This window comes from Meriones unguiculatus, chromosome 1 (assembly GCF_030254825.1).
Source record: "Meriones unguiculatus strain TT.TT164.6M chromosome 1, Bangor_MerUng_6.1, whole genome shotgun sequence".
In the NCBI taxonomy this organism is placed as follows: domain Eukaryota; kingdom Metazoa; phylum Chordata; class Mammalia; order Rodentia; family Muridae; genus Meriones; species Meriones unguiculatus.
Window position 1 is genome coordinate 69,966,559 of NC_083349.1, and position 286,944 is coordinate 70,253,502.

General features: G+C 46.9%; 1 protein-coding gene across 50 annotated transcripts; it reads left to right on the top strand.

The window, feature by feature from the left end:
* The first annotated feature begins 17,390 nt into the window (after positions 1-17,390).
* Positions 17,391-204,327, top strand: Tcf7l2 (transcription factor 7 like 2). 50 transcript variants are annotated; one of them, XR_009594248.1, is made up of 18 exons: positions 17,391-18,100; positions 18,261-18,327; positions 18,554-18,678; positions 30,494-30,562; positions 90,539-90,640; positions 135,801-135,944; positions 180,394-180,526; positions 182,495-182,597; positions 184,412-184,498; positions 189,338-189,478; positions 190,041-190,200; positions 190,578-190,685; positions 194,854-194,902; positions 195,482-195,532; positions 196,793-196,865; positions 197,543-197,615; positions 198,508-198,532; positions 202,186-202,324. XR_009594248.1 is itself a non-coding variant. In XM_060391406.1 (17 exons), the coding sequence occupies exons 1-16, from the start codon at positions 17,912-17,914 to the stop codon at positions 198,512-198,514; spliced, it is 1,611 nt and encodes a 536-aa protein (XP_060247389.1). In that variant the 5' UTR covers positions 17,391-17,911; the 3' UTR covers positions 198,515-198,532; positions 202,186-202,324. The 50 variants fall into 50 exon arrangements, 49 of the variants coding, with proteins under 49 accessions (XP_060247389.1, XP_060247396.1, XP_060247369.1 ...); XM_060391406.1 differs by lacking the exon at positions 197,543-197,615 and having other exon boundaries at positions 198,505-198,532; XM_060391413.1 differs by lacking the exon at positions 197,543-197,615.
* The last annotated feature ends 82,617 nt before the right edge of the window (positions 204,328-286,944 follow it).

The following is a 286,944-nucleotide window of genomic DNA, read 5'->3' on the forward strand; positions in this document are numbered from 1 at the left end:
CTCCCACCGTGCTCAGCTCAGTGTCCTACTCGAGCGTCTGCGTTCTTGCCAGTGGCCCCTCTCACGTCCCCATGCGCAGTTCTCTACAGCCACAGAACAAATCGTGCCAACACTTAATGGCTTAATATGGTGGTAGCATTATTTTGTTTGCAGATCTGCAACTTGGACCTGGCTTGTTCCCCTTGGCACCTGCTGCAGCGGCTCAAAGGCTAGGGCTGGAGTCGCCGGAAGCAGCTCTCTTTGTCAGATCTGTCATGAGCTGGAGACTCTCCAAGTGGCAGTGAGGCTGCCTCCCAGCATGGAGACTTGGCTGCAAGCAAATGAGAGAGACAGAACGTGTACTTAGCATGATGTCGCTATGGTCACAGGCTTGAAAGGAAGAAAGCATGGCTCTGCATCTTCATGCAGATGAGTATAACATTATTTCTGTAAGAAAAGCCATGACGTGGATCACAGTGAGGCAGCCATCTTTGGAAAATGCAATCTGCCACACACAGCTGCTCTCGCTGGACACAGGTCCTTTGCACATTCAGTTTCTGCTACCTGGAAAGGTCCCTCTTCTTCTAACTGAAACTCCCCCAGTTCCACACTGCACAGCTGGGTTATCTGTGAAGGTTTCCCTTCAGTCCGTGTTCAGCTCAGCTTCCCTCAGCCAAGGTTTTCTGAGGCTTCTTGGAAGCACAAAGACATGCTTCATGTGTGTACATATGTATATACTGTCTGCAGCTGGCTTTCACTATCTTATTAAAGATTTTTAAATTATGTGGATATGTGTGCCTATGTTTGAGAAGAACAGAGTATGTCAGGTCCCCAGAGATGGAATTGCTGCTGTTGTAGCTGCCTGATGCAAGTGCTCAGGACCGAACCCAGGTCCTCTGCAAGAGCAGTGAGTGCTGTGCACTGCTGAGCCATCCCTCCAGCCCCAGTTCTGTGCTCTTTTCTCCATATATACACATACATCAAACCCAGTCCTTTGGACTGAGCCATCTCTCTAGTTCCTACCCATGTCCTTTTTTCCACACAAAAATATATGAGACCTACTGTGCATCATTCCCTAAGAAGGCACTGTGAATAGTGCTAGGCCCACTGCACTTAGGAGGCTTACTACTACAGAGAGAACTCCTGATGCAGAGAACAGAATGAGAGAGAGGAGTTGAGAGTGGGCAGGGACATCACTCGTGTGTGTGTGTGTGTGTGTGTGTGTGGTGGATGTGAATGTGTTTTTGTTTTGGTTCCAGGTGTGGGATGTGGGGCTGATTGAGATGGTTCACAACAGCAAACTATTTGCCTCGTGAGGGCTCTGAGAGGAGCTCTTTGCCAGCTGCAGATAGTTTAAATCTGAGGACTCTGGAGAGGGAGTAAATGCCAGAGCCCAGAGAGTGGAGATTGGAGAAAGAACAAGGCTGCTGCTGTTTCCCCCTGCTGCTCCTGTTGCTGTTGTGAGACAAGAAGTTGCATTTCTCCTGAAAACAGGATTGGACTGGTTCCAAGGAACCCAACGACCCTGACCAGCAGGAAGCAGCTAAGAGAACTGCACCCCTCTCCCACTAACCTTTTCTCCTACTTGGTGTTGGGTGTTGGAAGGGGTTGGGGTGGGGTAGGGAGAAAGATATAATAAACATAAGTAAAAGAATTTTTTAAAAAGTGTGCCAGCTAAATTGGGTCTAGAAAGAGAGCTCAGCAGTTAAGAGCGCTTACACTCTTGTAGAAGACATAGGTTCCATTCCCAGCACCCAGTCAGGTGGCTTATACAGCCACCTGTAACTCCAGCTTCAGGAGTATCTCTTCTGACCTCCTCCGGTACTTACTCATGTGCATACACCCACCTGCACACACAGACAGACACACAAGTAAAAATAAAATAAAAAATTAGGGTGATAGAGACACAACATGAAACTCTGGCCTTCATGTGCATACACTTAGATGCATATGTGTGCATACATGTACACACACATATATGTGTACCTATCTCCCACACATTTTCACTCGCCTTCACACAAATGCACACATGCACCACACTAAAATGCATGGGTGGCCATGTCTGCTTGTAGGACTGCCATGCCAGACCCAGCAGACTTAGAGAAAGTGATTTGGAGCCTTAGACCAGAGTAGGCATGGTTGTGACTGTGGGCCAATGCCCTGCCTCAGACCACTGACTTGCTTACAAATGCTGATGGCTTCCATTTGTTTGTCCTGGCCCAGCAGCCCTGGCAGTTCCAGTTGCCCAAAGGGAGCCGGGGCAGACTAGGAAAGCTGAGGAACACGCTGGGCCAACACAGAGCTTTCAGGTGGAGTCAGAGGCAGTGAGCTGCTGTGACTTCACACCAGTATTAGCCCACGGGCTCTGATGGGCCCTGGATCTCTGCACAGGCAGACATTCCACTTCAGGAAGTGAAAGCTTTAGTTAGGAGAGGGGGAAAAGGTGGAGCCTGCAGTGGGGATGGGACGTGTTTCCAGGAAGGGCCTGGAGAAAGAAACACAGAGGTTAACAGGCAGGTCAACCACGTGATTAAAACCCCAGGCTGTCTGGGCAGAGCCAGCAGAGGGTCTGCAGCCCTTCCCAGCAGAAGCAGCAGAAGGCAACCCGGAAGGGAGAGAAGGCTAGAGACTGCCTACCAACCCCAGGGCAACCTGGGCCTTCTGAGGACCCTGCCTCAGCTCCTCGTGCATGCGCAGACTCCATCTCCAAGGAAGGGAGGCCCAGGCCTGCCCCAGCTGCCCCTGAGAATGTTGGTTCATTCCAGAAGAGTGAGGTGCTGAGCAAGACTTCCTGACCTTTGTGAGTGTGTGTCACGGTCTGCTTCGGCAGCCTACTTCCGGGAACGAACTCCCATGACCCTTACCATGCTTCAAGAGCATTAAATAAAACATATGGACTCTCACCTCCAACACACAAGGGTGGCAGGTATCAGCCTTACTGCCTGCCCGAACAACTGCCAAGCCAAGGGCTACGGAACATTGTCCACCTTCCACCCCCCCACCCCACAGAGAAGAAGAATAAACTCAGGCTGTAGCGTGACACCTGATGCTAGTGCCCAGAGGATAGAAGGAAGGAGGAGCCACCCAGGTGGCTGGAATTTGAAAAGCAGAATAACAAAGAGGAAAGGCTGTCCTGAGAGGGGGTCCCAGGGCCACAGGATTGCCTTTAGCTGAGACCTGACAACTGTGTGTGTGTGTGTGTGTGTGTGTGTGTGAGAGAGAGAGAGAGAGAGAGAGAGAGAGAGAGAGAGAGAGTATTGATGTGCGTGTGTGTCTCCGTGTGTGAAGTTTGAAAAGCCAGGGAAATCTACACCTTAAAGGAATAGGAAACAGATTCCTGGAGCTCACAGATTCCTGGAGCCCAGGGCATGGTCCTGGTTCTAGCATGGAGCGCTCCACTGCTAGAATCTGAGGGTGCTCTGCACCAAGCCCTTCCCAACTCCCGGGAGACCAAAATTAGTAAAAGAAATATATTAATTTAACAATGGCCCTAAGGAGAACAGAGGAGACTTCCTTTTCAAATCTCCACCATTGGGGAGGGGTTTAGAAGTGTAAATGGCTTTAGTGGAACACAAGAATTCTGGTGCTGGGAGGGCTCTTTCTATCTAGAGCAGGTGTCTCTGTTTCTTATCTAGACCATTCTAGAGCCAGGTGTGGAAGCACATGACTAACCCCAGCACTCAAGAGACCCAAAAAGTAGGATCCCGAATTCTAAGGCCAGCCTGGGCTACATACCCAAGCTAAAAACAAACAAGCAAACAACAAAAATACTCATACCCAATGCTTGTAGCAGCTTCAATCATAGTATCAAAAACTGAAAAGCAATCAGACTGCCCGTTAGAGGGTAAAGAGATAAATGGGCCTCAAGATGATAAAGTAGAAGTCAGGATTAAAAAGAAGAGAACAGGACGTAAGAGGTGGCTCAGAAGCTAAGAGCGCTCACTGGCTGCTCTTCCAGAGAATTTCGGTTTGATTCCCAGTACCCACACGGTGGCTCACAACCAGCTGTGACTCTAGTGCCAAGGAATCTGACGCCCTCTTCTGGCTTCTGCAGCCATGACACATGCAGTGCACACACACACACACACGCACAATCAAAATACCCAAACACATAAATAAAAATAAACAAAATCTCGAAAAGAACAGAGCTATGAAGCCATGAAAAGGGATGAAAGAAACTTAAGTGCATATTCTTAAGTGGAAGAAGCCAATGGGGGAAGAATATGCATGATATGATTCCAGCTGTTTGATGTCCAGGAAAAGATAAAATGAGGGAGACAGTAAAAGAACCAGCAGCTGCTAGGGGTGGGGACAGAAGGAAGGAGAAGCCGGCAGAGCCCAGATGTTCAGAGCAGTGCAGTTATTGTTTATAAAATTACAATGTTGGAGACACATCATCACATATTTGTCCACAGCCGTAGAATGAGTCCCACCACTCTGGGAACTGAGGCAGGAGGAACATGAAGGAGACCTTGGGCAAGAGCAGACATTACCCTCTGTACGTTATAGATAGTAAGTGTGGGTGGCCACGGGGCGCCTGTGAAGATTTCCCTGTTGTACTGTACGCTAATGCGGGAGAGTGTGTGCATGAAGTGAGCGAGTGCAGGGAAATGCTTATACCTTCAGCTTGATTTTGCTATTAACTGTTATTGCTTTGAAAAATAAAGTGTATGGGGCTGGAAGGATGCTCTTCTAAAGGACCCAGGTTCAATTCCCAGCACCCACATGGTAGCTCACAACTGTCTGTAACTCCAATTCTAAGAGATCTGACACTTTCACACTAATGCACATAAAATAAAATAAATTATAAAAATTAAAAATTAAAAAAAGAAAAATAAAGTGCCTCGTGTATTTACATATTAGTGTCTGTGTGTGCAGGCGTGTGTGTGTGTGTGTGTGTGTGTGTGTGTGTGTGTGTATAGGGCAGATGTCAATGTCAGGATCCTATACTGAAAGCTGGAGTTCATCAGTTTCTCTAGACTGGCTGTCCTGCATGCCCCCAGCATCCTGCATTTCTTTCAACACTGGGGTAACAGGTGCATGGGCCAGACCTTGCTTTTATATAGGTGCTGGTGCTAAGGATGAAACTCGGGCCCTCATGCGTGAAAGGCAACTATTTTACCAGCAGAGCCACCTGCCCAGCCCCAAGGACTGTTTGTGAGCTGTTGTGTGTGCTGGAGGACAACCGGGAATGCCATTCCTCAGGCACCATCCACCTTGATTTTTGAGACAGGGTCTCTGCATGCCAGGGAGTTCAGCAATTAGGAGAGGCTAGCTGGCCAGTGAGACACAGGGACATATGCCTCTGATTCATTTGTCATGGGATTACAAGAATGAACTTGAGTTTTGTTTCACCTGGGTCCTGGGGATCCAACTCAGGGCCTCAAGCTTACAAATGAAGCAGGGACTTTAAAATCCAATATTGAGAGAAATGTGACAGGGAGCCTGTCAAGCAGAAGTAAACGTATATGAGTTGTAAATTCACATCTGCCCAAAGAAATATAGAACCAAATTTTCCTTGTGTAAATATATTTCAGAGATACCTGATTATTTTAAGTAAAACTACAAACAGTGAATTGGGTTCATAAAATTGGTAGTACATCAGATTTACAATTTATCCATAATAGTAACAAAAGGCTGGGTGAGAAGAGGTAAAAATATGTTATTGTAAGGTTCTTATGTTGTATGTATAGAAGAATACAATTGTTTTATTTGATAATGATAGCGTAAACCCCAAAGTAATGATTACCAAAAGAATTTTTAGATAGCAAACCAACAAAGGTGACAAATAAAAACATTAAAATATTCAAATAATTGAAAGGAAAAATAAAATAAAGGAAAAAAGAACAAAGAGAAAATATGGCAAAAAACCCCCAAACCAACCAACCAACCAAACAAAAAAAACAGTGGCACCCTGCAGGAGAAAAGCTGGGGTCACCCAGCTTAGACACTGGAAGGCACCTCAGTCCCAGAGGCCATTCTGCAGCAGAAGGTGCTCTCAAGATCAGTGGGTGCTGCGGCTGTTCTTGTGGGGACGTGGGCAGATCTGGGGGCTAGGAGAGGCTGCAGGCTCTGAGGGATAGGCCCAGCCCAAGTGAGCAAACACACTTTGGAATTCCTTCTTGAGCTGAGTGGGTGGTGCTCTGTCCCTACAATGCTAGGGTCATAGACGTAAGTTCCACAGAACTGTGCCTGGGAAAGGGACTTTAGGATGGACAGGAAGGTGAGAGCAGAGGCTGACTTTAGCTGTGGTATTGGGATGTTCCTTCCACGCTGTGCCTTCTCTGCCCTGTAGTGTTCTCTGGCTACACCTCCCCATACCCCCTCGCCCCCGGAAAAGCTTCTAACTCTATCCCACTCTGGTTTGAACAAGGTAGCCTTAACAACAGACCTGGCATCTCACTGGGTCTGTTTTTAAAAGCTAATAAAAAGAACAAAATTAGTCCATTTAATCTGCATGTGAGAGAGAAAATGCCAACTTTTTAGACAATCACGTTGAACACCGTCTTTACAATAAAGACAGATTTCTTCACGCACAAGAATAACAGCCACAAAGGAAGCCAAGATTTGTCTTCTGTCTTCAAAATGCCTGTGCCTTTATGGGAGTAAAGAAGCAAGCTGCACAAACATACAGGCCCTCATGTGCAGACCAGGAAAAGAAGTCTTACCTGCCGTGATGGTGCCTACCCTTAACTCCAGCACTCAGGAGATAAGAGACAGAGGCAGGTGGATCTCTGTGAGTTCAAGACCAGCTTGGTCTGCATAGCAAGTTCTGGGCCAGCCAGAGCTACATAGAGAGACCCTGTCTCAAAATACACACACATACACATACACACACACACACATACACACACACACACACATACACACACACACAAAAAAAAAAAACAACAAAGGGCTGGAGGGACGGCTCAGAGTTAAGAGCACTTGACATTCTTGCAGATGAACTGGGTTTGGTTCCCAGTGCCATGCCAGGGGGTTCCCAGTGCCATGCCAGGGGTTCCCAATGCGTGCAACTCCAGCTCCAGATTTGCAACCCTCTCCTGGCCTCCTTGGAGGCCTGCATGTGGTATACAGGCACATGCAGCCCTGCACACGCAAAATAATCTTTTTAACAAGAAAGGATTTTTTTTTTTTTACAGGGTTACAGAACAGCCTTGGCTGTCCCTGAGTTTGTAGACCAGGCTGGCCTTGAACTCACAGGTATGCCCCTGCCTCCCAGAGTGCTGGGATCACAGGCTTGTGCCACCACACCTGGCTAAGAAAGAATTCATAGAAGTTAATAGGAAAAACAAAGACAACTCATTCTCATTACATTTTATTTGTTTGCTTATGTGTGTGTGCATCAGGCTCAAGTGTGAAGTCAGAGGATCACGTTCACGGCAGAGTCTCTCCTTCCACCACGTGGATCCCAGGGATGAAACTCAAGTAGTCGAATTTGGGTGCAAGTAACTTTACTTGCTAAGCCTTATCGTCACTGTAGCAGAACAACTCATTTTTAAAACTGAGCAGAAGATTTGAGTGAACGCCTGACCAAGGGGCTCTGGGGGCAGCAGAGGCCTGACCGAGGGGCTCTGGGGCAGCAGAGGGTGTTGAGCTTCGGGAAGGGCACGCTGGGACTGCATGTGATCATGCTCCACGAAAGGAGCTGGCTCAGAAAGAAAAATAACCCTTTCTCTCTCTGCAGGATCTAGACTGTTAAAATGCAGAATATAAACTTTTTGTTTTCTTTTTCTAGACAGGGTTTCTTTGGGTAGCCCTGGCTGTGCTGAAGTTCACTCTAAACCCAGCCAAGTGCTAGGATTAAAGGTACACACCACCACCACCTGGCCTGGCGCACACACACGTGGGGATATAAAATTTAAATATAAGTGCAATCAGAACCCCTACACACACACACACACACACACACACACACACACACACACACACGACATTAAATCAGCAGGAGATTATTTAGGGCCAGGGGAAAAGGAACGTTGAAAACATGAAGGGTTGACATTATTGAAAATGTTGACATTATTCAATCCCTGGAACCCATGTGGAGGAAGGGGAGAACTGACTCTGGCAGACCCTGTCTGATCTCCATATGTGTCCCATGGTATTCATGCCTAAACACACACCCATACACACTGAAAATAACAACAACAATAAGTGCAAGAAAACATTAACAAAGGCTGTAATTTAGAGACAGAGCAGGCTGGAGGAGAACAGTTGGTAGAATGTTTACATAAAAGCCTGGGCTCATCCGTCAGAGCCCCATAAACCTAGGTGTGGTGGGGTACTATCACCAGGAAAGCGGAGGCAGGGGAATTAGAAGATTAGTGCTATCCTAGTCTATATAGTGAGTTTGAAGTCAGCCCAGTCTACGCTAGACCCTGTCTCAAAAAACAAAAAACAAAACGAAGCCCCAACTTGACTTAAGGAACCATAAGTCTTATGCATGCTGAGTTTGCTTTTTGTTCCTCTTTTATTGATACAGTGTTTTGCTAGGTAGTCCATGGCTTTGAACATGCCATTTTCTTGTCTCAGCTTTCCCAGTGCAGGTATGTACCACACCCAATCTGAAACAGGAGATTTAATAAAAATCCAGGGACTTGATACAATGTAAGCCTTGCTTCAGTTTTTTTCAAAGGGGTCCTTCTCTCTCCCTAAAAGTAGCAATGTCAGAAGAGCCAAGGTCTGAGAAAGTCTTTGGGACCAGAGAAGCCAGGAGCAATCTCAAACACCGGGCTCTGGCCCTTCGGACTCCTCCCTTCCCATGTGACTGGAGGTAAAGGAGGCTGGAGAGAGCCAGTGTTCCTTGGTGGCCCTCCCTGTGAAAGCTGGGCCTGGGTGGAGCAGGCCTTCCTAACGGGAACTTTTAGTGCTTGCTGAAGGCCCGAGAGTTATTCAATGATTACACAATCGAGAGGGAGCCTTGGGGACTCTGGAAAGATGCACTCTGCTCTAACTGGGTGGGAGGGACTTACTGAGAGAGACAGAGGAGGTTCTTCTGGAGACACCTTCTTAGGGGCTGCTCCTCTCCTGAAGTTCTGTCATTCATAGGGATCCTATCAGGTCTCTGCAGCAAAGGGCCTGCTTATCTCTGGAGGACCATAGCCGGGTTCAGGGCAAGCTAGATTTTACTTGTTATGAAGCTCCAGCATTTGAACTAAGTAATCAGGAAGAAGAGGAGCAGGGTGAGTACCCAGGCCTCCCAGGGGCCAGGACTTGGGTAGTCCTGGCATTCCACATCCTTTGGAGAGGCGAGGAAGGAAAAGGGAGACCGCCCTAGGAAATGCCACAGCCAGTAATCAAGGCTATTAATTTTACATGCTTCTTCCCTGAGTCATAGGAAGGCTTAGACGTAGATACCGCACCTTCACTTTATAGACAAGGAGGGAGTCCGATGATTTATGGATGGGTCCAAGGTCACAAGGGAAAGCCAAGATTTCAGCCCTGGTGAGGCCCCTGCTGCACAGTGTGGGTTCTCAGCAGGAGTGGAGGGGTTGTGTTTGAAAAGCATCTCCAGGCCATCCTGCTATCCCCCTCAACCCCAATCTGTGAGCAGCTACTAGCTAGAGGGAGGGGGATCAGGAGTTCAGGGCCAGCCTTGGTTACATAGTAAGGTTGAGGCAGCCTGGGCTACACCAGACCCTCACCTGGAATTACTTAGACCAAAAGAGCACCTCAAAGGTATGTCACAATCTCCGACCAGGCCTCTAGCCTAGAAGAACACTGGTAGAAGGAAAAGGAGGGAGACGGGCCGGGGAGGTGAACTAAACGGAAGCTAAAGAGATGGCGTTTCTCCCAGAAGCTTCCCACACACTGCAGTGGTTCTTCGAAGAGGGGAACGCCACCTCCAACCTCTACGGAGTTTTGTTTGTTTATTTGCTGAGACAGGGTCTCATGTAGCCTAGGTTGGCCCCAACTTACCTGGTAGCTGAGGTTGTCCTCGAACTACTGATCCTCCTAATTGTGCTTCCCTGAGCATAGGCACGCGCCACCATGACCAGCTTATGTGGGGCTGGGAATTTCACCCAGGGACCCATGCCTGCTGTGCAAGCATTCCACGCCCTGGTCAGCAGGTCAGCTCTGTACACTTCATGACCACCAAAGGAAGGGAGTTGCCACTGGCAACCGTGGTAGAGATGTCAGATTCTGTTCCGAGTCAGCTGATGCCCACTCCTCCACGGACTCCTGTCCCCAAGGATGACAGTGCAGAGAAACTTCAGTGTCAGTACACAGTAATATTTTGGGGTGAAGCAGGAATATGTTGGAGCGAGAACTCTGGGCATGGCAAAAGAGGGGTCAGTAGGGGTGTAGGGAAGAGCGAGCGCCTTTGAAGACATTACTAATTGCTTCAAAATGCAACTCAGGTTGGGTTACTTTAAAAGAATTAATTTCTCCTTTTTATTGTAATCCTATTATTTATTTATTTATTTATAAATGTATTCTGCGTGTGTGTTTTGAATGCATATGTTTGTGTACCACGTGTGTGCCTGGTGCGTGCCGAGGCCAGAAGAGGGCATTGGATCCCAGAAAGCTGGAGAATTGAGAGCCATCAGGTGGAAGCCAGACACTAACCGAGGCAAGGGCAGCCTGTGCTCTTAATCACGGAGCCACGTGTCCGATAGGAGAAAACCCGTGAGGATGCTTCTGCTGCTGACCAGGCTTCAGCCACAAAGCAGAGCTAGGTTAGGGGTGAGGAAGCCTGAATTCCAATCAAGACACCTGAATATCTTGGAACCTCAATTTCCTTCCGTGTAAAATTGGTTAAGTGTATCTGCTCTCTGCCTCTGTTGGCTTTGTGAGAGGACAAGCCCCTTGTGGGACACCCATTCTTGCCTTTGGGAAGCCTGGGCTCGGGTCTCCAGGAACAGGTCCTGGTGGAATTCGTCACTTGTTTATTACTGTGTTTCTTTTGTTGCATCTTGTGAGGCTGTGGATAGAACCCATGCCTCCTTGGCAGGTGCTACTCTATGTCTGACCCTATCATTTATCATCTATCACTTATTTTTAAATTAAACGAGTGGACCAAATCTTCTGTCATGTATGTGTCTCATGGGTGTGTGCAAGTGTCTCTGAGTGTGTCTTGTGTGTGTCTGTGTGTGTGATTAGAAACCATCCGGGAACCTTTAAGGAACAAGGATTAATGCTTTCTTGCCTGCTCTAGGTATTTACAGTGTGCCCTCAGGCTATGAAAAGCCGTGGTTGCTCACGGTGGCAGTCAACTGCAAGCTCTGTCATCTCAGAACCCTGTGCTGCAGGCTGTTGGCTCTACTGAGAGCCTAAGTCACTCTGCAGCCCGGCACCCACTTCACTTTCCTCTTCTCTCCCAGCCAGAAGAATGTTTCTTTAGAAAACATGATCCACAAACATCCTGAATGAACAGAAATAATTGGGATTTTACAATAGGGAAGGTTGTTGGTTTTGATCCACACTCCAGTGATTGAATCAACAGGGGTTCCTCCTTCCTCTGAACACACAGGGGTTCAATGGTGCATGAATTCCTAGCGGTCTGAAGCAGGGGATCTTCACAGTCTGCGTGAGCCTGGGAGTGTCTTTGGATCCAGCACCTCTTCTATCCCATGATGCTCTTGGCCACAGGCAGGTGTGTCAGCCCATACCTAGATAAATTACAAGGGAACAATGGCATTGTCTCCTGAAATTTCACCTGCTTTGTCCCTTGAACACATGTAAATCACCTTATGAGATTGCTCAATCCTGGCTGAGGGTGTCCCGGCCTCAATTTAAAGTGCCCACATTTTTGAGGAAGTTGCTTTGGTTTGCAAGACACTTTTAAACATGGCGCGGTGTCTGTGTAGGCAAAGATACTCCGTGTAGGGCAATGGAAGGTTGTTTTGTCTTGTTTTAATAGAGGACAGGAAAACAAGCCCCTGGGGCATGGGGAGAGACGTCATCTGTAAATTATTGGCCATGCAAACTTGACGAGGTGAGTTTGGATCCTCAGTGCCCACATAGAGATCGGCCTACGGTGATGCATGCTTCTTATCCCAGTGCAGGGGAAGCAGAGAAGGTTCAGAGACCCCTAGAGCTTGCTTGAAAGCCCCCAACCCAATTGGCAAGCAATAGAACAATGAGAGACCCTGTCTCAAAAATCAAGGTGGGTGGTGCCTGAGGAGCCATGCTCCAGGCTGACCTTTGACTTCCCTGCATATACTCCTGCGCCCACACGAACACGCACCCAACTCACACAAAGAAAATGAAAACAAAACCTTGGCATTTCCATATGTTAAACACACAAGCAATTGTTCATTCTAAAGACTTCTGCAGATCAGCTTACATGAAACTTTTTTTCACCTTTTCTCTGCCTTTTTTCTCCCTGCTCAGAAACATTTAGACCTACCCCATGGCTATGGCTGCAAGGGAGGCTCTGCCCTGTATGTCAGGGAAGCACAAATAATTCGGTACAAAAGCAGCCTGGCTCCTGCAGCCTGGCATTAGGGTAAGTGTATCTTAAAGTTCTTATGCAGACTTGGCTTCAGGCGATAAAACGTCACGGCTGTGTAACTATAGCAAGAGAGATTTCTAGGGAGCAAATTAGTGCACAAACGTCTTCTAGCGATGGCAAGAAAGGAGCCATGCACCCCTCCAAAATAAGGCAAGTTGTGCAGTAAATGTTTCATTTATTGGCCTTCCTCTATTACTGTTACGGTTAAAAGACATGTTGTCGGTAAAATGAGTCTCTTTAGAGAGCACCGATGTCTTTTGGAAGCTGCTCTCCTCATAGATGCCTATAGCAGTCATGATCAGCTTAAGGGTGTGGGTGACATAGCCCCTAACCAGTGCTGACACGTCCCACTAGCCCCTGGGTCATGGGCACCATTGTCCCTCTTTTACCTGGATGGGCTGTGAGCTGAAGCTAGGTGATCAAGTCAGCTTTGGAGAGTGGTGGGGCCCAAGCCCATTCCCAGGTTTCAAGGGGGAGGGCTCACCTGCCTGCTGTGTCCTGCCTGCCCTTCCTCCTGCCAGAGCTCAAAATCCTTGGGTGGCTTTAAAGTTTCTTTAAACATTTAAAAACATTTGTTTGTATGTGTGTTGACACTCTTGTGCCATGATGCATGTATAGAAGTCAGAAGGGTTGGTTCCATCCAACATGTAAGTTCTGGAGTTTTAACTGAGATTGTCAGGCTTGGTTAATCCATTCTATCAGCCATGCAACTGTCTGTCTGTCTATCTATCCATCCATCATCTATCTGTCTGTCTGTCTGTCTACCTGTCATCTATCTGCCTATTATCTATCTATCTATCTATCTATCTATCTATCTATCTATCTATCTCTTATAGGTTAGGTCTCATGTATCTCAGGCCGATCTCAAACTCACTATTTAGCACAAGATGACCTTGGGCTTTTGACCGTCCACACTCCACATGCTGAATGCTGGGATGGCAGGCACCTGCCACCACAAGAGTCAGTGCAGTGATGAGGGTTGAACCCAGGTCTCCCTGTGTGCTAGGCAAGCACTCTACCAACTGAGGTACATCCCAGTGCAGGTGTCTGTCCAGTGTTGGCTAAGGGAGGTGCTTTCTTTTCCTGAACATTGAAATGAATGCTCATCGCCCACACAGGACAAAAAGCAAACAGAAAAGAATCTCTCAGTGGAATCCGGACTTTGGCTTCTAAACATTCCCTCATTTTATAGCTTCCTTGTGTTTTCAGATGCTTTTTTTTCTTTTTCCATCGGTCAGCACACTCCCTGCCAAGGTAAGTCCAATCCAGTGGGTGACAAGTCACCATCGTGGAGGCTGGATCTGTAAGGAGAAATCACATGAGAACAGAAACACACACAAACACATGCACACACACCACACATACATACACAGTGCACATGCCCCCATGCATAGCCTGGTGTCTCTTGGATGGACTCTTGCCCAGTGACAGGAGGAGCTGAGTGTTGCCACCATCATGGAGTTCCTATGTTCAGAAGGTGTAAGCCAACCACCCTTGCATTCCCACTATCACAAAGCCAGCCTCTGAGCATGCTTTGTCATCTTTGCTGAGTGCTCTGAAACTTTTTGTAGTGACTGGAGTGTGGAAGAAAACTGTCGACTCATGGGCCCCCGAAAATATCCACACCTCACCTCCTAGCTTATGCAGGACAAAGAGGGCACAGGCAACATGGCTTATGGTCAACCTGTTATTGCAGTTCCTGTATTTCAATGACCACACCACTCACCCCTTCCTAGTTCCTAGAGGGTGACTGACATAGGCAGCAGCCATCTTTTCACACTCACAGTCAGAAGCTCTCTGACTGTGTTACCCCACTCTCCCAGGTAACCTATTTACTTAAGATGCATTTATTTATGCAGACATACTTCATATGTAAGGCTGTCTATATGCAAACCTGGCTATTCTGCTGTTTACTCCATAGATCAGGCTTCTGCTCCCTAGGGGCAAGATCACAGACTTGAGTCATGTCTGGCTAGCTTAGTCACCTAAGTTTTAAGGCAATATATAGATTTCCAACATTAACACAACCCTATTAGGAGAGACTTAATGGAAGGAAGGTCATGGCAAAAACCAAGAGGCCAAGAGCAAGGGTAAGGAGGAGAAAGGGAGGCTGCAGGACAGCCTGGCACGTGGGGATTGAAATGGCCCAGGAGGGGGTTCCAAAAGATGAAAGAACAGCTTCTCCATGGATTCTGCCCATTTCCACATGCGAAGACCTGGATGTCCAAATGCCCACATTAGAACCAGTTTAGTATTTTTGCCATTTGGTCAGAACTCAGCCATTTAGATTAGGAGTCATCAGGGCATAAAGAGAAGATACCTCAGTATTCAGACTCGAGCCGACTGGTGTTTAAAGAGTTCTTGCCAAACCTATAACCTGCAGACCCACAGGATGGCCAGTCTGACGTTCTCTTTATAAATGTCAACTTTTCTCCTGTTCCTGCCAGTGGCATTCCTTGTCCTGCCATCTCCCCCTGCCCCTCGGTACCACCATATGCAATAACAGACAGAAGAGGCCAATGGAGACCTTGCTGCTTTCTTCCCCAAGCCTTTTTATAGCACCAAACAATGAAATTATGTGTGGTACATGGGCTGTCATGAATAACTTTGAATTGCTTAATTAAGTTGGAGATTTAAGGGAAGATTCAAAGGTTTCTCTTGAATGAGAAAAGTAAGGCTATGACAATCTATATGATGGTATTGGTCACTGAAGAAAGCCCTTAGTATTTTGTTTACACACGATAAAAATGCAGTATGTTAAAAGCAATGACACTTTAACAATTTTAATTCAGTTTATCCATAAGCTTTTATTATACAATCAGTCCCATAAGGAACACAGAAGACCCCATTATTCAACTTGATTAAGATCAGAGTTAGATTAAAATACAAACAGAACCCAAACCCATCTTACAGGACAAAGAATTAGTCACAAAATAGACTTACTATAAAAGTGTTCCCACATGTCCACAAGCCCCCGAACAGGCCTTGACACGGTCTACACTGCACAGAGACCAACTTGTGTACAAGTTGTATACAGGCAGCAATTAGCAAGTGTGTAAAGCTGTGGCTGTTTGGCTAGACGTGTAATCTAAAGGCACGGAGTGGAAAGACCCAGGAAAGTTACGGCTCTGTCCTCTGTACATAGATTCAAGACTGGGTTGCGTTTGTGCTTGTGTTTTTACTTGGTGTCTTGAAATCTTCCCCCTTCTGTCTCCGCTCTCCCTCTCAGACTGCGCCATCTTACTTATTTATGAAGTCTGAAGGTTAGTCCTACCTGCTGAGACTCATTAGCCCTCTGCTTTGTGTCCCACGCAATCCATCCGATGAAATGTACACATTTGTTTTGCCTTTTTTTTTTCTTTTCCAGGGCTCTTTTTCCCTTCACTTCTGGTTTTCTGATGAATATGAAAGTTGGGAGGTGGGATGCGCCTCTTGCTGCCTCCCTCACCCCATCGTATTTTGCCTGTGCCTTCTGCTTTAGTGTGTAAATGTGCTTGAGATTTTTTTTCTTCCTTCCAGTGTAGGGGAATTCGTTGGCCTTGCCAATCTCAGAAGTTATTTTCAGTTGTCTTCTTTCCGAGGCCTTAGCTTGTACAACAGTTTTGTTGAAACCCCAAACTCTCTAAATATTACATGGTAAACTGGTTTCTTTTGGAAATCTACAACAGATGAGCTTTTGAAATGAAGAGGGGGCTAATTTAATACCTATGGACCCCAGAACATCACACCTATGGTAAGTTGCCAGTTCCTATTGAGTCAGGATTTCTTTTCTGATTTTTTTTTTTTTTTGGCTGCCTCTTTCACGTTAGACTTCCCAGTCCACTTCTCATTGGATACTTGCAAAGAAAAGGCCTTTCTGACTCTACCATCCATCAGTCAAAGAGCTAGTCTTTCTCCCTTAACATAATTTTCTTTCCCATTTCATAGCAAATCAGTTTGTCCTGGCTGAAGTTTAATAACCAACAAATACCTTTCTCAAATTCTAGGCTGCCCACCTCCTCCCCAAGGGCTTCCAGGCTAGTCAGGGCCATCAACACCTGGAGCCTCCGGGCATTTCATCTTAGAGCCCCTTGGAGGAAAACTAGCCCCACTCATCCCCAGGGCTTGGTGAACTTTCACTTTTATTTTCCCTGGAGCTGTTAACGCCCAAACTTTTCACCTCCAAAGTCAGTAAGGCTTGGATCCCACATCACTTCCTACTTCCAACGTCAGTTAAAAACAAAACAAACAAAACAAAACAAAAAAAACCCAACAACTTTACATTTCCCTTAAGAGTATTTTTAGCACCCCAGACAAACTTACAGTGTTTGTCTTTTGGACATAACGCCTTCTTGGCATATTTAAGTGAGTGGGATTTTACATTTAATGACATGATTCACCGTCCTTAAACAAAAAAGGGAGGGGAGCCTCTGTGGGTTAGCTTCCCTGCCTGCGCACGGCCCAGCCCCTCCGCTTGCCCAGGTTCTCCCAGAGCAGGGGAGTGCGCCTTCCTTTGGACCGGTTCTGTCTTATCCCGCCCCAGGGAGGCCGACCACTGAGGGATTAACCACTGAACACCCCGTCCTCACGTCCCACAGCCCTCCCCTCCCCGTCCTCATTTTCAAGACTTCTGGCTAACACTTTTTCTGGGCCTCTCCCCATCCCCGCCCCCCAAGTGGGCTTTCCTTCCGCCTTCCCCGGCTCAGATTCCGGACTCGGTGGCCACCCCTTTCCCCTCCTCTCCCGGTCCGCATTGTCTTTCGGAACCCGCCCCCTCCAGGAGCGAGGCCCGCACCGTCCGGGCGCCCGGCTCGCGCACTGCGCACAGGCCGCACCCCGCGCGCCTCCCGCGGGTCCGGCCCGCCCCGCTCCCTCTCCCGGCGCCCAAAGGATCATTGTTGGCCGCCCCCGCCCCGCCCACCCCGGCTGTTTATTTATGCACACGTCACCGGCAGGCCCCGCCCCCTGGCATCTCATTAAGGCGAGTGTGTTCCTCTCGCCCTGTCAATAATCTCCGCTCCCAGACTACTCCGTTCCTCCGGATTTCGATCCCCCTTTTTCTATCTGTCAATCAGCGCCGCCTTTGAACTGAAAAGCTCAGTCTAACTTCAACTCACTCAAATCCGCGCGGCACGAGCTCCTTCGGTGTCTTCGGCTTCCCCCCCCCTTTGCTCTTATATCTGACTTGTTGTTGTTGTTTTTTTTCTTACCCCCCTTTTTTATTTATTATTTTTTTGCACATTGATCGGATCCTCGGGAACGAGAGAAAAAAAGAAACCCAAACTCACGCGTGCAGAAGATCCCCCCCTTCCCCTCCCCTCCTCCCTCTTTCCCCTCCCCAGGAGAGAAAGACCCCAAAGCAGGAAAAAAGTTAACCTTGGACTCGTCTTTCTCTTGCAATATTTTTGGGGGGGGCTCGCGAAACTTTTTTTTTTTTTTTTTGCTTTTCTTCCTCCTTCATTTTTCTTCCAAAATTGCTGCTGGTGGGTGAAAAAAATGCCGCAGCTGAACGGCGGTGGAGGAGATGACCTGGGCGCTAACGACGAGCTGATCTCCTTCAAAGACGAGGGCGAGCAGGAGGAGAAGAACTCGGAAAACTCCTCGGCGGAGCGGGACCTCGCCGATGTCAAGTCGTCGCTGGTCAATGAATCAGAGACGAATCAGAACAGCTCGTCGGACTCCGAGGTAGGACAGCCCCGGGGCGGCGGGCGGCTGCGGGCGGCGGGCGGGCGGCGGGGCCCGGGCGGCCGCCGCGGAAACTTGTAACCGTGTCTCTCCGCACTCTCTCCCTCCCCGCACCGCGGCGCGGCGGCCGCCCTCGTGCTCCCACCTCGCCTCCGGGAAGGCGGAACGGCGGCCTCCGCCTCGCTCCGAAAGTTTCCGCGACAAATCCCGGGAAAGTTTGGAAGAAGGTGAGTGCGCCCCGCGCGCCCCGTGCGCCCCGGCCGCGGCGCCCCTCCCGGGTCGGCCCGGCGGGCGCCCCGGCCCCGCTCCCGTCCCCCCCCCCCCGACCCCCCGCGCCCGCCGGGCCCCGGGGACGCGCGCGGGCCCTCGGGCGACACTCGCTAAAAAGTTTCTCCCGCTCTCTCCCCGCGCCGCGCGGCCGCCGCCGTCCCCTCCGCCGCCCCGCCATGTTAGCGGCCAAGAGGCAAGATGGAGGGCTCTTTAAGGGGCCACCGTATCCCGGCTACCCCTTCATCATGATCCCCGACCTGACGAGCCCCTACCTCCCCAACGGATCGCTCTCGCCCACCGCCCGAACCGTAAGTGCCACCGCGCTGCCCGCCCTGCCCGCCCGCCGGCCCCGCATGCCCTGCCCCTCCCCCGCCCCGCCCCTCCCCCCCGCCCCTCCCCCCTCGCCGCCCGAACTCTCCAAACTTTTTCTCTGCCTTTTGTGGACTGGGTTTGTTTGCGCTTCGCCATGTTCTGGCTTTCCTTGTGCTTGCCTCGCGGTCCGGGAGCCTCTCTTCCCCAGGCAGGGCTCAGCTGGGGTGGTGGGTGCCAGGCTGGACTTTTGATTTTTCTCCTTGCTTCTTTTTCTTTCTTTCTTCCTTCCTTCCTTCCTTTCCTTTCCTTTCCTATTTTTTTTTTTTTGAGCTCTGATTTCCCCCTCCCCCTCTTGTTGGTGGTGTTTGTTTCTTGTCCCTGGGAAGAGGGCTGTGCTGCTCTTTCTTCTCCTTCTCTTCCTTCCCTCTTCTGTGCGTCTTGAGCTTTCCCCAGGTTAACCCCTTGGCTGCCGGCTGGGAGGCCTGGCGGGGCCGCGCGGGTTTCCCGGTGCCTTGGGCTCCAGGCTTGCGGTGCTGAACGCGCAGCCTCGGCCCCGCGGCAGCGTCCGGCTCTGGCCCCAGCCAGTCGTTTCTGTAGCTTCCTAGTGGCGCTCGCAGGCTTGCGGGCCTCCTGGCCCCTTCTTCCACGGGAAAGTCACACTTGCAGGCTCGGCTCCCTCGCAGGCCCGGGACCCTGGGCGCGCTTTTTCTCTGCAGACAGACCCGGCAGGGCTTGGGTGCCCCACGCTGCTGGCTGCGAGCTGCGCGTGGCGGGGAGGCCCGTGTGACCCGGCTCTCGAGTTTGTGTGTAGTCAGGGTGGCCTGTTTTGAGTGGACTTTTCTGTTACGGGAAACTCGGTGCCTTCGGATGGGGTGTGAAGGCCTTCCTTTCCCTGACCAGCTCACTGTGGGCCCCTGGGGCGGGGACAGAGGCCAGGGTGAGCTCTTTCAAGGAAGTGTAGGAGGCTTGGGGATGCCTCCCTGTCTGGGGAGAGGGCGCCCAACTTTGAGGGCCCAGGGCAGCGCGTGGTGCCAGGCTTCGGACCCGGCGCTCCCTGAGGCGCACCTCCCGCACTCATCGCGACATTTGTTCCTGCTCATCCCCTCCCCTGGGGCCTCTGCCCCCTGCCCTCGCACTGTCCCCTGCCGCCTCCGCCTCCCCCTTCAAAAGCCTGGATTTCGAATCTTTAGACACACAAGGCGCGTTTGTGCCAGGCTTCCCGGGGTTGTCACTGCACCTCTGGCCGCAGTCCCCACCTCGTGTTTACACACACTAGTTTTGCTTCTTCTTTTTCGCGTATTCAAGGCAGCGATCTAAAAAATGTGCCCACTATTGAGCATTGCTGGGAAGGATCAGTCAGATCTACAAGTGTTTTTAAGCATTAAAATATTAACTATCAGGTTTGACTTGTTTTTTTTTTTTTTTTTTTACCCCCGCTCTGGCAGAATGGCAAGAGCACGCTAGACCGGTAATTTTTTTTTTTTTTAAATGCCTAGGAAAGAAACAATCACACCCCCTCCCCTGCCCCCGTGCCTTCCGTGGAAGCCCGGACAGAGGTGCAGCCGGCCTCGGCCAGCAGGGCCCGCGCTTTCCGGAGGCTGCGGGGCCGCCTCCGAAGCCGTGCCTGCTGTTTTTCTTGGTAGCTGGTGGGATCTTAAAGAATCGGTGTGTTAGCAAACTGGACCTAGCAACATTCCAAAGTAATCCTGGGAGTTTCCTCCTCCCCTTTTCGTTAGAACGCAGACCTCCTTCGCGTTACTTTAAAATCCACTTAGCCACCCGAAAGGCCATCTGAATACTGAGCTTTGATGGCAGGCTTGTTGGCTTTCTTGACCCTTTTCAAATTGCACGTCCGTGACCGCTGGCGATCTTGCCATACCACCGCTTCAAACCCACACAGTTGTGTTGTGCTGTAATTAGGAAACAGGGAAATTGTTAAAAGCAAATAAATGATTTCCCGGTGAGACAAGGAAGGTTCCCAACCTAAGGCCCCTTTGTGGGCTTTGTAGGAATAGACAGCGTCTAGTTATTTTAATTGTGGCCATAGCGGGTGGCCTTGCGCTGTGACAGCAGATGGACCGTGAGAAGGCATTTCTGAACCCAGTAGGCTGTTAGTATTTGCGTGTCGAACATCAGCAGACATTGCTGTGCACACTGCCTCTTTTCACTCTTTCCTTTCGCTTACCTGGCTAAGCTCGTGCTCCGAAATTGAGGTTATTTATTTAGGCTGCTGAACGGAGCCTTGGCAAGGAGCTGAGAGGCGGGCGCGTGTCCCTTTAGATGCCTTTGGAAGCTAGGGCCAGCTTGCAATTCCAGATTCGATAGCCTTCCCGGGGTGGGACCCACAGGCAAACCAGCGTCCTAGGGCTGAAATTCTCAGGGCTGCAGAGGGTCTGGTTTTGAATGTTGAGCTGTAAAGACAAATTAGGGGTAAACTCATTCATTCTTTTCTGTCCCTCCTGGCTCGGTGCTTTTTGCTGTATTTTCTGTTAGTTGTGAACAGTACCGGCCAAAGGGCCGAATCCTTTGAAAAATAGACTTTCTGGAACCCTGGTTTCTGCTTTTCTGCCTAAGAATGTAAAGAATTAAGGAGTATCATTAACTCGGCTTTTGATGAATAATACATCATCTCTAGAACAATCTTTTAATTGCCAAAGCCGTAAAGCATGATAGTAATGATTTTACTTTAAACCGACAAAGATTTCCTCAGAACATTAATTTAATCTTTGATACATTAATAGAAATGGCTTATGAAGAGGATACATGCAGATAGAAAGATACATTAAGGAGAAGTCTAGTCAAGTAGCTGAGAAGGGCTGGAAGTAGCAATATCAAGATTCTGGTAACATTTGTGTTCTAGAGAATACTGTAACAATATTAAAGTTGATAGGAAGGCTTAGTTTTACTTTTTCTTTTTCCTCAGAAAGTGCAGGAAATAGGTCTGCAGCGTAGGTCCTGGGCTAGGTGTGAGACGTCATTTTGAGGGTATTCTCACACAGCTCATCTAGGCAAAGTTACTTGCTCTTCAGTGGAGCTGGTTGCTCCTAAGTTGAGCAGATAAGTAAGCGGCATCTTGAGTTCATTTTTGAACGTGGAATGGAACATTTAAAGGAAACCAAGAGGGAGCCTATTCATTGAGGAGGTTTTATTTAGCCGGGCAACTTCTTTTTTCTGGCGTGCCGAAAAAATGGATGTTTTTGCCTTACTCAAACAACATAATCCTTCCTGACACAAAAGACTTGAAACCCTGGAGTGTGAAGGGTTAATGTTGGACCTTCCCTGTTGTCTTTCCACCCCCACCTTCACCCCTGATTGTTTTGACAACACTTTTCAAAGTGTGACATTCCAAGCCCCTCCATAACAATGTAATATTACTGTAATTACACAGGTCATTACATTTTAAATAGAGAACAATAAAATGCTTATCGCCTTGAAAAAGAACAGGTGCTCTCAGCCTTTTTTAGTATTTATGCTAATTGTTTTCATCTCCTCCAGAAATATTTATGGCGGACATGTTTAGATTTTAATCTCAATGCAGCAAATCTTCTGTGCTAATCTTCAGAAGTTAGGGTTTAATGTCTGGGTTCAGCATTTACCCAGTAAGTCATATTTTAATGATTATAAATTTAATATGCTAGTGCTTTGCAGTTTGTGAATATTATGGCTTCCTGAAGCCCCAGGAATAAATGTAGCGTTTGGGCTCATCTAGGAGAAGTGGTTTGGGGAACTTTGCTCCTGTTTTGGGGAAGCCAGCTTTGGCTGTTGTCCTTGCTGGTTCTTGCTTGGAATTTTCTGCCCCAATTTTCTTCTTCCTGGTAGGGATTGCTTTGGGAGTTACTGCTGGTAGCAAGCTGTGAAAAAGTTACAGGAAGGTTTCCGGAGTGACACCAAGAATGCTATGCTCTCTGTTAGTGGCCCAGGATGGCTGCAATTCTGCATGCCATTTTTTTTTTTTAATGTTGCTTTAGAGAAAATGCTAGAGAACTGAAATTTAATGGTTATACCAGAAGCTGCATTTTTCAGGATTAGGGTAGAAGTCTTTTCAGGATCTGAGTACCTTCTCTCATCCCACAAGGTGCCCAGGTGCATACAGAAAGAAGGTGTGTGCCACTCTGGGTGAAGCGGTCCGGCCTCCCTCGCATTTGCACAGTGGGCAGAGGAGAAGGCATTTGAGAGGATTTTGCGTTTTGTCAGATGTTAGACACAGGGCCTCCCGAATCACATTAAAATGCGCTGTAGAGAAAGGACAGCTGCAAATTTTTGTGTGGACCCGTGTTTAGGACCGTGACTAAAAACTCCCGAGGACCTTTCCCCCAGCTGTCTGGAAGTTATGTGGAAGTTGGTTTATTGGCGGTTAAGTATGGGACAACCTGAATTTAGCAGATGCTTTCTCCTGCACAGGAAGTAGATGACATTGTATTGGGGAGGGGGAGGAGACTAGACAGGGAATGATTTATTCTCTTAAAAAAATATTTTTGGAGTTGCCAAATAAGCTTCCAAAGAAGTAGGTGTTGTTAGCTTCTTAGTCTTGGTGGAGGTAGAATCTGATGATATCTTTAACCACATTTATAACTCTGCTGACACATTTCAACATTTTGAAAAGGAAGACTGACCAAGATTCTCCAGGGTTTTATTTTGAAGGTGTGTGTATGTGTGTGTTTCTTTATGGAGTAGATATTGGCAACCATGCAAGTAAATCTTCAACTCAGATTTATAATTGAGCACATTTGTGAAGGAAATGGTTAATTTTACAACCAAAGGCAAACTTGCACCTCAACAGGCCTGCTGAAAGAAATGTGCCCCAGTCCTTTGCTGGCAAGCTCCCCAAGTCATAAATCCACAGGCTTTATTTGCAGCCCATAACACTTATGAATGTTAAGATATTTGACGCCACGTTGCCCTTATGATATTTAAGTTCCGCAGACATTGGCAGTGGCTCAGATTTCTCTCACTAATTATAAGCAATGAGGTGGGGGTGTGTGTATCTCAAAAGCTGTCCCCCTCACGCCTCCACCCCACACCGCTGCGGTCCCAGTTGACTGAGACAGGCATCCCCTTCTTTTGGCAGCGGACCTGTTCTTCCCTCTAGGCTATTGTTACACGCATTTATAAAGAGCACTTTGAGGGATGGGAACTGAGGGGTATCCACTCCAATGCCCTTTTCAAAAGCAAAGTTGCTTGGGGTGTTTGCATCTTTCTCCTTTTCTTCTGTTTTTTCCCCTCTTTCCTTCCTTAATCCCCCCTCTCTTATCCTTGAGACCACTTTGCCTATATCGTGCGTATTTCCCACAATACTTAAAGAAACCTGATATGGGAGACTGTACTTTAATTTAAGAGACGTTTCACTGAGCTAGAAGGGGAAATACGGACAGTGCGTGGTGCTGTGGTTAATATGAAGGCTTAAAACAATGTGAGGTACAGTGAAGATAGCCGAGGAAAAGGATTTAATGGACAAGCAACAGAACAAAAAACAGGTTTATGTTGGGTCGGCAGGGTGGGGGGTGCATACTGATCAATGGGAACTGTATTCAGCCAGAGGTACAGAATAAATGTTTGACTGAGAAGTATTACAGGGGAGGTGGGGGACTGGACAAGATGGGCCTCCACCAGAAATGACTTCTTGTTGTGAGGGACAGGAGGATGATAAGAGGGACCCTTAAAAACTATGTGGCTTTGCTCTGGAGCCAGAGCCTGGCTGCAATCCTCTTTACCCATGGTGTTCTATCTGGCAACCAATATGTTTCCTATCAGTTTCCCCCTAAGCATCTGGACGTGGGGAGTCTGGCTGGAGCATTATCTGAGGTCCAGACCAGCTGCGAGAGAGGTTTTAACTTAGTTTTAAAGAGTGGATTGTTTTGGTGAACATTTGGCAAAGCAGGCCACATAGTTCTGCTGCTGCTGCACTCTCTGTCTCTCTTTCTCTCTCTCTCTCTTTTTCTCTCCTCTCTCTCTCTCTCTGTGTGTGTGTGTGTGTGTGTGTGTGGTGGGGTGAAAAGCAAGTGTGAGGACTGTTGAATGATACAACAAGGCAGGCAGATGGCTCTGCCATTTCTAGGCAAATTCTTTCCCTCCAGTCCAACCCAAACTTAAAGACCCTGGCTGAAAGGTTTTATTTTCTAATCAATGGAATGCAGAAACTTACTAGCCCTTAGGGATATATGAATCCCTTAACAGCTCATTACAAAGACTGGGCTGTGGGGTCTTTGAAGGGGTTATCAGTTGCGGTTCTCCACGTTTCCCAGGATAGGCTTTTCTTCCTTAGGCATATCTGATTTTGTGTGGATGATTCAGCCTGTTATATTCCTTTCCTTTCCTTCTTTCTTTCCTTCTTCTTTTTTTTTTTTTTTTCATGAAGTGGTCCCAGACAATTAAGGCTGCAGTGGGGGAAGACATGTCTATTAGTGATATCAGCTCTGAAGGAGTTAACAGTGGCCTGCCAAAGTTTGGCATCATGAAAATAAATGTGAGGCCTGGTAGGCATTAGCAGGGCCCAGCACATTTACAGAGCTTAATTAGTACGAACTGTAATTGTTCATGGTCTGCCAGAAGAAGTAATACTCAGGAAAGCAGAGTCCCTCTCTTGCAGTCTCCAGTTTAAAACCGATAAATCACTTGCATATTTGTGTAGTGATTCAAATGGAGCTAAGACCTCTCCCATCCCAACATGTGGTAAATTGTAAAGTCAATGAATTGCAGATGTAGGCTACAGTGAGATCCTCTAAGAAAACGCACAATGAATGGGAAAGAGTGATGCTATAAATATTTACTGAGAAGATAACTAGGTTCCCCCGTGCTGGGTCAATTATGATGTACTAAATATATTAGTAAAAATGCCTAAAAAAAAATTGAGAAGCTCCATGTGGATCTTTGGGTGGGTTTGTTTGTTTTAGAAAGTGAAATAAGCGGCGCCGTGTTGTTGTCATGTCAGTTTTATTGAGCTGGAGGAATCGCGATGGCATAAGGAGGGAAGGACACGCGGAGTCCACATTAATGCAAATTAATTCGTGATGAGCCGGAACTCCGGGACTGCTAAGTGGAGGAAGGCGCGCATCGTTCCGAGGGTGTTCTGGAGCCAGTGTTAACGAAAACTGCTGTGTTGGGAACATGCCTCAGCACTTCGGCCCACGTGCCCCGTGTGCCAGGAACGCGCTTCAGCTTCACTCCCAGATGAAGAACTTTAATCATGTTTTGATGTCCAAAGAACACCAACTAGTCTGTCCTCAAAAGCCAACCCAGAAAAGCCTACAGCCATCGGCAGCAGCAAGCTCAGCCCCAGCCTCTCTTTGCCAGAGATTGTAGCTCAAGCAGGAAAACAATGAAGGGAGCATCCCCAGTAGAGACTCAGAGAAAACTTTCTTGAAGCGATTCCCCCCCTCTTCCCCCCTTGCTTTCTCCCTCCCCTCCCCCTTCCTTCTTTTTAGAGGATTTTGGTCTCAGGCAATGTTGCAAGTCAATACTTCTTTCCCCAAATGTGAGTAGGTGGATGTGTGGAAGCTGTAAAAGTTAATGATCCAGCTCTGACTCATAGCTAATGGTTTCAGGTTGAGGAAAAGGAGAGAGAGAGAGAGAGAGAGAGAGAGAGAGAGAGAGAGAGAGAGAAAGAGAGAAAGAGAGAAATTAATGAGGGTAAATGGACATTTGATGGAATGGTGAGACAGTAGGAGAGGGGGTTTCTTGCGTCCGAGGGCATGCGCTCTGCAGCCTATGTTTTTCTGGTAGAATACCAGGAAGTGAAGAGGCAATGCCTTTGTTAGACACTGGTTTTAGGATGAGGCGAAGATTCTCCGTCTGGATCTTTGAAGGAACTGCAAACCCAAGAATCTATGAGGCATCCCAGTGTCGATGCCCCCTGAAGTGGGAGGCTTACCTGGCATTTTTTAAGTGGGCAGTAGCAGGATGGGTAGACGTAAGCGCCAAGTCTATTTCCCACTGAATGGAAAAGGCTGCCCACATGGGACTAGGGCTGGCGGGGCGGGCTGTGTTTTGTGGCACATAAATGATGTGGTTTTGCTGCCTTAGTCCCCCCAAAGCAGTGAGGGCCTAAGATGTGGTCTCAGATATTGTGCTGGAAAAACATGTTGCCTTTAGTGCTGCTGATGTGGAAATGAGACTTCAAGTAAGGGCAGAAGGCAATCAGACCAGGACCCAAAGAAACCCGAGCCACTTAGAAAGTGGATCTGATAGAGAGAGAGAGAGAGAGAGAGAGAGCCTGTACATGTGTCCAATCAAATAGATATGAGAAAGACAGGTGATTCATAACTGAAAAACAAGCGCAGGCCCTACCTCATCCCGTCAGTGAAGTGTACTGCATGGTCTCTTCTTCCCACTGGAAGCCCGTTGTTTTGATTGTGGCTTGGAGCCTGCGATTCCTGTGGCTGACAAAGGCCGTTTCCTCTTCCATCCCTGGGTATCTCTGATCTTCAGTATCTGCAGCATCAACTTCAGAGTCAGTGGCAATGATTAGAAATGAAGCCAAAGGAAGTGAGATAGGGTAATAAGGGAAGCAGTTAGTCAGAGTGTTGCAAACATATGCTTAAAACTGCCGGCTCTCCCTGACTCTTCAGGACAGGTGGGGCCTGGCTGCTTGGGTGCTCACATCAAGAGGGTGCTTGCCTGCTATGACTAGCGAGGGCAAATGTCCTTTTGAGGGGCTTCCTAGGGGGAAGAAGAATGGAGGGACCCTGGGGCCTGCTTTAAGGGAGAGACCCCAGTCCTAGGCGTAAGGTGCACCCAGATAGAGAAGGCACAGTGATGGATGAGGAAATGACCTCGAGCCTTCTAGGTGACCTGTGCAGGGCAGCTTAAACATGTAGACCCTACTTTTTTGTTTGTTTGTTTGTTTGTTTGTTTGTTTTCGAGACAGGGTTTCTCTGTGTAGCCCTGGCTGTCCTGGACTGGCTTTGTAGACCAAGCTGGCCTCAAACTCACAGAGATCTGCCTGCCTCTGCCTTCCCGAGTGCTGGGATGACAGATGTGTGCCACTGTGCCTGGTTTAGCGCCAACTTTTTAATCTCAGATAAGACATAAGCCATCTTATCCTGGATTCTGTCTCCACATACCCTTTCACCACACAGGCTTAAGCATGTTTTGTTTTCTCCCTTAGTGCGGGTGGGAGGCAGAGACAGGCTAACAAGAGACCAGTTCAGTTTATAGTGCCAAGTTCCTATGGAACATGTGCATTTCATCTTTAAGAAGCTGGACTGTAAACAAACACGGCATCTTCATGTTGTATAGGAAAGGCACAAAAAGCTGATAAAATTGTGTGTTTCAGAAAACCTTTTTTTGGGGGAAGAGGTGGTAGAAACCCCAAGGAGAAACAAGAACATTAGCTGTTTGAGGTTGCTGGAGGTAGTGTAGGCTCCGAAGTCTCTGTGACACGGTGGTTGGTTGCTGGGAGAGATCTTATTTAGATTCTGAGGGAGTCTTTTGCCCAGGCTGGAATTGTGAGTGGGTAAGAGCATTTCTGTATTGCTGATACCCTAAGGAAGTTACATTGTTTGGAGGTATGAAAATGGTGTGAGGGTGTAGTTTGTATGCGTACATGGCATCTCTGTGTAGGCATGTGTAACTGGAGGTTCTTGATGCAGGATTCTCCTATCATCGTTAGAAACCTCTGTGTACATGTATGTGTGTGTGTATTTACTATTTTAATTGCAGCATTCACTTCAGGCTCATTTGGTGCTATATGGGAAGGTGATGAATGCAAGGATTAAGAATGGAACTGGACAAGTGAAAATTACATTTGGCATAGCCACAGTTTCATTAATTTATTCATAAGACGATGACTAAAATGAAATTATTTTCCACAGCATATCCGCAGTTATCAGGTGCCCACTCAATTTTAATTGACAATATAAGATTCCTGTGGTTACCCTGAGTACAGATTGCCTGGGGCTCCGTAGGGTTTGTGGGAAGAGAAGCTTGGACAAGTTTCCATTAAGCTCTGAATTGGGCAATTGGAAAAGAGGAGAATAAAACCCTTGAAAGGGAGGACCAAGTTGTTACTGTTGCCTGCTCTGCTGAGGAGAGAGAGAACTGCCTCTCAGGCAGGAGTTGTTCTTTGGCCAGGAATTCCAAACTCGCAGAGCGACCTGTCCCCAACACAAAAGTTGTTTTAACGTGATGGAAAATTGTCACAGTAATGAGCGAAATCCCAGCTTCCTTGACTGGGGTGACTGGCTGGGGACAGAGGGCAGAGAAGCATCTTTCTTTTCAGCCAGTCACTTTGGACGGGCTGCTTGTGACTGTGTGGGGCCTGTGTGGAGACAGTATTAGTTTACACTGCCGTACTAACTTGTATGAGGGAGTGCGCTTTATTGCTTTGCTTTGGCATGTACAGAGAGTATTATTATTATTTTTTTCCACCTTTATTTTGTCTGATTTTGATCACCATGCTTTGTTACAGAAAACATATACCATTTTTAGCTTCTTTGGGACTGTTAGAATCCTCTTCAAGTCCATTGTAGCCTAAAAACGGGTACTTATTAATCTTCTGTTTTGGGCAATGTGGGGTTAGAGTGTTACATTTTAGTTCAGAATGTATGGCAATCTTTTTCCTTTTTAAAAGAGCAAACGGACCCTATTGAATGGCTTTCTTTCCAGGGAACAAGATTATAAATTAACTGAGTTTAAAACTCTCCTGCAGTGGTACTTGAAACACAGAAGGGTTCTGGTAACTTAATTCTGAAGCTGTGGTCCTTTTAGTTTGTAGTGATGCAGTACAGACGATAAGGATGATGTCTGTCCAAGTGTTTGGAGGAGGTACTCCTGATTTATCTGCTGAAGGAGGGGCATAGGCAGGGATTTCTCTTCATCATCTGATGCTTCCTCATCTGCTTGAGTATGGTAATGCATTTCAGATAACTGCAGAGACATACCCTCAACCCTCAGCCCCCTTCCCCATCATTATTGTGTCATTTATAAAATGTCTCAGCCCATGGTGCTTGTTTTCCCAGTGGGTAGCATGCTAAGGTTAACTGTACCATTTGGGGGAAGAAAGATTTGGGGAGGAGTCTTGGTGCTTTTGGGTGTTCACTTCTACAGTGGAGGTGGAGTGTGGCTGAAGAGGGAAAGACTGGATGGAAAGTGCTTTTTCCAGATGTGAGCACAGACTTACTGAGAGCTGGCCCCTCACCTACCTGGGGCTCTTTACATTCTTGGCTTACTTTGGGGGGACGCGTTAGGGTACTAGAGTGTGGGTTGTGGAGAGGTCTTAGGATCTGATGGCTTAGTCATGGTGAAAGAATGTATAAGGTACTGAGTGGCCCCTGAATTCCGTGGAGACATTTGTTTTTCCCAGAAATAGATTTGTGTCTGGGAGCCAGGGCTCAGTTGTTAGAGATGGAGGGGTGGGGCTTGTCCTTATGCAGGCTCCTGGCTTCTCACAGCCTCACTGTCTGTACTCTTGGCTACGTGTCGCAGACTGTTGACTTGCAGCACCCTGTTCCATTTTCTTCAGCCTTCTGCTCTGCACCCACTGCTCAGCACCCACTGGCCTCCTCTGTGTCTTCATGGGCTTCATTCTTTGCTTTCCATGTCACTGATTCTCACTCCTGCCCCTCCTCCTCCCCTTTTTGCTTATTGAATTGGTGCTTTAAAAAACAAAACAAAAAACCCCAAAACAAAACCAAAGCAACAATTCATATTTGTGTGATTATCTTATCCGTAATAATGAAAGTCCACAGGTCTTGATTGAATGCCAAGGTGGCAGTTCAGTCTAGGGAGGTTTGTCTGCTATTCATGAACTGCTTAGGATGTTTTCTTGTAGTTTGTGACATGAGCAGAACGCTTTGATTTGGTTTCTTCCTACAGCTCCATTTTCAATCCGGCAGCACTCATTACTCTGCGTACAAAACGATTGAACACCAGATTGCAATTCAGGTAGGAGGCCAAGAGATTCTGAAGCTCGAATTACCAATGTGTAGGTCTCTTGTGTCTTTTTATTCTCTGCCTCCCTCACCCAGATGATGTTGATGATGGTGATGGTGATGAGGATGGTGATGATGGTGATGATGATGGGGATGGTGATGGTGATGCTGATGGTGATGAGGATGGTGATGATGATGGTGCTGTCATTATGAAGGTGTGATGGTGGTGGTGATTTGAAGCATTGAGGGAGGTGGGAAGTGAACAGAAGATGTGTTCCTGAAATGATTTAAAGATACGAAAAGAAAGATAAATCTGTTAAGACTGTCTTGATCTGGCATCATGGGTGCTCAGACTCCAGATTGGTTGTGGTTACTGCCTTTTGCTGAGGGAAGGGCTTTGAGTTGGGAGGAAAACAGTTGACAAAATGTGAACAGGAAGAACGAGAAAGAGGGCTGGGTGGGAGGCCGTGTGACAGCAGGGAGAGCTGCTTCCTGTGGATGGAAGTCGTGGTAAGTAATGCTAGGAAGACCACTTTCGCCCTGATCGCCCCGAAAAGTTGGTTTCTCGTGGGCCCCTCATAGGTGACCCTGGAAGTGTTGGAAGGGAAAGGCGGAGCGCCCGGCTGCTGGTGAGCACCCCGTTTCCTGCTCTTGTAGTGCTTCCATTCCTTCGAATCCAGAGGCAAACAAATCAGACTAATCCAGATGTGGGGCTGAAGGGCAGCGGCAGCGGCAGCGGCAGCCAGGCGCACTGCACTAACGCACTCTTGTCTGCGGGCCTGGCCTTGTGATGAGGGAGGCCTCTGTGGTGGCCCTCAGTGTACCCCTCACTGTACCCCCACCTCTTGATTGCTCCATGTTAACCCTTCCTTGGCAAGGAGGCTCTTGAGAGTGTTGGCTGTGGAAGTCTGCCTTAGGCCCCCTATGTTGCTGTTGGCTTAGTCTGTGGTAGGAGGCCTTTGCAGGTTACTTGTGTACTGAGTGCGTTTGTGCATGTGGACATGCATGCCTATATACAGGTGAGTGTAGACATGTGTCCAAATATACATGTGTGCAACTATACATGACCGAGTGCACCATGTACGTGCATAGTGTGTGCACACATAAATACCTGTATGCAGATGGGTGTGTGTGCACGTGTGTGGTCTAATGGGACTCTCGTTTTCCACACACCATGTTTCCTCTTCTGAGCTTTGCCATTTCAAATCCACTTCAGCCTCCATGTCACTTAGAAATAGCCATTCGCAGATGGAACTATCCTCCCAGTGAGAGGCAGGAGTCAGCAGGGCTTTCAAAAATGTGCTTGGTTCCTAGTCTTCTTGTATTTGTTTCCAGGTTGTAGCGGCTGGGCTTAAAAAAATTTATGTTACCTCTGTGCTTGGGTGAGGGCACTGACTTTCTGTGTGTACTTCAGGGACAAAGCACGTGTCTTGACTTTTACTCCTCCATGCCCAGATATTTTCAAAACTGGTGTGTGTGGTGAGCGTGATGCTCCATTTCTTTCTGGCACACTTCCTGTTGGAAGCCGCTTCCTTTTAAGGCCCAGTAAGTCTTGCTTTTAGAAAACAGTTTAGACTTAGGGCTTGGTTAGAAAGCAAGTCCAAACCCCAGCTCTGGATGAATGGGTGGATAAACACAGTGTCCCCAGGCCCAGGGAGGCCATTCTAGCACAGGAGGGCTGGAAAGTCTTGTTGCCTGGGGTGTGGGAATTGTCGAGGCTGAATAGGACAGTGATCCTTATCTTGGTGTGGAAAGGCTGGCTGGGGCCATGTCACTGGGAGACCAGCCCGGGACCAGCCCAGCTGTTGAATCTTTACACCCCGTGCTGAAGTGTCCCTTGTTTGGAGGTGCAGTTCGTCTTTCTCCAAACCACCTGGCACGACGCGGGCCATGTGAAGCCCTTTCTCAGGAGGAAGATGGAGTAAATTACAGAGCTTATTGTTTGAAGGACTGAAACCATCCCTGTTCCTCCATGAACAGGTAGTATTGTTCTCCTCTGCTTCTATTTGCTAAGGCCTGATGCCCATGTGGGCAAACAGAGGGACGTTTTATTGGAACTCCAGCAGTATGCTTTCAGAAGTGTCCATTCTCCCTCAGTGTCTGCTGGACCAGCCCAAGGCCAAGCCAAATGGCAGCTAGCTGTAGTTTTAGCGTGATCATCAAAGGATAAATGGCCAAAAACAAAACAAAAGAAGCAGAGGGAAGAAAAGGCAGAGCTCAGACAGAATAAGATTGTTCTCAAAATTCTCTGGACATTTCAGCCTGGCTGGGGTGAGAGGAGAGGCAGGGCGGCCCCTCCCAGCACAGAAAACAGACCTGGCCTTCTCTGCCTTCTCTCATGCAAAGCTGAAATCCTGCGTGAAGTTGGGGCAGCAGTTTCTTCCTGGAAACTTAAAACTGTATGAACCTTAATAAATACTGTATTTCAGCAGGAGCTGAGCTTGCTGCTCTCCTAAGCTCCGTCCTAAAATAACTTGGTAGTATGACACCGGGCATCACATGAGATTCATTCCTCTTGCCCTCCCTACCCCTCTGTCACCTCAGCACTCAGCCAACTTCACCGTGGGTGTGAATGGCCTGTGAGCGACACTATAGACACATCTCTTCTCCCCTAGGATCAGGGGCCGTGCTGGGACCTTCCCCCCTTTTGATCCAGTCTCCTAGCCGTTCTCGGGTCTGAAAAGACAAGGACAGTGAGCATGGCTGAGAACACAGTATAAGGCGCATAAAACACATGATGTACAGTTGTTATTAATAATGATAATAAATTGTTATTTAATTCTGTTGCTGTGTGTCTGTGTTGGTGATGGAACACAGGGCCACCTGTATGCTAAATGTGAGCCTGATCCCTGAGTGGAGCTCTAGACCAATGGCTTTTCAGACTTGTCCCTGAGGCACAGCACAGTCCACAGGGGTGAGGAGGAGGATGGACTTAGTGATGTGTGAGCATTCAAGAGGCCTCACCCACATCAGTGTGCAGGTGGGCTTGTGCACATTTTAAGCTCTGGTTAACTTAAAGTTCCTTTGGTTCAAAGGCATCTTGAGATGAACATGAAGGAAAAAGTGTGGGTGTGTTTCAATAATACTTTATTTATAAATACAAATACTAGCTGGATTGTGGCCCCTGGGCTTAAGTTTACCAAGTTGATGAAATACTCTTAAGTCTTCCTTGTTCCTCCCTTTTCCGAGCATTGTGGCTTCTTCTTCTCTCCCCATTAGAAACTGAAATTCCAGCAGTAGATTCCCTTAGCTGCTTTGTTTCGTTTTTTGTTTTTGGCTTTATATAAGTGGAATCATACCATACTGTTCTGTGATGTTGGATACTTTGTTGCTTTCAGCTTCATCCTATCACAAACGCAGGACTAGTAGGTTTTGTACATCTTTTGAAGGAACGTGTGCCTGTGCCTATTGTTCTGCACTAGCACCTACCATGGGCCTAGGGGAGGTTGAGGGGTGTAATTGCAGCTTTGCATCAGTCATCTGTTTTAGACAGAGGCCTGCTCACAGAATGCCAGAATGTCATCTTTGAAATGTATGGCAATTGCTTGTTGTGTGGAGAGTGAGTGGCATATTTGCAGGGGTAGTGGCAAAATGATCTACGTACCATCTGAGGCTACTGGTAGCTGCTCTTCTGGGTCACCCCATCCGGGAGGGGGTTTGGCTTCTGGTCCTCCATCTTTGGAAGTCCTCCACCATCTCTGTTAACGGGGCGATGAAGATCCATGCTGACTAGGAGGATGAAACCCTAATTGCAGACATGCAAAGGCAGAGCTGCCTCCTAGAGATGGCCTGCAGAGGTGGTGCACACAGTTAGGCATTGCTGTAGCCTCCCTGGAGGGCCCACCTCCAGCATTCCTACTCGGGGTCATTATCGTAGCCTCTAAGAGCAGTTCTGCAATCAAGGCCGAGACCTACAGAAGATGTTTCCCTAGGTTCTTTGAAGAGCTACTTGAAAACCAATTAAGCTTTGTTTTAAGAGTATTTTGGCCAAAGGTTGCTGTTTTAACACAGTCAGATGTGATTTAGGGGAAAAAGCACTACACGCAACAAAAACAAACTGTGTAGACCTTCCGTGGTTGTTTTTCTTTGGAGATGTGAAGTGGTTTTTGTATGTGTTTTCGTGTGCATATGCACACTTGTGTGTGCGGTCACAGACAAGTAGGAGAGGATCCAGGAGAAATGGACCTTTTTATTTGTTTGCACAGCTGAGCAGTAGAGACTTTGCAGTGAGCTTTGCTCTTTCCCTCTTGTTAAGCTTGCAAGATCTTGTGTGAGCTTTCCGAAGTGCTTGGTCCTACTCTTCTGCAGGAGTTCACTGGGACTCCCAGGACCTCCTTCCAGAGCTTGGCTGCTTTTTGGAGTCAAAGCAAGAAGGATGGAAAGCTTGTGCACTCTAACTCCTAATCCTGACTGAGAACGGGTTGTCTTGTCTCACAGATATGTGAGGTCCATGGCTGGAGCTTATTCTGTGCTCACGATGAAGACAGCTAGACTGAGAGATTTGTTCAGAATTTAAGAGTGAGGTGGAATGTGTGTGAGGGTTCCTGGTGTCCCTGTGGGGCTCTAATTTGATCTGTATTGTGTTCTTTTATTGGGTGTGGGGGTTGTATGTAGTCCTGTGTAGTCCTGGCTGGCCAGGACTTCCTTTGAGGTCAAGCTTGCCTCAGACTCACAGAGATCTCCTGCCTCAGGCTCCCGAGAGGCCACAGGTGTGTGCCACCATGCCCAGCTTCTCTACTGTATTCTTAATTTGTCCTGGTACACATTCTTTTTCCTAGACTTTCATTTCATCTGAATGTGCAGAGTTGGCCTAAGTGGGACATTTCTCAGAAATCAGTCAGTTTGAACCACAAAACTTTATAGTAATTATTATCTTAAAATTTAAAACAGTGTCTCATGTAGCTCAGGCTGACCTAGAACTCACTACTAATCAAAGCTGTTGTTGAGCTTCTGACCCTGCTTGAACTTTCGGGGGTGTCCACACCTTGCCTGGCCTCCGAGCTCAGTGTCTGGTGTATGCACTTGCTTGGATGTGAGAACGTACATCCACTTTCCACTGAGGAATGAAAGGAGCCAGTTCTCGCTGGGGAGGTGTTCTCACTGGAGAGATGCTTGAATTGGGGGCACTAGCTCATTCATATAGCAGCTTCATTCACTCAAAGAAATGGATTTGTGAGTAAAACAGACAAATCCCTTGCTCTTGGACACCTTCTCTTGGCTTCAGATACTGATAAAAATTTCTGTTTTTACACTGTTTCAGTGTGTGTTTTGGTGTGCATGCGTGGGTGTGGCTCTGGGGATGGAATTTGGTTTGTCACGATGGTGACAAATGCCTCTACTTGTTGAGCCATTTGCTAGACCCAGATACTGGTTTCTAAGCACCGTTTCTTGTTCTACCTGCATGGTTCTCTCCTGGCCCCGCGACCCTTTAATACAGCTCCTCATGCTGTGGTGAGCCCAACCGTACAGTTATTCTTGTTGCTACTTCACAAGTGTAATTTTGCTACTGTTACAAATCGTAATGTAAATATCTGTGTTGTGGGATGGTCTTGGGGGTCGCAACCCCAAGGTTGAAAACGATGCTCTAAAGGCTAGACTTCCCACTTAGTCCGAAAGTCGTTGTCATCTTCATGATCATTGCTACCTGTGGTTCAGTGGGTGGAACCCAGGCCTTGGTCCATGCTAGGAGTTCCCTCTCTGATTAGATTTTTTGGCTACTAAAGGCTGAGAAGGGCAGCCGTAGATTCTTCTGAAATCAATCCATTGATTATTTATTGGAAGCTCTGTTGGCTGTTTGTACGGGATAGTATTTTCCCCTGTGAGAGCAGACTGCCCGTCTGTTTCAGTGAGCTTCTGCCCAGGCTTTTGCCTCCTAGGTTTCTGTGAAGAGGGCATTTGATTCTGAAAGCTTAGCTGGGACAATGAGGTGCTTGGTGTTGGGGTCAGAGGCAGCAAGAAGCACAACAGTTAATAATAATAGCTTATGTTTATTGAGTTCTCCTGCCACAATGGCTTAAGTGTTAAGTGATTTTTTATTGATTTCTCATCAGTGCGTGGAGCATCGAGCAGCAGAGTTTCTCTTATTATCACCATACCCCATTTTGCAAATGAGGAAGTAGACACCTGACATGTTATTTTTCCCAAGGTCTGTTAGGATTCAAACCCAGGCCAGTGAGATTGGAGTAAGGCTGCTGGCATAGCTTCATGCTAAGCTGTCTGCTTAAAGCCGTGTTCAAGGCTAAGGATGTGGCTGAGAGGCGGGTGCACACCTGAGCCCTTGACTTCGATTCCCAGTACTGAAAAAACTACAAAGAGGGCCTACCTGTTTTCACAGGCTGTGGCTACCACCCAGCTTCCTAGACTTTACAGAGAGCCCACGGGACCTCTGCTGGGAGCATGGCCTGGGTGCTCTTTGCTGGAGATCCCTGTCCTTAGTGTGTCCTGAATTTGAGCCACTATCTCCTGGGAACATCTCAGAGCTTAAGAACTGGGCTCCTGTCCCAGGCTCATGTGCTGTAGGTCTGTTCTGGGCGCCTGTGTTTGCAGTTCTACCATGTTACTGAGTAAATCTGGGGCCCTTCTCTGGGTCAGTGGAGAATCACGGGTCCAAGTTGGTTCCCGACTCTGGCTTCACACCACAGACACTGGGCAGTGCTGAGATTAGCATCCTTTGAACGTTCGGACCAGCATCTGTTTGCTAATAGCTTCCTAGGTGACTTCAGTGAAACACAGTTGAGGCACTCTGATCTTGACATCCTGGAGTCTAAGCAGACCCCACTCAGGGCAAAGCTGTGCACAGATAGTCTTTGTGTGGAGGACAGTTGTACCAAGGCGCCCTCTCCCATTTTTGTGGGAGGGAAAGCTGATTTGTTTCTTTAAACTTGACTCATCCTGCATGGAGAAAAAAGGCTGTCTGCATTCAGAATTCAGCAGATGGCTGGGGTCTGTGGAATGGTAGGAGCCTGTTTTTTTTGTTGTTGTTGTTTTGTTTTTTGTTTTGTTTTGTTTTGTTTTGTTTTTTGACTGTCCTAGACCTACTTTGTAGACCAGGCTAACCTCAAACTCACAAAGATGTGCCTGCCTGCCTCTGCCCAAGTCCTGGGATTACAGGCGTGGGCCACCGCACCCGGCTAGGAGTCCGTGTTAAGAGCAGTGTGTGAACAGGGAGCCTGTGATAAGCACTGTCTCCTAGATTAGGACCCGTGAAAAGAGAGGTGTGCGGTGGCGTCAGGGGCAGGGAAGTGCAGAGGGCTGCAGAGGCACTAGGCAGCCTCCTGCTTTTCACACTGTCAGGTCATGCTGAAGCACAGGTTTGGGTTCTGACGGTCTGGGGCTGGGCTTGGGCACCGGTATTTCAGACTATGCTGGACCACTCTGGAACAGAGCAAAGGAAGAGCCTGTTTTGATAGGGCAGGGAGGTGAGTGATGCAGAGAAGCAGCCGGGCTTCACTTTTTCCAGGGTCTTACATGGTGGTGGAAAGGAGCAAGATATGTGCCAGTGTGTGCCTGGTTTCCATGGATCAGAAGAGGGCATTGGAGCCCCCTGAAACTGGTGAATGGATGGTTGGGAGCCACAGTGTCGGTGCTGGGAACCGAGCACCGGTCCTTTCCAAGAGCTACAAGTGCTCTTAACTGTTGGTGCACCTGTCTTTTTAAGTCCAGGTCAACAGCAGCCTTCCTGCCCTGGCGGGAGAAACAGCCCGGCCTCACTACACTTTGCTTGCCCACCGCTTTCCACTTCTGCTGCTCTGTTTGAGACACAGTGTTTGCCCCTGTTGATTGTTTGCTTGGACCGCACCATTGGGAGGCACTGAGAGAGCAGCTTGTCTGGATGGGTTGGGATGCAGGACCAGTTCTAGTCCTGGATCAGAAAGTAAAAAGAGCTTCCCTGTGGGCTGTCTGCGCACTCCTGGTGGGCCACAGTGAGTGCATTCGGAGGCCTGGTCTGTGGCAAGCAGCTGGTTCCACTTTCTCAGCATAAGAGAGAAAGTTTATAAGTTTCGCTCTATGATATTTACGTTTTTTATAAAGTCCTTGGCAATCACAGGAGCTGTTTAGCTGAGCACCAGCCTTTCTAAATGGGTTAGAGCTGGTATTTGCAGCCTTATCGGGCCTGGAACTTCATTTGTTTCTGGAGTTCTGTTGGGACAGCTGGTATCAAGTTCTAATCAGGCAGATAAATAGCTGCTGTTTCTCACCCCCCACCCCCCCTCCCCGCTGGCTTAGCATGCTGGCAGCAGACTTATCCTGGAGGGTCCCACCCAAACCACGGCTTGGCAGTGAGTTGAGGGCTTAATCAGATTGCAAAAAAAGTTTCAAAGTAGCTGCATGTAAGGTGTATCTTATTAAGGAAAGAAACACTAGAATCAGAGGTGTGTGGGCTCTGTGAAGCATCCTCACAAAACCTTGGTTTTGAGGCATGCATTTAGAAAAGTACCTGCTACACCATTTTTTGTGCAGGCAGAGGGGTGGGATGCAGACATTCCTGCCTTTTCATTGGCTGTTTGCTGTGGGAGGTTGGGGGTGGGGTGAGTGACAGACAGGTTGGGTGGGGCTGCTTAGTGCAGGATCTCTCAGCCTCAGGACAATGATATTTTGAGCCAGGCGGTTTCTTTGGTGCAGGGAACTGTCTGTATCGCCTTCTCTGGCCTCAACAACTCAATAGAAGATGGCAACTAAAAGTTCTCCCGGAAATGACCTGGTTTTCCCTGGGGGTCAAAGTCACCTCTGGCTGGGAATCACTGGCCTAGTTTAAAGTGAGTGTCCTCCCCGAGAGGCTATGGTAGCCACGACCCCATTGCCTTTGCATTTTAAGGGAACAGGTGGGGAAGGTCAGGGTTGGGTGTCATAGGTCGCCTGGGTTTGAGTCTCAGGCATGCTAAACTCCCACTCATGATCTGAGCAATGGGACAATGGTGGCACCTGAGATGTTTCGCTGAGGTTGAGAGGCTGAATGAGACAGGGTTTGGCATGGGCTGGATGAGGCAGTGGTGCACAGGAGGGCACTTGCATACATGCCTCTGGCTTCGCCATTGATGCCTGTGAGGCCCTAGGCTGCTGGTCTGGAGAACGGCTTATCCTGACATGCAGATTTTTTTTTCCAGTCAGGAACCTCACACATGATAAATTTGATAGCCTTGGCTATCTTCAGTGGGTAACATAGATTTATGACTCCTGTTAGTTGCTGTTTGCATCTGTCTTGTGTCACTAAAAGATTCTGCCTCAATTTTGTGACGCGCAGGCTCTTCCTGAGGGCCGGGATTGTATTGTACTATTCAGATCCCAGTGGCTGAAGCTGTAGTAGGTGGATGAGAGGTCTGAATGTGAAATACCTCGCCGAGTGCTTGGGAGCTAGCCGGAGTGCTTGCTCAGCACACATGAGCGCTGGGTTCAATCCCAGCACTGTATAAACCACCTCTGTAAACCGCCTGCAATTCCAGCACCCAGTGGAGGTCATCCTTGGCTACCAAGTGAATTCAAGGTCATCCTGGGCTACGTTAGATGCTGCCACAGACAGACAAGCAAGCCAATTAATCAACCAATGAACCAAACCACATCTAGCTGAGCAGAAGGAAATAACATATGAGTGAGATATATGGGTAACATATATAACATATGGGGTAGGCCCGGGTGTACTGCACGTGGCAATGGAGTGCTTTTCCAGATTTTTAAATAATAGCCCCTTTATAACATGGAAAGCCAATGGTAATTTGTTTCTTGTCTTCTGCTGAATAATTTGAGTGGGAATTCAACTCCTCCATCAACTTGATGTTCTTTCCTGGGTTTTTCAGTTTGATTTCAGCTGTCCCTGGTGTTAATGTGTGCCGTCTTAATGGCCGTGGTGCCATGGCTTTAGTGAGTAGCCGTGGCTGGGCTGGTTTGTGTTTGCTTTCTGGTTTTTGGAATGTGGGACTTAGCTGGCTTTTAAAAACTCTCTAGGCCTTTTCCCTTTTGCTTGTTTCTTTTTAAGTGATAAGCAGTGATGTCCACGGCATCATACTGTTTTTCCAGGCGATGACAGCTGTCAATCATCCCCGAAGAGGGCTTTGCTCCTTGTGGGTGCCTAAGCCACATAAACCGACAGAGCCCTTTCTGCTCTCAAGCTCAGTGCAGCTCTGCGTTTCAGAGGTTGAGATGAAGCCCCAGAATAAATGGCCCTGGTTGAAAGCTAGACAATTTCCAAGACTTGAAAATGGATGTCTGTGGTGGTGTTCTGTCCAAGGGGTACTGGGAACTCTTCCCACCAGGGCTGTGGTGGAGGCTGCCCTGCAGGGAAGACAAGCCTGTGTCAATAGTTTCTCAGCTGATCCAGTAAGCATTGTTGATGATTGAAATTGAAGAATCGCCAGGACAATTCATCTTGAGGAGCAGAGAGCATCGGGTGTGAGCCAGGCTGCGGGGAGCAGACATTGACATACGGGCCGTCATCAAACTAATTGTTGTTTGAATTACCTGTTATGATCCGATGACAAATCTGCCTTGCTCCTGTCACTGGAGCAGAAAATGTAGCTTGAATTGGCGTGATGTTAGCAAGTGTAAACTGTACTTCAACAAGATGGATAAACCCAATTATGGGGCAGACCTGTAGAGAGAAAATCCATTTAAATCTCGTAATGTTAAGCAGAGCTGTGTTTAATTCATTTGGACCAATTTGGGGATGATGTATGAGTGTTGGTGAACATTCGTCAAAGGGGTGACCATGGGGGAAAAGTGATGGGCCGGGCTGCGGCCACTCTTGTGAAGCAGCTGCGTGTCGGCCTGCACTAATGGCGGGGAAAACAGAATGACAAAAAGATGTACTCAGTGCCGCGGGGGAACAGCGCTGTGTAAATGAACCAATAAGGAAAATATACGAAGCAGAAAGGGGATCTGCTTTTCCTGAATGCCACTGACAGTCAAAATCAGGAAGGACTGAAGGGCTCTGACGTGTTTCCAGCCGGACACCCTTACGGGCTTTTTCTGAGCTTTGGAAAGTTCTTTCTAGAAAGCAAAAGGAGAGGGAGAGACAGACAGAGACAGACAGAAAGGAAGGACCATGCTTAATATAAATACATACATACATATGTGTGTATCTATATGCCAGGATATTTAATTCTCTTTTGGAAAGTCAAAGGGGCATTGTGGTCTAAGTTACATGTATTAGGCATAGTTGAAAGCATTTGAAAAGAGGTCTATTTTAAACAGCTGTTGGCTAATGTAGCTTTCACATGCTTCGTGCTCACTAATTATATAATGAAAGCATTGAGCTAAGGGAGGGGCTTTCTCAGCTGGACACCTGAGCTTTTGAAGACATAGAATAAGGACCATTAGGCCAATTTCCATTCTATGTCGCCCCTGCCTTGCAGTTCTTGGTCATTTGTTTACCTGTATAACAATGGATGGATTTGATTTACTTCATATTGTTTAAAATGTTCACTTTTAAGTTTTCTTTTAATAATTGTAGTACCATTTAGTTTATTATGTGTGCATATATGTATGTGTGCTGGCTGACACACACACACTGGAACATGTATGTGTGGGTTGTAGGATGTGGCTGAGGTTGTGAGCCTTGGTGGCAGGTGCCATTACCTGCTGAGCCATCTCGCTCCCCTGTTTATTCAGTTTTTGCGTACGTATGTTTTACATTGAGCACAGTTTTCATCACTCTGCAGTTCTGGCTTTCCAGGGTGCTCTTGGAAACCTGCAACCTCTTCACGTTTTGGGAGGAGAGAGGAAGCCCCACAAACAAGTCACCCTTACTTCTTTGTTTTCTTCTGTTTTGGGGGTTTTCTTTTTTCCTTTTAGACTGGATTGGACTTGCAAGAGAAAGGAGGACTCAGGGTGCTTGGGCAGAGGGTGAGGAGTGCTTGGCTGAGATCTTCTACCCCGTCAGTCTAGTAGTGGTGTGGATGGAAGGTCCCTGCCATCAGGGGACAGTGCACCTCAAGGGGCATGGTGCGCTCCCCTTCTGCTTGTTCCCCACACAGCTTTTGTCCTGAGGCGGATCTGGTGGAAATCTCCTTTCTTGTTCTCTCCAAGTTTCAGCTTAGTTAAAGAGCCAGCAACAGTTTGGTAACAAAAGAATTAAAACCTTGTACCGTCTTAACACTGAATCTGAGAAAGTGAACATGCCAGCCCCGTTACCAGAAGACGGTAGATGGACTCCTTGGAGAAATGTAAACTACCTCGTCTCCAAAATCCCCTATTATATTCTCTCTATTGGCCCTGCCCCATGGCTGGCTTCCAAATAGCTCAGAACTGGGACAAGGTGATTCAGTGGGCTGAGAGGAAATGTGCTGGGGTGTCCCCCCATCTGAAGGTTTTTGTCTGCCTTGGAAGCAGCAGCATGCTCTGACCTTTTCTGAGTTGGGGACTCTACTCTGGCTTTGAAAGTGATTGACAGGTTTATATTCTTCATGGTGGGCTAGAGATGTGAGCTGGGCAGGATAGTGAGTTAGGCTCCCTGCGAGTGAGTTAGGGTCAGTGAAGTTGCCTCTGGGCCCTCTGCCTCTTTTTTTTTTTTTTTTTTTTTTTCTTTTTCTGGTTAACTTCCTGCTTTCTGGTAGCACAGCCAAGCTGAAATCTTGTGGCCACATACAGAGAGGAACCTTTGTCCTTTTGATTAGCTCCCAAGATATAAATACATATCAAAAAAGAGCCAGGAGTGAGAAGGCTAGGGAGGAGTCCACATAAGGGCTTTATTGATTTATGGAATGTATGTGACTCAATTCAGGATTGTCCTAGGAGTCACCAAGTCCTGAACTTGATTCTTATCCTTGAAATCAAAAACAAACCTCCCCGAGTTCTTCCTCCTGCTCTTTAATTGCTTCATTTTCATTCTGGAGCCAGGCAGCATTTATTTCTTCATAATTCCTGGAGAAGCAGAGAGCTTCTCCATAATGAAACAAAACCCTAAAAGGAAACAGCAGTAAGCCAAAGTCACATGCTCAATGTATCAAGACTTTTCTTTCCCCTCCAAAGAGAAATTAAAGAAAGTTTTGGAAAGTGCTCCAAAGTGAAGGGCGAGTCTGCCTGATTGTCCATAGTTCTTATGCACACTATTTTGGCTTATGTTTTCTTAAAACGTGTCATTGCTGTCACAGCTGTGAGGGAAAGCAGATGACAAATGTCACTCCCAAAAAGGCCCAGCGTGTGAAGCCATTTGTTGTGAAGGGCTGTTGCTCAGCTTGAATCCTTGAGTCTGGATGAGGCTTTGTGATGGGGTGGTCTCCTTCCCTGGAGGGTAGTCTCCCCACTCCCACCCCCACCCCTGCTTCAAAAAAAAAGAAAAGAAAAAGAAAAAAAAGAAGGAAGAAAGAAAAATAAATCTGTTTTTGTTGGGCCACTTTTCAGTCGGGTCAAATTTTCTGGTCAGTCTTCATCAGGAAGTGGAAATAGTGCCACTCGACACCATTAATTAATTAATTAATGTATTTATTTATTATTTTAGGATGGTTTAGACACCAAATGAGTTGCTTTTGGGGTCCCAGCACCCCACTGTGTCAAAGTTGTAGCTGCACTCAGTTGTCCCTGTCCTCCCCTGGTTTGGAATTTTGCACACCAGCACTTAAAGGAGCCTGGCAATGGCTTGAAAGTGACCGAAAGCTGGGATCTGACTATTCAGAGTGTGCACTCAAAACCACAAGCAGAAGCAAAGAAACGATGGTTTTGATTCCAGCCCTTGGCTCTGATATCTCTGCTCTTACCCCGAGGGTGCAGTTTTTTATCTTTTGGTCTGACTTCTGGTTTGTGGTTTGTAGTCACTGTCACCGCTTGTGAGCCCGGGTGAACTGGTGAGGGAGCCTGCTCTGAATGGTGACCCAGGACGCTGGCTCTTGAGGGGACCCAGTAGAGTCTCTGGCGGATTGCTGTAGAGCCCTTGTTTGTGTCCCAGGCCTCTCCTGGGGTCTGAGTTCCTCCTCCTGTGGGCCTTCTGTCACACCTCTGAGGACTGTGCTGGAAGCAGCCAGACCTGCCAGACCCACCTTCCATATTCTCCTGGGTTCCCAGTTCTGTGTTCCCTATTTTTTTTTTAAATTTTTTTAAAAATTTGTTTAATTTTATTTTATGTGCATTAGTGTAAAGGTGTCAGATCTCTTAGAATTGGCATTATAGACAGTTGTGAGCTGCCATCTGGGTGCTGGGAATTGAACCTGGGTTCCTTTGGAAGAGCACACAGCGCTCTTAACCACTGAGCCATCTCTCCAGCCCCTTCCTGCTGCCTCTTTTGGAAGCATTATGTTTTCTTCATTAACTAGTTTCCATTTCAGAGTTTTCTGATGAAGCAGGGACTTTTTCTTCATCCCAGCATTCATTATTCCCCACTTTGCCACTTTTTGGTTAGTGTAAAGACAATGTTTCACAACGACAGGTTCATACACAGTCATTTGGGCAGCTTGCACTTGCCCCGCGGCCTGCCCTGTCCCTCCACACCCGCACTGGACTCCCTCCCCATCCTTGCTTTTGTGTGTGTGTGAGAGACACTTGCTGTTCTGAGTTTGGCTCATTTCTGCCTAACATGATCTCAAATTCTATCCCCTTTTCTCCAGATGACATTGTTTCATTCTTGATATGGCTAAACTTTTGTTGTTGTTTTGTTTTAACTTAAGGTTGAAAACTTGAAGTTAGACTGGTGGTTGAATTGCTCTGGTCTTTGTTGGTGTTTTCTCATCTGAGAGAAATGGAGTTAATGAAGTCTGATTTGTCGTGGAGAAGGTTGGGAGACTGTTACTGGGTCTAACCCAGTGCCTGACACATGGGAAATGTATACAGTTGTGCCACTCATTGTGCCTGAGTGTGTACCCAATGCACACATGTGAAACGTGTGGGTGTGCCACTCACTGTGCCTGAGCAATGAAAACCTGTGCCTAGCTGATGGGCTTGTGCCACACTGCTTCCCACTTCCAGCTCCCCTCCCCCATCACATGATGGATCTGGTGGGAGTTCTTCCTCACACGCGTGTGCTAGAGTCACAGAAGGGAGTTACAGTGCAAGAGGCTATCTACCAAAATTCACCTCCCTATGGAGGGCAGGGAAACAAACAAACAAACAAACAAGCAAGCAAACAAACAAAAAACGTATAGCAGGGGCTGAACTCAGAATCATTCAACTTCTGATGGGCATGAAATGAGTGACAGCCAGACAGGATTTGTGGCCTGGTCATGGTGTCCCTTTGGTTACATTTCTCTTGCTTAGTTCTTCATTAAAAATATACATTTAAAAGCCATTCCCTTCAGGTTCTTGAAGGCAGACTCCTGGCTCCTGGCTTGTGAACTTAACACATTTTTTTCTGTAGAGGGATTTTCCTCTGCTGTTCTGGTCAGCCTCTTGTTTGCATTGTAATGAGCATGTAACAGCTCCCTCCTCCTCATCCCGATCCTCCTCTACCTCTTTCTCCTCTCCACCTTCTCCCCTTTCTTCTCCCCCCTTCTTCCCCTCTCCCTTCTCCTCTTTCTCCTCCTTCTCCTCCAATTTGCTTTCAAGATCCCTGTTGCTCCTGGGTTACCAGGGTAAGTGATCTGGGAAGCTGGGCACAGATGCTCACCTTTGCGTTCCTGGGCACTAACACCTCCGGGATGAAGTGCTGACACTTTGTATTGAGCCCTTAGCATAGGCCAGCTTGCTGGAACTTTCTTGTGGTTTTCTCTTGAGTGAGAAATCCATCAGTGGGCAGCCAACCTGGTCTGTTCACACTTAGCCTTGGGTAACAGTGGTGTGGAAAGGAGTTTGTCCAGGATGATGTATTCCACCAGGCTTTAGAGAAATGACACTGCTTCTCCCCATTGACTTGAAGGCAGCCATTGTTTCTTTGCCATGTGCTGGCTCTAGAAGGTTCAGACCCCTCACTTGCAGATGGCCGGCTTTAAAGCACAGTGCCTCCGTGCTGTGGGTGTTTGTTGCTCTCTTTACGTTTTCAGAGGCACATATGAAAGGAGGAGGGGTGAGCTATGAGGAGCCAGCAGGCGGTCTAGTCAGTAGGAGCTATTTTTTTAAAATGACATGTATTGTGAATGCATGTGTGTTTACATGCTTACATGCATGTGGGTACATGTGTGCTGTGGTATGCTCAGAGGCCAGAGGACGACTCGAGGGAGTTGATTTCGCCTTCTGCCATGTGTCTCAAAGACTGAGTTCAGTTGGTCAGGCTTGGCAGTAAGTGCTAAGCTCCCTCGTGGGCTCCTCTTTGGATTTGCCGTGTGATTCTCTTCCTCTTGTCTTGTGTGTGTGTAAAATGTTAAGCAAGTGTCATTACCCTTCCTAAACTGCCCCAAGGTAGTAATAGATTATAACAATAATGTGTATATGTGTATAAAACATTAGGCAAGTGTGATTCTCTCTCCCAACCCTCCCCAATGTGATAATAATAATGATAACAACAACAACAATAATAATACTTGTTTTGGTATTGGTGGTGCTCACCTTTAATCCTAGCACTCAGGGAGTCAGAGGCAGGGGGATCACTGTGAGTTCAAGGCCAGCCTAGTCTACTATGCGAGTCCAGGACAACCAAGGCCACACAGAGAAACCCTGTCTTGAAAAAAATCTAAGAAAGAGAGAGATGCTGAAGAGCAAAGCAAAGCAAAACAAAAATAAAACAAGCAAACAGTACTTGTTTGCCCATGCCTGTTAATCAGAAAGCTATCAGGTTTTGTTTTATTTTACTTATTTATTTCTAGTGCTGGCCATACTATTCCAGCTGTCAGTAACCTCAGGCTGTGAAGTGGCTTCCAGCTATTCTGTAGATGGCATGGCTTTCAACAGGAGCTGTGATTTGCTATCTGAAATATCTTAATTTATTTAATCTAGCATCCATCTTTCCCACCCCCAGTTAACACCAACACTGGCCTATTTCCTCAGGCATTGCTCCGTGAGACCAGGTGGTTTCCTCTGGGGAGAACCTCCTTTTGTATATAATTGTGGCAGAAGAATTAATTATGGATAGATGAGGCTAGGAGCAACCTTCTCCCAAGTCCACTCTCTAACCGCCTGACAGGGGTGGCTGATTCTTCATTTGTCCTTTGCTGAGCTGTGAAATGCCTCCATAGGGTGTGTGCAACAGAAGAGCCAATGAGAAGCCAGAGGAATGTTCTTGTAGCTTTAGAAGCTTATCTGTGGCACTAGGAGCATAGCTCATTTGGCTAGCACCTGTTTACATGTGGAAGGACCTGGGTTTGATCCTCAGAACCATAGAAGTCAAAGGCTTTTGCTGTGGAAAGAGTCCTCCATTGACTGCAGCGAACGTCTGGTTACTTCACTGCTCTGAGTGTGAGTTTAGCCACAGTGCAGTTTCCCTCAGGGTTAAGTGAGACAGCAGCAAGCAGCTGGACACAGGGCCAGCACCAAGCAACAGTAGTTACTTTTGTGTGAAGGGAATAGTACTCCTGCTCCCCTCGACAACTTGGGTTCCCTGCTCAATCTGCTGCTAGCAAGCAGATAGACTATGTAGTGTACTTTACCATGTCTTACATTCCATCTTTTCTGGGTACCTTTCTTCTGCTTCTCAGAAGTCATGATGGGTCAGTTCCACCCAGATAAGCAGATATCAAAACAGGGCTTTGAATTAAACTTCAGGCTCATGCCATTGAATGAAGCAAATTCACTTATTACTAAGAATTTAACTCTCGTTGGAGCCATCCCCTCCCCCAGCACATGTATAAACACATACATTGATCTCTTTCTTTTTTTTCTCTTGTATTACTACAAGGATCAGTTTCTTCTGGCGTAATTCCAGGAACAACATGTCTGTCTTTTTTCATCGTTGAGGAAAAACAGTCTGAAGGCACCATAATTCCTTAAATTGGATTTCAATTCTTGATCCCCTTATAGTCAGTAAACAGAGTTCTATGAAGCAATGTTGGGAGACCCAGTCACCCTTGCTGGCCGGAATGTTGGAGGGGCTACAGGTGGGGGAGCCCTCAGGAGGGGAGGGCCGACCTTCACAAAAGGTTGGGGCTTTAATCACATCAGGAAACATGCTGGCAAAAGTTGGAAAGGCTTTCTGGTAGTGAGGTATCTGGAGCTTAGCTTGGAAAAAGCTCGTGTGTGTGTGTGTGTGTGTGTGTGTGTGTGTGTGTGTGTATCTTGTTAACTCTATTAGTGCCATGGGCAGCTGCTACGATGCCACTTGAAAGCCTTGAAATTCCTATATTCAAATCAAAGGCACCCTGAAGTAGAGATAAAGGGTGATCTTCAAAGATGAGGGACTGAGATAGCAGTGGGGAATATTTTCCTGGGTGATTCTGCCTCCCCACCCTTTTTAAGACACATTCAGAGTGTGGCTGCTGTTTCTTATGGTTATGTGGGTGCGCAGGCTCTGGTCAAGCCCTTGGCTGTTTGTGGATCAGGGGATGCTGCAAGGAGAGTGAAAATGTGCTGTCTTCAGGGAGTGGGTTCTGGCTTTCTCTCTCTTTTCCTCCCTTCTCTGAGCTGGTTTCGTTCTGAGAGCACTGGCTTGGCACCCACTCACCCAAGAACTGATTAGTTCCTGAAAGCAGTGGGCCAATTGCTCACAGAAATGACGTCAGCTTTGCTCTGGGGTACATCAACTTGGATTTCTCATGCTTTATCTTGTAAAGCCTAAATTAACTGCTGGTTTGGTTTGAGTTCTCCGGGATCTGACTAAGGGATTAGAGTCCATTCTCAAGTGAGTCAATCTAGTTTAATTTATTTCAGGTCTATCAAAAAAGATCAATCAAAGCTCTTTTGAAAGTGAAGCTATAATCGGTCTGCACACTTAGCAGTCACTGTTGTTGCGGGCACTCAGTTGAAGAAATGCTCAGGCTATGTCTGAGGTGATGCATTAGAGCCTTTCTGCAACCCTCTCCTTCCCCCGCCTCCACGACTCCCCTGGAAGGTCCTGAGGAAGTGCCGTTTTGAGAACTTTGCCGAGATGGTCATTGTGCCACCCTCTTCCTTTTCTTTGGCAACACAAGGTTCCTGGTTTGGTGATTTCTAGTTGGATGTGATCTAATACCCAGAGGTGAACAAGCCTGCCTTGTTTTATGTCTGTGGCTTTGCTGCTGGGCTTGGAGAGATTGGTGGGTGAAGACAGGCATCAAATTCTTGCTGTAAAGCATCTTCAGGGAGGAATTACTCCTGTGCTTTGCAAGGCTTGAGGTAGTACGCTTTCTGTTGAGGTGGCCCTTGACTTTCTGAGCTGGGAACTACAGGCTCATTCCTTTTGCAGCACAGTTAGAAAACTGTGTGCTGAGCCGAAAACTGCTTCAGAAGCACCCGGTACCCCAGAGAAAGCGGCTGAGAGCTAGGGTGCAGCCAGGCAGACCTGGCTGTCAGTCCTAGCTGCCCAGCTTTGAGACTGCACCTCTGCTTCAACTTGCACCCCAACTTCTGTTCCTTTTCCATAAAACAGGGGCAATGAAAATGATCTCTCTCAAGTGATTATTGCCCAAATGAAATAATACTATAATTTTTGCTTTTATTTTATTTTATTTTATTTTTTTATAAACTAAAGCTGCTTACAGGTAGCTTTGAGGAATCTAAATTCTTTCCAAAATTACATTCATTTACTGTCTCTCTGTGTAAGTGTGTGTGTGTGTATGTGTGTGTGTGTGTGTGTGTAAGTGTGTGTGTGTGTGTGTGTGTGTGTGTGTGTGTGGTGCCCACTAGCAAGAAATACTTACCAGCTCAGTAGTTAAGAGCACTGGCTGATTGGATTCCCAGCACCTATGTGGTAGCTCACATCATCTGCAACTTCAGTTCCAGGGAATCTGATGCTCTCTTCTGGTGGCTGCGGACACCAGGCATGAACAAATACACAGACATAAAACAAATATAAATCAGAAAAAGGAGAGAAATATTTGCATTTGCCTGTTACCTGCCACCTATGCCTTTCCCCTTAGCGTAATTGGTTGGAACCAAACAGAAGCAGAAGAATCACAGTCCTTAGTCCTGTGTTTTGCCTTGAGCCTCTGTCTCATCTCAGTTCAAGAGGCGCCATTCTTCCATGTCCCAATATCCTAGACTGCCCCACCTGGCTCCTTTACCAGCTCCTTTTGGAAGCATTCCTGCTGAGTGCTCCCCTTCCCTGCCCCAGTCTTGAAGGTGAGCACGATCAGTCAGTGACTCTAGCCTCAGTTGTTCAGCTCTGAAATGGATTCTTTTCAGGAATGTGCATTAAGAGGAGAAATACCTTACAGTTTTGAGGTCTTTTCTCTCTTTTGTGGTTGGTTTCCGGTTTGGTTTTTGAGGCAGAATCTCACTGGGGAGCCCTGGCTATCCTGGCACCTTCTATGTAGATCTGGCTTCCTCAACCTCACAGAGATCTGCTAGCCTCTGACCCCCAAGTGCTGGGATTAAAGGTGAGCACCACTGTACCTGGCTTGTGTGTGTTTAGTGAGCATGATATGTGTGCATGTGTTTGTGTGAGGTTTTGCACTTGTTGTGGGGCATATGTGGAGGTCAGAGGGCAACCTTGGGTATTGTACCTCACCTTTGACCCTGTTTGAAATAGAGCCTGACTAATGTGTGCAAGAGGCTAGTTGACCCAAGACCTCCTGGGCACTGTCCTATCTCTGACTCCTAGCTCACTCTAAGAACACTGGGATTATATGCTTGTGCTACCTTGTCCAGTTTTATCTGGATTCATGGCATTTGACCTCAACATTTCACTCTTGGACAGCAAGTACTTTATCTGTATAGGCGGCTCCCTAGTACTGGGGTCCTTGGTGGCTCTTGTTTTATAAAGGAACTTAGGTCTTGTTTTTTCAACTGTAAGAGTGCGTGCGTACTTGACAGAGAGAGAGAGAGAGAGAGACAGACAGACAGACAGACAGAGAGAGAGAGAGAGAGAGAGAGAGAAAGGAAGAGAGAAAGGGAGGGAGGAAGGAGAGAGAGAAGGAGAAAGAGAATGTTTTATTTGAATGCTTTACATGACCAGTTTCTGAATCATTTTACATACTTTTCTACCTGATGTTCCCAGTAATGGTGTACATCAACTTTTTGGTCAGCTTGACTCAAGCTAGAGCTATTTGAGAAGAGGTAATATTAGTTAGAAAATGCCACCCATAATTTGGGTGTATAGGCAAGTCTTTTGGGTATTGTCTTGGTTAATGACTGCTGTGGGAGGGCCTGGTTCAGCGTGGGAGGGCCTGGTTCAGAGTGGGAGGGGCCATCCCTGACGGCCCTCCTTATAAGGAAGTACCCTGAACAGGCTATGGAGATCTAGCCAGTAAGCAGGATCCCTCCCTGGCTTCTGCATCACTTCCTGACTAGAGTTCCTGTCCTGACATCCCTTCGCGATGGCCCACATGTTGTGAGGTGAATCACCTCCCCTCCCCAGGTTGCTCTTGGTCATGGTGTTTTATCATAGCAATGGAAACCTAACTAAGACACATTCATGGTAAAGATGGGTTTTGAAGCTGAGAGGCTGCTGTGGTGTGCATGGCTAGCAAGTGGCTAAGGTGTGATCTGGGTGGCTCTGAGGCTAGGGTCCTGCTGTGATGTTGGGTCAAACTGAGGAGGGAAGGGAGAGGCTGGAGTTGGAAATAGTTTTGGGCTTGCCTTTCTAAATTCTGGATTCTGAAGAATATGGTAGGCTCCTGTGTCTCCCAGAGGCTACAATAAACGCACCCTCACCTCCCTAATAAAACAAGGCCTACTGTATGACCATTTCTGGATTTCTCCTCTGGCACTTCACCAGAACACATGAGCTCAAATTGGTGTACAGAGTCTCAGCCTCAGGCCTCGCTCTTCCTAGAACCCCATTGCTCCATCTCTGCTTGTGGAGCTGCCCAGCAGAAAAAGAAACAACCAACCCAATTTAGAAGAGTCACATGCTGGATTTCCACCCTGTCTTAGACACAGTCTGAATTCATTTTCTTTATTCTTACTTGGGTAGAATGGGAAAAAAAATGATAATGCTAATAATTGTGGCACGTCCTGAAATGGGAAATTTTTCATTGACATGCCCATGAGAGTTTTCGGCTTCATCTTCGAGCTGGAATGCAGCACCAGGCTTGCCTTGAGTGTCTGCGGAGCCTTTGATGCAGGTAGACCATATTATAAACAGGCGCGTTGCTATGGTGAGGATGGCAGTCCTTGCCTGCTGTGGGTAACCTTTTCCACCTTCCTGGACACTGCTTTAAAACACAGCAGCATGACAGCATTTCATTTTCTTTGGACTGAGGTGTGGTAGATGAATTGGTGAGGACATGGAGATCTAAGTTCTTTTGTGATGATGTCTTATGGAGGGCTAGTTGACTTTCTTAGCAAGACGCGGTAGTTTGCAGATTGAACTTCCTTATAATTTATTAAGAAATACAGTTTCTAATGGATGGGATGAGTAGTGGGGTGGTAGGCAGATGGCCAGGCTTTCTTCTCATTTTCCTCCTTTCCCTGAGCATTTCTGTGAGTTTGTTGGCTTTGATGCCCAGCATCTCTTACAGAGAAATGAAAGTTCAGGTTGGCATGATGCAGAACTGATTATTCTTGCTAGGACGTTTGCATTATGGCTAATAATCTCAAGACAATGGTTTGCCTCTCAGAACACCTGCCTCTAGTGCTTTCCCCAAGGCTGGGCATGGAGCGGTAGGGACGGGAACACTAATTCCACCGCCCTACAAGCTCCCCAGCTAACTCAGATGAGGCCCATCTGCTCTCTTCCTGGTCCTTGAAGGTGCACGTTTTATGGTAGCTCTTCCATACCAAAGCAGTTGAAGCCAGCCACATTCGTTTCCCTCCCACCGTTTCCCACCCTGCACCCCTAGCCCCACAGTCTCAGACGCTCTGTTTTGTTAGCCATTGGGTTCATGTACGGTTTCAGTCTTCCACCTTTCCTAAGCTTGTCTCTCTCTTTTCAAATGGGGATGATGTCTACTCGCTCATTTTGTTGGGTAGTTTTGAGTATCAAAAGGTGCAAAGCTTGATGGATGGTGATGGTGGGCATCATGGAGACTGCTCTCTCCAGGATGGCATATCCACCAGCCAGGGTAGCTTTATGTCTAGGGGCAAAGGTGGCATAGACTGCTGCGTCCCTGATAGGGGCTCTGTCAATGTGCTCAGCCACAGCCCACCTTCCCTTCCTGTGCTTTTTTTGGGGGAAGATAAGTTGGAAGAAGAGTGGGGCTCTGTCCCTTGGTCCCATAGAGTGTTGCTATGGGCTTGCCCTCTGAGTCCCAGGGGCTCTTCGGGAGGCTGATGTGGTGACAGCACCATGGAGTCATGGGATGCTACAGTAGGTTGTGCTGGAGCTGGCCTCCACAGGGAGCTGGACACAGGCTGCTTGGAAGTGACCTAGAAGTATTTCTGCAGGGTACCCTCATAGGATCAGAAACGTGTTTAAACAAAAGCTGTTCATGCCTGGCTCTGCGGCCCGGGCAGGATGCAGGCTCCAGGCAGCCTGTTGTTCAGACCTGGGACTCAGAGCTCTGAGGTCTGGGGAGGGGGCAGAGGTGTGACGGGTCTAGGGCCCGACTCTATGCACGGCATCCACGCCAAGCTCTGCCCGTCTGTTCCCTCAGGTACTGGGGTTGGGCAACCTGGAAAGCAGAGCACCCATGTGGGTAGATGCCATTCCACACACCACCCTCGCCTCCGCTTCCCAGCTCTGGGAGGGAAATATGCCCTCTGGGAGACACCCAAGCCCCACAAAGGGAGCTTTGTTGGAGCTGGAGGTGAGAATCTGTGGGCGTTGGGATTCCTGGGTCCGAGTTCCAGCTGCCTGCCAATTGCCTGAATGCTGGGCTAACATTTCTGGAACAAGAAGCAGTGCAGCCTGCCCAGCAAGGCCCACTGGGCGCTAAGGTTGCATTTCCTCTGCCAAAGTGTGGAGCTCCTGGGAGGAGACAGTGCTAGACTCATGGAGGGAGGTGCTGGGCTTCTGGCCCCTGAGCATCCCAAAGCCTAGAGTTCAGAGCGGAGTGCTCTGAGATCCTGGAGGGCTGTGCTGTGCTGTGGAAGCTTTTCTGTTTGCTTTCCTCTCGGGTCACGCCCCTTTTCCCTTGTTCCTAACTGAGGTTTATCCTGGGTCCTGTGCCCACCTGGGTACTGAAGCAAGCCTCTGAGACAGGGCCTGGGGACACTCTTGATCAACACAATGTGTTCTGGCTATGGACTGCGTCCTGAATTGGACCTCTGTCCCTACATGGCAAGGTTCTCAGGTACACCTGTTCTCACTGTCGCCTGGAAGTTGTCCTATCAAGCATTTGGGCAGAGAATGGACAGGCAGAACCCACAAGTGTGTCTTCTTTTCTTTTGTGACTGTAACAGCTCTATGAAGACATGGAGAGAGCAAAGGGCCTATTTAAAATGAACTTTAGTGTGTTCAGAGTTGTGCAGCCATCTAACTACAGAGCAGCTCTTCCGCCCTACTATGTGCCTCAGTCCCTGGCACAGCCTGTGGACTTACCTGTTGTCTTAGATCACTTGTTTATCAGCCTGTGTGTTTGCGTGATGTGTAGTGCAGGTGAGTGTACTGTGCTGTGCACATGGAGGTCAGAAGGCAGCTTTGTGGGGACTCTGCTCTCCTTTAGCATACTGTGGGTCCAGCTTGGGTTGCCCAGCTTGCTTTGCCTGTCAGCAAGTGCCTTTACCCCCTCAGCTGTCTTGCCAGCTTGGATTTACCTATTGTGGACATTTTATGAGCCTTCGGACTCAGTGGAGGTGTGGTCCTTTGTGCCCTGATTCTTTTACTTAGTGTGTTCAAGGTTCCTCCATGGTGCAGCATTAATAGTATTCTGTATTCTGTTTCTTTTAAGGGCCAAATAAGCCATGTAAACGGCCTTTGTTTTGTTCCCTCACACGCTCGTTCACTCCCTGGCTTACTTGCTCGTTCTCCCGTTGAACACTGCTATGAACATTCACGCGCGATTTCCGCTGCACGCGTGTCTTTGTGACCCCTGTGTTCACTCTTAGAAGTGGGATTGCTGTGTCATGTGACCTCTGTGTTTAACTTCTTGAGCAACTGCCAAACTTCCGAGATGAATCTGTGATGCCCCAGTTGTGTTAGGCAAGATAGTAAAAAGTGACAGAAATAGCATGAAGGTTGCTCATTAGGAAAATTTCTCCATTGTTTTGTTTTTATGAACCCCCCCATCCCCATCACACATTCATTTCTCCCAGTATTTTACAATGCTGGCTGTAAAATAATTACCTCGATGCTGTTAGAAAAGAAGAGCCTGTTTCCTCCCTACCTCCAGGTGAGAAGAAGAGACCCAGGTGACAGGTGAGGTTGGTTGTGTAGTTCAGAAAGAATTTACAGGCATGGTAGATTGTCTTATAAGGAAGCCTGTCTGAGGGTAGATGAAGGCTCGGGACTTGGGCAGGGAAATGGGAGAAACTTGTAAAAAACTGGACTTAGGTCTGGGATGGAGAAGAATCTGCATAGACTGGGTTTCTTCTTTCCGCAGTGGGAGAGCATGGCTGCCCACGAAGGCAGGTGCTGGGAGGTTCTTGGTCCGCGGGTACTGGCTAGTGTTTGGTGGTTTGTTGCCGTCTTTTGCTTCCACTCTGGAGCTGGGAGGCTGTCCTATTTTACGCAGTTCCTCAGGCACCCGGGCCGCAGCGAGAAGGGGAACTGGGAGTGGAGAGACCCCACCGTACGGGCTGGTGCCTGTGAGGCGTACCCATGGGAATCACTCAGCACCAGGAAGCGCAGAAAGATTCCTTTCATCTGGCTGCTCTGTGATGCTGCGTGCCTCCTGAGCCCACCACTGCTGGTGTGTCGGTTCATGCAGCCTTAGAGGTCTGTGGAGACATCCTATTCCCAAGTCTCTCCTTTGCTTGGTTCCATCCATTGGTTTCCTAGCATGTTGACTGAACCTTCATATCTTGCTTTCTCTCTTGCTTTCCCTCCCCTTGATATTGGCCCCATAAAGGTAGAGAGTGTCTCTCAGAGATTTTTCCTCCTGGTCTCAGGACTCTAGAAACATTGGTGAAAATAATTGAGTTACTGAGTTGTACTCCCAATTCCCAATGATGTAGTGTGTAGCTGGGAGCCCGTGGAAGATAATTCTTTGTCCTTTCTATCCCACCCCCTCCTCCTTCATTGGGTGGGTAAACTGTTTTCAAGAGAAAATAATGAAGGCATGCTTTGCATAAACTGTGCTTCGCACAGCTGTGGGCTCTAGTCATGACCCTGGCATACCACCCCTCAGCTTCCCAAGGTGGGCAAAGTGTCTAGAGACTGCCAGGAAGCAGACTGGGCAGGAAGAACCTGCCACAGGACCCCTGGCGCCACAGCTCTTGATGTTCTGTTGCTCCTGGGGTGAATAGGTAGATAAGGAACACTGTGTCCGGAGACATGGCGCTTATCCAGGTGATCTGGGCCCCGTCTGCCATGCCTTTTACGGCACCAGTGGTTTCATTAGGTCTCCTCTGGTGAAGTGGCTGAGGGGGTGAAGGCTGTAGCTCCTTAGAAGTGAAGACAAGACCAAGGTCCACGTTCTAGGGGTCAGCATCTCTGTGGCTTTGCAGGGTAATCTCTCTCCGCCCAGACTGCAAGGGAAACCCTTGGTTTCTCAGAGCTATGAGAATTTAGCTTGGGAAGTAAAAGAGGGTGGGGTGGGACAGATACCTTGCTTTGTCATGATTTTGGGGTGAGGGGTGAGAGGCAGAGGAATTTCATTTGATCTTATGGGTTTGGTGAGACTCCTGCCCCTGTCCCATTCCTCACAAAATAATGAGGCCTTAGAACAACCGTCAACGCAGCAGTTACACGGCTCAGGGCTAGGGACATTCGGTGATGTAATTACAGTATGGTGCATGCTAACTGCTCAGAGAAGGGGGCACAGGGAAGGCAAGCACTTGCCCTGTGTTACACAGCTGTGAGGGGCTCCTGGGCCTTTGGGCTGAGGCTTGTGTGTGAGAAACTAAGACAGTTTCTCTACCAGTGCTGGGTTTTCTTTTGTATTGTTAATTTGGAATGATACACAGTAACTGAAAATGGTTTCACTTTGGTAATAAAGGCACAAATTTGATTAGAAATAACTAACCACTATAGCATTTCCATCAAGTTAAAATTGGGCTTAGCTGTGTCCGAGCTTATTTCTACAGCTCCTCCCATTCGGAGTCCCCTGTGAATATGAATTAATTATTCATATTAATTAATTGTCTGTGTTGGGTCCTCAGTCCCCAAGGAAACACCCCCAAAGTGGACATCAGGCTTTTCCTCTGTGTGAGCTTTTGAGCAGAGAGGCCCTTGCTGAGGGAACGCCGTCTGTTCAAGGCTTCACAATATGCTCAGTGGTCCCATGTAGTAGCTGTGTGTGCTCCATACAGTTAAGCGGGTAGCCTTTCGGAGACCCAGTGGCTTGCATGGAAGCCCCGTCCCCTGATTTGCAGGACAGGCAGGAGGCGTCTTGTAGCCCACTAGGCATGGGGCCTGAACAAGTCTGCATGCTGCTGATGTCTTTGTGTTGAGCTTCCAAGCCCTTGTTATCATAAAATAGTACGTTGGCTTCGCTTGTGCCTTTCTTCCTAGAAGCTCCAGGCACACTGCAGATACTGTATCAGTTTGCTTTATGGAAGGAGGGGAGGAAGCTGCCCGGGAGCTGAAGTCCTTGCCCTGAGGCTTGAGTACAAGGGAATGTGTTGCTGTCAGGCGTTCCATTGGTAAGGATGGGAAATCCAGAACCCTGTCATTGAGTTCCTTGTCGTGTCAGTAAGACATATACAGAGAATACCTCAGTCTAACTCTCCACATCCTAGAAGGTGTTACTACCTAATGGATATGAGCTGTGGATCCGGGGAGCTTTGACCATCTAGGTCACTGGTAGTTTTGGCCACTTTGGGTTTGTCTATAAATACCCTTGTCTACACTATGTTTAATGTAGGAAGTCACACGGTGGGATTCGGGAGCAGCTAGGCTGGAATTGGGAGATGTGGGGCCTACTGCTGCCTCCTGGCTTTCCCTGCTTGGGGCCTGTGTCCTCAGGTATTAAAAAGAGGGACTAGGCAGTCACTGTGTATGGCTCCTGGGAAGTTAGCCTTGAGAGTTCTTGGCTGACCTTAGGCGGAGCTCCTGGAAGGTTAGGTTAGATAGCTCGCAGGGATCCTGAATGCTATGAGAAGCGCTGCAGTTCAAGTGAGTCTGGACAGCTCCTTGAAGGAAGGGCAGCTGTACTCTGGGACTAAGGCACCCTGGAAAACATGGAGCTGTTTGAGCAGCCTTTCAGACCTGTGGTGAGTCTCACTCTCTCTTTGCTTCTGTGAACAGGGCACAAGGAGTGTCACCAACTTAAGAGAAAATAGTGCCTGTGGGTGCTGGCTCACTGCTGGGTGCATGCAACTTTCCTCTAAGCTCTGGGGGAGGGTGGAAAAAGACCCACATGGGTTGAGGCTTGGGGCCTTTGGCAAAGAGCAGTGCAGGCGGTCTGGACCAAGGATGCTTTGACCATGAGTTGTGTTTCATGGTGCTGTGAAAGCATTCCCTTAGACCTATTTTGTTTTGCGCCCAGTCCAGTGCCTTGTGAATGACAAAGCATACCCTTTTGTTTAGATGAGTTTGCCCAATTGTGGGCTAAAGGAAGCGTCTGAGCGCATTGAGGGCTGGCTAGGCGAAGCGACAATGCTTGCCAAGCCAGCCATTGTAGTAAATGCACTTTTGATGTAGTAAGTAAAGGGGCACTTGAATACCCTTGAGTGACTGGGAGGGCTTGGCACTAGGCAGTCTCTTCCCATCAAGGTGAGGAGTCTTAGACCTGAGGAAGCCGAGCAGCATGCCTGAGAGCTCACAGTTAACCAGTGGCCTGGAGTTGACAGAATAGCTCATTACAAGACACTGTTTAATCTGCCAAGTGGTGTGAGGATGATGGGGTTCCTGGACGGTGGCTGTGGTGTTTGCCTACGATGGCCTTGGCAATGCTGCTGTTGTCTTAGCACTGGCAAACCCTCATTTGGGCCCGAGGGGAGGCTAGAAGTCCCATTCTGCTAGGAGGCGCAGCACACACCACGCTGCAGGGATTCCTGGCTCTGCCCATTCAACCCATGACTGAAGATTTACTGTTTAGCCTCGGGTTGGACAGGCACTTCTCTTTCTGGAAATCTGGTGTGCTTGTGTGCTATTTCTCCTCTAGATTACCCTCTCTTCTCCATTGGCCACCTCCTGGCCTTCCGCTGTGCTCCTGGGGTCCTAGGTATCTTTAACTCCCTGTGAGCTCTGAGTTTCAGTGAACACGATTAGCAGGTACTTTTGGAAGGCCCTGGCTCTTCCGGAACCCCCTGAGTGCAGGCACGTGAGGGACAGGAGGCTCCCTGTACCCTGCGTGCATTGTGGACATGCCTTCCCTTCCCTGCCTTGCCCTTGGCCTGTGCTGGAGGGCAAGAGAGCTCCTGCTACAGCCTATCTGAGGACTCTGGCTCATCACAGTCTTCGCATGGCTTCTGTGAAAGTGGAGCCTAAAACTTTTATCATCACTGCTACACAGGTGAAAGACTTTCATTTGGCTATGCTGGTCCAACAAAGACTATTTTATTTATGTGTTTCCAGGCCCTTAAAAATTCTTTTAGGGCACATCAGTAGGGAGTTAATAGAAACTTTGAAAGAAGAAAAATGCCTGCAGGGTTAGCAGAACCCCAGCCAGCCAGCTTGGAGCTCAGTGCTGTTAGCTGGCATACCAGGCTCAGAACAGCTGCCCCATCAGTGGAGGTTTTAATCATTCAGTGTTTTCCCCTCGGATTCTGTTGTGGTACAGGGAAGGATGATTTATCTTTCTCTAGGCTTGTTAGCAGATCCTGGAAAGGACCTGTAGTCTTTCCAAACAAAGGTTCAAGGCCTGGAAAGATGACTTAGTTAACAGGAAGTTCTGCTGCGCAAGCGTGAGGACCTGAGTTCGGATCCCCAGCACCCGTGTGAAAGTTAGGAGTGTAACACTGAGCCCGTGCCCCAGGGCTGTGGGATGGATCCCTGGGGCTCACTGCCAGTCCAGCTGAAATGGAAGCTCCAGGTTTTAGGGAGAGACTTGAAAACATGTGTAGAGTTATAGAGAAAACACTGGACATTGACCTCCAGCTTTCACATCCACATAAGTATGTGCGCACTCTGACATGCACATGAACACGTGCACACCCATAAACTACATACACATATAACATCACATCCATACACCCACACTGTAACTATCAACATCAAAAAAGGAAGCTTGGAGAGGGGTAGATAGGAAGTGTTTGTGTGGGTTCTCCAAATGAGGACCAGATCACCGTGGGGGATGCCAGTTCTTACCAAGAAGACTTTTCATTGTCTTTGGCATGTTGAGAACTGAGATATGATTCAAGCTACTCCTATTAGTTTATGCTTTCCCTGCAAAGTAATTTTCTAGAGAATTAAAGCTCCATGAAAGCAAGCTCTGAAATCTGACATTTTCAGCACAGAATGGTCAGTGTAAACTGCTGGGGCCTTGAGGTCTCAGACCAGCTTCTCAGAGGCTTAGGTCCTGGTCCCTCTGAGCCTTCTCCTTCCATCTGTGAAATGGCATGGTGATGTCTATCTTTGAGGAGGAGGAGAAGGCTTGGGGTTTCCTGGGATGCCAGCTTCAGTGGGCCAGCTCTGTGTTGAGGCAGAGAGGGAGTAAGTGAAGAAACTATTGGTTGTATTTATCTTCGAATGAGGCCAGTGGCAGCGTCCAGGTGGCAGCCTCAGGCTTATCCACAAATGTTTCCAGCTGCGTTTGTTCAGTGCTCCTTCAGTGCCTGTTGTGGGTTAGAAAAGCTGGAGAAATCTGTGAGGTGGTGGAGTGGAGACAAGCTTCCTTGCTGGTCCTTGGAGTTTTTGGATCCAGGCTACTTAGTTTAGTGGTTTTCAAGCATAGGGGATTTGTTCCTCGGGGGCATTTGTCAGCATTTGATGATGTCTTGATTGTCAGTCTTGGGGACATTCTATTGGCATCTGGCGGGCAAAGGTTAGGGGGACTGCTGATACCCACTTCTTGTGGACCTGAATAATGAGAGTAGAAAGGCTCAGGTAAGCTGTTGAATACTTCTTTAGAATCTTCAGGAAAGGATTTCATGTGATTTATTTAGGAGCTCTATGCATTGACTTAGAAAAATACAACGCAAGGGAGGATGGTTTAGCCGGAATGCACTGGCTGTGCAGGCATGGGGACCCAAGTTAAGATCTCCAGCACCCGTGTAGGCACAACAGCAGGCATCTGCATTCTCAGGGCTGGGGCATGGGTGGAAGAAATAGAGAGGAGGTTCCTGGGAGTCGGGAACTCACTGGCCAGTCAGCCTCGTCTAAGTGTTGACTACTAGGTCCAGTGAGAGAGCCTGTCTCAAAAAAAAAAAAAAAAAAAAAAAAAAGACGGAGAAGCGATTGAAGAAGAAGATATCCCGATGTCAACATTTGACTTACACATGTGCCTGTGTGGGCAAGCGTACCTGCACAAACATGTATACATAGCTACAGACACACAGTAAGAACTTTCTCCATTTAGTTGAAGGGTGTGTATTGGAGGAGAAGTCAGCATTCATTACATGTTTAGGTAGTTGTGGTCATTTTTAACGATTTGATAAGTCTATTTTGCTAATTTCTATCTCATCCTGAGCCCGAAATTGTGTGTGTGTGTGTGTTTGTGTGTGTGTGTGTGTGTGTGTGTGTGTGTGTGTGTAAACTAGAAGTGTGTATTTCCTTTGAACAAATATTGAAAGAAATTCATTCTTGCATTCTCACTGCATCGGAGCCTTATGTAATGTGATGCAGAGGCAGGCCTGATTATGTATGGGCGAAGTACTTTCGAACAATGTCTCCATTGTATAACACACAAAACAAGCCTTTCTTCCACAATGGATGTGCCAGCCAGCCTTATCCAATAAGGACCCTGTCTCTGTCCACCCCCCCTTTTCTCCCACCTTTGAGCAAACATTATTTGTTGTGGCCAATGTGTGATCAGGTCTTGATTTGGGGCTTCTTTTGATGTCCTTTCTCTGTAGGATCTCACCTCCCTGCCCCTAGAGATCCCTTGGCTGCCAGGACAATTGTTTCTTGCCACCCATGTGGTGCCTGCTGTGACTGTTTGGTGATGAGCTCTCTCCCCCAGGCCTCAGCACTGCACGGGGATGGCCCTCTGTGATTGTGCTTGAGCCCTCTTGAGTTGCTTATGGGCTCAGGAATAATGATTGTCTCTATCCCACTTTCTCTCTTCCCTCTCTGTCCCCCTTACCCAGTCACGGACATTTGTTTGGTGTTTTTAGCCTGTGTCTTGTAACTTAGCAAATGCTTCGTGGATAAGCAGAGGAGGAGGGGGCTCATCTGTCATGATAACCTACTTTGTCTGGGCTGCTGAACACAGCAGCGGCCTACTCTGCTTCTGAGGTCAAGAGCTGGGCTTCTCATCAACAAGTGGGAAACCCAGGGCTTCCGGTGGGGAGTTTGCTTGAGGTCCCTTGGGTAGCAAGGGTCAGCACCAGGATTGGACACAGTACACCTACCATGGTGGCTGTGTACCCTACATTTAGATGGCTCTGAGTTTGGTATGGAGAAGCTGCAGTATTCTGCACCATTGGCAACCGGGGCCATGGACCAGCTTCTGTGCAGAGAAGCTATCTACCTTCCAAGGGTGAAAAGATCAAGCCAAGGCCTTGGTACTGTTGGGATTTTCCAGGCTGGAAACTTAAAGTATTGTGTGGAAAGGGGAAGTAGGTTGCCCACAGAGACACTGTGTTCTTGGGGATGAGAGGGTTTCCTACCAGTTTACTGACGGGACCTTGCTTGGACTTCAGTGCTGAGAAAGGGAGACTGCAAATGTGTAGATAGGCTCTGGCAGGGCGTGTCTAGTCAGGGCAGGAGGTGGGAGCCCAGGAGTTCCAGAAGGATGGAAGGGTCCCTGTATACTCCAGATGAGCCACATACTTGTCCTCTTGTTTGCAGGGCGTGTGTTCCATTGCGTCTAAATCTGTGCGTAGAACTAAGTGCCATGCCCCACAGACACTACTCTGCGTTCCCTATAATGTACACCTAACTTAATCTTCAAATTAGGTACAGCAACAGGTCAAGAACAGCAATAGTAAAACAATAATTATAATACACTCTAGTGAAAGATATTTAAAACTTAGAAGTTATTTCTGGAATTTTCCATTTAATATTTTTGGACAGTAGCTGATTGTGGGTCACTGAAACTTCAGAAAGTGAAAAGCTATTGATGGAAGGGACACAGGTGTTTACATTTCAGGAAGCTGTGATGGACTGTGGTTGTGTGTGGAAGCTAGGGTGTATGGCTCCCTCCTTCTCCTTTCCCTGCAGGATGTGCAGGGAAAAGGACAGAGGTGCTCAAAGGCCCTGGGTCTTTATTCAGATCAAGAGGTTAATAGGGTCACCAACCAGAGATAGCAGCTGGCTGCAATGAAAGAATTCTCCTTTCAGAAGCCTTACTTCTTGCAGCAAGGCCTCTCTGTCTAGAGCTGGGATGGCATGCCTCCTCTTCCAGCTGTGAGTTACCAATAGACATGGAACTTCCCACACTGTAGTTGGAGTATACTGTTGGGAGTGGGCCTTGGCATAGCTGAGCTCTTTCTGTTTCCTGGTCTTGGGAGATGTTCTTGGGAGATGTCTTCTGTGTGAGGCCTCTGTTGTTAGGAGAGAGGTATTCAAGGGGAGTGGGCTGCAGGGTGGGAGGGGTGTCTTGGATAATTCTCTAGACATACTTCCTGGTATCTGGAAGCTGACGAGTCAACCATGGATGGAAGAATGGGTAGATGGATGAGTGAGTAGGTTAGTGGATATACGGGTGAGTGGATACATGAATGGGTAGGTGGGTGGATGGGTGGGTAGATGGGTGGATAGGTGGGTGAATGGGTAGATGGATGGATGTGTGGGTGGATGGATGGATGGATGGATGGATGGATAGCTGACTGGGTAGATGCATGGGTGAATCGTTAGGTGGGCAGATGGGTGTGTGGGTGAGGATCTCAGTGTTTGTGCTGTGCTGGTATTGTTCATGGCCTGACCCTGCTGTTTGATGTGTCTGGCATCATGAAGTTGCCAGTGGTGGGACCCTTCCTTTAGCCCAACAGCTGTTTTTCATGGTGTGAGTCATGATGCTGTTTGGGGGAAAGCTGGTTCTTAGGATGGTGAGTGTCACTGTCCCCGCCATAAGGTAACTGTAGGGATCACAACTTTTTACTTTTTAATTTTTTCACAGTGGATGAGAGCTTAGACTGGCTATATTTTACTTCTTCCTCCTGTGTTCGTCATGGGCATTGGCTTGCTCAGCTCCACTCTGTCCTTTGGAAACCCTTTTACTCCCAGGTGGCCCTCAGCAGAGTACACTGGTTAGTGAGTGCAAACTCTCCTCCTGCCCTCCCTGCCTCTGGGATTGTGCAAGGGCTTGACATGGCATTGCTATGCTTATCCTAGGAGAGAGGCTTGGTCTAGGAGTTCCTGGTAGGTCAGGAAAGGTGAACAAGTCACTCAGTGTTACCCAGAGAGCTCTGGGCAGAGAAAGAGGGAAAGGAAAGGGCTGGGTAAGCTGGGAAGGGCTTTTTGTCTGTGACTGGTGACTCCTCAGTTTAGCTTGTTTCCTTTAAGCATCTGAGCCTCATGTCATTGTCTAAACACCCAATATAGCTGTTCAAGAATAACAGCCAAGCCTGGTGCAGGCTGTCCTCAGAGGCTGAAGGAGGAGAGGGCTCAGTGGGTTATGGCTCTGACAGGCCCTGCTGGTTGGTGTCCTGGAGGAAGAGCCAGCAAGGTTTGCAGAGAATGAGGATAAATCTGGGCCTCAGGGTTTGGTTCCTTTAGAGACTTTTATTGTAAGAAATAAAGCGGAGTCCAGGCGGGGAGGCAACTCTGGAAACAGCACACTCTGTCCATAATGAGAGCCGTCCCAGAAGAATCTACTCTATCCCTTTAGCCAAACTTCTGTTTCTAAAAGTGGAAAGGGGCCAGAGATAGGCTTGTTTGTTTGCTCAGTTGAAACCTTGGGTTTTGTGTTTCCAGCCCGTTCTCCAGGGTGTGAGCAGGCAGGGCCCAGGGGTGGGGTGCTGTGGAGCCCCAGGGGCCCTCTCTGCACAGTGGAGAAGAGAGTGCCAAAGACTGAGCCCCCCTCTCCCATATCCCTTTGCTTATCGGGCTAACTTCAGAGTGCACAGACCTCCAACTGTCTACACCAGCATGAGCAGATCTGGATTAAGGACTGTCCCAGCCCTTTCCCAGGGGGACCACCTTTGAGTCCCTAACCACAGACTGGGTTTTCTGTTTGAACCTTCATCCAAAGCACTGTCTGCTGGAGTTAGAGGTGTTTCTTTATCTATATGCCTTTTGTAGCTTATCTACAGAATCATAGTGTCTAAGGCTCCACGTCTGCTCGTGGCCGCGCACCCCATGTGGCTGCTGCCATCTGCCCACCCTTGGCCAGTGCAGTTCTCCCTCCTCCCCGTTGCTGAGCTGGGCCCTGTGCATGCCGCACCAAGCTTCCCTGCCACTTCCTTCACTCCCCAGGTACCTCACAGCCTCAGAGGGAAGGGAGAGAGACTTCATATTCCAACTGAAGCTGAGGCTGAGCTGTGTGCTCTTAACCTTTCATTCCTTTTCTGTGGTGCTTCCATCTTTGTTATCGTGTTTCGCCTGGTGTGATTATTCAGCTAACAGGCTTTCTCCTTGGAGCTTAGGACCAGCAGACAAAGTTCCCCTGTCAGTTCAAGTTTCTTGGGTGATGGGTAGAGTTTCATGGTGAATTCAAAGGCCCTTTGGGGCAGGGTTTGGCTCTTGTAGGGGTGTGTAGTGAGGGTGTATGACATCTGGCAGGACTGATTCCTTCTTGGGGGCACTCTGAGTTCCAAGCATCTGCAACGTATGTCCCTGATGTCTCTGTCACTGGTGACCTCATTCCTTCCCTGGCCTTGTTCTGTGAGCTGCCTGCCCGCCCAGGCCTCTCAGGAGCTGCTTCCCTCTCCTGCCTGCTCTCTTTTGGCCAGGATTTTAACATATATCAGAGGCTGCTAGGCTAAGAGCTTGGGACTTCCCCTCACCACACTCAAAGCCTTTGATCTTTTGCTTTGGAGGTAACATCAAAAGGAAGGCTGAGGAAGACAGCCAGGCTGTGAAGTTCAACGTTCAAGTTAATAGCTTGACTGGAGGTTGTGCTGCGTGGCGACAGCATCGCTAGGGCCGGAGTAAACAGCGATTCCACCCTGGCTTCCTGGAAGTGCACTTAACATTGAAAATGGGCTTCATTTACATCTCCAATGAATTCGGCCTGGCTTTTCTTCTTTCCTTTCCTCAGAAATGTGAAAATATGGGAGAAAGGGTGCAAGAGGGAGAGTGGGAGTCTTCGGTGGCCCAAAAAAACGGTAAGGGTGTGGTGAGCACCCTTGAAGCATCCTCCTCCCGATTCTGCCTGATTTCCGAATCTCATCAACTGTCCACTTTTAACGGGACACTTCTAAATTCTGGTGGGATCCAAACAGTGGCTCCTGGCTTGGGTCTTGGGCCTGATAGAATATCATGGAAAGTAAGAGGGGAAGCACACCTCCAGCTGCATGAGACACTCTTGTGTGGGGCGTGTTTGTTTTCTAGAGCTCCGCCCTAGATTTTCCCCCAAAGCTGTTTGAGTGGTTTACAAACACCTTTGTCTCTGACACTGTTTGGTATATGATTCATATCTGGGCTGGTCACCCTCGTTATGTTTGCATGGGTGCCTTTCTGAGATGTATCCATTGAGTCCTTAGACAACTATCCCTGTCCCTGCCCTTTGCTCCTGCCCTTCTGGACTCATCTGTCCATCTGTGATGTCCTGTAGCCTCCTCCTGCAGGGTCTTAAGTCTGATGTCATCACCGTGGACCAGAATTCCCACCAGTTTTCCTTGGTGTTTCCCTTCCTGGGAACACCTCTTTAAGATCGTGTCGTGACTCTATGTCTCTTGGACTGTTTTCATTTGATGTATTCAGACACTTGATTCATTTAGCTCAGTCTGTTTGTAGTCTTACCTTTTGAGAAGCCACAGGTTTGATGTGCTGTTCTTTTGTTTCCTAACACACACTCAACCAAAGAGCCCACGTGGTAGCCCTGGCATGGGAAAACAGCTTTATCCTCCACTCCTCCTTATGGAATTCATAATTTGGGGCACCTGGTATTGCAGAGCTTATATTTATGTCCTTGAGGCTGGCTGGTCACTAGGCCAGGTGACTGCTGAATGCAGACGCCTGCTCAGTGAGTGTGGACACTGACTGTGGCTTGTCCTCCTGAATCTGCATGTGTGTTCCCAGATTCCCCTCTCTTCAAACTGTCACTCTCTTTTCCAAGTGGATGTTGAAACCAGCCTGAGGAAGCCTACACTTTCTCTGAGTTGAGTTACTTTCTGTATGGTACCTCAAATCCTTAACACCTTTTTGGTTGCCACAAGTCCCCCATGGCTTTGGTCCTGAAGACCCAACTGCATTCATTATCCATATCCATTTTTCACCTGGTGGAAAAGGTATCTCCTGCCACCAGTGGACCAGGATGTGTAGAAACTCACTAGGAAATACAAGAGGCAACCTCTAGGAACTGATTCTCTTAAGCTCTGGGGACACATCCTGGGCATTGAGGAAATGCTCCCTGAAAGTGGCTCCCCTGGGGGAGGTATTGCTGCCCTCCCAGTCCAGCCAGGTACCCATGTGACTTTGCTGGCAGGGTCTTCATTTTTGTCTGTGCTTAAAGCTGTAAAGGGCCATTGTCAAGTTTGTTTTGCTTCTCAGTTCATGCTCCTTAGAGGATGGTAAATTAAAGATAGCATTCCTGGACAGATCCTTTCATACATTTAAGAAAACCTGTTGTGGCTCCCTAGGGGGGAGCCTTGAGGGAGAGATGAAAGGATTTTCCAGCCCGATCTGGAGTACAGGCTATTCTTCTTTTAGGTAATTAAGGAGACTGTTAAAGATGAGGCACGCATGAGTCCATTTGCCTTTCACGTGGGTAGGGTACTGGTTCTTTGATTGGGTGACTCTGACCACACCTATGAATCACATCCGAAGGTTTCCCTTTCTAGTTGGCTGATATCTACCACAGGTGTTTGGGGTTTTTCTTATCAGGTCCTATAGGAGCTTGCTTCTGTGACTGTTGTTTGATGCCTTTTGCTGGGCCAGGGCAGCCAAGCAAGGTCCATCACCTTTAAGGACAGGTGTGAAAAGCTCAGTGCCTTTATAATTCTTTGTGACAGTAGCTGTAACTCATGGCTGCCTCTGGCCTTCCATGAGTTAGAACCAGGGTTCTCTCAACCTTTAGAACATTAGAATCACCTGGAGAAGTTTTTCTCTATGTATGTGTGCGTGTGTGTGTGTGTATACATATACACATGTATGCACTCATTTATCTCTTTATCTATTTATTTGTTGTTTGTGTGTGTGTGCATATGTGTGTGATGCAAGTTGAAGTCAAAGAAAAATTTGAAAAAAATTGATTCTCTCTATATGGTTCTTGGGACTCAAACTCAGGACATCTGGTCTACCTGCTGATTCATTTTTGCCTGGGGAATATTTTATTTTAATTATTTTTATTTTTGTATGTGCATATGTGTATGTGTATATGAGTGCAGGTTCCCATGGAGACCAGAAGAGGGCATCAGGTCCCCTGGATCAGATCTGGCTTGGGTGCCGGGAACTGAACTCAGGTTCTCTGCAAGAGTAGCAAATAATCTTAACTACTGAGTCATTTCTTCAGCCCCTGGAGACCTTTTTTTTTCTAGCAATCTAATGCTCTGGTCCTCTAATGGAGGAATCAAACACCAACCATACCTATTAAGTTCTCCTGGTGATTCTGAACTTTGCAAAGCACTCACCAGGACAGCGAAGAGCTGAGTCACTTGCATTCTAAGACACTTAAGTTAAGATACTCCTCCTAGCACTTTACATAATTGTCTTATTCCTCACACAGTTAGGGAGGCAGAGGGAGTGGCCTTGTTTTATAAGTGATGCGACTGAAACTAAGAAAAGTTTAAGACCTTGACCAAGGCCAGCAAGTTAGTCATCAGTGGAAGGTAGCTCCTTCGTAAAGGCCCTCATCTTACCCATCCTGATGAAACCCAGATGAGGTGATACCTGATGGTTAAGGGCCCTCAGGGGTAGTGTGGAAATTGTTGTTCCTGAGAGATTGCAAAAAATGTCGTACTTGATTTTGGTAGATAAGTAGTAACTTTTTGACTGAGCATAAGAAAGTCATTGGCAAAGGCTTGGCATTCCAGGCAAAAAGCGCCAGACAATCAGGAGAATGTTCTGGATGCACAAAGGCAATTTGGGCATCCTTATCAATGGTCTTTACATCTGTGTAGGACGACCTAAACTCTGTGCTACCTCGGCTCTGGGGCTCTGGCCTGGACCTCAGAAGCCTACATTTCATTTACATTCTCTGCTGTTACTGCAATTGGTCCTTTATTGTGAAGCTTTTGTTTATGGTCCCCAAACTTTGCTACCCATCAGAATGGCCTAATGTCTAGGTTAAACCTTGTTCCATTAAGACATAGTGTTCAGGGAAGGGCATCCCGATATTTGTAGCATTAAAGGGGTCTCCTTATTCCATCAGGCTGGAACTTTTGGGGCAATACTGCTTTCAGAGAGTTGGGTAGGCCTGGCTATTTGAATTTTCACCGTGGCTGAATAAACATGCTCAACATGGCTAGACTGTAGCTGGGCTCGGAAAGCATCACATGCTTTCTTCATTTGTTGAGCAGTTTTTGTCCTACTGAAGGCATGTGAAGGTAGTGGGACAGGAAGAAAGGCAAAGCTGAGAGCAGAAGCATTTTAGGAAGGAGAGATGAGGACCTTGGAATTACAGGTAATTTGGTCAGGACCCAAACTGAAATTTCTCTTCTCTATGATGAAAGGGTTTTGCTGGGTGTTGAGCTGGCAGAGGGTCCATTAACTTGTAGCCAGGTCTTTCAGAAGCCCTGTCATTTACATACAAGCACCTGCCTAGCTCAGCTGTTCATTTTTGCACTTCGTTAAGAATTTATCTAGGGAATATTTGCTTTGCGTATTTTGGGGTTAGTTTAAGTGCTCAAAGGGGGTGAAACCATTCTTCTTCCATATAACTGATCTACAGCTCACTGCATTTATGGCTTTTGACTAATCTGTGGGAAGCAGTATACACGGAAGCTCCCTGTGTGTTCAGGTATACACACAGTGTTACCATGTTTTGCTGAAATTTGGAGGCAAAGACCACTTCTCTAAGCATGTGAGAGCAGGTGTGTACAGCCAAGGGACGAGAGCCTGGCCTGTCTGTAGCTGCTTGGTAGAGAGGGCATGACTTGTTTCTGGACTGGCTTCAGCTGAGATGTTGCTGGTCAAAATCACAAAGTGGGAGATTGTCCGCACTGTGTATCCTCCCTCGAATGCTCTGTGACCCCATAGCTGTAAAGCCCCAACCTTGGAGGAGGTTGGCAGGCAAGTGGCTCAGTCCAGGGTGCCTCCCGGAGACGGTCCTTCACTGGTAGTTACATCATCAAGGTTTCTTTGGTTGGGACCACATTTAGTCTGTCTGGTGGTAATTTTGCAAGGCTTCATTTCAAGGTCAAAGGTGCTTCTAGAATGAAGTCTACACTTGGCATTTGGGCTTTTTGGGTGTCGATGGTGTCAGTGTCTAAGCCTAGAAAGGCCACTTTTAAGCCCCAGCCGGGAAGGAGTAGTCTTCCCTCCCTCAGCCCTTGAGCTTGTTCTTGTGAGAGTTTGGAATCCCTGGATGCTAGCAGTCCTGAGGGTTATTTTCTTTTCCCTTTCTCCCCAATCTTCACTGTGTCCCTCCTCTGTCTCGCAGGATTCCGCTAGCAATAATTAGCTAATGTTTGCAGAGCACTTTGAAATTCTCAGATGAAAGGCACCAGAGAAGCCCACAGTATTATTATTTATTATTAGCCCGGACCAGAGCGGGAGGATACCAGGCCTGGCACTGTTTCTGGGCTCTGTTGGTCTTTTCTGCACGATGAGCTTTCATTATTAAAAACCCAAAGTGAAGAAAGTCGGAGAGACTGGGATCAGCGGAGGGCCATATGCCTGTGACTGGGCATGGTGTCACAGGGCGGAGATGGGCTGGGTTTGGGCAGGGGTTTACTGTTGGCACGGCTTGTCTGATGGGAACACATTCATGAACCAAGCTGCGTCATGCTTTATACACTTGCTTTTAGTTTACCTGGCATTAAACTTAATGATACCTAAGGAATCTGTTTCCTGGGGAATTAAGTGTGCCTGGGTCCTAAGGGCAGGAATAGCTTGTTCTCCTCTGATAGGGTGCAGTGTTCCTGCTCTGTTCGTGTAGGGCTCAAGAGCAGGTCTGTAGTCCGGTTCTTTGTGATGTTGTGCATGCCCGGGCAAACACCCTGAAGCTCAGGCAGAGTCCGGCGCACTAGGGAATCTCTGTGCTTCATTCTCTTCCCATCTCAGGTGCCTTCCTCTGGAATTAAATCCAACATTGCCGAGGACCCCGGGTGTTTTTGTTTGAAGGGAAGGAGTTGATTTCCCTTCTGCTTTTTAGCATAATGCCCTGCACCTGTGTCCCTGCCTCAGTGCCACCGAGCTCATCAGATGGTTATACTCTTAGTGCCACTGCCTCCTGCATGGGAGCTCCAGCGTGAACCGCAGCAGCTTGTGTTGCTTGGTGGCTCTGTGAGTGTGATGGCGTCGCTGGCATCGCTGCCCCAGGAGCTCCGAGGACTGAACACTGCTTGTCTTAGCTCCGCTCGCAAAGAGTTCCTGGCAAGGGATTTATGTAGCAGGACTTTTTCACCCCACCCCCAACACATGACCTTCCATTCTTTGTCTCTTCTGAACATGAAATAACCAGTGACACTCAAATCCTTGTCTACCGTGAGGCCAAGTTAGCATCCTGAGTGATTCTCATAGTTACCCTCAGTTCTGGTCCTAAGATGCTTCCAAACAAGGAGAGATTTGATCCCACTGTTGGGGCATGATACCCAGGCAGAGCCTGGGATGTCTGTCATGTGCATGAGCTGTCAGTGAAAGGATTCTGTGTGATTGGTAGAAACCGGCGTTATTCATCCATGCTACACGGGATGAAATAGGAATGGCCTAGCAATGGAGCACATGTTGAGTGTCCTTGTTCTCAGTTTGTCCTGAGACCTCTACAGTGACTAAGACAGATGTAAAGTGAAGTCCCTGTGAGGACGCTGCTCCCTTTGGCTGGGGCCTGTCTGAGAAGCAGCCAGGGCCAGGGTAGGCGTTCTCTTTGATCTGGTCTATTGCAGTTGAGCCAAGGGGAAGACTGGTCCCCCAGACACACTCTCCTGATCACTGCAGACTTTCTCCTCTGTCCTCCTTGACAGGCAGGTGCCTCATAGGTAGAATCTCCTAAGAAGAAAGGTATATCCTGGTCTGTCCAAGCATTCTTGCCCTTGTCAGATTTCTCAATATAGTGGCAAACACACTATTTACTAATGAATCTCCTGCTGGGCTGTTTGATTAGATTTTTTATTCTTTTTACAGAAGTGGTGAAAATAGAGTTAGAGATGATTAAAACTGAGAACCAGAGAGCTTAAATGTGGTCTTCAGAATTTGTTCCTTTGCAAACAAAGGCCTCTTAAATAGAGGGCTAGAGAGAGTGGATAGGATACTTAGTCAACACGTAGTTCTGAGTGCCCTCCACAGAGCAGGGCCATTGTTATGTCTGAGACACAGAGTTGTGGTGACACTTTTCAGAATTCTGGAATGTTGATTTAAAAACAAAACAAAACAAAACAAAAACCAAAAAAAAAAAACGTTATAAGAATGTGCTTTCGTTTTAATCCCAGGTGTAGGGATGGGAGGCTGCTTTGGCTTCTCCAAAGCAGCTGACTATGATTTGCCTCATGCTCTAACAGAAGTGTGATTTTGCCAGTTGCAGATAATTCTTGAGACTGTGTGAAGTTTGGAATGCTGAGAACTTTTCAGAGGGTACATAGATTCGAGGGTCCCAAGAGGTGGTTGTTGGTCATTTTGGCAAGTTGGTTGTGCTTTGTTGGTAGCTGTGGTCAAAGAAAAGACAAAAGGAAGGAAATTAGGTTCAGAGATCTCCCTCTTCCTCTCTTTCTATGTCTCTCTTCTCTATCCTTATTTCTCTGCTACTAGTGTTAGGATGTGAAACAGTGGTGGTGGGGGGTAAAGGGTGGGAAAAGAAGAACCCACAAAGTAGTGGAGTAGCTCTGCAGAGTCTGGCCCCCACTGTGACAAGGTTCATTGCGTCATGAAGGCTGTGAGCACCCTGTGAGCTCTGAGCCTCTGACTGCAGTCTGCCACAGCGAAGGTTACCTTCTCTCAGGATGAAAAGGGGATTAAATTCCAGGCAGCCTCTCCCAAGTGTGTGGCCCTGTTTTCTGTTGTACCTTTTTGACTGTTATACTCCGAACATGCTGGATTGTAGGGTAGGTGGAGGACCTCTGAGCAGTGCCTTCTCTTAGAGGGACCCCCTTTGGAGTAGACTGTTTGTCCCTTGTACAGCTCTTAAATAACAAGTGTTTGCTGGTGTGGCCTTATTTGCTGGAGAGAGGTACTTGAGCGAGGCGTGGCTCTAGGAGGCAGCCTCGGTAAGGAGGAAGCCAGTGCAGCCATCATGTATTTGTTAGCGCAAGTAGGAGCAGGGTCCACCAAGGGCTTGAGAGTGAGGCACAGCCTAGTAAGTTTCTGGAGCTGGAAGGTCATGGGTTGTGATGTTGGAACCATCTTGGGTAGAGCATTCTTGTACCCAACTCCTACCGATTCATTCTTGTTGAAGTCTCTATGGGGGACAAGAATGCCATGCTCCTCAGACTGTGGACAGGCAATGTGAAATTAACACATTTTGTATTGACATTTCAGGAGCCTCTTCACGTGTTTGAAACTGTGGTTCTGAGGGGGTTTGGGGTGAGACAGTCATTGATACAGTTAGCCCTGCTTGCCTCTTGGTGATACAGTAATGGAGATGGTTTTGGTTAGGAATGGGCCCTTGCTAGCAGGCCTTTTGGGGACATAGGTGCAGTCCTGAGTGGGTACTGAGCTTCTTGTCTCCGAGCGCTGGACTTGCCTGATGTGGCATAATTGATCTGCCTGGTCTCTTTGGTCAGATTTGAATGTCACTGTTCTTGGCTGTCCCTTTACTTCTAATGTCCTCTACAAGTTATAGTTTTCGGAAAATAGGGGACCACCCAGCCCCCTCTTTCAAGCAGATAAGGCTAGCCTTGAACTCTGAGGCTCCTGCTTCCAAGGGCTAGGTTACCGTGCATGTGAGTTATATATCAAAATAACATTTTAGAAGGAATAAAGAGCCAAGAACTCTGTAATCCTACAACCCAGAGGACAGTGTCAAATGGTGGACATTTTTCTTTTTGCCCTTTAGAATGGTAAACAGATAAGTGTTTTGTATGTATCGATTTTCAGGTGTGGACACTGTCACATGGCAGCCCAACACTTTTTCCTGTGGATTTCAGCCAGGTCTGACACCTGCTCCTTAACAGAAAGTAAACCATACCCTGACTCCCTTGATGGGTTTAACTGTGGGTAGCCCTGGAAAAGGCCGTATCCACTTTGTTGCAAACTTGCCAGGCCAGAACCCCTGTAAGTTTCTTTGTTATAAAACTTTGAGCTGGTGGTGTGCAGAAGCATCACCTTTGCCCTTATTTAAAAACAGGAGTGATAGGTGGGGAGGGGATGGTTGACTCTTAAAATACCAGGAGAGCTGTGGCCCGAGGGTCATGTTTAAGAAGTTGGTATGTACACAGCGTTGTTCTCATTAATGGATCGTTATTGCCTGAAGATAATGAGGTCAGGGAGGGTAAGCGTATCACCTCGTCATTCACCTTAAATCAGTGACACCTGCTATCAAGATGTAAGAACACCTCTGATTGACAGTGGGGGTAGAGTGGAGGCAGAAGCAGCAGCCTTCCTGCTAAGGGGCAGGCAGTCACCTAGTACTCCCTGGGCACCATCTTGGAGCATGCAGAAAGCTTGCTTGTGTCTATCACTGGGTGTGTGTGGTCCCCTTTCTGCTGGGACATCAGGCTGCAGCTCAGCTCCCTGAGATACTCCACTTCCAAGTTCAGTGTCCTTGTCCTGCCTCAGGCCGGAGGACCAGCCTGCTTTGCTGCCACAGTGATGGCAGAGGGTCACAGTGGGGGGATAACCACCAGTGTGCATTTGAGAGCTCAGTGCTTTTACAGTGCTGGATGGCCCACATAGTTTTCAGTTGCCTCGGCTCCTTTAGTTCTCCCTGCAGCCCTGGGGAAACGGTTTTATCGATGTGGTGACGAAGATATTTGTGGTTGTGACCCCACATGGAATAAATCCCGAGACCCCACTAGAAGCTGCCGCCTGGTGAGGGAAATGATTTGTAATAAGTGAGAGCCAAAGAGACTGAATCTCTGCTCCCCTTCATGGTTGGCTGAGAGCTGGGAGTGGCCACCCAGATCACCTGTCTCAGGCTCTGGAGTGAATACACATTTGCTCAGTGTTAGGCAGGACTTACAGTGACGGTCCACACCTTTATAGGGTTCCAGTGAGAGGAGTGTGCATCTGCCCTCAGAGCCTTCCCGTCCAGTCCCAGGGCCCTGGGCTGGCTGAGTTGTCTCCTGGCCATATCTGGAATATTCATTGGAAAAATGGGTACACTACTGGGGCGAGGCCTATGGCCCAGTACTGCTGTCTTAGAGCTTTGCCGTTTCCTGCTTTCCCTTTTTGATCCTGCCTCTTCGAAAATAAACCCAACTCTCCCATCTTCTGCTCTCCCTTCTCTCCTCTACCCCGTGCTTCTCCTCTTTCCTTCTCTCTCTTCCATTCCCTTTCTACTCTACTGTTCACCCCCCCACTCTTCCCTTTCTTCTGACAGTCTTCATGTGAGCCCAGGCTGAGTGGCCTCCAGGCCCTTCTGCCTTAGCCTCCTAAAGGTTGGGGTTATGGTACACATGCCAACACAAACCAGCTCCCTAAGGAATACATTTCGATGGCATACCGCCCTGTTGGACAGCAAGAGGAACTAAAAGATCTTATAGACATTATTGCCCAACTCATCAAATGTAGCAAATGTCAAGCTAATAATGACAGCTGTGTCCTAAGAGAGCTGATGTTTCCTGAGCACTGACCATGTGCTAAAATCTCATGGCAACCATAGTTTGCCAACAACTCTTGAGTTTTTATCTCTCATTGTGAGAAGAGGAAGCCGAGACTCAGGAGGTTAAGTAGTCTTTTAGGAAGTTGTTGGTAGCAGAGAGTCATACCAGAGCTTACCTGATCTCCCCTCTGTCAGCCACACTTCGAACTAAATCCCCACATGGATTGATTCTAGGCCATTTCCCCATCTCTCTGGGCTGGACTTTGCTTTCCTCATGCTTGGAGACCATGGCCCACACAGAAGGAAATCCATGCCAGGCTTTGGATTGAAAGGGGTTGACAGTCTTTTATACAATAGGTACTAAATGGTTGACCCTTGTTTTTAATGCCTTATGGTTTCAAGCCAGGGTACCCTGGGATGTTTTTGAATTCCTCTTTCCCAGCTGTGCAACCTCCTTTGGACAATCTCCCTAGTAGCTCGGGTTTTAAATCTTATTGACAGTTCTGAGGAAAGATGAAGGAGGGAAAACCAAGAATTGACTTACAGCCGGGGAGGAGAGTGGCGGGTTTGTTTTCTTTTCCCCTTTTTGTTTTGTGCACATTGCAGAACCTCAGCTGTCGGATGAACTGGTTTGTACGTGGCCTTGAGCAGCTGCTGCTGGGTTTAACCCAGTGCCGTGCCCAGTCTGTGAGGCAGCTTGGGCCTCACGTGCCCGCTCGTGCCCTGTGTACCTGTCATGTGCAGAGCATGTGCACACAGGCCAGAATGCTAACGGTTTGCATTTGTGCCACGTCTCTCAGTAGGGAGCCAGTTGCAGAGAGACAGTGAGAAAATGACCCTTGTGGGCCTAGAGCTGAGCTCAGGGTACTCAGGAAGAGCCCACGTTCCTGATTTAACCAGAAGGCTGGACGGATGAGCAGATAGTTAGCTAGAATGCGTTTGATGCTTTGGTTTTTACCTAGGCAAGTGTTGTGTCCCCTTGGGGCACTGTGCAGAATAGCTCTCTGGTGCTTACCAGTTAGGTGATTTAGCGTCTTGCAGTAACTCAAAGGGATTTTCTGATGGTGCTGATTATATTAATTGAAATATAATAGCTAGCTAATAATATAATAGCTGGCATTTATGGAGCACTCACAAAGCACCAGACCCCTTGCCAAGCCTTTGATTTCTACAAGATCCCCAAGAGATGGCTCCTTGCTTGTATTTGCATTTTACTGACAGGGAAACCTGCCTACCTGGCTTTAGATGGGCACCTTCAGTGTCCTTTCTTACAGAATCATCTTTTTGGGATGGCAGCATTTGGTGTGGGTTAGATGAGATATTTGGGCAGTGTTTTTTATGAGTGGATGGAGTTGGAGGACTGAACCTGCCTCTCAGTGCTTGAAAGCTCCTGAAGTCAATCTTGTGCTTTAGGGACAATTCCTAACTGTGAGTCCAATTAACCAAGTTGCAGAAGCGGGCCAGGGCTCAGTGGTCCAAGAGCATGGAGATACTGTGGTGGCGGGAACTGGACTCCTGGGGTGGTTCTGGGCACACAGGTGTTAAGCTGTTACATGAATTGACATCGAGGAGAATTTGCTGAGGTGGCATTTCTGCTCTCTGTGCCTTCGTGTTTGCAGTGCGTCAGGCTGAACTGCACAGGACCTGTAGGTTGTGACAAGGCTGTCTCACTTGTATCCCAGTAGATAGTGACTGTGCTGCCATCTCTACAGCAGGGACCTCATTAAGCTTCGTACACTGAGAGGGACATCCTCCACTCAAGACCAGGAGACTTTAGACAGTGCTGAATTCTCAAGGCAAAGGCCATTTCCAAGGCAGAAGGAGAGGAGGTGAGATCTCTTTGAAATAACTGGTGGAATGATTTCTGACCTGCCCATTTGCATATGGGCAAGAGTGTTGGGTTGTCGGCCAGTCTGTTAATCAGGTATGCAATCTGGCAAGGCTGCTGTCTGACCACATTCTGCATGTGCATAGCAAATGAGTATTTCCTCCCAGAGATGACAGTGTACGTTCACGGATGTAAACGTGTAAACCTGGCTCATACCTCATGGAGCCGAGCTGGTGGTGGCTAGGCTGCTCTCCCTGACTCTTAGATACCCCGTGATGGAGTGCTTTTATCACCCACGCTTAGGAGGATTCAGAAGCTGACCAAAGTGAAGTCATGTACGGCTGGGGCCCTAGAAGTACCAACCATATACCTCAGCTTCCCAACAAGACCCTCATACCTATTAGCCTGTGTAGGCCTCCATTCTGCTGTGTCACCTGAGATAGAGTTAGGGCACCCCCAGTCCCTCAGTGCCCGAGGAGGTGGAACCCAGAGCCTGGTGCAGGCTAATGAAGCTGTCTATACTGTGGTATAGCTCCACTCTAGGGCAGCTTTAACTTATATTTTTCATCAGCCTGGTCCTTCTAGAACTTTCTATCAGTCAAATCCATGATGGAGAGTGAAGGTGTGTGTGTGTGTGTGTGTGTGTGTGTGTGTGGTGTGTTTGTGTGTGTGTGTGGTGGTGGTTTGGGCTGGAAGAGAGCTCAGGATCTGTATTGTGTGGTGAAAAAGATAGGTCTTAGGCTAAGCTCTCTTTGGCCTGAGTTCCTCTCTCTCTGTGTCTGCTGGCTCCCTGGGACCTCTGGAAGTTCCTGGGGCCAGGTTCTGTAGTCATGGCTGGCTGGGATCACAAATAAACCAAAGTCTGGGAAATTCTTGCTGTTAACAGTGAAGACCCCAGTGAAGAGGGAGGCAGGATGGATCCTGATTCCGCCTGGACACGCTGGGCTAAATGGTTAACTTCAGGTGGTCACTGCTCCTTCCCCAGCTAAGCTCTTCAGACTCAAGCTGGAAGGGAAGAGAGGACTTGTCCTAAAGAGGCCCAGTGTTCCCAGAGCGGAGTGGTCAGCCCCGAGCCACGCTTGAGAACATGAAGCTGGAACTCAGGTTTCCAGTGCCCGCTCTCCCTCCTCAGCTGGTGCTTGTTCTCTGGGGGAAGCAGGCAGGTGATGCATGTGCCTCCTGTGTCTTGGTTATTCCTGGAAGTTTCTGTCCTGGTTGGTCACGTGTCAGCCATGCGCTGCCCCCTCTTTGAAAGTCACACTTACAACAGCTCCGTGATCCTTATCTCCTTGTCACCCCTGTGATTATAAGAGCCATTGTCTGCCCTCTGCTCCTGGCCATTTACCAGCCCATCTGTGTATACAATTAGAAAGTCCTGTACAACCCCACATAGCTCAAGTGCCGGAATCTCCCAGGGTTTCAGAAGTGGGCAGAACTGTATTTCCTTTCCCCAATGAGCTTATTGTGCTTGAAATATCTTCTGCTAGTTTATGAAGGGGAGCTACAAGCTGCGGCCGCTTCTGCCAGCAGCCTGCAACCCAGTCCCTTCCTCTGCCCCTTTGCCCCATTTAGCCTGCCCCCAGATGCTCTGTCATCCCTGGGGCACAGCCTTGCTTCCTGGGCACTGTGCTAGCCTGCACAGCGTAGCCAGCATGGGGCTCATCCTTGTGCGCTGCTAGGAAGGGATTTGGAGTGTGGACTTCCTTGAGCGACTGGAATCAGGGCCGTCCCGTCTGTAGGCAGATAGAAGCCTGCAGGCAGAAGGAGCCATTGTGAGGGGTGTCCGGGGACAGAGAGCCCGCCTTCATCTCTGACGGTGCCCAGTGGACAATTGAGACATTCAGTTTACGCCTGAGAGCAGAGTGGGCCAGGATGGCCTCGCTGACCTGGTAGACCTCCCAGATGAAGCTCACAGGGGAAGCAAATAGAGCCAGGGATTACCAACCAGGGGAACAACTGGGGCAGAGTCCTGGGAGAGAATGTTTATTTCCTTGCTCTCTAGGAGGGATTTGGAAAGAGCAGTAATCCTGGGTTAGGAGTAATTTGTTACAGCAAGATGATACTTGAATGGCAGGCCACTGTGGCTGAGGCAGCGGAGATGAGCAGGCGGGGGTCAGGGGCCTGCAGAAGGTCAGACATGTCCACCTGACCTGGGGCTCTTTCCTCCCAGAGCAAAATTAACCGGAGGCGCTGCTGACCCCAGGCTCCCCGGTACAGGGTTAGGAGGCATCATTGCTACAAGCCTGTCACAGCTAGAAACCGACAATAAAAGTCTGGAAGGGGAGACCTCCTTGGAGCCACTGACCCTTTCAGATGTGACAAGGGGAAGAAAGTGCAAAAGAAAATGCATGTAGGGCTGCGATTTTAGCTGGGGTTGGAAGCGGGGCTGCTGTGCCATTGACTTGTTTCCTATGCAGGCTGCCTGAGGAAGTGTTATTCATGGTCCCACTGCCGGCTTTGGGTTCTTCTGTCATGGGTAACGGGGAAAATGTGGGATCAGGGAAGAGGCGCCACTTGGAAAAGTTTAATCCTTGAGTGCCCCAAACCACAGAGAGAGAGAAAGAGAGAGAGAGAGAGAGAGAGAAAGGAATTAAGAGAAGTTTTGATTTAAAAAAAAATTGAAAGCAGCCAAATGATTTAAAATTTAAAATTAAAATCTCAGGAGAGCAAGACTGCTCTCCCTCCCTCTCTGTACCTTCCAGGTCACCTGTCTCCACAAGACACCTGTAGGTCCTAAGTCCCCTGAATGGTTGGAGGGGGGGAAAAACAACCAAAAAATCCTAAATCTTAACTGTCTTCATTATGTAATTTTCCCCTTTATATCTTTATTTCATTTTTGTGGTTTATCTGTTTTTCTCTCTTTTCTTTCTTTCTTTCTCTCTCTCTCTCTCTCTCTCTCTCTCTCTCTCTCTCTCTCTCTCTCCCTCCCTCTTCTTTTCTTTTTTCTTTTCTTTTCTCCCCCCCCCCCTTCCTCATGGAGTCAGTTCTCTCTTTACTGTGTGGGCCCTGGGGTCAAACCAGATGGTCACTCAAGGTAGCCATATTTTAGTCCATTGAGCAGTCTTGCTGCCTCATCGTCACTCATGGGGAGAAGGCTGGTGTGACCTCATGCCTGTTTCCAGATGGAGGAACTGAGATGCAGGTAGTGAGCCTGGCCTGTGGGGCGCACACCTGAACGACCTGAGGGTCTGTGGCCTCGGCCTTCCCTTAGCTGTTAGTCGTGTGCCCTGCAGCCAAACAACCACGCTCTTCATTCCTCTTCCAAAGCATCTTTGATCCAGGGGAGACTGTGTCTAGTGGCTCTTGCTTGTAATTCTTCTCCCAGAGACCCGGCCGACCACAGTCCCATATGGAACCATCTCAAGGACCTTTCCCCTTTCCTGTCCTGCTGGGGTATGGAATGGCACAGATGGAGGGAGGGTGTTCCCCCTTTCTCCACTTGTCTCGGCTGTGATGAGAAGATAACCATCAAACGACTTGGTGCCGTGTTTTAAAAACATCATTTCAAATTGAGATACTATTCCCATGCCATAAAGTGTGTCTATTTAAAGCACACAGTTCAGGACTGGAGAAGAGGCTAAGCAGGAAAGAGCCCCTGCTGCTCAGGAGGACCAGGGTTTGATTCCCACCACCTGTGACACAGCTCACCACCACCTGTAACTCCAGCTCCAGGGAATCAGGTGCCCTCTTCTGGCTTTTGTGGGTACTTCACACATGTGCACACATACAAAAGTATACACACACCTGTGCACACAGAGACACACATAAATCTTAAAAAAATAAAGTGCACACATAAATCTTAAAAAAATAAAAGACACACATAAATCTTAAAAAAATAAAGTGCACAATTCATTTTTTAAAAAGAATATTTGTAGGGTTGTGCAAACACTGGCGTTCTTTATTTCTGGGAGTTTTCATCATTCAGAAAGAAACCTCGTTTCCCCTAGCTGCTATTCCCCACCCCTTTCTCCTCAGTTTTTGAGTATTTCCTAAAATGGATAGTACAGGTGGCCCCTGCCTTTTGTCTGTCTTCTTTAGAATAGCAAGGACCACCCAGTGCTTAGGATACGTCAGTATGCTGTCTGTTTATCATTGTGTAATATTCAGTTTTGTGGTTGTAACACACTTCAGTTAATCTAAACTGAAAGACTTGGTACTTTTTTTTTTTTTTTTGGCTTGGTGTCTTAGTTTCAGGGCATTCACGATTCCACTCAGCTCTGAGCAGTGCCCACGCTTGTGTCTTCTGGTTTGCTTTTTGGTCTGCAGACGGTCTGCATTTCTTGGTGTGTTGTGGACTCACAGGTGGTAGCTCAGACGTTCCAATTAACTTGACTGTTCTTGGCCTTTTTATAAGTAATAAAAATTGTGGTGGCTACAATTGGTTGATTTTTAAAAGGAGAGGCCGTAAATGTTTTCTGCCTAAAGGTGCGGGTGTCTCGTCTGCCTCTTGATGGGAGGGCCCTGTCGGGCTTGCAGGTGACAGATCAGTCAGTCACTGGCCTGGTGCTCACAGACTGTGTGGCTCTGTCTGGAGATTGTAGATCAGGGACCTGTGAGAACTCGTGCCTTCTAATCTGGATCAGGGATTGGGTACCAGAAATGGTTGACATTGGCTCTGCAGCTGTGGCTCTTCTCTGGTTGGAGCTTGGTGGGCACAGGTGCCTGGCAGAAAATCGGGGAAGACAGAGGGGAGTTAGAAGATAGGTCTGGATGGAATTAAAAAGTTGGTGTCCTATGACCAGCCTTGTAATTCATAGCAATCCAAATTTCACTTGATTGGCCCGAGTTTTCTCCTTATACAAATGCTAGTTCTATATCCTCTTCTTGATTTCATAAGGTTATCTTTGACAAAGTGGTCACCGCTAGGGCAGTCTCCAATAACGAGTGATGTCACTGGGCACTGCATTGCTGTGACTGAAGCCAACTACAGGATTTCATTTAACATCTTTAAAGTGAATGACATGAAAACCAAGGCTAAGGTTGTTAATAAATTTTTGGACACTGATATCTGTATGTACCTTTTTCTCTTGGTCATTTTCTCTGAGAAATGGAATACTGATTTTAAGAGAAAGTCTTTGAGTTCCTGCTGCATTGGGTTTTATTAAAAATTTAACAAAACTAAAGATAAAACCTACCCAAGCCCTGTCATCTCACCAAAGTTCCTGTGGCTCTGTCCCTTGTTTAACTTTAGAGAACTACTCAGCCTTCAGCCTGGGGTTCTCTTTCCCTTGGTCTTCTAGTGTGTGTTCTCATCGTGCTGAATCCCAAACCGGAAATCACAGAGGGCCGCACCTCGTCATGCTTTATAGGCAAATGAAGCCTTTAAAAACAGAGCCGCCGTGGATTGTTTTCAAAAGAACAGCTCTAGAGTGTGCAGTCTGGATGAGTGGTTCTCAACCTGTGGGTTGTGACCCCTTTCGGGCTCACATCTCACATATTTACATTATGACTCACACTAGTAGCAAAATTACAGTTACTTAGCAGCAATGAAATAATTTTATGGCTGGGGCTCACCGCGACGTGAGGAACTGTGTTAAAGGGATGCAGCGTTAGGGAGGTTGAGAATGACCACCCCAAACCTTCTGCACAAGCACTGGCCAAACAGGTCTCGTGGTGACAGCCTCCAAGGCTCTGAAGGGACTTCTGGAACTCTTCAGTACTTTCAGGATCACTATTGTTGATGAACGCTAACTTGTACAGAACACCGTACAAACGTAATTTTATTACAACATTTCACATGTTTACCATTGTGGATAAATTGAGATTCCTTGCTTACAGGGGCTGGGGGGAGTGCTTGTTCTTAGGAATGGGCTGGATTTCCTCTCTTCCATTCCATTTCTTTTATTCAAAAATGAAGATAGGCAAGAAAGGGTCAGTGGGGCCTAATCGTGAGCAGGGTGTATGGGTGCGTGCGTGCGTGCATGTGTGTGTGTGTGTATGTATGTGTGTGTGTGTGTATGTATGTGTGTGTACTCATGCACAATGTGAACTTCTTAAGAAACCCAGTGATGATTGCTACTGGGGGGGATACAGCAACTGCCCATTTAAAAAAATTTCTGTTACTTTCTTCTTTGGTTGGTGGCTTCTGGTGGCTTTTCTCTTTAGTAAGGTTTGGTACACAATAGTCATTATTGTTTCTGCCCTGTGTTGGTAGGACATCTGGCCATGCTACTTTGAAGGGAAGCCTTCATGATTTTGGATACGATGGTCATGGGAGATCCTTCCCTTAGTTTGGGGTGTATATGACTTTCCATTTCATTAGGAACAAGACATCTCAAACTTCGTGGCACCAGTGCAGTAGGAAATTCTGTCAGTGGGCATCCATCGGGGAACCATTGTGAAGATGGATTCAAATAACTTGATTTCATGAGAGATGGATTTTCCTAGTGAGAATCAGCTTGAGTTTGTAAAGTCTGGCTGAGTGTTAACTGTGGAACTCAAATTTTTGGGAAGAGGCAGTTTCACCTTCCTTGTCCTTGGGTGCATCTGTATTTGTATGCGTGTTGCTCATGGAGACAAGAGGTCAAACTCAGGTGTTCCTCAAGACTTACCTTGTTTTCTCAGACATGTTTGTCTTCTTACATCCTGGTCAGCTATGCTGGCTGGTCGGGAAGCCTCAGAACTCAGTGTTCTCCTCCCAGCACTGGGATTGTCAGCGCTTGTCACTGCACTTTGCTTTCTCTGTGAGCTCTCGGGATTGAACTCAGGTCCTTGTGCTTGCGAGACAAGCACTGGCCAAACAGGCCTCATGGTGACAGCCTCCAAGGCTCTGAAGGGACTTCTGGAACTTTTCAGTCCCCACAGACTCACACACAGACCAAAGGTAGGAGCCACCTACCTAACCAGGTTTCATCTTTCTGGTTCTGCACGGTCCCTCTACTTACCTTGAACGCTGTGTTTCGTGTAAGCCCTCAGCTAATGCTATCTGTTGATCTGTTGGTGAAAGTCAGTGTGGATACCAAGTGGGTGTCATTCCAGACGGTCTCCAGCGAACACTCTGGTGAAAGGCACACCATCTGTTGTGCCATGAAGATGGTCCACCTGTTGCTTTCTTGGTGATGCTATTATGTCACATGATTCACTGCCTCTGGGAAGTGATGAACCTTTCCAGTCAGAATTGTTCAGTGATTTCTAGAACTTCCACCGTGGACAAGAGTGGTAGTTGCTTTGGAATGGTGGTCAACTGTGTGATTGGTCAGAGGGCCTGGGTTATTTTTTTTCTTTTGTTTTGTTTTCTTTCTTCTTTCTTTCTTTCTTTCTTTCTTTCTTTCTTTCTTTCTTTCTTTCTTTCCTTCCTTCTTCTTCTTCCTCCTCCTCTTCCTCTTCCTCCTTCTTCTTCTTCGGATGCAGGGTCTCACTGTGTATCTTTGGCTATCCTAGAACTTGCTATGTAGACCAGTCTGGCTTCGAATTTCAGAGATCGGGATGAAAGGTGTGAGCCACCACATCCAGCTCAGATTATTCTTATAGGCCTCAAAACTTGACCCTGCCATTGCCTGTTCAGTCTCAAGTGTTGCCTTTGAGCCGTGAACATACTTTCTTGTATGATTGTCTTTGACTGTCCAGACCAAAGACTGATACAGGGGTGGTATCTACTTGGAGTTGACTTAGGTGGTCTTTCTACTTCCTTTCTAAGCCAGAGATGATTGGCTCTGTGCCTGGAGCTCACAACAGCTTGAAAGTGAAGAATAACACTGTTTTACTTAGTGTATTAATTTCTTATTTTTGAGTTAGATTATTTTTAAATGGTTCAAGAAATCAAGAGAAGCCTTCTAGAGAGCTGGCACCCTGTCAGGTGGCTCAGATTCCAGGGGATCTGAGGTGGCCCTCTGATCTTCATGCCTGCACATAGCCCCACAGACTCACACACAGACATATAGAAGAACAGTATCCCCAACACAGAAAGTTCAGATATCAGTGTCCTTGCAGCCATAACAGAACATGTCCATGCTTTGCCGGGGCTGCTTTCATGTTCCAATGGCAGGCGTAGTCATGGACCACAGAGCCTTAGATATTTCCTATCTGGTAGTTTGCAGAAGACGTGTCCAATGCCTTCCCTGAACAAATAGAGGGCTGGGGACACTCTCTGTTCTCCTGTCCATCTGTGGGACTGGAAAATGAAAGGAGGTGCCGGGAAGCCTGGCTGCTGTTTGATTAAGGATGTGAATTTTCCCGGCAACTTTGTCGTCACTGTCATTGTGCCTTGTGTCCTCCTGTTTGTCTAGGAATGTGTGCCCAGCTCCTAGGTATGAAGTAGCAGGTTCCGATGGTAGGGCGGGGTCCTGGAGGATTGTTGGGATTTGTGGGAGCAGCTCTGAAAGCTACTCCTGCAAACTTTCTGTTTTGAAGCTCTTCCCCATCTGGTTTTACATTTTGCCTTTTACTGGGGGAAAGTAGAAGGAAGGGAATTAGAGATGCTTAATTTTTTTTCTCGTGTGTGCACATTTTCATGTGTGTATTTGTATGGAGTGTGTGAGCATATGTATACATGTGTATACATGTGGTGTGTGCATGTATGTACATGTAGCGTGTCTGTATAGAGTGCAGGTACATGTGTATACCTGTGTATTTGTATGGGTGCATGAGCGTGTGTATACCTGTGGAGATTAGAGACTGACTTTCAGTGTCTACCACAATCATTCTCCACATTATTGTTGTTGTTGTTGTTGTTATTTGAGACAGGATCTCAGAACAAACTTGGAGTTCCAGGATTCGGTTAGACTGTCTGGGCAGTGAGGCCAAGGGACCCTCTGTCACTATCTCCGAGCATCATTTTACACATGCACCCTGCTTCTTAAGTTTTGGGGACTGAAACTTTGCTCTTCATACTTGTGTGGCAGGCACAAACTGCCTGAGCCATCTCCTGGCTCTTCCTTTTGAGCTGTTCTGACCCCCTTCAGGCCCTTGGCATTGTATGTATACCCTGGGACTTTGCCCGAAAGTCCAAGCTTAACCTCAGTTCCTAGAGACATATCATAAAATACAATTTGGAGGAGGACGTAATGGGCCATGAGCAGGACATTATTACTAAACAAAAGATGAAATGCCTAAGCCAAGATGGCCTTATTAGAATTATTATTATTTTTTGGCTAACTGAAAGCTGAGTAGACCCCATTTCAACAGTTCAGCTGTGTTTGATTGCCGTTCGTTGAAAAGTTTGATGTTTTTGTAGGCAATTCATAATTTTTATGTAGAACGGCCTGAGAGGAAGCGAGCGGGAGCCTGGTGCTGTTTTTCTTATAGCATGGTAGGGATATTTTTTTTCCCCTAAAAAAAAAAAAAAAGCCGCAGTGGAGTTGCTGGGCAAATGAGACAGTGTTCAACTTTTCTCTGAGTCTGAGACACCACTGACCATCTTTCTTTAGGATTCAACATAAGAGAATTTCTCATGCCTTGATGTCTCCAGGAAGGAAGGACTTTCCTTTAGGCTGAAATTGCACCTAATTTCCTTCTTCTTCCCTTTATTTGTTTATCTTCCATGTTAACCAGGACCAAGAGTGGAAGATGGAGGAAATGGGGGGCATTGCTTTTGGAAGAAGTTAATGACGTCTTTTAAAATAGAAATCGCAACATAGTCCTTGCTTTCCGAAAAGGAACCCTGTCATCCCACACTCTGGTTAAAAGTCTAGGAGTGAGCATGGATATGCGGGTGCCTAGCTGTTCAGCGGTATCACATGATACCCAAAAGGAGCATTTGAGGCTGTCATTGAGGAGTCGCTGGCAGGCGTCAGGGCCAGGGGCTGTCCTCCACCATCTGGATTTGGTTAGCTCCCTCTGGGCAGCAGGGGTGAGTCTCATTTCCTCCAGCCAGTAATGTTATACAGGCAGTGGTCCTGGGCTGCCCTGACATAATTGAAAATTATGTGTATTGTAGGCTCCAAGCGCTGAAATGTAGGCTCATAAAACTATGTGGTGCAGGTAGCCTACGGTGATCGGACACGGAGCACAATGAAGCTTTTATGTTCACTAAGAATTACAAGTCTCTGCACCCATACTGCATTCTAAGAGTGACAGCTCTCGGGTGGGTTCCTCGGGGCAAATCTGGCACCTTAAACCAAGCCTAAATATTCAAATTCAGTAGGGCTGATCAGATCTCCTTTACTATTTGATAGTCAAGGACGAAATCTTGCCCTCAAACCCTCCCATTGCAACATGGCAGGAGGCGTGGGTGTGTCTGTTTGGCTGTGGTTTCTTGTGAGATGGAGAGGCAGTGCTGGCTGGTGCTCGCTTTTGGTTGGCCTCAAGGAAATGACTCTATTGAGTGGTTTTGACCCATGCAGCCCCTGTAGTTATGTGGCAAGTGTGACTGGGAAGAAGTCAGGGTGAGACAGGGCAAAATAGATTCCCAGAGCCTTCTGGCCTGGAGACTAGGTTTGAGGGTGCCTTGGAAACTCTATTTTCAATGGTTTTAAATTTAGGATTATCCTAGCTCCAGGTTGGAAGGGGTTTGATTATAAGGGGTAGATGGGAGGGTCTTACTAGGAGTCAGTGCCTGAAATCCTAATGTCCTTCAATATTTGGGCAGGCCTACTTCCCCACCAAAGATATGGCAACCCCTTTAACTAACAAATGGCAGTTAAAGATCCTGTCCACAAGCTAAACCTTTACCACAGGGCTCCTTGATAAAAGTCTCAAGCCATAGGAGATGAACCCGCCTTGTGTGGATCTAGTCAGGAAGAACAGACAGTACTTCTGCAGGTAGCTGGTGAGGAATGGCCACATTTGGTTTTAATTTCTCAAATAGGAATGTCTTTGCAGAACCATGCACTTGTTTACACTTACCTCTGACTTCTCTGTTCGCACATGGAGTTTGTGCAAAGCCTCTTTCTGGACTGTCCTTTGCTGCCTTTCTTTCTATAGAAATCTTTCAGACTCACGTACATCTATCTTGTGCAGTGTTTTCTCAGAAAGTCCACCATCTTTCTTGGTGTTACCTGAACATTGCTGCCCACATTCTGCTTTGATCTGGCTGAGTGTATGCCAGTTGCCTCACAAGGATGCGCTACCAAGGGCAGATATCTTGTATGCCTCCTTATCCTCAGGAGGAAGGCCGGACACAAAGCAAGCTTCCACAGGAGCCTCGGTAGGGAAAGGTACTTGCCACCAGGCCTGAGGGTGTGTTTACTCCCTCGAATTCTTGAGGTGGAAGGAGACCCTGCAAGTTGTCCTATCATCTCCACGTGTGACCCATGACATCAACCCCTCCCAAGTTCATCTGTTTCTATTATGAATATTAAGACTAGTCATTTTGCTTCGAGTCTCTGGGATGATGACAATTGTTCTACAGATGCCCTCTGAGCATTACTTACTGATCCTTAGTCACGTGACATTTGGAAATGGAAAGGCTGTGACATCCTTACAAGTATTCTGTCCAGTTTCCATGGAGAAACTGGTTATCCAGGGAAGTCACACGTCCTTAAGGTACTCCGAGCTTCTCTGGACTGAGCCAGCTGCTTTACCTCAGTTTCCCTGTCTGTAAAACTAAAGGAGGAATTTCGTCAATTGATATCTCACTGCTGTCTGACAGCTTGCTGTGTCGATTTCAGCAGAAGTAGCTAGCTTTGTGTTTGTATCCTGCTCTAGAGAAAAGCAGGAGGGATGCCTTGGCTTGTTGCTTTATTTCTCTCAGGCCAGTTCTGCCCGCATTTGAGAACTGCCTTGTTTGAAATGACTGCATAAGTTGCACTGTGCCCTGGGTGGTTATCTGCTACCATGAAATGTTTTCGTTTTCCAAGTGTGGGGTTGGTAGAGTAGTTCTGGGCCTCCTCATGCCTGACACTGTCTGTTGTGTGAAGAAAGTGAAAGATGATGGTGTTTTAAAGACGAAGGCCACCGAAAGAGCAGATTTTGTCTAGATGGTCTTCTAGGACCTCTCTGGCTGAGGTTCTGTGCTTGCTTTCTGCCTTTACCCCCCTCTTTTCTTCCCTGCACCCCTCTTCTCGCCATTGCTCCCCTGATGCCCCCCATCACTCCCCTCAGCCTTCCATGATTTTCCTCTGAACAAGGTAGTGCCACTGAACCCCCTTTGCCTGGAGCCACCGTCTAGCTTAAACTGCAGAGACAAAATGGCACCTGTTAGTAACTTACTTTTGTGTATTTCACCTTTTGGCTCTAAGGAAAACTTATACCTTTTTCTTTGTTGCATGTTTTAACATTTAAAAAGAAAACTTTCTGATGTAAGGAATGCATAATGCTTAATTGTTAGGTAAGCTAGCTTGTATCTCTTCCTTCCCTGACTTAATTGTTTTTCCCCTAGTATCTTCAGATGAAATGGCCACTGCTTGATGTCCAAGCAGGAAGCCTCCAGAGCAGACAAGCCCTCAAGGACGCCCGCTCGCCATCGCCAGCACACATTGTCGTAAGTAACCCTCAGTGACAAAGAATAAGCTGCCTTTTTTCCCCTCTGTTTTGATGATAAAAACTTGTTTTTGTCAGCTCTTTAAGAATGTTTTTCTGGAGACTAGCTTTGGATATGGTCTGTATGACAAGCTGTTCCTTCTCTGTGACTGTACCACAGCAATTGTCATGAGGAAATTTTCTGAGTCTTCCTTCCCCCACTTTCCTCCATGTTCTGGGTTAGAAGCTAGACTTGGGCGTCCGTTAATAGGCTACATCCTTCCTGGTTTCAGAGGAAACTAGACATGGTATTGAAGCAGTTGTTCAGAAAAGAATGCATTTTAGGGGAAGTGAGGAGGAGAGGAGTGAGAGAAAGGGAGCCCTCGGCCTGAAGCTGTCCGCCCACCCGTTCGTCTTGATAGGCACTAGAAAGCAGTGCTTACCAGAGGAGTGGCCAGCTCGGGCTGAGCTGGCTGCTGCAAACCTAGAGTAGAAGTAAATGTAGAAAGACCAAATTAAGCTTAATCCGTGTACCCACAGCTTTGAAGGCATGTGGGCTCCACACAGAAAGCATTTGTTTTTACTGAGAGATACGGCATCAAGTGTGTGGCGATATATATATTTAATGTGCTTCTGTAGCACATCGTAGGCTCTGAAAGTTTATAAATTAGCCTCCTGAGAAGGTAGCTCAGCCTTATTAGAATATCTATTTCCTTCTATATATTTATATCATGAGCTGGACTTCAGACTTTTGAAATAATTAATGAAAGACATATTTTTATAATGAATTCATGACAGGTAGAATTATGCAAAGCAGGAGATAATTCATACATTTTTTATTTACGTTATCACAAAATGTTACCCATTAGTATGTTTGGCCTCTACATTACTCAGAATCTCTAAAAATTGCAAAATAATTTAAAGTAGGAAATCTTAAGATGCATTTTGTCAAATTTCAGGCCGCCTCCTGATTTGGTAGCTTGGTGTAATTGACTATATATTATTTAGTGAGCTAGGCCTCAGTTGTATGTGTGTATATCAGAACATAATTTATTTCTGTAAAACCACATTTGGAACCTTGATTGGTGGAAATGTCTTAACTTCTCATGGTCTAAATAAGGAGTGCAGGAAGAAGGCTGACATCTGATGTCTTCCAGCCCCACAAATGGGTGCATGTAGTTATGTATGTTACTGGGGTATCAGGGTTCTAGGGCTCGATGTTATAGCTTGGACCATTTTAGGCCCAAACTGATTTCAGAAAAGGAGATGGAGTAAGGCCCAGAGATGCCTTAGGTGCGTTGCCCAATGTCACACACCGAGGGAGCAGCTCGAGCAAAGGCCTGATCCAGCCTTTTGTTCCCTTCCAAGGGCCTTCTGGTACATTCTCTCCTGTGAGAGGGGAGAGTCATGCTCATGGCTGACTGTTTTGTTCACTGTAAGCCAGCTCACCATCCAGGACAGTGACAGAGTGAGGTGTGAGCAAGTTGCTGCCTGAGGGTGCTCAGGTTCTTCTGGGAAATGGAATGTTACATTGAAAAAATCTTAACCCAAGTGGTTACAGGGTCCTCGAGTGTGATGCAGGGTTCACTCTTCCTGTGCCAGCCGCCTTCCCAACATCTGCCCAGGCTTCGAAATTTATTCATCTTCCTAGGAAGCTCTCCCCGGAAGTGCCCCCATTTTGCCTAGAGAAAGGGTGTTATCTCTGCAAACTGTGGTGGTGTAAAATCAAGGGCCATTGCAGTGCTAAGCAAGACCCTCACACAAGTGTGAGTTGTCACAACTGTCCCCTCTTGTGCTGTATAAATCCCATGAGAACAGTTGCCAGGAGTGGGGTCATCAGAGTCTTCTCTTCTTGTGTAGAAACTAACAGTCTGTAGAGAGTGGAAAAACAGTCTTTACAGAACCAGGATGGATCTTGGCGAGGGGCTCAGAGAGGAAAATGAGGCTCTTTCCCCCACTGTCTTCTAGAAGGTACATGTACCATAGCAACCACTCGGAAGTACTCACGTCACCTTTGAGGTGGGCTCTTCTGTTTGTCAGCTGCTGTGCCCTTTGGGACCTGGGCTAGCCATCTGGTAGTGCTAAAGGGTTTGTGGAGGAAGGTAGGCCCTGGGAGCTGAGAAGGGAAAAGCTCTAAGTTTGGACAAATGGAGACCACATTTTGAAAATGCTTAATTATTTCCTCACTGGACATGGGGCTATGTGTCAACCTAAACCACAGATACCACAGTGGGTACAGTGTCTGAGGTGGCCCACAAAGCTTTCTGAAGTGTGGGTCATGCATCATTTGGGTCTCTGTACAGTTGTACAGTGGCTGGAGGGGCTGGTTCACATTTGGTCATGAACTGCTTTTCTCCAGATAGTAGGGGCTCTTCCTCACACTTTTTCACTCTGTTAAAGAAAATGTTGTCATATCACAGCACATCACCAGACTTATTTCAAAATAGTCTTCTACGGATTGTTTCCTAATTTCTCCGAAATTTGGATTATTGTTACTTGTGGGCTGAGCTGTTTCTAAATTATCTCTGATTTCTCACTGTAAAAATAGAGAAGTGTTTGGGGTCTGTTGTCAGTTGCTTGAGGTTATGACACTCACAGATTGCTAAGAAAAGCAGCTTTCTCCAGGACTTCCACTTGGAAGAAAATCTCTTGGGAATTTAAATATATATATATATATATATATATATTTGGAATATATTAATCTGAGTTTTTTGTTTGTTTGTTTGTTTCCATGTGTCAGGAGGTTTCTCTGCCATATGAAGTTGATGTGTGTGGGAGTGGAGAAATGAATCAATAGTTAAAAGCATCCATTTACTGATCTGTCAGAGGACCACAGCTGGCATTGCCAGGGCCCACCTTGGGTAGCTCATGGCCACTAATAACTCTAGCTCCAAGAGGTCTGATACCCACTTCTGGTCTCGATGGGCACCTGCACACACATTGCTTACACACACAGAGACAAATAAATAATAATAATAATAATAATAATAATAACAACTTTAAGGAGTTTACTGTGGAATAAATATTAACAAGGATTCAATTTACCTACAGTGTGTGTCCATCCATCCATCCATCCATCCATCCATCCATCCATCCATCCATCCCCTAGTGGCAGGGTGAGAACCTGGAGCTTTGTTCAGGCTAAGCAAACATTCTACTACTGAGCTCCAACCTAGCCCTATCCAATGTTACTTAAGTTAACCCACTCCCACAACATACCCCATACATTTTAGTTCCTTTAACCAATATATAGCACCTTGTTTGTTATAACCAGGTGATTCCCAGTCAGTGTTCTGAGGAGAGAAGAAATCATTCCCTAGGGGTGCCTTGATTGGCTGGCTACTGATCCTTCCTATAAAGAATCAGGCTGTGCCCTTCTCTGTACCACTACTTAACCCACTGATTTCGTAAAGCCTCAGAATGCCAAGGAACCAATTCTAGGACTCTCTCTCAGGTTCCGTTTCCTAATTTGTTCTACTTTACTTCTGGCATTTCTGAAATTTATATTCTAATTCTTCTTTTTCCTCTCACAACTCGAGGGAGGGCTGCAGGGCTTTGCTGGGTGGTGGTGGCTCATGCAAGGCTTGGCAGACTGCCTCCAGCTGCTGGTAAGCTGTGGGGTTAGGGCTTGCTCCCTGGGTACCACCCCTGGTGCCTTTGCCTTACAAAGGCCTTCATTTAACTTCCTTTGTACAAAAGATTCTAGACCCAAAATGGTGGTATTTTGGAATAGCATGTGCTTTACAACCCAGCAAAAAGGCTTCAAAAGTTTTTACGATTTTATCTTGGGGGTTTCCTTTTGAAGTCAGCGTGGAGTTTTACCTTGGGGTGGATTTCTCCTGTTTCTCTGTCTTGGGTGTTTTGTTGTGTAATGAGCATCGAAGAGTGGGATGAGAAAGCAGACTGAATCCCAACGAAGAAAGCTTGCCAGACAGGAGGTGGTACACTTTTTTTTCTTTCTTTCTTTTCCCCAAATTGCTTAAATGCTGATGGTAAGCGGGAAATGTTACAAGCTATAGCATGGCCAGCGGGAGTTCACACAGGGTGTCTACCCTCTGTGCTAAGCATTTTCAGGGGACACAGGGCCCAAGGAACCTGAGCTTTTGTTTCTACGGAGTGTAGGAGGACCTACTCATTGTTAATTTAAAAATGGCCTCAAGAGCATTCTCTACGGTTAAATGCATGTTGAAATTTTCTAAGTTTTTTTTTTTTTTTTAATTTTCCTATGTTTACTGGGGTCTACTAAATGCTAGGATAGACAGATGTCAAGGCTGCAAGGCTGGCCAAAAATTGTGGTGTCTTTACCTGTGCCTGGAAAGATTACAGGTTCCCTGGGGGTGTGACCAGGGAGACCTGGCTGTGCCTGGGAGGTTAGTGGGGATTATGTGCCCGGACTTTTAAGCGAGGGTGGTTGAAGGGTACAGTTAAATAGGAGGGTGGCTTCTCATGTTCTGTGGCATGGTAGACTTATGATGATTGACAGCACTTAATTGGGTATTTCAAAATAGCTAGCCTAGAAGTTTCTAAATGCTCTTCTCTGTGTGGGTGTTAAAGAATGACGAGTGAGAGGAAGAATTCTCAAGGTACTCTAACTAAGCCTGTCCATGTCCATGTGTGGATCATGCCACCATTGGCCGTACATTTGTACATGTGTTAGGAGTCCACAAAAACTTAAAGTATTAAAACTGGAATTTGGAAGATTCATGGAAGATGGCATATGAAGCTATGGAGAAGAGGTGAGAGTAGACTGTCATGCAAGACAGAAGGAGGTACGTGTGTAGGCCCTAAAGGAAAGAACTGGTGTTGAGCAGAGACCCTGGTTGGGTAGACACCCTGGCACCGTGACATCGCTCTGTAAGGGTACTCATTCAGGCCTGGTGGTGTGTCACTCTGCAAGCCCGGGGCATGGTGGAACCACAGACAGATTTGGTTGGCACTAGAGTGGAAACCGTGAGAAGACTGTGGGGCTTGGGAATGCCACTTGCTGGAAGAGGCAGGTTTGGGGGGAGATCATGCTTCTATTGATTCAGTGCAGATTCATTCGCGGATATTACAAATATGTTGAGATTGTTTACTGTGTGGAAAAAAGCCTACTAGACACTGACAAAAAGGTGACCCCGTACCAAATAATCCCACAGTGAACGGAGGACTCTGCTGGGTTTTGCTGAGGCCACTTTAGATGTTCCATCATTCTTCAGAGAAGGACCTGTGCATCACCAGTAGTGGGCCCCAGCACCCTCATCTTCTTAACCACGGAATGGATGGCTGGAAAACAGATGAGCAGGTCTGTTCTAGGAACATTGCAGACATGGCGTTCCCCACATTGTCAGTGAGCATGCCAGGGAACTCCCTCCCCGTGTGGACATGCAGCTCTCGGAACCCTGCCAGATTGTGTGAGATATGGTTTCTGGTTGTGGATATTGTTGCTATTATAAAGGACTCCTTAGCACTTGCAAGAATACACTTGCTCTATGTGTATTTATTTCGGGGGAGTTTTAGGTGATGAGTGAGAACCTAATCTGGTTTTCTGAAGAGTCCCTTTCCTCTTCCTGTGGACCGTCTTTGTTCCCTTTGCAAAGTATATATATATATAGACATCTTGCTATTTATTTATTTACTTAATCCACTCAGCCATGACTCAGCCTGGCTTTCTAGAACACTGGGCCTGTGTTTCCTGGTAACAGCTGAGTCAGAGCCTTCCCATTTCACAGACAAGACCGCGCTGAGCGTGTTTGTTTTGTCTATAAAGCAAGCCTGTCAACACTGCACATACAGGCTTGTTATTTTTATGTGGGGAGTTAGCACAAGGACTAGACTCTCAGGCTTTCTTTTGGACAGAAGAGACGCCACGGATGGAATCACAGTGCTCTGAAGAAAGCATGTTGGTGAAGTACCTAAAGTGTGTGCGGGGCCAGAGCCAAGGTGGAGTTCAAGGTCAAACAGACAAATCATCCTTCGGTCTCTAAAGAATCTCTGATGTTCTTGAAGTTTGGATTCTGGTGTTGTTGCTGCCTGCCATAGCGATAGAAATCCAGTGCCGCAAAGGATGGTGCAACTGCCATTGTGTTCCCTTCCTTCAGAGTAGAACTGGTGTGTAAGGGTCTTGGGATCTCATTGCTCCCTCTGTTATAGCTTCATTGATGTTTAGGTGCCGACTCGTGCCCTGGAGACTTCCAGCTTGGGGAGGAAGCACCTTGCTGGAGCATTTTTTATTTTTATTTTTATTTTATTTGTTTTTTTTTGGGGGGGTCACTGCATGGACCCTTTAGAGAGTTTCATCCTCAGTGTGCACTGAAGTCTGTCTCCTGGAAGCCCTGGCTCCTGTATCTTTTCCACGCTCAATTCTGCTTCTGCAAGTTGAAGATGTTATTCTGACCCTAACACCAGCTCTTTAGAATTTTCTATCCTCCACAATATAGTCAGTGACTGGCAATTAAATATTAGACTATTTAAGAATGAGAATTGTTCATATTGAATCATTCTGCCTCTAAAGGAACTGAAGTCATTTATTTTTATTTCATGTGCATTGGTGTTTTGCCTGAATGTATGTCTGTGTGAGGTTGTGGGATCCCTCAGAGCTGGAGTTACAGACAGTTGTGAGCTGCCGTGTGGGTGCTGGGAATTGAACCCAGGTCCTCTGGAAGAGCAGCCAGTACTCTTAACTGTTGAGCCACTGTTCCAACCCCTTGATATCATTTTTAAATGAATGTAGTATTCTCCATTCATAAACTTGGTATCTATTGTAGACAGTTTGAAAACCACCTGTATTCTCACCCCAGAGATATTTATTTCCTTTCAGGTGGTTTCTTCTGACTATAGCAATATTTCTTTCTTTTTTTTTTTTAACATTCTGGAGCTCCTAGCTGTGTTCAGTGGCTCCATTTTTGTATTTATTTAAAACAAAAATTACTGAAGTCAGTAAGTTCTTATCCACGTCATTACAATTCTTAAGGCTTTTAATGACTCATATGAGTCCCTAATGAGATTTTTCCCTGATTTGTAGGATCAATGCTATGTTGCTGATCCTTCATAGAGCTGTGTCCTCCCTTGGCCCTTTTCTTTTGGGATAAATATGGAGGAAGAATTTAGGTAAGGAATAGTTTTAAAAATAGCTTGTTTACATCTCCATGAATTGTCTTTCTGAAGCCTCAATTCTGTGAGAGTCACCTAAGCGTCAGAGACATTAGTTTCAGATTTCCACTGTCAGCGTGGTTTTAATTCTCTGGGGAACGTCGCAGAAGGAAGCGGAGTCCTTAACTCTTCTTGCTCCAGATCTCAGCAGACAGGGTTGACCTTCCCGAGGCTTCACCTTCAAGGTCTTCCTGGTCAGTTACCGTGCTGCTGTTTCACTGGCTCTGGTAGTCCTTTTGATAATCCTCGCACATCTGCTTTTGCTCACCCCCACCAGCATGCTCAGTTCTTCCAGGGCTGTCTCGGAGGCCTTGGATGTACTCATAATCTCTGTTAATCACAGTCTCTGATGTAATTATTTCTTTTATCTTTTTTTTTTTCTTTTTGAGACCCAGGCAGGCCTCAAATTCTCAATCCTCCTGCCTCCACCTCTAGAGAGCTAGGATTACAGGTGTGTCTTTCGATAAACCACATTAGTTACAGTGTTTCTTTTAGAGTCTTCTTAGTGGGCGAAGGCTGTTTATTTGATGCCCTGTGTGAGTTTGGTCAGTCATGTGATCGCCAGATTAGGTTGTTGGGCAGACACACCCACTTTTCAGAGAGGCCATTGGCTCCTGTGTGAAAAACGTGCCCGCAGTAAATGGGGGAGGTTCTGGCAGCCTCACTTGGCTCTCTGCCATCTCTCAGAGCTGGGTCCTGGTGTGCTTTGGGGAAAAGTCTCTGGCAGATCTCGGCTAGCTAGTGTTTCCTGACATTTGTTTTACATAGTTTAATAAGGTTACTAGAAAAAAAAAAGATTGTCTCTTAAAATAGGTTTAGTAAGCTCTGGGTTCTGGAGGCGAGTAAGTCTCTCCCTGGGTCTTGGCTCTGCACAGGGCTTCAGACCCCTTCTAGAGGAGGGGTTGCCTCTCTGCTGAGGTCTACTTAGGACAAAGGGACAAGATGGGAACTGTTCTCGTGAAACTGATTTTGTTTCAGCACCTGCTCTATTTACTGAATTCAGGAGCCTGTTTTAAATTAGCATGGGTCTCAGAGCTCAGCTCATGGCTTGGGCTATGTTTATCTTTCCAGTAAATAAAACAAAAGAGTTCTTCTGGCACCGGTTACATCCTGCTTGTCATTTCTTGTCTTGCTGATTATCTCTGTGTTTGGGGCCTGCTTATATCTCCAACCAGACTGTAAGTTTCTTGAAGCCAAGGAGCCTTGTGGTCCATTGCTCTGCATGTGGCTTTCTCCCCTCCCACTGCGGTGCTCAGTTAATTAAGCAGAAAACCTGTTTCTGGTGAGGAACCGGCGCTGATTTGGTTCGGAACCGGTGTGACTCCATCATGCCCGAGTATTCAGTCTCAGCACATAGCTTGAGCTTGTGTCTGCTCTCTTTCTCTCTACCTGATGTGGTAGCATGTTTTTGGAGAAACATAATTTGGGGTTATGATATGGGGCAGGGCTTGCCAGTAACGCAGTAATCTCTCCTTACGCGCTCTAGCTCACAGTGGAGCCTGTCTAATTGCTGTGGCCACACTTCCACGGAGCGTGATTACACAAAGGCCCCCGAAAGTCAGGGTGTGGGGCTTCTGTCTCCTTCTAGTAAGACTGCTGGGGTAGAGGCCCCTAAACTTGGGAAAGGGGTGCTCAAATGGGAAATCCAGAGCTTGGTAGTTGATGGGAAATATTTGTATTTTGCTCAAGTTATAGTAACAGCTTACAGGGTTATTTTGTGTTCGACTTGTTAGTGGCTTGCAGGTCATGTCTGGAGCTGAGCTGGAAGACAGCTAGCTCCAGACATCCTCATGTCTCTACTTTTCACCGATGGAGCTATAGGTGCACATGTGGCCACACCACACCCAGCTTTTTACGTGGGTGTTGGGGGATTTGAACTCAGGTCCTCACACTTGTGCAGCAACTGGCTTTTATCTGAGTGATCTCATAGCCCCTTCATCTCTCTCTGTACATTGTAGAAAGAGAACACATGGGATTCTAGAATTGGATGATACTGAGAGCTAAGGAATGAGGGATGAACGGGCTCCTGTCTGAGGGAGTGCAGCCACTCAGTGTGCACAGGGTGGAAGATTTCCTTAAGTTGGAAGAGTTGCATGGGAAGCTCCTGGCAAAAATGACTAACAATTCCCTTTGCATGTTGTATAAACACGAAAATTAGCATGTCCAGAATCCAGCTAAAAGTCGTTATCAATAGCTCATGGCCCAAACATGGTTCATTCTTGATTCTTCTCTTTCTCTCTGTTTCTTTCTCTCAACCCATCCCGGGGGCTGATAGCCCATCCTTTCTCTTCCGTGTGTGTGTGTGTTTTTGACTCCTTTCCAACACCCAGCCATTACTACCGCAGTCCAGTCTGACTTGCTCCTCACCTTGGTGTAAGTCTGCCTTTCTCAGCTCCCATATTTCTAACTTCCTGTCATAATATCCTTGAGTCCCTATGGTTTGTTCCTATACTTATGGCCTTTGAGAACCATATACGCCCTATCAGATACTAGAGAAAATCTGGGCATAAATCTCCTCATGAAAAAGACCCAGACCAGCTACAACAGACACTTGGCTTTGCCACCTGTCTGAAAGTCGCTTCTGAGATTCAAGGACTGAGAATGGACAGCGCCCAGGCCAGCTAAGTCCAGACACCCACCATGCTTTTTGTTGCCAGGGCACCAGCAGGCATATGACAGTGTCTTGGTTGCAGTACCCTCGGGGGCCATATATCGCTGACAGTGTGCACCTGAGCCCTGCCTCACCCTGAAGCGTCTTGTCCATCCAGCTGCAGGCTCTTGTAATCTTAAGTTGCTGCTAGACAGCCCCAGACATGGTGATGCAATCTGTTTTCCAGCCCAGACCCGCATAGTGGGTGGAGCTGGGCAGGATTACGTGCATCACTGAGGCCGTTAATATGAACGAGATGGGGATCTCAATGCGTCTAAGAGCCATGGGGGTAAAGGCCTCTTGTCCTCCCTTTGCCAAGGGTACCCGATTCCTGCTGCCCTCCCTGTTTCCATATGTATTCCCTGAGTCTGAGGTCGTAATCCTCTAAGCAGGCTGAAGAAAGAAGGAAGGAGGGAACCAAAGCCCACAGCATAGCCTTGAGGCGCCCCCATCCCTGCTCTCCAGGGACTGGGTGGACTCCATGGCCCTTATCTACATCTGTCTTCAGGCCTCATCCGACTTGATTGCTTTCTTCAGCTTTTGAGTTAGTCCAAGCTCAGGGTTTTGAGAGATTGTAAGCAAAGTGTTGTTCCCCAGCTCTTTGCTACTCAAGGGAAAAGTTGGCCTTGATGGGAATGGGAACAGAAAATAAAACTCACATATAAACAGACATACCTCATAATGAACTGTGAACACAGCTAGGTTTCCTGGGAAACCTTGTTGGAACTTAGGAACAAAAACAGTGCTTTGTTTTGAGACAGGGTTTCATGACGCTCATGTCAGCTTCAAACTCATTGTGCATCCTAGACAGACCTTGGACACCTAATCCCGCCCCCCCCCCCCCCCGCCACTTCCAAGTCTCAAGTGCTGAGATTGCCAGTGTGCCTCCCATATTCACTGTGTGCAGTGCTGGGGATTGAAAACCCTGGGGCGCCGTGCTGCTGGACCAGTGTTCTGTGAACTGAGCACACCCTCAGCCTTCCAGAAGTTGTTTCTCCAGGACCCGGTAGCAACCATATTCTACTGAGTCCCATAGCGCAGTGATGTGCAGACTTGCAAGGCATTGTTGGGCATGGAGAAGCCATGCCCATTTGCCTTAGCCGACTCCTCTTTCCAGGGCTCTTGATTGGGGCTTCCGGTCCCATTTCTGCCAAGCGCTTGGCAAGTGTAACCCTGGCAGACAGCACAGGTGTGCTGCACTGTCCTTCCTGCTGGGTGCTGGGACCTTAAGATGGGCTCAGTGCTGAGGGTGAGCTGTCCCGACTCTGCTTCTCTTCTTGATAACAGCGCTGCTTCCTCTGCACTGTGGCAGACCACCCTTGCCCTGTACCTTCCCGGGCTCACGGGCGTGGGACAGGGCAGGGGGCAGAGGTTAAAATGGGCGCAGGGAGAATGACTGGATGGCACAGTTTAATTCTGTGTAGCCAGCTCTAGTCCTTGGTAATCCCGAAGAGCCATACTTGAACTAGTTTGAAGTGGTTTTCTGTTGCTTTATGGACAAAGCAGTTCTGATAGAGTTGTTCAGACCTTTAGGCTCATGCTTTGTGTGCGTGTGTGTATGTATATATATTTATGAGTATGTGTGTATACTGTTTTCTTAATTTTAGTTTTTATTTCTCTCAAAGTAAGACCTCTGGGCATGAATCAGGCGTGCCACGGTTGCATGCAGAAGCCATGAGCACAGCACACACCTCCCCTCTCTACGACAGCTGTAGTCTGAGCGCCCCTGTGAGGAGACAGACTGTGTCCCCCTTTCCCAGCAGCGCTCTGTGAAAAGGAGGCTTGTGTGGATGCAGGAGTTTCTGTGATTCGTTTCTGCGGTCATGGGGAATTTTAAAAATGAATGTTAGGTATTTTCATGAAATTCCTGATTTTATATTTTTAGTTTCTCAGACTTCTCTGGCTTCCATTCACATACTCATCATTGCTGGAAACCTCTTTTCTACTGTTTCTTGGCAACATTTACCTGTATATTTTAGAAACACTGTTTTCTTATCACAGATAATTGGTGGCAAATGAAGAATTCTGTTGTTTTTCTCTTATTGTGACTACTTTTCTATCTAATGGAACTGATCTTCCTTTCTCATTAAAAAACATATTGTACAAAAAAGTGGTTCAGTCACAAAAGACCCGGACTGTTGTTTCAAGTCCCTGAGGACCCTGCCTGTCCCTGTAGGCCTGCTAGTGTCTGCCCGTAGCAGCCCACACACAGTGAGTCTGATGCCCAGTAGGTCAGGACTCCAGCTTCAAGGGTTTGCGTGGATTTGGCTCTGCCCAGGGTGAAGGGGAGAGCAGAGAGCAGCATGGGGCTCAGCATTGGCACTGGTGCTTTTTAAAGAGTCAGAAACGGAGCTTCCTCCTGTAACGTCCACGAAGATGTCTTCCTACAAGTCGTCTTCCTGCTTTGGAGACAGGGCCTCTCTAGATAGTCCCAGCTGTCCTGGACTCGCCATGTGGAGCAGGCCTTAAACTTACAGGGGTCTGCCTGCCTCCCGAGTGAATTGATTAAAGGGGTGCACCACCATGTCTGCCTTCTCAGTCACTCACCTTTAAAAGCTGGTTGCCAGTGAAATGACTGTGCTCTGGTTTAATTCTTGTCGATGTGGTAAAGCACTGTGACCAGAAGCAACTTAGGGGGAGAAGTGGGCTCATTTCAGTTTACATTTCCAGATCACTCCATCGAGAGGAGTCAAAGCAGGAGCTCAGCAGGAGCACGAAGACAAGCCAGCTTGAGGTCCCACACAGCGTCGTCCGACCAAGAACCTCACGTTGGTTCAAGTAGAGCAGGAACTGGACAGGGTGCTGCCTGGGAAGGCAGCTTACACTCAGCTAGCTCTCTCAGGCAGTTTGGGCCCACCTGAGGGTGAGGGTGCTGCTGCCCACAGAGGGCTTGGCTGTTCCATCAACTCACAATCAAGACAATGCCCAGCATGGCCGCAAGACAATCTAATCTAGGCAGCTACTCGGTTTATCTCTTCCTAGAGGACCCTAGGCCCTGTCAAATGGACAGGTAAAGCTAGCTAGGGGAGGTGGGGCAGGGCAGAGGTTTCCATCAGAGGCCGAAGTGAATACATGTCCGAGAAGTGACTGTGTGCAGGAGCTTGAGTGCATGACTTAAAGTCTGTGAGCTAGAGTGCATTTGGACTTCTGTATGGAATAAGGGAGTGGCAGAGGACGTTTGTGAGGGAGAGGCAGGGCGGCCATTGGCCCTGGGGAGTAGGCTTGGGCTGAGAAAGTGGCTCATGCTCTGTAGGAGGCCAGCAGGGTTGGGCTTGCCTGAGTGCTCTGGTGTCTGGATGCTTGTGTGAAATTTCCCTCACAGGTTTTCAGTTGCCAAAGTCAGGATTCTGCCACAGCTAGGCCAGCGTCCAGGACAGAAGCCAGATTGAAAGGTTCGCAGAGCTTTTTGGTCATGCCTTGTTCCAGGGCCACAGTTACTACAAGACTGCACAGTTACAGGCCAGAGCATCCCCTCTCTACGACTCTTCACTGTCATGTTGTTTCTTTTACTGTTATCCCAGAATTTACATGTTTCTAGCTCTCCTGGTAGCAAGCTCTCTTCCTGTGTATATACATATGTGTGTGTGCAGAAATCAAAGGCCGACCTCCAGGGGTCTTCCTTAGGGTGCCGTCTTTGTGTGTGTGTGTGTGTATGTGTGTGTATGTGTGTGTATGTGTGTGTGTGTTTAAGGCAGATACTCATATTTACCTGGCACTTGACCATTGAGTTAGTCTGGCTGGCCAAAGAGGATCTTTCTGCTTCTGTGCCCATCCCTCTCTGCCTGGCCCTGGGTTTATGAGCATGGCCACCATTCCTGGCTTTCTTACCCGGGTTCTGGGGATGAACCTCAAGTTCTCAAGCTCATGAGCAAGCTCTTTACCTATTGAGCCACCTTTCAAGCCTGCGCTCACATTTTGATAGCTCAGCTGATGCTTGGAGACACACTGCTGTGGACATTTGCCCAGACACAGCACCGTTCTCAGTAATCACCAGGGTAAGCCTCACCACACCCTTAGGAACCAGCTGCTGCCACTCCTACCGGAGAGATGAGGAAACCGAGGCCACACAGCTGGAACATAAACTTGGAGAGTTAGCATGCCGAGCTGTGACCGCACTCTCTAGGAAGCACATGTTGGCCAAGCAGGGCCAGGTCTCTGGTCATCTCAGCACCCTGTGTTTATCTGTCTGCTCGGACCCCGAGTCCTGTTGGAGGCAGACTTTTCCATTATGATGTGTTGAGGAAATGAGCCTTTGTGAGTTCTTAGGGCAAAAAGGCATGAACTCGTGGCACAGGGAGCCTGCAACAGGAGTTGTATTACTGTGAGTCTTCCATTCCTCCCCAATTATACCCCAGTTCACCCTGTGGGCAACGCCTGCAGACTTGTGGACAAGTTACACGTGGACACGAATCTGTGGACAGCAGCTTTTGCTGAGTGTTTTTCTCGGATCACAAACCATGTAAAACTGAGAGTGTCTCCTCCCTGCTTGGTCTTCTACACAGACTTGAGTATTTGAGTCCTCCTTAGAGGACTTGCCTCGCGTATCAGAGTAGGTCAGAGAAGCTGAAGACAGGGACCCCAGTTTTGAGTGGGTGTGTCTTTGTTTCCTGTGTTCTCCAGGACAGGTGAGACTGATTGCTCTCCAGCCATTTTAAGACAAAAGCAGACAAACAAAAACACAGAAAAAGACCAGGGATACTTAACAATGCACTAAAGGCCTGACACTCCAAGTGAGAACCATTGATCGTCTCCTCATGTTAAACATTTTAAAAATAACAAAACCAGAGGCCGCAGAGGTAGTTCTGCACTTCAGACCACTCTTCCAGAGGACCTGAGTTCAGTTCCCAGCATCCATGTCAGATGGCTTATGATCATCTGTGACTCCAGCTACAGAAGATCCATCATGTCTGACCTCAGCATGCACCTGCATTCACACACACAAATCTACATGCACACACACATAATTAAAACTGGCAGTCACATACACATACCCACATACCAACATCCTACATACACACAGTGAAAAATAATGAACAAAGCCAGACAGAGTTCTTTGTCCCTGAAGTCCGCAGTCTTTTTCCCTAAGTAGTCACCTTCTCAGACTTCATGTAGTCAAGTGTGTGAGCCTGTACGGTTGCCTAGGCCTGTGCACTCAGACCTATGGCGTAGCATGATTGATGGTAGTGGTTTTACAGCCCATGGTGTGTACAACTTAGTCTTTTTTTTTTTCCTTAATAACAGCTGTATTTGAATTTCACTCACGCTATCCATTTAAATTTAGCTCACTTGCTTCATCCCTATTACGTATTCTATTGTAGGGCTACAATCCTTGTTTTCCTGGTCTGTCCTGATGCCTTTTAGTTTGCTTCCAGCCTTTTTGTTTATTTGTTCTTAAAGAATTGTGCATCTACGTGTCTTTATTTAAGTATGTTTGCCACATGAGGGCCTGGTGCCCTGGTGCTCCTGGAGGCTGGAAGGGGGCATCAGATCCCTTAGAACTGGAGTTACCCACTGTGTGGGTGCTGGGAATGGACCCCCACCCTGTAAGAGCTTCAAGTGCTCTCACCACCTAAGCCACCTATCCATCCCTCGCTCACAGCCTCCTCAAGGTGTGAGCTGTGCTACAGTGACAGCCGGTGGGCAGAAATGCACAGGCAGCCATCAGGGCTCTCTCCAGGGTTTGTGCCGGCTCAGAGGGATAAAGAGGGCACCTTTCCTAGGTTTTGGTTTAAATCTATATTGCTAGTCTTTCCGGGACAAGGCAATGAATACCTCTGCTTCCAGTGCAGAAACCACCCTGTCACTATTGCTTGGTCTTGCAGTGGCATCTTATCTAACCTGTGCTTCTCTGGCTTTTGAGCTTAAACATCATATTGTATATTTATTGCTACACCTAGTGTACTCTTTTATTTGAAAGAATCCAGTAATTTTTCCATGTTGATTTATAGAAGCTCTGTATATAAGTGGGAGATGAGGTTGTAAGAGATGGAAGCGCTTTTCCCTGCCCCATGTTGTAACTAAACTTTGTACAGATGGATTTTTTAAATAAGTTTTACATTTCAGTGCATTTGAATACATCAGTGTCTTCTTCTGTGTTTTTATTTTGTATCTAAGTAGTTCCAGATTCTGCAAATGCTGCAAGAACTGTTTTGTTTATGTGCATATCCAAGTGTGTGTGTATGAGAGAGAGAGTATGTGGTTGTACATATGTGTGTATGTTCATGGGCATTTGTATGCTCATGCGTGTGGAGGACAGGCTGGTCCCAGGTGCTGTTTTTGTGTGCTGTCACTGTCACCCTCTTTCCCATCCTTTTTGTTAAGAGTGTGAATTCGCAGTGCACTGGCTTTGGACTGGCCGAGGTTGCAGGCTGGCCACGGAGCTCCTGGAGCCGTCCTGCCTGACTCCGACATGGTAGGACTGTAAGCATGTTCCACACGCCCAGCTTTTTAAGTGTGGAGTCTGGGGACCTGTGCTTGTGCACACACACTGCTGGCTGGCATCTCCTCAGCTCCAGAAACTCAGGCTTTGGTTGCGTATCTGCTACTTTAGACAATACCATAGAAGTTACTTTTCTTAATCATGTAAGCCAAGACATTGGTTTTGAGTTACAGTTGAGTATTTTAAAGTCTATCACTTAGTTGGAGGTGCAGAAACCTCAGACTGCAGAAGTCTGTCTGGGAATTTGGAAGCGTGGGGACAGAAAGGAACGCTGTCACTTGTGGGTAGGGTGTAACCCCAGCAAGTGTTCTGTGCTTGACCGGTCTTTCCCAGAGTTCCTCCTGAAGTGAGTGCTCACAGCCTCATTAGAGATAAGCTGGATGGTTATGACATAAGGGGCAGAGGCAGGGTTCGGTCTGAGTCTCCTCTCCATACATCCACAAGTCAGTTACTTGGTGCAGTCATATCGCCTTCGTGAAGATGAACTTGACTTTTGAGTCCTGCCATCTTCCTACATCGTTAACATTTTAGTTTTGAGTCAAGGTCTCACAATATGACCCTGGCTTGCATGGTATAGACCAGGCTGGCCTTGAACGCCCATCGATGTGCCTGACTTTTCCTCCTGACTGCTGGGCACACACAGCACAGTGGCACCTCAAGTGGCCTAAGTCACTAATTAAAAAATATTTGATTATTATTTATTCAGTGTGTAAGTACATGCATGTGGAGGCCAACCAACCAATGGAGTCAGCTCTGTTTTCTCCTGGGTGGATCCCAGGGACCAAACTCAGGTCTGCCTTGCCCCATTGAGCCATACCACTGGCTGTCAGGGTTTTTTTATTTTTTAGTTGGTTTGGTTTTTCCAGCAGGGTTTCTCTGTGTAGCCCTGACTGTCCTGGAACTAGCTCTGTAGACCAGGTTGACCTTGAACTCAGAGATCCACCTGCCTCTGCCACCAATTAAAGGTGTTCACCACCTTTACTGGGGTCAGTGTTATTTTTAATTTGAATCTAATTTGAAAGAAAGAGGAATAAAGGCGTAGGAAAGGAAGGAGGAGGGGGAAGGGCTTGAGGCTGTAAGATTCAGCAACAGAAACTAAGAACTCACAGCTGGGAGGGCAGTCCAAGAGGAAGAGTTCCATATTTCATGAAACTAAAACATAAAGTAAAACCCAAATAATTACATCATGCAAGTCTGATGCAGAGTTGTCAGCTTTCCTGAGTTATTGGTGTGTGTGTGTGTGTGTGTGTGTGTGTGTGTGTGTGTGTGTGTGTGTGTTAGGGGGTGAGTCAAGAAGCCTGGGGAGCTGTTTTTGCCTAAGGAATTACATTCCAGGGGACTCAGAGGATTTAGGTAACCACAAAAGCCATTTATTTCAAGTACACCAAGATTTCTTCCACTTTGATCCTAATCCATAGCATAATTAATAAATGGAAAGTGCTGGAGCATGGGTCTTTTACAACGTGTACTTTTAAATGGCTTTTGGTCTGACATGATTCATTTGCCACTTGGAAAAAAGCACTTGGGGTGGGCAGGCGAGGAGGGACGCCTGGAGAGCAGGCAGGAGCTGCTTCCTGGGGCTCGGGTCCAGGCATCTCCCTAGCTCTGTCTCCTAGGAAAGATCTGAGAAAGAGCACAGTGACAGGGCTGACATGGCTTCCGTGCTGAGTGTGCCCGAAGCGCTCAGACTGTTCTAACAGGGTCCCCTTTCTGTTTGCTCCTGTCCCTTCTGTCCCTGAGGGAGATGGCTACCAGGAGGCTGGACACTAGAGGGGCAGCACTGGCTGTCCAAAAGGAAAAGCCAGGTGATTGTTCCGGTTGCTTCTTTTCCTCTCCCCGAACACTAGTGGGGACTTGCCCTGATGACAGGTGGGTTTCCCTGAGAATGTGTCAGAAGAATCCTGGAGCTTTCATGTGTTGAAGGCAGGGGTGAGATGGAAAGGTATAGACACCGAAACCAGCAACCCAAGAAACACCATGGGCCAAATGAATACATTAATTAAAAAAAACAAAAACAAACTAACATTTTGAAATTTAGACTATGCAGCAAACTCTACAGGTAACTGAGAGCTTTGCCTCTGTGAACCTCAGTTGTTATTCCCATCATACAGATCATGAAACTGATGTGGGGGCAGACGACCTCGGCAGTCTGAGTGTGGTGGCAGCTGAGGTCTTGTTTCCTGTGCTGTCGCTCAGCTGGGCTCCAGTGAGGTGATTCTAGAGAGGGCTTGGGGCCGCAGGGAAGTGGAGCTGGGCAGGAAGGCCAAGGGGCAGGGTCTGGGCTGCTCTGAGGCAAACCCACAAGCCAGCTCTGGACTGGGAGTGTGGGAAACCAGATGCTCCACTGCTTGTGGCCACTGGAGGAGGTGCTAATTATCCCGCCAAGGAGGAATCCCTCCTCCTCTGCCTTGCACTGGGTCAGCAGGGCCTCAGAAGCCGAGAAGGTGGTGGCTGAGAGGGCTCCCATCTTCCCCTTGGCTGTGGGAATTCTGTCTTTTGACTGGGGTTGGGTCATAATAACTTATGACTAGCTAACAGGGCCTCCTCTGAAAAGGGAGGGAAGGGCTTGTTACATTCAAATATGCCGTAAAAGTATCACCACCTGATGACAGGCTCTGGGGCGGGGTGTAGGGTCTGGGGAGGCCTGTTACAGCAGGGAGGGAAGGGGGTGTGGACTGTCATCTCAGACAGTGTGCAGTGGGAAGACAGCCAGATTCTGGGCTGGGAGTGGGTAGTGGGAGAAGGCTGCACAGGGCTGGCTGGAAAACGTGGCTTTCTACAGCTTGGATAGAGCCCCGAGGGCAATGTGACTTCTTTCCTGTGCCACTCTGGGACAGTAGCAGCCCTGGCCCCACCTGTGGGCTTCCTGGCCAGTTTATGACCAAGGCGTGGGGGTGGGGTGGTCTCTGACTTGAATAAGGAGGAGATTGAGGGAGCCTGTGGCTCTCAGGTTGTCAGGAGTATGAAACTGTAGGTTTTGGAGTGTGTGTGTATGCTCACTGTGTGTGGCACAGCTGTGCCTGTACTTGGGCACCTGCACATGTCTATATGGACACCTGTCTGTGTGCTCCTGTACGTTTGCACACTTCTTTGCATCTTTCCATAGGTAACCTTAGGCCAATGGGAAAGAGCGTTTATATGCAGAGGGGTAGGGCTGCCCTTCCAGTCCCTAAGCTGCTGCAGGGGTGAAGGCTAGTGATGTCCATTCCCAGAGGAGAAGCAGACTCACTGCTGAGCAGGCAGGGCGGACCTCAGGTGTGCAGAAATCACCCATGCCATTGTCCAAGTCTGCTAAGGATGGTGGTGGGGGAACCTTCAGGCCATGGTTCTAGTAGGACATCAGGTAGTGGCCGGGACTAGGAGGAAATATTGTTCTTTGGACCTGAAGTCTGGTGTTTTGAATGTGTCTGTGGATTCGGAAAGGTTTTCTGATTTCCAGAGTCTGACTGTGCAGTCATTGTTGGTACCTACTCACCTATACACATTTTAGAGGAGTCATTTTGAGAGTCCATAGAAACACCCTGGCTTTCAAAGCTGGGCCCCTTGTCTGCACCCCCCACTTTGACCAAACATTGGTATTCAAAAATATTTTGTTACTTTTCTTGGCAAAGGATTTCAAGAAGGAATTGCAACAGAGTGTCCGAGTTAGGAGGCAACTTTCTGGGGTAAAAGGCGGGGTGCTATGGAGGGGAGGTTTGGGGTTTGAATCAAAAACAGACACCGAAGCTTTAAAACAAGCGAAGCGAGAGCCCTTTCAGCTCAGGAGCGCCACGGTGGTGTGGGTCAGGCTTTACCGTGCCCAGTGGAAACTGACAGTCTGAGAACCGGGACGTAAACAAAAATGTCCTCCCTGGGAGTCTTGTTCGCTGGACAATGTCTCAATTGTTCCTTTGCTTTTTCAAGGCAGCAGGGGAGAGTGGAATATTAACTGTTTACTGCCCACGGCTGCCTGGGAAACTGCTTAGAGAGAGGTTTAAAAAAAATGACAGAAAACTGCATTAAAAAGTAAAAGAAACTATTAAAAATGCCAGTAAATGATAAGGACACAGCAGATTGCTGTATGTACTGTGTGCGCTTGCCTCTGTCCTGGGCTCTCTTGTATGTGGGGGTTGTTTGTGTGAGCCCAAGCCAACAACAGTCTGGCATTATTTCTTAAGTCTGCACATTAGCTCTGCACAATCTCAGCCTTTAGAGATTGCTGCCTGTAGATACCTGCTCCGGTGGATACCAGGTTGGAGTTGAGGGAAGGAAGTACGATTTCTGATAACAATTTAAACTTTAGCTTTCAGCTGGTTGATCTTGTTAGTGTTTATTCTTCCTAAAAACTGCATCAGTGGACTTAACAACTGCCCCCCCCCCATGGTTGGAATTTTCAAAAACAAAACTAGAGACTCAGACCCCCTTGTAAAAATACACTTAGCGCTTAATAAAGGGAGAAAAGTAACTTTGTCTTGGAGGCAGTTGGAGGCACAAAGGGAGGCCAGCATTCTATTCACACTTGAACTTAGTTGATTAGAGGAGCAAACAGCACAGCCTGCTATATCAGCCTTTATCTGGGCAAAGTTCAAAACTCAACTGGTAATTATGTCCTAGAAGCTTTGAAAGGGCTGTTGTCTCCAAAGCAGAGACCAGACTCGCTCCTTCAGGACAGAATGCACTTGGGTTGCTTGTTAGATAAACTCATTTTAATAAATAGGGGTCAGGGGAGAGGTTGGCCATCTTGGAAGAGTTGGGTTCTGTCTGATAAAGGGCTGCCTTCTCTTGGGGGAACTTAAGGCTTTCTCTCTCTCTTTAGCCTTTCCACAAGAATTTCACAGGCGGCTAAAGTGAGCTTTGGCATCTGCTTCCTGTCAGACAGGAAGTCACTTCCTTCGCCAAAATTACAAGCTGTGGCAGAACTCCCTGGCCACAGCAGTGAGCGTGTTTTTCCCAGAAGACTGTGTTTCTAGGTGCGGAAGTGTAAATTGGTACACTGTGTGATCACGGAGCCCAAAATATACAATAAAAGCTTTGCTGGGAAGGGTCTGTCCCACAGTGAGGGCACTTCTCAGTGGTGGCTGCTCTGGTCCCTGTGAGGCTGGCTGTTGCCTGCCACTGCCTGAAGATGAGTTACCCTTGCAGAGCTCACACGCAGGGGAGACCTCACTTCATTTATTTAGGAGGCTGGAGTATTAAGGTTGGCAACTCTGTGGCCACCTCATAGGGTCAACATTAAGAAGCTTTGTTGTGAATCTTCCTGCCTCCCTTAATTTGCGACTCAATTTCCCACTTTGCTTTTGCCTGCACAATACCTCTGATCATGGCTTCTTTGAGAAGACAGTCCAGTGAGTTGGTAGACAGTTTCCTGTGGCTGGCTGCACTTGAAGTGTGTGCGTGTGTGCGCGCACACACGCGTATGAAGGCCAGAGACAAACATCCAGTGTCTTCCTCAGTGGCACCTATCTTCTGTGTCACACAGATCTCTCCATGAGCCTGGAGCTTGACAACTGGTCTAGACTGGCCCGCCAGTAAGCTTCAGAGAACCTCCTGCTTCTGCTTCCCAGTGCCAGGTGTGGCCAGACCTAGGTTTTTTGCACGGGTTTGGGGTGGGGGGTTAACTCATGTCCTTGTGCTCGATTGGCATTATGGACTGAGCCATCTCCACAGCCCTGGTGGCTTATCACTTATAGTCCATTTGTAGAGCCGGTACGCTGTTCTCTCACCTGGCTGGGGTGGGGAGTGATAAGAGGGGTCCTTCGTGTGGAGGCCTGAGCACCCTCCCTCCGAAATGCCCAATGCATAGACCATATCCTGCCTTTGTGTCCCCACTGCATTCTGCCAGTAGAGTGGGTCAGTGTCTACCATGAGTGGTCTAACCTCAGTCTGTCTCCCTCTGGGGCTAATGAGTGTATTTGTCAGCGCCTTGCTGGTATTAGATGGAAAGGCTGGTCGTAAATATTTCACACATTCCTCCTTGGTCAAGACTTTGGAGGAGAGGGAAAGCCTTGTCACCCAGGAAATTTGCTCTTCCATTGAGATGAAAGGGCAGTGAATTAAGCGCCTGCTCTCTCTCTCTTCTTCCTTCTGACGGTTATTGATCTTCCCCCGGAACTGTACAGTTACGTTCTGATCTTTTTCTTGACAAAGGGAATTCCCAGTTTGTTAGCTGGCGTGTGCGCACGGTGGCTGCTTAGCAGTTAGAAGTTGGCCGTGTGCGTCCTCTTGAGAGTCATGATGTTTTCAGTCCCTTCTTAAGAGGTAGGAGATACTTCTCAAAGAATCCCTTTGGTGGCTGCGAAGTGGAGAGAGCTTCAGAGGCAAAGAGGCAATCACTGGCATAGTGCCGCATCCATCTCTGGTTGCTGACTAAAGGTGACAGAGCCTGGAGGAGGAAGCCATAGGGAGCAGAGTGAACAGATTCACCACAGCTGAAATGTGTGGAAAGTTAGTGCTATGACATTGATGCTACTGAGCTATGCAGTAGTGTTGGTTTCCCCTTCCAAGGCTGAAGCCCAGAAGCCGCTTGGGGCTGTCCCCGATGCTGCGGACCCTTGCTTTTCCGTATTGTCCTGAAACTGCCTCCCCCATGAACATGGACGTCCTGAGAACCTGCTTGTTCCCATACATTCACAAACACGTCTGCATTAGGTTCAAGAAAAGAGACCACATCACATCTATAAAATCGTTGGCTTCTGTTGGTGTCTGCAGAAGGTTAACATATATTCCTGGCATCCGGTCCCTCTGTTGCTGGTCACATTCTGACACCTGTGACTGGCCTGAACATCATGCTCTTTGTTGTTATTCACCCCTATCCTAAATCCTGTTTGGGGGTGCAGGGTAGACAACCGATAGTAGTTTCTAAAAGTTTAGTCTTTTCAGGACAGATTGTTTGTTTTTTGACATCGAGATGATATTCAACCCAATTAAGAGTGCAGTGGGTGTTTGTGTTAGCTGGGGAAGGAACTGAACCAAGACCTGCAGGTCAGGGCTTTGTGGTCTGTTATAATCCCCCTGGGGTCTGTGGCCTGGGACATTAGAGATCTTTAACAAGTGAGGGAGGTTTCATTTTGAGCTCTTTACTGCCAATGACTGAATAATAAACTGGGCATGATGCTTTTGTCAGAAATATCAGCAGCCACACGATAAAGTGTATTTGTGTCCATACAGTCTACAGTTGGCTGGTTGGTGAGTCTATGAAAGTTCTTCTTGTATAAGAATGAGAACAAAACACTGAATGAAAGCTTGACCTGCAGACTTAAACTCAGTTCTTCCTCCTGTTGTAACACAGAGCTAGCACACAAGACAGCCTCTGTTGGAGGGTTCAGTTCCTGCATCCGTGTAGGGATTGACTTCCGTACCTGTACCCTGACAGGGCTCTAAACTCATGCTAGAGCGTTCCAGTTGTCTCCATGTGTCTGATGACACATGGATAACTCTGATGACAGGTCACCACTTACTTTTACCACTTCTTCTCCACCATCTTTTACCTTGTGCCAGGGATTGAACCCAGAACCTTGTGCTTGTCAGCCAAGCATTCTGCCACTGAGGCATGCTTCCAGCCCCTGGTTTCTTGGACAATGAGGCGATGACAATTTTATGGTGTAGTTGTCATTGTTGAGTGGATTGCAGTGACCCTAGGATGAGGGTGTGAGGGAGTGAGGGACAAGGAACCGGGGGCATCACCTCTGGGAACTTGAAGCCGGACGAGACATACATTTGGGTCTGAAATCTAAAGCTGTTCAGTCTGTCGCCTCCCACCCTCTCTTTCCTTCTGGCTTGCTTCTCTTGAGAGCCCCTCACCCAGCTGGTGCTGAGCCTCTTCCAAGGGGCCGACAGGAGGAGAAAAAATAAGGGAAGAGAAAAGGACCAAGAATCCACCAGTGAAGAGTTTTTATTTAGGAAGCAGGACATATGCTAAGAGATTTGGTAAGTATGGGCAAGGAGAGAATTGGGGGCAGGGAGAGGGAGGGAGAGAGAGACTTGTTGATTCGGCTGGTAGACCATGTTTCCCAGACAGGTTGGCGGAGGTTCCTATGAGGCCTTGGGGTGTCTGTTAGACAGTACTGGAGTACTCTCAGAAGGAAGCGGAGCTGGTTTTCTATCTGGGAAGATCACTGTGGGCCTGATGGTTGGCTGGGACTGTCCCTTTTTGCTTTGCCGAGGGACTATGCTCTTCAGAACAGGTAACAGCTTTCTAACCAGACATGTATATTTTCTTGCTTGAGATTTCATTTATTCTTATGGATTGATTGATGTTCTTTGGCTCCGGCTGGCTGCAAGAAGCTTAACACATGTCAGGGACAGGCCTCCTCCTGTGGTATGAGGGAGGGACCAGGACAGGGCTGGCTCCCAGTTGAGTTGTGGCCCTAGACACATTTCCAGCCAGTCCTACCCTTTGCAGGAGGCTGACGAACGTTTAACTATGAGTAGTAGGCTCACATCTGCTTCTATTTTCCCCTTTCTGCAGGCCAGACTGAAAACTTAATAAATTGTATGAAACCTAAGTAAGCATGGATTTTAGAGAACATTAAATAAATTACATAAGTATGTCTACCTGTAACACTGTTACAAGGTAAATGCATGCGGGTTAGTTTACCATAAATGTGCACATGAACTGAGCATTATTCTAAAGCCCCCTTGTTTCAGCACAGCCGCCTTGAAGGTAGCACTGTTCTCAGTTCTCAGCTCTTTCCTGCCCTCCCTGGCAAGCACTGTCCTGGGCTTGGAAAATGCGATAATGGTGCCATAAGTACCCTTGTGTAAAACTGGTTTTTTGTTCCAAAACATTGCCAGTTCACGGCACATAAAACCACCACGATGCTTCGGCCAGTTTTCTTTCTCCCCAAATAAGGCAAGCGTTAATGAAGCAGCCGAGGGCCTGGGAAAATATTTGGTCATTCCTTAAAATGAAATTTCTCCTGTTTTGCGGCAAGCTTGTAGATTGTTCAGTTCAACTGTGCCAGTGTCTAGCCAGACCTTCAGTAAAACTTGTTTATTGCCGGTGTGACTTGAAGCAAGTGTCCATCTTTGCCATCCAGTGTCCACAGTGTGTAACTGGAAGCTTCATGGCAAGGATGGCTCGCTCTTGCCATTCCACAGGGAGGACAGTCCAGCCAGGCTCCCTGACCTGTCTCTTAGGCCTGGCAGAGCTTGGGCTTCCAATGGCTGCAGCCTCTTGACACCAAACTATTCCTTCTGGAACCCTGTGTGAGGCTGTTTCTCGTAAGGTCTGTGTGAATGCTTGTTGCCAGGCAGCGACCTCCAGCCACCTCTGGAAGCAGCAGAAAAGCCTGTTTTGAATGTGGGGAATGTAGTTTCCTAGTTGGATGTGGGAAGCATAATAACTAGGCAGTTTGCAGGTCTTTTGGATGGGGTTGGAGGCTGAGATGGGAAATGCGCACAGATTTGTTATAGAGGAGACTTTGTCCAAATACTAAGGCTCGGCTTGGTATAACTTTGGGGTGGGGGTTGGGAATGAAACTCAGGCTTTGTATATGGTATAGGGGTATTTTGCCACAGGGCTACCTTCCCAGCCCAGAACTGTGTTTTTATCTAGGTTATTGGAAATAATTTCTTGCCTCTGAACTTGCGCAGTTCATGGGGTGTGTAACTCCCAGTGTGTCCACTCCTCCACACACGGCTGTGGCCTTTTCATATAGCTGAATATGGGGCTTTGGTTCTTTACCTGGGAAGCATCAGGTGGCCATGACTACAGAAGGGAAAGGGACACAGTGTCCAATGATAAGCTCTCTGGCTTTGGAGGTGGACGTGCCATGGTCTTCACCTGGACTTCACTGTCTCCCTGCGTCTCAGCTCAGGACGTTGCTCATCATCCACTGTGCTTACCTGTGACGTGAGGAAAATCATAATTACCTCCCTATGGGCTGCAGTTAAGAAAAAGTGCAGGGTCACGTAGTTCTGACCTGGAGCTACACTCCCTTTCCCTGTGTTGCTTCACCTGGTATTTCCGAGTGCTTGGCAATTTTTTTGTTTTGTTTTCTGGGTAGCCCTGGCTGTCCTGAACTCACTTTGTAGACCAAGGCTAGCCGTGTACTGGGATTAAAGGCGTGTGCCACTGTGCCTGGCATGGCTCTCATCATTCTTACTTGGCTTGTGTCATGCACAAAGCAAGAAATGATGTAGATTCAAGGGGCGCATGAGTGCTTTCTTCAATACCACCCTTTCTCAATTCTGCTACATTGTGAGCTGTAAGATTTGCCCTGAATAATCAATTTTCAAGGAGAAAAGAAACACTATGATGTTAAATTTGTATAATTAGGCACCTCAGTTGTAGAAATGTAAAATTACAGAAGTAACGGGCAGAACTGAGGTGGTGATGCTTGTGTGGAGATACACTTTGAAATCAACAGGCTGTCCCAGTTTCAGAAATGTGCACTCAGAAAGTGCCAAACAGGCTTTCGGCCGTATGCCAGCCAGGCATTGAACGGATCAGTGTTAAGCTGTATGACAAGAACAGCAAACCTGGAGTCATGAGGGACAGTCAGCAACTCGGAAGAGCCAGCCAGTTGTTTCTGCAGGAGTCTGTGAACAGTGGCCCTGCGATTCCAAGTTTGCACATTTTGTTTTGACCACTTGAAGAGCTGCCAGCATTGATAGATGATAAGGTTAGATCCTCTTCTGCATGGTGCTCAACTGAAAACATGGCCGCCTTGCAGCCTCCCCAGCCCATCTTCCCACGGGGAGGAGTTGGAGCTGCGGTGTGAATGGGAGTCAGTCACTGCAGAGTCCTCCTGGAAGACCCTCTCAAAGCATTTAATCCATTGCTGTTCTTAAGTGTGCTTTCAGGAAGAGTGGACTCGGCACAGTGATTAACCCTGTTGTCATATGCTACATTTGAACATCTAGTTGAAGAATGCCCCGGAGAATTTGCATTTCTGCTGCGAGTGACTTAGAATAAGTCAACATAGAGGCCTGTGATTATTAAGACATTGTGTGCATTGGACAATGAAATTCACTTTGAGGGCCTTGAACCAAATCCACCAGCTAAGAGCCTATAGGATGGGCTCCAGAGGCCTGGGGTTCTGAGCGTTGATGCTGCCATACAAAGAAATGAACTGAAGACCTCGCAATGGCAGGAGAACCTTCTGGTGATGTTCACCCCGAAGTGAAGCTCCAAATGTCTGGGCTGCAGCACAGCACAGATTTTACTCCTGTCAGATTAACTGGATCTCAGTTACTAAATGTGGGTCAGTTTGGGTTGGAAGTGGTTTTATTAGCAAGAAACCTCTCTGTAACCCTATGCCCGCCTCGAAACTCTAGGCCACATGGTTTCCCCTGTGGCCTGAGCACTCTCTGGAAGCTTCTGAGAAGCAATGTGTTTTCTCTGTGAGATTTCATGAGAAGCAGGGCTGGGATTTGGTAAAATTATGTTTGGAGTTCACAGAATTTCTCCGTGTGTTGAAACTTAAATTCCAGGACAGAAGGGAATGAGTGCTGGGCTCAGACCCTGGAGCCTGCATCCTTGTGTTAGCCAAGCTTTCAACTTGCCACAGTGGGCAATCTTTGGCATGCGTTTTCCTCATGGAAAAACCTTTTAAGAAGAGCTACCCAAGATTGCCTTTTCATTTGTTCATTCATTCATTCATTCATTCATTCGTTCGTTTGTTCGTTTGTTTGTTCATTCATTCATCACTTCATTTATTTTGTTTCTTAGAGCTTGATACTTAGAGGCTGTGCTTTCTAGACTTTGCTTACAAAGAGAGAGCTAGAGTGAAGGGTAGAACCTTCAAATCTGGGGACAGCCTGAGTTTTATCTTCTCATAGTCTCTAAGTACTCTGAAGAACGTCTTTAATTGGACGCAGGTCTTCCTCTGTGACATGCACTACAGCTTTATAGACTTCAGTTAGATCCTGAAGTCCCTTTTAAAAACGTTTTTTTAAGCGTTTTTTTACGGGACTGTCCATCTTGTGTGAGAACATGCTGGGCAGCAGATCTGTTAGGGCAGCCACTCTGCAAACAGGAGGCTTCCACCCTCCAATTTGTCTGCTCTTACTTTTGCTTCCTGTAAATACCCACCCAGGCTCTTACTCTGCATTACTTAACTAATAATGATAGCTGGCCCACCTGGAAGGTAATTACCCTGAATCCCTGTTGGGTCATCTAGACGGCTGGAAATGGGCTGGGAGCTGTTCTTTGGGGAGCACAGGTTCTCAGCCAAGGGGGGGGTAATTTTGAGGCTGCAGAAGAGTCAGGTAAAGGGCCTCTCAGAATCCAAACTGCCCAGAGCACAGCCACTAAGTGCTGCTAGAAGCTGGGCTTGGACGGCCTGTGGGGGCTGCTCTGGGTCTCAGCCTGTTTGGAGGACCACCAGCAGGGTTGACAGCAATCTTTTGTGCCTCACCATGGTTAATCATTGTCTTTCACTTTCTCTCTGTATACTCCCACTTCCTGCCTGCAGGTCCCCCTCTCCCTTCCCACATCCTGGTCCCTTCATATCTCTGCGCCCTTACCCTGTCTGCTCCGCACCGTCTTGGTTCTTTCCACTTCTTGAGCCTTGTTGCTCTCCCTTCACCTTTGAATCCCAATCCTTCTTTTGTAGTTTCTTGTCTTGTATGCAAGACAAGAATTTCTTCCTTATTTTTGGATGGAGGAGGAACAGACAGTGTTAACGGTCACTGTCCAGGCTCTGGTAACAGCCAGTTATCCTGGACTGTTGCCATGTGTTTTAGAAGTGGAGACCTAGAGCTGGATATGTCTCAGGGGTCCAGAACGGGCCAACTTCAAAAGCAGGAGAGGAGAGCAAAGTGAGGTGGGCACTATGGATATTGGTTCATTTCTAGCTGAGGGGTCAAGTGTGTTGGCGACAAAGGGCTATTTACCTCCTGCTTGCTTAAGTCAAAGAAGCCTTACAGAAGAAGACGAACAGCCACCAATATTTAGAGATTGGGGCTGGAGATGTTTAAGGACTTAGGTGAGGACCTGGTAATAATATTCTTTCATGGCATATATGCTGGTTACAGTGTAAGCCTTCACTTGAGAAATTTTCTTTCTGAGACTGATACTGAGATTAGCCGCATAGCTGAGGTGCCCTTACCAAAGCTAGTACCCCAGAACAGCAAGAAAAAGGGTGGTGCTTCCTGTAAGAGACAGGGCCATTTGTGACTTTTTTGTCGAAGGCTTCAAGTTCAAGCTCTGAAGAATGGAGATGAGTCCGGCACTGCTCCACAGTGGAGAAGCTCTGTTCCTGTATGGGTGTGGAGCATGGCCCAGGAGACACCAGGAGCATTGTCAGGGCTGCGAGCAGGCAGCGGCTCCTGCTCGCTTCCTCGGGCTTTCTGGTAGAGGGCTTTCAGGGTTTGCTGTTGGCTGCTGAGGAGACCTTGGAAGCTTAGGTCCAGCTGAGGATCTCACTGAGTGCCCTGGGGCCCTGTCATGGGGGAGAGGGGTTTAGTAGGAATGGTGGGGTGGTAGTAGCTAGTAGAATGGACCAACCAAAGCTGTGGCACTAGGGAGGAAGCAAAGCCTTTTGTAGTGAGATTTCCTTCTGTATGAAGTAGCGACATGTCTCCAGGTCATGGCACTGGTGACAGATGATGTCAGAAACCAAACCTGAAAAGGGTTAAATAGAAAGGAGAGGTGGATACAGGCTGGTCATAAGTTTGAGGTTAGCCTGGGATACATGGCAAGTTCCAGGCCAGCCTGAGCTACAAAGCAAATTCTCATGTTTAAAAAAAAATCATTGAGTTCATTGACTTTAATAACCAGCTGTTGGGAAAGGTAGATGCAGGTGTTCCCTTAGGGACACCTGAAGTGTCATGCCTGCTGGGGACCTCAGCTTTCTGAGAATGTGGAGGGCCATTTGCTTTTGTCATCATCTAGAGGTTGGTAGAGTTCCTCTGTTGCTCAGCTCTCCTCAGAAAAAGTTCCTGGGCAGGAGATTCTTTGGCCTTGCTTAGCATGGTGCCATTTTTGTCTAAACTAATGGTGGAGGCTCAGAGGGTTGAGGTTGTGGGAGAAGGTGTGGCTTCCGTTTGGTCACATGACAAGTGCGCACACCGAGCCGGTGAGTGGGAATCTAGTTAGTTTACCTCGGTTAACAGTGGTTTGCTTTGCATTTACTGGGCTGTGAGGTTCTCAGTTCCACGTGTGGCGTCTTTGTGTACTGGTGCTTGCTCACCTCGTTCCTCTGACATGTTGTGGACCTGACATGGTGAGGACCGCCACCTTTCGGTCAGATCTGATCTAACGACTTGTGAGCTCACTGGTGTGTTACAGTAGAACCGAGCAAGATGGTGATGTGGTGGGCCACGCAGGTTTGCTTTTTCCAGCCTTCCTCAGGTGTGCATGCGTGTGTGTCTGTGTGTGCGTGTGTGTATGTCTGTGTGTGTGTCTGTGTGTGTGGTGTGTGTGTGTATGTGGTGTGTGTGTGCGTGTGAGTGTGTGTGTGTGTGTGTGTGTGTGTGTGTGTGTGTGTGACTGACATTTTATTCTCAGGTTAATGTGGGAACATCATGGAATAAGATGCAAACACTTAATATAAGACAAACATCAAGGAATATTTGTGCTCATGACAGACTGTACCAGATTTCTACGAGAGCCAGTCATTTTTATTCTACAGTCAGGCATATAAAAAGTTGAGGTTCTTAAAAAAATTTTTGGCTAAACTCTCAATATTGAGGAAGAAGAAGAATGATCTATTCCATCTGAGCTTCTTATAGAAAACGCCTAAGGGAGAGCGTTAGAAATACACTCACTCTGTGCCAGGTGCCACACTTGGCTCTTTGCGTGTGTGTCATCTCTGAGTAGATGCCTGCTATCAGTGTGTGTGGTGCCTGGGTCTAAGTGCCTGTGTCCCCAGGAGATATTTAAAGGTGGCTTGGGCCGGGGAGGCGAAAGCTCTGCTTGTCATGGTGAAAGCTGGGCTGGCTTTCTCAGCACAGCTATCTTCGCGCTATTTGCCACACAGTTTTCTAATGTGAAGTGTGTGATCTGTGTACTTGGGAGCAGTGATGCTCGTCCTGAACATCAGCAGTTTTAGAACATTGATGACGTCACCATAAGCCCTCGGGTCTCTTAGTGTGCTCTCACCATTTTCCTCAATAGCCCAAGTAATAGGCCACTTGTGGGAGGCAGCGGGTACAGTCTATGTGTCTGTGGATGGGTTCCTTTCACACCTGACCAGACCGACCTCTCAGTCCTGGATTTCTGGAAGCCACTGTCTTTTTGCTTCTCTTTATAGAGCCGCAGGAGACAGTAAGTGGGCCCGGAGGGTGTTAGAATGAGTGGGTGTTAGTGTGTTAGTATGCTGCTGGGGTGGGCATACCGCCTCACTGAGTCTGTTCCCTGGCAGTGCTCACACTTGTAGGAGCTCCTGCCTCAGGGCTCCGCTGGGCAGAAAGCATGCCGCCGGTGCTCCGTGGTGGCTCGGCTGTGTGGTGTGCAGGTTCTCCCCTGCCGAAGCCACCCAGGGGCTTTGCAGGAAACCGCTCCCAGTCCTGCCATCATCTCGGCCACTCCCTTCCCCAGTTCACTGGAGGGAGGACTCTTTTGTCTCCTGAGCATTAGCTCTAGGGAATGCTATCAGTGTTGGAACTGGGCACTGGCCCAGATTTTGCTGGTACCTGAGCTGACACTGAGCTGAGCTCCAGACAGCTGGGTGTTTGCACATGAGCTAGCTGCCGCGGGCCCATGGGCCTGTCTGGAGGAAATTTGTCCTGGTCAGCCAGGCAGGCGGGGGTCCCTGAGAGTGAACATGGTGCCATCCCCATGAGGTGGGTGTTCATGAGAGCATCCAAGCCGCTCCAACGTGCGTGGATTCCCGTGGCTCAGGGCCTGGCTGGGCTGTGGGGCCAGAGCAAAGTCATTGCTATGCACTGCAGCGCCGTTCCCTGAGGAGATGCCTCCTCAGACACTCTGACAACTTGCTATGAACACACTGGGGAGTGCTCTTCTAATTATGTAATTGCTTTCACACCACATGTATAAAGGAGCCAGCACACCTAGCTTGTGTTTGGGAAACGTGCATGAACTACTGGGTGAGGACTAGGGAGATGGGTCACTGGATGAAATGCTTGCTCTTGAGTAAGTATTTCTTTTTCAGAGTTTGGGTTTCCAGCACTCATACAGGTATGGGGACCTATTGTAACTCCATCACAGAGGAGATGCAGAGCCAACGGCACCCCAGAGCAAGCTGGCTTAGCTGAGCTAGCTGAGTCCAAAAGCTCTGGATTCAAATGACCCTGCCTCAGTACATGAGAGAGAGCAAGGAAAAAAGACACAGGATGTCAACCTCTGGCCCACCTCTATGTGCACACCAGCACACCAGCACACACTGGAACATACATGCACACATGCACGAATGCTCGAGTTTCGGGGGGAAAAAAAGGAAAAACAAAGCAACTTGATTTGCCATAGTAAACCTAATACGGGGTATGAGATCCTTTTGGGTGTGTAGGTAAAAATGTGAAGTTTAATAAATTGTGGTGTTGGTGCCAACTGATGAGCTTGGCCCCGGAGTTAGCATGACTACCCTGGACTGGAATGCTAATGGGCAGAGGAATTGCGGGCATGAGAAACAGACCGGGATGGCTCTCTGCTTTTCAACCAAGCATCTTTCCAGTTTACACTTATGACCAGGGATAGTTTGGACTCTTTTCTCTTTGGGTGGCAGAGAGAAGGGTTACCATGGTAACCTGATCAAGCCCAAAAGCTTGGGTTCTTGTGATAGGGATGCTGGCCTGTGAGCGAGCAGAGGCCACTCCTGGCTGCGTACTGCAGCTGCTTTCTTCCCCAAGTTGCCTTCAGTTCCAAACCTGTTAGCCTGGACACAAGTTACCCTGCCAGTCTGCCAGGCCCTGATCCCCACAGCCCTTCCTTGTGCCTGGACCTTGTTGGCGTGTGCGGCTGGCAGCATCCAGAAAGCAAACCCCACCCCAGAACAGTGCTGCCGCTTCAGCGTGTTTGTTCTTTGGGGGTGAAGCTGTGGGCTTGTGCCTGGGGCTAGGGTCCATGTAACCACATCTCCTGGCCGTCTGCTCTACAGAGGGGTGTAGACCGTTGGCGTGAGAGGGAGGTCAGTAGCTGACTCATACACCAAAGGTCAGCAAGGTGGCCGGTGCCAGCTCCTCTCTTGCGTGGGCATGGACATCGTTTTGGACCTTTTAGACACTTGGGCTGACTTTATGCAGAACATTCTGGATTTATGAGTTAGACCCGGGCTTGCGTTTATTATTTTGTACTTTGGATTCTTCCTTTAAAAAGGCCAGAGATAAAAATACCATCCTTTGCCAACTTTGCTACCATCAGCTTCACCTCACTTCCTTCCAGAACAGAGAGTATTGGGGTTTTGTTGTGACAAATGGTCAGGCTTGGAAAGCTCTGGGTTTTAAAGAGGCCACATATCTACACCAAAGATATACACTGCTGGCTTTCACCCTGCCCCATCTGTCCTCTTCCCTTCCTTGCTCCCACTGACCCTGTGGCTTCAAACCTTGTAATTTAAGGTCTTAGGGACACCTGGGGTTGTGGGGCCTCAGAGGTGGGTGTGGCCTGTTTACTGCGCCATCAGGGTTTGGGGTTCCCGATCTCCACCAGCTGTTGGAGGCTTGCTGATGGATGCCGCAGTGACCCAAGACCCAAATCTTTGCCAGCCAGAGTGTGCATCAGCCCCGAGCATGTGAAAGATTTCCGAGCGGCACTGTTGACACAGTGGTTTTCCAGGAGGGAGCTGTGTTCAGCGGGAGACAGCTACGCAGGGTTGTCTCACTAGACATCGGTTACTGTCCCATCCAAGGCAGTCCTCTTCCCCTACCCTGGCCTCTGGACAGCAGCACGGCAGCACAGGAACCCTACTTTGATGTAAGGTTTTACTGGGCAACTAATTAATAACTAAGATGTATAGATGTATAAACAAAAAGATGTATAAACAAAAACCAGTTTGCAAATGCATAAATGTATGTTTTAATACCCCATGATATTATGTTTAAGAAAATTTAGTGATTTACTAAATATTCTTATTATTACCTTGTTTTGTTTCTTTGATGTTTTGTTTTGTTTTGTTTTGTTTTGTTTTGTTTTGTTTTTTTTAAAGACAGGGTCTCGCAACCCAGGCTGCCATTTGTGTGAGGATGGCCTTGAACCTCCAATTCCTGAGTACTGGCATTCCAGGTGTGCACCACCATGCCCAGCTGAGGAACAAATCTGTTCCTTCTATGCTGTGTTTTGCTTTAGTATAAGCAAGAAATATATAAAGTATGTGTTTGGGGGACAGCAGTGAAGTTCTAGTTTCATTTCTCTCTTTAGCTTTCTGCTTATCTATCATTCTTCTTAAAAAGTAAGGACCCAAACCCAAGCTGTCCTGCTCCCTCCAGATGACTAAAGCTTTCCACCCCAGAGACTGGGAGGGGCTCAGTCAGTAAAGCGCTTGCTGCACAAGTGCCAAGACCTGGCTTTGATCCATAACACTGAAGTAAAAAGCTCCGGATGAGAGTGTGCACACTTAAAACCCCAGGGTTTGGGAGATGGAGGTGGGGCCCAGAGCTCGCTGGCCAGCCAGCCTACCCCAGATGGTAAGCCGAGGTCTCTATGAGGGATTCTCTCCTCCCCTCCCCCCAAAAATGAGGTGGACAGCTCCTGAGGAACGACACTAAGGCTGACCTGAACCTTTCGACACTCATGTGCAGACGCATGTGTGTGCACACTCAAACACACAAATGAAAACAATAAATCCAAATTGATGAGTGCTTTCATGTGATCTTCGGCGGTTTTCCTTCCGCTTTGTAAATCTGCTCTTAAAAGGGTGCCAACGGACAGCACATCATCAGTTTCCTGGCCCTTCCAAGACGCTTCTGGGGGAAGTGGATGAAAGGTGTAAATTAAGAAAAGCAAGTGTTTGTGGCTTCCACCTTAACCTTCTGTTACGTTAAATGGCTCTGTTGAAGAGGGCTGTCACAGCTCTTGAAAACTTGGGAAAATTCAAGCAAGCTGTGCCATTAGTCACCTTTGGGAGCGCAGGACGTTTGATGTGAAAATTATATGGGCACATCTAATTGGGTGCATTTTCACCCCAGGAGATATCTACTGTGGGGTGACTCTCCCCTTCCCTTCTTTTTAAACTAAATTGTTTAATCTCAGTTTCATACTACTCAGAAGCGGTCCACGAATTAGCTGCCATTTTTTCAATGGCTTTTGTTTGGCCACACTGTACATGCCAACCAAACACATCTCGAGACACCCTTGAAGAGTTAGTGATCCATCCTTCCCTGACGTGGAGGATTGTGAAACCTATGGCCTTCTACTCATACCCAATAATTCAGTCTTTCTGATGTCCTCAGAGCCCAACCAAGAGGGAAGAAACAGGCAAACCACCTTCTCTCTGCCTGAATGTCTACCTGTGCTTGCTGTAAAGTGGGAGGAGTCATTTTCATCTTGCCTGATTCTCAGGGCTGTGCACACATTTCCAGTAAAATGTGCTCAGAGTGAAATAGAAAGCACTCACACAGAGATAAGATAATGGGCAGTTAAGTTAATTTAAACCCCAGGCTTGAAGACTGATCCGCGTATTCCTATACTGTGGAGCCCACCTGTTTGAAGCAGAGCATTCAGTGGCTTTAGTGTCACCACATTGGTAGACTGCGGGATGCCTGTCCTGACCAAACCTCTCCCCATAAAATACTGTCTATCACTTGCTGCTCCTGTCCATCTTCTCTCCCCTCTCTCTCTAGGCAATTCTCATTCTTTTCTCGTTCTATAAATCTTTACTTATTCAGGGAAGTTATGCAATCTATACAGGGTCCTTTGTGTCTTTCTTTCTTTCTTTCTTTCTTTCTTTCTTTCTTTCTTTCTTTCTTTCTTTCTTTCTTTCTTTCTTTCCTTATTGATTGATTGATTGATTGATTGATTTTCACTTTGCATCCTTGTTGTAGTCCCATTCCTCCTCCCCTCCCAGTCTCCTGCTCCCTCCCTGCTCCCTTCTCCCTCCCCTTTTCCTCAGAAAAGGGGAGCTCCCTTTCCTATTCAGCCCAGCTCATCAAGGGAAGAGGACTGAGCATGTCCTCTTCCCCTGTGTTCTGGCAAGGCAGTCCCACCAGAGGAAGTGATCTCAGAGCTAACAAGTGAGTCCGTGCCTGATGCAGTCCCCTTTTCCCTTACTAGAAGACCCACATGAGGCCTACGCTGCGCATCTGCTCCATCTATGTAGAGGGCCTAGGTGCAGTTCATGCATGGTCCTTGGTTGATGCTTCAGTCTTAGCAGGCCCTCTGGGCCCTGGTTAGTTGGCTCTGTTGATCTTCTTGTAGAGTTCCTATCGCCTCCAGCTCCTTTTGTCTTTTCTCCCACTTTTCCACAAGACTCCCTATGCATCTCCCAGTGTTTGGCTGTGAGTCTCAGCATCTGTTTTGAGGCCCTGCTAGGTAGCACCTCTCTGTCAGGTTCTTGTCTACAGGTTTCACAGAGTGTCAAAGGCTGGCACTCTCTGATAGGGTGGCTTTTTGGTTGGGCCTCGTAGTATGTGTACCCTGTACTATATGGCTTAAGTCTACTTATGAGTGAGTAGTGTCTGGCTTCTTTCAATTGGTTTGATGGACGGGTTGTCCAGTTGTCAGTACCGCATCCTTTATCTGACAGAGTAATATTTCATTGTATAGATATATCATGTTTTACTTATGGTAAAAAATTAAAAATTAAAAACTTACATCTACACTCATGTTTGTTTAATTTTCAAAACTTTTTTTTTTCTTTTCTAAAGTTAAAGGATATTAGGGAGCAAAATGTCCAAATCTGTGAGGGACCTGTGTATTTATTTCAATAAGTCTGTACCTTGGCCGAGGCTATTGAAGGGCTGATTGGAGCAGGAGACTTGAACATTCACAATCTGTGAAGAATCAAGGCTTGCAATCAGAGGAACAGTAACCCTTTCTGATTAGTCTTTCCGTGGGCTGACTGAGGATTAAGATGCTATCTGCAGTTGCTGGAACATGTCCCTGATAGAGCCATCTCTCTTGGTCTGTCTTCTCTCAGGTAATCCTTCCAACGTGCTAATCAGTCAGCTGGCAGCCAGCAGTATGAAGAGGTGGGGCTGTGTCCAACCCAGGGAATCTCCTGTTTGGAGGTTTCTTCCTGGTTATTGTTTTGAGCCTGCTGAAGGGTTGAGAGGCATAGCTATGTTTGCGTTCTGAGAGGGGGCAGAAGGGGTCTGCCCCGTGGGCATTGTTCTTTGGTTGATGGGCTAAAGGGAAGGTTTCTCTTTTGGTTGAGTGGCTGAAGGCAGGGTTTCTCCTTTTGTTGGTTGGCTGAAGGCAGGATTTGTCTGCTCAGGGATGGAGTCCCCCTGGGTCAGATGCTCTGAAGGCTACCCTCCATGTTGCTGCATTCATGTCCTATTAATGTATTGTCTACAGGCATTACACATGTGATGCTGGTTTCATTGTACAAATCAAGATGTGGCGGTGCGCACCCTTCACCCCAGCACTCAGTCACAGCAGACAGATCTCTGTGAGTTTCAGGTCAGTTTGCTCTACACAGAGCAAGTTCTAGGCCAAGTAGAGCCACATACTGAGACCCTGTTACAATAACAAAACAACCACAACAAAAAAAGTTGGTAGAGGGCTTAACCAGCATGTACCAGGCTTAGTACCACTCAAACCAGGCATGGTACTGCAGACCTGTAATTCTAGCATTTGGGAGGTAGAGGTAGGAAGATCAAGCCTTCAAGCTCTTCCTCAGTTTGAGCCTAGGATCCTTAAGCTTCTGCCTCAAAACAATAAAAGATGGAACACTGATCCTGATCCTTACACACACACACACACACACACACACACACACACATGCACATGCACGCTTGGACAGTCCTACTAATACGGATACAAGTATTTGTTTATAAGGAGCCCACGACTTGGGCTCTCCACATCCTTCATGCCAGGGTTCACATCCCTGCTTTTTTCCAGCTGGGAATCCCAAATCTCAAATCTCACAGAACAGAGAAAAGATTGAAAAAGTATCTGGAAGAGGTTGGCCCTAATCTGTGGGAACAAACTCTGCTTTGGGCCACATCACCATCATTTATGCGCTGTCCACTCTAGACACTCCCCCCCCCCCCAGCATAGGCTAATAATGGCAATCCCTCCCCAAGTGGCTACATTAGCAATAAGTGGTTTTCTCCCCGAGGGCACTTTTCGGTGGCAAGCATGGTTTTGCAGCCAGGGATGCTAACACATGGAAGGCTCTCTTCAGGTGTTCTTGTGCGTTCTCGTTTTTATAAGACATTGCCATGCACGGTCAGTCCTGTCGGTGGGGATCATGCTTCTCTGAATCTCACTGTCTTCAGAGTCTTCTGCTGCAATTCCTCCTTCATAGTGTCTTGAGATAACTTCAACAGTTTCTAGTTTGATAGGTTTCATGCAATTAACTTGATGTCTGTGGCGTGTCTCAGCTGCTATGGTTTGTTTTTACGAACACCAAGGGGCTCTAAATATCATTCTCTCAGAAACAGACTGTTGTTTGAACAACTGTTCAGTTAATGGTCTACAAAGAGCCACTGGGGTTGGCGTAGTCGGGAAGCGTATTAGTGGGAAGTAGTAAATTATTACCTAATGCTAATAATGGGTTAGTGGAAGAGGAAAGGAGGACCCATATTTGGGGTTCCCGTGGTTAACAGTATATGGATTATGAGAACATTTCCAGGATGAATTCCAGGGTTCTTCTGGAAGTCTGTCATTTGCATTTTAAAGCATTTGCTTCCTGTTGATGGAGAAGGGGGCTTGTTTATCAATGCCAGCTTATTTAAGCAAGGCTATCTAAATGTCCTTAGTGGGAAATGAGATTCCCAGGCTGCCCAGTCTCTGTCTTCCACTTCTCTATTCCGTGTTAGGCAAATTACTCTCCGTCTGTAGGGAACAGTTTAGTTTTTAAAGAGAAGCCTTCAGCATAGACATGTGGATAACAGGTCCTCTTGCCCCATGGCCCATGCCTCTCTCAAGCCTGTGCTGGAGGTATCCAACTTGCAGCCTATGGGCCACACACACTCCAGGATGTCTTTTCATGTGGCCCAACGCTCCCTCTATCCACAGGAAGCACTGCTTGGTGTTTGCTTTATCTACTGACCTCCATGCCCTCTGCTGACTGTAGCTCTGAAGTCTCAGGTTCTTCTACAGTGGGTCACTGCTGTGGAGGACTTGAGCCCAAGGGTTAGGCTTGAGTGTGGCCTCTTCAAACTTGGTCTCACAGGAGCTGTTTGTGTCCGAGGAGAGGTTATACTACAAAGAACAGGGACAGTAGGCTCCGCATGGGAACAAGGCCATGGAAGTGGGAGAGAAGCCTCACCTCCCATCTGCCCGAGGTGGAGCCCAGCACTGTCATAGAGAGCAGAAAGGATTGCCACACTGGCGTCAACCAGGGTCTGGGGTGTGAGACTTGGTATTCTGGCAGGGCCTATTAGAACTTCATTTGTTGATTTTTACATGCTTTGGCTGATTTTCTTAAGTCTGGGCAAAGCTGTGGCACTCCTTTTGGCCTGCTACCTTTTATACCACGAACCCCTTGACCTCCCGGGTTAGAGGTGATTTGGGGTTGATAGTGATGAAAGAGTAAAAACATTCCTGTACTCAAAATGACTACAACAACCTCCCCCTTCCCTAACCATCCCAGACCCAGACTCTTAAACACACACACGCTTATTTTGTGTCCACATTTTCTTTCTGGTGTGGAATAAAATAGTGAATAAAATATATTTCCAACATGTCAGTATTTGATAACTAGATTTATTTTCCAAAATATCGTGTGTGGAGAAGTTATCAAAACTTCGTTTTAGCCAGGAAGGAGCATAGGGAAGATGTCATTTGTTCACATTCTTGCTGTGTTCCCTTGCCACATAGGCATTTATGCAGCAACATCGGTCTTCGTCCTGTGTTGCCTCTTCTCCCTCAATGCAGCTAGCTGCCCCAGAGAGAAGGGGTGTGTGGCTTTTGGCTTGTGAGTTAGCAGCCTCATTGACAGGGCACACTGAACCCTGTGGGCTCGGTGACGTGGGGGTCCTCATCTGTTTCTGTGGGAATCAGAGGAGGGGTACATGGTTCTGGGGTCAGCTGGGGTCATTAAGTGTCTAGATGACTGGGCCCCCACACGTCGGTACTCTTCCGTTTGGACCTCTGCCTCCCCTCTAATTGGGGTATGTAAAGCTCCAGGTGGGCACTGTTCCTATATCTCCTGATCACGCCTTGCCAGTTAATGCCAATTCTGACCATGGTGCCTGAGTGACAGGACATGTACACTTAAAGAGAGGCAGGCTATATGTATGTCCTGGACCTTTGTCTGTCCTGGCTCTGAGATTTCCTTTTCCAGAATTCTGTCCTACCTGACCAGGCATGCAACCACTCACACAAACTCACATGTTTGAGGAAATTATTGATGGAAAAATGTTGTGTGCATTTACTTGTTAATGGTGCCTGTGCTGGGGGATGAACTGGGCTTGTCTTTAATGACAAAAGTGGGAGCTTGCCTGGAGGCCAGATTTCCAGTTGTTTGCATACACTGTGAGTTGTTAGAATATATTTTAAGCGTAGTTAGTTCACATCAAAGTTACCTCACCTTCCAAGGTGAGAATTGTGATGGTGATTAAAGTCAGATTAGCATGATCATGAAGATCTTCTCACCAAGGTGATGCTATGTATATGTGGGGTGTTTGTTTGCTTGGAAAGCTGTTCTTATTGTATATTGGGGCTGAGTGAATGAGTGTGTGTGTGTGTGTGTGTGTATGACAAACGAGGATTCCTCCCACTAACTTGTACTACTTTGCTTGTTTTTGAAAACTGGCTTTTATCAGTATCTGTGTCAAAGGGATTCTTTGTTCCTCTAAAGACGTGACAATTTCAGGGGCAACCCTGAATTACTGGCTTTTTAAAAACCCCAGTTTCAGTTTTAGTTTCTCTCCCCACTTCTACACCACAGCTGTATATACCTAGAAAGGTACTTTCATATCTCGACTCAGGGAGCTGCAAAACAGGCAAAAGATGACATTTAGTGATTCATTCCATAATCAGATTGTGATCTCCCTTAGAGACCCATGGGATGGTCTTTCCCAACTTGCAGTGGAGGAGGAAAAACCTCAAAACTCAGCTCTGTATATTAGGGTTCTGCAGAGACAGAGCCAAATGACGGATGAGTAGGGGTGTAGAAAGGAACTAGGAATTGGCCCCACAGTGATGAAGCCTGAGAGGTCCTCGTGGCTGAGGTTGGACGCACAGGATGTTCAGGAGACATGGGAACATTCTTGTTCAGGAGACTTGGGCACATTCTAGTTCAGGCCGAGAACCAAAGACTTGCAGAAGGAGATTCTGTAATACCCTCTGAAGCCTGGTATCTCTATACTTAGGAAGAAATTGTGTTTCAGCCATGTTCAAAGGCTGTTAGGCCAGAGGAGTTCTTTCTCTCATCCAGAGGTCCATTTTTTTTTTCTAATTTATGCATACTTTCATCTTTGCCCGGAAGGGTTCTACCCATTCTAGGAAAGACAGTATACTTTACCACCTAGAATTTGTTTTTTAATCTCATTTATTGATTTATTTTGGTCAGGGATTAAGCTGAGGCTTTGAGCATGCTAGATACCCATTGAGCTACCTTCCTAGCCAAGAATAATGTTTGAACAAATACTGGACACCTTGTGGTCCAGTCCAACAAACATGTAAAACTGATTAAAGACACAGAACTAGGGCACACGCAGGTGTATACAATAGAAAGAGGTGTTTGTATGAAGAGCTGGCTTACACAGTTAGGAAGTCTGGGACTTTTCTGGGGTCAGAAGTAAAGCTGAAGTCCTTTTCTTGCACCCTGATGAATTGATTCAGATAACCAATATTGAACAGCTGTTGGCCAATTTTATTCTGATATATTTTATGCAAAATGTTTCTGGATATTTTAGTGTTCTTTTAGGGCTTGCTGTTTTGCTTTTTTAAATTGCTTTCCAATTCTTTTTTCTTTTTCTGTACTGCCCATTTGCATGTGTGTGTTTCCTCATGAAGTAGTTTTTATATTTAACTCGCTGACCTCCATTCTATCACATGACTTTTGAATATCACCCAGCGTCTTACGGATTGAGATTGTGAGCTCACAAGGAAGTATGATAGTGGAATATGCAAATACACTGGCCTTTGGGGATGGCGCTCTTTGATTGTTTCCCGCAGCTGTGTACAGACCTGGCTGACTTGCCATGTTGTTAGGTGTTAGGCAGCTAACTCGCCACCTCCCCCAGCCCACATTCCATATCAGCATGTGATAGCCCCCTTAATTTCCTCTTCCTTCTCTGGAAAATACTTCCTCCAGAAACCCACCCGTATCTGGTAGCATTTCCAAACACCAGGGACACCGCCAAGGCTATGTGGCTCCTACTTCCCGGTTCCACATCTTCAACTTGGCCAGTGCCACAGTGGCGTTGATGGGGGCTCTAGAGGAGAGAGGAGAGCAGGCCAGGTCTACCTGGTGGAGACGGAAGAAGTCTCAGGTGCCACTCCACCCCATGGCAGAAGGAGGGTTCACTTTTCTACAGAGTGTTCCTCTTTCTCGTTCCCGTCACCACTGAATGATGGACAGATCCTGAGCTCAGTCTCTGGAGACTGGAGCATTCTAATTCCAGTTACTTCCTATGTCTTCATCCCTAATGCTAACCAGTCTGAGAAAATGAATGCACAGATCTATAACTGAAAGGTCCAAGACAAGGAGATAGCCCATGTGGCTGGCTCCAGGGGCCGGTGTTTCAGGATGGTTTCCCAGGAGCTTGTTGCTCCGCCATCCTCTAAGTTGACTTCATTATTCAAGCCCAAAGAGGTCTTACCTTTGCTCCTTAGTGTCTGTGACCTTGATTTTGAGTTGGCATCTATGGTAAGAGGTTGCGGTGTGCGGGGTGGTTATTGATCTAGTAAGCCCGCCCACCCCTCAAGTGTATGGAGCAATGCACATCACCTAAGCTAACAGCTTCATGGAGTCAGGTTAGTGTCTCCTAAATAATTTAAGATTTTGTTACTAGAAAAACCAGAAAGGCCATGGAGCACAGAACTCAGCAGCTCCTCCTTCATTATTCTTGGTACCTCCATGGGCTCTGTAGTCCTCAGCTACAAAGCCCTTCCCTTATATGTGTGTCTATGTCCAAAGTTTTCATATTTCTATGTCCTAAAATTTTAAGGGGTTTATAAGTTAGTTTATTCTATAAAACTATTAGAAACAGATATCTTAAAGACAGTAAAATAAAAGGAGAAGTTAGGTAAGCCTATAAGATGAAGTGGGGCAAAGTGAACCCTGCAAGTTCAAAGCTGTTGGCTCATCAAAGAGAAGGAATATGACCACCAGATTCTGCTCTGATGTTCCCTGGCTCCTAACACACAGGTGCTGTAAGGGGATAGGTGGCCAGGAAGCATCTATGGAAGATAACAGAGACAATGTACTTGAAGGGAGCCCTTGCTGATTGTATAGCTCCGTTCTCCCTCTCCAGTCCCTTGCCCCTGGGAGTCTTGCTTCTTTTGGTTGTTGCTTTGTTAGCCAACAAAGCAAGGAGATAAACCTTAAGCCCTCACATTGCTGGGCTCCTCCCAGAAACAACTGGTAAGTTCACTGTGCTTTTCTTGAAGGTGGCACTCTGGTGAGTCAGTGCTGTAGACACAGCTAGATACAGTCACTCCATTGTACAGCTGGCTGATCTTTGAGACGGGCTCACACATCTTGTGACGCACCCAGTTTACCAGTGAGCGCTGTGGAGGCCCTGCTTCCCAGAGGGACACAAGGCAGCTCCGTGATGGCAAGCCAGTGCTCTTGCTGGACTTCTGCTGCCTTTCCTCATAGGTCCCCAGAGCCCAGCAATTGGCTGTCCTTGGTTACCCGGGAGGCTCTCTTTGCCTGCAAGTGGTTGGAATACCCAACAACAACCCAGAACATATGGAAGGATGGTGCTTTGATGGTCATGTAGGCTGCTCTAGGGTTGTGGCTCCCAATCTTTCCTTTATTGAGTTATCTGCCAGAATCATCTGTAGTTATCCGGGGTGGATGAGTTTACTCAGTCTATCTCTGCATGAACATGAAAGACGTAGCTACTGTCTTCCTTCCTTTCCTCCCTCCCATTCTGGGAATATAACTCAGCAGTAGAGCTCTTGCTTAGCATGTATAAGATCCTGGGTTCAATCCCCAGGAGCACCAGAGAACCAACAGACAAGCTTGAAAAAGTTGGAATGTCATTTGTTCCTTGAAGTGGCCCACTTTGTACCTCCAAATTGTTCTTCACCCCCCCTAAATTCTAACACTAAATTCTCTACTCTGCAAATAGAGCCATAGCAAACTTCTGTCTAGGCATGTAGGCTACACAGCGGCCATTTGCTGGAGTTGACTAAATACAGTCCATACTGCCCCTCTATCATTTACTAGCTGTGTGACCTTGGGCATGCTCCTTAACGTCTCTGAGTCAGTTTCCTCCTCTGCGAAATAGGTGGAACACTCTTACCTCATGTGATGGTTGTAAAGGTCAATGGAGTAGTCAGCTCAGCCCTCTCTGGGGGCCTTGATGGAGAAGGCAGTCCCTAGACTCTTCTTTTTGCTTCCTCAACACCTGGGGTGTGTACTACCTGATCGCTAGAGGGATCCCAAGTGGTGCTATTGTGGCCCCCCTCAGAGGATTGTAGTGTAAGAGAACAGAGGAGTGTTAGCACGGATACAGCTCAAGGAGTGAGGGCAGTCCGATGTTTCTGTGGGGCCAAGCACCAGCATTCCTGTAAGGTAATCCTAATCGAAGCTTCAGTAAGGTAAGTTGAGAGAAGGCACAGGCTGGCTGGTTGCTTGAGGAAGGAGTCAACCACGTTCATCGGGACCGCCGCGGCTAGGGCTGGGGTGTTGGGGAGGGCTGTAGTCGGAAGGCTGCATGAGGAGGCTGTGTTTGAGGCGTCCCTCAGGGAACCCCGCTGCATGGCAGGGAGGTGTGGAGAACGCTGGGGGTGCCTTGGTGACTCGGCCCTCTCCCTGCAAGCCTCACTCTGTTCCCCTTTCTTCCTGGCAGCAGAGCCCCCTCCCTTGCTGCACTCAGGGCCATGCCTGTCCGCACTTCTGCTCCCCCTCAGACTTCACTGTCAGCACGCAAGTCTTCAGGGACACGAAAAGCAGCCACTCCTTACAAAAAGTTGGGGAGCCCTGGTGTCTGGAGGTAGGTCTCCGAGCAGAATGACGGTATGAGATGAGCCGGCTCTGAAGTGAAGCCGCCCATCCAAAGTTTACCTCTCATGAGGGCAGGGCCCATGCATCCACCTCCATCCCTGAATTCTCCTTCAGTCACTTTCATTTCAGGCGCCATGATGTCTGGCCGTGCTGACCACTGATAGGGAAATCATAGCCATAAAAGTCACCACTTTACAAGAAGAGGGTGGAGGCGGTGCTGTCCTGACTGCATGATGCCCAGCTGCCTCGTAAAGGCCACATGACCCAGCGTCACACGCAAGAATGCACATTATTCCATTAAACTTGAACCCAGAAAGTAATTTCCTGGGCTCTTTATGGCTCCTTCTGGAACAGTAGTTACCACCTCAACTTTGCCACTGCTACTAGCAATTAGCAGCCCACAGGATAGATTTTCTTTTCAAATTCAGGGTGCTGAGAACTGCCTCCCACCCCCACAAGATCCCTGACTAGCGGAGGCAGGCACAACCCAATCCTCTCCTCACAGATGTTCTCCAAGGACAGGAAGCATTGTTAATTTCCTTTAAATAATTCAATGCAATGTCAATACCCCACACGACTTCACGCTCCGGAGTGACAGCTCTCTTCAAATTAGTAGTCCCAAGAATAAAGAACATCCAGAACATTCTTTTATCTTCAGGAAAGCAAACATCAATGCAGACTTAAAAAAAAAAATTAAAGTAACTCTTAGATTTATATAGAAGATGATGTTTTGGTTTTCATGAATATTCACAAGCCAATTAGTAGAGTCTTTTAAAAACCAATGATTGTGTCCCTACTAGGTGCTGAGTGGATGCTATTTGCTAGAGAATACTGGCTTAGAAAAGAGGATTTCTCTAGCGGACAGAGGGAGCATCCGGAGAGATACAGAACATGCACACGTTTCCTCCAGAGAGGGAAACTGTGGAGGGGATCGCACTTAAACCCCTCTTCTATGTAAGAAACACTAAACAGCCATTTAGGAGAACCAAGGAAATGTAGAAAAACATGTAGAAGGCATGTCATACCCAGACCTTTATATGACCTGTTGATCATTTCATTTTTGACGAATTTCTTCAGCCATTCCTGTTTACAAACTACAAGCAGCAATGTGGGGATTGTACTTGGCTTGGCTTTGCTCTGTTGTCTCTCCTGCTGTAATGCCAAGGGATGCTTTTCTTTGTTACTGCATGTGTTAGTAGACCCTTTGGGATGCTTGTGGTCTAACCATGACCCTTCATCCAAATGGGGCTGAATTAAGTGTTTTTGGGGGGTGTTTTGACTCTCTCTGTTCTCTTGCCTCTGATGTGCCTGTGATTGGACCATGCTTACAGTATGACTACCTGATGTACACACACACGTGTGTGTGTATGTGACTGTGTGTAACTGCTTCAGTATGGGAAGGCATTGAAGTCACCATTCTGCAATGGCTGTGACCTTATGGGAGCTTTTCTTAGCAGAATCTGCCTGACCAGCTTTCCCGAGGCATAGCAGCTCATTCCAACTATGGAGGATAAGGCTAGCCCATCAGGTCTGGTAGATAAGGCTGGCCTGGCACAAGGTACCTTGTTAACCTTTGGTCAGAGCTGAGACATGGATCAAGGAGAAGCAGGTTCCCTATTTGCTATGAGGAAATGGAAACAGAAATGCTGGGGCTCTTCCTTATAGCTCAAGGTTTGTAGGATCTGATTAGAACCCTGGCGCCAGTGATCTTGAACATTCTTTCTCCTTGTCCTCGGGACAGAAAAACATCCCCCAGGGAGGACCAAAAAGCCGCATTTCCATATGAAGAATAAACTCACAGGCTGTGAGTAGACCAAACACAAAGATGCCACGTATGAGCAAGTTACCAAACTGCTCAGTGTTCCTTTCCTGTAGGCTGTGCACAAATCCAGTGCATCTCGGCGAGAGCTGGGGAGCTCAACAGAGGCAGCATGAGCAGGAATCATGGGGGAACCACGTGGCCATGCATCACCACGTGGCCATGCATCTTTTTGATGGACCAGTCGCTGATGGTCCGCTCAGCTCTGTGTGCTGCACACTTCCTTTTCATCCTGTGTGGAAAAATGGTGTTTAACATTGCTAGTACTTGCTACTTGAGGAATTTTGGTGGAGTGTGAAAATCCCGTCCTGTGGTGTGAGCATGCTAGAAATGGCTCTAGGGAATGAGGTGATTGGCAGTCAGCAAGCAGTACGCCCTGAGCCTGTCACCTCTGTTGGCAAGGCTCTCGTTCCTCCTTGATGCAATGCCTGGATGTGTAAAAAGCCTGGTAATGGAATACTGGCCAGGCTTGCTCCGCCGGTACCCAAGGAGAGCCGTTGACATTTCACACAGACTTCCTGTAGTCTAGGCACTACTGTACAGGATTGCACTCCTGAAATTAACTCTTTGGACCCCAGCAGCAGCCTTAAGGGAGAGACAGGCACTGCACACACCCATTCTTTAAACAGAATGACTGAGCCATGATCCATGGAGCAGTTTAAGATCTAGAGTGGGTGCCACAAAGCGCTGCTGCTGTTCATGGTCCAGTGTTTTCCCCACCTAGCAGGAAGAGGCTTCCTTTGGTCCTGTTTGCCACCCTGCATCCTTGGAACCGGGAGAGATGCTTCTGTTCTGGAGTTAGAGCCCCACTGGGGAGCTCTTTCGCATCATCTCTGACCAGCGCCCATGCTCCTTCTCTTCCTTGTGACTGGGTTTAAGGTCCTAACCTTTGCTATCTCTTCCTCCAGGGACTTCAGCAGATAGACTGGTTGAGTAAATATGACTAAGAAAGTCAATACCCACCTGGGCAGGCATGAGTCACTCCTTTCTCGTTAGCTATTCATGTGTACCTCTAAGCCGGCCACACAGACGGGCTACATTGCGCTCTTAGCGTGAAGGGTGTGACACAGCGTACCTGCCTTCAGATAAGAGTTTCTCCTGCACATGCTTAGTCACTCCCGCTGCCACTGAAGTACTTGCAGACACACTTCTCAAACAGTTTTCTCAGAACCTTCTCTCAGTTCCCATTTCCTTCCTCTTTGGGGGCTTTAGAAACTCCCTAGCGGCTGGGGACTAGTAAGGTGCTACATACAGTCGGCCTCTTCAGCTTTTGTTTTTATTTTTGGTTGACTTGCCCTTTGGGTAGCATTGAGCCTGTTTTGATTTCATTTTTACAGGTGTTCTCAGAAAGGGCCAAACTAGGGATGTTCCTTCCTCATTAGCTTCCTGACCTACACTGTAAGACGGAAGACACTGGCTCCTTATGCAAAACCAGCAGTGGAGACAGGGAGTTGACCAGTGTGGAGAGGAAATGAAACTCTTCTTAGCTTTATTAGACCACATCCTATAAGTCTGTGGCTTCTTATATGTCTGATTTCTAAAAAGCATGACAGCACAGCCTGCTTCAGTTTTGCTTGTTCATCATTTAAAACAAATACAGATATACTTCATTTTTTCTAGTCTAGTTTTCAGCTGTATATGGAAAATGAATGACTACACACAGTCTATATTAGAAGGGGTGCTGTGTGTGTGTGTGCGCGCGCGCGTATGTGCGTGTGTGTGTGTGTGTGTGTGTGTGTGTGTGTGTGTGTGTGTAAATCCTTGTGTTATAACACAAGGCTCATATTTGGGTGATCTCCCAGTGATCTGAATGGATGGACTCATGTTGTTGCAACTCTTGGTTTTAAATGTTTTCCTGTGTGTGCAGTGAGGACTTTTAACTTCTCCTAGCTGTTTATTCTAGAGGTGGGAAATCACTTGCCATTGCTCCCAAGCAAACAAGGCTCTTCTCCATGTCCCACTGCTATAGGACACTTGCCAGAGGTGTATATTGGAAACACTGGAGCTCCTAGACTATTCTATAATGGCCCCTCACCAAATGTATGGGCCATGGTTTCCGTGTACAGCTCAGAATCCTTCTATACAAAGTTGACCAGCAAGCCCCCTCTTTCCGTCCATACTCATGGGTGTACTCTCTTCCGGTCTCTTCTAGGTCAAATGGGTGCATGGTTCTCTGCCCGCTACTCTGAAGCCCCACTTGGGTATTTCTCACATCTCAGTGGGGTCGTATCCTGGTGTGTGGGAGCCTGGTGCAGCTCCACACCACGATTGTTCCACAGTTGTTCACATGTTGTCTGTCATTCTTTAGACTAAAAACTCTATCACCATGGATACTGTTGTTGCTTCAAAATCTTGTCTCCCATCCTGTGAGCTGGTATACGGGATAGGAAGCCACAGCTGTATGGGATGGTCATCTCAGGAATTCACCCATGGAAGATGGCTGCTTCTTGTGCCCTGTGTGAAGCCTTAGAGGTCTGTTGATCCTGCCAACAGGGCAGTTTCGGGCTCTACCTCAGAGCCTGCCTCCACTTCCCCCTTCTGTGCTAGTAACATTTTTCTCTACATCTCTGACATGGTTCATTAATAGATAAGATTCAGGCCCTCTGTGGTGACTTGCTCCCTCTTGTCTAGTTCTGTGAGGTGACAGATTTGTTTTTTTCATGGGCTACACCAGGAGAGGGTATCAATTGCCCTTAAGACACTCCATTCCTTGTAGGGTTCCCTCAGATAAAATCAGTCCCTGGCTGGGAACCCCTTTACAGTCATTCCAGCATCATCTGCCGTTCTCTCTCCTTCTCCATCCCCCCTCCTGTACCCCTTTTGCCTCTTTCTGGGGTGGTCGATCTGGTTGCTAGTCCTTTTCTGGTTCTGAGTCCTTTTCTCTTATCAGTCTCTTTAGTGATGTCAGAGGAGTGGACATTTTGGACTTGGACATAGAGGGAAGCCATCGCCACTCCGGAACAAGGCTTTCTTTTCCTCTAAGGGTGGTTTGATGGTGCAAGCAGAGCCAAGGCCCTCACTTGCCACCTCCTCCTCTCCCGGTGTCCTGTGAGCCCCATTTGAGGGGCATTCATTGTCTCAGCTGCTAGTTTAGCAGGACCCTAGAAAAGAAGCGTGGCCACCCTGTCTGCCTCATAGGCCTTCCTCTTCCTCAGCTGCCGTTCTGAAAGGCCATTTCAAGCCCTTTTGCATGTTTTAAAAAAATTGTGTGGGTGTGTGGGTGGGTATGGGTGTGTGTATGTGTGGTATACACCTGTTGGTGCACACATGCACTTATATGTGTATAAAGAGTCTGGAAGTAATCCTTGGGTGTCTTTGTAGTTGCTTGCCACCTTATGTTTACAGGGCCTCTCACTGAACCTGGGATGTACTGGTTGGTTGGACTGTTTGGGCAGTGTGCCTGTGCCTGCGCCCTCCTGCTGGGGCTGCAGGTTGGACTGTGGTGCTGTGCTGGACTTCAGGTCCTCAGGCTTGCTCCCCAAGTATTTTCCTGACTGAGCCCTTCCCTACACATCCCCACGATCCCTCGCTTTGTTTTTGTTGTCAGTGTGGTAGAGGCCACGTGTTTCTCGATGATGTCAGGTTTGAGTTTGGTTACCTGGTGCTGATCCACCTCTGCTTGGGCTGACTGAGGACGGGGTGGCTTTTGTACGGTCAATGTCTGTAAATCTGCTAAGACGCCCTTGGGTGTGTACTTGTGTGAGAACTTCTGTCCCCATGTTCGTGTGTCACGGTATGGTCACTGTTGGCCTTCACAGCCACTGCAAGGCAAAGCCTCTCTCAGAAGGATTTGTTTGTTTGTTTGGTTGGTTTTGTTTTTTGTGTGCTTAGAAAGTTTGTATTTTAAAAAAGCCAATTCATTCCAGAAGGGAGTACAGGGGGAAAAAATGAAGACATTGGAGAAAGAAGAAATGAGGACCATGAAGAACGTGGGGTGACCAAAGGCCACATGCTGACCTGCTCCCCATGCTTCTCCGCTGCACTGTTCACTCCGGCCATGTGGGTTCCACATGAAAACCCTGTCCTTGGTGCTTAGCGAGCCAGACTGGGTAGGAGATGAGTTGGTGGAAAGCCTCCTCTGCAGGGTGGGGTCAGGCGGGTTCATCCAGCCACAGCGTTTTCAGGCTCTGTTCTGGCCACCAGCACAGGAAGGAAGGCCCGTGTTTAGCTGGGCCTTGTGTGGAAGCTGAGAAGTCTCCTTGTCTCCAGAGAAACAAGAAAGCCCCTGTAGAAAGCGCATTGAAGCTGTAACCATCTATGGGACATTCAGGTGTATGATGGTCTCCTGGACAAGGCTGTTTCTTCATGTCGCTTTCCTGAGAACCCCTGAGAAAGGTGGGTGTCCCTTGGGAGGACAACTTCAGAAACATGGCAGCCCTAAGGGGGAGATGAGCCACTTCCTGTCTTTCCTTCCTCTACGAAGGGATTCAGTGTCTGGGAATATGACCAAGACCCTTATGATATAGGGTGTGTTTGTATCCAAGAAGAAGGGGACCCCCTGTTCTGGCCCTGCCCTATTGGGACAGCAAAATGTCCTCAAATCAGGTTCCTCTGAGTCTTCCTCTCTGTGGTCTGTCCTGGTTGGGCCTCTTGCAACTGTCTTCCTCCCATTTCTACTCACTGTGCACACTTGATTTAAAGTTTTAAGACAAAGTTTTTTTTTGAGATGTGGGATTAAGAAATTATTGCATATATTTATATAAACTACAATAAAATTGACTTATTTATTTATTTTGGTCTTTTCATATAAGTTTCTATTGTCCCCAGCTCATGACCAGGACAGTCAGTCAGTGTCTCCTTATTAGGCAATTCTTTATGGGTACAGGAGAGGAGGGCTTTTTGTCTTTAAGATGTTTGCAGTGTATATGTGTGTGTGTGTGTGTTCTCATGTGTGTGGAGTTCACTGGACAATCTTGGATCTTTTTCCTAGGTTCAGTGCCGTTCTCCTGTCTCCCCCCTTTTCCACTGTTTGGCTGTTTTATTCCTGGAGATCCGGAGAAGCGTGGGGAGCAGGTCAGCATGTGGCCTTTGGTCACCCCATGTTCTTTCTGGTCCTCATTTTTTTCTTTCTCCAATGTCTTAACGCTCACAGGGCTTTGCCCGTTGAGCCGCCCCCTATACCATGCTTTTATTTTGAAGGGGTGCTGATTGACTGCGCTGCCCTTCCTCAGAAGCTCATTTCTACTCCAGTTTCTGCCCTGCCCCTTCGCTAGGCCTTCTTGGACACAGAGAGAACCCTGCTTTGTCTGTTGGCTTCTTGGTTATCAGTGCATCTCCACTGGCCTTTACTACTTCTCATTATGAAATGCTCTTGCCTGAACACCGGATTGCTTTGGGCCCCCTTATGGACTTAGGAGAATTCATGTAATGCTGATAGTGGCATTAGTGAGCAGAACATGCTGTTACTACCCACAGAAGCAGCAGGGTGAAATGAAACAATCGTTGGAGCATTGTCTGTTGAATTCTCTGTTATTTTGCCCATGCAATAGATGACCGAGGTTTGGCCATGGCATCTTAAGTGAAGGTGGAGCATGGTCTTTAGATTTGTTGACCTAACCCTAGTTCTCTCAGGCTGCCTCACTTGTCCCATTAGTGAGATGAAGGAAGGCCTGGGAGACCGGTGATCTGGAGGTGCTGGTGTGTCCCCACCCAGGTTCCCCAGCAAGCCTATGCATGCCTGGTGAAGCTTAGCTGTTGGCTCCCCAGCCATCCCAAGGTTACGGGACGGCAGGGAGGAGCACATCTGTGCAATTGTCCTCCTCCTGGACCTATAAGGTCCTCCGCTCCGAGTGTCACACTCGGTGAACTGAAGATGATGCATTTGGCTAGGGAAGGTAACAGCAATCGCACACATGTAAGTGCTTGTGCAATCTAATTCCTGTCTTTGTAATTACTTGGAGACTCGCCATTGCAGCCAACTGAGAAGTATGAGCAGTGACCCAGGCAGGAAGCAGAACTCGGAGGGGAGAAGAAGGAAGGCATCCAGAACACGCTGTAGCTTTTCTGCTTCCAAAAACCCCCCTTTAGAAGCAGGGCAAGGCACCACAGTCATATTCTGTGCATGCCAGTGAACTGCCCAACCCCAGCCATGGAGTTGTGGTGATATCAAAGCACCGATGAATTCTAGCTAACAGGAAGGATGGGTATTAAGGAGCAAAGCAAAGGTAGCGGGGCTCAGTAGGGGAAAGAGACCTGAACAGCACTTAAAAAATAAATTCACAACACACCCATCCACCCACCCACCTCCACTCCCCAGCACACACACAAAGGGTGTCTAGCAAGGGATGAATCCATCAGCCCAGAGACACACACCTTTGGCTCATGACTGGGTTGATGCGGGCATCAACCAGGTGTGTCTCTGTTGAGTCCTGGTTCTCACCTGCCTGTGGAAAGCAGATAGCTGGCTGTGCCCTGAGTGCGTTTGCCATTTGTCTGATTGACATTGGGGTTCTGGAAATGTGGTGTCATTTCTATAAACACCTACATGAGAAGCCCCCCTCCCACATTTGGGTGACAGATTACGTGTTAGGGCAGGGAAAGAGAAAAGCACTAAATATTTGCTTTAGAAAATCGTGGCAAAGAACCCTCTCATCCTCCCAGCTGGAAGGTGAGGAGCTTTGGATTTCATTAACAAAAATGGCTGGCTGCAGTTAAAGCACTGCCACCTTCGGGGTGTGACTGACAAGTGGAGGAACAAGTGCAAGGTGGTCACTGAGGGAGTGCGCTGTTGGTTTTGGGGGAGGGGAGGGTGTGTGTGGAATAGGACCACAGAGTTATAATCCAGCTCTAGGTCAGCCACAGGAAAATAAAAACCTTGCCTTCTACTCTTCCCTTTGACTCTTCCAGTTGGGTATTTCCTCAGGGTATTTTCTTTTCATAAAAAGCAACCACATGTTACTTGGATTTAATAATAAAGGCCCGAAGTTTTTTGCAAGTTTCATAGGTTAGGGTGGAGTTATGTTGAAGATCCCCTTGCCTCAGCTCCTGATGCTGGGAGTGTAGGTGTGTGCCACCTCACTTGCTCAAATAAGGTTAGAATCCATGCAGGCCCTTTGTGAGAGGACACGTGGTGTTGGTTCCTGGCTGTTTCATCACATTGAGGGCATGGGCCAGCTCCCTGAGTTAACCTTGACCTTGCCAGAAGCTGGCAGAGTGGACCTCCTTACAGAGCCTGTTGAACCCCAAGTCTTTCAGTCTGTAAAGCTGGGAAATCCCTGTTCCTAAGAGAGCTGAGCAAGCACGTGATGCATACGGAAACTGGGAAACACCTGTATCTTTTCCTTGAACCCCATCTCTTGTGGGCCCTGCTATTAATATTCCCTATTTTCTATGGACATCTGGCATCCTGAGGGATAGCATGCAACTGCAGTCCCAGCCTCTTGGAGGCTCAGGAGGAAGGACCTGCTGAACTTAGAGCTCAGGGCCAGCCTCGGAAACAGAACAAGACCCTGGCTCTTAAAAATCCCCAAACAGCTGCCCTGTGAGTCCTGTGCTTTTTTTCATATGTACTCTTGCTTCCTTCTTATAGCTCTGCCAGGACACAAATTCTCTTCTAACTCCATGTCTGAATAGGGTAGTGGCTGGATTCACTGAGCGCTTATTCTGTACCCCAGGCTTTGCTTTAAAGTCCCTTGCAGGATAACTCTCCTTCGAGCCTCCTAGTCAGTAGCAACTGTTTATTTGAACAGGAAGGAAGCTAACAGTTTTTATTTTATTGTTTTAATGATTTGTCCCTGGTTCTGTTGAGAGTGATTGTTGGGACCTGGGGGTTGAAAGCCCAGGGCTTCAGATGTTTTCCAAGGCAGGGTGCCCACCTCCCCTGGACCTCTTCTGCCCTGGGACGAGCTATAGAGGAAGCTCTGAGCAGAGCCACACATGCTCTGCAGACATTTTGGCGGAGGCCAGTTGGAGCAGGAGGTTGGGAGAGCAGCCCTGTGCCGGAAGTTGTGGCTTCTGAGTCGCTCAACAATTGGCAGCACAGAGGTTTGTTTTGTTTTGTGTGTGTGGTTTTGTTTTTTAAATAATTAGAAACAGTTTGACTCTTGTTACCACCCACAGTAAAAAAAAAAAAAAAAAAAAAAAAAGCTTGGCTCCCACAAATTAAAAGAGAAAGGGGAAAAAAATAAGGCTTCTTGGTGGAATGACTGAAATGGAACTTAAGGCTGCATTTTGGAGAAAGAGCTTTGGGCATGTGAATGCCAGGGCTTGGGGCTCCTCAGTCTCTGCCTCCTCTTTTGCCTGGTTCAGGTTCATGGTGGTTGCTCATGAAGGAAGGGACTCTAGTGCCCAAGATGACTCTGGGAGGAAGCTCAGATTTTCTGTATTTATTAATGGTGTGTCTTGTGTGTGGGTGTGTGCATTCAGAGCTCAAAGCCCACATTTGCACAGTGTGTGGTCCTTACAGGGCTGCGTACCAGTCCCCATGGTGGTGGCCCATGAGGACAGGGAAGAGGAAAGGCTGGTTTTGGCACCACCAGAACTTGTCCCATTGTATGGACCAAATCACTGAGGCACGGGCAGGCCAAACCTCTGTGATCGCCATTCCTTCGGGCTGTGCCTTCATGATCAGCCACTGCCGTTGTTTATAGATTAACTCAGGGTCTGTGCACACTCATGGCTCCATTTATCCATGAGGATGGCCAGAGTCTGAGTTGAATTGCTCTGGCAAGCCACATGTGCTATCCGCTGGACACCCCCTGCCCATGCCTCCTCCTCTAAGTGGTCACATGGACAGAGGGACAGTTGACTTCCTCATCCTCCGGGAGTGGAGGAACACCCCACTGGAGGGCGCTGTGCTCCCCGTGGCACTCCGAGCCACGTTGCTTTATTTCCCATCGGTGGTGACTTCTGTTGGGTGGCCTCTCCGTGCCATCCTGACTTGTTTAAGTCTGTGCTTCATTGGCAAGCAGTGTTGTGATGCTATTCTTCTCATAGCCAGAGGCCAAGATCCCTCATGGAACAATGCCTGAACTTAATAGTTTTCATCTGGATGCTGGGGAGGGTATCAGAAACAGGGGCAGGGGGAGGGAGGGGTGGGGAGGAGCCTTAGACACTCCTCACTGTACTTCCCAGCCTAGCATTTCTTCTTGTTTCCTTTCAGGTCACTATATTAGGAGTGATTTTTTTTTTTCCACTCCCAAGAGGGTGTTTTTATTCTGTGGTGCTGCATACTGACTCTGCAATTATAGGTCAAACAGCACAGTATCTTGATGGTCTTACAGATGGTTTACAAATACACGTGCCTGTTAAACTCGACCTTGAGTGTCCTGGGAACACCAGGCTTCTTTCCTGGCTGCTGCAGAGATTGGGTACCCACCTATATGGTCTGTAACCCTGGGTAACTTTATTCTGCCCTTCTGGCTGGCACCTGTGGCTCTCTGAATCCTGCTTGTCTAGCCGGACCTTCTCACTGTGGGTGTGAAGCTGGGAATTGGAAAAGATCCATGTGACAGAGCTCTGTTACCTGCCAACGGGATGTGTATGGCAGAGTTGCAGCCCCTCCAGTTCACACGATGCCATCTAGTGCTCCGGTGCTGGTGGCCATTCTATTCCGAAGAGAAGGGCGTGGGCAGAAGGGACCCTTCTACCCTGGAAACTGTGGGCTGGGTTCAATTCTTTGTTGTCTCCCACAGAGCCTTAGTGCTCTCTGAAGTCTGCTTCTCTCCAAGGTAATCATCAGAAGGAATCCCACTGTCAGCTTAGGGTTCTGAACTCTGGCAGTCAGACCCTCCGCCTGTGTGAACAGGCTCAGTGTGATGGCTTTGGCCATGATGCTGCCCTGAAGTGAGTGGTCAAGGGCCCCTTCAAGGTTCTGGGAATTACCAGAACTCTGGTTCTGAAGAGAGCCTGGATCCACTGCACCTCAAGGCCATTTCTCTGTCTCTCCAACTCTATGCTTCTGCAGCCTCGTGGTTCTTCTGTAGCCTCATGGTTCTTCTGCAGCCTCGTGGTTCTTCTGTAGCCTCATGGTTCTTCTGCAGCCTCATGGTTCTTCTGCAGCCCCCTGGTTCTTCTGCAGCCCCCTGGTTCTTCTGCAGCCTCATGGTTCCTCTGCAGCCCCATGGTTCTTCTGCAGCCCCATGGTTCTTCTGCAGCCCCATGGTTCTCTTGGCTCCAGTCTTGCTGAACCAACTCCCCAGGTTAATGGCTTCTGACTTCATTTCCAAAGTCTTGCCTCTTTAACGCCAAACTTTTGTTCCTCCTCGCTTAGCCCAGGCTGACCCAGGTGCATGCCTGCCTGTCAGAGGCAGACCTCCTAGGTGGTAGGCTGGTCTAAGCCTCCGAACAGTCTGGGCTCATACGCTCTTAGAAAGCACAAGTTTGCAAGTGATGTAAGACAGACCCATTCATATCAGGGCGAGCCATCTGTGGGATTTTAGTCATTGGTTTTGTAACTACTCGCCTCAGTCATTTTTAAAAAAAATGTTAAAAGATTAAAAGAGAAAAGATGCTTCCGGGAGATGATCAGGGCCTGCTCTGTGCATAAACAGATAGCAGTGTAGTAAATTGAATGTGACCTAACAGGTTAGGTTTGTGTGCCAGTGTGCTGAGATTTATTGAGCCTGAAGTCCTAGTGAAAGACAATTAAAGAATTCAGACAAGGAAATGGACTTATTGGAGTGTCTTGAAAATACAAAAGCATACAACACAGGCTTTTGAGTAGCTAACCCAAGCCAGAGTAATTTTAATGTGTTCTTAGTAGTTGGTGGGTTGGAGGAAGTCTGCTACATTATTTGGAGCTTGGCAATTAACAGCAGTGCCCTACTCCATCAGGCATCTCTCTAAACTTTGGAAACTGAAGCCCAGGTAGAGCAGACAGCTATAAGATCTGAGGCCACACTACTAGGTGGCATGGGAACCCAGAACAGAAATCCACCCTTCTGGTTGTATCTTGTGCCACTCCTGATTCTTAACCGATTTGCTTTGTGCTGATATCCAGAATATATAAAAAACTGAAGAAGTTAAAAAGCAACAAATCAAGCAATCCAATCAAAAAAATGGGGTACAGAACTAAACAGGGAATTTTCTGTAGAGGAATATAGAATGGCAGAGAAACACTTAAAGAAATGCTCAACCTCATTAGCCATCAGGGAAATGTAAATCATAACGACCCTGAGATTTCACCTTACACCCATCAGAATGGCCAAGATCAAAAACTCAAGTGACAACACATGCTGGAGAGGATGTGGAGAAAGGGGAACCCTCCTCCATTGCTGGTGGGAATGTAAACTGGTACAACCACTTTGGAAATCAATCTGGCACTTTCTCAGACAATTAGGGATAGCGCTTCCTCAAGATCCAGCTATACCTCTCCTAGGCATATATCCAAAAGAGGCTCAAGTACACAATAAGACATTTGCTCAACCATTTTTGTAGCAACTTTATGTTCAGCAACATTCATGTTCTGTGCAGAAGCTGAAGCTCCTCCTTGGATGAGTGTGTGGAATCCTGAGTGTCCGGAATGAATTCGCTCATCTCCCTCTCAAAATCGTGCCTTTCCTTGGGTGCCCTGGATATTGATGACTTGCCAGGAGCTCACATTGCTGATTTGGAATTAATACAGTCGTCTCTGCTGAAAGGCAGCTAGGAAGTGGGGATCTAGACCTCACGTATAAGGACGATTAGAAATCTTTCAAGGCATGACTATGCTTTCACCAACACTTAGCGAAGCATATCACATATGGTGGCTCACACCTATATGCCCAGGCTCAAGACTAGGACTTCAGCACACAAGAGACGAGGCAGGAGCATTGCTATGAGCTTAAGGCTACAGAAACCATATGTATCTGTATATGGAGATGAGCATGAGTTTGTTCTTGCTCCCTTCTCTCCCCGAGGACTGGTGTTGGGGAATTCCTCCTGGGTGGTGCTCTCTGGGACTTTGTTAACAGCTCAGAAATAGGAAGGCAGACTCTGGAGACAGGCTTCATCTCCGCATTGTGAATAAGGATAGAATGCAGGTGGCGGGACAGCTGTGGTGCTGTTGCCCAGGCTAGAGTTCACTGGTGATTTTTACAGCTTTTCCAAAAGTGCCATTCTGCTCTTAGAGTCTTGTGTCTTGTAACCAGGAAGCAGGCTGATGGCCTGGGTTGAGTTCAGCAAGTTTGTTTTGACTTGTGGCCTGTGAAGAGAGCGAAGCCCTCATTATGTAATGTTAAACTGGGCCCGGAATGTCAGCTGAGCCCTGCTTGCCAAAGCTTGAGGAGTTGGTTGGGAGCAGACTATGTTTAGTAAGACTGATTTAGCTTGGCAGGGTAAAGGGGCAGGTGGGTGTCATCTGGGGGGAGGGATGACTTACACTACTTCAGATATTAGCACTTTGTATGCACCAGAGCTGTCCCCAAGGTAACTTACATAGGCAACTAACTAAGGTGAGGCCTCATTAACCACCTGGGGCAGCGCGGACTGCTGTCTGATGGAGTCAAGACACCAAGGTATTCTGCTCACTATGGGGACTGTCAGGGTCTCGGGTCCTGGGAAATGCTTCCTAAAGCAGCCTGTGTTGGTCAAATGTGGCTAGCAAGGTACTCAGTAATTAAAGCCGGTATACAAAGCCAACACCAGATTCTGTAATAAAAGTCGCAGTGAACCCCAATAAAAATGTAAAGTAAAGAAAAATGTGGCCCACTTTCCTAATAAAGATTCCAGAGTGTAATTTAGACCCCCGTCTCCAACCTCCTCCATCTTTATTTGGGAGCCTTTTACTCCTTTTGCTTCCTCGTCCCCCCACAAAGGTCCCTCTTGGCCCTTCTAATAGGACAAAAGAATCCCATTTTTATGCAGATGTCTTCAGTTGGAGACAAAAATAATTCAGAAGCATGTTTGCACAACCATCCTTAAACAGTGCGCTCCCTGCCCCCCCGTCACGAAACCGCTGCTCTCTGGTGGGATAGATGCCTGAGGTGAAGTGGGGAATCGCTTTTGTCCCTTCCCTGATGAATGGATGTAAAATGTTCACTGAACCTGGAAACACCTCCTTTTGTGGACGGTGCCCCCCTAACACAGGCTGTTAAACTTGGGGCAATTGCTCATGGTGGGGATTGAATGGGGCCATTGTGGGAGGAGGGGTGCACACTGAAGCCATTGTGGGCATAGAGATGTCATTGTTTTCCAAGTATCAAGGAGGAGACTCCAGGGACCCCCAGGCATCAGTGACTGCTCAGCATTTGTAGGTTCGAATAGCCCCCCAAACACCCCAGCATCAGAAAGACTGGGCTAGGCCCTCGGAGACAGGACGCGCCTCGGTGTGCCCCCTGCAGGCTCTATGTGGCATTCCCACAAGCGGCAGCTTAGCAGGCCTTTCCTGCCTCTGGGTCACAGGTAGTTGGTTTTTCTGTCGATCCCAGCCATCATTTCTGCAGGGAGGTCACTTAACCTCCAGGCATCAGGAGAGAAAACAGTTGTTAAAAATCACTTCTTCCACCTTAGGAATAACAAAACTCCCCCCGTTCCTGCTGGCGGCGTTTTCATTCTGCTTCCCTTTGGCCATATGGCCTTCCCGGGCACTTCTGATCTTAATTACAGCATTCAGTCTTTGTTTATTTAAAATCAAAAGGCAGATAGCCTATTGATGGTTTATCTGTATTAACTGCAACACCATACCTGCCAACTGTCCCTTTGCTTAGTGAAGGAGACCGCTCCCATCCCTGCCAACAGTTGGCGTGGGTGCACACAGCACTAAATGCAGTGTCCAACAGAGGGAGGAGTATTTTGTCGCTTTGGAATTGCCACGTGGGCATTTCCAGCCCCGACTCTGACACAGTGTTGACTTACAGGAAGGTGGACACACGGTTGGGAGGTTCTTGAGTCCAGGCTCTGAGCCTTCGTGGGCCGCGTTAGCTTCTAGGCTTCAGGGCACGTTCTTGGCAACCTCAGATTTGCCTTCCGTAAGATAGAAACAATGCTCGGTATAACATCCTGAAACCAATACAAGATGTGAAGCGCGTGTGTGTGAAAGGCGTATGTATTCATTGTCCTTTCCGAGGGCCGTGTAGGGCTTGGCTGGAAGCTGAAACTCCCATCCAGCTCGTGGGTAGGAACTTACTGCAGCAGCCCCCGTCATTTTCTGAAACATGGTGTAATTTTACCTGACTGATCAATTTTAATATTCCAACTAAACCCTAGTTCAGATTCTGATAAACCATCACAGAAAATGGCTGTGCTGTGCTTATGCTTAGAAGGGCCAGTTGCTGAAACCAATGAAGATGTGTCAGGAAACAGTAAACCCAGTTGCTTTGCCTTTGTTTTAATAAGCTTGGTAATGCTTGACTTCTTCCTCTGGCTTCCAGAGGTCCTTCTCTTAGGGAATTCAATCCTTATGGCTCTCTATAGGGTCCGAGTGGAAATGTCTTTGGAAAACCTGGTGTCTCTTTAGATAATAATGACCTATCAGTTGCTTTTTTAGGTTCTCAGGCCTGTGAGCTCATCACTGTTTGAATAATTGCTTTTAAAGAAGTGGGCTTTAGGAGCTGTGTTTCAAGAAGTTATAATCTCGGTACTGAGATAGTGCCTACGGGAAGTTGCCCCCCAACGCTTCCTTCCTTTCCTTTCCCTTTTGGAATTAACCCTTCCCAATATTCCAGTAGGGCTGTTTTTAGGTATAAATTTTTGCATCTTGTATTTCTCGAGCATTTAACCAGTGCTTAATTGGTTCTGTGTCTTTATACTTGGCATGGCAGGAAGCATGTTTTAAACTTACATACCTCATTGGTTGCACAAGTGCTTTTTCTGACAAGCTTTGCTGCCTCAAATTACAGTGAAGTCAAAGTAGATTCTAATTGCTGCTTCTTGGCCCCTAAGCATCTATATATTTTACCTAATTTATAGTTGGGAAACAGCTAAAAATGTTGTGTGTCTATGCCAGTCATTTATGTTGTAGTTTGTAAAACCTGGAACCAAATGTGTAAATGCTACATGGGCCAAAGTAAGTACTGGGGCAAAGAGATGAAATCCGGGAGGCTGGACATATGGCTCAGTGGTTAAGAGCACATTTGCCCTTACAGAGGACCCAGCACCCACCAGTGCTCACAACCATCAGGTCCAGGGCTTTGGTGCTCTCTTGTGACCTCTGCAACCTGCAGGTACCAGACAAACTGGCAGAACACACAGAAAAAAATTAAAGATCTAGAATAAATTTCTAAAAGAGACAAAAATCTAAGCTAATACTGATTTTTATAAATACTGCCTAAGTGTTGGTAATATTTCTGTCCCAGCTGCAGACTAATTTTGCCAAGTGAGTGGGATACAGAAAGAAGCGGAGAGTTAAGGTAGACTTTTAAAACATGGAGTCTGGTTATTGACACGGACTTCCTGTTCTCTAATTGCTACAGTAGCTCATGGGTAGATAATTTGACAGCATAGTATAGCATTTAGATTTTTTTCCTTTCAAATGTGATTTAAAGCTTCTGTGATTTCCCCAACATGTATTTGAAGTAAGCTTTTCATTCATATTTCCCGAGAAGCGTGATTGAGGGAGCTGAGCTTTGGGCTCTGGTTCTGTTTGAGATTAGTTGGCCGTGCTGACTAGCAAGATCTTAAGCCCACTGAGGACAAGAATTCCCCGTGGCTGGTTTATTTGTTTAGCTTTAGTATGGGGCGTCTGGCTGGGAGATCTTTCTGGCCTGGGTGAGCAAACTGGAACCCTTAAGAGAAGGTGCCAGAGAGGCCCTGACAGGACCAAGAGAGCAGGGGGCTTTTCTTCTCCTCCTCCTCTCCCTCCCAGTCTTTCCCCTCTTCCTCCTCTTTTTTCTCTTCTCACCTTCTCACCCTCCTCATCTTTCTCTCCTTTCCCCTTCTTCATTTATTAAAATTACTAACCAGCTATCATTAGGTCAGTTCTTCCATCGTCTCTGAACTTGTTTGTTTTTCTGTCTGAAAAATGGGGTTGCTGTCATGTGTGGCTTTATTTGGGTATGAGACATAGTCTCTCCTAAGCTTCCGTGAAGAGATGTGCTAGACAAAAACAAGATGATTTTGAAAAAAACAACCCACAGTCCAGACTGTTCCAAGATGCTTGGTTGCATTCAAAACCAGTTTCCCAGTCTGCTTCAGGCAGGCAATTGCAACATGCTTTCCATCTGGGCCTAATGCGAGTGCAGTCCCAGCTCCACACTGTGGCAAGAACCTCGCCAGGGCTCCACCGGAGAGCCAGTGGGTGTTGTTATGGTGGAGGCATGTCATAATGTAATTTTACTTTATTATTCACTGGATGTGCCATTGTGTGCTACCCTCTGGGTGTGTTTACAAGGCAGAGCTGTCACGTCTGTTAAGTCTGCTTTGACACTGCACGATGGGCGGGTTCACTCATGTGCTTGCATGCACATGCACATCCTTCCTTCCTTCTTAGGCAGCACTAATGCTGGGGCTAGGGAGACATCCTTCTTTAGCTGTGACTGGCCAGGCTCAGAAGGGCCTGCCTTCTTAAAGTCCCTTCCTGCAGCCTCGAGAATCCCCTGAGGAAACCTGGGCTTAGGCATGTGTGCTCCTAATTTCCCAAGTATCACACGTGCTATGAACAAGTCCCCTTGCTTACTTAAATAGACTGTAAATCAACATCCCAGAACTGGATGACTGTCTTTGGCAGCCTTCCTAAACTTCATATGACACACAAAACTTCAACGTCCATCACAGCATCATTTATCCATTGCTGAAAACTGGTGAATTTGAGGATGGTATCACGTCTCCCCACTGTCTCTTGACCCCTGGTGTGATGGTGACGCGTGGTCTTTCTGCAGAGAAAAGCAGTGATATATTTTCAGCATCTGAGTCAATTCAGGGATGTGAATTTGGCCAGGGGCCACATGCTTGGATCCTCCTTGTCCTCCTCCTCCTCCTCCTCATTATTATTATTATTATTGTTGTTGTTGTTATTATTTTAATGAAGATGAAGAAGCCTTTCTGTTTTAAAGCATTGCAGGTGGGTTTCTATCATTTGCTGATGTTAAAAATGGCTCCTTCCATTCCAAATAATTTATTAGTTTAGACTGTTGTTTAGTTTAGCTGAAAGGTCTATTCTTCAATTTTTGTCACATTGCTATGGTAGTACTTGACTGGAGGCCCCGAGTTTTTTCCTCAATAATGAAAACCTGACCCCAAGCCCTGGCCATAAGCATCTATCCTTATGCACAACTATGATTCTGTTCAGTCAAATTGCACAGAAATCCCCATTAGTGTGATTTTTAATTCACTAAAGCAGCTCGGTGTCATTATTTAAGTCCCCCTGCCCCACACTTCAGTAAGTGGTCATGACGACTTGAGTCTTACAAAGTGGGTTTTTACTACATAGGAGCATGGGCTGGCCTGGGCACACTGCTTGTGGCTTGGGTCTCTTTAAGGGTTCTGTGAGGACAGCAATTTGTCAGCTCGAGAAATTGTGATCCTTTGTTTTCATTAGTCTTTGCTCACATTTCTCCTCGTCTCAGAAAAACCTGTGGTCTCTTCTTCCCCACTAGCATTTAAAGAAATGAATATTGTTCCTTATTGGAGATCAATGACATTGTGGGCTCCATAAACCTAAGGATTTCTGTTAGTGACTACCGTTTTTATGAAGTATGAAAGGTAACTAAATCCTCAAGTCAAACATAAACATAAAAAAAGGTCCTTTTAAAAACTGGATACACAGCCAGTCACCTACCTTTTAAGTTTCCAAGGATGATTCAACTTTTCAGAGCCCATTATGTGGGTTTAGTTTGACTATCAGTTGTTACAGGTCAAATATGGTCTTAGGGTTGTCAAAATCTTGATAATGCCATCTCTAATCCTGTGAGTTTTGCAAAGGAACTGCTGATGAACAGTCAGGAATTGCTGCTGCTAACATCTTATTTATTGGCAGCATGCCTTGCTAAGCTCTCTTGGTTAGTATGTTTGTTCTGAGATTGCTATCATCTATCAATCATCTATTCTCTGTCTGTCTGTCTATCTGCCTATCATCTTTTTATCAGAAATGCTTAACAACAAATTTCACATTTGGAGAACATACATTTGTTTCGTATTTTGCAAACTGTATCTGGAGAATTTCATCAAATGCCTTCTATGTAGCAGCCCTTAGTGTTGTGTTTCTATAGAGGATTTTTCTCTGTGGATCCTGGTTGTCGAGTTGGATGATTACACTTGCACTCTTTTGCATCAGAAACCTTGATTTTTTTATTTTTATAAATGTTGGGGGTCCTGTGAGCAGGAAATCAATCCCTCACGTGGTGTCTTGAAGCACCCCTACATACTGCAGGAAGGGATGTGGTCTCGGAAGAAGCCACAGCCGTGGCAGGTCTGTGTTCTCCTCCAGTGTTGAGCTTTGTCATTGCTAGTGATGACAATCCATCAGTTCACACAGCTCAAAATGAAGATAAATTAAATTAGTAAACATGAGTTAAATGACTCATTGGTATGATTAGACTGTGACAATTTCTTGAGTGTAACCTCACACGTTTAATGGTGTTAATTGTAACAGCACTTCATGGGAATATTTGATTTCATAAGCAAATAGAATCAGTTATTAATTCTAAAAAATGAAAAACTATTTCAAGGCACGGACTTAGAAAGAATACACATTTTAACTGGCCTTAGTTTGCTTCAGCTTACCAAGGTAGAAACTGCTAAGAATTTCCCTCTTCACTCCAGCTTTCAGGGATTTGCAGCTGCACATACTTAGATCGGTGGCATGTCAAAATAGAAGCACAGGGTAGGTGCCTCCCAGCAAATGGTCCTGAGGTGCTGAAAACTGGAGAGTCTGAACGACAGCACAGAACGACTCTGAGGGTGGCTAACTGGTGCTCACGGCAGACAGGGCCAAAGACTTGTGGCCGTGAAGGAGCTTAGGAAGTTCACTGGATGGCAGAGTCGGAGAACCAAGACACGGATTGAATACAAGGTTCAATTCAGTATTTTGTGAGATGTAGGCTGTGTAACCCCCCCCTTTTTTTTTTTTTTTTTTTTTTTTTGCTGAAAAGCATGTTTTCTCTCATGTCAGAAATGATCACAGGAATCCTTTTAATATTCATTTAAATAGTTCTTAATTGGCTGCAGCGAGTTTAAAGTTCAGTACGAAGGTGAGATCTAAGCTTACTAATTAGATCGAATGCATTTGACTTACGGAGCAGACTCCATAATTAAAGAATTCCATATCAAATGTGCATTTTGAAAACATTCTTTTTCTCATCCAGGAGTTTTTTGGTTGTTTTTTTTTTTTTGTTTTTGTTTTTTTTTTTTTTTTTTTAAATCTCTCCCATTTATCACAAACAGGAATTTTCTCTTACAGAGGATTAAAAAACAAAACAAAACAACAAAGCCTCTTGTGTGGCCTCTTAGAAGCCGACAGTCAGATTTCAGCGCAAACTCCTCGTTTGCCAGCTAGTGGGCATCCCCGTTCCGGTTAGTCTCCATTTTTCTCCATCCAAGCAGAATTTTGACTTGCCCCGAACGCTGGGATGGACAGGAGTTGTTGTCTTGTGTGTCCCCCGCGAAGTTGTTTGATGCTGTTGAAATGGAAGGCTGAAGTAGAAGGGGCACTTAAGCAGTGAAGGGTTTTTCTTTGTAAATAATAGATCAAGAACACTGGATGTGTATCTAATGGAGCTGTGTGCGGCCTCGGTTTCAAGGACAGTGCGGGGTTTTAAAAACTGCAACTACCGGCCATCCTGTCTGCAACCTGTGGTCAGTTTTGTTCGTGGTGCGTGCATCCGTGTTTGTGTGTGTGGTGTGTGTGTGTTTGTGTTTGTTTGAGCCTTGTAATCCTTCACTATTCTTGCACTTAAATGGCTTGTTCAGATGTGATATTTTATTTAATAAACCTAAAAATAATAAAAAGATTAAAGCTTCATAGTAGTAAAGTCACGTATATATTTATCTAGTTCCTTGCTGTCAGCTTGCTTCTGAAATTGTGGAATGGCTTATGGGAGTCAGGTCACCTTTCTGAAATGTTTGACTGTGGTGTGCTTTACCAAAAAAGAGTAGCTGGAGGAGCAGAGGTAAAGGCAGCAATCATTTAGGCAAAGGAGCAGAAAAATTGGGCTGGTTATATTCTCCAGTATCCTATATCTTGGCATTTTGGTGAACATTTTAAATCTACCATTTTCTTTCCAGTCTTTGGAGCTGACAGATCTACTCTTGTGTTTGCCGCTTTGATGCCTATATTTGAAAATTGCCCATTTAATACTCCGTCACTGGGTTTCCACACAAAGCTGCTGAATGCACCATAAGGCTGATATGAATATGAAGACACTTCCTTACAGTCTAAAGATTATGCATAATAAATATTTCCCATAGATACGGGTGCAGATGCACTCGGGTATCTTAAAATGTTTAAGTCTGTCCATAGTATGATACAGAGGTAACATAAAATGCTGGCTGCCAAGTGAGTACCTGTGTAAGGAAAATGGAAGTCACAGCAGATGCCCCTCGACTGTTACTTAGGCTATTAGATAGTTACTCTAAATCAAAGCGACTTTTCTTAGCTATCTTTTTCTAAGTGAACTCCATTCATTTGAGCACCCCACCCCCCCTTTATTAAGCAGTAAAGAGTAATTTCCTAAAATAAAATACCAAATAAGTAGATGGCTAGATGAACGGATTTTGTAAACCAAACATTTTTATTACATACAAAACTGTGTGCAGCCAGCTGGCGTGGCTGAGTGGTGCTCCCAGCCGCTTAGGGAAACTCATGCAGCCCCTCACACGGACGTGCAAAGTTGCTCCACTTTAGCCTTCTTGTTTCCAATTCATCGATGAAATTGAAGGAAAGTGTGCAGAATGGCTGTGTTTGAATTCTAAGCCTGAAATTCATGCAACTAGACCAGAAGCATAGGCAGCCAGCATCTGAGGTGTCAGGGCTTTGTGTACTGGATTGATAACTTTCAGATTTTAGTTTTTACAGAAGGTGAGATTGACTGTACTTCAGGTCTGTCATCTAACTGCTTTGCTGGGAGAATGCTTGTGTTCCGGGAGAAACAAATAACTTGAGGACATCAGTCCATTCTTTAATAATCTTTCATCCCTAAGTATCGTGAATTCTTTCGTTTATTAATGGGGTCCTCACACTATGGCAACAGTTCTGAGGGGAACATATAATCAGGAAGATTGCTTCACCTGTCAGATCCTGTAGCCTGAAATATGTTAGCACATTCCTTGAACAAATTCTCTCTCTCTCTCTCCTTCCCTCCCTCTCTCTCCCCTCCCTTTTTCCTTTCCTCCTCCCTCTCTCCTCCCAACAAATGCAGCTAATGTAACAGAAATTATAGAAATGAATTTTCTTCTCTCTCTCATAGCATGCTTTGGTTGGCTAAGAGAGGGCAAGGGTATTGGAATATGATTATCCCTGTTTCAGGAAAAAAAAATGATATAATTTTTCATCTTACCCGTTCTCGGCATTCTTTGTGGTACGTTCTTAGTCAATGCCGGGAAAACGTCGCTGTGACAGCTAATAGATATCTCTGCCCTCAGTTGTTCAGACATTTTTGTCTTTGTGACACTGAAGGAAAAACAAGGAAGGGAATAGAAACAACTAAAAAAATGTCAAAAGATCAAAAAATCAATGGGCTGCAGGAATGCGATCTGTTTACCAGGGTGTAGCTGCTCTTTCTCCTCTGCCACGAGTCCGTCTGAGGCGGCGTCCGGGGCAGCCACCAAAGTCCAGGCAGCTCCCTCCCTGGGAGATGCCACACTGCACACAAAGTGGGCACAGCAGCCTGCTTGCACGCCACCTGCCCCCTCTCCATACATAATAAAACACATATAGGATTGCCTCCGAAGACCACAGACATACAAACCAAGGGCTTTTACTTGTTTGTTTGGTTGGTTGCTTTCTTATTTTGTTTTTTTGATGTTGAAATGATTTTGACTCCCAATCACTCCCTGATAGTCCTTAGCTCTGCCCAGCAGATATCTTAGAAGATTTATTAATAGTGTTTTAATTTTCTGGTCAGGGGAGAACTCCTGACATTTACTTATTTGATCTTGGAAGGAGGAACTCACTGGGAACAACATTGGTGATCATTTGGTAGATTGTGTGTGAGAGATGAATACTGTTTTGTCCCGCCTTGGCCAGTTTGGGCTTGTTACAGGTTGATGAAGCCAGTGGAGGCAGTGAGATTTTATTTGAATACCTGTTTCTTAGGGAAATAGTCAGGTAGGCAAGGGAGATGGACCTTGTAAGTTTTATAGGGAAGACAAGGTGCTGGTTAATTCCACAGAAATTCTCTGGAATTTGGGGCTATGGGCAGTAGTTATTATTTTAATTTGAAAAACTTTTCAACCAGTTGGTTATTTGGCATGGTGTGTGTGTGTGTGTGTGTGTGTAGTCACCCACACGTTTGCCTTAAGCATAATGACAGACCAAGACAAGGGCTCAACCCTTCCAGGAGAGATTGCATTCTGCCAGGGAAGTTTGTTGCTAACCCTTCTAGTTGGTATTTGATAGTAAGGGTGGTTTAGGCTACATATTTTATAAACTTTCTATGAGAGTTGTGGCATGTTATCATAAAACTCAATTGTGATACTTTGTATTACCCTCTGGGATGGAGAGATAGACATAGGATTAAAAAAACAATTTCTAGGCATTTCTAGATGATAAATTTAATTTTCTTTGCTATTTGGAGGTCTTCTTTGAAAATGCAATTGTAATGAACGCATTCAGAACTGGAGAATAGATTTACCCTTGGCTTCAAATAGTCGACGTTATCAGGCGCTGTCATTCGTTCCTTCCTATTTTCGGGCTGCTAATTGATGTTTTTGATGTCAGCAAGAAAATTGAAGAAAATGTCATGTGTGAACCAGTGCGGAAGTTAATAAGATTGACTTCGTTGACAGAATTTACAATGAGAGCAGAGACCGCATAATGGGACCACTGCGAATTCGTGTGCTCTCTTTGGAGTCAAAATTGACACCTCACGCTAGGCCAGTGGTCGATAGGAGAGATGGAACATTGGGAAAGTTCCTAATCTCATTTTTCCCCCCTTACCTTTTGGTCTCCGACGGTTATTTCAGCAGCTGCTTTTCCAGGGGCTCTTGCTGCCGACCACGCCGGGCCCTTAGTTCAGGCTCCTGGTGCCCCCAACAATGCTTATTTCTTATGCTGTTTTGAGTTTGAAAGCAAAGGAGTCTTAGAAAGGTTAGATTAAGATATGTCTTAGGGAAGGACGTACTAATATCGGTCAGGGTCATTGTAGATGCTCGGGTTATGTGCAAGAAAAGCCCAAACGCAAATCCTTCCCTGAATAAAGAGACCCTGTTGGCACTAAGATCAGTCCTTGAACATAACAGAAGGCAGAAAAAGAATAAAGTTCTGAGCCACATGTCTCTGCCCTCAGGGAGAGGAGGGGGGAAACCATTTTGGCCATGGTGCCCCTTAAGGTTTTAATTTTTCTTATTAATTATCAAGGTTCCAATGTAACAGTGAAATTTTCTAGGAAAGTGACAAAGTTTATTGCAGCTGTATGTGTAATTATGGATTGGATTAGTTGAGTTTGGTTCAGTGCATCTGATTATCTTCTGGCCTTCAGGGAAATGCGCTAAAGCCCTAATATGTCCAGTACCCCCAAGCGGTCTCTTTTTGAAGGCGCCGCACAAAATGTGGTCTCGACCAGCGCTCGGCCTCCAAGGATCTTCAGTGAGAGACATTATTCTTGGAATATCCAATTAATTCCACGGGCAGTGATCAGTTAGCGCTTCTTCCTCCTTTCTCGCCATTTGAAATGCTAACACAATGAATATTTTCTCATTGGTCTGTGTCCCTCGGCTAAGCTGTTGCCGCGGGCTGAGAATTTCATCGACTGATGAGACCAGAGGCTCCGCCAATAAAAGGTTACAGTACGTGATTTGCATGCCAAGTGGGGTTTGGTTTCATGAACTTAAAAGTTCTTTAACTTTTATTTGACTTTTTTCTTTTGTTCAAAGTAGATTGAGGGGGTAGTGTATTTGTGAGTATGGAAAGTATGAAAACTACCAGGGACCGTAGGCCGCAATGATATTGTGGACCATCCTTCTGGAGAGAGAGAGGAGAGGAGAGAAGATGGCCTTTGTGCTATTTATTAGCTTTTATGGAAAACAACCAGAGCAACCTCAAGATCAAGTCAACAGAAAGAAGTTTTTGCGAATGTCACAAGCTGGCGCTGAGTCCCGGCAGACCCGTTCAGTAGTTTGACATTTTGGGGATGGCACAGGAAAGACTATCTTGTGCATGTACGGTGACATTTTGAATGACTAGGGAGCCATTGAGTAGGACATTTGGAGGGAGGAGAAGCGTTCTTTTCCTTGGATACCAGGGAAATGCTACTTCTATGGGCCCCCTCAGAGGAAGAGCAGCCTCCACTCTCAAGGGTATATGGAGGTTGTTGTGGACACTGAGTTGCACCCAGCACAAGAAACTGTCCAGGAAACGCAGCACATTGCGATGGAGGATACCAATGATGTGATAGATGAGGCCGTAATCTACAGAACCCTAGCTTCAGCAGTGTCTCTGTACCCAAAGCCCAGGATGTATGGAGCCAACAGGGGCATCCAGTGACATCATACTGCGTCTTCTATGGCATCTTTTCTATCTTCTAGACTCTCCCAAATACAAATTTTTATGAGGTTGGGGATCTTCTCATTGATTTAAAACCACCATGGATGTCCTCTGATCTAAGTAGTACTGTTTGACAATGGGGCGAGGTGGTAGTGGCAAAATAAAGGATGCCCAGTCTCTTTGCAAGACAGGGGGAGGAGGCCACTGAAGTAAAGGAAGGCATTAGCTCAGACCATTGTCATCTTCCACTCCTGGCAGTATGACTGGAGACTTGACAGATTTCCGCTGAATGAAAAATCATGATACCTTTACCTAAATCGTTAGCAAAAGGGAACTGGCAGGGATCAGGATGGAGGGGCCTTTCCCCTCTTCTCGCCCTCCCGCCCTCTTCCTTCATTTCTCCCTTCCTTCTTCCTTCCTTCCCTGGCTGTCTGTGAGGAGCAAAGCAGGTGGTTCGCTGTGGCTGACTTTTCATGACAACATGCCATTAGAAATTGCCGTCCTGTTGATCAATCCTGTCGACATGACAGGCTTGCCGCAAGGCCTGGCTCTTTGAGCGCCAGCACTGTGGCTTTTCCCTCCTTTTTTCCTGCACTAATTGGTGAAAGTTTTTTTACTGTGCTAGTGGCAGAGGAGATTCTTTTGAACGTTGTCACAATCAAGTGTTGACTTCTTTAGAATTGCAAGTAGATTAAGTGACTATCAACATGGGTGGGGGGCACCAATGCAGTCACTTCTGCCACCAACATTTAGTGATTTGAGTCATGCTGAAAAACCAACTAATTGGATTTATACCCCAAACATGCATGTACACGAGTGCACGCACGACTAAAGGCAAATATTAAGATTATAGCCCTTTTAAACTCCCACTCACTTTTGCCATGGGGTGGGGATAGCCCTGCTGTTTGAAATGGGGAGCGCATGTTGCCATATTGATTGAGCAAAATACATCTATTGCTTTCTTCCTATAATTAATAGATTCAGAACAACCAAATGCTATGTGACATGCTAGTAATCAAAGGGTCAGGGACGACTCCTCATTGTAGAGTATATTTTAGTAGAAGCTACCTGTTCTGTCCAAAAGCATCACACAAAGAAGTCCTTGGCAAAGGGTCTCTTCTCTCATACTGAGTCTTTACTCGGGTATCAGGGAGCTTACGCGTTCCTGTTCTTGCTTTGTACGGGTTAGCTCTCAACCTGCAGTATAATAACTAGTTTTATGCTTTAAAAATCACCTTGTACAGAATTAATATTCATACATCTTTGAGTGTGAGCCCTATTTTTATTTTTTGTGATTCAAATTATTTTTTCTAGGAATTTGCAAAAATAATGTGTGCTTAAGTACATCTTCCTTGTTAATGAAAAACAATCACGTTTAGACTCAAAGTTGTTGAGGCAGCTCACACGAGGAGGGAGGTTTGAAAGAGCCGTTTCACAGGGCCTGTGTACCACCTCCCAGGCTTGCCTGTGTTGTCACGTCGGGTCATTCCTGATTGGAAAACAGGAGTGGAGATTGTGAAATCCCACAACTTTGTGGCGTTGTGGGGCACACACACACACACACACACACACACACCACAGAAATACAGGAATTTTGCATGTAACACGGCAGGAGCACAGCAAGCACAGCCGCTTCTGTGCTGAGACAGTTATTAACAGGGAGATGACCGCTACAAGAGAAAGGTGTCGGTGGGATTAGTAGGGACATTTTTAGCAAATTATGTGTCTGTGCAAAAATGAAAGGTGAGGGGACCCAGTGAAGGGTGGCCCAGAATCACCCAGGCCTGGGACTCTCCTGAGCTACCCTAATCACCAGTTATTACGTGAAGAAGAGCAGAAACCCCTGTTGCAGAAAGCAGCAGTTCATGTAATTAATTTTGCCATTGTAAAAATCATTTGTAAAATTTGCATTATTAACATTATCAAGTCACTAGTTGGTGAGACATCAGACGTGACGAGAGTGAAGGGCAGCTTAGGGAGAACTGGGCCTTAAACCCTCAGCAGATCGGAGTCAGGATCAAAGGCGCTTGCTTTATGTGGCTGTGCCTGACTTTGAAGTCATGACTGCACCTACAGCACTCATTTCATCAAGTTCACTGGTGTCTTAATAGCAGATCAATAAGTTTCAAAGTCGGAGAGTTAATTTGATACTAGTGCTGATGCGGCCGTGCTGGGGAAGCCGAGAGAGAGGCAGGGAAGGCTGCCTATTAGCAACTCGGGTACAGAGCACACAAAGATGCAGATTAAGGGGCTGTGTGCATGGCCATGCCGGGAAAAGGCAGGCTCGGGCCTCAGACAGGGAAGCTGAAGATTGAGAAAGCAGGGGCTCCTTAATTTAGACATTTCAGATTATTTGGAAGCTTGTACAAAGTCAGTACTTGTAAAAAGCTGTACTGAGATTCATGCATGGGTGTGTTTGCAGAGGTCTCCGTTTGGTATAGATCGGGGGCAGTGCTTGCACAGGTCTTTCTAAATAGGTGTTTCAGGGTCCTACATTTTCTTGCATCAAGTTCATTTGTAGATTTTCATGGGACAATATGGGGGGTGAACAATCTATTTGTGGTTTTGAAAGGCGTTTTAAAGGTATGCTTACATCAAAGGAAAGATGTTTGTCTGTTTTTAAAGTAGCATTGGGAATATCTATTGAGTGTATAATAATTTGTTACAATACCAAATTTAATTCATTACAAAGAAATGTTTAGAATAAGTCTGAATCCCCTGCCCCTTTTCTTCATTATAGCGTCGAGCCGATGAGTGTGTGTGTGTGTGTGTGTGTGTGTGTGTGTGTGTGTGTGTGTGTGAAAGATGGGGTTCCTTACAGAATTGTGTCTCCAGCACCCCACCACACACACAACATTTTGTCTCCGTTCTCCCCACTTAGGAAGCCGGTGCATTTTGATGGTCCAGTCCAAAGACTTGTTAGACAGAAAGACACCAGTAGATAAAGCTCTGGTAAATGGCAAGAGAGAAGTTTGGGAGAAGTGCCATATTTGTATGTGTGCTTGTTTGTTCTCTTTGTTTTGGGCGATTTTGCTTAGGTCCTTCCAATGGGCAAATCATAGTTGATTGTGGAGCATGTGGTGGAGACGACGTTGGTGACCACTGCAGGGGGATGGATTCAAGGGTGCTCTTTTTGGTGAAAGGGAGAGTTGTAAAGACAGCGTTCAAAGACGTGAATCGTAAGGAAGTAGAAACCTTTTTAAAAAACTGTGCAATAAGAACTTTGCCGTGTGATGTTCGGCCCAGGCCTCCCCGCTTCGAAGGTCAGATTCACACCCTTTTCGAACAAAACTCTAATTTAGAATGTTCATCTAAGGGTTGATAATGGCATTAGAAGGCCGGTGGGGCGGTCAGTGGGTGTTGAAGATTAGCTCAGTGGCCAGGATGGCTTTACCTAGACCCCCGCAATTCATTGGGTAGATTAGCCATCACATCTGTCATTTTATCCCTTTTACCACATTTAAAAAAGAAAAGGGGGGGTGTGTGTGGAAATACCATCTTGAAGACAATTTATGTGGAGCAACCAGTGAGGCACACTGACAAAAACGCTAAGAAATTGCTACATACCTGTCTGTCTACATGTATAATTTCTTTATGCACCCCGTCAGTCCGCATGGCAGAGAGACATAGATGTTGAGATGATTTGGGTGAATTCAAATAAGTTGGTTACACCAGGTAAGCTACAAGTTTTTACCCTTAATTTGTTTTAATCAGGTCTTTTGCCTGTTTGTAGAGAAAATGCTGTGTGGTCGTGGTCTCCCGAGCCATTTGATGCTGAGCTGAGTATGCACTTCATTAAGTTGCTGTTAGCTATTTCTGGCAAAACTTTCATTTCCGTTGTGCATGTGTCCCCCAGATTCCTCAGGCTTGGCTCCTAAGGAGCACGGAGAGAACTGTTTTGGTGTTCCGGGCTCCGCAGTGGCCACCAGGGTCTTTCTGTGACTTGGTTGTTTCCTGGGTGCTGGTGTAGGGAGATGTCACGGAGAAGGGGAACGTGAGAGTTTCTGTAAATGTAATGGTTCATCCTGAATAAAGTGAGAGAGACAGGGCTCAGAATCTGGGGAATAAGGGAGAAGGAGCCGCGCTGATAAAGGTGTCTCTTGTCAGATTTGTGTAGAATTATTTACCGTGCTGTCTTTCCTGAGCCGCCACAGTAAAAGTTGAAGACATGGAAAATTATCCCAGATGGGACGAACTGCTCATTCTCTGTTCTTTTTTTAAAAAGGAAAAGATTTCGGGGGAAAAAGTCGTCTTTTTCTTTAGAACAGTCTGAATAAAATCTGGACAGCTGTCGAGAAAGATACGCCGTCTGCATTTTTTTCTTTTTCTTTTTTTTTAAATTTAGCTTCCACCATAACTAAATAGCTTGAATACTACATCTTTTCTCTTTTTTCCCCTTCATACATAATGATCTCTACTTCATTAAAAGCGTATTAATCTGGCTCCCAGTCTCTTGGGAGACACCTTAAGATGATGATATTGTGGGTTTTTTCCCCCCGAATTGTTAAAAAAAAAAAAAAATTCTAGCAGATTTGGTCCCTGTCAGTCAGAAATAATTGTGTTCTTAATCTTGTCCCTGATGGGTGACTTGGAGTTCAGCAACGGACCGGCTCCAATGACAAATACAGTATTAATATTCATTAACTGCTTTGACAATGCTAATTTTGATGCAGTAGTAAAGGGCCTTCCAAAGTTAGCGGCCAAAGCATCAGAGCTGCGCAAGGTGGCAAGATAATTTGTGCTGGTTTGCTGAGCTGAAGGCTTTTAAAGTCTATAGCAAAAAGCTAGGTACCACAAACAAAAAAGAGAAAGGGAGAAAAGTTCTGAAGCATTGGAAGGCAGGGCTGCGGAAATAATACGATCACAGTCCGCTAAAAAATTTGACACCTCTGATGCAGTTTCTTTGAGTGAAATTTCTACAAAGTTGCAACAAAAAAAGCATAGCATGGTAAGTCAGCACATTCTTGATTTTGTTTAATCTTTTTGATCTTTTCAATTATCGCTATTTGAAGATCAATAGTCATTTTTTCCTACTCTGCTTAGAAGATGCGCAGCCGTGGTTTAATATATGTTAGGACCATTTGGTTTAAAGAAACACATCCACAAGTTTTGGTGGTGTTTTTTTTTTTTTCTTTCTTTCTCTCTTTTTTTAAAGTTATTATGAAAATTGTTACACAGTGTATCCTTGTGAATTCTCTTACATACAAGTGTTTTTAATAATCTATTTTGGTTTTTGTATTCCCTCCCCCACAAACAGTAAAATTCAGGGAGTTAATTAAGATCTGAATGTTGTCAAGAATTTTATAGGATTCTTTCGGGTGGGGGGAAACCTTGGGAGTAAAGGGTCCTCCAACTTTATCTGAATTCAGCTAGCTTCCTCCCCTTCCTTTTCTGAATGGCATCAGATAGCTATTAAAGCTTAATTTCACCGGAGAGCTGCAGAACGTTACTTTCACCAACTTAGGTGAACTCGCTCGGATTATTGAAATTGCTTTTATGCTTGCCAAGTCGGCAAACAAAATATCAGGCTTTGTTCTTTTGATTGAATGCTGGGTTGAGGGGGGGAAGAGAAGAGTGAAAAAGCCCTGCCTTTTTTTTTTATAACGCCCCCTCCCTCTTTTGGGGGTGGATTGTTGTGGAACGGACCGGGGGATCCCCGTTATTGTGGGCTTCGCCGTGAATGGAACTGTGCCCGAGCGTCCTGCGCGGCACGGCTGCTGCAGGCTGCAGGCTGCTCCTGGGAGCTGCGGGCGCTGCGTGGGCTGCAGGGCGGGTGCTGCCCTCCAGCGGGCCCGGGCCATCCGTGCGGCAGCATGCCTGCGAGCCGGCGGCGGCAAGGACAGCGCGGCGACCCCTAGATGGTAAGCAATGTGCCCCCAGTGCCCAGCCTTGCATGCTCTGTGCCCGGCCCTGCCCGTGCCTGTTGTCACTACGCAGTAACTTTAAGACTGACTGGTAAGGTCCTAGTGGATAGAGTCGATTTGTTTTATTCTCCTTCAAAACAACAAAGGTTAAAGAAAGAAAAAGGAAAGAAAGAAAAGAAAAGAGAAAAGGAGAGAAGTTGGGGAGGGACAGAGGTGCCTTTTCATTTCACACTATTATTGTTTAGTTTGGAAGTATCTGCACTTGGAGGACATCCATTCCAAGTTAGAGTGACAGCCTCCACCCTCCTCAGCCCCCTCCTTCCCATCTGCACCTGTACGCAGAAAGGACACACACTTTCACCTTTTCCTGTGTGAAAGTTTTGGAATAGTAGATAGATATATATTTCCTATAGATATGCTTTCTGTTTAGACATATCTGTCTAATCCTCAAACATTGGTTTCCTGTCCTTGTGATTTCCTTGTTCTAAATCTTAAATCTCTTTATTTAAAACAATAAAACTAAGTTTGTATAGAGACGGGGCTCCTGGGTTGTGAGTCTACAGTCTCTGGCCCCAGCTTTCTTTTCCCTCCACAGCATTTTGCCATAATGCCAAGCCAAAAAAGGCTGCTCCCTGTTTTTGGTTTGAGGAAGTTTCTCTCTGTAATCCCAGCCCTTCGCTAATTCTAACTTTGCAGCAGGCTTTAGCCTTTTGAGCCTGTTGTTGTGTTAATGGACTGTTTTGAGTATGTACCTGAAAGTCGGGGTGCTCTGGGCATGAGTGCTGGACAGTGGCATGGGTCAGCAAATCACCCTGAAGGAATTTCTTAGGAGAAGTTCTTAGTTTGAGGAGATTTGAGAGTTTTTCCTCCTTTTCTTTTTAAGGGGGAAAAGACTGGAATTGGATTGGCTCTTCCCCAGCTTCTTTCCTCTTGTCCTTCAAGGGGTAAAACCTGAGCCCAGGCTGTGGTGATGCCAGCACTTTCAGAGTGGTTGTTGCTGGGTGATCAGAGCCTGTCCATCAGCCGAGAGAGAACTTGCAGTTTACTTAAGAAATTGCGGGAGCCACAAAAGCAGCTGCCGGGAGTGTGGTGGTCTTGGTGAATAGGGGGAGGGAAGGCAATTAGGGGGCTGTGCGGTTGGAGCTTTTTACTTGTCAAACTGGAAGCTCATTGCTTTTGTTACCGCCGTGTAAAGGGAAATGGCAGGGTTTTGTTTTGGTATTAAGGGCCTTAAAGATTGCTGCTCCACACTAGCAGGAAGGCTGGAGAGCCCAGAAAGGGGCCACAGAGTGGTAAGATTTTTAAAGCGAAAGAATAGAAAATGAAGAAGTCCTCCTTTTTTTGTTGGCCTTAAGCCCTTCCAGCCCTTGTTTTGGTTGATTCCTTTTTGGTGGTGGCGGTGGGGGGAAGAAAGGGGATTAACTTGCCCCATGTATTAACAGATCGCTTAAAGACCTACACTCCGAAAACAGCTCTGTGGTCTTGGAGGTAAACAGCTGGCCGGTCAGGCAGTTCGTGCACTAAAGGAAAACCACCTTCTTCATTAAAATTAGATGTCCTGAGTTCAGGAAACCAAATCTTAGCCACGAGTCTCGCCTAGGATGGTTTTCTACCTGCTTGCAAACAAGAACTGTGCGTTTGCTTTTGAGCATGGAATGATCGTGGAGCTCAGTCTGTTAGACTGTGTGTGTGACTCAGCACCTTCCCGGGCAGCCCCCACCGCATCCTCTCCTCCATGCAAAGGGGACCATTTTAGGCCTCTTCTCTCTGAGGGTCTCAACTCAAGTTAGGTTAAACCCACACCAATGTACCTGGCCTTGGATCCTATGAACACCCCAGGAAAAGTAAGTTGAGTGTGTGCCTTTTCCTTCCTACTCCTCTGCTCTCCCCTCTCTCTCTTTCCTCCTCCTGGGAGAAGGCTCAGATACCCACCAGCTAAAGCAGGCTGCCACCCAGAGGTCCGTCCAGCTCGCAGTGCCACTGGGCACTGGACACACTTCTCCCTGCTCGCAGGGAGGCCGTCTGAAAACCAGGCAGCCGCATACTTTGGGAAGGAAGAGGGTGTGCTGGAGTGGCAGGCAGGGCCCCACCAGGTGTCACTTCCGTGTCATGGTGACAAGAAAATACTTCCTCCCCGCCCTCTGTCCCATTGCAGCCCTCTCCCTAAGAAATTTGTTTTGAGGGATTTGACAATCTTGCAGATAAAGTGCCTGCCACTGCGCTGGTTGATCATTTCCCTCATGGCTGACCATAATTTCTCTGCTACTCTTAGCTCTGTCCCTGCCACCCAAGGTGAGGGAGGGGGACTGTTCGTAGGTGCCCTGAGCTGGTTGGGGGAAATGGGCCTTCCCCCTCCTTCCTTCATGGATCCTGGAGTAGTAACGATTAGGAACTAGAGGGGATTTTATGTTTTAAAAATATATCTAAATTGAAGCTGTAGCCAGCAGAATTAGATAACTAAATGTTTTTAAATTTTTTAACTTTTTTTTTTCAGAAAGGGTGTGCAGGGAAGCTCTTGCAAAGTAGTAATGTGCAATTCAAGCAGGTGTGTGCAGCCAGAGGTCTAGAAGCATTCTCAGGCTTTTCAGAGGCATTTTCCAGCTCTTTAAGTGAGCTGTATAAAGGGAGGGGGCCTGAGAGGAAAAAGGAAAGTGAGAGAAGCCGGGAGGGAGAAAGAAAAAAGCTGGCCCAGTCCCATCTTGAAGGTACAGAGAAAGTTTTTTTCTTTCTTTTTTAGAGTGGAGAGAGGGCAAGGCAGAGCTATTATGTACCCCAGGGAGGCCGTGTTAGTGGGAATGGAGGATTTGAGTGGGAAGGGAGGAGCAGTGGCCCCTGGGGTCTCTCTCTTGCAGCAGTTGGGCGCTTGGCACCTCAATTTGAATTGCTGGGTGAGTAGTGACTGCGCGCGCACGTGTGTGTGTGTGTATGTGTGTGTGTGTGTGTGTGTGTCTCCTCACACTCATGGTTGTTACCATGAGACCCATGCTTCCATTTCTTCTTTAAAAGACTTAAAAAAAAAAATCTTAGACAACAGAAAGGAAGGCTGAAACAAGAATGAATGGTCAGTGCAGGCCATGCCCTGTCCCTGTGGGATTTTGCTGAACCCATTTGGGGGAGAGGAGGAAGGGTTAAAGAAGATGGGGAGGAGAAAAAGTCCGACTTTCATCCAGGCTCTTATAGCCCATAGCAAAGGAATTATAGTTTCACCCACCACAGAGGGCTGCTACCATCGGCAAAGAGGAAGGAGAGTGACCTTGGCCCCCAGGGGACTTTGCCTCTCCAGGGGTGGGCCACTGAACACTGAGTGTGCTGGTTTCATCTTTAAAGCGAACTTTCTGTTGCTCTGTCTTTGGCTGTTTTTTTTTTCAGTCTCCAAATTTAGATGTAGGCCTTTCCCGGCCCTGGTATTGCTTGTGGTGTTTGTATCTTCCAAATGTATACAAAGCCGTTTGGGAAAGCTGATGGTAGGACTGGTGAGAGCAGGCTCTCCCGCAGGGTGGGGCTGGGGGCTGGGATTCACCGTGGTCTGCTCCATCTTGGGCTCACATTGCTTGACATAGGCAGTGAGGACATTGTCTTGAATCTGCAGGCAATTCTTTTATTATCTTTATAATTACTGTAATTATCTTTGCTGTTGAGTGGCCAAATATAAATTGTTAAGAGTGGTTGACCAGGTCAGATTGGAGAGAAATGAAGCATTATGTAGACTGTGGAAATGGCTGTGTTAAAAAATCATTGTCATATTAAAGGCCAGCTCAGTAGATAGTTCTCTAGAGGTGGAGAGCAGGGGGCTGTAACATTTGTAAGCCTCTTTCTGCACTTCCTCGTTCTGAAAACTGTGAAGACCTGCAGGGACAGGCCAATACTCTGTGAGTCGTGTTGTAAATTTTCCACCCAGACCCTCCTATAGGGTCAGGGTTCCTGAGACACCCCGTCCCTGGTTAGAACTTTCCTGTCCTGTGGCTCAGGGGAGGGGTACCTTCCATTCTGAGTGAGGCCTTCTGAAAAGGAGCCAGCTTTCCAAGTAGATTCTCAACTCCAGTGGTATAGGCATTACAGCCCCTGTGTTGCCCTATCAGCTGGCTCTTACTGGCATTTTCCAGAAGCAGCCGAGATGGCAATCCCTGAGAAGGGAAACCTCCCTTGGTGCTTTGGAGTTGGGGAGGGAGGAGCCTGAGTGAGTTGTGTTTTGGAATTCTTTCCTTCTGTAATAAATGTGGTGAAATACTGCTAAGCCCGCCATTTGTATACTTCTACCCACATTGGAGGACCCAAAACATGGAACCCTGCTCATCCCAATAGCCTTCCCCCACACCAGGCTGTAATCTCGGGGAGCAGCCACACTGCGTGCTTCTGCGTGGTCCATGGCAGCTGTGGGGCTTTTCCGTGTGGGTCATTTTTTTCATTCTGCATGCCCCTTATAGGAAAGGATGCTGAAGTTTGGGACATTAGCAGGGCAAAATGGAGAAGCTGAACACCTCAATTTATCTTCTTTCTGTCTGTATGTGGGCACCGAGTCTTCTCGGATGCTAGAGTCTGGGTTTGTGTTTGCTGGGCCATATGAATAAAGTCTTCCTTCTTCCTCTAGGCTCACTGACTGCTATTTCCCAGAGAGAAAATGTACTTCTTTCTGAGGGAAATGACTGCTTCTTGAACTCTATGGTGCAAGCTTGATTTTTTTTTTTTTTTTTTAAATTTTTCAACACAGATCTAAATTCCTAGGTTAGTCCCTGGTGTAGAAGCTGTTAGCAGCAAAAGGCGTTTTCAGGCAGCTGTCCCCTGCAAGTAAAAGCAGAAGGTGCTGTCAGATTTTATTCCTTGAGTTTCTTAAACTTCCCAGGATGTATTAACCATTATGCACTTAAAATTTATTCTCAACCAGAATGGGTGATTTCCTTTCCATTGTATTCAAGAACCCAGGTCTTGGGGTTGTTGTGTTTGGGGAGGTGGCCTGGAAATCGTTATTGTGTTTTAAAATTGTTTCACATTGGAGCGTTGGGAGGGCTTCGTTTGGAATAGGTTAGATTTATTCCTGGTTCTTCTAGAAACAGCTGTATCCTCTTACCCAGTTCCCAAACATTCGCCACACACCCAGACACCCAGCAAGATTGATTATGCTAACACTAATCATTTAATATCCAAGTCATGGAGAAATATTTGGCGGGTGGGTGGAGGTCCCAGATTCCTGGGAAATTGCTTAGGGGTGAAGTGGCTTGTGAAGGACTGGAACAGCACACAGACCCTCACGGTGCCTTTGCCTCACTGATGTGGTGTAAAGTGTGATGTTGCCGGAGATAGGCAGGCAGGAAGAAAACCCTGGAAACAGCCTGGACATTAAGTGTGCAGATGTTTCAAGGGATAGCTGGAGGAGGCACAGGGGTGTTTTCTCTTTTATTGGAAAATAAAATGAGAATGAGTGACATAAGTTACGTTTAGCGAACTTACTGGGAGTGTTTGCTCGAGAGCCCAAGAAAGCACAGCTCTGCTGGGTTGGACTGAGCTAGTTTTCACAAAGGCAAACGCCTGGAACGCCGCTCTAGTTTCCAGGTTTGAAGTCCCTGCTTTGTGTTTCCACCCCAACACCACTGCTCCCCATCTCCTCTTCAGGCATTACATAAAGGTCTCCGAGAATTGCTGTACTAGACTGGCCAGGCTCACGGCTGCTGAAACTGGCTGTCTTTGGTGTAGCTTGGGGTGGTTCTATGTAGAGAGGGCCCTCCTCTCCATCAGAGGCCAAGGCCTGAGGACAGTTAAAGCTAGCTAGCACTGTGTATGTGCACCTGTGTGGGACTTTGCATGGAAGCAGATTGCACATCTGCCCTCTTGCTGCCTTCCCTGTCCAATCATTTCCTTGTGAGGAGAATTTTAATGCCTCTGTGTTCATGAGAAACTGTGGGTCGGCAGAATTTTATAGACAGTGGGAGAAATCTTCATGGTTCCTCTTCTTGCTGTGTACATGGATTTGGAGAGATGCAGACATAGAAAAACTGATGTTCTGCAGAACAAATAACAACCCAGTCATTACTTCGTTGTAGAAGAGGAAACTTTGCCTCCTGGTGGGCTCCTGGTACCACATCTGATCAGATATACAGGCTGTGCCCGGTTGGCGTGGTGGGCGCACTCTTCTGCATTTCACAGGCAGATAGATCTCTTTCTACCTTGCTTCTCCTCGTAAAGCTCAAACCCAGAGAAACCTTCCATCTTTCATTTATTACTTTCGTGGCAGTGTTGTAGCCACCAGCAGCCATCTTGTACACAACAATTAGCTGGGAGCAAAGCCTGGCAACTGGAAGAAGCAACATACAGCCTCTGACAGCAGCCTGGCCACGGTGCTGGCTGCATCCTGGCTGGGTGAATGGTTCTGAAGAAGGTCAACCTTTCCATGTTAGATAAAAGAGGTTCGAAGGATGCAGGATGCGAGGTAGCAGGACTGAGGTGAGGCAACAGGTCCATTTCCCAATAACCTTTCTTGGAGCTGAGGATGGTGTTGCTCAGTGTTTGGGTGCCAGTTGTTGAGGCAGAAGGTTTACACTTGCTGACTATCCTGCCACCTTCTGTGGCAAGGCCTGAGGAGAAACAGGACTGCCGAAGAGTTGTTGATAACTAGACACAGCAATCCCTCCTTCTTCTCCCCTCAGCCCCTCCCCTTCCCCAGCACCGAAATGTATGAAGGCTTAACTAGTCTACTGGGCTCAGCATAGCCAGAGTGGACAGAAAAATGAGTGACCAACCTAATGCTTTCCTTTTGCATGCAAATCTGAGGTACCCTGGGGCAAGCAGGAACCCCTGCACCCCTCCCATGTCCATGCCAAGAGAGGAGGAGGCTGCAGCTCCAGCTCCAGCACTGTGGCTTTTGTTTTGTTGTACTGGGCCCCTTCAAGGCACTTTCTGGCCTCATTTTTCTCCTGCAGCAAGAAGGGCAATGCAGAACACTGAAGAGGAGGCTCCATTTGTTTCCACTGTCTCTGATTAGCAGGTTGCAGAGGTGACTGGTGAGCTTCCAGTCACTTTAGACTGACTCCCAGTTGTAGGAGGTTGAGGGTGGGTTAGAGGGCAGCCACTGGAGGAGCGTCTTCATCTTTCACTTGCCAAAGTCCCAATTCTGAGCAGGATTGAATGGTGTATGGGTGCCTGGTAATGGTCAAGTTGCTGAACACTGCTAAGTGTTCTTGAGAGGTCAGAGGTCAGCCGTAGGGTCACTCCCCCTTCTGTAACTGGATGAATCCTGTGGGTAGAAAGTCTTTGTGCTCTCTGAGGGCCATTGAAGTATCTTTTCTTTATAATTTAACTATTCAGAACTCACACCCATGGAGTTTGATGAAGGAAACGGGGAGGGCCTCGCCTGGGGGGCTTGTGAGTCTATCCAGGTAGAACTTATAACGGCCTAGCCACCAGAAGGCAGATGAGGAGCTTGAGTTCCTTTGTATAAACACTGTTTGCATCCTTTAATGAGGCCAAGGTTTTAGATCATTTGTTTATCATCTTTGGTTTCATGTAAGCCCAGAACTAACCACCAAAATTTTTGTCACCAAAATTCTTCTGGGGCCCAGTCGTATTTGGGAAGCAGAGAGAGACGATTCAGAGCCCTGTTTGTCCACACTTCCTTACCCAGCCCCATGCTGGAAAATCCCCTCTGAAAGAAGCCGGTGCCAGGGCTTGCCTGGTGGAGTCAGGGGACCTGGAGACACTCCTGGTTTGATATTTGGTGACTGATTTCCTCTTGGTCCCGAAGCAACTGTGTTTAGGGAAGGTTGGCACAGGCCAGTCTCACAGGCTGTCTCTCGCTGCAGAGCCATAGCGGTTACTGCTCCTAGTCCTTCTGGTCTACAGGCGCTTCTGAAGAAGCTGTGCAGTAGGATGGTGCAGGAACTGGGGATGCTGCAAGGTTTGGAAACGGCACTCTGTCAAAGTGTGTGGCAAACTCCTGCTCACCTACTGTGTGGAACGGGTAACAGGCCAGCCAGCCACAGGCGCGCTGTGTGGCTGCACTGAGTGAACAGTGACTGCTGCTCCCAGGTGCACGACTGTGCTCTCCGAAGCAGGGCAGATCTGAACCGCTCCGGGGCAGTGCGGTGCTTTGTCATAGCCATGGGCTGGTCTTGCTCTGGGACAAGCAAGCTGAGTGGCTTAAAGTGGCTGCATGGGTGAGTTTCTGATAGTAGTGAGTTACATGGGGTAAGTTTACGGATACTTGGGTTCTAATTTTTGGTGGCACAAACATGCATAGCTCTGTCATGTTCTGAAGGGGTTAGATGTTTGGTAACAGGCTTCAGTCCCTGAAGCATCCATGATTGTCAATGACCCTGACTTTGACCACGAGTTAGCTGCCACAGATTTTGGAGCCCAGGTGCTTGTACAGATAGCCCAGTCAAGCAGATACCTAAATAAAGGACACCAGGTTTTATGTTGCAGTTGGTTGCCTTAAAATTTGGATCTTTGCTATGAAATAAAGGTAAGAGGTGGGTATAAAAAATATTGCAGGCATTTAAATCCCCTTACCCTCTTAGTACTGACTGTCCCTTTAATTTAGGTCCCATGATGCATTTCTGGAAGCTTGCTGTTACCCTCCTCAGTGAAGTTACTTTTCTCCCAGTGTCTACAGGGAACACAGTACTTGAAGATCTTAAAGAAGTGGGAGCTATTTAGAGAGAAGGAGGTGGGGACAGACCTTGCCTGCTTGACTATCTTCACACTGTCAGCCCCCACTCCCAAGGCTCTCACCCTGATTCTAGAAGGACTTGTTTATCTCCAGTTGTTATTTTTGTTTTGTTTTGAAGTTGTGAGGTCCTCCATGGCAGTCTTATTGGTACAGTAAAGTGATGTTGGTTTGTTTTTTTTGTTGTTGTTGTTGTTGTTGTTGTTTTTCATTTAAATATATTTGTTAAAAGCACATTTTTAAGACGGGTGTGTGACTTGGGTAGGGTGGTAATAGATCATTCATATGCCTATATCTAGGTGATGATTTCCTTCCTGTGAAACCACGGGTACATTCTGAGGCTGTGTTTTCCCTCTCTGTGAGCGAAGTTGGAAGATATTAGCCTTGTGGTTAACCACAGTGTCCTTTATAGTGTCTAGATTACATTTTGCCAAGTTTCTTTGTGTTTAGTGGGTGCCTGACACTGTACAGGGTGCGCTGATGCATGATTTCATTCAGTCTTCACAACCCTACAGGCCAGACACAGTACTTGCCAGGATTTTATGAGGCAGAAATGAAGGAGAGTGAGGAGGGGCAGGTGGGAAGAAGGGAGGGAGGGAGGGACACTCACCAGGTTAGTGAATCTTTGTCCCAGTCCTCACAGTTTTCACTCTCCGTCTCTGTGAGAAGCCAGCATAAAAACCATTGAAAGGCACCAGTGTAATGGATGTGGTGTCTGCAAGAGCTTTGGACTGAGTGAGGACCATCTAGTACTTCCAGGAACTAGGTCCTATGGCTGATTGGCTCTATCTTGTTATACCACATTTACTTTGGTGGTTTTCACATGGTCTTTGGTATGGTGCCAACTTGCTATCACAGGCTGGACATGGCAGGGTGCAAAGTTCCAGAAGTCACAGCCCTTGTCTCTAAGGATGAGTAGAGTGTAGGCCACTGATATTTAGAATGTGATGTGGAAAGAGAGGACTTTGGGGTCCAAGGCTAGAGAGACACAGGTGTTTACTAGAAGAGACTTCTGTGTTGTAAGGGACCCAGGTATTTGGAGGTAGTGGGAGGCAGCAGGTAGACCCTACCTTCTAGTATTTGACCATGGTGTTCCTCACTTGAGAACAGACCAACCTGGATAGACAGCTGGTCGTACTGTGCAGTCAAGGTCATGGCCTAGTAGGGCTTCCATTATCCTCCTAAATCAGGTATCATATAAAGCTTCCACTTGTCTTCCATCTGCATCTCCTACATCTAGGAGGAAGAGGGAGAATTGCAAAGTTCCACACCTACCTCACTGTTACCAAATGCTGTGGTCATTCTTCCCTGTGGCTGCAGACAAAGAAGGTTCCCCACATTCCCCGTTAGTTCTGCTTGGAGGATGGCCTGGGACTGGTGGCAGAGCAACCACGTCCCCTGCCAACTCTCTGCTAATCATGACAGTGATAATGAAGCGCCACAGTTAATAAACAAACCATGTGTTAGGTCTCTGCAAGCCCTCCCCATGTGTTCTCTGAGAACAAGGGCTTGATTCAGGGCTAGAACTAAATCATTGGCCTCTAGGTTTCCTTGTGCCTGTACGGCTCTCAAGCCTTGGGCTCAGCCATGGCTAACAGGAGAGGCACTCATGTTGATCTTTACCCAGGTCCTGCTTCTACTGAGTTGGTTTTGTCTACTCAGTGGTGGCTCTCACACCTGCGCACTGCTCACTGAAGTCCCTAAAGCAGGCTCAGTCCTGTGACTACTGTGTCACAGCCATCCTTCCACATGGCATATGTGACCTATCCTGAGAGCCATCTGCTTTCTTTCATGTCATGAGGGGTGTGTCTTTCCAATCAAGTTGAAAACCTCTGGAAGGTAGCTTCAGCCATTTGCCTTTCTTCTAGGTAGCTACCACTCCGTCCCTGTCTATTTTTCTTTTTCTTTCTTTCCTACCACCGAAGTAGGAGCTGATGCCCTCATTCCTTCTAAACCATTCTTTACAGAAGATGCTCCTAGGAACCTTCTCTTGAAGGACTTAGTGAGGTGTGACCACAGGCCTGGGCTCAACGGCCCTTGGCTCGTCACCATCCTGGTCGCTGACTCTAAGAGACCGTTCTTTCTTTCAAATCTTTGCTAACTTTTACCCTAACCATTTTCATTTGCGAAGTGGTAGCTAGGCCCCCTGAGCAACTGACTAGCCCTTTTTCTCTGGAAGAATTAGGGTTTTACATGAAGCTGTAAACCAGGTGCTGGAGATGTTCTTTTGGGATCTTCTAGGAAGACCATGTTTTTCTTTCCTAACATGCCCCTGGAAAAGTGACACTTCTTGGCCATGCCTTCGCTGTCCTTAGCTGTGGTAGGAAGCTACTTTTCCTGTGTTTTATGCCTTTTTCATCTATTAAAAAAAGCTGAAAAGGGAGCCAAAAGGAAACACAGGAAGAGAACTAACTGCTCAGTGGTCCCTGAACTCAGGAGGCGCTGGTGGGCAGTGCTGGAACCTGCCTTCTTTTCTTTTAATGCAATTCCTTTTCCTTGATGTTAATGCAACTTGTGCCCTTCCTAGAAGTAATAAAAGGAAATGAAGACACATTCTGAAATGAAACTTGACTCTAATCCATTCATCATCTAATGCTAGCCTCTTTATCTTCTCTGGTACCTAATCTGGTTAAATGTCCCTGTTGTAGGATTTTAGTGAAAATCCCCTATTGGGAATAGGGTTTTTTGCAATTGGATTACTCTCAGTAAATGGCCCAGTAGTTCACTTGTTTCAGCTTAATTTTTTTTTTCCTTTGTGATCTTGCTGGGCTGAGTTATAGCCCAGCATAGAGGGGGAGGGGCAGCGCATGCAGGGTGGAGGTTTGGGAAAGGCCCGGGGAGGTGGCAGTGAGGAGTATTTGAGGTGTTTTCATTTTCTTTGTTTTCTGCTTCTCTTCACCATCTACCCTGCCCCATGCAGCAAACACTTGTACTTCATTGGTTAGAGCTGCCTGGTTCTCAAATGCATATCATTTATTAGCCCAATTCATCATCATCCAGTTAATTTATTAGTGGTCCCTGATGGCTTCCTAATGAATCAGGGCTGCGGGAATCTGCATAAAATATGCAGGTGCTGGCTGGGCCAGGGCTTTCTGGCAAAGTTCAGTCCCCATGTGAAGCTGGAGTGGGGCTTTTCACCCAGGCTGAGTGTGAATGGTGGAAGCCTGCCTGCTGTGTCTAAGAACCTGTGGAATTAGGGGATGGGCAGAGAGGATGGCGGGTGGAATTCCAACCCTACCAGGGTTTCTTGGAAATGAAACTTGCATTTTGCACACTTGAAAGTTTCTGCTTGTTCCTGCCTTACCTGTGAAGCCAGCCTGCCTCCTAGAGATCCCACCATGGGTCCCTGGGGTTGGAGATGCCGCCCTACTGTGTGCACAGCCTTAGTAGGCCTAAGAGAGTAAAGCCTCAACTTCCCACTCACCTGCTGATGGAAAAAGTACAAAGTCGTGGGTTCAGGGATGGTGCAGAGGGTGTGCCGGTGTGTAGAACGGCGGGCCTCCGACTTCTGAATGGATCAGGGGCTGGGGACGGCCGCGCGGGCTGCAGCGGCGCGCGCCGTGGCTGTGGGGCTCACCCTGTGCTCCTGTGCTCTCCCCCCTGCAGTCGAACAAAGTGCCGGTGGTGCAGCACCCCCACCACGTGCACCCACTCACGCCTCTCATCACCTACAGCAATGAGCACTTCACCCCGGGAAACCCGCCTCCACACTTACCAGCCGACGTAGACCCCAAAACCGGTAAGCGGGACTCTAGGGCCTCTGGCAGGAGCCTGTGGCAGGCGCAGAGGCTGGGCTGGGAGCGGAGCCTGGCGTGTGTCTGCTGGGGCCATCCGCCTCCCCCCAGAAGTCCAGTTACAGGGATAAGAGTTGTGTCAGCACCTTTGCAGGGGGTTGCTTGGGGAACCTGGTTCTGGGTACCTTCCTAAGCAAAGGAAGCAGGAACAGGGCTAGAGGTGTGTCCTGGGCACTTTGAGCTAACTGACACCAACATTGTGGTTTTGAAGGGGTCCAGACACTTGAGAGTGTCCTGTTGGTATATTCTCAAGGGACCATATCACGCAGGGTCTTGTATTCCTTGTAGATTTCTTTGCATTTTCCTATTCCATTCCAGTATCTCAGATTTTTATTGTTGAGCCCATTTTGCAGACATACAAACTGAAGCCCAGGAAGTTTTCCTCATTTCACCCAGCAGTGTCTTGAGCATAGTCACTGCAGTCTCTATACCTCTTTCCTCTTCCTGTCTTTGAAGGGAAAATGCTGAAAGGCAAAGATGCTTACAGCTCCCCCTACAGGAAGATCCAGTATGGCAGGCAGCCTCTGCTCAGGCCCTCTGAGCCTATGTGAATATTGAATGCAGCCTGGCAGTTTGACTGGCTGGAGGAGGCGGCCAGCCCGCCCTAGGCTCCGCCAAGTACAGGGCTACACTTGCAGCAGGCAGAATCTCATTTGAATAATGGTAGGCCAGGGAATAGCTTTTAAATGGTTATCGTAAACCATATGATTAACGTCTAAGGACTGTTTATTTTTCCTCTGCGAACATTCTTTCAAGTGTGCAAAAGGCTCACTGTAGGGTCCAAGCCCAGCTAATCTGTTTGCTTTTTGTAATAGAGAGAAAGCAATGTCTGCGTCAAAGTGTCACCCAGGGAGACTTAATTTACAGATTAAAAGCTTCCTGAATGAATTTCTTGAAAAATGAGCTAGTTTTCCTCCACGGACTTTGCTGTCCTGTCTCTTCAATCCCGGGTTAGTTCTGGAACACCCGGCACCCTTTGCCTCCCACTCAGGCTGGGTGGGCAGGGCAGAGCCAGTCCTCTCAAGCTGAATTGCTCTCAGGACTCCACATCCACACCCTGAGGATGGACGACCAGATGTGTGCAGCTGGGAAGCGAGCCACGGTCTGTGCTTACTCCTTCGGGCCTGCCTCGGGGAGTCTGGTGCTCCCTTTGACCCACCATGGACTACCCAGTCAGCCAGCCGGCTGGTGCCCACACATGAGCACCCCACAGGGAACACGGCTCAGAGCTGAGCACGCCAAGCCCCAGCCTGTCCCTCTCTGTTGAGTTCTCACTCCTGGGGAATGACACCAATTGGCATTTAGTGGTTTCTGCAGTTCCTCTTCATGGAGGAATTGGCCGGCTAAGGGAGTTGGGTCTTTTGAGAGAAAGCAGGTCATCTCTCTGAGTCATAACTTAAAATGTGTGACAAGGCTGCCCATAGTCACAGTGCTGAGGCAAGAGTGAGCACTCAGCATGGCCTGAGTGCTTAGACCCTGTCTCAAAACCCCAAGCTTAACCCTTACATATCAGAGGCATAATTGTCACATAGGCAAGCCGTTCGAAATAAAAGGTAACGGGCCGAGTTCCAAAGCAAAGGAGTTCGTAATTATGAGTTGCTCACCTGAACTGTGCCACTCTTTTTAGTTAGTTTGTTTGTTTTTAACTCAGAGTAATCACTTTAGTCACACATGGCAAGATGGTATCTTCTTGGTCTCAGTCAGTCCATCTAGAATGAGCTGAGTCACTGTGCAAACTGATGCTGTGGAAAAAGAAGACAGCTGGCCGTCCCTCTCCCCAGAGTCGTCGGGAGGGACCCCCAGCTGGGATTTGAGAAGAGACAGCCCCTTTCCTTATTCGGTCCTTGCTCCCCTCCCCCCTGCAGTCCCCCCTGCCTTTTCACTCTTCCTAAACCCACTGCTTCTTCCCTCAGGAATCCCACGGCCTCCTCACCCTCCAGATATCTCTCCGTATTACCCGCTGTCGCCTGGCACCGTAGGACAAATCCCCCATCCGCTAGGATGGTTAGTACCACAGTAAGCAGCTCCAGTTTTTCATTCCCTTTTTGTTTCTTGCATGAGCATGCTGTGTGTGTGTGTGTGTGTGTGTGTGAGTGTGTGAGTGTGTACACATATGTGCATGGGTGAGAGCGTGATTACAGAGGGACAGCTGATAGGACGACATAGGGAAGACGCTGTTGAGGCGTGCTTTGGGCTTGTAAAAGGGTTACACCATCTCAATGAGCAGCATTGAAAAGGGTCAGTGGTATTTGTCACCTCGAACCCACGGTCCCCAAAAATGTCTTTAAGCTACCTTGGGAACTGCAGAAACCAACTGTGGCTCTTCCGCCGGTGGCAACCCAAACTGTTATTTGGTTGAGCGCTCTCTTTCAGGTGCTGCCTCTGTGGCAGCCACCGGGTGGGAGTAGGAGCAGCCTAGTGGTGAAGCCCTCTAGGGCTGGGAGTGAAGGGATTGCAGCTAGCACCTAGACCTTCACCCCAAGGCTGATAACAGCAGTGGAAGGAAGCTTGTGTTGTCCGTCCGGCATCTCTGAGACTCTGCAGAGCTAATGCTTCAGCTAGCTACAGGGATACGGATGGACAAGTGGCACCCTCCCTGTAGCATTCAGGGGCTGGGCTGCCTAAGTGTTGACCCTGGAAGTGCTCAGAGAAGTTGACTACAACTTACAAGTATGATGCATTTAGAAAACAGAGCACAAAGGCCGCTCATACTTAAGTCTACCCTGTGCTCTGTAGCATGTGTGTGGGCGTGCATATAATGTTCGGCACTGTATTTTGGTGCATCTCTTTCTCCATTTTATCAGTGACCTCTAGCATTAGAAAACACGGGGCAGCGCTGAATGCTGAAAGAAGAAAGTTCTGATAAAACTGTCAGATTTGATTCTTAGGGAAGACAGACTTTTATAGCCTTAAAGACAATAACATTTTGGAATAGTGGCCCTTTCCTAGCCTTTTTCTCTGGTCGAACAGGTCCGGCACTGTTTGCGTCCTTGTTTAAGAACAAGGTTGTGTTACGCAATCACTAAGTACCAGTCGTGGGCATGATTTCAGTTTCATTGTGTGAGCTTGGACCTGCTGCTTCTCCACTTGATGGGGCTGAGCCTCTGTAGTTCAGCCCTCTCAGCCCTGTTCTGCTGACGGGAGATTCTGAAGTCTAGATAAAAAGGAATAGCCAACTCTGACAGCCCTCTGTCAGGAAAAGTTGTGTCTTTCATGAGGATGCTATGCTGCATGTTGCTGTATTTTTTAATTATTGTAATGAGGTGTGATTGTCTATTGGTTACCCACAATTCTTCTTGGGGACTCTCCCCCCCAGTAACTCTTGTCAACACTTGTTAATTTGACAAAAGGCTACAAATTAAGCTCTGTTAATTTAATGTTTTCTCACCGAGATCTAAATACCGAAAGAGGCCCAAAGCGCAACTGAAGTCCTTTGATTCGCTGTACTTTATTTTGGTATAAATTTACATTCATTATTGTTTTCCTTTGGATGTGTAGCCCTCAATTAGTGTGATGGCTCCATTAAAGCAAGCGAGACTTCGCCTTTAATTATTACAACAAAACACCTAGTCTCAGCTTGGGGAGAGGGTCTCTATTGACATAAGCAGAGGTTATAAAATTTAATTAGCCATTCCTATCAGATTTATGGCATTCAAATTGTTCTGTGTTTCTTCCCTTTGATCCTGCCTGTACAATCCCCAAGATTTTTGTTCTGATCAAATGAGAATAAAGCTTACTGTACAGAGAGAACTTTCCCCTCTTCCTGCTTTTCTTGTACCCACCCCAGCCTCATTTCCAGCCTCTCACTTCTTAACCCCCCTTCTTTGTAGGCAAGGCCAGCCTGTGTACCCAATCACAACAGGAGGGTTCAGACACCCGTACCCCACAGCGCTGACAGTCAACGCGTCCATGTCTAGGTGAGTTGCACTGACCTCTCATGCAGCCCCTTTAGACAGCCGCCAGGTCACCCAGGGCCCGTGTGTGCGTATAATCATATAAACCACTGTTCATTAGACTTTCCTCCTAGGAAACCCTCAAGAGTTTCCTTGACCTTTCAAGGTAGGTGGCGCCTGCCTACAATTTTAGGAGTCTATCCATGGAGCGACATAGTGTCACAAATGAAGAAGGCAGGAGGGGGTCTGGGAGAGGCCTGACAGTTAAGAGCACCAGCTGCTCAGGAAGAAGACCTGGGTTCAGTTCCCAGCACTCACATGGCAATTCACAAACATCCAGTTGCTGGGGATCCAGTGCCCTCTTCTGGCCTCTACCAGCTTGTGGTGCACAGACATGCAGGCACATATACTCACACACATAAAAATCAATAACTCTTTAAAAACAACAGCCAAGCCAGGGGAAAGCAGCGAAAACAGAAGAGCTTTTGAAATCATTGTTTCTCTGTTCTCTGTTGGGTAAGGAAGAAGGGAGTGAAGATAACTTTCCAATTATTAGTCAGCGAATTTGAGAAAACAAAACAAAACAAAACTGGTGGGTGTGTTCAAAGTATTTCAGATGCCAGTTCAGAGTAGGATATGATAAGTTGTATTCTGGCCCCCCAGGGCAGAGGTGTCCCGTAGAAACTCCATGGCATCCTCCGTGCATTTTCTTTTTCCTCCACCTTGCATGTCAGTATCACTTTAAGTAGGCCACTCCCTACCTCCCCTCCCCCAAAACTGGTTTCGGTGACACATTGTAGTCAACAGTCATACTGTGTGGCTACTGTTATCTTTTCAGCACGTGGCTACGCAGCTACTACTCTTCTTTCCCTCTTTTTCTTTTATCAATTTAGCTTTCATATGTGACATGCATTTATACTTTACAGCACATCTCAAGTTGGACTGAACACATTTGAGGGACGTCAGGACACACAGCCTTGTGGCCATGCAATATTGACCTACTGATAAATCTTTGAAAGTGCATCCATTCCTATAGATTTTATTTAAACATATATGTACATGTACATATATTTCCCCGGGACTCCTTTTCCTCTCTCTAATTAATTCTGGCTAATTTTTCAGTGACTGCTAGTTTATTTACAAACTGGTTGGCAGCAGTATGTTTAAGTAGTCACTAATTGCCCCTAATGATAGTTTTCTTTTCTGTTCATCTGATTTTCGGTTGGGTTAATTAAATCGGTGGAGGTTTAGGCTTTCCTGATGGGCTGAAGCAAGCGATCCATTTTGATGATGCCCGTGATTCAATTAGCATGCAGTATACAGCAAGATGGCTGTCCCAGCCTCGCTCGGCCCCATGCTCTGTGGCCAACGCTGGGAGCCAAAGTGAGGGAAGGGGCTGAAAAGGTTGCCCGGCGTGCCCGGTTTCCTGCGAGCAGGGAAAGCAGCTTTTGCCACGGGACGAGTGAGAGTCACACCCACTGAGAGAAGGAAGCTGTCGCGTGGCTGCAGTTTGTAGTTGCGCCATGGATACCTGGCAGCTTGAGAGCCCCGTTCCCGCATGCGATGTGTCGTCTGCACCTCAGAATCCATGCCTGTGTGAGTTAGGCAGGAAAACTGTGTTCTGCATCTTCTTGGCTGGAGAAGGTAGAAGGGGTGCACTCATTAAATGATGTCATCACCGCCCCTGTAAAGCGTGGGAGCGGATGAGGAACCTCCTGGGAGGACAGGAGAGGGGAGCTGCTTATGAGCATAGCTCCATCCCAGCGTTCACATGCTGCTCCTGATTCTTCTTCCTGCTTGTTTGTTCCGTGCATCCTGAGGTTGAAAGCAATGAAGTAATCGTAGGATAGGGATTGGGGGTTAAGCTTATTGATTGAATTATCATTAGGAGGCTAGCTGATGATTTATAGGTCGCAGAGGGTAGAAGGAAGGAAGGGGGTGGTGGGAAGAAAGGTTAGGGGCCGGTGGTACGGGGGGTGGTGGCCGATTCCCCAGGTAGACCAAATGAAAGGTAGCTAGTTAAAAAGCGTATACAGCAAATTAAATACATTATTGTGGTAATGGGGCGACAGAAGTATAGGTCTATTATACGTATGGCAGTTACAGCGAATGTAGGCAGCTTGCCCTGCTCCAGAACACCCTTTGATATTTATTCTATTCAGCAGCAGGGCCAGGACTTCTCAGAATTAAGTGATGGGTCATTATACTTTAAACACCATGGAGAAGCCTAGATTGGCAATTAAACAGCTCTTGCTGACACTCACTTGTGCCACCCTGTGACCCCCTTTAGATTGAGATGTTGGAGCTCCGGGCCCTCAGCCTGCTAAATTGGGCAAGGCTCTCCTCCTGACGAGAGCGGGCCCTGAAATCTGCCGGCTTCAAAGGGAGCGAGATCATGTATAAACCATAATGTGGGTGCACCGTGGCTCACAAAAAATAAGGCAGGAAGAGATGAAATGTTACAAGTGCAAGGGGGAAAATGAGAGAATAATGACAATCCTAATGCAACTCAAAGCAGGATTGTTGCACGGGAAAATGCATCCTACTGCTTGTGCATAAAATCAAGGCCGGCAGATGACATGCAGCTAACAGAAACGTGTCAACACTGAAGCAAAGTGAGAGTGAGCGTGAGAGAGGCCCCTGAGACAGCCAGAAACAAAAATTAGTTGTCCTTAACAAGTTAAGGTTCATCATTATATTCTGGCTTGGAGCCATAAAAGCAGACGGGGGTATGTAATGAGCTGCTTAGAATTTTTTGAGGGTGTTTATTGCATTTCATGAAACAGTTGTCTACCAGAGGGTTCTCGGGTGAAGGTGTTCTCATCTGTGTGAAGGTGTTCATGTGGCATGTGCAGGGGCCACATGATACTCACACCCAGTCTCTCTGCTGGTGTGCATTGTTCATGGGCCCCAAAATGCGTAGAGGTCAGGGGACTCGCGAGTGTGTGTACCCAGATCTGCCCCAACCCCACGATGTACCCAAGTCATGTTGCCTTTGTCAGGAACTTGTGTGTGTGTGTACACAGGCAATCACACACATTTCCACACTGCCTTTCTCTCCCTCATGTGTCTGTACACATACTCTCACACTGCAGAAAAAGAACATATGTATTTGACACTCACAGTAAGAACCACCCACCCTTCACCCAAGGGCTTCCAAGAACATGTCTTCTTAATTTGCTTTTGCTCTGTGGCCTGGGAGCAGTGGGAGGAACAGGGTGTGACTTTGGAGCTCAAGGGTTTGCTTTTCTCTTTTTTCAGTTTTAAGGGGATAGGAGTGTCACCCCTCCCCTCCCCCAACCTCTCTGGGTGTTATTAAATCATGTCATTGTTTCCCAACTCCTGTTCTGCCTTAAATTTGCAAAGGCTGCTACAGTTGAGGGTGGAATTTGTGAGGCAGGTATCAGCAATGGCTCTGGAGCTCCTTCAAAGATCAGCATTCTGTGTGGGAGTTTTGTTTGTTTGTTTTTGTTTCTTTGTTTGTTTGTCTTTGTTAAGATATACTGAGCTTGTTTATTCTTTAATTTTTTTGAAATCCTTTTCCAAATGAATATTTGTTACATTATTTATTTCTCTGATCCACTTATGGGAAAAACTTTGTAAATAAATACAAGGTCCCTTTGAAACAACCATTATGATGAAGCTCATCCAGACCCCTGTCTCCCAGAACTGGCTTTTTCAAGAGCAGGGTGCTGGCCTGTGCTGGTCCCTGGGTGGCGGTTGTACTCTTCTGGTTTGACCTTAGTAGAAGGGCAGCCATTGCTTCAATCCCGTTTCTCTTCACCCATCTGGGGCAATTTGTCCTTTTCCCCTTTGCCCCATTGTCTGTATACACTGTGCTGCTTCAGTTGAGCAGGTATTTTCCTACCACACAAACTGAACAAACCATAAGCTTTGGCTGCCATTTGTCTCATGTTGCTGATAGTCCACAGACAGAACAGGGGGGTTTAAAACTAGCTTTTGTATCCTGGTAAAATTGTGTGTTGGGAAATGCCAATTCAAGGGCTAAAGTGTGATCTGGGGAACTTTCCCAGAAGTAAGTGCTGTCGGAGGGGCTGCTAACTGCTAATTGCTTTTCCTAGGATCACAGTTTTTATCGTTTATAAGGCTTTTGAATGATGCACAGATAACATATTAGGTAACAGTAAGAATTTTAGATTTTAGAGAAGAAAGGGCATGTCAGTTGGAATTTGGTGCTTCAGTGTGTGTGCCCCCATTTTTATATAAAAAGAATACAAACTTATTCAAAATGCCCATGACCTAAGATGAGAGTCATGCAGGACTCTCCGTTTTTCTCTCTGCTTCACTTTCTCCTATTACTCTCAAATGGTGGGCACAGCAACAAAAGAGAACAGACCGTTAAAATGTGATTGCTCTCTGTCATCAGAATGAGGCCTAATGAGGCACGCAGGGCAACGTCAAGGCACGTATGTACATTTCATCCATGTTAATATTTCATTTAGCTGTCAACGCACCACAGACGATACCTCCTGTCCTTTTAGCTGACCAGGGCGCAGGACATTCGCCTTCTTAGATGCTGTGGGCCGTGCCTTAGAAACCAAATGGAGGTGGGCCATCTGTAGGAGTTTAAGCCCACATTCTGCCCAAGTACATCAGTTGAATCTGTCTTTTGCTGAAGATGTTTAAAACCATAATGTCTCACGTCAGTAGCAATAATGAAGGGGAAGATTGGCTCTAATGACATTATGAGAATCATTATGTTTAATTTATCACTAATTAATGCTGACAGCTCTCATATGCCTTGGGTTGCTTTCATGTGAATGGTTCTGCGCCTTTTTTTTTTTTAATTGTGTGTACGTATCCCTCCTCATTCATTCATTGTGATTCTGACGATTTACACAGCTTCCTGTCTTCTAGGTTCCCTCCCCATATGGTCCCTCCCCATCATACTCTCCACACGACTGGCATCCCCCATCCGGCCATCGTCACACCAACAGTCAAGCAGGAATCCTCACAGAGTGACGTCGGCTCCCTCCATAGCTCGTGAGTGTTACCGTTGTCATTTCATGACCCCTGACCTGTGTGATAAGCCACCACAGCAGCCACCTCTTGGTGGCTTTCTGGCTGAGGTCAGCCCCTCATATTTTGGTATGGCCTCTGCCTTCCCGACAAAGGGAGAAATGCTCTCTGGCAGGTTTCACTGATGGCCGCACCGCTGCTTCAGAGATGTCCGTGATGTGTGCTTGAATGGACTGGGGAGTGCGGTCACTTCCTGCTAACCCCAGAATGAAATTTTGCGAGCTTTGTTCAGCAAGCGGGACAGAACCCTACAAAGTTGAGTCCACCGCTCTGTGCGCTCCCTCTGTCCTGGCAAAGTGTCTATTTGCAAATCGTGAGGAAGAGATTTCAGCCTCCGCAGCTCTGCCTCCTCCTCACGTTCTGGCCCATGCTCTGGGGTCGGAAAGCCTGAAAGCGAGAACGGACTTTTTATTCGAAACTGCCACCAGGCTTGGGTAGGAAGGAGCATGGGCTCTGCTTTGGGGGAAGTTAACTGTGTGGTTGGTTGTTGGATGGCCTGTGCCCATCTCCCTCTGTCTCTATCCAGAAAGCATCAGGACTCCAAAAAGGAAGAAGAGAAGAAAAAGCCCCACATAAAGAAGCCCCTTAATGCATTCATGTTGTATATGAAGGAGATGAGAGCGAAGGTGGTGGCCGAGTGCACGCTGAAAGAAAGTGCAGCCATCAACCAGATCCTCGGGCGCAGGGTAGGTGGGCCCCCACGGAGAGAAGACCCCCACGAGACTGTGTGCAACCCCCTTCGTGCCTTGCTCTCTAGAGCACTGTCCCCACTCCCACGCCTGCCGCTTTGAATTCTTGTCTGGCTTCCATTCATCAAGAGCACTCTGCTTTTGAATAGTGTTTGGGATAGCCACATCCCTAATCTTCCTGGCATAGACACCGCAAAGGACAGAAGGGCGTAGGGGACAGACGTGTTTTCTCTGAGCACCCCTGTTAGTGCCGGGACCCAGCAAGCAGTCGGCGTCTGCACATCCCACCATGTCTGGGAGGACTTCCCAAGCCTCAGGCCTCCTTTATGGCCGCGGTGTAGTTTGTGATGTGTCTATCCCCATGTTTCCTGCAGTGGCATGCCCTGTCCAGGGAGGAGCAGGCGAAGTACTACGAGCTGGCCCGGAAGGAGCGACAGCTTCACATGCAGCTGTACCCTGGCTGGTCTGCGAGGGACAACTATGTACGTGGACCGGTCCCTGCAAAAGCCAGTTCTTGCAGATACACTGTGTCTCTGCAGGGACCCAGTGGGCGGGTTATCGGCTGTGTACCAGGCCAAAGTGCTCTCTGTGCACTTTGGGGACCTGTCCCTGAGGAGTTTGGTTTTCAGTGTCACTCCGTTATGTTAGCAAATGGTCACTCCTCAGGAAGCAGGGAGGACACGGGCATCCATGTTCCTGCACAGGATGCTGTATATGCACTCGGGGTGTTTGTACCGCTTAGAAAATGTGGAGCTCCAGAACACATCCCAAAGGGCTTACAATCCAGATCCAGCCCCTGCCATCGGTGATGTCGCTTTTTAAAGACCACACTAGGTAGAGGTGGGGGAGCATGTTCAGCTGCTAACTCCTCACAGGTCTTCCTGAAGGGCCTGTGGAAAACCAAACAAGCATCTGAGGCCAGGCTCTCATCTCACAGCAGTCGGAAGCCTGTTTCACCCTGAGAAAGGCATGATGGGACTAGCCCAGAAAGTAGCCAGCAGATGTGTGGTAGGGAATGTCTCTGGGCTCTACAGAGATAGAGAAAGGTGTATGTCACATGACACAGGTGTCACGTGCTTCTGGGCTCTGTGGGCAAATCAAGGCTTGCTTGATTTTCCTGTCTTGCTTCTTAGACATCACAGTAGGGCTATTGAGTTCACTGCTCGCATTGGCGGCACACAGCAAGTTCACCTTCTCTGGAGCCCGCTGTTCCTTTTCACCATTATTGCTGCATTTGCCCAGCAGGTCTGAATTCTGGGCTCCTCCAGTCTCTGGATGGGTGGAATTGCCTCTTGCTTTGTTTCTTTATTGTATCATATTTGGTTTCACAAAAATGTCTCTTCCTTCCACTCTGATGTCAAAATCAAACCTGTCTTGCTGCCAGCACAGGCTCTCCTTCCTCTTCCCTCTTGGGAAGGCTGAGGAGCCAGGAGAGTGTTACCTGTTGCTGCCAGTGGGGAAGAGTGGAGGATGGGTCCATTCCCTTGCTATCACCTGTGGCAGGGCCAGCTCTTTGAACTCCCTTCACTCTTTCTCCTCATACGCATCAGTCAGGAGCTGGCTCACCTGCTACTTACCATGTAGACAAGGAGACTGGACTGGGCTTTGTGGCCATGCCCCTACCCACGATCCTCCAGGCTTCCCTGCCCAGAAACTCCTCTGCAGCCTTTGTCATTAGCAAACGAACATCACGACATCTTAACTATGTGGGACCTTCCTCCTTGTCTTTGTGTGTGCAGCTCGAGGATACCCCTCTTCTGGGTTTGAAAGGAAGAGATGAGCAGTTGAAACTTTCCATGATCCCTCTGTGCCCCACCTAATCCCAGGTGAAGCTTCTGCAGCCTCTTGTACATATTCAACTGTTTCGTTTTAGGACACCTGTTCTAACTCAGAGGACTTGCCAGAGGTCAGCTTCGGCTCATCACAGAGCAGTCCTTGCATCATTGAGAAGGCATCTCAGAGCAGATACCAGCTCCTCTATGGCTGCCATATCCCAGAGCACCCTAGGCATCTCTGTCTTCTAGGGCCCGCACATTAAAACTGCCCAGTTTGAGGTCTGTGTTCCGTTTACGCTAGTGGCAGGTCAGATGGCACCCTCCAGGCTTGTGCAGGATGAGCCCTCCAGAGGGACAGGCAGACTTGGTGACAGTGTCAGAGCGTCCCTGTTTGACTTGCAGGGTGCCTTACAGACACTGTGCGAGGGTGTCTGGGATGTGCTCTCTGGACTTTCCCAGGAGGCCCACGTGCCTCTTGCCCTGACTTCCACTCACCTCTCCATCAGAAGGTAGCTTGGATAGTAGGAGCCACTGAGAAGATGGACGGCTAGCTGAGAGATAACTTAGATGTGGGACCACAGGAACCTTGGACACAATCTCTCAGCTCCAGCTTCAGTGTCTCCTTACACACATGTGGGGATGCATGCTCGCTCCTTCCTTCTGCACGCCACGGAACGCAATGGGGACAGGGATCTCACACCTGAGGCTTTTGCAAGTTTGATCATTGTGGGAACTTCTCTGCATATTTCTTTTTAACTAACTTGACAATGCAGATTCTTCAGATAGCCGTGGCTTCAGTGAAGACTAGAAGGTTCTCCTGGGAAATGTGTCCTGAGCCAACCCTTCCTGCCCATCCAGCCAAGTGGGGATTGGAATGTCACCACCTTGGGGAAGCACATTGGAGTGAAACCCCATCTGGCTGCTCAGACTTGTCCTGTCTTTTAGGAAAATCCAGCTGGGTACCTTAGTACCAGGCATCACAGTAGAGCAGTCCTTCCTTCCTGTCTTAAAGGCTGTATGCACCCACTTGTTTTCTTTCTCTCTCATTTCTTATACTTTTTTTTTTCTTTTGTTATATTTAAAGAGGACATGGCCTCCCCTGATGCCTTCATATCCTCTTCCCATTAAAATACCATCCCTGTTCCCTAGGAGCTGGCAGTCTGCCCAGCACTTTGCTGAGTCATGGACTTGTCCTCATTCTAAACGTCAGTGCACAGCAAAGAATTTCTGTAGAGGAACCCTGAGATGGCCAGGGAGTGTGTTTGGGGATGATAGAGGCATCCTCAGGCTAGACCACTTCTTGAGTTTTCTTCTGGCTCCTAAATCAGTTGTTGCCATTCTTGCCCACTCTGAGATAGCCACGTGGCATTTGCTCCATTGTGTTTCCTTTACAAGGGATCTGGCGGAGAGCTGCATAGCAGGCTGTGGCATATGTCCCCCTCTGAAACAGCTGGGCTCGTCCAAGCCTGACGCAGCCTTAGGGCTGCTGCACATATATCCTTGCCCTTTTCTTTTTGGTGTTGATGTCATGGTCCTATGAATACCTTTAAGCAAAGGCGGCAACATTGAGATATTCTCAGTCACATGGGTTTGTAGGACCACAGGTGCCTCGCACAGGCTGGAGAGCCTCCCTGCAGCCATGCAATGGGGCCCATATGCCCTAGAGCCTTGCTCATTCCTTGATAGGGTCAGGCAGAGGGGTGGCAATGCCCTAAGGCAGTCTCCACACCCTTGGAGTATCAAAGAAGGGCTTTTGTGGAGAGTCAGACAGTACTCAGTAGACGGCATGGCCCATGGCCAAGGGCAGTGCTTTGAGACCACTTGGGTTCGCACGTTGGCTCTTCACAGCCATGCCAACTCAAAAGCATTGCCTAGTCTATCTGTGCCTGTTCCTTTATCTGTGATGTTGGAATGATGACAGTGAGTGTGCTGTGTGGGGCCAGCTGGGTCATGGCTGGCTCTTTATGTGTATTGACAGACGCTGGCCATTGTTAGTGTTAGGAATGGCTGTCATTGTAACAGTCCATAATTGCACCATTTGTTAGGAGCTAGCCATTCTCACTGCATGATAATATGCCTTATAGAGATGGCTCCTGCTTTGCTATGGTCTGACTTGGAATTCCTCAGCTTCCCGGTGGCCTGGAGGCATACTGGTATAGCCATTCTACTTCTCACATTTAAGAAAGTATGCAGTCAACAGCACAAGCCATTCCATGCTTTACACAAGGCAGGCTTCGTGGTGATGGCCTGGGCTACCCATGCGTGTTCTGAGGGTGCCTGTGCACTTGTTATGATCCCCATGGCCGGTGATATGTTTGTTGGGGTACAATCGGGAGTCCAACGGAGCACTTCCTTTGCTCATGCATGTCCGCCCTGCGGTTTTGAAAGGGGCCCAGGTAACTGCTGGACCTCTTTTGTACTACTATCTCAGGATGGGACACTTTAGCCTTCATAGTGAGAGACTGCGGGGCAGGGACGGCAGCTGAACCACTGAATGCTTCCAGGTTTCTCTGTGCCCTTGGAAGGCTTCAGCCTACTTCCCGGCTTGGCTTTCCATCCCTCCCTGAATCTTCCTTGCCACTCTCTCTACCCCTTTGTGGAGTCAGATGTTCTGGGTCAGGTTGAAGATGGATGAAGGCCATGAGGTTGTTCCACATCTACCTGCTGGTCTCTTTTTTTCTCCCAAGAAATGTGTGTCCCTCTGGCTAGGCAGAGTTCAAGGATTAGATTTGTTGGTAGCAGATTAGATAGACTTGGAAGAGAGGAGTAAATAGTAGGCTGGTCCCTCCTCTGGTTGTCCTACCATGTGAGCCCAAACATCTGCCTCCTTGTCTAATTCATGTCCTGATTTCCTGCATCTCATCTGTTCATGTAGGGGAAGAAGAAGAAGAGGAAAAGGGACAAGCAGCCGGGTGAGACCAATGGTAAGTGACAGTAGCCAGGGTTGTGGGAGAAACACTAGCTAAGGGCCACTCTTACATCAGGCTTCCATCTGGGGGAGGCAAGAGAAATCCAAGGCCAGGACATTGTGGGGAACCCATCTTAGGGAGTCTTTTTTGTTTATGCGTTTTAATTAATTGCTTCATGACTGCCCTTTTAAAGCTAGGAACATCCATTGTTGCATGAAAAGCCCGTTGTAATTCTAGTGGAATGTGTCTTTAAATAACTGCCAAGGCTGTAAGTGGAGAGCCAGTGGTAGGCATGCCTCTGCCGGGCTTTAGACAGCCTGCTTATTTTGTGTGTGTCTGAGAAGGGGTGAGGAGGAGCATAGGGGACCAGGAGGGGTGTGTGTGAGTGTTGGGTATTAACTGGGCTGTTCCTGAATGTTCCAATGCATGCCTTTCCAGTGGTAAATTGCACCCATTTTAAATTAAGGAGGTTTGTCATTCAGTAGAAGAAACTAGAAATACTGCATAGGCAATCCAGGTCCCTTGGAGAAGGCCAGGCTTTTACAAACAAACAAAGATTTTGAAGACTTTGTGTAATTTGTTCTTTTTTTTCAGAACACAGCGAATGTTTCCTAAACCCTTGCCTTTCGCTTCCTCCGATCACAGGTGCTAATGTCCTTTTGAGTCATTAAAATAGTGGATAAACTGTTTTTTCATTTTTCTTGCCATTTATAGTTTTATTAACATTAAACACGTATGACATTTGAACATCCTTTAAAACAATCATCTACACGGTTTCATTATGTTTCAGTAGATTTTTTTTCCAGTTGCTTTTGTTGGTGTTATTTATTTTTTTACTTTAACTTCTGTTTTATTTATTTATTGTTCCCATAACAGTTGTTTAAGCAGCGATGACAGTGGTTTAGAGCTGAACTAACTGTGCAAATTGAATATGCAGTATTTCTTTAAAAGAGACTGGTAAAGAAAAAAAATGGAAAAAAATTTCATAATAAACCTCCTTAATCTAATGGCATTTTTCCGTTGCCCTACTAAGTTTTCTCACACCGGCATGCAATTGCAGTATGATTATTTTTCCTTTGCTTTTTATTTATTTATTTTTGTTTGTTTGTTCTTCCTTTTGCTTTTTGGCTTTTATCATTTGCAAATCTGCTAGCAGTTTACTGACCTTGCCTGCTTCCAAGCCCGCTAGGAGCTCCTAACTCTTAACAGCTCATGGCCTGTTTACCTTCTCTTTTCTCTTAATATTAATGAAAATAGATTTAAAAACAAAACAAAGCAAAAAAAAAAAAAAAGACATCCCAAAAGCTGCAATATCCCAATACCCACAATCTTTTTCTTTCTTTATTTCTTTCTGTTTTGTTTCATTTCGTTCTGTGTTTATTTGTAGTTTTTTTGTTTCTTTTCAAAACTATGGTACTCAGAAGAAAAAAGCATGTTATGAACTTAACGCCTTCCTCCGCTTTATTTTCTTCTTTGAGAAAAAGAAAATTAAGGGAAAAGAAAAAAGCAGAACTAAAAACAAAAAGAGAAAAAATAATTGAAAGAGCAAGTTCTTGGCTAGTACCGTCCCTTGGGCGGCTGGAACCGGATCTGACAGTCCTTGATAAGGGATACTGCAGCTTTATTTGCAACAGCTAATTTCATAAGATGAATAAGTGTGATTTTTACTTTTTTTTTTTTTAATTAAAGAAAGTTTAAAAAAGAAAAAGAAAAGAAAGTCAATATTTTGCTATTAGTAACCCGGTCATTGATTTATTCCCTTTTTTATTTTTATTTTTTTCTTGTTTGTATCTCTCTCCCCTCTCCCTGCCCCTTCTCTCTCGGCCCCCTCTCTCTCTCCTCTCCTCCTCTCTCTCCCTGCCTCCCACGTCCTCCTCTGCTCGCTCCTTTCTTGAACTCATTCAGACCTGAGCGCTCCTAAGAAATGCCGAGCGCGCTTTGGCCTTGATCAACAGAATAACTGGTGCGGTCCCTGCAGGTGTGTATAGTCTCCCAGATTCGCTGTGCTGGTTTGCAGCTGTCTCTTCCGTTCTTCCCCCTCTGGCCTGTTGCTTTGTAGCTTTGTGTGTGGATCATAGGAAATGCCAGGGAGCGGGGGACACTGCCAGTGTGTGGGCTCCACGAGGGGTGTGCTTGTCCGCCAGCTGCCGCTAGCCAGAATGCCACTGTAAAACAGTGTGTGCCTCCGCAGGGCCGTGACTCAGACCGCAGCGTGCCCTCGACCAGGGAATGTTGCCTGCCAAGCCCCTTCCTGTGATAGGCCAGGATGTGCTCATCCTGGCCTAGGTAGAAGCTGATGACGTCACCTTCTCCCCTCCTCTTCTCTCTATTTTTATTTATTTTTCATTGGTGTTATTTTTTGTTTTGTTTTTTTGTTTTTGGTTTTTGATTTTGGTTTTGTTTTGTTTTGTTTTTGGTTTCTGGTTTTTGTTTTCCTTTGTGTGTATGTGCGTGTGTATGTGTGTTTTATTGTTTTATTGTTTTCTTTTTTGGTTTGGCTCATAGAAGCCCCTTCCTTTCAAACCCTTGGTAAGGGACAGTTGTCAAGTAGAACCAAGATGATGGAGGAGACAATTAGTGGAGGTCCCACGTCCACCTGAGCGCCACCCACCATTGTGTTGTGTTTTTTTTTTTGTGTTTACCTTATGCTAACAGATGCAAATACTCCAAAGAAGTGTCGGGCACTGTTCGGGCTTGACCGACAGACTTTATGGTGCAAACCCTGCAGGTACATGACCATTCTGAGGCCTTGGGAACAATCAGAGCCTTCTGTCCTTCTACTACCTTAGTGGGTCGATCGATTTTGCCCTCATTCACATCTGCTTTCCCCCACCGGCATCAATAACTAATGAACTCTCATTCTTCAGATTTTCCTTGCTAATTTCATATCGTTTTCTCTCCCCCTCTTTCCTCCCTGTTCTTGCAAAGAACATGTCCCCGGTGGCAGGGCAACACCCGTGACCTTAACACATGAACACAGGTACAGAGGCTTTTCCTCTGAAAGCCAGCGTCCTGGAACTGATCGGCTTAGTGGACGACTCGGTGTCCTGTGCCCTGGGCAGAGAGCCACTGGGTCAGCTCCCTACCCGTCTCCCACGTGTGAAAGACTCAGAACTTGAACTTGGCAGTGGTAGCATTCCCGTGCACTTTTGTTAAATACGCTGGGAGAAGTGCACTGGGGCAGGCTGCTTTTTTAAAAAACAAACCTTTTATTCCTCTTTTTTTCCTCTTTGGTTGTTTTATGTTTAAACCCACTTCTCTGTGTGGAGGAGCTCGTTCGCTGACATTGTTTTACAGTGCTGAAAAGAAGCGTGGCATTGAATGGCGGGCACCAGCTAACGGTGTGTGAGCAGTGAGGGCAGTCAGACACTGCGATGTTGCCCGGCCTGCAGAGCAGTCGCGTGCAACTGTGTGCAGGCGTAGCGTGGGTCCCCACACGCGTCAGAGTCCAAACTGAGCCCCATAATCTGCCTGCAGGCTTTCCAACTCAGGGTACTGGCAGAGAAAGTGTAGTTACTTCCTTCTTGGTGGAGGGATGTGCTCTAGGACCGGTCTCCTTTCCTTTCCTTTTAATGACCACCTTGGTTAAATTTGTTGTTTCTTTGTTCTGATCCAAGCAGTCTTTGAATTTGGAATGTTATGATGGTAGGTATCTCACCACCCCAAACACAAACCCCTGTTTGTAGTGCCTCCCGCGTCACGTGTCCCTCTTCTCCATTCCTTGCCGTGCTCCATGTCTAGACATTAGATCAGATGTTCATCCCATCACATGCATGCCCACAAGTCTGCTGTGTCTCCAACTCCCCTTCCCCGGTGCCAGGATGAGAGGCTGCTGACCACACAGACAGACCCCGGGGAGAGAAGGCCAGAGAGTCATCAGTGACAGCGCTGTGCTGATGGCCCTGGCTCAGGAGTAAGGAGTTGGGCCTTAGACAGGCGCCCAGCAGGAGACAGCTTCCTGTGTGCACGCGGCACTCAGAGATGACAGATCTTACAGGCTAGCCCTGGGGACTCCGTGAGAAAGACACATAAGGATGTTAGGTATTAAATTAGGGTGAGCCAGGGAGGTCAGGAACCTGCTTACTCTCTTCAGGTAGTCATTAGTTGGTTAACACTTTACAAATGCCCAGGGTCAGACCCTGGAACACCCCACCACAGCAACTCACAACTGATACAACTTCATGTGCCTCACAGTGAGGCTGGTGCCAGGCCTCATAAACCTTTTTGGTTTCAGGTCAGTTACTGCAAACGTAGACCTGACTTTTTCTTTGGAGGTTATTACTGACATTAACAAGGACAGACCACCCACCCCAACCCCCATCCTCAAACACCCCATCATTGCTTCATTCCATGGTGTGTTATCTTCCTCCAACTGCCAATACTAACAATTTTTTAATTGGGCTTTTATTTTGTTTTGCCAGATTAAAACCTTTGTGGTCTCTTTGTGCCTCAGCAGTGTGGTTCTCTAAAATGCATGGGACTGACCTCCCATAAGGCAGCATTTATGTTCTCAAAGAGGCTGAGATGTCCCTGGACAGGGAACATGGCGTCCAGCAGGCCCCTGTTACTAGGCAGCCTTCCTTCTGGCCCCAGGCCCTAGAATGTTCTAGCTGCTGGTTTTCTTCTGTTTGGAACATTTTTTTTCTTTCTTTTTTTTTTTTCCATGCTATAAATGTAGTTGCAAGCTTATTTCTGTTGTCTGTTCAAGGAGGATCTTCCAAGAAGCGCCCTTAGGATGTAGACAGGAGAAGCTAGGCATGATGCTTATGAGGATCCACCCTCTAAAATGGGTGGCTCATGGTATGGAGCTTGAACAAAGAGTTAGCCATCACTCTTTCCTCCAAGTCTTCTGTTACACATTGCCATAACCACACTGAGCTAGGATGCTAAAATCAATAGGACATTCAGAAACCCAACAAAAAAAGTCAATACCCACACATAGAAAAGCACTTGCACATGGGGTCATTTTCTGACCCGTCCAGATGTGTGAGCCTTTTGGCTCAGCCAGCATATTGGAGAAGTACCAGTCCATCATCGTAGTCTTTGTCATGTGTTCACAGAGCTCACGATGGCCGTACAGTCTGGAAAGGAGGGGAGTGAGGGAAGCCTCAGCAGTGCTCCTAGCCAATGGTTCTTAGATCCTACTTTTATTTGGCATTTGAGGACATTTTTAACCAGACTCTGTTTTGAGCCCACCAAGTTGCTCCCCCATCTTTTCACTGTGCCCTAACAGAGCCTGGACCGCTGCTTCATGCTGCCCTCTGCTTGTCCCCTCCCCCTCTCCTAACTCTCCTTTCCTCCCTCTCCCTTTTCCCTGTTGCTTTCTCTGTTTTGCTTATGCTTCCCCATCTTCCCCTTCTTTTCTTCTCCCTGATTTCAAAATGCATGGAGGTCCTAGTCTGTGAGCATGTTTTGATCTGCAGGCTATGGTGGTTTAAAATGGAGAGGTTTAATTGTTTGTTTCATTTCTGCAATGGGAGCAGAACCCAGAGTCTGTGCTAGTCTATCCCAGGGAGAGGAGGGAAGCCTGCCAGACAGGGTGAGAGGCTCTTCTGCTCCCCTAGAGTTCCTTCTGCCCTAGACAGACCCAGCCCCGAGGCCACTTGCCCACAGACCTCACCCCCTGGGAGGACTGAGCGAGCTGCTCTCTTCCGCACTTCCCTCTTTCCCTCTCCTCCCACCACTCTGTAGAGCCCATACCTCATGCCCCACCCTCTAGCCCCAGGCCTAAAACCCTGTTGTACAGCTCCATCTTTGCAAAAGCCAGAGACATTGTCCCTGAGGGGCTGCCTTCAGGCAGGCGGCATCTTGGAAGCTGGTTCTTCAGTGAAAGAGAGCTGGCTGTGTTCACACAGTTGGTTTTGGATGGAGCAGTATCCACTGTGGTTCCTGCTGAAGGGCCTCGGGATGAGCCCCTTCCCAAACCTGCATCAGTGGGTTGATCCCGAGGATCACCTCTTACGAAGAAGGCTCCCATCAGCCAGGGATGAATAACGGGAAAGGCTTTGAAGTCACATGCCTGATTTCTTGAGTTGTTTTCCCCACCTTATCCTTTGATGCTAGTGAGAAAGGCTCTGAGATGCTCATTCCTGCTTCCTGAACAGATGGGTGGTGGGAGAGGAGGCGGTGGCTTTGGTTTAGGGCAGATCTGGTCTTTCTGGTTCAGACCCTGGTCCCAGGGCCCTCCTGGCACGTCCTCCTTGTCACTTCTCTGTGACCAGCTTGTGCTGTACACTCTACCTCCTGGCCTCAGTGGCCGCAGCATGTTGACAAGGGCAAGGTGCCCCACAGACCATCCTCACTCCTTGCAACCTTCTCTAGGGGGTGGGAAAGGGAAGCCCCAAATCTTTAAGGGGGGGAAATACAAAACCAAAAAAAAATTTTTTTTTAACAACTTCAAATCTTAATTTTATCCACAACCTGCAGGCCATGTCAACCAGTTATTCTTGTACTTTTGAATCATTTTCTGTTTTTCTTATTCTCTCCTCTCCCTACCTTTGTTTACCCTCTTCTACCTGTTTTTTGGTGGTTCTTCTTATTCTTTCTTTTTCTTATTCTTTTTTTATTTTTTTGGTTGGTTTTGTTTTTTTAGTTTGGTTTGGTTTGGTTTCGTTCTCCCCTCCCCCCCACCTGATTCTGACCTCTCGATTTGGTGTGGTTCTTAACAGACAAGCCCCAAAGCTCTCTGGGCACCAGCAGCTTCACAGTGGTGGTGTGTTAAAACCTTTAAGCCTCTTGCTAGCGCTGCCTTCAGCTATGTGGGCTCAACAGTCAGTATTCTGAGAGTTTCATATTGATAAGAGGCCACTGGGGAAGGAGCTCTCTTTCTCTTCTAAATACACTCAGGCATCACTGGGGATTGGGGGTGGGTGGGTGGGAAGGGATCATCCAGAGGGCAGGCAAGAAGATGTGATGGGAAAGGGAAGGTAAATCTGAGCCCAGAGAGAAATAGGCTGTTAGTCTTCATGTAGACAGACCCACTTCAGGTGGCTCTGTGCTACCTACCCTCTGCAGGTCACTTCCATCAGTCTGTTCTCATATATTGGGGAAGGAGTCGGGCTCGGGGTGCCCGGTGAGGTGGGGGAGGTGGGGATGAGGTAGGGACCTCCTTTGCCAGAGTGGACTTAGGTGGGAGCCACAGCCCACTGAAATCACTGCTTTAATTGCTCTCTGCCTGGCGGGCATGACTTGCGGGGGACATCCCTTAGATGACACCAACTTTGTGTGAGCATTAGAGAACTCTCTCCCTTGGCGTCTTTGCCCTTTATTCACAGAGAACTCTCTCTCCCTGTTTCTAGGAGAAAAAAAAAGTGCGTTCGCTACATACAAGGTGAAGGCAGCTGCCTCAGCCCACCCTCTTCAGATGGAAGCTTACTAGACTCGCCTCCCCCCTCCCCGCATCTGCTAGGCTCCCCTCCCCAAGATGCCAAGTCACAGACTGAGCAGACACAGCCTCTCTCGCTGTCCCTGAAGCCTGATCCTCTGGCCCACTTGTCCATGATGCCACCACCACCTGCGCTCCTGCTGGCCGAAGCTGCCCACAGCAAGGCCTCCGCCCTCTGTCCCAACGGGGCCCTGGACCTGCCGCCCACTGCTCTGCAGCCGCCCATGGGCCCTTCCTCTCCGCTCGCACAGCCGTCAACATCTTCCTTACATTCCCACAACTCACTGGCTGGCACGCAGCCCCAGCCTCTGTCTCTGGTGACCAAGTCTTTAGAATAGCTTCGCCTCGTCCACCATCCCCCCTGCTTGATTGAAGTGTTTCCTTCCGGTTCTTGGTTTGCCCTTCCCCCACTCGGAAAGCTTTTGTTTTGTACTCTTAATTTTGTGCCACTGTGGCTACATGAATTAATGTTTATGGAGTTCATTGGTCAATATTTGACCCATTCTTATTTCAGTTTCTCCTTTTAAATATGTAGATGACAGAAACCTCATGATTCTACCAAAATTTTTATCAACAGCTGTTTAAAGTCTTTGTAGTGTTTAAAAAATATATATATATACATAACTGTTATGTAGTTCGGATAGCTTAGTTTTAAAAGACTGATTTAAAAACAAAAGGAAAGAAAAGAGAGAGAAGCAGTTTTGAAGCACCCTCCAGAAGGAGTTGGGTCTGTATTATTTGTATTAAATACGAGCTTGCGAACCAATCACTTTCCACCTTGGTTTTTAACCGTCCGGGGCACAGTGAATGCAGTGCCGCTACGTACTTTCTTTTTTGTTTGGTTTTTCTGTGTGAAACAACTTTTATTGTGATGTTACTTGTTATTGTTTAAATGTACAGAAACAAAGGGTTAAAATGTGTTAATATACCTTGTTCCATGGTGTTGTTCTTTTGGGGGGAGGGGACGCTATTCAACAATGAATGGAATCAACGCTGTTGGACCAGTAGTATTTATTGCTTTAGAGGTTGCTTGTACCTGTGTCCGTCCCTTTTTAAATATGTTTCCTGGTTTTTTTTTTTGAAAGTGTATAAAGTCCCTCCCCTCAGCATAAGCATCTTATATATAACAACTCATTTGTACAAGGTTTTTAAGTTTATATATAAAATGTGTATATATTTTTTTGTTTCCTTTTTTTTTTAATTTGTTTGTTTCTGTATAAAACCCAGATGCCACCAAATGGATAGTAATAGTTGCATCAAGGATCAGTAGCATTAACAAAAGTTGCTTTAAAAGCCATGATGTAAAACAAGACTTGAACATTAGTGAGAGGGTCTGAGCAGCCGTGGGAACCAGCCTGTCTCCCCCTTGACCTCCTAGTCAACTGCCCTGTGCTCTTAGGACATGGACTGACCGTGTGCAAAACATTTATGTGCCAAAATTCTCGGTGACTTTAGCTTTCTCCCTCTTTTTGATGCTGTGCTTTCTGTTCGCCATGTTTGGCTGTGATGTTACATAGGTAGACTTGTATGTAGTTTTAATGTCACCCATAACAAAATGTGTTTGGTAGCAGACTGTCCAGAAAGCATTTTAAATGAAGAGGTCGAAACCCTTAAGGGCCAAAAATTCTGTATATTAGATTTCTCTTAAATGAAAAAAAAAAAAACTGAAAAAAAATCCAGCTGCCGCTTTTATGTACGCGTATTACATACAAGTAGGTAGTGAACTTTAAAAACAAGAAAACCTAGGCATGCTGATGTTGTAAAATGCTGTATAAAGCTGAGACCTGTCCCTTCAGTGCCATCGTAGTTGACATGAGGCGATTGTAAAACTGTCTCCGGTTTTCTCTGGTTTATTAAAATGCTAACTATAACTTTTTTTGTGAATACTTTGAATGTTTCCTAACAGTTGTGATGTTACTGTTCTGTTTTATGCTTATTCCAAGTTCATTTTGAATGGTTTGGAAGCCATTTTTGTAATGAATAAATGTCCATGCTGTACAGTATCTGTAGCATGCTGTTCTGGATTAATAAAAGCAACTTAGTATGTGCAGAGAAAGGCTGGTCGCTTGCTTCTGTGATTTGGGGTGGGAGTGTCTCTGGGACTGGCTTTCCACTGGAGGAGCACCCTCCCAGGTTAGGGCCTGAGGTGCTGTGGCTGGTGAGTGGGTGCTTAAGATGCTGTCAGTCGACTCCCTCCTCATCCTTGGTGAACAGTTGATTGTACCCGGCTTATGTTCTGTGTCATTTGCGTGTCACCTCACTGTGGTGGGTGCTTGTCCCCGTGTCCAGGACAGCTGTGCCTTCAGAGGGTGGCAATTTCAGCCATCCCAGAAACCCTTCATATAGTGTGGCTGTTGCTTAAGGATGCCATGATATTGGGTTAAGAACTTTGAGGAATGCTGCCTTGCTTGGGCGAGCTGTGGGTCTGTGAACTTTCTGCATTTTGTTTTTTCCTGCTTTGAACTCTGTAAAGATGCTTTTGATCATGCTTACCTACTGTATTCTGTACACAGAGCCCAGAGTGACCTTTGAGAACAGAAATAAGAACAGTGTGGTACTGGTGGCAGTGTGCCAAATTGTCCCTGTGCATTTTCACGTTAATCCTACCACCACTGAAGGAGGGCTCCCTGCTGGCCTCTGCCTTATCTTTAACAATGGCTTGAGAAATACTGTATCTTGTTCACTATTGTTGGTAGTTGGTAGAGGGGGAAATTTGGAGGGCCTTCAGTAGAGACTTGGCTTCAAGCCATGTTCTCAACATCAGGTTAACACTCACATGCTAACGATGGCCCCTCCTCCTGGTGGATATAATAGGACAAACTTCCTTTGCCGTAGCCTCCCTCTGCTTCCCTCATCTGCTCACAGGAAATTCAGCTCTCAGGAGCTAAAGCATTACTGTTCTTGCTGGGAGCTCTCCCTCAAGCCTCTGGTCTTTTGAGCACTTTCCCATGGCCAGACCCTGTGGCGATGGGGCCTTTTCCCTGCCCTTGAAGCCCCCACCTCCCTGCACTTAGCTCCTGCTGCCACCACAGGGTGTGTCCTCTCTGGAGACTCAAGGGCATAGCACCTTCCTTGCTCAGCACTGTTAACATTTCGGGGTGGCACCTTATTGGCAAGGAGCTGTCCTGTTCAGAAGTTTATCATCCCTCCTGGCTTTGACCCTTCTGGTGGCAGCAGCGCCCACCCTGTACCCTACCCCCTGACACTCAGGACAGCCAGCACTCTCCAGACATCCTATATATCCTGTTGGGGGCCAAAGCCACTCCACCTGAGAACCTTTTCTTTGGCAAGCCCCCCAAAAAGGCGGGAGCATGGTTTTCGTGTTCAACATTGTACTCAAAGGTCCTGGGCACCTCGTAGGCACACATATGTCTTTGTTAAAAGAAAGAAGGGAGGGGTTGTCCAGATTGGCTGGTGTTTGTGTGGGAAATGGGACTGATTAATGCTTCTCTGTGTTTCCACAATGTCAAGGGTATTGCTGATGACCTTAACCCCTCAGTATGCTGGACTGTAAAGCAGTGTTTCCTTTATGGATGACGGGACATCCCTTTGTCATTAGACATCCCAAGGCAGATCTCTGGCTAAATTCTAGGTTGGGTCTCCCCTAGCCACTTGCATATTTACTCTGTAGTGTTTGAACTGTATGAGGGGACTTTCCCAGGTGTCCCTTCTGGGATATCAGAAGAATCGCTGTTTCACTTCACCTGGAACTCAGTGTCTCTCTAAGAGTAACTGGCACCCACTCTTTGGCAGGCTACATCTCTGGCTGGTGTGCTCTTGGCAGCGTAAGAGTTTTTAGTTAAAGCCCTTTGGAAAGACTCTTGCAGGTGGCACCTGAGCCAAGAGCTGCCCCTAGAGCTGGGATTGCTGAGGAACTGTGTAGAGACTGGAGTTCTTGAAGCATTCTCACCTGAGGTTACTCTCTTCATCTCTCCACCCAAGGGCTGGGTGAGCATCCCCAGGCCCAGAATAGTGGTGGAGCCAAGACCCAAGTTGGTGTGTGTCTGCTGAGGTGGAGCAGGGCTTTTAGAGCTGGCCCCTTGTGAATACAGTTTTCATGAGCTGTGAGTGAGCACATCACTCATTCATTCATTCATTCATTCATTCATTCATACCTTCAATGAATTTTTCTTGGCACTTATCTGCACCAGGGCTGGTTCTAAGCAATGGCACACCTATGAATTAAACTAAGTTGTGCCTCTTTCTTCCTCTCTTGAGTTTCCTATTGTATCTTTTTATTTTTCTTTTTTCTTTTTTTTTAAGACAGGGTTTCTGTGTAATAAGCCTGGCTGTCCTTTGTCCTTGACTTGTTTTGTAGACCAGGCTCTCCTTGAACTTACAGAGATCCACCTATCTCTGCCTCCCGAGTCTCCTGTATCATCTAACAGTACACACTTGGGGAGAGTGTTATACAACGGTGATACAAGCAAATGAGCTAAAATCTTTACCTGCATTCCTCACTTAATCTTTCAGAGCAGCGTGGTTGTTCTTGTGTTCACCTCATAGAAGTAGAAAGTGAGGCTTGGGCTTGGTAGATTTCCTAAAGGACCCATGTGGAAACAGTAAGCCTGAAGCCTAGCCTGAGCCTAGGAACTAAATACCACAGGAGCTCACCTGTGATAAAGGTGCAGCTAGCTGAGTAACTGGGTAGAGATAGACCGGAAGGGCAGCGTGGAGCCACACCCTTGCTGAGCCCACCAGAAATGGGTCCTTTCCAAGTGTATATACAAGAGCTTTTTCTTTTTACTTGTGTTTTCCCTCCTCGCTTTATGAGTGAGGAAGAAGAAAAGGGAGAAGGAGACCACGTTGATGATGGTTGACAATTCCATGCATTGAACCAGTTTTGGACTCAGCACTAGAGGCTGGAGAATCTTAGGAAGACTGAAAGAAAATTAAATGTGTGCCGCAGTGTAATTTTTAGTATTGTGTATTCACATCGTATAGTGCTTTTTTCACATTATGGGTTGTAAGCCATCGAAGGTCAGGAGATCAGTGTAATGCATCAAGGTTAGCACTTTAAAAGCAAGACAGAATAAAATAGAAAATAGACTCTTTTGTCACATGTGTTTGCTGCATTATCTAAAGTCTTCCTGAATATGGCAAGAGTAAAAAAGTGCAAAATCCAAGTTAGAACAATAGAAATAGCTGTCATACATTAAGAAAAACAATTTTACTATATAAAATGTAATATCCACAGGTAGGGAATGCAGTTAATAGAATAAAGCGTATTGATGGACGTCTCAATACTGTTGATAGTAGGATTTCCCCCAATGGGTTTGTTGGTGCTCTAGTCCTGTGCATTTCTCTTGGTCAAACTGTGGGTGCATTTCATGCTCTGTTTCTTCTTGCAGCTTCAAAGGGTCGGCTCATTAATTTTGCTCGAGCTGGGAGGATGGCTCAGTGGGCTAAAGCACTTGCTCTACACACATGAAGACCTGAGTCTGAATACCAAGGAGCCACACTAGGATCTGGGCATGGCTGCACCCACCTGTACCCACAGCACTGGGAGCAGAGACAGGTGAATCTCAGGAGCTCGAAGGCCAGCCACCCTTGCCAAAATGGTGAGTCTTAGGTTCAGCGAGAGATCCAGTCTCAAGGGATCTTTCTAAAAAGGAAAAGCTGACACTGTGCTCTGGCTTCCACGTGGGTTCACATGGTGTTCGCGGGCCACATGCTACCCCCTTAGTGCTCCTCTTCCATTTCGCCTACATTTCCCAACTGTAACTGACCATAGAAGAGTTTGTAGAGGAAAATACTTGCTAGCTTCTTTCTGAATTAACATCCCTTGGACTATGTCTTCGGATACATAATCCTTTCTGTGCATGTTAGCCGTTAACACAGACCTTGTGGCAATCCTGTGTGAAAGCCGTGTTTGACATTCTCCGAGGAAGAGACAGGATTAAGTTAATAGGGGCTGTCACTTATTTAACTTACACGCCAAATGTACTCCTCAGCTAGTTCTGTGACGGTGCTGTATCATCCCCCAAATCACAGGCCTGCCCAAACAAGCCTTTCTTCTTTGTACTTTTGGTCTGCGTGGACTGTGGCTCTGTTGGCTGAGCCTGGCTCTAGGAAGAGGCAGACTCCGGTGTGTTCAATGATTTTTTTTTTTTATTTGTGACTGTGGCTAGCCAACTCATTTCCGTACAGTCATGGAAGAAATGCCTTGTCTTAATACTGTTTGAAATAGTCATATCATTAATTCTGATCCCATTCCATTGTCAAAACCTAAGGCAACTCACACAGCGATAGGGTGTAAGGTGTGCCCTGCCCACAACTAAAGGGATGAAAAGGTTCAATGGCACAGGGCATGGCTACACAGCCATTCTAGAAAGGAGGAATAACTAGACATGAAAACGATAACCTAAGCATCGAGACAATCACCCTTTGTACCTTATCTAACCCTTACAGCAGCTTTGGGGAAGTCGTAACTACTCTCCCTGTTCTATGCACAAGTAAACTGTAGTTTAGAGATTCAAGTTATGTTCTGGCCAATACAGTACAGTGTATCAGGCTTGAAAATGCTGGCTGGCTTCCTTATCTTTCTTCTGAACTCACAGAAGTGCAAGCCCTATTCCACCACATATATGATGACAGCTGCATTTTTTTTTTAGATATGTGTTATCAAGTTAAAAAAATTTCTCCCTAGTATTAGTTTGCTAAAAGCATTTATCACAAAGTCATTTAAAGAGACAAAGGCAAGCCATAGAGGAACAGACGTTTGTAGCATTATGACACCACAAAGGACTAATATGCAGATCTAAACCCAAAAGAAAAATAAAACCTCAAAATTGAGACTCAATAATTCACAAAAAGGAATGCCCAAGTGGTTAACGTCAACACGTGACCACAGTAGCTTCCTTCATAAATGGCTCCAAACTGATGCACACAAACTGTCCATCTGTCCCAGAATAGGTAAGTAAATTGTATTTAACAAGTCACTGATGCAAAGTTCACATCCAGTTCACACAGATTCTTCTTTCTCCTAGACTATTCATGCTCCACCTCACTGAGAAGCCTATAGCGGTTTTGGTGAGTGAGAAGAATGAAAAGCTCTCGGGCTTTTGTGTGTTCTAGGGAAGCACAGGAATGCTGAGCCATGTCTGTCCTGCGGTCGATGGAGTGAGGCCTAAGAGAAAAGTCTTCAGGGGTTAAGACATGGGAAACTATTCTCCCAGAGTGCTACAGCCCTTCCACCAGATGAGTGGGATGATGAGGAATTCCAGTTAGGCAGAACTGATTTCCTCCAGGTTCTAATGACAGTGTTGGTCACTCCTTAATAATAAAATGGTCTATGTGCTGCCTGCTTCCTCACCTACATTCTTGTTGGTATTAAGAGACCAAGTATGGCTGGAAATTTCCATCAAAATTCATACAGAATGAGGCTTCTGGAATAGACAGTGAGGATACATACCCAATGGGCACACTCAATTTCTATTAACTTTAAGATAACATTTGGAGACCTCGGCCTGGTGCTTTATATTTGCTTTATGGAGCGCCAGGTTGAGAGGGAGGGAGGAATGGGAAGTCCTGGATGTAATGTGACTTGAAAGCTGTCCCTCAGTGTTGGGTGTACCTGGAACTCACAAGTTCCCAGAACTCCTTGCTGTGGGCACTCTTCTTTTCCTTGGAGCCAGTCTTTTGGGTAGGAATTCCAGGATGCCTTTCTATGTAAGATGACCTGCTCTCAACAGAGTCCAACTGTCTAGTTTCTGAGAGCTGGGAAGATGGGCCAAAGGAAAGCAAAGCCTGAGGAAGGGCCCAGGCTGTCTTGCCTGAAGCCACACAACACAACGTAGCATAGTAGAAATTAGATGGCAGAGATCCTTGTAGTTGATATCAGCCATCTTTGTCATGGTTTTTCCACACTTTCTCTCCTGGGTTTCTTTGAACTGAGGAACTTTAGTCCTGAACATAGCTCTGAGACTTGATCCCTATCTTGGGTGAGCATCCAGGTTTAGAGACTCCAGGGCAATAGAGAGCTCCCGTGTCAAGTTCTCAGAACCCAGCAGACACCTGTTGGTGGTCCTTATAAGGGACCAGCCATTATGCTTAGCTTCTAGGTGTCTTAGTCTGGTACAATAGTGCAAATCCTATTTCCTTCACCATGACAAAGTACCAAACGCCAATGGCCAGCTAAAACCTAGTATATTTGAGATTATTAGTTCCCTAGAGACAACTATTATCATCAATGTTTTGTAAGGTTATGCAAGGCCACTTTCATGGATTATCTAATGTACTTTGAGCATCTTAGCCCCTCTCCTCTGTACCTTCTTTCTGGTCTCTCACATACTGCCTTCACTAGTCAATTTTCTTCACTTACCCTGTGAATAAACATCTTATGAAGAAACAGTTCCAACATCTTCCAGGAAAGTGCTGGCACGGTGAGGCTGAACTGGGACATGAGTTCACCTGGGAGAAATGGGGGTGTTTCATATGGTCCCTGGGTCCCATTACTGCTCTCCCCCAGTGTTACGGGGATGTGGAACAGCCAGGTGAACGGAGTTGAGATGCTCCACCTTTGGTTCCAGGAGCCTTGGCCTCCCCTGGCAGCCTGAGGGTTAACTTCACAGCCACGGCCAGGCCAAATCGGATTACATTAGCTACTAGCTGAGTCGAGGCCAGGTAATAAGGCTAGGTGAGGGCAAGGTGGGCATCTGTAGGGACCAGGCCCAGGTATCTGGGCGCGCATGGCTGTAGTTCACTCGGATGATACTGGCGAGACACTCTATGCCTAAGGGCTGGCTCAGCCTTTGGTGAGTTCAGTCTGGGCAAGGCTGTGCCTGTTTTCTGAAGACGGGGACTGTGCCCAACTATACAGTATCCCTTACCCAGTCCAAGCCTCCCTTCCCCCTTACATAATGGCACATTATACAACATCACCAAGCAGGTGGTATTTTTAAAGACAGCAAGTGAGCATTTTTTTGGCCTAAATTTGAGAATGAAACAGATGGATTTTTAAGCTGGGATTTTCCTGTGAATAGTAACCCTTGTTCTCTCTTTTTAAACGCCAGTTTCTAGACCACCTCCAGCAACCAATCAGCACCCTGTTATTTAATTATAACAAAATTCTTAGCTCTGTCTGCTGCCGCATGGACAAGTGGGGGGCACTGCATCAATTTCTGGAGCCAGGCTGACTTGCCAACAACAATTTTCCTTTTCCCAGAGGGCCTCAGAGGCCTGGAGCGGATTCCAAGTTCCTTCTTTCCCTCCTGCTCCGGGTGGGCTCTGTGACAGTGGTTTGAAAAGGGTTATAGAGAGGCTGATAAAGGCTGGGCTTGTTGCAGCCTTCCCTGACAGCACCGACCCCCACACCAGTGAGCTCATGCCCGCCTCATTACGGCTGGTGCCAGGTTTTTTCCATTAACAGGTAATTGAGTAGAAACTAAAATAAGCGAAGTTTGTTTCATCCCTTGGATTTTCTTGCTGGGGTTTGAAAGAAAAACACTTTAGCATCGTTAGCGGACGACTGTCCTTGAAAACGTATTTATGTTTTCCGAGTGATTTGTCGCTTGGTAGGTGTAGCTAGCCAGTTCCCTGGCCTCTCCCCTTTTGGTTTTTACTCTTTAAGGGCCACTGTGTTCAGAGAACTGGAGCTGCTGCTGCTTTCCTGGGCCCCTGGCTGGCACCGTGTGCTAAGGGTGGATATGGAAGGGTCCAGAGCTTAGCTGATAGAGCAGAGGGTGAGGTTGCTAAAGAATGGCTGAGTTCAGCATGTACATAGCAGATAACTGAATCCCCTCCCTCCTCTCTCTCTCTCTCTCTCTCTCTCTTTCACATACACACACACACCCTGGTAACTCAGGAGCAGCCTGTTTATGGTGTCGGCATTCTACTCAGTATGCTCTGCTCTCATTTGGCTAGCTCCACCCTCCTGGTAGCTTCCTCTCTGCTGAGGGGCAGAAGGATGTTTTTCCTCTCTGGGTCTCTGCTGCTTTCTTTGCTCACATTGGCCCAATGCCTCGGTCTCTCTGTGCTCTCAGTTTAGCTGCCTCTGCCTTTGGTTTCAGGAGGCCTAGTCTTAACCCACCTAAGATGGTCTAGAGGTTAATGCCACCGCTCAGGCCAGTTCAGGTTGCAACAACTGAGAGACAGCCCTTGAGGCTGGATAGGGGTAGGATGAGTGTCTGGGATGGTCAGTGTAAGAGATGTGGCTCCGAGTCCAAGGACATCTACCCAAGTACTCAGGGCCTTGTGTCTGAAGGCCATGCTGGGGGCTAGGCATTGGGGGGTTTGCTTCTACACAGCAGATATGGAAGCCTTTCTGAGGTCAAGAAGTCTCCAGCAATTCCCACTGTGACAAAAAAACAAAAAACAAAAAACAAACAAACAAAAACAGCTCATCTGTCTGAACTTACTATTTAAACAATGACATTGATAACTATTATTTACACGGCCCTTTTTTGTGCCAGTGTCGGGGGCATGCTTACAACAAAGATGAGCACAGGAGGTGAGGTTGCCTCCTAGCTGGGGACACAGGCAAATGATAAGCCATTCAAGGGCCACTTGGGATTTCAGTAAGGACGTCCACATGCTGGGGAACGATCACCCTGGGTTAAAGCCAGCGCCTCAAAAAGATGGTAACTTACTTCAGGGCTGAAGATGAAAGGCAGCTGCCTGACTGAGTGTTCTGGGGCCATTACCCTCAGCCCCTCACATCCAGAACTAAGGGCTTTAAACACGCTCTGAAGCTAAGGGTGTGGTGTGCACCCGAGGTTCTCAAGCTGTGAGCTGCCTCCTCATGAAAACGAGCAGCTGGACTTTTAAGAGGTGGATCATTGGGGTGCCCCCCCACAGCTGGACTTTTAAGAGGTGGATCATTGGGGTGCCCCCCACCAGGGGTTGGAGCCCACTTTCCTAGTATGTTAGGTCTTTCCGGACTGGATTCATTCTCAAAAGTGGCTTGTTATACAGTCACACTTTCTAACACGTGTAGGCCCTTCTGTCCTTGGAATTGTCTTTTCTTCATGTAACGGGATCAGGAGACCTCACTAGACAGCTAACCAGGTGTTGAGAAGTCCATCCACCGTCCTCATTAATAAGTCTCTCTCTTCATGTGAGGTTTTATCACGCCTTTGAGATTACATACAATGTATCTTGAGTACATTCAGCTCCCACTTTTACTTCCAAACTCCTTCCCATCCTCCATGTCTTTGTCCACTTTCTAATAACACATTATAATATAGCAACATTGTGTCTCACATGAACCTTCACAGCCTCCTAAAGATTTGGTTAAAAAGCCACTTTTTAATGTTGACACCAAGGCCTGGATCACCTTGCCTGGAGCATGAGAATTAGGGAACGGGAGCTGGGGTTCTCAGATCGACAACCCGCTCTCTTCCTTAAAACAAGCAAGCAAGCAAAGATAAATAATAAATAAATAAATAAATAAACAAACAAACAAATAAATAAATAAATAAATGGCTTTATCAGAGTGCATTTTACACAACAGGAAACTTAATCATTTGAAATGGAAACAGTGTGTTGTAAGAAAATGTCAAACTTGCACAACTGTCGCCACAATCGAGTTCAGAATATTTCCATCACTCCAGCCACCCCTGTCAATCCATGTGCCCACAGCCAGCCCCTGGCTGCCACTCACCTGCTTGCTCTCTGTGTAAATTTGACACCTTAGACAGCTTCATATACGTGTAGTATTGGTTTGGCTTCTTCCATGAAGCATGGCTTCTTAGTCTTTCTTTAATTATCCACATCTCTCCCAAAGAGGAAATTTTAATTTAACTTCTCCTTAAGTATGTAATTAAAGGAAGTTGTCATAGTTTTGTTGAGTAGAGTTGAGCTTTGGAGGGTCCAAGCCATGGCTATAGCTAAGGACAGTGTGTGTGTGTGTGTGTGTGTGTGTGTGTGTGTGTGTGTGGTGGGGAGGGTTTTTCCAAGACAGAACTTTTGCTCTCCTCAGGGGTCAGATCATGGTATTTGAAACGTTTCTGAGGTTTGTTTGTGTTGGAGTTTGGTCAAAGCATGGCTTCTTTTCACTGAGTTATGGTGTACATTTCCATTGTACACACCCTTCAAGCATTGTCTATAGGTTGTCTTTCTCTCTCTGCGTATGTGTGCATGTGTGCATCTGTGTATATGTGTATATTGTATGTATGTGTGTTTGTGTCTCTGTGTGTGTGCGAGTGTGCATGTTGTGTGCATGTGTGTGTGTCTAGGCTAGAGAACAACGTCAGATGTCATTCCTTAAAAGCCACCTCTCCTTTTCAGGACAAAAATCTCTCACTGGCCTGGCACTCACTGATTTGCCTGTGCTGGTTATTCATTAAGCTTCGGGGACCTGTCTCTGCTTCCCCATGGCTGAGGTTACAAGCATACCATCGTGGCTGGCATCTTTAAAAACAAAACTGTGTGGGTTGTGGATCAACTCTTATTTGCAAGGTAAGTACCTCCCTGACTGAGCTATCTCCCTACTTATCAGCACCATGCTGAGCTATGCAGCCCTGTCCCCATTTAAGAAAGACCCCCTATAGACACCTGAACTCTGCTTCTAGACAATAGAATCCTCCTCCTCAGTGCCTCAGTTTCTCTGTTCCTTATGCTGCAGGGCTATTGTGACTGTTAATTTAAATTTCAATTAACCCTGTTCTAACTCAGTATATACTCAAGGCTCTCTGCACCTCTGCCACTTCCATGTGTAACTGCCTCCTTTGAAATTTGCCCCACTGGGTTCCAGCCCCTCTTCTGCCTCTGTCTCCATGGATTATGTAATGTCTAGCATTCTTTGTTTCTCTGGTGTTATTCAGGTCAAACCCAACATTGTTCCTTAGTAGGAATCTCAAGTATTTCTTTCCCTTGGCTCTTGTCTTCTGATCTCAGCAGTTGACACTTTTCCAGGGTCCAATTGATTTCATCTGCTACTAAAGCACCACACTTTGTAGCAGCGTGAATGCTACAAAGTGAATGCTGAAGTAAAAAGAGCCCGGGAAGGAGTGCCCTGGGCCGGCACTTGGAGCTGAGCTGAGCTGAGCTGTGCTTCGTAAGTGGGCTTCATCCCAGAGGTGTCTTGGGTTAATCCTTCCCGTGAAAGGCTTCCTCATTACATGTGTTGACTTCACAACAACCAAGGGTGACTGAGACAAGTGGACTTGAAAATGCTTTGTAGAGGGGAATGCCTTCTCTTAAGAAGGAAGGGAGTGCGGTGACTTGTGTGGAACTTTCCCAGTGCCTGCCCTGTGCTGGGCACGGTGACACACTCCTGGAATCCCAGAGCTCCTGCACCTCAGTGACTGCCCTCTGCTAGACATGGTGACATTCTCTTGTAATTCCCAGCACTGGGGTGTTTGGGGCGGGGGGGACAAGGTAGGGGGTCTGAAGTCCAAGGCTAGCCTGGGCCACAAAGTAAGACCTATCTCAAGACAAACATAAATCAAAACAAAAACTAGTGCCTACCACATGCCTAGAATCTCAGAATACAGCCTTTCCCCTTACAATCCAAAACCATGGAAAGAAGGTACTTACCCTAGTTTTTCAGGGGTGTAAGAAAAATTCTAGAATCTTGAAGGGGCAGATGCTCTTTGAATTGAAGTCAAGGAATGCCAAACCAACCAGAAGAGGCAGATTAAACATTTGTCTCTCTTCTGCCTCTCGATTTCCGCCCCCCCACACACACCAGGGGTTGAACCCAGGGTCTTGTATGTTCAAAGCAAATGGATAGGGGAGGGGGGGGGAAGAATGAGACTGGGAGGCAAGAAGGGGTGGGGCTACAACCAGGATGTAAAGTGAATTTTAAAAAAAGTTCTGCTGAGCTACATCTCCCTGTCACTCTGCTCTTGAGTAATAAATAACCCACACCCACTAGACCAGCTAGTCACTCTATCTTTAACACCACTCATTTTATTTATTCTTTCTCTGTTTCCACTGATGAGGCTTAAGAGGAACCTGCAGGCTTTAGCACCACCAGGGCAAAAATGTCAGCTCCCTCACAGCCAACTGAGATCACTAGTGTGAGAGAGAACTCTAGGAGACTACCCGGGTTTGAATTCCAGCTGAAGAGCATGCATCATGCTAGGAACTTCTCTCAGCCCTGACTCCCTCAGCCGGAAGATGGGACCAAGATGCCAATTATCCTTGGGAGGCCCAAATGAGATCCAGTTACTCAAGCCAATACTTCAGGCCTGGTCTATAAATATTGCCTATTATCCTGTGCTTTCTCACAGAGGAGCAAGAAGAGCCTGGGCAAGCACAGCCTTCCAAGAGGGAGCTAGCAGTTGCCTATCGGATGTGGTTTTAAATGGCCACCTGACTTGAATTTGCAACCCTGACCTTCCCCACAAAGATCAGGTAGTATAGACTTAAATCTGATTTGGCTTCTGTGGAGCACTCCCTGGAGAGCTTATTGCTTTAGCTTCCATAGCAGAGGCTCATGGGGAAAAGCTGAGCAGTAGCACAAGTGGAACAAAAAAAGATGGAGATGCCCACAGCCAGCCACTGTCCATCCTAGTTTCTATTTCTGGACCCAGAACAGCCTTCAGAATCAAGTACTTGACCTGAAGTTACTCTCATTAAAGTAGACTGTGGGGCAGGAGGCGGTGGCTCAGTCAGTGCACTGCCTGCTGCTCAAACATGAAGCCCTGAGTTAGGACTCCCACCTCCTACACAAATGCTGAGCATGCAGCGTGCGCCTGTAACTTCAGCTCTGGAGACAGAACCAGGCTAGCCAACTGGTGACCTCCATTCTGTGAGAGATGCTGTCCTCCCAAACAAGAACAGTGCTAGGGAAGTCTTGAAGTAAGCCTTTGGCTTCCACGTGCGCTCACGTGTGCGTGCACATACACACACACACACACACACACACACACACGGTCTTGGAATCAGAAATGATTTTTCTCCCGATACAACACTTTCTTTTAGAGAGAGAGAAAAGTGTAAACGTTGGAAGAGTGGGTGGGTGTATGCATGACTGTGGGGCCAAGACTCTCTGAAGCTTGTTGGCGCTTCTCATTTTCACATTGTCCTTCTTCAAAACAACTTCCTGTTCCATCTCTTTCCTTTCTTCACTTGAATTCTGTCAGAGAGAAGGTGATGTCTTTCATTGACACTGGCTTTGGTGACCAAGTGTCTGTTGGTCGGAGAGCTGGTAGGCACTTTGGGATTCTGGGAAAAAAATACCCTGCTCTGTAGTCCTTGCCACGTTCTGTGGGGTAAGTGCTTCATGTGGGCATCACCAGCTGTCATTGTACACGAAGCTGGGAGGAGGCAAAGGAGCACACCAGCGTAGAACCTTCCCACCATATAAACACAATGAGCAGGCATAACCCAGACGTGAGACCCTGCCTAGTGCTGGGACCCTTTGATACAGTTCCTCACATCATGGTGACCCCCAAGCATAAAATTGTTTTTGTTGCTGTTATGAATCATGATGTCAACATCTGTGCTCTCTGATGGTCTTAGGCGACCTCAATGGGGTCATCACCTTCAGGTGGAGAACCTCTGCCTTAGAATAACAGTCGAACAAGGAGGAAGTGAGATTTTAACCTTTGTTGTAATTGCTTGCCAGTAAGTTTGTAGTACTTTGTTCTTTAAAACTAGCTTGTGAGATGACTAAATACTTTTGTTGTTCAAGAAGTTTCACATAATTTATTACTGAACCAACCAGTTCTCTCCTGCAGAGCAGATCAAAAGCAAATCAGATTGTGAATTTAAACATGGCCAAATCTCCAGAGGCTGAGGACTTGCAGCTCCATCTGGTGGGACTGACAGTTGGCCCGATGCCACATAGTCAGTAAGGCCAGCCTGGGTGAGTCCTGCAAGGCCAGCGAGGAACTCCTCCAGCATCTCCTCTCACAGTTCTTACCAGTTTTCACTCAGATTCTTGGGAGGAATTGAGATGATTTTGCTCTTGTTTCTTAGCCAGGAATTGCTTGATTCTGAGTCTTGTGATGACTTGAAAATTTAAGCGTCAACCGTAAGTCAGGCCCACCAGGACCTGCTGTACAATGGGAACCTGGGGAATCTGCCACCAGCTGAAGCCTTCCCTTCCTTGGCTTCTAAAGCATTCCACACAGAGGGCTCCCACCCTGCATGTCCTGCCTCAAGCACTTGCCATGGCTGTCAGCATGTGAACAGGAATTGACTATCTGTTCTGCATTCTTTGCCATCTCCAGCATCTTCCAAGGAGGCTTGTGTTTGTCCCATCTAAGTTAGGACAACCTCAGAAAGAAGTGTATGCACTACTTGAGAGCATTCTAGCAACTTTCACAAAGGGCATTTCCTGTGAAAGGAAAAGTACGTAGGAGTCCAGGGAAGCCAGAGTTGGGAATTCCACTTTCTTCTGGGGAAAATGATGTGTGTGTGTGTGTGTGTGTGTGTATGTGTATTTCTTCTTTGACATCTTGTCAGAAGAGCAGGGCATTGTGGGTAACCTGCACCATAACGAGCAGGGTCGGAATTGAAGCCCCCTTGCAGGCCGGTGACCATCCTGGCGCCTGGGCACTGTCTGGTACCGGCTTTAAGAGGTGAGCATCAGGGAGCCAGTGGCTTTTAGTTACCTGTCTCCATGTCTCACCCAGGACTCCCCTGGGCATCTGCTCACTCTGGGAATGGGATGGTGCATTATCCTGGAAGAAAGACATCCAGGCTGAATGGGAAGCGTCTGTTTTCTGAGGGAGCACTCTGCTACCCCATGACTGCCTGGCTTCTGGGCCTGCTGCATTGTGGAGAGGACAAAGATGACATACACAACAATCCCATGACAATCTCCTCTCAGCCCTTTCTTCTTTATGATTGTTACGATTGTGCTTCAAACACGCCAGTTCCTTGGGCTTGTTATTGCTGGTGAGGCCTTTCGGCCATAGTGTGTGGGGGTTGCCTCTCCCTCCTCGAACCCCCTCGCCCTTACGGGCCCAGCCTCACTGCTGCTGTCTCTTTGACAAAATACATAAAACCAATACTGATCGGTTAACATACATGACATCTTTAAACTTTAATCCATTCTCCTTCTCTGGACGCGGCGGGCCGGCCTCTGAGAGGTGCCTGGCCATTGTTCCCTGTCAAAGCCTTCTTGAGTGGGTTTCCCACTGAGATGCTTTTGTGTGAGTCACATCAAGATTATAGGTAGCAGAGAAGAAAAAGCCGAGAAGAGAAGGTTAGCCCCTCATTTCAGACTTTAAGAAAAATCTGCCAGCGGGTGACAGTCGGAGTTGGTAACACACATGAAAGACCAAGTCCAAGCTGGGTCGCCGTGTCACAAGAGGAGTTTTTCAGGAGAAGAACACAAAACACACATTGTCGTGGCCGCACACAGAGACATAAATTTCGGATCATGTTCGCCCTTCGCCTGAACATAGTTATCTCTGATAATGAGGAACAATGAGGCAGAATGAAGCCCATGGACCAAGGAGCGAGAGCTTTGAGACTAGCTCCCTCCTGCAAAAGTGGATTCTCTCTCCCTCCACTCCTCCCTTTCCAGGTGCCCCTGGGCCTCCAGCTGCTCACTGCTGTCCTCCCTCAGCCTTGCCTGGGAACAGCAGACAGGACACACTCTGGGCACGTGGTTGGAGAGGTGGCTAGGAAACAGAAGAGTCCATGTTCAGCAACCAGACCCTTTGGCTCGAGTCCCCACACCCCGACTTTGAGTTGTAGGACCATGGCAAACTTGTTTTACCTCTTCTGCCAGGTCAGGTGTTTCTCTACAGCCAGCTCTGAAGCAGGATGACTCTCAACCACACAGCTCACTTCAAACAAAAGAAATCATTGCCTTTTGCTGTTAATTCTTTGAGCTTGGACTCCAATCCCAAGACTAGAGAAGGCAGTTGGATCTCAAAGCTTAAAGCCTCAGGTTCCATTAAAAAATGTGTGTGTGCACGTCTGCACTTAGGTTTTCATGACATGACATACATGTGGAGGTCAGAGAACAATTTCAGGAGTCAATTTTCTTCTACTGTCCAAGTCTCTGAGATTAAATTTAGCTCATCAAGCTTGGCATGCAGCATCTTTTCCCACTGACATATCTTGCCAGCCCCTGTAATTCTCATTTGAGCTTCTCACCTAATATAGAGACTGACGTAACGGCCCCTTCTCATGGTTAAGGAGACGGGGGCTAGGCAAGAGCAGGTGACATATTCTAGTCAGATGGTATGTGACTAGCTCCTGTCTCCACACACATGGGGAACATGACTCTCACTTGACAATAACACCACCAAACACATCATAACTGGAAGTAAGACATGACAATGTTTTCAGACAACCTGCAGAGACTTGAGCAAGGGAGGATGAAAGAAAGTGACCTTTCAGTTAATTAAGAAAAAAAAAAAAAAAAAAAGCCTCTCCACAGTTTACCATTCCCTAAGTATCCTGGCAAGGCCATGTCTCTTGGCAAATGAGGCTTGGGCCAGATGGTCTCCAGAGCGAGGCGAGTTTAGCTCAGTGGTTCAACAGCTGGGCTTGCCTCTGCCACTTCCTGGCTGGTTGCCTCTCTGAATCTCTTGGCTTCCCCCCTCCCCCTGTTTAAAAATAACTAAGGCTTAATTTTTTCGTGGTAATATTTATCCTTTTGGGGTCCACTTCTATAAGTCTGACAAACGTATACAGTGTGGGATCACTCCCACAATCAGAATATGTGTAGAATCTTTTCATATAGTCTCCATGCTCTGTCCATACACCCCAGCCCCAGTCAAACATCGACTTGATTTCTCTCCCTATGTTTTCCCTGTCATGAGGACTTCCTGTGACAGACCTCATGTGTGCTCTTTTAATTATGAAAATCTCCCATTTAAGAATGCTTTTGAGATTTAGCCTTATTTTTCAGGTGGCAGCAATATATTGCTTTTTATTGCTAAGTAATATTATGGGGTACGAAAAGAACCAACTTGCTTATTTGTTAATCAGTAGAGGGGCATTGGGTTATTTGCAATTCTGCCTGAGTTGTATGGTCAGTGTATGTTTACCTCTATAAGAAATTGCCCTGTTGCAGAAGGGGTGTTATGTGTGTGTGGTGGGATTGCTGGGAGATTACATCTCCTGGTAATATCAGAACTATGCCCATAAGGTCTCGCTGAGCAAATATAGGCTGAACTAGGCTAGCACCAATGAACAGGCCAAGTTGGATAAGGAAAATCCCAGGAGGCCTCAACCCTACACAAAGAACTATAGGCAAGTGGGAATGGGGAGGGAATGTACTCTTCCCCAGGAAAGAGTACATCAATTGTTGTCCAAGGCCAAATGGTCAGCCCTGAAAAAGTACTTGCAAGTAATATTATGTGTATTCAACAGGTTTATTTAAGAATATAGATGTATATACATATATGCATGCAACAAAATTGATTTTAAAAAAAAGGACCATGGATTTGAGGGGGGCTAAGGAGAGGCTGATGGAAGGAATTGGAGGAAAGAAATGGAGAAATGCTGTGATTGAATTGCAACAGTCACCCCGAAAGAAACTACCCTTGCTTTTTGCGGTGGCTGTACCATTTTGCAATGCACCCCCTCCCCACCCCAGTGCTGGTGGCTCTGGGTCTTCACTAGCATCTGGAACCTGCTTTTAGCATTTTATCTGTTCTCATAGGGGTGTGAACTTTGCTTCCTTATTGTGCCTTTGTGGCGTTCTCATACAAGGAGCTGACAGTGTGTGCAGAACGCTTAGCATGGTGCCTGGCTTCTAGAGAGGGTTTGCTAAACATGAGCGGCTTTATTTATTATTCTGTCTCAGCCCGACGCTCCTGCACGTGATGAATACTGTACATTATGCCTCCCCAGGCTCCGTCCCTGTGTGTCATCATCAGTCTGCCTTGGTCCCAGTTGTGGCAGATTTCAGAGAAGAGAGCACTTTGTGTCTCTGTTTTAAATCAGGCTCTGTTTTGTCTCCTTGGCTCTGCAAAGGGGCTGAGCAGTGGCTGCTGGCAACAGGCCAGTCCCAGTGAGCTCTGAGGCCAAGCTTTGGTGAGCAGGCCATGGGCATGAGCCCTCTTGTGTAGCCTGAGGCCTGGGGGGTTTTTCTTGGCCTGTTCCCACCCTTCTGCTAGGCTTCCTGCCTGGCCTGCCAGCTCTGAGCCCACTGCCCAGAAGCACAGGGGACATACTCATGGTTCTCTGTCAAACATGGATTATCAAAAAGAAAGTGGGGAAAAAAATCACATGTGTAGGTGGGTCTGTCTTTAGGGGGTGTGGCCTTAGAGGTGTCGGGGAGAGAAACAAACAATACAGATGTGCCTTCCAAAGCAGGAGTCCCTGGCTTAATCACAATGGTCACGTTGGAGGCCAGATTTAGGAGCAGTCAGCATCTTCCCGACAGCAGACCCCGGGGTTCATGTTCCAGGTAGCCTGATATTCAACAGCAGCCCAAGCTCCTGGAGCTCTGGGTAGTCTTGCAGCAGATCCAAAGATATGACACACCCATGTTTAAATAATCCAGAATGCAAAGCCAGAGAAATGTGGGGTGGACCCAAAGGGATCAGGAGGCAGGCCCAGGCTTTGAGCCATGTGCCTACGCTATGCAAATAAGAGGCTTGGAGATGATGAGTGTCACACTCGAGGGTGTTCAGCAGCAGGCCTAAAGAAACCAGGCAGCCGGGCCGAAGAGCCCCCTCGTCTGTCCCATCAAGAGAGTGTGAGGACCCGAGTTCAGTCCCCAGAAATTATATACAAGCCAGTGCTGGCTTGTATCCCAGTGCTAGGCATGTAGGGATAGGTGGACCCTGCAGCTCTCTGACTGGCCAGCCCAGCTTCAGTGATGGGCTCCAGAAGAACCACTGAAGCAGGGTGGATGGTGTCTGAGGAATGACCTCTGAGGGTAGCCTCTTGCAGCCATATGAATATGCACCCCACCACACATCTACAATGAAACAAGAAGTGAGCTCAAAGTCAGGAAGACAGGCCCCTAATCATGTCTCATGGAACTGCTGTTTCTGGCCAAGCATAGCTCTGTGGGTGTCTTGGTAGGACAAGCATAGCATGATATGGACTGTCCACACATGGTGCTGGGTCAGACACCTCACAATGCTCTCCACTCCTCTGGGCGTCCTTTGACTTCTCAAGATATCAAGTGTATCTCACCTATGGGCTCTGCTCTGAGCACACCCCCTGTGGCTCACTGAGGTCCTGATCATAGGCCTCCACTGCTCTGGAGTAGGAAGACCTACCAGAATAAGGGCTAATCTCTGTAAGCCATACAATGGAGAGGCCGGACTTGAAGAGCCTTTGCCATGGATAGGGAGAGGCTGAGCCTGGAGTCGCATTGGCACAGGTAGAGCTGTCAACAAGAGATGGCCATCTCTCTGCCCTCCTTGTTTGTGCCAGGAAGATGCAAGAACCCAGCAGGGCAATATCCTGGCAAGGGCTAGTCTGACTTCTGGTGCCAAGATTCTGAGGAGACCAAAGGGACTGCTCTCTACCATTGGCTAGCTGGGTGGGTGTGGTACTACAAAAGGGCATCTGGCCCAGGAGCCAGGAAGGGAGCTGTGCAGTTCAGCAGGGTGTGGGGTGGACTCTGGGGTACCTGACACAGGCATCAGGGAAGCCAAACTATAAAAGGAAAATAACTTGACCCTCCCTTGCTCAGCTTCTGGAACTTAGGCTCCACCTCTCCAGCTAACCTCATCTAGAACCATAATGTCTTCTTGTTTAGGGTGCTGTAACAGATTACAATCAGTTATAGGCCTGAAAAGACTGCTCCACAACCAGAACCCTGACATGCTTCGTGTGTGGTGAGCATGTCCAGTCCTGCTTTACAGCTGGCAGTGTTCTTATGCCATCACGTGTCAGGGACACAGGGGAAAAAGGCTCTTGTGTCATGACGCGTGAGCACCTGTTCTTGAGGCTCTACCCTGATGATTGAAACCCAGCCAGCCTCTTCAGACCCTCATGTTGAGGAACAGGGCTTTAGCGTATGAATTTGGAGGCAGAGAGGGGAAGGGGAGACATAACGATTCAGTCCAGAACATTCTATTCTACATTCTCTCCCCAGGTAAACTGACTTAGATCTATAGTGTTAATATTACCTAAAACAGATGCTCGTCAAATCTGTACATTCTGTCATAGAATTCCATCGAATCTCAGTCTTGTGTGACCAACTGACAGGGCGTTTCTTTTACACACCTGATGGGCATCTAGAAATTAACATAAATTACTGCCACCTGTCTGAGGGTGTCTCTTCTGTTCTCACTCCCCTATCACCATCAAGGGCATTCCAGGCCACCCAGCTTATTCATTTTCTCTTCTTCATCACACCTGACCATGTCCGATTCAGGAGTATTTTCCATCATTTCTGGTCTCTGAAACACTAACAAATCCAAGCAACTGTTCCTTCCAGCGGTCCATGCACATCTCTATGTGTTATTGGCACCCACATCAGCTTCTGCTTCGACCGTCAGACTAGTTTCCTATCTGATCTTTCTACTTCTCCTCTGCGTGTCTCTCCATTCTACTCTATATGCTAATCTTTTAAAAACACGAATCATATTGCATCCCTCACAGCCTGCAATCACGTCTAAGTTCTCCTGTTGCCAGGACAGAATACATTGGCTGAAACGACTTAAGGTTCAGTTTGTTTTGGCTCACAGTTCCGGGTGGCACACCATCCTGAGGGGAAGCCGGTAAGGCAAGAGCTAGAGGGAGCTGAACTTACCGTCTCGGCAGCGAAAAAGCAGAGGGACATGCATGTTTGCTAATTAATGCACAGTTGGCTCTCTCCACTGCACACAGTCTAAGATCCAAAACAAATCTCCAGCACCAATCATACAAGCAAGAAAATCCCTCTCAGACGTTCTCAGAGGCTAACCTTACTGGAGACAGTCCTTCATACGTGTGTCAGAAGGCTTTCCTCCAAGGAGATTCCAGGTTCTGTCAGCCTGACAACACTAACTGTCACACCGTCCAGCAACTTCCATTCTGCTTGACCCAAACAGAACCTCTCTATTAGAGCCCATCAGACTCCACAGAAACTGGCCTCTGTTTTCCTGTCTTGTCTAAAATGAGCTGCTCTTGGCTCAGTGCATTGTATCACACTGGCCTTTTTTCCTGCCCCAATCTCACCAGCATTTTACGACTTTGGCCCCAGCTGTGGCTTTCCTAGAGTACTACTTATCAGCAACATTTCCCAGAGCCACCTCTTCTAGTTTGTCAGTCCCCTTCTGCTTTGTCCCCAGAGAGGCCTTCCCTCCTGTGCCTGACCTAAAGAGCACCTTAGCTCAAGCTTGATCATGTTTGGCTCTAATGGTCCTGCAGCTCCCATCTTCATCCCCATCTCTCATCACTGTGTGCTACCTTCTGTCCTGTCAGTAGAAATCAAACTCCTTGATTTCTCCCCACTATGTGCCAGCACTTGGCAGGGGGCCTGGGCTGCTGGAATTCTTAGTGGATATTTGTTATACCAGTAGATGCGTGAATTAAAGAAGACAGAGCTCTGGACTCACAGATGGAGACGTGAAGCCTTGTCCTTTGACTCCCTGTCCCTGAGAAATGGCTACTTATTTATCTAAGATGGGATTATTATAGGTGGTCTCTGCCCTCACAGAAAACAGGAGACAGTCATGGATATTGAGTACCAGGAGAAGCCAACAGGGGGCTATGTTCTCAGCACAGAGGTAGCTAAACTGATAACCCAAAGATGAACAGGTATGGCAAGAGTGGGCCAGGGAGGGGCACAGAAGGGACAAAGACCCAAAGACGACAGAGAGAAAGCAGGTAGAGGGGGGAGGAAGTAGCAGTGCCTAGAGCCTTAGAGCAGAGATGGGAAGAAGGAAGGAAGAAAAGGAAAATGTAGAGAAGTGGGGAAGGGAAAAAGAAAAGGAAAGAGGGAAGGAGGGAGGAAGTAGAGGATAAGAAGGAGAAAAAGGAAGAAGTGAAGAAGGAAATGAGGGAGGGGAAGAATGGAGGGGAAAGGAATGGAGGGAAGGAATAAGGAAAAAGAACAAATGATACAGAAAATGTTAACTTTGTGTTCAGGATCCTCTTGTTCGGAAAGTGGGAAGGTCTAGGGGAGGTCTCTGTTCTGTTCAAAACCTCCTCTCGTCCTGGTCCTCTGGTCCTCAATCACGGGCATCTTGCTGTTGTCCACTGTGCCGGATGATGACAACTGAGGACATGCATGGTTACCTCAGGGTGCTGTCCAGTCTGGGCAGCACTTTATAGCAGGCTTTAGTGTGTGCGGTATGTGTGTATGCTTGTTCATCCCATGCACACATGTGTTTGAACGGGTACACAAACACTTGCCTGTGTGCACATGCCTGTGGAGGCCTGGAGTTGACACTGAGGATGTCCCCTGGTCACGCTCCACTTTACTTCTTGTTCAGGGTCAGCCAATTAAACCTGGTATTTTCAGCCAGCTAGTCTGACCGGGCTTGTCCTGAGACTCTGCCTCCCAAGTGCTGGGATTAAAGCCATTTGCCACCAACTCCTGACTCAATAACCCTTCTTAATGCATACAATTTTGGACTAAGCTCTGAGCTGCTTCCTTTTTAATTTCTCTGGCACTGCCAGACCCCTCCCTACCCATGGTACAATACCCCGGATCAGTCTTATGACACTGTGGGAACATGGGTTAACAAAACCAAGTGTGTGTTTATAGGTGCAGGTATTTCTTACCTCCAGTGAGGACGGGCTGAAAGGAGGAACGTTTTGGAGAGGGACTTTGAGGGCCCCTAATGTCTTCTCTGGGTGGATGAGAGTGTCTACAGCCATGACCTTGAGCCAAGACCATGACCTTGACCTTGACCACTGGTGCACCGGGATTCAGTTCCTGCTTGAATTTGGAAGGAGCAGCATTACTCAAGTGACTGAAGAGATGATGGAAAAACGACTTGATTTAAGAAGAGCATGGTCTAAGGACCTCTGGCTCTAGTTTCCTTTGAAAATGTGTGTACTCTTGGAGATTACTAAAATCCTGACAGCAATTTAAAGCAAAAAACACAGTAGGGTGTTCTTGGGGCTCTCTAGTGTGTGTGTGTCTGTTTGTGCATGTGCCCACGTGCATGTGTGTGTACACATAGATGCACATAGGCATGTTAATTTGTGTACACATGCATGCATATATATTTGGATTTCTGTGACCTGTGTGAACCTGCATGTAAAAGTGAGCGGTTAACTTGGGTGTTTGTTGCGTGTGTGTGTTTGTGTGTGTGTGTGTTCAGAAGCCATTCATTTTAGCTTTGGGGGACAGGTCTCTTACTGGTCTGGAATCCAAGTAGACAGGCTGGCTGGCCAGTGTGCCCCAAAGATCTGCCTGTCTTTGCTAGCCTAGTGTTGAGTTGTCTGAGTATCTCCATGCCTGGCTTTTTAATGTGGGTTCTGGGGTCATGCTCAGGTCACCAGGCTGTCATAGCAAGCTCTTGTCAGCCCTAGCTGTATCCCCAGAGGGGTTATCTGCTGCTGAGGGGTTCTGCCTCTGCAGAGGCCATCTGAAATAAACTGTTTTCTTCTGGAGCTGAGAACAGGTCCTTGGGCCTTTCATCTGTTAGGCAAACACTCTATCACTGAGCTGAATCCTCAAACACACAAGATGAACTTCCAAGTAGCAGTTCCTATAGGTCACCTCCTCCAACCCTAAAAGATGCAAAAGAGAGAATAACTGAGGAGTTTTATTAACAAACCCAGAGGTTCAGTGGGGTGATCTATTGTAACCAGCATACAACCTCCAAGCATCCTGTTCTGTTTTTCTGCATTAGAGCCTGTAGCCCAGACTAGCCCCCAGCTCATGATACTCTTACTGCGTGCTGGGATTACAGGCATGAATGACTACTCCCAGCTCTCCAAGAGTTTTAAGGGCAGTACCGGGCAGCTACCCTGTTCAGTACTGATCACACAGACTAAGAGGGTAGCTGCTCATGACCTGTTCTCTAAAAGCATAACATTTTATTATTGTAGAAACATTTATGGATATGTATATTAGTCACAAAAAGCACCGAAGATACATAAACACGGACACAGGCCGTATGTGACTGGTGAGTGTACACACATGCTCACAGCATGTCCTCTTCAATTATGTGTATTCTCCCTTTATTTAAGAGTGTGCTCTGCATTTGTTGAAGATGCTGTCTTTTTTCCATTGTATCTTTTTTGGCTCCTTTGTTAAAAGAAAATCAAGTTTTGTAGGCGTATGGGTTTATTTCTGGGTCTTCAATTCCATTGTTCAACCAGTACCATACAGTTTTTATTGCTGTTACTCTACAGTATAGCTTCAAGTCAGAGATGAAGATACCTCCAGAAGTTCTTTTATTGCATAGGATTGTTTGAGCTATTCTGGGTTTTTGTTTTTCCATATGAAGTTAAGGATGCACTTTAAAGGTCTGGAAAGAATTGTGTTGGTATTTGATAGGAATTGCATTGAATCTGTAGATTGCTTTTGGTAAGATGGCCATTTTTACTATGTTAATCCTATCGATCCATGAGCATGGAAGATCTTTTCATCTTCTGATAGCTTCTTCTTTTTTTTTTTTTTTTTTTAGATACTTGAGGTTCTTGCCATACAGGTCTTTCACTTGCTTGGTTAGAGTTTATATTATCTGTGGCTGTTGTGAAGGGTGTAGTTTCCCTAATTTCTTTCTCAGCCCTTTTGTCACTTGTATGCAGGAGGGCTATTGATATTTTTTGAATTAATCTTGTATCCAGCCATTTTGCTGAAGGTGTTTATCACTGTAGGAGTTCTCTTGTGGAATTTTTGGGGTCATTTACATATACTATCATTTCAGGAACAAATAGTGATACTTTGACTTTTTCCTTCTCTATTTGTATCCCCTTGATTTCTTTTAGTTGTCTTATTGCTCTAGCTAGAACTTCAAGTACTATATTGAAGAGATATGAAGAGAGTGGTCAGCCTTGTCTTGTCCCTGATTTGAGTGAAATTGCTTTGAGTTTTTCTCCATTTAATTTTATATTGGCTATCAGCTTGCTGTATATTGCCTTTATTATGTTGAGGTATGTGCCTTGCATCCTTGATCTCTCTAAAACTTTCATCATGAAGGAGTGCTGGATTTTGTTAAAGGCTTTTTCTGCATCTAATGAGATGATTATATGATTTTTTTTTCTTTCAGCTTGTTTACATGGTGGATTACATTGATGGAGTTTCATATGTTGAACAATCCCTGCATCCCTGGGATGAAGCCTACTTGATCATGGTGGATGATGAAATTGATGTGTTCTTGGATTCAGATTGTGAGTATTTTATTGGGTATTTTGCATCAATGTTCATGAGTGCAATTGGTCTGACATTCTCTTTCTTTGTTGTGTCATTGTGTGGTTTAGGTGACAGGGTGACAGTGGCTTCATAGAATGAGTTTGACAATGTTGAGTTTGACAATGTTCCTTCTGCTTCTGTTTTGTGGAATAGTTTGAGGAATACTGATATTAGCTTTTCTTTTCTTTTAATTTGGCCCTGGACTTTTGTCTTTTGTTTTCTTTCTTTCTTTCTTTCTATTTTTTTTTGATGGGAGACTTCTAATGACTGCTTCTATTTTCTTAGGGGATATAGGATACTTAATTTGTTTACCTGATCTTTATTCAACTTGGATGCTGGTCTAACTGGATGTCTACATGTAGAAAAATGAAAATAGATCCATTTTTACCACCCTGCACAAAACTCAAGTCCAAGTGCATCAAAGACCTCAACATAATACCAGATGCACTAAATCTATTAAAAGAGAAAGTGGAGAAGAATTGGCACAGGGGACAACTTCCTGAACAGAACACCAACAGCTCAGGCTTTATGATCAACAAAGTAAATAGAACCTCATGAAACTGAAAAGCTTCTGTAAGGCAAGAGACATTTTCAATAGAATAAAACAATAGTCTACAGATTAGGAAAAGATCTTCACCAATCCTACATCTGACAGAGGGCTAATATTCAAAATATGTAATGAACTCAAAAAATCAAACACCAATAAACAAAATAACCCAATTAAAAAAATGGGACACAGAGCTAGACAGAGAATTCTCAACAGCAGAATTTCGAAGCCCTTAATGAAATGTTCAACATCCTAAGTTAACAGGGAAATGCAAATCAAGAAGATGACTCTGAGATTCCATATCACACTTGTCAGTATGCCTAAGATCAAAATCTCAGGCAACAGCATATGCTGATGAGGATGTGGAGAAAGGGGAACACTCCTCCATTGCTGGTGGGAGTGCAAACTTGTACAACTACTTTGGAAATCAATCTGGTGCTTTCTCAGAAAATTGGGAATAGCTCTTTCTCAAGACTCAGCTCTATTGCTCCACCATTCAGTAAGGACACTTGCTCAATTATGTTCATAGCAGCTTTATTTGTAATAGCCAGAATCTGGAAACAACTTAGATGTCCTTCAACTGAAGAATGGATAAATAAACTGTGGCACATTTGCACAAAGGAATACTACTAAGTTATTAAAAACAAAAAAATCATAAAATTTGCAGGCAAATGGATGAAACTGGAAAATATATCGTCCTGAGTGAGGTAGCCCAGAAACAGAAAGGCATACATGGTATATATACACTTATAAGTGGATTATAGTCATAAAGTACAGGATAAACATACTAAAAGGCATAGACCCAAAGAAGACAAGTTACAAAGAGGACCTAAGGGAGGATGCATAAATCTCACTTGGAAGGAGAAACAGAATAGACAGAAGACCTGTAGAGAAAAGAAAAATGGAGGGTGGGGGCATCTCTGTGACAAGCTGGAGACCTAAGTCAGGGTAGGCCCCTGGGAGGATGTGAGGGGGACTCAAGCAGAGACTCTTAGTAGCAGAGGCCATGGAGACTGAAGAGAACACCCTCTAACTAGACTAATCTCCTAATAGAGGGAACACCAACCCACCACAAAAACTTCTATCCAAATTTACCCTGCCTATAAGATGTGCAGGAATAAAGATAGAGCAGAGCCTGAGGGAATGTCCAACCAATGCCTGGCTCAACCAAAGACCCACCCTATCAGAGAATGCCAACCCCTGATACTATGATCAGCTAAGTTTGCAGACAGGAGCCTGTCAGAGTTGTCCTCTGAGAGACTCTACCCAGCAGTGCCTCAAAACAGAGACTGAGACTCACAGCCAAACATTGGGCAATGTGTAGAGAGTCTTGTGAAAAAGTGGGAGGAAAAAAGAAAAGGACCTGGAGGTGACAGGAGCTCCACAAGAAGACCAAAAGAGCCAACTAACCAGGGTCCCTAGGAACTTGCTGAGACTGAAGCATCAACCATGCAAGGACCATGCATGGACTGGACCTAAACCCCCCTACAAAATGTAGACAATGGGAAGCTTAGGCTTCATGTGGGTCCTCAAGTAAGGAAAGCAGGACATAGACTTTCCTGCAGCTTTTTGATCACTTCCCCCTGATGGGATTGTCTTGCCAGGCCACAAGCAAAGAGGACACACTCAGCCCTGATGTGACTTGATGAGCTGGGGTGGACAAGAAGGGAGAAATGTCCTTTTCTGAGGAGTAAGAGAGGGGGAGGGAGGGAGGAAGGAGAAGGGTGGATGGGACTGGGAGGGCAGGTGTGACGTGGCTACAACCAGAATGTAAAGTGAATAAAAAATAAAATTAAATAAAGGTATCAATGTAAGTTAAGTTAAAAATTTTTTAAAAATCAAGAAAAGGGGGGAGGGAGTTTGTTATGAGTTGCTATTTTCTTTCAGGGCTTTCACCATGCCGGGAGCACTTTTAAAGCGTGCTACAGTGGCTGCTCCTGACATGCATACAAGTTTGTCTTCTCGGAGGCTCCCAGAAGCCTCTGCACTAACCAAAAAAATACATGAACTGATCTTTGTGTGTGATTATTGCCAAATGGCTTTTCAAGATGGTAACAATGGCCTAGCAGTGCCTTTTCAATGCATTCTTAAAGGCATATGTAGAGTCCATTCTCAATTTTTATCAGATTGTTGGTAAGACTAATACATTAATAGTTTTATAATTTTGCTAGTGGAATTGAGTACCTTTTAAAAAAGATGCCTCACTTCAACTATGAGGTCTTTTGTTAGAGCATTTCTACTGACATTCCTTTTTTCTTCTTAAATTGTTTTTGAAAAGGCACATTCTTAATATCTTCAAAATTCTGCCTTTCTCATTTTTCTCATGCTTATCCTACCAAAAGTTTCCAGTGATGGAAGGGAACTGCTGTTCTGCTATTTCCACTTATATCTCCTGGTTGATTCCACTCTTTTCTGGATTCCCTATTTTCCATTTTCTTAGTGTATAGCATGACTTCAAGTAGAAGGAATGCAAGAGAAGTGAGAATTCTAAGTATTTGCATGTCTGAGAAAGTCTTAACTCTTGCTATGTCTCTTTCCATGTTAGCTTTGCTGGGTGTCTGAACAGAATAAAAGGCATTCCTCTACGGTCTCCTGGTATTCAGTGACAAATACGGTGTTGATTTGATACGGTTTCCTAAATAAGCAATCTTTTATTTTTCCAAGATTATCTTAAGTATCTTTTCTTTATTCTTGATATTCTGAAACATTGTACTCATTTGACATTATATGAACCCCCCCATTCATTCTACCAGTATAGTCTGAATAATGTATACATGAATTTTGGGAAAATTTGACCATTTTCTTTCTGTTTGATTTATATACTTCAAAGCAATGTCATTAAACATGCACTTATAACTGTTATATCTTCCTGATAAATTCATACTTTTAACATTGAGAAATGTTTCTTCATTTCTCACATAATTCTCTGTGTTCTTGATGTCTACTTATTGTATGACAAAATAGTAACTTTTCTTCTTATGCCTATTATTTTCATGAAATTACTTTAACCAATTATTTGGATTTTTTGTTTGAAACAAGTTTATTATTGACAGCATATAGATAAATCTTACTTTACTATCATAATCTTATTTTACTATTATTTTCTTGATTTTAGGTATTTGAATTTTTAGTCTGTTTACATTTATTGTAGTTTGTCATATGACTGGATTTTGTGTTACCATTTTTCTGTTTGTTTTCAGTTTATCTCATCTGTTTTGGGTTTCTCTGTTTCTTCTTTCTGACTTTATTTTGGATTTATTGAATATTTTCAGAATTCTATTTTTTTTTCTATTTTTACAGGGTCTTACTATGTACTGGCTACCCTGGAACTCTCTGTAGAACAGTCTAGCCTTGAAATCACAGAGATCTGCCTGATTCTGCCTCCTGAATAGTGAGGTTAAAGTCGAGTGCCACAATGCCTGACAATAATTCCATTTTATTTTATTTTGTTTATTTAGAAAATATTTTATTTAATTATTTGAAGAAAGAGAGACAGACAGAGGGGAGAGCACTGAAAGTTGAGGGAGACTATAAACTCTCAAAACCATTATCAGAGACACTTTCCATACATTTTTTCCTAGATATTTTTTAAGATTTATTTATTTATTATGTATATAATGTCCTGTCTGCCTGTACACATGCAGGCCAGAAGAAGGCACTAGATCTCATTATAGATGGCTGTGAGCCACCATGTGGTTGCTGGGAAGTAGACTCAGGACCTCTGGAAGAGCAGTCAGTGCTCTTAACTCTGAGCCATCTCTCCAGCCCCAGATACTTTTTTTTTTTTTTTATTATGTGTGTTTTTCTCTATGTATGTATATATGTGCACATGTGTGTAAGTGCCTGAGGAGGCTGGAAAAAGGGCTTCAGAGCTCCTTGTCAGAAATAACAATCCTCACTTCATAGTAAGAGTGCTGGAGAATCAAGGGAGTGAAAGCAAAGCAGATTTATTTGAGGTTCTGCAGAAGCTGGGAATCAGCCTGGACAAGAAGCAAAGATGGATGCTGCCTCTGGTTGGTGCAAAAACAGTGGTTTTATCACTCTAGTTGCCCTCCCCACCCCCCGAATTCTTCACTGGCTGAGTTCTTCAGGGAAATAGTCTTCCTGGTGCCTGCTGTTGCCACTGCTCAAATGCTTCATTTATTGGCTCAGACACAGAGCCTTATGTATCCTGGGCACGTGCTTCCCTCCATTTCTCATGCGTGGGCTCATTCACACAGCAGACTGCTCCAAACTTTCAACCCTAGGATGATCTGAGAGACACACAAGCAGGCACCAGCTACGAGCTGGAGAGAACAGGCGCTTCGTATTTCCTGCTCATTCACCAATGAGTGACAAACGCACCTCGTACTGAAAATGGACTGTGGTGAATTCCAGGCAATTGTGAGTACCTGATTTGGGTGCTGGGAAACACGCTCCAGGCCTATGAAAAACAAACAAACAAACAAACAAAAACGAAACAAAATACAAACAAATAAAAACCGTGAGAACCCTTAAAGGCTGAGGCTGCTTTCCGGCTCCCTTCCTATACACTAACTTTTAAATCACACACACCTTTCTTTTAATGCTTCTGTTAATGAAGAAAGCTCTCTTTCTCTCTCACACACACACACATTGTTTTCATTTTCATCCTTTCCATCTCTTTATGTACTGATAAACAGAACTTAGTATTTTCCCAAATACTATTACATAAAAAAAAATCTGTTCCTTGCTTAAATCATTTTGTTTTTGCTGAAACCTTTCAGACAGTTTAAGTTTGATAACATTAATGAACATCAGAGAAAATCCTTTTTCTATCTCATTATTCATTTAGATTACTATACATAAAATATTTATTTTAACACTTGAATACAAATTGAGTGGATATGAGATTATAGGTGAAAAATCTTTTCTCTTAGAAATCTGAATATATTACCTTTTCTCCCAGTATGCCTCCAAGGTTCCATTTTTTTTCTTGTTCTTCTGTAGTTGCAATTTTTTCTGCCTGAAAAATATTAAATTTCACTTTCCTCTGTCAGTGAAATTTTATGAAATTTTATGAAATTTTACATGTTCTGTTTAAAGTACTTTAAAAAAAGAACTTAGTGGCAAATGGGCTTCATATATTTTTACCAATTAAGATAATTTACCTTTTCTGCTCCAATCTCTCTATCCTATGGGAAATTAATCAACAACAATCAAAACCTTCTTTGGGACCAAATTTTGAAATTGTTGATTTGTATTTTATTCTATTTGGACATTTCTCTGTTTCCTAAACAGCAACGTTGTTCCTTGCTTATTTCATACTTGTTTCAGCCTACCCTTGTATATTCCCCAAATTTGTCTGTTTTCTCTCTGTGTGTCTCTGTCTGTCTCTCTCAGTGTCTCTGTCTGTCTTTTGTCTCTATGTCTCTGTGTCTGTCTGTCTGTCTGTCTGTCTCTCCCTCTCTCCCTCTCTCTCTCTTACACATGCCAGTGCTCTACCACTGAGCTATATCCTCAGCCCCACCCTCTTAATATTGCAATCGTAATTGTACTAAGTTCAACCCTTTTCCTGCTATCTGAGTATGTCTGTTACTTTGGCTTTAGTCCCCTTGCTGACACTGGCACCTCTCACACATTTAATCATTTCAATCATTGACCTTCCTTTTGGTCCTGGATTCTCTGTATACCTGCATGAACGTTTTAATGTGGATTGGGAGGAAGATTTGGGGAACATCACTCTGCTAGTACTTTATGTTGGAATTAAAGAAACTAACTTGAATTACATCTTTGAGACAAAACTTAAAAGACCTTAAAAGTAGACACACAAAGGACTGCTGTATACACAAGTTCAGAAAGTCTTTAAAAACATTGGCTTTGACCTATGTTTGGAAAACAATACCGAAATGAAGATTCCTGATTCTTGGATACAGCACAAATCAGGATGGACTTCCAAGCACACAGGCTCTCACCTGGCAAGGGCATCTTCTTCAGAGCCAATCACATACTTCACTATGCTATCTGTATGTGACACTGTTCCCCAGCCCGGGAGTATAACAGGCTGCATGAGGCATAATTGGGCCTAGCTGTGCAGAGCTCCTGAGTACCTGGAGGATGTGATTGTCTCCTATTCCCTGGATGGCACCATCTGTGTCTCTCAAGGCCTAAGAAACAATTGAAATAAAGCAAATGTTGCAGTTGAGAGTCACATGCCGTGGTCCTGCCCAAGTGGCATTGTTTCTCTTGGCCTGGTTTCCCAGGGCACGCTGCTGAGCCTAATTTCTGTGCTCACTCATTCTGCTAGGATTTCAGACCTTTAGGAGTGTGAAAGGGACATGGGCAGTGTTGGAAGCATGGAATCTGCCACACTGATGCTTCTCTCTTGTAACATGTTCCCCCAGGATAGCATCTAATTGCTACTCCAGCAAACCCACTGTCTTTACCTCACAGCCTTACCCAGTAGGCCACTGCAAACAGTTATATCCTTTGGGTGACAAAGCTCTTCCTATCTGTCTGTTCTGAATTTGTTTTTTTGAACTTCCATTTCTGCCCCACTTTTGTCATTGCGGAAATATCAATAGTGCCATATACTGATATTATCCGTTTAAAGATCTTGCACACTGGAGTCTATACCCTCTAAAGTCTTTTCTAAAGGGAGGGACATGGAAAATTATGCTTTAACTTTTCATGAAGTTACACACATTTTTAAGGAAGTTAGCACGAGGGAAAATATTTTGCTGACTTCTCTTCAGCCAACCCCTCCTGCTCTGAAAAGAATGCTGGAGAAACAAGTTTACACAAGGTTCTTTTGGGAGACAAAATGGTTGTCTTGTTCCCTTGGCTATTGCTTACTTACTGAGGTTTGGTGGAAGGAAGGAAAAGGCCACGTATGCATTTGGATCACTCAGAGGAAGGGCTGAGGGAGGAGGAAGGAGCCTCAAGGAGGGCTAGTGACCATCACAAAGGGCCTCAGGGGCCAGGCTTATTATATCACATCAAATCTAGCATCCCCACAGGAAAGCTCTTAATATGATCCTTTTTTTTTATTGTATAGGTGAGGAATCTGAAGTCAAATAGATGGATGCAAAATTAATGTCAAACTGTGTTTTCAGGCATTCACAACCTGTCAGTCACCTGCCTTACCCTATCCAGGCAGTACTCCCAGTCCCCAATGGCTGATAGATAGGGTGACGTGGGGTCATCTGTTATTTTCTTGTGATTGTTTTGATAATCACCAGGTCCTTTTTAGGTGGACTTTCTTCATTACTTGATTTCCAGTGACTCCCTGTATCCTTTCCATTCTCCCCTGCACTTCATCTACTGAGGAAAGCCTTTCACTCTTCTGATGGCCGCCTACATCAGAGGAGTTGGCCGTATATTAGTCTCTAGTTCCAGGTTTTATCTTCTCATGTTGGTGATTGAACTCAGGACCTTGTGCATGTGAGGCAGATGCTTTACCACTCAGCTCCACACCCAGTATGTTCTGGAGGTCTAAGACAAGACAAAACAAAACAAGACAAGACAAGACAAGACAAAACAAACAAACAAACAAAAAAACAAAACAAAACAAAACCCTAACACCAATCATGGAAGATGCTTGCTGGCTATGCTATTTCATGATGGGACCAGGATCCTAATAAATCAGAATCTTCTCTTCAGTCTCTGGGGATGCAGTAGGGGTGTAATCTTTTTCTCTTAGGCCATATAAGTTGAGTGACTATGGGTCAGGCAACTGTCCTCTGTTTACTGTTGCTCTAACAGAACAGGTGAGGTAGGGTACTTCCTAAAGGAAAGAGGTTTGCTTTGGTCCGTAGTTATGGAGTCTGGGAGGCCCAAGACCATGGTGCCAGTATCTGGCTGGTCTCTGGAAAGGGCTTTCTACAGGGGTATGCCGAGAAGCAGAACCCACAGACGAGGCTTGCTTTGCAATAACCTGCTTTGTTCCGGAAGAGTGAGAACTCACACAGGAAGCATCCATGTGTTTATGAGGACATAGCCATGACTTGTCCATCTCTCACTTACCCTAACCCCCAACAGGGCTGCACTGGGACTGAACATCAAGACGAAGTTTCTAGGACGAAAGGTACCTAAGCCATAGCAGGCACCATCTCCTTTGCAGAGGTAATTTCCATCTCTAGATTCAGACTAACACAGGTAGGCTGCGCAGGATGGAGAAATGTGTCTAAGCTTTTGAATGAAGCTGTTTCCACAAATTCCTCTGCCCTTGGACTTCCTTGCTATAGCAACAGCTGAATTTCCGTTCTTATTAAGCTGGTTTGAAAAGCTCCTCTATCCCTTGCTACCAGTAACCTAGTTCTCTGAGAGGAAAAAACAAGCTTTGATTTTCAGTGCTTGCCAGTTGCTATAGTGTAAATTGCTGCCCACCACAGATACTAAGTGGAAAATCTCTGAAAAATTAACAATGGTCTGTCTTTTCCCTTTTGGTTTTAAAAATTATTATGCTCTATTTCTCTCTGTGTTCTCTGTCCCCCTCTCCCTGTCTGTGTGTTCTCTGTCTCCCTCTGTCTCTCTGTCTCTCTGTCTCTTTCTGTGCCACAAACCATGGCACACATGTGGAGGTCAGAGGACAGCTTGGGGAGTTGGTCCCCTCTGTTCACCCTTATGGAGGTTCCAGGATTAACCAGACCATCATGATCTTCCTGCAGAATCTTTATCCCCAGAGCCGTCTCACCCATCTTTGGCTTTTTTTTTTTTTTTTTTTTTTTTTTTTTTTTTTTTTTTTTTAACAAGGCCTCACTATATAGCTTAGGCTCCTCCACAACCCACTGTGTAGACCTGCCCGACCTTGAACCTGTGATTCTTGTGCTTCTACCTCCCACATGCTGGGATGACAAGTGTGTGCCGTTATGCCCAGGTAACACCTGACTTTGTGATCAGATCCCATGTGCTACTGGCTGTAGCTTAGATGTTCAATGAACTTGTTTTCTCAGGGAACCACTAAGGTGAGAGGAATTCTCATTGGGCCACTTGACTGGCCTATTTTGGCCCATTCTGCATCCCAGGAATGACTCAGCCCTCTGAAGGTGCTGCTGGATGAGGAGGGAGGAATGAGGGAGGAGCAACCACCACCATCAGTGGGGAGAATGAAATCCTCTCTCTCTGTGTATCTCTTTCTCTCTGTCTCTCTCTATGTGTCTCTCTGTCTCTCACTCTCTGTAGTCCTAGAGGTGGAACCCAGGGTAGACGAGTGCTCTGCCAGTGAGCTGTACCCCACAAGGATTAAAACATCTGTGACTGTCATTTTCCCAGTCATGCTGCTCCAGAGCCCCCCATGAGTGCAACCTGTCACACAGTCCTCTGTGGCAGATGCACCCCACAGTTTGAGCACGGGCTTCCTCTGGCTTGGTTTGGTGCTGTGTGTTCCAGGAGAGCTAAGGCTCTGCTCAGCCCCACAAGACTCCAGTGTGGGATTTTCCCACGACTCATTGAGCCCTGCCTCATCAGGAACCTAAATAAAAGGGGGCAAGGGCATGGAGAAGAATGTGGGGTTCATAGGTTTGTTCCTGTTTCTTCTCCTCTCATGCACCCCTCAACTTCTACCTCTGCTACTTTGTGTTTGCCTCTTGGCTTGTTTTTTTTTTTTTTTTGTTTTTTGTTTTTTCTTTTTACATCTCTGAAACTCAGTTTCTACATTTGCAAAATGAGGCTAGACATCCTCAGCTCATATGATTCTAGGAGAAAAGCATGGCCCAGGACCCAGTACCCAGCCCCCAGCCCCCACCACCCAGCACGCAGCATCCCAGGTGCCTAATACATATTTGCAGATGACCTTCTCCTCTCTTTCTTGCCTAAGCTTACCTGGCTGTTTCTGTGAGGCACCAGCACTGGTCTGAGAAATAGAATGGAAGTCTTTAAAATGGATTACCAGGTTTCTAGACAGTGCACTGTCTGTGCTGCTATCTGTGGATTCTGCTGTCTGTGGGTCATGTGTTTGCTGCATGTGCTGTGCGTGTGCATGTGTGCGTGTGTGTGTGTGCGCGCGCGCGCGTGGGGTGGTCATTCTACTGATTTGTTTTGTGAGGACTCGTCTTTAGGGTGCACAGATGGCAAGGAAGGGGAATGCTGAGGATGTAGGAAGGAAGTGGTCTGTCTCCGCAGCAGCAGCAGCAGCAGTCACTTCCACCAGGGCGGTGCTCGCCCTATGTTAATTGTGCTGCAATTATCCCGAGGAGTCCGAGCTTCCTCCCAGGTCCGGTTCCTTTTGACCTGCACATCTGTCTCCTAGCGACGGCCTGTGCGATCCCTTGGTTGGTGCGCTTCATCGTTTCCAAAACCGCGTCAGCGGCTGCAGTTTTGTGCCCCCAGCTCTGGCCTGGAGGCTCCATGAGCCGTGTCCTCAGTTGGGGCTCTGCTCTACCTGTGGGAGAAACTGCATATCCAAATCAGAGTTCACGGCGCGCTGCTGCGCGACACCCGGTTTCCAAATTCCGGAGCCTGTCCCCAGTCACCTCCACGTGCCTTGGCTGAAGAAGACAGCGTCCCAGGGTCCCAGACCTCCGCGAGAGGAGCAGTAGGCAGGAATTTGTTTGCGCCTCGGTGCCGCTAATTATCTGCAGAGGGCTGCGGAGCAGACTCCTCTCATGCTGGGTTGGGCCACAGAGACTCAGGCGTTGGGAATCCTCGAAGCTTCTGATGTCAAATGTCTTTATGAAATTACAGAAATCACATCGGCTCACCTGAAACTTTCTATCCCTTTCAAAACCCAGCACAGCCTTGGATGGCTTCGGGAAATTTGTGAGAATCACACTCATCCTTTGTAAGCTGAGACAGAATGGTCCAGGGCGCTAAATTCGTGCTCAGGAGTTATTCCACTGAGGCCACCGGCCAGGGAGCTGGGTAATTAAGGAGAACAAAATCTCCCTTATCTTGGAGTTCCTTTTCTAGAATGGTCGACAGTATGAGTGTCAAGAAAACAATAGAATCCTCAGAAACAAAGACAAAAGGCTGTCACTGAAAGACCCAAGGAGGGAGGCCCTCTGGTGCCCCGACATGCTCCAACAGGGTCATCTCTCAACGCCTAAGATGGGCCGTTATGTCCAGGATTAAGAAAAAGGTTGTCTATTCCTTTCTTTCTCATTCCTGTGATAACAAAAATAATTGAGAAGAGGAACTCCTTTAGAAGGCAGGTTCCTTTCCTCTCACAGATAGGAGGTGTATGTAGTCCATCATGTCGGAAGGTCATGGCAGCAAGAACTGAAGCAGCTGGTTACACCGGCCCCAGGGAGGAAGCAGGGTGGTCTCTTCACCTTTTTCTTTGGTCTCAGACCCTTCCTCATGGAATGAGGCCAACAATGTTTTAGGGTGAGTTTTCCCGCCCCTTAATGTACTCAAGCTAGAGACCCCCTTACAGCCAGGCCTAGAGGCTTCTCAAGTTGACAAGCACTGCCAACCCTTGGAGGTGGGAAGGCATAGAGGCTGACGCATGGGGACTCTTAATCCCCTCCTCCGCCTGGCCTGTATATTGTTTCTCTGGAGAAGAAGGGAACGTGTTCTCTTCCCCAGCTGGGTGGTTCCTGTCAGCTCCTCCTCCATACCTGGGAGAACTGTATTTCTCTGACACGGAAATAATGATGGCTGCTGATACATTCCTGTTGGCCAGGCTTCAGGAAGCTGGGGGATGGTGTGTGGGGGGGGAGGGGGAGTCCTCATATGTTGGGCCTTTTGACTCCACGCTTGTGGGTTGTGGGGAGAAGCAGAAGTCAGCTGTGGGCCACCCACCACGTGCTCTCGATCTGTGGCACCTGCACTAGGCCAGATCCTAATGGAGAAGCGGTTGTGTAAAGAATTTTTACTTATTACTGGGGCTTTGAAGACTGGGGTACCCTTTCTCTTAGGGACAGACATCCTCAGGAACCCTTGAACTTTTGTAGCTTGGAGTCAATACTGCCAAGCGTCTTTTGAACTTGATTATAAGAGCAGCTAGAGGTAAGTCAGACCTGTGTCCTTCACTGGGCCTTAGGGAATGAATGAGTAAAGGTTGTTTGAGGTACTCTTTCCCGTGGAGTTGTTAAAAAGATAAACAAACAAGCAAACACTAAGACACCCAGCAGAGCTGACACAGTTGTTTAGACTTTAGCTTGTTTTCTTAGGTTTTATTTATGTATGTTTGGGGTGTGGACGTGGGTTTGAACGTGGGTTTGAGCGTGTAAATACAGTGCCTTCAGAGTCCAGAAGACACTGTCGGGTCCCCTGGAGCTGCAGGTGAGTGTGAGACAGGGCCACAGGGCCTCTGGAGGACAAGCAAGCTCTTAATCACGGAGCCGCTTCTGCAGCACTAAGACCATGGCTTCCTAAGCTGTGTGTCATGACATCTGCGGGAGGTTGCGGAGTTGAACGGGGGAAGCACGGGTGGTTATGAGAACTTTGGCAGTGGTGAAAGGTTTCGGAATGTGCGACAACTAAAAGCTAATTGCAAACCAAATGCATGACAGATCCAAGGTGCTCCGGCAGCACTCACCTGTGCCTCGCCGTGCGTCTTCACCGCCACCTCAGCGCTGAGCACACGGCTTCCTCCTCAGCGCTGAGCACACGGCATCCTCCGCAGGAGGCTTCTGCTGCCACATCTCAGCTCAGCTGTGAGACTAGCACACGCTTTGGAAGGCAGTGTTTCTGCCCTTCTGCAAAGATAACAATTGAGCCTCCATTTCTACCTGTCATTGTGCTGTATTTGAACATTTGATTTTAAAATTTAATCCTTGAATTTATGAGTTAAGTTTTATCTTAACAATCCAGTGAATTTTGGCTTTGGATTAGGACAGAATTCCCAACAATTTCTTAAATGACCCTAAACATCCTTCTGCCGTTTTGTATGTTTATGAAAAGAGGTGTTCACAGCATTGACAAATATAAAATCAAAACATTATCCAGCTATGGAAAGTGTTGAAAATGCTTCATGTCCTGAAGTGTCAAATACTCAACAAGGATTGAATTCTTTATATAAAAATAAGAAAGTGTATGCATCTCACTGGTATAAAAATTAGCATTCATATTTAATAAATGACAAGATTATATGTATAGCAAAGAATTGTTTAAATTTTTCTTTCTGATTTTTTATTGAAGATATTTGATTTGTATAGCTGCCTTATAAATATCTGCATACCAGGGTCATGTAAACATTTCTCAGGGGAAAAGCATTTACAAGTGGAAAGGATTAAAAGGCCATGCTTTAGAGTATCTAGGGACTTGCCCTCTTAGCTGAAAACCCACTTAGCTAAAAACCCTTCTAAAGAAAGTGGCCATGGAGGCTCGGCTGTACCGACGGGAGAACAGTCATCGGCTGGGGCAGCAGACACGCACAATAGCACAAATAGAAAGCTCGACCTTACTGGTGACACAAACCTGGAATTCCAGCTACCCAGGAAGCTGAGGCAGGAGGATTGCAACTGCAGGTCCTGCCTGGGCTGCGGAGCGAGTTCAGGGCCAGCCTGGGAGCCCTCTCAAAATGAAAGGGTCTGGCATACAGCTCAGAGTTAGAGTGCTTGCCAAGTGCATGAGGCCTTGTCAGCACACAGTACCCAGGGAGAAGCACCATGACAGATGCTCAGTGAGGATAAGCTGTATCCAACAGCAGAAGTCTGTGGAAGGAAATAAGGTAACCGTCAAGAAAGGCTTCAAGGAAAGAATAAGCTTTGAGATGTCTTTTGAACAATGATTGGATTTCTTTTGTCTAGTGTTTTACATATATTATTATTTATAATATTTATACATTGTGAAAATCATAAAACAGTTACTATAGAAAATATTACAATGTATATAGAAGAAAATTAAAGTGATACCCAGAGACAAATTACAAGTAACATTTAGGATCTATTTCTTTCCAGTCTTTTGTCTATGTACATATGTCTATCTATTCACACATGTGTTTTTCACAGAAGTAGGCATATACTTAATGTTAAGGGCTACTCACTTAATAAGGAGTTCTCTCAAATCATTAAGTCGTCACCAAAGATGCGATTCATAAAGTCATCGTGTGCAAGATAGTTCTTCAGCACTTGACAAGTAGCTAGCATGGATACCCTGACAGTGAGAGAGAGAGAGAGAGAGAGAGAGAGAGAGAGAGAGTAATCTTGAGTCACAGTTTCAGAGCTGGCTGGATCCATTGCTGTGAGCCTTAGGTTCGGCTGAGTACCGAGGCCCTGGGAGCGTGCGGTAGACACTGCTCATCTCATGGTGGCCCGGCAGGCAGAGGGGACTCAAGATGCAGCCAAGAACATACCAGCCACTTGCCTTCTCTGCCAGCCACCTCCAAAAGTCTCCACCATCTCTCAATGATGCTGTCAGATTATGAATCCACTCGTTAGTTAGTTCGGAGCGGAGCTATCCGTTCATTCTAGCAGACCCTCTTGTTGCAGTGTCGTGATCCTGCAGAGATCCTCAGAGATACACCCTGAAGTGCTTTACATATCTAGGCATTTCTCTGTCCAAGACGTTCACAGTGAGGCTAGCTAGCACCGAAATTGGTAACACCAGCGTCACTCAAGACACATGAGTTCAGAATCGGACTTGAGAAGGAAACTCCCCAAACCTATTTAGGCTGGCCTTCCCCTAATTGATTTTGGTTATTGACATACCATTTTAAGTTTCTACTAAACACGGGCTGGTGGGCGATGTCGAGTCTCTCCCAGAGTTCCTTCTACCCTTTCATTCTCCTCCATTGTGTGCTTGTCCACTAATGTGTGTAACTATTTGTTTCTATTTTTCACTATTTAGAATAATAATTATTGACTGTCTTATTGTACGTCTTTGAAACTGAAAGGCTTTTGCTATGCATGATGCTTGAGACAGGAGTGGCGGTGGGTATTCCAGAAGGAGCCTTCAATGCAAGCAAGTGTGTGGAGGAAGGAGGCATAGCAATGCATGAAGAGCAGGATTACTGCTTGGCTGGACAGAGGCTGCATTGAGAGGACACTGAGGATGAAAAGGTAGGCTGGAGACAGGCTGCAGAGGACTCTGAATGGCTCTTTGAGAGGCAAACACAGAATCGGGAGATAATGGGGATACTGGTGGCTTCAGACTGGTTATGGACAAGCTAGAAAGATGTTGTCTGACAGTTGTGGGTAGAATGGCAGGTGGAAGGAGAAGAAACAAGACACTTGGAGAGCATTTAGGAACCTTTTGTAAAAGACAAAACAAGGCTGCAGTGTGGTAAGACGTGCAGGGTCAATGAGCAGTTGCAGGGCGGTCAGGCAGCTGGAGTGGACAGGAGGGAGGTCGGTGCTACCAGAAGCTAGATGGGAACACGGCTGGTGAGCACTGAGCCAGCCAGAGTGAGCAGGAAATGGGAAAAGCAGGAAGACACAGAGGAGTGGCAGCAGGTGGCCTTGTGCAAGCCTGTGATCTGGCTGGAGGACAGTCCCCCCAGAAGCCTGACGTTCTGTGGAAACCACTGACATGACAGAGTAGAGACAGCAGTCCGCGAGCCCTCGTCTGAAAGTGATGGCTCATCCTGAGGCTAGCTCCTGTCTGTTGATTGGCATTGAGGTTTGGCACTGCTCATGGATTGGGTTACAGGGCAAAATAAAAAAGCCAGACTTCTTATTGGACCCTCAGACTTGGTTCCGACTAGGCCAGACTGCATATAAAGAGGCAAACTTCCTCTGTTTTTTTTTTCTTTGTTTTTGAAAGGAAAGTTCTTTGGCTCTCTTGCCACAGCTGGCTCCAGGTCCTTGGCGGCACTCCCTGTCAGGACTACTGGTCTACCACAGCACACACGAACAACCTGCAAGGCGACAAGTGACCCGTTCTGCTGGGTGGCCCCGTGGCTCCACGGGTCACAGAATTCCTTTTTAATTAGTGGCCTCCAGGCCTGGGCTGATTCTGTAACATCAAGCACTTTCCACCAGTTTCAAAAATCAAGACCCAAATATAACAACAAAAATGAAAATAAGAAAAGAAAAATTAGCTCTCGCCTGGTCTCTGCAGCACTTTGCTGTTGCTTTGGAGATGGAGACTCGTGCATGGGATATTGTCACCTAACATCTACAGAAATGTCTTTTTAAGATGATTTTTGATGTCAAGGCCTAATATTATTTATACTTTTCTATAGCCTCAAACAATGTCTTCAGATAATTCAGGTAAAGGCAAGCCAGAAACAAAGCAGCACCACGAAGGCGTCATCACATCAGACACTCTGAGCTGTGCCGTCGCCTCCCAGGGCCTTTGAACCTTGTATGATGCGAGCACGTCCTGTTCTCAGGGGACACTCTGTGAGCTGTTTTGACTTCAACAGAGGGCAATAAAACACAATTCTCTTGCTTCAGATACATGTTTGTTGCCAGCTCCACAAAGCTCTACCCCTTCTGTTTACCAACCGAGCAGGCTGTGATTGGGAGGCCCACTATTTCCCCCACCTGTGGTACGCAGGCTTTTACTCGGAGGCCAGAGGTTGGGGGTAGCCCCTCCTATGTGGGTGGGTGTTGCAGGGCCAAGGAGAAGGCTTTCAACAAGAATATGGCAGGAGAAACTTTCCTCGTCCGGGCTCCTCCCAGAGTGACGCCAACCAGTACCATGAAATGATGGCTGCAGCCTGGGGTGTTCTTTGAGAGGACAGAGAAACAGAGGAAGGCAGAGACGACTATTCCCTCAGGGGACCCCCTCTCACTTCCTCTTGGAACTCTGCTCTCTGCTTTGAAGGTGCCAGCTGTGTGTCTGTATCACTCTTTCCGTACTGCCTCCCCTGATTCTCTGAGCACTCCTCACCCACAGCGCGCGCTTCAATAGATCCACCAGCTTCAAGCTCAGGTTTCAAATTCTGAGCCAGTCTTTCCAGCTGCTGGATCCTGAGCCTGTGTTAGCCTGAGCTTCCAATCCCAGCCCTGGGGACACAGAGACAAGCTCATGGAGCCTGTGGTTATCCAGCCTAGCCTAGCTGGTGAGTTCCAGGCCAGGGAGAGACCCTGTCTGAAAACAACAGGAAAGATGGTGGTCAGAGAAGCAACATGTGAAGCTGTCCTCTGCCTCTGCATGTATGTGCACACACACACGTGTGTTTACTTGCATGCAGGAACAAGCACATGCTTTTGCTTCCACGAGGAGCAAGGCCTGGACTTAAGGGTGTGAGCTGAAGATAGGAATGACTTCCACAAATCTTGACCTCCTCTTTGTTGCAGGAACTTTTGGACACTATGTGGGCCCTGGTTTCTGTAGTTGATGTGATCCTGAAGCCTTGGAAATGGACAGTTTTGTTTTTTTTTTTTTTTTTTTTTTTTTTTTTTTTTTTGCCACTCAGAGGACATCTGGCCTGCACCGCCCTGCAAGTTTGCTCACAAGTCTCCTTTTCCTCATCAACAAGGCCAGTTCCCACCTGGTGTCCACGTGTCCATTCCATGACCAATACATGTGTGTTCAGGGGTGTTTTCATGTCAGGTGCTGGCAAGAACAGCACCTAGCAAGTTGACCTGATTCTACTTTATCATCATCTGAGGAGCCTGCAGAGATTTTACAAAAAAAGGAAAAAAAGAAAAAGAAAAACCCTCCTTAGGCTGTGTCTATAAACCCCAGAAAATCAAAAGCAGCCAACACAGCTGCCGCCATTTCTGCCCTACCCTTTCTCCCCAAACGGCCTCCACGTCTTTCTGTGGGGCAGGTCCCTCCTGCCCCAGACTCTGCGTGCTTCAGCAAGGACAGCCACTTACCGGGATCTAATTTCAGTCCTTCAAAGGTTAATTTATCCTTTTCAGGCTATGTACTCATTTAAACCAAAATTGCCCAGCTACTAGCCTTCTTGATAGCAATTACATCCAACGGAAGCAAACTACTGAGCTTCATGTATTGGTAATGGCTTTCCTTTCTAGATTTTTTCCTTAGGGATAAAGTTGAAGGGTAAAATTAGTCACATTAAGCTAGAAAAATAGTGAACAAAATACATATTTTATATATTTTAAAAAAATTCTCCTGCTACCAATTACAGTCTTTATTAGAAACAGGTATTTTCACATTATGGGGTCTTTATATTAGGCAGAGCAAACCCAAACGAATGGTTTCTTAAGTGGATCTTTTAAATAAATACTCAAGTCCATTTTAATATCTAATAATAGTGGCTGCTTAAGTCTTCACATTTTTGCATAGCCAGCAGGAAAACTGTTTGATGTTTTAATTATGTCCCTGAAAATGCTGAACGGGTTATGGAAAGCAATTTAGAGAAAAATTATTTTAATTCTTTTTTTTTCTTTATTATTAGTGTTGTGGTGGAGAAAGGCATTTTCCACGTCTTATTAAAAATCTTTTTGCATTATAAAAATGCTATCTTCTGATAAACTACCCTCAATAAGCAAAGGGTTTACCTCTTTTGTAAGTGTTCCGATTTGGGGGTGGGGTCTGGAATTTTTTTCTTTTTTAAAGGAAAGAAGTCATAGAAAATGTGTTCCAAGGAGGCGAGACATGGAAGTGGAGCATGCCTTGCAAGAAAGAGAGGAAGAAAATCTTTTAATTACATTTAAAATTAGCCAGAACCTCTTGCTTGTCCCAGAGAGATTCCTGGGAGGCCTGGAACATTTCTGATGAACAGGCTGATGTAATCACTTCAAAAGCCCCACCTGGAAGTCTGGACTTAGGAGGAGGCGATGGGGACATTCCGAGCTAGATCCTGCTGGCCCCAGGTCATTCTTCTGGGCAGGAATCAGGAAAGTGGTCCCCAGGGAGACAGAAGCAGTGAGAAGGAAAGATATTTCCAAGGAACGGAACCAGATGTACAAGCTACAGGGAGGCAGATGGGACGCAGGAGGGGGTAGTGAGCAGGCTGGGCCTGAGGCTTGCTCTCTTCCCTCAGGAGAGAGGGGCCCAGCCTCATGGAGCCTGGCACTCAGGTGACATTAAAGCTGTCTTCATGGTGGCCAGATATGAAACACTGTGAAGAATTTGGGGAAATGGTTGTTGAGAAGGAAATGGTCTTCGTGGTGGTCTGGATAGGAATCTCTACCTAGGCCTCAAGTCAATCCTCTACTGGAAATCGGTTCACTTTTCTCTTCCTTCTTCTTCCTTGTATTTTACATCCTCTTCCCCTCCCAAGTTCCCCTTCCTCACCCATTGCTCCTTCCTCTGTTCTTCTAATCACTTTGCCAAACAGTGCTCCATTATAAGTGTCTCAAAGGTAGAACTCAGACTTTAATTAAAACCAAACTAACTAACTAACTAACTAAACAGCAAATGCCCTAGATGGTACACATGTGAGACACAGCTCCCAGAGTGGCTAATCTGACCCCACCCTGAGACCCTGCCTTTCTGAATAAGCTGCCAGAACCACACAGAGGGTAACACCTCAACAGTAAGAGTGTGAGTGTCCAGAATGGATACAGACTTTGAAACATTTGCTCCAATAAGACCATACCTTCTAATCCTTCCCCAACAGTTCCACCAACTGGGGATCAAGTTTTCAAACATATGAGCCTCCAGGGAGCATTTTCATCCAAAGCATCACAGCTACAGGTAATGGGAGTGTTGTCTTTATAAACACTGTTGACTGACAGATGGAGACACATGTGCTTCCTTGTCTTTCTGATTCTAAATTAAGTAGTAGTCACCCCTGGTATCCAGAGAGGGAGGGGGAGGAGAGAGAAAGAAGGAGAGGGGAGGAGAGAGAAAGAAGGAGAGGGGAGGAAAGAGAAAGAAGGAGAGGGGAGGAGAGAAAAAGAAGGAGAGAGGGGAGGAGAGAGAAAGAAGAAGAGAGGGGAGGAGAGAAGAAAGAAGGAGAGGGGAGGAGAGAGAAAGAAGGAGAGAGGGAGACAGAGAAACAGAGACAAACAGAAAGACACTGAGTTTAGGACCCTCAAATCTGCAACTGTTCAAGTCTCATATAAAATGGTACAATCTTAGCATCTAATCTATGTGTGTCCTCCTATACACTATAAATCACTGCTAGATTACTTATAATACTCAATATACTGCAAATTTGCCAGACTTTATTGTTCAGGGGAAATGACAGGACAAGAAAGCCTGGACATATTCTGCAGCTATCTTTTTTCCTCCCAAATATTTTTCAGTCCTTGGTTGAGTGAATCCAAGGTCACAAAACCTGAAGACTAAGAACCCAAAGATAGAGAGGGCTGATTGTACTTATTAAATGAAGAGGAACTTAAGTGGATCTCTTCTTCTGGGGCAGTGGCTATTAGTCTGATGATTTGTATTTATAGTGCAGGCTGATCCCAGTCTTGGAGACATTTTATTCTGTTTAGCTAGAACACTATTGAAGCAAGTCCTACCCAACTGGCTTGTCATTGGATATGAAGAAACACCACCATACTTATTCTCTAAGATCTCAGTCAGCTTCATGTTGTCCTTTTGAAGAATGTTTTTGTTGTACTGTTATTTTGATCAAAAAGGAGGCTAAACTTGTTTCATTTATTTATTAAATATTGATTGCTATCGTTAGCTTCAGTTGTCAACTTAACACACCTCAAGGGAAATGGAAACCTTACTTAAGAATGCCTTCATCAGATTGGCCTGTGGTCCTGTGGGGGGGGTGGGGGGGACATTTTTTTCTCTACTGCCTAGGCAGGCAGGCCTGGCCTTTATAAAAAACTAGCTTAAAGGCCAAGAGAATTGAGCTAGTAAACAACATTCCTCCATGCTCTCTGCTTCGGTTCCTGCCTTTAGTTCCTACCTTGGCTTTCCTCCATATGGACTATAACATCTGTAAGGCAAATACATCCTCCTCCTTAAGTTGCATTTGGTCATGGTGTTTAGCTAAAACACTGAGAAAGTCCCTAACTATGTGTGAACATGACAGAAGCAGCTAAATGAGGCTCTGTCCTGGCTGTCTAAACTGGCAGGTCATGTGCTGCTGATGGACCTGGCTTCACTGAAAGCCTGTTACATGACTCTCGGCTTGTAGAGATTGGGAACATGGGCCCTCTTAATAGCGTAGAGATGGTGGAAGGAACTAACTGTGTGGAATTCTAGTCATCTTCTCATACTGTAGAAGAGTCATTTTGTAGCAGCCATGTGAGGTGTATCTTAGTTTTTCCATCTCATAGATGAGAAAATATGGAAAGGCTACAAAACATTATACAAAATTATGCAGTGAGTGGGTGTCAGAATTTAAGGACTATTATACCATAATAATGAAATTTCTCATTATAGTTAGTAATCATCCTTCAGAGAACAGCTTGAAGGTCAAAAGAAGGTTAAAGCTAGACCATAATCAGTAATTTTAGTTATTATAGCTTTGCTGGTATCTTAGTTACTGTTCTCTTACTGTGCTAAGACACTATGACCAAGGTAACTTTCAAAAAAAAAACTTAAGTTGGGGCCCACAGTTCCAGAGGGCTACAGTTCATGAACATCATGTCAGGGAGCAGGCGGCAGGCAGGCACGGTGCTGAGCAGCCACTGGGAGCTCACATCTCGAGCAAAGCACTGACTAGAAATGGTAACGGGCTTTTGAAACCTCAAAGCCTGCTCCATTAACACACTTCCTCCAATAAGGCAACACTTCCTAGTTCCTCCTAAACATTTCCAACAATTGGGAATTGAATATTCAGAGTTGAATTATCCCTTCCTCATATTCAGTGTGGTGAGCCTTCTAGATCATGAGAAACCCAAGAGTAAGAGATAGTTGTTATTAATCTGCTGGTTGTGCTTGATAGTGTACCCAGCTCTGTGTCCGCCATTTTTTATACAGCATTTAATTTAAACTTGAACATAATTATTACAAATGGAAAACAAAGTTTAGAGATGTTGAGTCACCCAGGTAACGATTGATTGTGTGACTCAGTGGCATCCAAGGTCAAGGCTTCAGTTGCAAAGCACAGGCCATGGCATGGTACCATGCTGCCTCCAATGAAGCTCCTTCATGGCCTTCAAGACTATCTCCCTATGAGGCATTTTGATGCTGTCACAGACCCTGTCAGGTACCCTGATCCTCATGATGTCACCAACAGACACTCCTACTGCCAGGCCAGATCACAGAGCAGACTAGAAGTTCAAGAATTAGTACTCGCAGCAGGATACTGAGCCAAGGAGTGATGGAGACTCCTCACCACAGACAACCTCACAGTTCTAGGGCTTGCTGTGAGATCAAGCCCCAGCTGCCACAGCCAGCCTGCTCATGGGCTTACACCCAATGGCCCTCAGATTGCTTTTTACTTAGATCTCAGATCAGTTGCTTCTATCTGTGTTTTTTCCTGAGGCCCTATTTTGGGGGAAATTCAACCTTACAAGGACATTGCCTCAGTAACCAGAAGTTAGGAAATCCCCTGAGATTGTGATGAAAAAGAATAAAACCTGGTTTTCAAGTGACTATTAAAAAAAAATGTGTGTGTGTGTGTGTGTGTGTGTGTGTGCGTGCATATGCAGGTGAACTGTGCACATGTAGGTGATAGAGAATAACTGGCAGAAGTAAGTCATCTCCTGCCACCATAAGGGTCCAAGCATCCAACTCAGGCAGTCATGCTTGGAGGCAAGCAGCCTTTCCCATGGAGCATCTCCCTAGCCCCAAGCATCCTCCCCAACAGAAGTGTTTGCTCTCTCACCTTGCTTCTTGTAAGGGAGATGGACTTCTGAGAGAGCTGACAGGTTGTCTTATCTTTAAAGAGCAAAGGGACTTTAACTGAAGTAGGGGTTCCTAGAGAGTTTGGTTGATGGTGAGACAAATTTACTGACATGCCTCTGGTCTGAGAGCTGGCTCTACCGTGTGGATTTAGGGCTCAGGTAAGAAGGTGTGGCACAGTTTGGCTCCTGTAGGTTTGACTGTAGAGTTAGGAGGACTCAGTTGCAGAGGAATTTAAATTCAGAACATAGCTGTTCTGGCAAGAGATCATCTCCAAAGACATTCTAAGTCTGTGTGATCTGGCTAGAATATAAACATTTAATCCAGGAGACAGAGGCAAGCAGATCGGAGTTCAAGACCAGCCTGGTATAGAGCAAGTTTCAGGTAAAGAAAATATTAGGTCTGGGTGTGGTAGTACACGCCTTTAATCCCAAACAATGAAGGTAAAGTTAGTTTGCAGAAGGAAGCAACCATGTTTGAAAGTGATGTCTAATTGTGTGGCAGAAAAAGTGATGAATCAGAGAAAGATTTGACAGAATAGTATGCCCAACTCTCAGGAGAAGAGAGAGGAAAAGGAAGCTACGTAAGGGAGCAGCACAGAGAATGAGAGAGAGAGGAGGCAGTTTTCCTGGGAGAGTTTACCAAGAGAAGTTGAGAGAACAAGTTAGATACAAGTATAGGTAGAATGAGCCAGAAAATGAGTAGTCAGGATATTAGAAAAGATTTATGGAGTTAGTTTGAAGCCTAGCAGAGCAATTCGGAGGCTGAGAGAGAACCCAGATTGAATCAGTCATCTGGGCAGAGGATTTTGAGTCAGAACAGCTGTGTTGAACCATCCAGCTATAATCTCAGTAAGAACAAGAAAGGTCGAGCTTATTCAGCAGTAAGTTTCAAAGGCTGAAAACATTCTAGGCCTAGGCTAGATTGTACAGAGGCTAGAAGCTTCCAGGAAGAGGCTTAGGTTGGCAGAAGGAGACAGCAAGCCTCAGAGACAAAATAGGAAAAAAAAAAGTTACTTTTACAAATGAACCTGACCGTGTCACCTTCTGGAATTTACATCAGCTCATTACATCAGTCAGGGATAGGGGACAGAACCACAAAGCCAAAAGGAAGTTACAAGATCTAGTTTGCAACCATAGTCTTACTACTGTTTCTCATGATTATTAAGTGCCTACTGCATGCAGGTTGGATAATACTGTGAACATTTATTTATCGTTACCCTGTGGTATAGAAACATTACTGAAATTAATGGATTACAGAATTGTCTGAGAAGGAGGGGAGGGGACATGTTGGCTGGTGTGACCTGGAATGCTTGAGAGGTTTGCAGCAAGAGTTAATTGTCAGGGGATGCAGGATCATTTCAATATTTTAACAGCTGTCCCATCACACAGGTGCATAATGACTGAGTGTAAGCCGGCTGGTGTCTGGCACCTTGCTAGGTGCCGGGAAACAACGGCAAAGCAGAACAGACTTGTCTTACTGTCTAGGGAACGTAGACTGTCTTCGCTTCATCCCACTAATGAGCATATGATTATTAACCAAGATGGATGTTCACAGGGAAAGAAAGTTGGCTATGAGAGCATAAGACACAGGGGCTTCACCAGTGCCAGGTCATAGACAACTTCCCCGAGGAAGGCAGCAGCCAGCGCCTGCAAATAAGTGAGCAGGTGACCAGATCATTCACAAAGGGAACACAAAGGGGTGAGTCCCTGGAGTGGAAAATACTGGAAATAGAAGAAAAGAGAGGGTCAGTATAGCTAGAACCTATAGAATGAGGATATGGGGTGATCCAAGATGGCGGGTAGACTCACAAATGGATCAGGCAGGGGTTAATAAATGTTGGGATTAGCTAGGGTCACTGGTGAGCTTTAAACAGGTAGCTAACCATCATCGTAGCTGCAGTTTGGGAATGATCAAAGCAGGGACAATACAGTTCAGAGTTTGGTCTGAGAATGACAGCCTGCTCTAGGTGTCCAGTGTTATGGAAGGGACATGGGAAAAGATGGATCAGAAAGAGACTGGATGGGGACTGGTGGAGATGGCGCTTCATAACTCAAGGGTAGGCTTCTATTTCCAGTTCCCTTAGCTATTCTGGGTGGGGCCTTTCACTAGGCTGGGACATGTGGTAAAATTAGCTCTGCTGACTGTAAGAGGTCTCATCCACTGTCTGGGCTTCAGTTTCCTCATTTGTATAAAGGGGGGATAGACTATATCATCCTCAGGAGCCATGATCCTATCTTCCTTTGATGACAGTCACAGACTATTTAACCCATACTGTAGACTCTTGACACATTTCAAAGAGACTCCTAAGATATGATTTCTAGGTCAGGATCCCCTAAAACACTAAAATATAAAGCTTCAGGTCTCTTTGGCCTGTTGAAGCTGAGTACACGAGCTTTGGGGCTTGCTACCACCTTCAACCCTTAGGGTCTTCATTACCACATGAACTGGGAAGGCCATAGATCAAGAAGACCCTAGGCTGTCCTCACACCAACATCCCATGAAGATCCCCCTGCCCTGCTATTCCCATGACAAAGGCATATGTGAGGATGGTGGGTAACTAGGACATATCTATGACAATAGACTTGTTTGTCCCCAGACACTTTGAGTGTCTGAGAGGGGAAGCTGTTGATGGATTCAGGTGAGAGGTACAGCTGGACAGATGCCCTCTGGAAACATATTTATCTTGAAATCTGTGGGGAAATACCTGCTTAGGCTCAAGAAAAACTTGAGGCCCATAGCTCAGCCTCGGCTACTCGTGCGGGCCAGGAACCCGGGCTGGTCCTTACCGGGTGCACAGGGGAATGGAATGGGTATTCATTACTTATTTTTGCCAGAGGCTTAGTTTCCCGGTAATATCCCAAAAGGCAACCCTGCTGTGCTGCTGCAGTGGCTGGGTGGGGCCTCGCCCCTCTCCCTTTTATCTGACCCGGTACATAAATCCATTAGCATGGCTTTTTCTTAAGCAGCCAAGATGTCAGGGCCCATCATTCTAGTCATCCACATGGCATTTCAGCCTTTCACTGGAAGACAATTGTGACTTCAGTCAAAGACCTCTTGAGTGGAGAAAATGGGGACCTAGGATAGAATAATGCAGCCAAGTGCTTGCTGTCCCCTGCAGAATGTGGCTCTGTGTGCCATTACTTCCCAAATTGTCCTGCTGAAAGAATTCACTTGTTTACATCTCTTTACGCCCAGGCATTTAACCTTGGGCTCTGAAGACTCTCTCCCCTTCCTCCTTCTTACCACTGCAATTATTTCCTTTGTGGATTTCATTTTATGTAATTACGCTGGACAGTCATCACACAAGCATTTTGCTGAGCGGCATGTCGGAACGAGGCTCCCATCCCTTCAGCCCTGGGAACTGGTATGGATCATTTACCGACTTGACTCATTGGGGATTTCTCAAGGGTTTTGTCCTCCCAAATGAAATGGAGAAGATATGTACCTAAAAAATTTAACAAACGGGAAGGGACAGCAAATGACAATGTGCTGTGATCTTATCTCGGAGCGCCCATGTCAGCAGACACCACACAGAAAACAAATCACGGTTGCCAGCATTGTGATCATGCGTGGGTGCCTTTTAGCCTATGCAGGCAGGTTTTCACGTCTTCAAAAATTTATTATGGAACATTTCGAACGTCTGAAAATAGACAGGATGTTGCTGGTGGGGATGTGAAATGGTACAGCTCCTTGGGAATGGCAGACGGTTGGTTCCTTAAATGCATAAACACAGACTCACCACATGACTTAACAACTGCACTCCAAGGCATACAGACAAGAGAAACAAAGGCATGTACCCACAAAAGCTTACACTATTGTTCACAATAGCTCTCGCTAAAATGCCCCAAAGTAGAACTAACCTAAATGCCCACAGCCAATGCTTAGCCATAAAGCGTAGCCAAGTATTAACATATGCAAAAACATGGCTGAACCTTGAAAAAAAAATGCTGCTAAGTGAAAGATGGCCAGTCACATTGTTTACTTCCATTTAGGAGAAATGTTGAGAATAAACAAATCCACAGAGATAGGAAATGTATTTAGGGTCGGGAAGGGAGTAGGGTAGAACTGGGGAATTATGGCCAAAGGACACGGAGTCTTTGGAAGGGGTGATTAGAACTTGTCTGTGAAACACAGGAAAGGTCACTGAGCGACATCCTTCAAGCTGCGGGGCTTCCAAATTATATAGCAACACTACTGTTAGAAAAGAATAAGATGCAGAACAGCCAGGTGAACTTTGGGTTCCAAGCTCACAGCTGCCCTGGTGACCGGGCTTGAGCAGGTCTTGCCATATTTTCACTCCTTCCCTCCAGTCAATTCCCATTTGTATTGTAATATGAAGTCCTAAAATACTAAGGGCTCTCCTAAAAACAGATCATTCACACCCTAAACATTTAACTATGATTTATCAGTGTCATTGAATATATGTTCTTCATATAGCCATCTGCCTTATATTTTTATAGCTGTTTGAATCAGGATTCAAATTCAAATGTCTTAATTTATTTTCCTGTTGCTATGGTAGCTATTCAGACTGAAGCATCTTAAAGGAGAAAGTGTTTTTAGCTTACAGTTCAAGGCAGATGGTGGGGAGTCATAGAAGCAGGAGCAGCCTGTCACATTGTGTCTGTGGGCAGAAGAGAGACAGGCTTACCACTTTCACCATTTCACAGCCCAGGATCTCCTGCCCAGGGATTGTCCTGTCCACAATTACAGTTTATCTTCCCACATCAATCAATGTGCTCAATAATCCCCTCTAGGCATGCCCAGAGGCCCGTCTCCCAGGCAGTTCTACATTCCATCGACAACACTAACCATCTCAGGATACATATCGAACAAGAGTGAACTATTCCTAAGCATCCTTTCACCTCCAGATATCCCACCCTCTTTCCTTTGAAACTCATCTAAGGAGCTAAGCGTTGTCTCGGACCGTGTCCCACAGTCAGGACCTTGCTGACAGTATGCCAGTTGTGCAGTTTAATGTGTCCCTCTGTCCCTGGTGTCTACCGTTGTTTGGTAGTTCCTCTAGAGTCTGCACCTAATTCATCAGTGGTGTTTCTGTCAGGAGGCAAAAGCTCCCTAGCTTTCTCTCTGTGATTATAGCTACTTGTAACTTTCAGGGCTTGAATCCTTTGACTTTTGGATAGTGGAACACTTAAAAAGCAAGGAAAAATGCTTATGATTCCCTCCCCACATACAAATTGAAGCTAGGTTTCTTCATCTCTCTTTTCTGAACTCATTAGAAACTTGTCCTACCTTGAAACAGTCTTGAGCTTGAGAAAAGAGCACAGGTCTTGGAGACCCTGACCGCAGCTTCTAAAACTCCACACCTCAGAGCACAGTGGGAGCTGATTCATGGTTCTGTATGGGAGCAGGCTGGAGGAGACCTGTCTGCCCACTGCCCCTTTCCACCCCGTGTCTATCTGCCCTTCTTCAGCGCTCGCCAAGCTCACAGGTGTCTGTATTCTTACTTGTGTTGTTCTCTGCTTGGCTTGTTTATTTTTTCTCCAAATACTTACTGAACACCTGCTGTGTACCCAGCACCATACCCGGAATGAAGGAGAGGAACACAAACAACAGACTGTCCCCCCAAGACGCTCACAGTCCAGTGGGGGTGAGGAACTCACGAATGAACTGATCATTATTAATTTTTCTTGTCAATCAAGATTCAGGTCATTTGTCACCTCCTTCAAGAGGCATCTTTCCTCCTCCTGATCCAGCAGAACTGACCACTTTCTTCGTGTGGTCCTTCTTCACTCAATGTTGGTCCAGTGCCCATTACACTGGGGGAGTCAGGAGCGTGGATGTCTGTCCTCTGGCCCACGAGCTCCAGTGGAGAACAATCTGCAGAAGGAAACTATTAATGGTTACATTTGTTTCTAGTGTTTGTCACTTGTGTGATTTGGGCTAAGTGACTTCATTTCTCTATTCTCCGATGTCACGTGGAGTATGACTTACCCGAAAGGGTTACATTAAGGACTGACAATAGAAGAGAGAGCATACCTGCAGTCACCATTAATTTCCTCCTCCTATCTGGGTTTAGGCATCGCTTGGCACAGAGAATTTGTGGGATCATGTTAAGGAATGGGATGGAATTTTTAAAGTCATCTATAAGCCAGTAAATGAGTTAAGTGTGGGGGACAGTTACCAGGGGAGTCTGCAGGGTCAGGGCTGGGAGAGAGAGGAGTTTCCAGTGCTGGACTCAGTATCTGTCCTCAGTAGCAATGGTTCTTAGTGTCATGTGTGTGTGTGTGTGTGTGTGTGTGTGTGTGTGTGGCAGTGATACCTTCCTCCAATAACATTTGGTAATGCCTGGATATGTTTTGGTTGTCACAATTCTAGATATTCTACAACACACAGGGACAGCCCCTGTTCACCCTTTGGTTCAAAATTGTGACAGTCACAAGGTTGGGAAACCCAGGAGAGAGCCTCTCTGCTCAAAATGTGCTAAATCTTCAGTGCAGCAGTGTTGACCCCATCTGGGACATGGTCAGAGGTGCAGAATCCTGGCTCTCACCTCTACCCACTTCAGCAGAATCTGTCTTTTATCAGCTTGTTCTGGATGTGAAGACAAACTTCAGGTAAGGAAGCAGACTTCTAGAACAGACTCCTCAGCATGGAAGCTGCAGTCATCTGGAGTAGGAGTGGTGGTAAAAATCCCAGAACGTGGGCTATACCCCACAGCAATGAAATCAGACTCCCTGAGAAACACTGTGTTTACATTTTCTCAGATGATTCCCAAAGGAAGCTGGGGTTGAAAATCATTGATCAAAAGCCCACACACTGATGGTGTGGGGAGATTTGTCAGTATTTCATAGCAAGCAGGGAATATTGGTTCAAAACAAACAAACAACAACAACAACAAAAAACTGAGTCTAGGGTTTGAGGAAATGGCTCAGTCAGTGAGTGTTTGGCCCACATGCATGGGGAGCCAAGTTCAAAACACAGAATAGAAATCTGGGGATGCTGCAAGCTTGCAATTCAGAGAGGCAGATGTCTAGGGCTTTCTGGCTAGGCAGCCCAGCCTCAGGTTTTAGTAAGAGACTTGCCTCAAGAAGCAAGGTTTCTGAAGGTAGACACACCTGAGGCTGGCCTCTAGTCTCTACACACATGGGCATACACATGCATGTCACAGCTGCACCTATGTACCCCAGACTTCTACACACACACTCCACATGAAAAAGTCGGGCTGGCATATATTAAACTACTAACGAGGCCCATTTTTCATGATCTGTGGCTGCGCATTGACCCTACTAAGACAATTGTGACCTTAGCTGAGTCACAATCGCACATGTCTCAGTTTTCCTGTCGAGGTATTTTTTGACTGTCCTTAGCATGTCTTTATGAGGGTCTCAGCAGACAAATGAGCAAAAGAATGAATGGTGTTCTGCAAGGTCAGACATTAGTAGTACGGAAGGTGCCTGAGACATTAGAGCAGGGATCACTCATCAATAGGCCCATCATGGAGGAAACAGGATTTCAGCAAGGCTCTGGACTCAGCCCCAAAGAAGGAAGACCACACAGTTCTCCTTTTGGAGCTGTTTTGCAAAGGGAGCCTACTTAGGCTTGGGGTCTCCAAGGAGATGATCCCTTCTAAACATCTCCCACTCTACTTCTCACTAACACAGGCCCCTCTTTTTGCCCAGCTATAGTTCATTAATGATTATTTTCCGTGCTCAGCGGATAAGGGTTTCTCCTTACAGGGTTGAGGGAAAAGAAAGGCTCCAGCAGGTGCTATAGCTCCTGCCTCCTGATGCTCTATGCAGAATGGGAGCCCAACACACCAAAGTCCTTCACTTCTTAAAACAGGTAATGGTTTCAAACACTGGGATAAAGGGTTAGAAATGGACTAACCTCATCAAACACTTCCATGTTTGATCTTACCTTCCCAGCTGAGGGTCATGGGCGCCATGAAAGGTTCCATTTGCCTGCTGCTTTTCAGTGTGGTTTTCTTTCCCTCGGAGTTTTGCCTGTAGAGTTAAGTTAAGGAGCTGGGTAGGCATGCCATAGGAACTTGGGGCATATGGCCCCATTCTGCCTGGGGAGTTGGGAGGATGGAAAGTGTCCCCATGTGATGCTTGGTTGGGAGAGTTTCTCAATTTCCTAGGGAAACTGTAGGAAGAAGGCATGTTTTCTTCTTGGAGGGCCTGAAACTGCAACTCTTCCCAGTAGGGGCATTCTCCATTCTGTGAGTCTTGGAGGAAAGAGAGGTTTAAGGGACAAGACTTCCCTCTTCCCTCCATCCAGAAGCTGGGTCATAGGCACATGCCTGGGTCCGGTGGGTCAGGCTCTCCTGCCTAGGAAAGGCCCATTGGAAATGTAGGGAGCTAGCTGTTGCAAAGGAGCATCCCCCCCACTCCATCTTGCTCTTCCCCTCTCTTCCTCTCCATCTCCTGGGTAGCCACCATATTGGTTTTCAAGTCCTGATGCTATATGCAGCTGTTTTCCCATTAAAAACAAACAAACAAACAAACAAACTCAAGCAATCTGAGTGTGACAGAAAAGTAGAAGGTGTGAGAGTGGAGCTAATGCTATGATTTGGAGACAGGGGGTTCTGGCTAGGAGTGGTGGCTCGACCTGTCAGGAAGCTGGGCAGAGTTGGGAATGAAGAGAGCAGGGGCGGACCAGTGAACCCCGAGTCTGCTGGCCTCTGTGGCTATTCTTTGCCAGGGGAGAAACCATGGGGAGGTTCCAGGGGGAGGGCTTGGTGAGTGTGGGCTCATGCTTGCTGATACAATCTGAGTTTTAAAAATGTTACTGGTTCCTGCTGGAAAATAGATCAAGAAATCCGGGTGCCTTCCTTGGAGGGTGTGGTGGCCTCCCTTCACCTCCTGTGTACAAATGCTTCTTGAAAACATTAGCTCCTGCTACTCTGGCATCTCTGAGATAGACGTCCTAACTCCAAGGCTCATCCCAGGAGGGGGTCTGAGAATGTTCCCTCTGTCTTAATAATGTGGAAACAAACATATAAATAACACCTGACAGAACACTATGCTCAGCATGCTAAGCCATTCCCTGTGAGGGTCTGTGAGACTGTCTGTGAGCCTACATACCCTTGCAAGACTGGGCTCCCCCAGCAGCACCCTGGCAGGCTGTGGTCAATGGCAGGAGTCTCATCCTTTCACACCCTATGGTCTTATTCTCACTGTATAGGACTAAATTGATGAGGCCCACGTAGAGGTCTGAGGTCTGCATTCCTGGTGTTAGGAGCTGGTGGCAGGATTCAACATAACCTGGATTCCCTCCGCTAAGTACAGCTGAGCCAGCTGCAGTTCCTCTTGCAGGGTCTAGGGGATGCTAAGTTGCTGGGCAGCATCCATCTTCCAAGCAACTCCTCCCATGATGCTTAGCACTTCTTCTCCAGAGGGAAAGACCAGCCAGAGTGAATCTGAAGAAGGGAGAGTGGCTGGAAATGACCTTGGGCTGGAGTGACCCCCATAGGAAGCCATCAGCCCGTCAAATCACCTTCCTCTTGGGCTCAGGCTTTGATCTCTACCCAAATCCAGGTCAAAGCAAGGCCTGGGGCATCTTTTCCAGGAAGCTGTAGCCAACACACACCTTTGTCTGTGTCCCCTAGGCCTCTGCATAGCACCAGGCCCTCCTGGGCCCTCACGTTCCTGCCGTGTGACAGGGCGATGCCCGCCGGCACACAGGCCGAGCAATTAAGAAGCTGCGTTTTCCTCCTCTTCGCTTCCCTAATTGTTATTTTTGTCCCTGCTTTCAAACCACCCTGGTTTTCATTTCATCTTGCCCCAGCCCAGTGCGCCCGGCAGAAAAAGCCGGCCTGCTCGGTGGGAGGCAATTTTCCCAGCGTGTCCAGCGATAATTCCAACAGGACTGCTTTGTACATATAATTATAAAACTAGGGGCCACCAAAGTGCACCCATAGAGCAGAGTCTCGACTGTTCTTGGTTCTGTTTTAATTATTAAGCCTTAAAGCAAAAACTAGGTTTCAAAGAAAACTTTCTGTACAGCCCTCAATAGAGTTAAAGGAGGAACGTTTTAAGCTGATGAGCTGACACTTGTAGAAGCAAATATATTAAATAAATCATGATTCGTTTTGGGGGCAAAGTCTGACTTACATCAACTCTGGAAAAAATGGATCTTAATGAGTGACAGTTGGGTGTTTTCTGTCACTTCCTGAGGTAATGGCCGCAAGCTGACATTGCTCAGTGGGTGTCTTATACTTCTGAACAAAAGTTTTTTGGAGTGAGATAGACAAGGTAGAAATCCCAAGGTGACTAGGAGGAATGTCTAATGAGTGGAAAGACATATTTACTGGCAGTCTGTATGTAAGCTGTGACAGTTGACAGGACTTGATTGTAACAAATATAGTTGATGAAGAAAAGGCTGACAGACCGGGAAAGGGGGCTGTGGTGGGGGGAGAGAGAGTCAAAAGGCTTGCATTGGCTGAACCCTGCTAATGGTAGGCTGGATACAAAGCTCACAGTCATGAAAGGGAGCTGGGATCTTGCAGTGATGTCTAAACAGAAATGTGTTGAGCTTGCAGGAGGCAGTAATAGGCTTGGATCCGTTGACCTTTTTGCCCATAACTTGACAAGCTGGTGCTTTGGCATCTGAGGCCAGAAAATGACCCCAGCTCTAAGGACATCTGAAAGTTCAGTAACTTTGAGCCCTAAGATACACATGTCTTGGGGTATGAGCAAACATGGTTCTTTAATTTACAGATTGCTTTTCTAGATGGCTGAGGTGACCAAGAACCACTAGGTCCCATGGGAACCAGAAAGATCTGTCTGGAGGTGTGCAGGAGTTTGAACAACAGAACATTTTTGTAGCTTTCCGTCCTGGGTACCCCTTCCTTCTCCTGCCCCCAATGTTCTCTACTCCATTCCCCCTCTTCACCCCATTCCTATTCTTGCTCCAGCACAAAAGGAGTGATTGGCCTGGAAAAGACAGAGCTGACTGGCATATTAAATGATGACACTTTGTAACGGGTTGGTCAGGGCTTCAACAATCGGCTTGCCAATGAGCTCTGCACTTCTTCCCCCAGGCAAATGTCACACTGAAACTAAACAGGATCTTTTTTCATCCTACATGCTGTTTTTCTATGCCACATATTATTTTATGGTTGAAAATAGGCTAGCTCTTTAAAATGCACAGAGCCTGCTGTACTTTTATCAAGCTCTTCTTCTGGAGCAGAGGCAGGCTGGGATGGGGCAGCAGGAAGAAGGGGTCCAGTGGTCATGGGGAGTTGGCAGGCAGACATCTTGACCCTCCCGTTCTTGAATGAACTGAATGAACTGAATGAATGAATGAATGAATGAATGAATGGAAAAAATCTTAAGGACAGAAAGAAGGCTGAATGATGGCTAATGAGCCTTCAGCCTCATCCATCAGGGCAAAAGTTGAAATTCTTCCCTGAGTCTCCTCACCAACACCTTGATTTGGCGTAGTGCTTTTTCTTATTTTGACTGACCAGGCAAATACGTATTCCTTACCTCTTTGTAATTTTTAGGTGTGCTCCAGGATCTGGAAAGTGTTCTTGTTAATTCCTGATGTCCCAGGTAAAGGCTTAATCAATGTCTTGACCTTGACAGTGCCCTGCTTTTAGGGAGAGAAAGCCCCTTCTGACAGTCTTAGCCAGCCTGACCCACTTTCTCCAGGTCAGTTGGTGGTGACCTCGCTAGCTGGACTGGAAGTGCAATCCTTTCCTGGCCAAGAGACACAGCATGGCTGAAGATGCTAGCTGGCTTTAGCTCAATGAGTTACTTCTCTGAACTATTTCAGCCAATTAAGGTGGGTGAAGGGGTAGGGTACTAAGACTTTCCTAGATGCTAGGACTTCTCAACAGCAATTTGTAAAATAAAGTTCAGGTCCTGAGAAGAAGTAGCCCAGGCACACGTGCAGTGTGTGTCTGGTGGTGGTGGGTGAGCATCTATCTGGTTTGTGAGGAGCTGGCCACTGTTGAGAAGCTGAGGCATGACTCTCTGTCTTCTACCCAGGGGCACAGGTCCGTTATTATAAATCTTTTTTTTTTTGACTTGAATATTGTTCTGAGCTTCATCACCCTCATCTACAGAATGAAACTGAGTTAAGAAATCTTCCTTGGATGTCCCTTCCTGCTCAACATTCTTTGGACTCCACCGTCCACCATAGTGGGAAGTTAAGAAGAGAGAGCAGGGCTGAGATCTCCAGTTAAGTACCCAGAGGCCTTTAGTTTGCTTTTATGCTCTCTGTCAGCTCGGGAACATTCTCCTGGACAGCTGGAACTCCAAAGCTAAGAGTCCAATCTTGAAAGATCTAGGGAGAAGCATCAACGCTATCACCTGAAGGCAAAACTAACTGACTTGGGGTCCCAGCCAGTTGCTACGATCAGTGACTTGTCACTGCCAGTGGCTGGTGGCAGCAGGCTCTGGAAGCTCCTGGTGAGGAGGACCTGGGACATCCATGTCTTGGAGCAGTGGGTGTGGAGAACGTGGCCTCACTGTCCCCTGACTTCAATTCTTCCTCATGTAAGATGTCAAGGGGCAGGTGGGCTGCTCAGCTGGTGCAGAAAGATGGCACCTTCCCACGGTTTCCTTGTTTCTTCCCTCCAAATAGCATTCCTGTTGGCAATGCTTAGCTTGCCTCTCCAAATGTACTACTCACCATCTTTGTGCCTGGGCAGGGCTGGGGTCCGGGCCTCAGCTGGCTTGATACTGACTGTTCTGAAGTCATGGCCTTTCCTAGGCTCCAGCTCTCTCCTGTACAAAATGAGGGAACTGCTGTTTAGAAACATCCACTGATACTCTTTGCTGAAACCCTTCTTAAGTTCCTAGCACACATCACACTGGGAACATCTGTTGTGTGAGGTGGTGCTTCTCCTTTTTACCCACTTGTCCGCGGCTGTCCCTGCCTCTCTGGAACCCCAGCCACAGTGTGGTGGAAGAGGTCCACCATCCTGGGGTTGCCCAACAGTCTCCAGTTGAGAAGGGTTTTCTTTGACACCTTAAATTATTGGCAGAAGAAGGAATTGTATCTCTGTTTGTGCCCCAGACAGGCAAACCCAGCACCTCTGGCTGTGTGGTAGTATCTCCTCCAGATGTGCAGAGATAGACAGCTCTGCCAAAAAACCGTTTGCCCTCGAGGCCCCTGTCTTCTCTGGTGAGAAGTGGGGAGGAAGAGCCAGCCTCAGAGGCCGGTGCACAAACTCAAATCTCACCTTCTGTGCCAGGGAAGAAGGATGGTCCCTTGTTTTTGAAGGCAGAGGCACCTTCTTGTTGACACTCTCCTTCGTGAGAGAGAGCATCACTTGGAGGTGTTCTAAGACCCCTATGGGATTTGAATAATGCAAACCCTTGTTAGGAAGGTTGATGTCTGTGACTACAAGAGCAGGCCACAAGTCCTTCCCACAGCAATGGCTGCCATCACATCCCAGGGAGCTGACGCAGACCACACACTCCCTGTGTGCCTGTCCCCATGCTGTCTGAGGAAACCGCTCACTGACCATTTCCTTGAGGACACAGGAACCTGGGACAGCCAAGGAAATAGTTCAGGGTCACACAACAGAGTCCTGTCCTGCTGTGACATTTGCCGCCCAAGGACAACCGTTCCTGCCTGCTGCAGTGGTTTTTTCAGAGGAACACATGGCCCTGAGAGCCCTTGTGCACAGCAGGCCTCCCTATAGTACCTTGGACAATGGGCTATTGGCTGTGTGCCAGCCATGTCTTGATTGCCACCTACTTTGTCTCACTTTACCTGAGTAAAAAGCAGAGCACAGAAAAGTTAAGAAATTTATCTGACATTGCACAGCCTACGGCAAAAGGAGAAATGAAGACTGCAGAACCCGCTTGTGGAACACTGGTCCGCTGCATTCTCTTTTTACGTTATGTAATTATTTCAGCAAGAGTTTATGGAATGTTTTGAGACTAGTACATGCTGGCCACAAGGGTGATCAAGGAAAACTGTCAACTATGGTTTCTGCTCCCTTTGGACCTGCATTCCAGAGAAAGGGAGAAAGACAGCAGTCACATGTGTGCAGCCACGGACTAAATGTGGGGCATAGTGACCCAAAAACTTGTGAAAAGGGATTTGACCTGGTTAGGAGGACTTCCCGGGAGAAGTGACAATCAGCTGAGGTGAAGGGGTGAAGCAGAGGGCACTGGCAGTGGTGGGGACAGGGCAGGCAGGCACATTCCACACATGGCATAGCATCTGTGATGGTGCCAGGGAGGAAGAAGCATGAATGGGGGGGTGCAGAACTGGCTCTGTGTTTTGGAAATGAGTTTCAGCTACTGTTTAAAAATAACACAAAAGGTTGTTGAGAATTTCAAGACAGTGGAAGTCTTGACAGTTCCCCCCCACACCTCTACCCCCTGCAGTGTATGGTATGTGTGTGTGGCGTGTGTCTCAGCCCCACTCCAGAAGACCATCTTGAGGAACTGAAGAGGGAGCACAGAAAATTCTAGAATGCCCAAGGCCATGCTCAGAACTGCTGAGAGCAGTGGCAGCCGCAGAAGCCCATCCAGTGACCAGCACAGGGGACCTGCCCAGCTGTGCCCTAGAGGGCCCTCGGCTGCCATACAGTCCTGAGTGGATTTGTGTTGTTGATACAGGCACAACCATGTCAAAGACAGCAGTGCCTTAGACGCAGGGGGAGGGGTGAGGGCTTCCTTCTAGTCAGTGTGGACAGAAAATCTCCACCCTCTCTCTCCCAGGATATTTATGGCCTGAAGAAGGCTCCCCTACAGAGACTAAGCCTGTCTCCCTGTTCAACCGTATGCAATAGCCCTGATCCCTGTTCAACTGTATGCAGCAAGCACACTGGGCTTCCAGGGGCTGCAGTGAGCACAGCTCACTTGATCCCAGCTTTTCTGTCTCCGTGTCTATCCTTTCTTCATTCCCTCATCACGTCTAGTCAGGGTTCTGGGGCACAAGCACTGTGAGGACTTGGCAGAGAATCATTTCAAGGAAAGGCAGGTAGGTGAGCCTGTAGCCGAGGGTACAAGACAAAGAAATTGAGGGAGGGTCTCTACCTCCACAGGCTTGGCCAGCTTTTTCTCTCCCCAGGAAAGGGTGAAGTCCTTGTCACCTGAAGTCCAGAATTGATGAGCAGAGATCTGGGCCACAGAGCCATCTCATGGCCTATTTGCATGGACCACACACAAAAGCTCTGCTCTCCTTATCCACAGACCTCCCCAAGGCTGGTAAATCTATATTACTCCTTCTGAAGGTGTCCAAAGCCGGGGGAGGTGCAGCCAGCTTGTAGGAAATGTTTCTGATGGGCTTTTAAAGGGGGACCCCAAAGCTGAGAACATGAAGGGAGGATCCCCCTCTTCCCCCCACTCCCACACCACTACCAGCCTTTTGCAGAGGGCTCCTCCTGTGTGCGCATCTCTTTGCAGATTGATAGACTCTATGATAAAGCAAACCCAGGACCTTCCTTTTTTTTTTTTTTTTTTTTTTTTTTCTCCTGAGCCACAGAGGACTGTTCAGAACACCAAAGTCAATGGCTTTCCCCCTCCCCAGCCTAGTGTGCTGTATGCAGACAGATATTTTACTGTAAGAATTAGAATAGCTCAGTTGGAAGTTGCTGTCTGGCTAGGGAGCGGAATCCAAGCCTAGACCCAGCTTCAAACGCAGTATCAGAGGCGAATTAGCACCGACATCCAGTTGGGGGCTTTATAAAAGCTGCTAGGTTGGGAGAAGAGGTACATAATTGTTCCTACAGCTCTGGGTAAAGGTTAATACTCGGGGGCCTTGGCTGCCGACATCCGGGGCTCCCTCGTGCCACACAGCACTCTCTCCAAAGACCATGAGGCACTCAGAGGCTCATTATATTTTCCATCTTCACAAAGCTTCCCTTGGAACACCCATTTTGTCTTCCACTGCTGGGGAGAAGGGCTATCTACCCCAGGGTTCAAGGGTGTCAGCCATCTATCCTTCTCGTCTCCAGGTCTTCTATTCAAAAGGGCATCCCTGCTTTCACCCAGGGGTCTCCAGGACAGAATGGCTGAAGACCCCAGTGTCTTCAGAGTCTGTCTGTTTAGGTTAATTATCCAGACGTCAAGGCATTGATGCTTCCTCGCCGGGCTGGTTGGCAAACTTGACTAGATTCAAAATGAACCTCTTTGATTCCATCTGCAAAATTAGATCAGATTTGATAAAGTAAAGATGTACCCTTTGAAGTATTCCCTATCAACATAAGTGCTGAGAACACTTGAGTGAAGGAATTTGAGCAGTTTTGAAAGCAGCATCCCAGGAACTTCAATGAGGATTGCAGCTAAGGGCATGCCCTGAAGGCGCAGGACTAACTGCGTCTATCCTGCGGGCAATAAGCAATCGCTAAAGATTCTCGACTTCTCAAAGTTCAGAGTTCAACGTGCAAAAACTTTGTTGAACTTGTGATAGGCTGGGCCCTGTGGTTTGTGCTCTGTTTTCTAAGGCTTTTTAGAGTCTGGAGTGATTTTTCTGGTTTTGTGCCTAGTCTCTGCACAGCTGGAACAAGGCTCTTTCTTTCTCTTTAGCTTCCATGGAGAGGAATGAATTAAGCCCTCCTTTTCCTGGGGTGTGGTCCCTCCAGAGGTACCGGGCAGGACATCGGCAGAAAGTGTGTGTTTATACAAATGAAAAGCAAGCCATCTGTGTCAAAGGCTGGTGCTGTCACTAGCTAGCTGTGGGTCCTCCATGGGGTCTTTAGACTGAATTTTTCCTATCTCTCCAATGTTCCCACTATGGCTCCAAGTCCCCAACTTCCTTCTATGTGCCAATAATCCCTACTTCCAAACTGAGCTGCCCCAAACCCTGCTATTGGGCTCCTTTACAGCAGAGCCCAGGCCTGATGCTGGAGAGAAAAGGCTTTGGTGAACCGCTGAGGGAGCCCTCCAGGTCTAGCTGGGTCCAGAGAGCACTGAGCAAGAGCTTTAATAGAAAGTGCCGTGCATGGTGGGCGGTGTCCCTATGAAGTGCTATGGGGATTCAGAGCAGGGAGCAATTAATTCTGCCACAGGAGAAGCCCAGCAAAGGCACTGAGGTGAAAGGAGAGGGTCTGATGTGAGGAGCCAACGAAGAAGAAAGCAGTGTGTGATTTGTGGAGAGTTAGAAAAGGCAAGCTCTCGTTCTGATCGCAGGTAGAGAGGGACAGCTTGCAATTGGCTTCTTTTCTCTTAGCTTTAGAATGGATTGATGCTAACTTGGGGAGCTCTTTAGCTTCAAAAGAACAAAGGGCTGCTGTGAAGGTTTGAATCCAATAATCAATGCCAAGGGGAAATACTCTATTAAAAATATTAAGGCTTGTGAGTAAGGCCAATGGGAGGGGCCTGAAGTGGGTCTCCTGCTGAGTACATGGCATAGAGACCTAAGATGGTGCCACAGGGCTGTGTCTCTGAGGTCCTTACCTGTCCTGAGGGGAGCTGGAGATTGCCAGTGGAAGCTCTGGGAAGGCCCTCTACGTACACCGCCTCCTCCTGGCTCCCTGCTGAAGAAGGGTAGCAAGAATAGGTATGCTTGCCTTGTTCATAGTCTCATGGAATAAAAAGTCCAGTCTTTCAGAGGGAAGCATGATGCCAGGGGCTAGATATGATCAAAGCACGTTCTATGAAGCCATGAAAAAGTAACAATGAAACCCATCAGACTACAGACTAATAAAATGTTTGTATGTGTATGTGCACACACACATGTACATGTTTGTTAGTGTGTAGGGTTGTGTGGATGTATATGCAGGATGTGTGCATATGTGTATATGAAAGCTGGAGGACAACTTTAAGTGCCGTTCCTCAAGCACTAGCCGTTTTTGTTTGGTGGCATAATTCGTGTTTGGTTTTTGTTTGTTTGTTCTTGTCTTTTGAGACAGAATCTCTCACTGGCCTGGAACTTTTCAAGTTGGCTATGTAGGCTGCCTGGCTAGCTATTAAGCCTCAGGGATCCCCTCTCCATGAACGGAGCTAACTCTATAGCCCCTTAAAATAAGTGTATGTTTTTTTAAAGCATGGTGTGGCTGGAGAGATGGCTCAGCAGTTAAGACTATATATTGCTCTTCCAGAGGACCTGGCCTCTGCAGGCACCCACACTCACATATGCATAATTCTCCATACACATAATTATAAGATAAAAGAAATCTTTGTTTTAAAAAAGTTTGGCATTGGCTGAGAGCATTTGTAGCTATTCTTTGTCATCTTGAGAATGTTCTGTTTCTAGTTGTCTGAAACAATTTCATCCTGAAGAGCATTAGATGTTCAGATTTTGTTGTTCTGCGTCCATTGTTCTGATCATGTAGTTTTCCTTCTTCAGTCTGTCACTGTGGTAGATTGTGTGGATTTATTTTCCCGTATTGAACCAGCCTTGTATACTGGCAAATCCCACTGGTAGCCTTGATTTGCTGACACTTCCTGAAGAAATTTTCGGCCTAAATTCATAAGAGACATTACTTGGTGATTTAAAATAATAACAATAATAATAATTTGTGTATGCATGCCTGTGTTTTGTGCATGGATGGATGCAGACATGTATGTACCACAGTGTGCATGTGGGGGTCAGGACAACTTTCAGGACTTGGTTCTGTTCTTCTGCTGTTCCTGGGGATGGAACACCTTGTTAGGTTTGCATGGCAAGCCCTTCTATCTCCTGTGTCATCTTGCTGGCCCTAGTTTTGAGTTTTGTTTGTACAGCCTTTATCTGGCTTTTGTATCAGGTCAGCATTAGCATCTAAGAGGAGTTGGGTATTATGTCTTCTTTTCAAGAAGGTGTTTTGTAAAATGGGCATCATGGCTCTTTCCTCCAAGGCAAGCTTAACTACTTCTGGTTAATCTTCTGGGCCCAGTCTGCAAGTACTTTTTAGTTAAAATGGAAGGGAAGATGGGTCAGGTACTACATCTCTGCCCATCCTGAAAGCTGAGTTCACCAACCTCTCCTTTACATGACTGTAAAGTGTATACCATCCCCTCTATAAGCACATTTTTTTTCCTGTGTGTGTCTGTTTCAGTTGTTGGTTCACCTCCCTGTGCTTTTTCCCTCAGCACATTCTGAGCAACAGGTGCCTGACTGGACACTTGGGATCCAGTAGAAGCTGTGACACTCAACAGAGCCTTTTCTTACCTTTTTCTCATCACTGGTTCAGAGCCAAGTTTAGCCACGAAGCCACCTGCAGCCAGCGCTCTGTGTTCTCTTCATCTCTCTCTTTCTGACCTCATTCTTGCAGAGAGGGACAGGTGAGCCTGTTCTCTCAGATGCTGCATCCATTTGCTCTTCCTGCTCTAACCTAGCACCACACAGAGGATGACTGTCAATCATAAGATTGTATTACCCAGCCATTCTGAAGGAGGTGTGTGGAAGGGCTCATTGGGATTCAATAAATTTCTGGCAAGGCTGTGCTCTGTCTGTAGGCTTCAGAGGACTCTGTTTTACTGGCCTTTCCAGTTTCTGGAAGTTGCCTCACATTCTTTAGCTTCTGGCTCCTTTTCTCTCAGGACCAAGAATGACCAGTGTGGTCTCCGTTGACACCACTGCTGCATTTTCTTTCTTACCTTCCTTGTCTGTTGGAGGTTGGTCTGATTCATGTTACTGGTCCTTAAGATCTGGTTACACCTATCCTTGTTTTGTAAACCAGCCTAAGACATATCTGATTGGTGGATTAAAGGTGTGTACCTAGGCAGGGCAGAATGGGGTAGGCGTGTCTAAGGTTCTTGGGCTTAGGAGAACAGAGAGGATCATGGGAAACAGAGGGCCAGGAGGAGAGGAAGAAGGACACCATGACAGGTTAGCCTGGAGAAGAAATCTGTGGGACTGGAGGAAAAAACTCCAATAATGGCATAAAAAGGCCCAGATAAAGAATACAAGCAAGTGCCATGGGAAGTGCGTGGAAGGGAGAGGATGGAGGATTGAGGTGGACAGCAATGGACAGGTCTGGGGGACGGATGGTGAGGTTATCGAGTCAGTGTAAGGAAAATATCTGCCCAGTCCAGGGTAACTACGGTAATTATTAATCTAACAGGTGTTTGTGATAATGGGTTAAATAAAACTGCTGCCATAAGCTTGGGGCTAATAATAAACATTTTATAGCCCAACAGCCATTATTAATTTACAACAACACTTGTCTTATGGGGGTCTGGCTCATTTCTTTGCCTGGGACCACCTGAATTTCCAGGAGATCATCCGTCTCAGGGCCAGCTAATTCACAACCCCTAATTCCATCTGCAACTTTAATGATCTTTTTCCAGAACATTTTCATACATTCTGGGTGTTTGGATATAGACAACTTCCAGGGGCATTATTCACATAGATATTGTTACAGTCAGCTTTAGTTGTCAACTTTGTGTAATTGTCTTTTTTGCCTGGGAAGATTCTCTTGAGGGACTGCACTGAGTTGGCCGATGGGCATATCTGTCGGGGATTGTCTTAATTAAGTGAATTGATGTGGGAAGAACCAGTCCATTATAGGTGGTGCCATTCCTTACTTAGGAAGAGGGTCCATAGATCATGAAGAAATCGAATGGAGCATAAGAAGGTTAGCATGTGTGTATTTATTTCTCTCTGCTCTTGACAGTGGATATGACATGACTAGCTGTGTGAAGTTCCTGTCTTGACTTTCCTAAAATGATGAACTGCAGCCTGGAATTGTAAGCCGGAATAAACCCTCTTTTCCCCTAAGTTGCTTTTTGTCAGGATGTTTTGGCAAAGTAACAAAAGTGAAAACGAAAACATGTATGCAAATAGTATAAATGGACAACACTTCAAACCAGGCAGCACATTTTCTGCATGTTCAGGCATCCTTTACTGACATGAATGAAACGGGGCTGTGGATCTTTCCTGAATCTTATGGGTTTTGTTTTGTTTGTCTAATGCTCCAAACTGTTTTACACTTCTCTCCCTGCTGTACATATACAGAATAAATACACATGTCTTCACTCCAGCATTGCATTCCACAATAGACACCCACATAATTCTCTTATTTCCAAGTGATGACATCAGGTTGCTTCAACTCCCCTGCAGTACAGATGTTGTGGTAAGAAGTACCCGCCCCTACCTCCTTCTTGGCGTGGGCTGAACTCCTGATTCTTCACAAGGTATAAGTGTCCACCCTGCTCTCTACCCCTCCCAGCCCTGCCTTCAGGGGCTTGTTTCACAAATGCACTCTGGCCTTACTTTCCTTTGGTGTGTCAGCTCCAACCATTTTCCTATTGAAAAGCAGCAGCCAGACAGTGAAGGAAAAGCAGGACTAACTAATCACCTACTAGGTGACTTGTTAGAAGCTGATGTGCCAGGTGTTCTGTCCTTTATCCCATTCTATTCTTAGCACCACCTTATTCGGTCACTAAAGCTGAGAGGGATTCATTAAGTTCTCTGCCCCAGGTCACATGGTTAGTAAGAATCAAATCCAAATTGGGCAGTGTTTACTCTCAGTTCTCCCTGTGCCCCTGGGCACACCTCATTCTTCATACCCACAGTATCTCAAGCTTAAGTGATCTACATGTCAGAGCATCTAAAGCTGCATATGGTCAGTTCCTTCAGGCTGAAGCTAGGACCCTTGTTCTATCACAACTTTAGCTCCATGGCTTGCGATGAGGACTCTGTCCTGGAAGCCTTGATTCTACCATCTGCAGAATAGAACAATAGCTTCCAGTTACATCCGCAGGCCTGTTACCTCAGCAGCAAGAGGTGCTTGGAAGGCCACTGCGTCAATGGCAGGCAAGGCCATTTTCTTCTGTCTGTCTCCCCACTGAGGTCCTCAGCAGTAAAAGCTACTTCATTAACCTTTGTTCCAACTTTGTACTGAGTGCAGTGTTTTGTTCATGGATGACAGCTGGTTACACTGCTCAACTCCAGAGCTCTGAAGCCTGAAAGATTCCCCAGTCCTTGGGCGAGGAGCAGGGTCCACAGACGGCTTCAGATGATGGGAGGAGAGGATAGTCTTTGAGTCTGTCCATTCCCTTGGAGATCTTTCTCACTGTATGAGTTCTCCTTCCTCAGTTTCCCCAACTGATCTCTTCAATTTCACACTTGTTCTCTCTGGAGGAGTCCAGGTGCTGCTCTGGCTGTGTTGGTGACACTACCTTTTGAGGAGGGGTGTCACAGTGCCCTTGGTACGTTTTCCCTCTCTCAAGAAGAGGGCTCACCTCTCCCCTCAGCTTTGCTGTCGTTTAGCACCTCTCCCCAATCCCTGTGACTTTTAGGAGTGCTGAATAAAACCTGGTTGATTGAGGCCCTGGGCAGCATCTTCTTACACGGCCATTAAACAATCATTACAGATAGAAAGAGCTACGCCAACAGGCGTGGGAGTGTGTGGCTCCTTACAACCTACTCCCTTTTCAAGTCAGAATGAATGTGTAATCAAAGTATAAAAGAGAACAGTTTCAAAGTTCCAAGCCTTCTGTGCAAACCTGTAATACATCAACCAGCCTAAATTGCTACCTAAATGTTCAATGAGGATTGACACCCAATGTCATATTCTAAGTAACTCATCACTTAAATCTGCTATCCCACCCCCACCCCACGGTAGATGTCCTGACAGCATGTCAAGGTGGAGAAGTTGTTATTGAGACAGGTTCTGACCTGATATTTGAAATAAAACCACAGGAGGCTTCTGTCCCAAGCTGATGCTCTGCAAGAGGAAGCCATGTTCAGATAGCCCAATGGCAAGGGAGGCATCTCCTGGCTGCTCTGTGGATCAGTGGATGAATGCAGCCCTCAAGGCACAACTGAGAAAGTCCATCATGGCAGTCAAAGTAATTTCAAGTTGTTTGTGATAAGAAAGTTGTGATTTTTGTTCCAGTTCCTCAACTGAAACCCCTCCAGAAAACCCCAGTCTGGCTGCTGCCTGAACTGAAGGGAATGTTCCATGGAAGCGGGTAGCCTTTACTGGTTGGTGAGAGTTCCGCCTTCCCTACCCCACCCTGCAAATGCTGTCCGAGAAAGATGAGCAGAAGCATCCTAGATGCCACACCTGACTGCGGAGCGTGACGCCATCCTTGAAGACAGTCTTCCCCAGTGGAACTGTGGGTAAGAGGGTCCATGTGAGGCAGGCGGGCACTGGTTCGGAAAGCTTCCTTTAGACAGAGATGCAATGGAACCTTGTGCTCGGCAAGGCTGAACCTCTCTGCTGTGGATAAGAAGTTCAGGGCAACAATGTTAAACTTGGATTCCCAGTTTGAACTGGCTAAAGTATTCGCTGTAGAGGGAAAGTTCATTTAAAAGCTGTGTGACCTTGGGAAGGTCAGCAGCCATCTTGAGCCTCTGCCTTCCCATTGCTGAAGTGCAGGTGACTGCAGAGGCTGGCCCATCACATGCAAGTGTGAAGTGTGAGCTTTCTGCTCACTGCTGTCTTGGGCGGGGGGGGGGGGGGGGGGGGGAGCTCCTGAGGTGGAAAGCAGGTCATTTAATAGGAAGGCCTCTGCTCAAAGAGACGTCTCCCCTCCAGTCCTCACCAGTTGTCAAACTTCAGGGTACATTAGAATCAAAGGGACGTATTCAAGCTCAGATGCCCGTAACCCACCAAAAGAGGCAGTCTGACATGTCTGGTGCCCAGAAATCCTGCACATTAACAAGCACCCAGGTGACTGCAGTGTAGATGGTTCCTAGCTACACTTTGAATTCCTGGGATTTAAAGACGGCCACAGGAAGCATCGGAGGAAAAGCGGCCCACCACCATCACGTGACTGAATCCCTATCGTGTTGTCCATGAAGATAACCTCCATCCAAGGTCTGCCAAAGTAAGGGCTCTTGAGATAAGGACCATTTTTAGATGGAAGGCGAAAGTGGGAGAGACGGAGGGAGATGAGTGCAGGACAGAATAAAGTCTCCAGAGTGGAAACTCTGAGCCATTGTTGCATCCTGGTGGAGCATGGCCACCCTGGGCCAACGGGAGCAGCCCCAGCCTTTGCCTGCCTCAGCAGCTGAGGACTGTAGCTGAAGCACTCCAAGCACTTCAGATCTGTTGGAGAACAGATCTGAAAAGTTCTGTGTAACCAGGAACCAGGCTCTGTCCTGGAAGAACTGTCCAGTGACCCTGCCTTCCCCCAGGGGGCTTCTGGGGCAGCTTCCTGAGAAACATTAAATTCTTACCTAGACTTGGGTTCCCACTTCATGTTTCCTGTTGCTACCTTGAGCAAGTTCTTTTGTGTCCTACTGACGGTGGGTAGAGACAGGCAGGAAACAGCGTCCTCAGGGAAAGCGGGGTCTCAGGCATGTAAGGCAGAGGGAGGCGTAAAGCCCTGGAGTCTTAGCACTGTGCTGATGTTTTCAACAGACACGGCCTCCCAAGTCACCTGCAACCTCAGGCAACCAGGAGAGCTTGAGTTCTTGGAAGCCACAGGCTGAGAGAGGGGTTCATTTCCCAAGTCTGTCCGTCTTTGGCTTTTCTTATTTAGTGAAAAACAAAACAAAACAAAACAAAACAAAACAAAAAACCCACCCTTTTAATGTACCTAATTTTTTTTTCTATCCACTCTAAGAAACTGTGAGGTAACCGGGCCAAGATAATTGCTGAGCACCTGCAAGAGCAGGCCGGGTGCCATGAAAACAGCGAGCAAAGGGAGGACTTGTGGTCAGCTGACTAGGAGACCTCCCCAACCCCCCAAACACCTGCACAAGCCTGCCACTTGGGACAGGAAGGCCTATTAGGGCTCTTGTAATTGAGATGGGGTGAGGGAATTTACAATGGCTCCAGAGCAGGAAAGAGGGAGACAGCTTAGATGACAGGAAGCCCTTGTCTCCTCTGCTTGGTGCCGCGGTCTGAGGAAGGTGGCCTGGGTAATAATGGAGTTAGCTAATCATGATAGGAACAAGCATAGGAGGGTCCATCCTAATCATGGCTAATGGGCTCCAGATGGAGAAACAGAACTGTCCTCATTAGCATGGTTGTGCATGCACCCCCCCCCCCCACATACTTACATACTTTCTCTGTCTCACACACACAGGCACTCGTGCACACACACACCCACGAATGCATGCATGAACACGTCACATACACATGCATTCATGCACACACAGCACACATGCATACTTGCACACATGCAAGCAAACACGCGTTCATCCATGCGCACACATGTTCTTATTCATTCTCTTTCTCTCTGAGACATCCATTTCAGCCGCGTTCAGGATGTTGAGAAGTTCCATCAAGTGAGAACAGTCTTCCCGAAAAAGCTGGAGGCAGAGCCCTTCCTGTCCCTTCCCCACTTCTTTCCCCTCCTCAACGTCCATGCATATGCATGGCTTCATTAACCGTGCGATTGCTGATGGAAAACCCAGGTTACATGGCAAGTTAAATGGGAGCACATTTTGCACACATAGTGAAAGTCTCTTTCTCTCCAGAAATGCTGCTGGACTTTTCGGCTGTATTTCATAAGTGTTCATGTAAAGTTGCTGAAAGGAAATACAGGCGAAAGCAGGAAGCTCCCCACCCCCTCTCTGGGAGGCAGCTGTTCTGTTAGTCTAGGTTGTTAATTCAAACCACTCCCCGGTGCCTACTTCATATTATCTCTTGTTTAGGGCAAAATAAAACAAAACTATCAAAACCTTTCTGCCTTGCTCAGCCCATGGCTCCATAGTCCCATAAAGAGACCTGGGCCAGGAAGTGGCTGCTGGAACCCTTCTCAGTGAGATGGCAAGGTCCTGTCTACCTCCACGTCCTCCAGGTGAGAGGAGAGGGAGTTCTGGGGTCACCTGCTATAGAGCTGCAGCACCAGCCCAGGTCTCTGCCTCACCTGCCTTGCTAGGAGCACATCCCCCCCCCCCATTTAAACTCACCTTGCAAAGCCTCCTTTCTGAGTGCTTCCTGAGCACCTCAGGTTTCCAGTTTGAACACATAATATGTGCTCAATAAATTCTGAGTGTTGTAAATGTTTCTCCATCAGGACCCAAGCCAGTTGTTCAGTACTCATAAAATACTGAATGGAGAGCATGCAGGTGGACTTGCCTTGATTTGCATATGTCCCCACATGCTATTCATGACTGTGTCCCCGCTTTCCCCCTTGAATATGGAATACCTGCCCAAGCTGGACTTGGCCATTCTTTCCCCTTTGACCACTGTGCCCTTGTGCCCGTCACAGGCTTCAGAGCAGCTTGGGACCAGGAAGAGGGGCTGAGCTGCAGTTGTGTCTGTCTGGAGTCCAGTAGCCTCTAGTGGAGGAGGAAGTGTGGTTCTTAGAGGCTCTGAGATCTCAGGATGTTCTGTAACTGTTTCTGTGTGCCTTCCCCCTGCTGCCCACAGCTCAGGGACAACGGCTCCCTTGTGTGACTCTGACACAAATGTTCTAGGATTGAGCCGTGTGATATCAGGGTCTGCAGATGGGCTGCTACTATCCTTTCAGTAAGAAGTGGCCTCTTCTTGACACACCAGCTACTCCAGCCCTCCTCCCTCATGACAGCAAAGCCCCATATGTCCTCCCAGCACTTCACGTGGCCATCAGGTGGAATGGGTCCTCCACTGGGAGACTCTGAGTCACCCCGTAAGCACTTGGTCTGTGCTTGGTCCATGGTGCCCTGGTCTCTCTCTCCTTTCTGTCTGTCTGTCTGTCTGTTTGTCTCTCTCTCCTTCTGACCTCCCTCTCTCCTCCACTTGACTCATTTTACATAAGAGATTGCTAGTAGGGAAGGTAAGGTTAAAGTGACCACCGAATGTTCTATTAAATGGGAGGAGTTTCTGAATGTTCTAGTTAAAACAGTATTTCAGTGAATGACAGCCTGGAGAGGTGTGTGTGTGTGTATGTGTGTGTGTGTGTGTGTGCACATATGCATGTTTAGGTATGAGTATGTGTGTGTCAGCCACTTTGAACTGATACCTCTTCTGTTATAAAAAAGGCCCAAGAACAGCGGTCACCCAGGCTTTGAGAAATACAGTGTGCCTTGTGCACATTGTTTTAAAGCTGTAGTTACTTTTGCTAAAGCTCAGGGTTGGGTTGACTCTGGGTTCAGCCTTGCATCTTGGCCTCAGTTCTGTGGCAAGCTGGAGAGATTTAAAGAAATAAGTTCAGACCTGGGGACCTTGGTTTCTGCGAATTGACCCTCCATCTGTTGACAATCAAATACTGAGCCTATTAAGAGTGGCAGGTCTCAGAGCAGGGAGGAAGGAAGGAATTTCCCACAATCCCTGGAGACAAAGGACCTTTTGACTACACCTGGGGGTAAAGGGCGACCAGCTCGGGTCAGAGCAATCCAGAGATCAGATGAGCAGGAGCAGCTGGATGGTGGGAACTGTACATCATGTTCCAAGTGGGGGAGGGACAAGGAAAAGGGGCGTCTGTACCTAAGAAAGACTCCAGGAGTCAGACCTGGCTCACCCACCTTGCTTTCCTGTTGTATCTGTGCCTTCCCATGCTCTTTGTGTGTGCCCCTCTTTGGTACCTTGGCTCCTCAGAACAAGAGCAGTGTCTCTCTCACTTTTAGTCACCTGGCACATAGTAGGTGCACATTGAAAGATAAGGGGGTTTGTTCCAAGTAGGACCACAGTACACTGGCATATTGCTTTGCATGAGACAGCAAAGGTTACCTTCCATAGGCCAGTACACTCTGGTGGGCATGTGGATTTTCAAATACAGTGCCCCCCCCCCCGTGGCCCAGTGTGTTGGCACATAGGCACACTCTGAACAACTGCACGCTGTGCCCCAGTCCTATGCTGCAGAAGTCAGGATTGTTGTCTCAGGCCCCTGACTCATCCCTGAACTGTGCCAGGCTGGTGGGTAATGGTATCTCAGAGAAGGTTCCTGGATGCAGCATCCCACCCCAGACACCCCAAAGCTTCAGGTCTACTTCTGTTGGCTTGCCCATCCTCCTTGTTCAAGGCCTTCCCTTTGCCCTGTCCCTCTACACTGCATTCTGGGCTTTCTCCTTCCAGGTTGGAAACCTAATCTCATCGGGCTCTTTTCTGACCTTCACTTATCCAGAGAGACCCCGGGAGCCTTGGGATTCACACAGACCTGAGGTGGGACCCTAGAAAGACGCCTTAGAGTCTCCTCCTGAAGCTACCTCAGTGCACAGCCTGGACAGGAAGGACATAGAATTCCCTTTCTGAAGTCTTGAAGACATGAGGGCCCTGCTCTACTGCCCTGCTAGGCCACCTCTCTCGGTACCTCTTCTTAAAAATAAACACTTCTGATTTGCCCTCTGAGAACTTCGCAGTTGCTCCAGGTACTCTCTTCAGAGGACAGGGGTGAGGTGCTCTCAACCTAGAGCAGGCTCCTGGAACAGGGTGTGGCTTGCGACTGCCTAGAACCAGCTGGTTCTCACTGGGTCCCTTCTACGGACTCGGTCTACCCATCCCAGTATTGCTGTCATCAAACAGAGCCAGGTGAGGCATAGTGCAAGAGGCCCTGGCTCTGCACAAGCAGAACAATGGCAGCTCCAGGAGGCAGGACTTTGAAGACCTTGGTTTTGGGTTCACAAACAAGAAAACAAGGTGAGGGCAAGGCCAGGTGCATTTTCCGTTGACCCAAGCCTCGGCCTTGATTGTTAAAAACAACTTGTTTAAGCTGTGAGCTGTAGAGTTATGGGATTGCATCATGGTTATTGCTGAGGTTATGACAGCCACTCTGACCCCAGTTTGCATGCAGCAAAGCCCAGTGCAATACAGCTTACACCCACATTGATCTCGCATTCTTGACCTTTGGTCTTACCTGAGAGCATCACTTATGTACCTGCATCTAGATTTTTCCTCAAGATGACTCACAACTGGAACCCAGGGAAGCAAAGGGCTCCAGGTTGACTGGTGCTCTCTCTGACTGGCATATGCTGGCTTCTTCACACATGTTTTTATTTAATCATTTCAAGAACCTGGATGTTGGCTGAGAATAGATGTATCTGAGTTACCAGTTTCAAAAATGGCCAACTGGTACAAATTCCATTTCTTCTGCTCTGTTTATGATATCTAAATATGGCTCATGCTGTCTGCATCGCTCCTAAGGACCCTTGTCCCTCCGGCTCTCCCCTTTTTAGAGAGAACCTCAGCTATTTACCTGCTGACTTGAAGGAAGCTAAGAAGCCAAACTTGAGAGTTCTGAGAGAGTCTGTGAGGCTCTTACTGCGGCCCACAACCCTACTACACAAACAATGATCTGTTTCTACTCTTCTGTAGCAACAGAAGAATAGGTCAAGGGTCACACCACTATAATTCTTCCTGGAAGTCATTGGCAGAAGGGTGCAGATGAGAAAATTCTCCTATATACCAGAAACAAGGCAGATAAATATGTCTATGTAGGAATATGGTCCTATTTTGACCCACTGGTCATTGGTCCATATTTCCTTTTCTTGACTCAGGGTATTCAGCCACAAAATGGGACTAAGCCATCAACTCCGATGGTTGCCTTTGTCAAAGAATGTGCCTGGTCCCAGTGGATCCTGTCTGGCTTCCTGAGAAAGTGTGCCCAGGAGAAAGGTGAGCTGATTGGATTTCATACCTGCTCTTGGGCTGTTTGAATCTAGAAGGCTCAGGAAGCACACATGAGATGTCATTCCAGAAGGTTCTCCATGGAGGCCACCCACAAAGTGGACGTGCCCCTCGCGCCATAGATTAAAAACAACCTCTCCTCCATTCCCTCTCACAATGTTGTAGGAGATGAAATGAGCTTGTAGAAATGGAAGTGCTTTGGGAATGACCACATGGGACCCTTGCCAAGGTAGTGAGTTGCAGTAACAGCCACCCTAACATTTGTTCTGCAGCTGGGGGTGAGTCACTTGAAAACGAGAGTTCTATGTTTCCCTTTCTTTGGCATCTATCTTGTGATTTCGCTCTCTATTTGGCTCAGAAATGGCCAACTATTTTGGACAAGCATTGACATTATTTCTCAGAGCCCCTGGCCTCTGGGTGGTTTGCAAGGTTGGCCCAAGTTCATATATAGGCAGGAGGTATTTGGTGAGCCTCAGAGAGAAGAAGGCTTCCCCACAGGGCGGGGCACAGGAAGGGATCCTGGAGACAAAGAGAAGAAGGTGCCAAGTATCATGGCTGCTCCATGGAGACCAGCCAGGGATGAATTAAGCATGACAGCCTACAGAAAACCAAACAAACAAAAAACCCCACAGCAAACAAAAGGGCCTGGCTTTCATTTAACAGTCAATCAAAAGGCGAAGAAACCTCAGGCTTCATTCTGATGAGGAAACCAGATATGTGAGGCAGTCAGGGCTGCGGTGAGCCAAGGGGAGGAGGCAGTGCAATGACTAGGCTTGTCCATGACCATGTGGCTTGTAGCAATCATCAGGGGCCCGGACTGCTTCAAGCAAGGAGCCAGGGATGAGCAGGCTGCCACCAGCAGGCCTCGTGTTCTGTGTGATGTAAACAGTCGTACATCTGGGCACCTCATGTTCTTATACCTTAGGATGGGAGGAAACAAGGGCTGCTGACAGATGAGGCAGACTCAGGGAGGACAGCGCTGGAAGCAGCAGCAGATGACGAAAATGTTTAGATAAGGTGGTGCCTGTTCCAGAAGGGGAGGCCAAGGCTGCATGGGCCGGAGGCTTCCACAGACTTCAGGCCCGTGTTCCTTTTAGAGCGGCATGTGCAGAGTCCCCTCTGTTCTGGTGAAGCAGAACAAGGACTGTGCTTGGTCGCCAGTGGCAGCAATAACCACAGAAACTGCACAGTGTGAGAGCTTTTTGCTGCCCAGTGCTGTCCTTGGACGGAGGCAGAGCATGGCCGAGGTACCACTGCTCCCTGCTGAGCACAGATGCTGTCTCCTGGGCTGGCTGTTCTGTAGGAATCCCAAGGCTTGCCTCTTCCTTGTTGCTCAATAAGTGAAGGTATTTGCAAATGGCCCAAATAGGGTCGATTAAGTCTTACGCTGAGATGGATCTGTGCGAGGCATCCACACACAGGCAGCACTAAGTAGATTCCGTGTTACAAAAAAACAAAATCCCAAAACACACCACACACAGACACACACACATAACACCACAGAGGAAAAAGCAGTAAAGAGGATAAGGAAGGAACTGCAGGCAAAGAATGAAAGATGAATATGATCAAAATACATTATGTGAATGCATGAAGTTCTCAAATAGCAGTTTTCAATTATAATAGTTTTTTATACTGTTATTTGGGGAAAGAAAATTCATGCAAATATTAAAAATAGTTCTTATCAACTATTAAATTATAAAAGGGTACATTGAAAGAACTACTTTGGACTAGTAGCCTTTAATGCACGATTTGTAGCTCATGAATATAAAGGGAAATTAAACTGAAAATGTCTGTCTGCTGTGGGGAAGAACCAGGTCATCATCAAAGACCAGCATCTGTCAAGAGATGGAGGAAGAGCCCGGTGCCACCACTTGGATCCCTAGCTTCACTTATGATGGAGGTCACCTGTCCTTTCTTAAGTGGTCCCTGGAACTCTTTTTGTGTAAACTGATTTGACCCGGGCTTTGAAATGCCCTGTGAACTGGCTCGGGCAAGGGCAGTGTGAGGAGGAGTTGGGGTGGGCTGGATTGTAGCAAGTGGAGAGTGAGAGAGAAGGAAGCAGGATTTCATGACCTCCTCAGAGACCACCCTCTGGTTTCTCATAGAAAGCGGAGGACCTAAGGGAGAAGTCTAGGCCCTGAGGGAGGAGTCTGGGCTCTGAGGGGAGGGGCTTAGGCTCGCTCTGAAGGAGGAGCCTGAGCTCTGACGTGGGAGCTTGCAGAAAGACCTCTCAGCTCTACCTGATTCCTCAGCCTTAGTGCTCCTCACAGGTGAAGACCACAGAGTCCCTCAGGAACATCATTAGTTAAAGTTTTGCAGGAGGACTTGGTGGTCATGAATTGTGCTCCCTGCCTGATTTCTTAGTCTCTGAAACAGGGTCAACAAGGTTATACATTTCAAGGGGTTATTATCAGGGTTCAGTCAGCAGATCTAAGCGAGGAGCTGTGGACCCCAGGAAGCCCTTCACAGTAAGGTACACTCGGGGCCTCATGAGGACTGTTAGGCTCCTGTGTGATGAGTGGAAGCTGAGGCAACCAAAGCACAAAGGGGCTGTACTAACTCAAAAGAACTACAATGAATATTCTGTTAAAATTTTTGTATTTGGAAAATTTTAAATTTTATTTGGCTTTTTTTTTTTAAAGGAAGAAATGTGTATGCCCCAAATAGAAGAAATTAGTGGAAATGAGAGCTATGTATTCACCTATGCCCAATGCAGTATTGGTCACACTAGCTGAAGGGTGGGGCAGCTGCAGTACTCATCCAGGGAAGGACACATGTACATGTATTTATATAAGACCATATAAGACCATTATTGGGCCCTAGGCAGGAAGGACAGTCTCAGACACTCTGCAGCGCGGATTAATTGAAGACACGGTAGGCCAGACACAAAAAGACAAACGCTGTGTATCCACTCTCAGGAGGCTCTTCCACTGCTCAAATCCACGCTGATGGTAGAACGCTAGCTGCCAGAGCGGAGGGAGGAGCGACAGGCACAGAGTTTGGTTCTGGGTATGGACCCAGGTGGAGGCCTCACATTCACCTAGTACCCTTAAGGATGCTGAGCCACGTGTGTAAAACGGCACGCTGCCTTTGTAGGGCTTCACAGTGACACTGTCCTCAAAAACAACAGAAAATAAATTAAAACCCATGGTAACAAAAGCCTGTGGGAGGACACACACCTGGTGAGAGAAGGGAAAAGCACCAATGGCCTCCGAGTTGGTCACAGCTTCTGTGGTGAGGCATGTGGACTTGGAGGCTATTATTATAGACAGCAACATAGTCCAAACTGTCACAGGGACCAAAGTTTGTCACCAGGCCAGTGTCTGATAGAAAGGCACACTCATTCACATCACCTCTTACACTCTCAAAGTGTCATTGCAGAGTACAAAATGTTGTGAGTGTCTCAGGAAACAGTTTCTCAAATGGCTGAGCACTGAGCTACCCTAAAACTTAGCAGTTTACCTCAGATATATGGTAAGAACAGCAAGTGCATACCAACGTAAAACTCATACATGAGTCCAAGGCTCAGTATTAACATGAACCAAAAAGTAGGAGTGAGTGAATGGACATCAACTGGCAAATGGATAAAGAAAAAAAGATGTAGTGTGTCTACACAAGGAAATATTATTTTCAATAAAAAAGAATGAAGTCCTGACTCAAAGACAAAACTTGAAAGCCACTACGGAAAGGATATGAAGCTAGACATAAAAGGAGCATGTATGAAATATATTTCATTATATGAAATATCCAGGCTAGCTGTATTTCTAGAGATAGAGAACAGTTTGCTGGTGGCTAGTTCTGGAAGCTGGAGAGGACTGGGCATGATAGCCACAGGCTTAGAGGGTTTTACTGTAATAAAGCACTCTGAAGTTCATTAGGGTAATGGGCAGGTAATGGTGGAAGTGTTGAAAGTCTTTGAATTGCATGCTTTGAAGCACTGAAATTCATGAAGACAAGCAAAACAACCCAGAAAAGACTTATTGTATACTGAGTGACAGAGGCCAATGCTAAATGAAAAGGTTAGTCTAGAAAAGCTTTAAGAACCACCAGAAATTAAAAAAAAAAGTATACCAAAAATTTGACCCCACTCAGTAATCTTTTAAAATAATTTCTCCAGTAAAAGCATTCCAGAAAAGACAAGATCAAAAAGAGGTAAGAGAGAAGCAAAGAGATGTTCCCCATTGGAGGAATGCCCCACAAACCGCACTTCCACACGCAGACTGCAACTCGCTATGAGGAGGGACGGGCCAACTCACAGCAACCCGGACACATGTCCATGCCTTGTGCTGAAGGAGGGGATCCAGACAATAGCTGACACCTGACTCCACAGATAGACAAGCCCAGGAAAGGCACCAAAGGAAAGAACAGCAGACTAGAAGAGGCCGGGAATCGAGGATGAGGGAGGGGCTGACTTAAAGGGGCATGAAAGAACTGTTTGAAATCATGGAAATTTTATGTCTCGATTTTTGTAGCATTTCAAAACTGTATAATAAAAACAGTGAGTTGAACTCTTTGTTAACTAAAAACTAAAACACCTGGGGAAAAGGACATGAAGAATATACTTAGCTGTTCCAGAGGAAGATATCTGGTGAAGGAATGGGGACTGTGACCCTCAGGTCATTAGGATTTCCATGTTGCTTAACAGAACCAAACTGGTTAACCTCCAAGTCCAAGACTGGGCATGGCCATTACCGCTGCTGTCTTTTCCTCCTCCCCTCTTACTGTCCCTACCTGCTCTTCCTGGTTTGCTCCTGGGAGCTCCAGCACCTCCTTGCTTGTTCTGATGTGAGCTAGGCCCTGTGCCCCTGTTTCTGAACTGTAGCCTTCTCACAAGGACTCAGCCCAGTGCAAGACTAGTTAGTGGCTATCTAGATTGTTGTTCATCCATTTAGGATGGAAAGGCTCTGGGAATCCCAGGTTCCTGCTCCCTTCACGGGCCAGCCTTTGGAATTCATGACAGCTCTCTGGCCCAGCAGTTCCTCTGGTCCTCGGCTTCCTCTCTGCTCTCATTCTGTTCTGTGGCCCTCATTTGTCATCTCCATTAGGACACAGGCCTTGATTGTCTGAGGTCCATGGTGACTCTGGGCTAGCATCTGTTACTGGGCTAATTAATGGCCTGGCCACGTGCATTGAAGGTTTTTCCAGGGAAGGACTTGCCAGCTCTTTCTGGCGCCTGGGCCTCCAGGCCACAGCCCCCAGCCCTGGCTGCACACAGAGAGTCTGCCTGGGC

Bases quoted from the DNA above. Each gene is read 5' to 3' on its own strand.
- Tcf7l2 (XM_060391268.1), top strand. From the start codon at position 17,912: ATGCCGCAGCTGAACGGCGGTGGAGGAGATGACCTGGGCGCTAACGAC. The intron at 18,679-30,493 runs GTAAGTGCCACC...TTCTTCCTACAG, and splicing joins TCTCGCCCACCGCCCGAACC to CTCCATTTTCAATCCGGCAG. The intron at 190,201-190,577 runs GTAGGTGGGCCC...TGTTTCCTGCAG, and splicing joins ACCAGATCCTCGGGCGCAGG to TGGCATGCCCTGTCCAGGGA.